This window comes from Rhamphochromis longiceps, linkage group LG13, assembly GCF_057381845.1.
Source record: "Rhamphochromis longiceps isolate RC_006_pf linkage group LG13, R_longiceps_female_GT1.1, whole genome shotgun sequence".
NCBI classification, from domain to species: domain Eukaryota; kingdom Metazoa; phylum Chordata; class Actinopteri; order Cichliformes; family Cichlidae; genus Rhamphochromis; species Rhamphochromis longiceps.
Genome location: NC_140569.1, coordinates 20,744,605 through 21,004,675, shown reverse-complemented (window position 1 = coordinate 21,004,675; position 260,071 = coordinate 20,744,605). Strand labels below are relative to the sequence as shown.

The following is a 260,071-nucleotide window of genomic DNA, read 5'->3' as shown; positions in this document are numbered from 1 at the left end:
GGGAGAAATTATTTGTAATCTGCTCTGGTTTTCATAGGAGATGAAAAAAAAACCCATGACATATACTGGCAGTCGGATTAAATAGATATGAATACCCAGGGAATACAAAGAATCTTTTGGGGAAGCAACAGCAGAGGGCTCCTATTCTGTGTTTTCCTACTTTATATCCCTGTAAGGAGGAGGACTCCCTTACTACATTTATTTATATTATATTATCTGTATAGCACTTTAAAGCACACCTTTCACTTTATTAAACACACCTTATCAAGCACTTTATTTAGCATTGCACTTTAAGCATGGATTTGCACACAAGAAGTTTAAATATTTATTGCCTATTTATTGGGAATTTTAAAATCAGTTGTTAGCCTTATTTCAGATCCTGCACAGCTGCTTCTCATCAAGGAATGTGGTGGTTGTCTGTCAGGAGAGAAGAATGGTGATTGAGATTGTGATTAAGGTTTACCAGTAAGGAAAACTAATGCAAATGTGTGTGTGAAATCTAGGAATAAAAGTGGTGCAAATAAGTGTTCGTAAGATGTTTCCCCGGGGGTCCAGACACCATTTAAAGGTTCCGGGAGAGACCATTGGTGAAGAGAGTGTGGTGAATCTTTTTGTGCTCGGGGTTTCTGGGTTTTTATAATATTGGGTTTGGTGTAAAATTAATGTGTGAAATATTTAGAATATTTATGTTTTTATTTATTCTAATTGATATATTGTATACTGTGGTGGAAGGTTGGGATTTAAGAATTTACCTGAGAGTGGAAGAATGGGTTAGTCTGTGACAGCTGAACATATTTAAGGCTGCCAGTTGTCATTAGAGAGCGGGGATTTGTGTGCTGAGATTTGATGTAGAGAAGATGCTGTGGACATTAATTAGATGACAAAAGTTACAAAATGATACATTTAACAACACAACTGCCATCAAAAAATAAGAAGATGAAGAAAGAAAGCTGACTAATTGCCATGTAAATTTCTGATATGATCAGTGTGTCTTAAACTTATCCAATAACCTCACAATGCTCTGATTTACAGACTATCCTCACTCCCCACAACTTGCAAAAAAAGAAGAAATGAATAAAATGATTAACAATTGGCTATAAATATGAAGCCATTTGTCATACGCCTTTCTGGACCTGAAGCATGCTGCTAAGTGTTCCTTGTGCAGCATGGGGCGATTAGTTGTGACCAGCTATCAATAATACTAACATGGCTGTAATGGACATAATAATGTGTTTCAGCTGGGAGAGGCTAAAGTTCTGCCATTAACTGAATGACTGCTGTCTGACTGAATCTATAGAGGCATTTGTTTGTTGACTGTATACAACACGGAGGGAACTTTCTGTGGCTACTTTATTCATTTGTTTGTCAGCAAAAGTAAAAAAGAGAATATCTAATAATGGAAATCAGGGCAGTTCAGTTTTGCCAGAAAAAGAAGACGGTTGATGCCAATCTTTTCGTCCCATCGGCGCTGTGCTGTCTGCGGCACACTGGTCCATGATGCTGACGCATAGTAGCATCAGCAGGAACTCTAATCCTTCAGGAATCTGCTTCTTCTCTCCAGCTGTGTGTCAGCCTTACCAGTAATGGCAGATGAATAACAATTGCACCCTAAAGAAATAACACAGGCCTTTGGAACTACAGGGGTCCCGCCAAAAGTTGTGACAGAATTCAGGGTTTTAAAATCAGAGAATATTTTACATCTGCTTTCGACAGGTGTGGGAGAGACGGTCAGTGGTCCACCATATTACTTTGTTTGTTTCATAACTTCTTTTCATAGCTATGATTATGTAAATTATATTTTAAATACACCTAATTCACTCACACAACAGACAGATAAAGTCAATAGTTATTGATTAAATGATAATAAATATATTTATCTATTTTATTCATTCCAGTTTTAAACTTAAACCTTCAAGATGATGGTAAATGGACTCATTCTTATATATTCTAACTCAGCTATTCACACAATCACTTTTTTTTTTTAATGCAAATGCTTTCTATCTAACATTCACACACATTCATACTCCAGTGGATGCATTAGAATGAACACAGATTGGAGTAGACGGGGATCGAACCACCAACCGTTTGAACAGGAGGTGACATGCTCTAACTCCTGAGCCACAGTCACCCCTGATGATGTGAAACGTGTCATGCGTGTCAGATTTTGGTAGCAGAGTAAATAGATCACAGAAGATCACAGAAGAAAATCTGCTGCTTCTAATTTGTCATCTGCACATCTTTTAGGGGAGAGGCTGACTCTGCAGGATTGATGACGAAACAGAAAATGTTACAGCAATAATTGATCCGCAAGAAATTCTTCTTGGGAAGAAGGGGCAGCTTTGACTGGATGCAGAGACTGCAGCACACATGACTAGATGTGTTAAGATCTCAGAGTGGAAACGATTAATAACAAAGCACTCAGGGAAACAAAAAGGAAATTAAATATGACCACTCGGAATGAGAAAAAGAACAAGGCCTAAGGAGAAAATCGCACATCAGTCCATGCTACCCTGAGCCTATGCCACTTAAATGTCATGAAAACAACGTTCAGTGCACCACAAATAATGCCTTTCAACAGTAACAAAAACGAGAGACGCCAATGTCAAAATGTCATCTGTTTTTTAATGCTTTTGAGAACAGTGTCAGTGGTACAGTTTCCTGCAGCAGTACAATAAAGGTCAATCAAAGGAACTTGTGAGATGCCGCCAGCACATCACTCCAGAGAGAGGATATGTTAGAAGATAAAGCATATTACAGGAAAATGAGTAGGAAGTTGCATGTGCATCAGAATGGAAGATGAAGAGCTGTTTCTTCAGAGACTGCTCTGCACAAGTTCAACGAGCTTTAGCTCAAGGAGGAGTGGAGAACTTCAGAAGAGATCCCACCAGAAAGCCATATTCAATTACATCACGCACGCATTCATTAAGAGACAAAGTGAATGGTGCAGCGTACCCACTGTTTAGTGATATAAACGATATTTCATCACTGACAGCAAACAAAAGGGGAAGAAAAACAAACAGCTTCACCACAACTGGAAAAACAAAGAAAACTCTGCACAGAACCAAAGAAAATGAACATATTGAAACAGAGAGGATGGCGTGACTCTGCTGCCGGGGACACAGACTGCATTTGCGTCACAGACACGAAGGCATGCAAAATAAACATATGTTTCGTGATGTAAAATGCTTTCTGCTTCGATTGTTTGTGGACGTACCAGCACAAATTGCGAAAGCAGATCTGCTCCGCACGATATGGTCTCCAGCATCCAACTGCACTGCAGATTCATACATAAGAAAAGAGGAATAAGAGACAAAGAACATATGTTTCGTGATACGTGCTGGTTTCTGTTCTGATTGTGTGTTCTGAACGCATCAGGAAAGACTGTCAAAAAACCAGATCTGCTCTGCACCATGTGGTCTCATGCATCCAACCATAAACAAAAAAGACAAAAGACTTTTAATAAACAACGAGGAAACCAGATGTGCCAGTGGGCAGCACACTGATCCAAATCAAGTCAAAGGAGGGCAGCTGGGATGTTACCAGCCGTGCTTTCTCAAAGCAAGTGAGTGCAGTGGAATCACCTGAAGAGGGCTTGATTAGCTTAGAGTCCTATTTTTCTTATGGAAAATAGATAAGGAGAAAATTGTAAGGACTGGAGGCGACTAATTTATTGGAACTGGAACTTAAACAGAGGAGTGCTGGGGGAACCGTTCTGAGACACAGCTCTTCAAGGACAGCCTCATTTGAAACGTATGTAGTTTTAAATGGAGATAAATGTTTTTCATTTCAGCCTCTCAGCAGCTCTTAGTTTGTTTCCTTGAGTCTCTACTGTGCTGCCTTCATAAAAGTTATGAGCCCTGCTGGTTGAAATAACTGTGTAACAGATGATGCCTTCTTTAGCGATGGAGAAATAGATATGTCTGTTTTCATTAGAACAAACCAAAATGCTCCTCGGTCAAACTACAGCGTGATAAGAAATGTAAAATGTCCATAAATCCTCTTAAATGCACAGTAATAAGTGTGACCTTTTTACTGGTTCAGGGTTTGTCTTCACTCTCATCATCGGCCAATCAGCAGTGGCCTGTCGCACTGTTTCCAGGCTGAATGTTGCATTAAATATTGATATTGAGCAGAGACAGGCTTTGCATCATTCTTTTTTTTAATGGTATGAAGCTGGCCACCGAAAGAGGAATAACACAAAAGAGTGAGAAAGTAGATCAAAGCTCATAACGTGCAGAACAGAAAATAGCTCAAATTGAGCTTCTGCTGAAGGATGGGAAAATCTATGACTACTTTTCTATCACTGTATCAGTGCTGCTACTTTTCCAGGAGCACCCTGTATTCAGGGAGAACAGTAATTTTGGATTCAGTGTCCTTTATTTTGCAGTCATTCACAAGGTCCACTGAGAAATGCGCCTTAAGAAAATAGACCTCAGTGGAAAAGAGAAGGTGTAAATCGAGAAATTCTTAGCTGATTTCCATTTTTGGCTGGCTCACTTGCTCTCTTTCTTTCTAGGACACTCGAACAGTGAGGATTCATGATTAATGCACCAGTAACACCTGTGCTTCTCACAATTAAATCTGTTCTCCTGTTGCATTCATGAAAACCACTGCGTACATTCTAAGAGGATTTCTGAGTCCTTTATTAGGACCACAAACTACAAAACAAAGTTACCAAAAAGACTTGTCACTTTAAAAAGGAGAAAAACAAAAACATACTGGGGCAATATGGGTCACCTCACAGCAAGACGTTCCTGGGTTTGAATCCACCAGAAAGCTGGGGACCTTTCTTTGTGGAGTTTACATGTTCTCCAAGTGATCATGCTGGTTCCTCCCACTGTCCGAAAACATGCATGGGGTTAGGTTAACTGATCAGTTTTAAGTGGCGCTACATGTCTCTCTGTGTTAATCCAGTGATAGACTGGCAAACTGCCCAGGGTGTCCCCTGCCTTTTGTCCAGTGACAGCAGGGATAGGCTCCAGTAACCCTGAACTGGATAAGTGGAAGAAAATGGATGGATGGATGGATGGATGGATGGATGGACGGGGGAAATGTGTTGCTTAATTTACACACGCATATCCCTATTAAGCCAAAGAAGCTTTTTTTAAATTCAATTCAATTCAGTTTTATTTATATATCGCCAAATCACAACAAAAGTCACCTCAAGGTGCTTTATATTGTATAGTAGATACAGAGAAAAGCCCAACAATAATATGACCCCCTATGAGCAAGCACTTTGGCGACAGTGGGAAGGAAAAACTCCCTTTTAACAGGAAGAAACATCCGGCAGAACCAGGCTCAGGGAGGGGCGGGGCCATCTGCTGCGACCGGTTGGGGTGAGAGAAGGAAAACAGGATAAAGACATGCTGTGGAAGAGAGACAGAGATTAATAATATATATGATTCAATGCAGAGAGGTCTATTAACACATAGTGAGTGAGAAAGGTGACTGGAAAGGAAAAACTCAATGCATCATGGGAATCTCCCGGCAGCCTACGTCTATTGCAGCATAACTAAGGGAGGATTCAGCGTCACCTGGTCCAGCCCTAACTATGTGCTTTAGCAAAAAGGAAAGTTTTAAGCCTAATCTTAAAAGTAGAGATAGTGTCTGTCTCACGAATCCAAACTGGAAGCTGGTTCCACAGAAGAGGGGCCTGAAAACTGAAGGCTCTGCCTCCCATTCTACTTTTAAATACTCTAGGAACAACAAGTAGGCCTGCAGAGCGAGAGCGAAGTGCTCTAATAGGGTGATATGGTACTACAAGGTCATTAAGATAAGATGGGGCCTGATTATTTAAGACCTTGTATGTGAGGAGCAGGATTTTGAATTCAATTCTGGATTTAACAGGAAGCCAATGAAGGGAAGCCAAAACAGGAGAAATATGCTCTCTCTTTCTAGTCCCTGTCAGGACTCTTGCTGCAGCATTTTGGATTAGCTGAAGGCTTTTCAGTGAGTTTTTTGGACATCCTGATAATAATGAATTACAGTAGTCCAGCCTGGAAGTAATAAATGCATGAACTAGTTTTTCAGCGTCACTAAGAGACAGGATATTTCTAACTTTAGAGATGTTGCGCAAATGGAAGAAAGCAGTCTTACATATTTGTTTAATATGTGCATTGAAGGACATGTCCTGGTCAAAAATGACTCCAAGGTTCCTCACAGGTTCTTTTTAAGAGTAAATCTAATCTACAAAAGTAATATACTCTCTCTCAAGGTTAGAAATGTAACATAAGATGATTTAAGGGAGCAGGAACTATGAAATAATAGTACACCTTTAATAATATTACACCTTTCTCTGTGAGAAAACTGTAGATACTTTTTTCATGACTTACTATTCGACGTGTCACGTAGCAACAAAGCCCACCACAGACGTCACATATTATTAATGAATGTGCTCTATTAAAGTGGGGCAGCTCCATGCAGGGCCCTGCCACTATGAAGGCAGGCTTTGACATTTAATGGAAGGGAGAAATTGTAAGTAACACCTCTGCTTTTCTTGAAATGGCAGGACAAAATGTCAGCTATGTAAAGGTTGATTGGACCTGCTTTTAGGGAAATAAATAGATTGTTTAAGTTTTTTTTAGCAAAAAAAAAAAACTGGGCTAATTTTATGTTTCTTGGCCTTGAGCTTTGGCTCTCATTTCAAGACAGAGCCATATTTAGAAAGGAGTGCAGTGTCCTGTAGATCGGGGCATCAATTAGATCACTATCAGAGGTCTGCTGGAGTGGAAGATGGTGTACTGGATAGCACAGAATGACTGCTTTGATATGTACGACCCGCGCGTCACAGAGATTTTGCCCACATGATTACGTTTTGGCAAAGACGAAAGTCAAACTGTGAGAATCGATTTGGCCTGGGCTGAGCTGTGAAGTTGAGAGGTGCATTATACAAGATGAACTTGAGCCTCTCCTCCCTAAGGCTGTCAATGAGAGGTGTTGACCTCCTTATCGATGACTCGACTCTACTTTTTTTTTGCCTCAAGTAAAGGCAGGTGCCCTTGCCAACCACCTACCACAACTGTGTGAGGTGTGGCTGCATTGATCCATGCAAAACCCATCTTCAAAACACAGTCGGCACACTGCAGTGAGGAGCTCACAGCATGCAGATGCAATGCAGCGGGTGGAGAACAGATCTAAGAGGTATGGACAACACTACCCAATTTAAGCAAGGTAGAGTTTCAGTCTCTGCTTGACCTGCATGTACTGTTTCAGTTTATTTAGGAAGAAGAAGAAAATGAAAGACTTCATTTAAACTTCGTCAGATGTTTAGAGAATGAGAATCATGTTTAGGCTGAACAGTGAGGATGTTTCTCATTTAATAAATCCACATTCATTTTATACCTTGATAGTCAGGACTATTCTAGTAAGTTGATTTGAATTTCCTAGTTGATACAATCACCATCAGTGAGCAATTATCTCACTGACTATACTTCTGATTGGATGTAATCAACCACATCAGAATCAGAATCAGAATCAGAATGGGTTTATTGCCAGATGTTGAGGTTTACAACATTAGGAAATTGCTGCGGTGCTTCAGTGCAGACAATAAGAATTAAAGTGCTATGTAGAAAGAAAGATATGTGCATGAGATATACATGAGATATATACATGAGAATAAGAATTATGAGTGCTACGTAGAAAGATATATACATGAGTGCAGGTGGTGATCAGTGCCAAACATGAAATGATGCAGTTACACAGCGTAGGGTCATGTGTTAGTGGCGGGGACAATCATGTGGTTTGGTTCTGTTTGGTTCTGTGTTCGTGAAAATAAGCCTCTTCTTGAATTTCTACCACTGTTCACTCAGAAATTTGAAGCACCGGCCTTGCTATCGCCTTAAAACATTGTTGGAGATCTTCGGTAAAGTACTTATGAATAATAGAACAAAGCGAACCCCAGAGGCTTGTCAAATCCGCAGTAATAGTTGCTGGACAAGATAGCCTGGTAAAGATGTTGGCAGCGTGCTAAGAAACATCTTGAACAGCCTGGACGTGTGTAGCTTATATTTCTGTGACAGCCTAAACATTCAAGAAGGAAAATTCAATCTATCCTGTACTGGAAAAACAATGCAGGAAACAAAAGCAGTACTGCGGGACAATGACTGAGATATGTCAGATTTTTGTGCATTTCTGTAGGAAAAACACTTTTGTTTTTGTCAAGACAGTTGGGTTGATTTACTATTATTCTGCTTCACTGTCATTTAAAAAAAGCTTCAGAGGAGTTGATAAGGCTCTGAGACAGAAATAGCTGACACAATTAGTAAATACAAGAAACACTTCACATTTAAAGCAGGTTTATTTGTCTTTTTTTCCACCTTGAGCTTGGGGAGACTGACTGGTCCTGTTTGAACTATTTAGGGGAACTGTTAAAAAAGGAGAGACTAGTTCTAAAGCATTGCAGTTGCTACAACCTATAAGCTGCAAATCGTGCTGCAACGTACAGCTGCCACACAAATGTCCACTCTGCATGTTCCACATGATGATGCTTCCCGTGAATCCGGCAGATGACGCTGTTGCTGTGCCTCCAGGACTCGGCATCATCCAGAGCGCAGCACTACCTTTTAATGTTGAGACAGTGTGTGCTGTAGAAGCCAGGCAGGCATGTGTTTGTGGTGGTGGGAAGAAGCAGGACGATGCTACTTGTTTCCGTAAGCCTTGGTGAGGATTTGGATTCACAGTAGCTGCCCTGCTGCATGGCCCTGAGGATGTACGGCGATGGAGAGGGCACTGTGTGGGACCGGGTCGGACGGCCCCATCGGGACTGTATGTGCTACCTTGGACCTCCTACCACTTTAATGCCGCTGTAAGACATTTAAACTTTTACTAATGCAGTGAAGCCAATCGATAGGCGGCAGGACGACCTGTTGCGCACTTGATTTCATAGCTACAACGATCAAATAAATTGACTTTATTGAGCTGAGATGTAAAAAATACAAAAACAAAAACATCCCGATTGATGCTTTATACTTAACTGCTTTTGCTGCCTCGTAATAATTGTTTGGAGCCATATTACAATTCTGCAATGGTTATACGGTCTGTGCTAGAGATGTCTGCACAGGGGCACATTTTCCACACCAATTTTCTCTGAGTGGGTCAGTAAATCATGTTTTGCTGTCACATTATGCCAGTAGAAGCTGTCAGGTCGTCGTTACTTTTTGCCAGGTACTCCATACAGCAGAGCCATAGTAGTGCAGATTTCGACCGTTCTTCTTTGTGGTTTACAGACAGCACCAAGTATGCATCTCCTTTGCGTGATAAAAGCACATTTGTTGTAGGGTAGGCGCAGTTTTGTGGTCCAGTGCCTACATGAAGCTGTCACAAATGTCGCTTCTCCATCTCTACAAATCACTCGAGATCGAGTCATTAGTTTCACACTCATATAAGTCTATAATAGGCGCTGCACAGTGCATAGTATACAACAAGTGCAGGAGCAGTCACTCTTGCTTAGTGTCTTCACAGTGTTGCCGCGCGCAGGGCCACTGAAGGATGATGATTTCTGTACTGTACGAAGGAGGCGTTGCAGCGGCCCTTAACCCCGGTCTCCGTGGAATATGCAACACCGACTTTCCTGTTTTACCCAAGGAGAAGTCTTACATCATCGACTCATATACACGCTTTACGGACCCACTTCCCTTTGCCAACTGGCCCCACTTTGTCTCAACACCCCTTGTGCTCTCTTTCCAGCGGGATGCGCAAGTCACCCGACGTGAGCCCGAGAAGGCTTTCGGACATCAGCCCTCAGCTCAGGCAGCTCAAGTACCTGGTGGTTGACGAGGCTATCAAAGAAGACCTCAAATCCTCCCGCTCAGTTGAGGACATCAACAGCGCGTCGATAGAGGAGCGAATATTGCGCATCACCGGATATTATGGATATCAGCCTTGGAGTGCAAGCTACAAGAGTGAGTTACACCTGGAGCTGTTACATTTCTCTAGCTGTCATGAATGGAGGGGTTTATGTAGTGGCCAGAGAGGTCAGGTAGCCCAAATATAAGTACTACCAGATTATAAAGTCCTTCTTATCTTGGACACTGGCTTGGCTTTCAGACTGTGCTAATGTTGAGTCTTGACAGATTTAAGATCAGCCTGGTGTGTTCCCTTGAGTCCAACCCTCTGTGGTGGTGGTGACTCGGAACTTGGTACTATAGCATGCCCAAGCACTGTACACTATGAGGCCTTCACAGAGAAAGCTCATCAGTCGGCATCTTCGTTATTATTTACACTAATATGAATGCAGTTTTGTTCCATTTAGAGAATTAACTGTTAAAGTCTGTGTTTCTGGTTGCTGCAGAAGGCGGAGCTGATGTTTGCTTCAGTGGAGCTGGCTGAGCTTGAAGTCAAACAGGGAGAATTTTGCTCAGAGCAATTCATTCTTTGAAGAAAGAAAAGTTGCTAACGTGGCTTTTATTTTCATCTTTCATTTCCTTCTCTGCATAGCTTCACTAGATTTGCATATTTTCTTTTACACAGAACATCAATTGCTTGTAACTGCTCTGTAGCCTGTTACTGATGATGGCTTGATGATGTGCTGGATTGCAGTCTTGCTTCACCTGCTCTGTGGCCTCCTGGACTTCCTTGGCATGGTAGTGTCATGACAAACCAGTTTCTCTCCATTTATCTTAATGAATGTTTCACTGGGGTGACTATTTAGTAGATAACATTATGCTGACTGACACCAAATAGCTGGAAGGCACTTTTTTGTAAATTTCACAAGAGACTGCAATGTAAATCAGCTGCAAGGCTCCTTTAAAATTCACAGACCTATGGCCACCCTGAACTCAGAGCACTATAAAATTCAAAAGACGGCTTCTCTTCACATTCAGATATATCCTTACAAAAATAATATCTATATACGTAGTATGAAAAAAATATGCATGTTGATCAAAGGGGGCATGTGAGATGCTTCAATTATTCAAATAAAAAGTTTCAGGTAAATAATGGAATAAAAACACAGATATCAATAACTGACTCTAAGCAATTTTTTTTTTAAAGCCCACATTTTCTTCATAAAATCTTACCATCCATCCTTCCATTTTTTTCTGCTTATTCAGTTCATGGCTGGGGTGAGCGTGGGGTAGGGGGGCACCGAAGCCTATCCCAGCTATGATAGGGCGAGAGGGCAGGGTACATGCTTGAACAGGCCGCCACCTTATCACAGGGCTAACATGCAGAGACAGAGAACCATTCACACTCAAATTCACACCTATAGCTAATTTAGAATCACCAATTAAACTAACCCCATGCATGTGTTTGCCTGTGGAAGAAAGCAGGTGAAAACCATGTTGAACATGCAAGGCAGAACGGCAGCAGCATGGGTTCAAACCCAGGACTTTCTTGCTGTGAGGCGACAGTGCTCAACACTGTGAGTGCTAACCCGGCCATACCAAGAGTAAACAAGACGATAAACAAAGACAAAGCAAATATAGAGAAATATTGGTCTTTAGAGCCTTATATGCATATAGCAGTAAGCAAAAGTCTCAAGCCTCCCTTTATTTCTTCTTCATTTCAATCATTTTGAATTTATCTTGTCATTTTTTAAAGTGGTCTTAAGCAATATTCTTCAGGATTTCTGAAAGTTATTCTAGGTTTTGGTTTTGCTTGTTTGCTTGTTTTTCTGTGGACATTGGCTATTATTTGCTCAGTTTCAGTCTAGTCCACACATCCAAACATTTTTTTTGTTTGTTTGTTTGCCACACTGACCTATGAGTGAATAAAAAAAAGCACCTATCTCAAGCGATGAACCAATTTAAAGAACTGTCTTTAGAGACTTTGTTTCTAGCAGTCTGTTTCAAATCACATATTTATATAAAACCCATTTTGCAAGCAATGTTTTTTGTGTGCAGGTGACTTAAATACATCATTAAGAACAATGATTTAAACAATTTCAGCATTTCATTCAGCTCTATACAACTGTAGCTGCATCATTTTAATGTAATGTAATTATAATTATAGTAGCTGTTCTGGAACGACATCACTAAAAATTGCTTGTTAAACTGGAACTGTTTTTATATCAATTGATTGGTACCAAAAATTGGATTCTTTTAGCTTTCTTCTGTTTCTGACAACGCAGTCCAAAAGTAAAATTATTACAGGCCAAATCAATACAGCCTTCAGATCCTCAGACCACCGGTGTTTTTCGTGGGGACAGAGGTCCCACTAGCCATCCTTTGCACACAGCTGCAGGCTACATGTTGATTGGAGAGCAGCTCAAAAATCTGTAGCTAATGGCTAAAGAGTGGAGGACTGATGCTGAAAGCAGCCAATTTCAAGACAGGTGGGGGGACTGAGTACATCTCAGCAGAGTGCAAAGAATTGCCTGTTTGTTTCATTTACCACCAGCCTTACCAAACTGGCACATGTGCTCTTTAACACAGGAGTGAGCACAGAGAGAGAGGGGAAGAGAGAAAGTGGGAGCTAGTAGTAAGGCATGACTCAGGCTGGGAATGAAAGCTGTGTGTGTGACTTAATGGATCATAGTAATATCCTGAATATGAGTCTGCAGGGATCACACACATGCAGGAGGCTGTAATAGCCCTCTGAGAATTACTGCATGTGCAACAGAGCACAGCATGAAAACCTTGCTTGTTTTTCAGGCCTGGCTCTGGTGTACATGCAAACTCACACTAGACACATTAATCTAGTGTTTTGCTTTTGATGTGTTAGATGCACGTAATTTAGTTTTCCAGTTTATTCCTTATTAGGGTGTGATGGAGCTACAGGCTGTGTTTAGCACGTGTTGATGTTTACACTTCATGCTCGTCTGGCTGCGTACCATGTATCTTGAATCTCTTTTTAACTAATGTGGCATCTTTCACTTTAACCTTTTGTCAAACATGTAAATACCACTAATCAATTCCCCTTAGTGAAGATCAACAAATCGTTCCATTTTTCCTGCTTGGGATAAAAACACACTTACTCCGGCCACAGATGGAGAAATTGATGTCTGGATCAAAGGAAAGGTCACTGGTTACTGGGGAGAATATATTAAGCCACGATATCTACAGTCAATACATCATCATAAAAATCCCAATTTTTCTATGCCTATGGTTTTTAGTAGGAAGTCCATATAATTGTGTACTTTGTAACTCAGATTAAAGAAGCCGTTACTGGACAGCACAGAAAGGAAAAAGACACTTTAACCAACTTCCTTTGGAACAAAGTGGAAGAGCAAATGTAGTCTCAGCGCTGCAGACATATCTTTTGACTTACCGCACTCATTTATGTGCACCACCAAGGGGCATTGCTTCTGCTGACTTTGAACAAAATGTGCATTTATAAAACCTGCCCTTATCATGATTAATTAAGCGTAACTGAATGTCCTCTTCTAAGACTGATTAAAATTTTGAGTGAAGAGCGACTCCCTGAAGCAGAATAACGCTCAAAGGTACAAGAAAACTTTATTAAGAGAGTATCATCGCTTTCTTCTTTACCTCAGGAGCCTGTGAAACACACGCTAACAAAAAATAGACATATTGTACTGCTTAATAAAATGTAAACCATTTTAAACTAATTTTTTTTTTGCAGTTACTTAAACTTCTTTCACCTTTGCTGGATATATAAAATGTGCTAAAATGTGAGGTGGTAGTTTTTGAACATGTTGAGGATATTTTAATGCGCCATCATAAAAAGAGAGTTTGCTTGCTGCTGCTGCTCCTTTCAGAGTTTTGCTAAGGCGGGGTTTCCATTCGTAAGTTTGGTCTGCTCGTCATACTTCCTCCCCACAGAGAGAAGTGCTGTTCTCTAAGATTAGACCGTTTCTTTTTCTGCGTAATTGCCTCCTTTGGTTTCTCAGGTTCCACAGAGAAGGGAACAATTTGTCAGACAAACAGACTTTGCTCTTTCTTCTAATATACTTGCACTATCTATCACAAATGTAGTGTCCCCTCTGGTGCAAATTTAGAGCTTCACGAGGCATGAAATGAGGTTAGATTCTATTTTGAGCTCAGGGTTTGGGCATGGTGAGACACAAACGCTGGAGCAGGTTGGAGAAAGCACAGTCTATGCGCATATACAGATTCGCTGCTCGCTGTAACAGGACAGCTGGAAGGGGTGGGCGAGGTGTGGCTTTACTGTGAGAATGACTCCTTTCAACTCTCTGGAAGCTGAGGGGAAAGATGGAAATAGTTATGCAGATGCACTGTCTCACCTGCCCAGCTGCCTATGGATGAATGCAGCTTGCACACTAGCTTAAAACTCCTAAACGACAGCTAAAGATTTCCTTTCCACATTAGTGTTCAACAAATGATGGAAGGCGTAAATGCAGTAAATGCAGCTTTCAATCAACAAAGCAAAAAATAGACATAGTGTACTTATCCTTAGGTTGCATCAATGTAGGGACCAGACTTTGATATCAGCTGATATCATCCCTGTTCATATAGATCTATCTGCAAATGACAATTTACAGACTTTGTCATTTCACCAATTTGTTGTTGGAAACATGTTCAAAGCTGCTGTGATGAAGAACTGACGCAAGAACCAACAAAAATGTAAAACAAACAAACAAACAGGGGGGAAAAACTGGCATTGGCAACTCTCCATTACATTTTGCACGTCAGCAGTGATGTCGCCCCAGAATTGGTGCAGTCCAACTTTTTTTTCTTATTTTAATATTTTATTTCTTGATTTTTATCCTGCCACAGCATAAAAAAACACACCGACACTGCCAGACACTAAAATACAGGCGACTGAAGATGTTGTGACCGCCACGACAGTATTGACATTGAAGACATTATTTCATCTATTAAGTTGTCCAAACCCACCTGGCCATATGTTCAATTCAATTCAGTTTTATTTATATAGCACCAAATTACAACAGCAGTCACCTCAAGGTGCTTTATATTGTACAGTAGATCCTACAATAATACATACAGAGAAAAACCCAACATTCATATGACCCCCTATGAGCAAGCACTTTGGCGACAGTGGGAAGGAAAAACTCCCTTTTAACAGGAAGAAACCTCCGGCAGAACCAGCTCAGGGAGGGGCGGCCATCTGCTGCGACCGGTTGGGGTGAGAGAAGGAAAACAGGATAAAGACATGCTGTGGAAGAGAGACAGAGATTAATAACAGGTAGGGATGGGTACCGGTGTCCGGTGCCATGATGGCACCGGTTCTGACATAAACGGTAGTAACCAGACCGAAAAGCAGCGCACATTTCGGTGCTTTATTTCGGTGCTTTTTTTTTCCTGAGCTGTGATACACTTCTAGCCAATCATTTTACGTTTCCGAGGATAGTAGGCGGGGCCAGGTATGTACGTTCAGTTAGAGCAGAGCTACAGATTAAAAATGCCCAAGGCGAAGCGGTCAAAAGTCTGGCTGTACTTCACAGCAAAATATGCAAACTCAGCAGCCTGCAACAAGTGCTTTAAGCTGATACTGTGATACTGTCAAAGGAGGTAACACCAAGAATCCGATTAAACAGCTGGCGACGCATAGCGTTTTTTTTAAAAGCCGAGAAATGCGCCGTATTTGATAGCTTGCGGCGAGACCTCACACCGTGCACGTCGGGTGGGTTGCCAGTTATCGGACCCGGAGCAACATCCCCAAAAAACCCGAAGAATAGAGTCCTGCCCCCTAGCCCTGCCAGTGTAGCAGAAATGATGAGGATGATGATGCAGCAGCAGCCGTTCTTCTCTGCATGAGTAGCTTCATGTTGTTCGAGTGTAATTTACGTTGAGTAGGCTAACCACGTTATTACATTAATGCATGTAAGGTGAACTAGCAAACATCATCATAGCTACATGTGGCTGTCTTCTTGTTTGATGGCAGATACTCCCTTCACCCTGGCCAAAAAGGCTAAAATGACCAAAGAAAAAGTGGGAAACAGTTAAACATGAGAGGTTTTTGGACAAAGTTTGTGTTTTTTCCATTGTTTAAGCACTGCTTCCAGCCAAGAGTGATAGCATATATGCCACATAGCTGCAGAAAAGGCACACATTGTTATCTTTTTACAAAAAAAACCAGCTGAACATGAGAGGTTTTTGGACAAAGTTTGTGTTCTCCATTCTTTAAGCACCGGTTCGAGCACCGTTTAAGCACCGGCACCGTTTCAAAAGTACCGATTTGGCACCGGTATCGGATAAAACCTAAACGATACCCATCCCTAGTAACAGGTACGATTCAATGCAGAGAGGTCTATTAACACATAGTGAGTGAGAAAGGTGACTGGAAAGGAAAAACTCAATGCATCATGGGAATCCCCCGGCAGCCTACGTCTATTGCAGCATAACTAAGGGAGGATTCAGGGTCACCTGGTCCAGCCCTAACTATGTGCTTTAGCAAAAAGGAAAGTTTAAGCCTAATCTTAAAAGTAGAGATAGAGATGTGAAAAAGTAACTGTCCCCTAAACCTAATAACTGGTTGTCCTAACCTTGGCCCAGTCTTTTTTGCTGAATTGTTTGAATTCAGTCACATTGAAGGGTTTTTGAGGATGGACGACTTGTTTAAGGTCATATCAAAGCAACTCAATCACATTTAAGGTCCGCCTCCCAAGCCTTCAATGTTTTGAACCATTCACAGGTGGACTTGCTGGTTTGTTTTGGATCATTATGATATATATTTATATATACCATCTCATTAATCCAGTGTGATAAGTTGCTTGGAGAGATAGACTTCCAGTTTAAAAGAATAAGCCACTTGGCATCATTCCTAGATGCAGAGCAATGCAGGTTTTGATCAGATTTAGTCAGTCTTCATTTTTATGTAGAAGTCTTGTCCACAGATGAGTAAAACGGGTTTAAGGTTTTGTCTTAGAATTTTGAAAGGTACTCTGGGAAAGTCAATAATTAGCTGGAAAAAATGAATAAATGAAAACAGATTTTTCTTATTTTATTCTCTGTGCCAAGTGGAACTATCACTGTGAAATCTCAGCTTTCTCCAATCCTGTAGCCCCTGTTCAGGTCAAGGGACTCAGCGCACAGAGCAGGCACGGGTCGTGATCATGCTCAGTCGAAGGAGAACATCTGTTTACAGATTCACTATTAAATTTCTGCCTGTTCACATGCGGAGTCATCCACAAAGAAGCATAAAGGGGTAACAGGAAATGAGAGGGCAGCAGAGCAGTGCTTAGGTAAACACTGGGTACCCTGCACAGCTTCTTCTGTGAACTATTCTTCTTCTTTAGTGCATTCATTATTAAAACACTGCTACATGTTTTAGTGATATGCATAACATAGAACACACTATAAAAAACCTAGATACCCAGAGGACTTTAAAATCATGACATATTTATTATTTTATTATGTAAATGGTCTAACAGTGGAGCATGTACAGTATTTATGAGTTTGAAGCAACTATTAGATCGTTGTGGTGCAAATGTCAAAATCTGGCATGTTGCTACAGTGGGATTGTTGGCATGCGCAGTGGGCTTTGCTACAATTCTGGGTATTTAAGAATCTATAACAGTGCAGTCTTACAAATTACCAAAGCAGCAGAGGCATTGTTTCTGCAGGAGTACCAGCAGTTAACAGCAAATTACCCCGCTCAGCTCTCAGTCAGCCAAAGAGACTGAGAAATGAAGAGTAAAAAGAACTGGCTCACTATTCAGTCCGAGAGACATTTCTGACAGTTTGTCCTTATTTAAAACAAGGTATGTGTATTTTTAACACAGTTTTTTGGCCTGATTCTGTTGGAATATATCAGGAACACATTTTTTATTTTGGTCCAACATGATCTAATTGGGCTACAGCCAAAAGTTTCAAATTGCTGTCCCCGCGCAAAACAATGTCCCTACTGTCTTTCAACAAAACATACGTTGACTCGAATGTTTCTAGTCTTACATTGCGCCCAAGTGCTGCAAGCAAAAGCTCCCCTGGACAAGTGTATTTTTGGCTTTTTACCATCTCCAGTACAGTAGATGCAGCTCCTCTTGCGTAACATTGCATCCATAATTGAGGAGGACGCATAGATCATCACACACCTGCTCCTGAAGTCCAGCTTGTGCTTATTGAACGGGTGGCGCTGCAGTTCAGCTACTGAAGAAACACTTTGAAGATGGGGGAAAAAAAAGAAAGAAAATCCAATCTTGTCTCTGCTCTCAGTGTCATCCAAAGTGGTGCAGATTACTGCAGAGAAGTGGTGGATGCAGAGGAGTAAATGAGTGTGCAGGTCCAGTGGGTTTTGACATAGTATAGTGTTAGGATTTGGTGCTTCATGCAGAGGGACTCAGAGAGAGGAGAGAGTTTCAAATGTATTGCATGCATGTGCGGTGTAGCTGTATAGCTGTCGTTGTTGGTGCTTGTGTTTTAAAGAATTAATCCTGATGACAACAGCCCAAACTGAAGTACAGCTGTAGTGCTCGGTTCTCAGTGCTCGCTCTTCCTTGTAATGGAAATCCTGCCAGTTGAATGCCAAATCCGTTCTGCTGTCAGCCCTTTCTTCTTCTCACTCCTTTTATCTGCTGTTAATTAGAAGTTGGGAAATGATGACTCCTACCTCTGCGTAATTAATCCAGGGTCTGCTGTGGCCTGCACAGTGCATCATTGTCTGCGCTGGCCACAGAAGAGCAGTGCCTGGGAGCCGGAAGAGCAAAGTGTAAATGGGGTTGTGCGAGTAATTAGGAGGCTTATTTTGGGCAGCTTGATATACAAGATGAATACAGATGGCAGCTCGTAACACTGATACACACAAACACAACGGTTCAGTAACTTCTCCAAACCACAACATGTTGATACATTGGACTTGTGTTTCCATTCACTCTGCTCATTGCCTTTAGACATCATTAAAAAAACTGGTGCCTCATTAAAAACAAGACTGGAATTTAATCTTGATGCTTGGCACAGATGTAAGAGTCAAGAGTGAAAGTGTGGAAAACTTAGAAAGGAAGAAGTTCCTTCTATATGTCAGTCCTGTGGTTTTAGGGAGCAGTGTTATATCTAGTTATAAAAGTCCTGGACTGGGTAATATCCTGTGGCCTCTTTTCTCACCTCTTTCCATTTCTCGGTCACATTAAACAAAGATTCCTTTAATTTTCTGCCGGTTTTGCATGATCACCACATTATTCTCCCCAGTGCTCACTTTCTTATTACAGTCAGGCCTAAAAGTGCCGTAAAATCCAGCAATGACTCGGAGAAGTTAGTTACATACTTGGAAGAGAAGTATGTCTCAAAAAAATTGAGGAAAACTGTCAAGCTGGTTGCAAAACAACTAACACAGTTGTATTTTTTTTGTCATCTTTGGAATATTTTTTTAAAAATCCAATCTTTTTCGAAACACTTAGAGACACGAACGTGCTCGTACGTGCTTTTATTTCTTCGCGCCTTAGCAGAAAATCTGTTGAACGACTGCAGCTGGCAGACTTTTAACTAGAACAAAGAGATGGTATTACATCACTGCCCCTCCCATTTTGGTGTTTTTAGGCTGTCTGCCAGTTTGTTTCCGAATCAATTTTAATACATTGATTATCTTTGAGACCCTACGTGGCCTTGCTCCCAGCTACACGCCTGACCTCTTAGCACCATATGCACTTTTGATTTATTCTGTTGCTCTTGTAAAGCACTTTGTCACATAGATTTTGAAAGTGCTATATAAATAAAGTTATTATTATTATTTTTATTTATTAATTTGTTTTAATGGATCAAACAGCTATGTACTCTATAAACTGCGAAATTTAGATTTTATATAAAAGATAGTTGTAGTCACCCTGACATCACCCACTGGCGGTCTAATATGTTAATCTAGCATAGAAACATATGAGAAACGTGTTTACTGAGGCAATAAAGTGAGATCTAATGTGCTTTCTAACAAAAAATACATAAAACTGTGCTTTCGCAACCAGATAAGTGCTCTTTGCTGCATATTAGAAGGAATGCAGGTTCAAGCCGCTTGCACATCGTCATTGCATTTCATTGCAGACCTGGAATTGACCTTTTTTTGTACTAGCCATGCAGACTATCTGCCTAAAAATAAGAGGAAAACTAAAGTATCAACCAACTAATAAACATGATTAAAAAGTTATTTTCCTTAGGATAAGAGAGGTAAAAGGAAAGGATGGACTTTTAGAAGTGGAATCACAAAATAATAAATATATTTGTGTATGTACTAAAATATTGCAAGAGTTTTGAAAACCTTCTTTTGTGAGTATAGTGGCCTAAAGATAATACTGTAGATAAATATATTACATGTGGAGGTATATTTTTAGCCAGCTTCCAGGAGCAGGACCACAGTTAATACTGTCATAAATCTATAAATGCCTACTTGTCCTGCACACCTGCTTAATCTCAGTTTAGAGTTTCCTACCTTCCCCCTCCCTGACTCTTTTTTTCTTTCTCATGGGGGGATTCCCAGCAACACTTGGCAGCTGCATGCATCATTTCTCAGCATCACACTAAAGTCTGCTTCAAAGATCAGCTGTGTGCAAGCATTAAGGCTTTATCAGTGAAAAACATGCAGTAATGTGTGTCATCTACACCAAAAACAAGGTAATTATCCAATAAGCAGAAAATGTGAAACGAGCCCGTTTACCGCCAGCAATCAAAACAAAGGGCAGCGAATCTGCTGAACACTGTTGAGAGCACACTATCTACACACTCTGTGCAGTTTCTCCAGGGTCAGCGCTCCTCTCATCTGCATTAGTGAGTCACGTTAACCAGAGGCACACAGCAAAGAGCTGATGACTCATTTTCAAGTTCTAATTTGTGTTTGTTTTAAACCTGATACTTTGTCCCCGGGAATAAACACCGATGTTGATAAATTGCATGAAGTATTTCAGCAGGATAAAGGGACAGCTTTTAAAGGTCATAGCTGATTATGATCACTTTAAGTAAGCGAATAGTAATATTGTGCTTGAGTGTGCTAAACTGATGTGTTGCTGCAGATATACGGTCAGTATTTAACTGTTTGTTAGAAATGGATACAACTTTGTTGATCATTAACATCGGGCTGTGAGACTGCATCATTGCAATCAAGACTGTGTGAAGGGACCGGTTCTTATAAAGCGCTTTTCTACTCTACTTGAGCACTTTTATACAACGTGTCTCATCCACTCATTCATAAGAATTTTTTTCCTATCTAACATTCACACACATTCGTACGTAGAGCATCCTGGGGTTCAGTATCTGCACAGGTTTTCCTAGTTTTGAGAGCACAGTTACATCAAACCTTATTATACAGATTAAAAATACAGTATTTCATAATGGATCTGTAGTTTTTATTTGGCAGCATTGCTGATTTACAAGCAACTTAAAAATGCCCAACGACTGAACCAGTTATTGACTGACCTTAGCGTGGCATTGACACACTCGGCATCGCTTTACCATACCAGAGGGCGTTATATGTTTGGATTACATACGGTCCAGATACAAGACTTTGCTGGTAGCAAAGATGCACAAAGCCATGGCCATATAGTTTATGGTGCATGATTATCCACAAAACTAAAGAGCCTTTTAAAAAATGCACTATTATCTATTTTCTGGCACTGTAGTCATGCAAAGTCTGCGTACACCTCTTTCCTATTTACCTATTTAATGTGTCTGGAAGTTATTTGTTATATATGTTAATGTATTTGTGACTGAAGCTTTGTAACAGAGAGAGAGCTGCAGTTTTATTGCACAAATGTCAGTGATATACTCTTGAAACTTGAAGTCCAGCCACTCCCAGCCACAGGTTCATCTGGCTTAGACTTTACTCTTAAAGAGAAACTGGTCTGTACCATCACTGCTGTTGATCTCAGCATACAGTATGACACTTGAATGCATGTATTGTGGTCTTTTGCAAGGGAAAGAACAGCTATGAGTGCTGCAAGGTCTGGTAAACAGACTCATTTGGCACAATGTTCATGTATCAGCTGGTCTTAGCTGTGCTTTCTGTTGTCTTTAAAAGATGGCGAACAGTTAGTGCTCTGGGGCTGGAGGGTTGTATTCGTGCAGCCCGGGGGGAAGCAGGGATAAAACATTACAGTGAAAGCACAAGGAAGCTGTTGCAGCTGACGGATAATTTTTCATGCTAACACTGTACATCACTATTCACAATGAAGCAGCTTCGCTCTTTGTCACTTTTCTCAATCCCAGGATTAATGGACTTGTTTGACATTTTGGGAAATTTGCATACTTTTTTTTCACCTAGGCATAAAACCCCACATTTTCCTGCCTCTGTGTTTTGTACAGATTTGTTTACACAGACATCCGTTTGGGTAATCCTCTTACCTGACTCTTAGGAAGAATGCGAGTAAGCACATTTCACCAAATGTCAAACTGTTCCTTCCAGTGTTACCTGATGATACTCGATGTGCAAGCTACTTGTGAATGTGTGAGACAGACTTGCTTCCTAAGAGAGGAACAAAAGCCACGAAAAGCCTGAACAGATCTGTCAGAGAAAAAGAGCGTGCTTTGGAAGAATAGCAACAATAAAGACTAACAGGATTAATCTATTTCTATATCTAGATGATAGAGACCTCCTATACACCCTGCATAACGTGTGATAGGCCACGGGCTATGATAGGCCAGTCTCTGCAAGAGAAAATGATCACCGCTTATCACTGGTAAAATATTTGACATCTGATTCCTTTTGTCTAAAATTGTTCAGAGGGGAATAATCATCAGTGAGCACTGCACAGGCAGCGCCTTTAATCTGTTTTGAAAGCGATATTTTGGTTTTATGGCCTGCTTAGAACGAGATTTAATTACCGTATTACAAGTTTGGACTTCAACCAGCCGAAAGGTTCAAATTAAATAGAAGGATGGCGGTGGTAAACTGAAATAGATAAGATTATACAGATGTAATACCACATCAGAATCACACTTATAAGGAGCACGCTGCTGTCAAGGCAAGTCTCTCAATCTTCCATCTCACAGATTATTGGCACGCTCGCAGGAGTCTCACTAATGGGTGAGTGTAAGCAGTTGATTTTCTGTGGACTCTAGAAGCTATGAGCCACCAGACATCCAGCTATCTCCCTGGTTCCTCAATGAGTTTCTCAGTGATGAACGATAACCCAATGTAAGCTTTGAAAACTCCCCAGATGACTGGTTTTTATGAGTGTTGCTGTGCTTTAAAGTCTCAGTGCAGTATATTAATGCATAATTGAAAGAAAATGATCTGTACTGTGATTAAAGCAATATCAGTGCATCTCAGTTGTCTTTAAAACATGCAGAAAGATTCAGTTTTATGCAAAGTCTGCACAGGGGGATTAAAAAAGTATCTTCCTTGATTTGGTTCAGATGGTTTCATCTGAACTGAAACTTTTTGGTGTCTTCCAAGAAAGTCAATTTTCTGTGAGAAACACTCTTCTATATCATAATGGGAGGATTGAAGTATTAAATTAAGAGGTCTGTAATGGGGCTGTAGTTGGATGGTGAGAGATGCGATAGCCGAGGGAGTGAATCTTCCCCGTGCATGTCACTATAAGTCATTATTATAGCCTTCCAGCCCTCAGCGCACAAAGTATCCAACGCTGGGTCAGGAAATCAGGCAATTAAAGGAGCTGCGGACGTGGATCAGAACTGACAGCCAATGGGGGAGCGCAGAAGGAGCCAGGAAGGCTTAAACCTCCTCTACCCTCAGGGAACTGACTGGTCCACATCTCTCAGCCCACTACATGTACAGAGCAGCTACTTAATCAGATTGCTTATTCAAATCAAAGAAAGCAAAAGCCTCCATTTGCCCAAGTATCACACCGTCATTTAAAACCAGTACTCTGACAGATCAGTTCACAGGATGAAAATTGTGTTGAGAATTTGCTGCTATTATTTCTTTATATTTTGTTTCCAAGGAGTCAGACTATCTTGTAACTTTTTAAAGTGGCCATGAGCAATAGGTCTCCAAGCTTATAGAGGGTTTTTTCCACATTTTTCTTTGGACATTGGCTACTTTTCACTCATTTCAGTCTAATTCTTGTACCTGACCATTTTCAGAGGAATTTGAGTTTTGTTTTCCTTCGTTAAACAACTTAACACTGACCTATGAATCCCTCAAGCATGGAAAAAGTAACTCAAAGGACGGATCAATCTTGTGTCTACACCTAACAGACAACTTAGCAAAGAACCAATGTTAAATTGTATATTTAAATACCTGCAAACAAGCATGTTTATTTAGTGAAGCCTATGAAAAATGACAAAGATAAGACAGTTTAACGGGCATGAAGGAGAGTCCTAAAGAATGATATTAGCGAAAAGCTTCATATATTGGCGTGCCATGTGGACAAAGGAGAAATTGCAGATGAACAGTATCTAAAATGAACACCTCCAGGGATCTGCCATTCAGTTGATCCATCTACTGTTTGCTGAAGCTTTATCAGAAATGGTCTTGAGTCGTTCTTAAGGAAGGAAATCAGAGAGAAAAGGGCGAGGTATTGCAAATTCCACAAGAACTGGATGGAAATAACAGTCTTGTGGAGTGATGAATAGCAATATGAAATTTCTGGCTCAAATATTTGTTAGTATGTATGGTAGATTTTTCCACAACACTAAATGGAACACCACCTCGAAAGCATTTAATGGGCAACCGCTTAAATTTTCAGCATGGCAATGATCCCTAACATACTGCCAATGCAGTAAAAACATACCTGGGGGGAAAACCCCCACAGTGTAGCAATATTAGTGATGGACTGGCCTCCCCAGAGCCTGGAGTGCAACAGTATTAAATCAGTGTGCCATCATTTTGACAGAGAAAGGAAGAAAAGGCAGACAACATCCGAAGAAGAGCTTTGAATGTCCTTCAAGCAGCCCGGAGAACTATTCCTGAAGACTACTCAAAGAAACTACAAGAAAGCTTGGCTAAGAGATTCAGTGTTTTTGCCTTATTTATATTCTGTATTTCCATATAGGTTCCAGCAAAATGCTGCACCTATTTCCCATTTTCTTAGAGAACTTTAGATTATATCAGTTTAATGATTTGTGCATTGAATTAGTGAGGAGCATAGTGTTTATGACAGGCTATTGAGTTTACTGAGTTGTCTGCTATTTTTAAATAAGAGTTTTACATTTCCCCAGCTTGAATATGATCATTATATATCCTGGCTAAATGGCGTAAATGGTCTGAAAATCAGATAAGCCCTGAAATGCAGCGCACCTCTCTTTCCTTTCCACCCTTGAATCCAGGGTAATTACTGCAAAGAATGAAACATGATATTTTTCGCATATCTTTCTTATGCTACGCTTATAATGAGGAGACTACCCTGTAATAAGATCTACTTTCAATTGAAGGATGAATTGCCTCATTTAGGAAACTCCATCAGCAGCTGATGAAGAAAGCAGCTCCTCCATAAATGCTATAACACGCACACAAAGCTGTGCATTTTACAGCTATGGGAACACAAAGGCATCAAGCTCTATTTTTGTCCAGCACTGACTGCTCACTCACTGACTGGCTGTTCTCGGTGTTTGAGGTTGGAGTGAAAAAGGGGAGCTGGAGGAGAAAAAGAGTGTGAATATTACACTGATGACAGCACGCACACCTGCTGGTCTTTTGAAGGCTCTCCAAACACCTTCTGCTGTAGTGGATGGGATGATAGGTTTTACTAGTGTTCAGAAAACCAGTTTGATCAGTGGTGAAAGCGATCTAGCTGGACCCGGCAACTAATCAACACTTCAAAGACAAAGACTAACAGATCAGAAGCTAAATAATAAATCTCTTTTTTTCGTTTGGTCTCTAACAAGAAAACACTTTTCCCTCCCTGGGAAAGGCTATTATATTGTCGCTGCTGCAACTGACAACTGTTTTTAACTGCTGCTTTCTGTTGTTTGAGCCTGTTCCCCGTCTTTGCATTATTAACCACAGACGATAGAGCCCCATGCCCAGTTTTTGTGAGTCTGTCAGGCTCAATTACGTTCAAGAAAATCACCAAATCTGGGTATAATTGAGAGTCTCAGGTGTATTGTTTCACTATTATTCTCATTTTGTGCCGAGAATGCGTGCACAGCTGTCGGGAGTCTCCATCGCGCCATTTGGAACAAAGATGAAGATTAGTTGAATCCCTCATCTAAGGTCTCATGTTAAAGGCTGTTTCTGTCGGAGCACCGAGTGAAAGTTTTCAACAGGTTCTCCATTTCATATGCAGGATCCTAGGCTTAGCCGCTGATTGTCAGTGTCATTTAAAGCCGATGTGCAGGATATGACTGGCAGCGAGCCAGGGTGTTTTCTAATTTGCATGTTTGGGGTTTGATCACCTGCCTATAAGTGTCGAGGAGACATAAATAACTCCTCACGCCTTCTGCAACCCTTTGAATCGACTGTGGTTTCCCAGTTTTTCAGTGCTGCATGTCAAATTAGAGAGAGAGGGTAAAATGCTTATGCTTTATGCTTGAGGGATCAATAAAACTATATCAAAAGTTCTGGGGATAAAAGACAGTCAGCGAAGACTTATTTTGAAATTCGACTTGCCAAACTCTATTCATGTTATAATGAATCTTTTATTCAACTGCAACTTGGTGTAAAATAACTTTCAGTGTGCCTGTGCATGAAAGCTGCTGATACATGAAGATTCCTCACATATCCAGGGTGTGACAGTTATATCTTATATATCCATAATGTACTTGTTATTTCTTTATTACCCTGTTATGCAGTTTTTGAGTTAGGGATATGATAGCGATTCTATTTTTTTTTAATAAGCAAACCCATGAAAAGGTGAATACAAACATGAATTGTCTCTGGAGCTGCAGTGTGATATTGCTTTTTTCTCTGTGCCAGACTGTGCTGCAACCATATGTGCAACATTTGATTAACATCTACTGTGTCAAGCTGTTTCAATTAAGCTGTTTGACCTTTTAAATTCATTTTGCTAATACCACATTTGGCTGCCAATAGAGTAAAATCTAACGTTATGTTCTTTTTTGGTACTGAAAGCTGTAAGGTTATCGTTTATTATATGTATATAACTGTTTTCCATTTATAGAAACTCATTAAAATTCATCTGCCTCTGTTTTATTGTGTCGATCTGGAGTCTCTGTAGCCCTTATGTCACCTCACCTCAATGTCTGGTGGAAAAGAGAAAGAAACACAAACCCTCAAATACAAAATTGGAGTGATTCCCTCACAGCATGACAGAGCTTTAACCGTGTCCCCAGAAAGGACAAGAAAGTGAGTACAAAGAGCTGACATGGCTTTTGTTACTATTTTTACCTGTGTGTGCGTGTGTGTATTAATTTAGGATCTTGTCTTTTCTTCACCATGTGCTAAAGGTGTTTATTGGTTCTTACACAAGTGAAGTGTACAGGTTATATGTGTGTGTGTCTCTGTCTGCTGTTTCTTGTGTATGTGGGTCAGTTCATCACCTTTCATTACTGCTATTCCACTTTTTTTTCTTCTCCACTGCTGGGCTGTATTTGGATTTCTTGGTCATTTTTCATCCACAGTTTGAGCAAGTGTCATTTATGTATCAGCGAGTAGACGTGGTCACAGTGCCCCCTGCAGGCGCGAGGAGCACTTTGCAACGTGAGGATGTTACTGAGCGTCTAAACAACTGTTATCAGCAGGCTAGTCTCAATATTTTCAGTTCATTTATTATTTATACATTAAAACGGGAATTTAAAAATACTACATGGCAGCATTATATACAAAATATGCTATTTGGTGCATGCATTTAGAGACTTAGCTTTGGCGTAAGAGCTCATCGCCTTGATATAATATTCAATTTTTTAACAGTTTTATGCTTAATAAAGGCTCATGTATAATAATGTTTTAGAATTTCATGCCCACACGTTTCTGGTTTGGGTAACAGCCTGATATGAATGCAAGTGGCAACGAGATGCTTTTGGAAATGCTGCCCCGTAATTACAGCAATTTAGAGCAATCTGAATAATTTCAAGCACTGCGGGATAAGTGCAGTCAAAAGAAGAGCAGCTTCGGCAAAAATAGCTGGTGACAGCTCGGAAAATGCATTAAAAAAATTTTTTTTTCTGTTTTTTCTCTTTTTTCCCCCCAATTAAACACCGGACGGGTTTAAACTGAAAATCAGTTTAACATGTCCCAAAGTTTACTTTTTCCCCAGCTAAGCTACCCAGTAAGGCTTAGAGAGGAATTAATCATACTGTAACCTGACAACAGAGGGAGCCGGTGCCATTTAGTGGAGGTAAAATATCTTTCTCAGCAGACATAAACCATCTCCTAAGGGAAACTTCTCACTCTAACCGGTAAGCGTGGTACAAGGATTAAAGTCTCTGCTCATGTAGTGTGTCATGGTTAAATAACTTCCTCGAGCAGAGGAAGCAAATACAATCATGCAAATGATGAAACCAGAGCTCGCGCAGTGGTGAGGTAACCTCAAACCGAACCTGCTCTTTTCATCAGTAGCTTTGTTAAGAAATGTGATGAAGATGGCAGTTAGAGACTAGGACGATAGAACCGGATGCTGAAAGCCATTAAAACAGGTGCACAATATTTCTGTAAATGAGAATAATAACAGTGATCTCATTAATAATATTAAGCTCAACCCTCAAAAATGCCTTCTTTACATCCTGCTTAGTGGCTACACACCTGAAGCAGAAATTGAAGCTGAACCAACATTACGATGCCTACTGCATCTCTTATATCCTGTTCTTGATTTCACTGATGTTTGCCATAAAAAGATGAATGCTTGTTTTATTTCTGTCACTGTCTGTCACATTTATTATATGTGTAAATAACAGATGGGTCGTTATGTAGGTGAAACAATATAAATTCAGTTCAGTTCAGTTCAATTAAATTTTGTTTTTAATAATGTCAAATCACACCAGCAGTTGCCTGAAGGCTTTATATCGTAAGATAAAGAATCTACAAAATTATGAGAGAAAACCCCCAAAAATAACATGACCCCCTATTAGCAATCACTTGGCAACAGTGGGAAGGAAAAACTCCATTTTGAAAGGAAGAAACCTCCAGCAGAACCAGGCTCAGGGAGGGGCCATTTCCTTTGACTGGTTGGGCATGAGGCGAGGGAGACAGTGTGTGGAGGAGAGCCAGACATGAGCAATAACTAATGCTTAAATGCAAAGTAGTGAAAAAGGCATGGAGGGTCAATGGCTCAGTGCCCTCAGCAGTCTAGACCTATTTCAGCATAACTAAGGGAGGATTCAGGGACACCTGACCCAGCCCTAAGCTTTAACAAAAAGGAAAGTTTTAATCCCAAACTTTAGAGATGATGTCTGTCTCCTGAATCCAAAGGAGGAGGTGTTTCCACAGACGAGGGACCTGAAGCTGAAGGCTCTGCCTCCATTTCACTGTTAAATACTGTAGGAACCACAAGTAAGCCCGCAGTCTGAGAGTGGAGTGCTCTACTGAAATGAAATAGTACTATGAGGTCTTTAAGACAAGGCAAGACCAATTATGTATTAATAAGGATAAGAGTCAAGTTACATTTACAAGTAACCTTCAACATACCTGCCTTAGCATCAGTTTCAATTTTCCTAACTGGCATAAACATGTAGTAGTGGCCCAAATCCTTCGTGTTTCACCACTGCCCAGTGTGCTGGGCTGTTTACAGGATTATAAAACCTTTTGGTGTTCGTGCACAGCTGCACCACAAATAAGACTTTTACACTTAACATGTGGTGGACTTGAAACATCCTTAATTAGGAAGGAGAAATGTGCTGGCAGGAGCTGATTCCTCTGGTGGGATGTAAATTTAAAGGAGACTCACTCTTCCTGATTAAGCGTGGGCCACCGGGACAGAGTGTGATTACAAGTGCTATCACTGGGTGGTACAACTTGACGGCATTTAAGAGATGCGGACGGACTTTATTAGCTGTGGTTGTAATTAAGAGGTAGTCCCACATTTTAAAGTGCCTCCCCGTCTGGCTCTCTGTCTTCCGACAGTGTTTTGAGTGGTTGGAGGTCATAATCTCTTTCACCTGTTTACAACCTTTGCAAAGTGCTAGTCAGACTGTTAATTTTGGTTTGCAAATGTTATTGGGCACTAATAAGCTGCTGAGAAATTAAATGAATAAAGTAAATATATTTGAATTTTTATGTAATTTGGCAGCTTTGATGTAATCATAAATAGATAAAGAACTAACCTGCTATCAGGATAATAGGATAATCAAGGTCACATGTGAGAATATGGGTTATTAGTTCTATCCATTTTTATCAAACTCTATGATTATTTTTCCATAACTTCAGTAAAACAAATCATCCTGCCAGCCAAAAACTGAACAAGTCCACTGAAGAAAGATGTTGTGTTTGCATACTCTCAGACTGCACACACATTGCTACTGTGGGGAGTGCCACAGATGCTTAATTATGTGGAAGCGCTGGATCAGAATATTATTGTTTATTCTATCATGAAATATTTATGGCGCTTTTGTCCTGCATAGAGAAAGAAAAGCAATAAGACTGCAATGCACCGAGGCAACAAGGGATTTGCAAAATCCATTAAAAATCATTTTGAATTTATGTGTTGTGTAAACACATATTTTCAATGACTTTCAGTCTGTATTTTAACAAAAATGTCCCTGCAGCTGTGTTATCAGTTACACTATGGCAGCAGAGATTTATAGTCCCAAGGGTGTATCTGAGATTATGTGAAAGACCAGCGCGAGCCTGTGCTGCCAAGTAGCTCTGCAGTGTCACAAAAACAGGGAAAGTGGTTTTGGCAGTGGTTTTCTAATTCTCAGAGGACCCCACTAAGGCCATTAATCCTGTGAATTGCCACTGTTTGCGGTACCTCGACAGCCACTTGCCTTTAGAGATGAGCTGTGTCTTTCTCTGAAGATGTAAAGGACCTCAGAAGAGGGAAAGTTAATTTGACTTGACCTTTCCGGTGCTGGGAACAAGCTGTTATTTAGGACTCTATGCCACAACCTCATCTTCTGTTTCCACACCCTGGGAGGTATTATTGCATAGCAAGACATGCTCTTTCAGGTTTGTAATGAAGTCCCAGCCTCTATGTTTGCTGCTTTGCCCCGTATTCTTCTCTGATAATCAGGAGTCAGAAGTCCCCTGGGAGACAGAAATGGGAAGATTTTTTTAAAAAAGGAAACAAAGAACGAAAACACAGCCAGTACTTTACATCAATAATAATGAGTCATTAATATTTATGGCAACATTAAATTTAATTGTCCTATTTTTGTTTGTTTTGTATGTGTGTGTCTATACCCCATTATCTTTGGGTGTACTGTGATTGTGCTCGATCATTTTAATGAAGTGGAAAAAGTTTGCAAAAAAGTGAACCTCTGGAAATTATCCAGTTTACTGCTGAATCATGAACCATCCCTGTGACGGCATCAAACACAGCAAGTTTAACTTGCAACATTTTCCACCTTTTTCCTTTACTTTTGTTGTAAAGACATTTAACAACATGACTAATCCTTGATATATATTTAGGAAAACAAGTGCAATTTCAAAAGCACGTCTCAGCTTTTCTACATTATTAGGAAATGCTGCTGTACTAAAACAAAGAAACATGTCAGCGCAGCTCTTTTGGCTTAAATGTCAAGAAATAAAAGTGCAAAATTACAATACTGGCAGCTCATTCAGTTTTTATTTTCAGTACTTTGTCCTGTAATGAAAAAAGTTTTCTGTTAATTCACAGGAAATGTCCTTTTTCATTTTTATTTTGAGCTACTAAGGTCACAAAAAAAATGACATTTCCCATGGTGAATGGTAAGAAAATGGTTTCTGTTACTTGATGGTTTATCTGTTACTTTTTTACTTTACTGTAGTGTACCAGGCTGTGGCTCTTTGTCAGTAGGAAGATTGTAAAACTGACCAAAATAAATTGACAGGCTAGTTCTGGCTCCTGGGTCATGTGTTTAATAAAATTACATAATGAACTGCATCACGTCCTTTAGGAGGTGACTGGGCGCCTCCAATATTCCCTTATTTCAGCAAACTGAGGCTTTCGTGATGTGAAGACAAGGAATTGATTTGTTTTGAATCAGGATTTGCAGTGTCATTGGATAAGGAAATGCCGTTAACAAATCTGGCAGTGTCTGGCAAAGATGCACTACAACAGCTTGGACTGTCTGTAAGAAAAAAAACAGCTGTGCACAAATTAATCTGGGCACTTTTACTCGTACTGCCACTGTTACTTTATTTAGGTCAGACAAGAAATCATTGAAACTTTTACTCTTGGACACCTTTTAGCAGTCCGAGTCAATCATCTTCCAATATCAAGTCCAACTTGCAGCTGTAATACTTGAATGCATTATCAGTGAAATAGATTTCCACACCACCTCATTTTACTCCTTCCCATCCAGCTCCAAGTTTACACAGTCTGGAAACTGTAAAAGGAGTGAATACATGTTATATCAAGTAGGGAGTTAATCAAAAGATTTGCTTCTTGTTTCATCTTAATCCAAAGCAAAAACTGCCCTTTGGTTATGAAGGTAGGTCAGTTTGTTCCCCAGAGATTCTGCTTCAAACTACTTTCCTGTTATGATTTTTGCTGGCTACAAAGAAAACTTCTAGCTGGATTTCTGTGTCTTCCTTGCATAGCTGTAGATGTTTTCCCCAAGGCCACCACATTTTTGGGGGAATGCAGTATCTCATTTCTTTATATTTTTCTTCCAAATGGTGACTTTTTTTTGTGTAATTTTATAAAGTGATAACCCCCCAGACTTTCTAGAAGCATTTGGAAGTTTTTCTTTGGACATGCTGTTTTTTTCACTCATATTCCGTCCTGGCTCCTGTACCTGACTATTTTCAGAGGGCACACAGTAGCTTGGTGGTTAGCACTGTTGCCTCACAGGAAGAAACTCATGCGTTTGCATCTTCTCCCTGTGTCTGTGTGGGTTCTTTCCAAATACTCCAGCTTCACCCCACAGTCCAAAGAAATGCATGAACTTAGTTTAATAGCTGATTCTAAATTGACTGCAGGATGGATGAAAAGGAACATAACTCAAGGGAAGATCTGGTGTTGTGCATATATATAACAGGGAATTTAATAAAGAACCAATTTTGATTAGTCACTTTGTTACAAGCAGCCTGTTGCAAAAACACTCAGTTTGTTCCAGTGTCTTTAGTTGAATCTACAGAAAATGCTAAAAGATAGCACAGTTTAACTGGCATAAAATAGTATTTTTGCACCAACAATTGATTCCCGAAGAGCTAATAGTTAAAAATTGGCATATCTTCGCATGGTGCACTGTGTGACCTTCAAAAACATAAAAAATCATCAGATAACTGAAAGATAAAAAAGGAGTGGCAGGCCTAAGTGAGCAGTATCTGAAAGTAACAAAGAAAAAAAGAAACAGGAAAAAGTCCCGTGAATACCTGACACAGGATGTGAGAGAAGAGGGAGAAAATTCTGAGTTATGCCAAATTACGCAAGAGCTAGATGTAAAATCTGTGATATATCCAAATTTTAAATGATTGTCAATAAGTATGGAGGAGTTCAGGAGAGAGGTACAACAGTGACTGTCTACTATGTTTCAATAATTTGCTACATGTATTTCCCAATTTCTTAGCAAAATATACAAAAATGAGTGCAGGCTCAAGATTTCTGCACACTACTGTATGTGTTAATGTTGTTTTAGACCAAATATTTCCCTGATCTTTCAACACACAGTGCTGCTAAACTGTGTTGTTTGAGCTGGAAAATGGCTACTGTAGCTTCCCCCATTATTCAGCATGAATAAACAAAAGGAAGAAAAGTACAAGCCGCTCTTTGGAGCACACTAGAACATTCCTGTGTACATGGAAGAATAATCGCCTCTCTTTGCGGATCTGCTTCTTTTAGGGATAAAAAGGAGGATTCATACGGCTGAGTTGGTGCAGGGACAGGACCTCAAAGGATTTGGCTTTTTATGTGCCGTTACAGCTCATGCACACTGATTGCTGTAGATTGTTTGTTAGAGAGAGGGAGTTGTCATGTGGTGTCTCAGAGCATGGACTGGTTTGATCCTCCTCCGTGTTTGCAGATAAAAGTCTGTGAGTCACTGACTGGGATCTGTTAATGATCTCACCCACTCCACCTGTTTCCACCTCCCTGTCTTTCCTATTGGTAATAACATGTATACAGTCTCTGAATCGTCATGTCTTTAACACACAAAGGCACCAAGAGCTGAAAACATCAGCTCACAAAGACATCTGGCAGCTGCAGAGCCTTAAACACACACACTACAAACACACATACACACACATACACGCTGTGGAAATTTTTACTGTGACACACAATAATATAATTCACAGGTGACATGTTTATAATGTTTATCCATCAAGCATCCTGTTCTGCTCTTTTAGTTCATTCACAGTGAGCTCTTGCACTTCATCCATTGGCCCTCATCCGCTCTCCCTGACATTTCCCTTTTTCAAACCCAAACACAGGAGGTATGTGTAGCAGTGGAAAATAGTAAAGGATCCAGTAGAGCCAGTGCAGCATTTCCAGTGGTTGCTGAGGGATGCCAGAATGCGTCTGGGCAGAGTGTTTTTAGAGCTCCCTGTCCTAGTTAGCCACGGTCAAGGGATTGTTGCTTGACTGTGGATCTAAAAAGTGAATTATTCAGCACAGTTTCCTTTAGCTGGATCACACTTACATATGAAGAGCCTCTGCAGACACACACTTGTATGTCTACAAAGACATTAACTCTGATAGTGACAGGGATCAGAGGCACTCTCTGATAAGTATGGAGCTGGATAATTTGAACCGCTGACAGCTCTTCTCTGACGTATCCACCAATGGTTGCTCAGGAATAAAACACAAGCAAAACATGGAATGACATGACACAGATACACCGGGGCACAATTTCAGCTGACCAGCTGCTGCAACAGCAGCAGTTTAAGGACAGCTTTCAGTTTAAGAGAGTTATGAAACACACACAAGTCTGAATTGTCACTCCAGGCTTTAGAGCCAAGTTTTGTCGTTGATAGATCAAAAAGACAAGAGTCCAAGGAACTGGAAATGGTTTCAGCGCCTCTCGTTCGTTCACCTGAAGAAGAATCCAGATATCCTCGGCTCATTTCTGTTATCAGAAGAATGCAAACGGTGACATCTTTATGAAATCATAGATGTGACAAGCACAGAGAAGAAGTATTGGGAGAACAACTTAGGCCACTCAGTTTATTTGTACACCTATCTGCTAATATGGTAATGATATGCTACAATATAATATGCAATTTATTCATGGCTATGTAATAACAGGTGCAGACCATGTGCATATACGTAGGTATCACAGTGTTCTTAGTTTTCTTAGGTAGACGCTGATATGTCAGCTTGGTATCAGTGCAACTTATTAATTATTAGCCCTGACAACACCAATCCACAATAAGCTCATCAGTATCTGAATGGTTGGGAGATGGGAAACTAGAAAAGAAAAGACTGGGTGGGTGGGTGCATTCCTCCTAAGAAGTTTGCAGTAAATGCAAAAACATGCAATTCCCTGTGCAATTTTGAGATTACATAACCTTAAAGGCAATTCACAACTAAATCACAAATAAAAATCATGAGCTTGTAAAACCACCGTGTTAAAAGCCCATCAGCAAGCTGTATTACAGAGATACTGGAAGCTTCATTAAGCTTTAATTGTGAGGATTTTACTTCATCAAGAGGGGAAAAGACATCATATTATTTAATTATAATCATGAGCTATAATTGCAGTTTTTATAGACTAAATACACCCACACCAGCCTCCCACTTAAACTGTACTGGTCCCATCATATCTGTCTCACAGGCCATTTATAGCCCAGAGTTTTAACGCACATCTCCGGGTCAGCGACTGCGTCTACTCACTCCCATGCAGACTTTGCTTTGTCCCGGAGGGATCGCGGCTGCTGGGAGTGTGGGAGGAAAGCAGAGTTTCACGACGAAGGGTGGTGGGTGGATGCGTGACGTTGGCGAATTGCAGCAATCTCCAAACTGTACGTGAAGGAGAGACCGACCAGGACGCACTGGATACAGCAGATCTGGGGAGGGAAGTGGAGGAAGGGGGTGGGGGGATCCGACAGAGGTAGAGAGAGAGAGGGAGAGAGGGAAGAGGGAGAGAGAGAAAAATTAAAAACAGGAGGTTGGATGGATGTGAGGGGACAGACAGCAGGACACCGGCTCTAGAAACATCAAGGGTCCCATCAAGAGGTCTGGTGTCTGCACCAAATCAGCCTCAGGGATGTAGTCGAAGCGGTTCGGAGCTCTGCCCATCCGAGCTCATCATCATGAAGAAACACTCTGCAAGGGTTGCCCCGCTGTCCGCCTGCAACAGTCCGGTGCTCACCCTCACCAAAGTGGAAGGTAGGGAGTTCCGTTGAGACCGCCTGTACCCCCGCAAACTGGGGGCTGCCGGTGTGCCTCTGACAGAGACCGGAGCTCAGCTCAAATATTTCTGTTCACGAATCGTTTTTTGTTTTTGTTTTTTAAGACAAGGATCAACTTTAGAAAATCTCACTGTGAGCAAAACGAAGCGACGGGAATCAGTCAAGCGCTCAACTTCAAATCAATGATGCAATATTTGTGGGTTTTGACATCAAGGCTCAAGATCCATTTTCTTTACATGAGTGATGTCAGATGCTTCACTTGGATGTTAGGCTGTTTTATTTCTCTCGTTATACGACAACGATGACAAATTTGTTCCGTTGCGTTTAAATGATTGCGTTATTGACGCACTGATTTTTGGGAATGAGCGCGACTCGCGAAGGCTGTGCCAAAAATTTACTGGTCCTTGGGGAGGGTCTTAAGTTGTTATTGCAGCAGGGATTCCCCTCGCACTCTCCCCCGTGTACCCATCATCACAGGCTGCAGGAGTCTCTGCTTAAAATGCCAGCGGATAATGCCAGGGCAGCCGGGACATGAACCCAGCAGCAAGCGTGTTATCGGTGGTCCCATTAAACGCTCCGTGGTAGTGTCCTTCAGTCTTCCTCATAGCTTGATGTTGGGTCTCACTGGGTCTCCCCTGTCTCGTCTGAAAATCCCTCTGATCTGCAGGAGCGCTGGCATTTCCTGCTGACATCATTAAGAGACAACACCTCTCGGAGTTCTTGTGTGTGTCTTGTGTGTGTGTGTGTGTGTGTCTGCTGCAGCATTCTCAACACCTTCTTGAAAGAGTATAGTGTGATAGTCCCTTTGATGCCTGTACAGTATCCCTCCTATGATGTTCTCCTCTGCCTGATTCTTGTGCAAAGAGCTGATGTTATGCTCCCCCCCCCCCCCCCCCATCTATTACTCGAGACTACTGAACATCAGTGTTTTTGCAGAAAAGATGTTCACCTTTCAGCTGGATCAAATAGAGAAATAACTGCAATTATTTTGGTGAGTTTCATAGAGCCTCATTATGACAAACTCACAACATGAAACTAGAACCTCAGAGCTTTTATAGACAAACTCATTGTGTGACCATGACGGGTTTGGTGGCGGCTGTACTTTTGTGCAGTGCAGTATTGAAGCTCAAGGTGACTGATCATCAGTGAAGCCACTAAAAAAAGCTATTAGGTTACATAAAACACAGAAATTTAAGAGAACAGTCACATAAATACTTGTTAAACTGTTTACCTCTCTGCTTCCGTCATGCAGGGCTCGAGTTGTTGCTGACTCAGACTTAACTCTGTCTCTGCTCCTGTTGTTTGGGAGTTTGCTATAGTCTGGAGCATTAATGTGAAACCATCTGAAAATGCTTCATTATTCATAATCGATCACTCAACCAGCAGATGGAAGGTGAGTGGCCAATTTTTATGCAGGTTTTTAAATGGACATGGATGAAATCGACGCCCGAGGTGTTTAGTTTGCATTGCATACACTCAGACAAGGCGCCCCGGGTAACTTCAGAATAATCCGTGCTGCTGGATTACCAAAGATTTTAAGCTCATTAGTGTAAATTTCAGGGTCGACGGGTTTTATTTTCAGAATAGCTGGGATGGCGGGGTGTTATTTGACAAGCTTGTGTATACAGGCTTGACAAAAACTCTGCTGTGACACGAGGCAGCGGGGAGAGAAAACGTGCATATAGGCGTCTTGTGTTGGGGATGAAACGGTATTGTAAATTTTTGAGGGGAGTCAAAGCAGTAAAGTTTGTGATGTGAGCGCTCGGCTGCTCGTTTTTAGCAGCTGCTTTGAAGGAGTGGTGGTGGTGGAGGAGTGGGGGGATCACAGGGGGCCACAGCATATCAACATGCAGCTTTTCAGAGTCTCTCATGCTTATGTAACACCAGCACTGAAAACTCTGTTCTCCTCACTAACAACCTGCAGCAAACTGTCAAAGACTTTTTATCCCCCAGTCTTGAATTGTCAGTGGTCTGTCTTTTCTCTTCTTTTTTGTGTCCAGTGAACAGGCACACTTCCACACAGCGTGAAGCAACAAGTACAGTATCTGATTTGAACATGAAATTCTATTTTTTCTTACATTTATTGCTTGAATTGATACATTTACTGGATAGTAACCAATCTGTTCTTCATCACAAAGCATTTCCATAGTCATCCTATGATCTCCTCTTTGTTGGTTGACTCATGGTTCTGGTTATACAGTTCAATGTTGTCTCTTACAGTTTTAATTCATTCCTTTGGAGTATTTACCGCTTCCTCTGTGTTTTCTTCTCATAGACAATAATTATTATTGATTTCTCTTTTAAACGTATTTCTATCCATGGCGTCTTTAGGGAATGTCGGTCCCTTTATCTTCATAAGCAGGGGTAAGAAGTTCATAAACGTCCCTTTAATCTCAGCAATTTAATTATATCCTCTGAAACTGTGCAGGCACGTTTTCAGAGTGATTCAGCACACATACGCCCCCCCGGGAAGCTGGTCACCAGCTGCCGTTATGGGCACACTAAATCTTTCCCAAAAGGCTTCATGCACTTTGACCATGAGTTTCTGTATGTGTGCCACTCAGACGATAGCAAATTAAAAGCCTTTGTATAGAGAAGTAGACCCTTTAGATTAACTTGATTAAAGCAGTTGGACGCTTGAGTGCTGGGCAATGTTAGGAGTTCTTATTTTGACCTTCCTGCTCTGCTTTTTTGCGCCTGTGCATCTATCTGATCCAAGTATATTCATACGGGCCAACTTTAAAACATAAATGATTTGGACGATTCAAGACAGAGAACATAAAAATCTGAATTGCAATCATTGCTTTACAGAAAGCGAACACCGCATTTTTGCTTCAAGGACAGAATCTTGAATCTTGTACTCATTTGCATGTGTCTTATTTGTATGTAAATGTGCAGCAGCACCCTCAGTATGGAGATCAGGCTACATGTGCCAGACAGAGGTCAACATATTGCATGTACATATTGTGCATGTATTAGATACATCAGTAAAAAGCTTACTGGGAGTATTAGTGGGATTCGTCTTAGAGTTTCTTCCTCAGCCTTATTAAATTCTTCACATTCATTCTTTGAGCGTAATTGGAGTTGAAATTGTTGGTTGTCAGAGGAGCAAAAGTAAATCTTGATCTTCGTGCTAAATGTATTTTAAAAGCCAGTGAAACGGGTCTTTGGGCCTTGATAAGTGTGCATTGAATACACAGTGACAGGGCTTTTGTTTTATTAAGAGGCCGAGCTTTTGCTTAGGTTTATCAAGTACAGCATGCGTGTGTGCAGAGAGGGCTGTGAGTGAAGCCGAACGTTATTGGAGGTTTGTTGCACGACTTCTTTTCTGTATGTTATATTTGTAATTTATATAGTAAAAGCAGTGCGTTTAAGCAAAGCCCGCTATAAATATGTGTAAAGACGAAGCTCCTCAGCGGTAATCCTAAATCGAGTGAGCTGATCCAAAAGCTTTTCGGTGAGAAGGAAGACTGCCTGTCTTCTCCAAATACACAATGCACCCAGCAGACTAGACGCTACAGCTGTGGTTGGGTTAACACGCTGTTTATGACAAATAATTTAACAACAAAAATGTAAAAAATTATATTTATTTGAGCCATTTAGACAGAAATGTGAATACTCGAGTGTGCAAACGTGCGTTTCATCTGTGAAAGTGAGTAAGCAGTTAGTTTGTTGAACATACTTTTTGATGCCATTAAAAACTCAATTGCCAAACTGCGAGTGTCTCACAGCAGTGACACAATAAAAGGGTTAAGATGTGTTAAAAAAAAAAGGTGCAGTCGTGACTCAGGTTTGTGAAATTTGATAGAGTCCCTGTGTCATCAGTGGCCTTGGGGTGCAATAAAGGGAGTAAAACCACAGTTTGGGCAGACACTCCTGCCGTGGTTGCCTTTCCATTACCTTAACAGGAATGCTGTGGCCAATCTCTTAAATATTGATTTGTCGCAGAAAGTGCTGGGACTCTTGCCAGTCTGTTAAACTGCGGGTACATCACAGTGCATTCACTGGTATAAGGCACTGCAAGCGAGGGAGGGCTGCTTCAGAACAGGGTTATCCTTTAGCGTACCCGATGCCAAATATGATTGCTATTACTCTGCTGCAAAACACAGTGCGTAGACCTGCACAATCACTCTCTGCTTGCATGCACGCAGTGTAACCAATAAGGCATGAAGGGGGCTGCAGCATTGACCTGTATCATGAGCATCTGTTGAACCAGCTGGGCAGGTCAAGGCAGACACAAACAACAAGTTTGCTCCTCGGTGAGGAAGTCGCCGCGCTGTCCTTTGAGGTTGAAGGAGAAACCGAGAATGAAGGAGAGCAGGATCAGTAACAGCTGACCCACCCTTGTCTGCCCTTCTGGGCCTTTAGTCCCCTCAGCCCATGTGGTCCTACCTATCAGCTGGTTGACGCAGCAGGGTGTGTTTTCCGCCTGTCTCTCTTTTGTGTTATTGAGTGGGACAGGCTTGTCAGATGAGCCTGCTCTGGTGTGTTGAAAGGACGCTGACTGACAGCTTGGCCTGACCAAGTTGTCACAGTCAAGTATCACAGACTCACACTGTCTGTCAGACTCTGAGGCCACAAAGACAGTAACTGCTGTCTGTGTGCTGCTTGTCTTTCTAGCTGTCTCTGCGATTAAATTACCATCCTTTTTTTATAAAAGTACAGTTAATGGTTTTTTTTTTTTTTAAATATATGTATATATATATAAATCGCCTTTTTTTCCCAAGCAAAAAGAAAACAGTATTTCTAAAACACTCTGCCTCAGACTTATGTCAGACCTGACAAACCAAATAAGTCAACATGGATCTGAAGGATTTATTTTTATTGAGGTATTTATTGAGTGATTGATGCTGTGTGACAGCCATAAACCAGTTTAAAGAAGAAGAACTGTGATTTTGAATTTGTTTGCTTGTTTTTTATTATTATTTTTCAGAGCATTACACAAAAAATGTGAAAGGTTCAGTTCAACTTACTTAAAGACACCTCAGTCATACCTTACTATGCGGGTAACTTTATTTAAAAATGAGAGATTTTCTTCCCTCAGCCTTGTACAATGACACTAAAAAGTAAAAGTGTCAAAATTAAGACGATCTGACTCCTTAAGGTTTTTACACAAAGACTTCATGCTGTAATGTTGGCTTGAGTAAGTTGAACTACTTAATTTGTATTCATCACCAAGCAAAACCAAAGACAGTAAATAAAAGGAGAAGAGTTTCTCTGAAGTGTGTGTGTGTATGATTGATCTGTTTACCCTCTTGAATCGCTGAGGCAGAGCACTCTTGCTCCCACGGAGGTGTTGCCAAACAGACAAAACTCTCCTACCACTACGTCTCCCCTTGTTGAGGTCCCGGGTAAACACTCCCTACTGTTGCACCCTGCCGCCCTGGCAAACCAGGCTTGGGCGGTGGCCCGTTCAGGGAGCAAAGACAGGGACGTATCGAGACTTTCTCAGCCTGTCACGGCCGGGTTCTGTGAAGTGTGAGAGCGAGCAGTCAGGCAGGGCTCTGCTGGCACGTTTGGGATTTGCAGCTATCAGCAGGAGAGATCTGCACTGCAGAGACTGCAGAGGGAGGGAGGATAGCAGAAGTGGGAAGGCTGGCTGGGAAGCAGGGAAACACAGACTTATGAGGGACAGGAGCTGGAAAACTGGCTCGATAGTGACAAGATTAATCTCAACATCCACTGGAGTCCTTTGCCTCTACTGGGAGTGGGATGTATGTTCAGTATCCGGCATACGAGGTGCTTAGTGGACTAAAGTACTTCAGGCAGATATATGAGCTTGCAGCACAAAGATTGATTTACTGTGCCATATTTTAACAAATATACACTTGTAGATAAATAGATAGATGCTAATAGGCTACTAGTTTACCTGTGCTTATTAAATCCTATGATTCTAGCGTGCTTTCATTCTACCGAGCAGTAGGGATGACTGTATCTGAGGAAGCAACAAGAAGAAGCCATACACAGCTGTCAGAGCAGATCACAAGCTGCCCCTAGAAACACTTTCTTCTTGTCTCCTGCAATTTTGCAGATGTCCGTTAGCATCCAATGAAGTATATTTGGACATAGAATGGGTTGAATAAATGTAGACATTTTCATCCAGGGTTTAATTTTTCTATCACAGTAATCTAAAACTAAAACTAATTTGCGATCCAGTGCACGCAAAGGCTGAGATTAATTATTAAAATGTCAGAAATGCACTGTTCCTGTGCTCCAGACAGCTAAGTGTGACAGACTCACCTTGACGGTTGACATTAGATTATGAATTAAAAAGGTGAATCATTTAACACTTTAAGAAGACTCGGTCTGAGTATTTCATCTATGGTCATAATAGCTTCAAATGTCATTAGTGGAGAGGCCCTTCGATTTTGCCGGGCCACTCCATCGACTCAGATCCAGCACACTGATGAGTTCACTCGATATGTTCGTTACTGGCATTCAGGGTTCATAGAGCATCATTAGTCACCATCAGTCTAAGTGTAAAAGAAGTGCGCTCCGTTTTAAGTCATTAGTCTGGGAAGATATACTTGCAGCTCTGCATTTAATTACAGGGGCTTTAATTAGTATTTTATTGCATGACACATTTTTATTTAATAAGAGACAGACTATTGTATTTAAGTATTGTGGTAACTGCCACAGCCTGGAGTACAGGCTGTATAATATCACTAATGTTGTCACTTCACTAAGTGTGCCAGAGCTGATAATGCTTAGCTAGGCCCCAGAGTCTGCCTGGGGGCTGATTGGCTTGGTCCATTATCACATTTGGGAGATTAAACTGTGGTCCAGAGATGTGGTCAGAGCCACAGGATGCGGGATGGAGGCCCAGGAAGGACACAAAATGGGCAGCACCAATAAAGAGATGACCTTCAGAAAAAGACAAAGAGGCCTCAGAGCTCAGAATAGAGAAACTTAATTCTCACCCCTGTGCACAAGACTTTGATAAACATCCATGTGTGCCTGTTTCTTTTTTTGGCCACTGCTGATTCATCACTTCATTGCGGTGACAATGACAACGATCTCGAATCATCTTTAGTTTTTTTTGTGCCTCCGTGCTGTCAGATCCGTCAGTTGCTTTCGCAGCAGCAGCAGGGAACATTGTTCAGGTTCCTCTAACAGCGCCGCATCTTAACTCCATCTCTTTTTGACGTTTGCGATAGATAAACAGAACGTGAATCTCTCGTGCAGCCAGTATAGGTAGCCCGGCGAAGCCGGGGCATTATCATAAGAGTCATCAGGGGAGTTAATCTACGGTATGATGAGACCACCTGGAAAGGTCAGAGTCAGCTCTTCCAGTAGCAGTGAATTGCCTCATTGGGTGTGATGGATGACCCCTTACACAGCTCTTTTGTAAAATATGCAGGTTATATTAGACAAGGTGGTTTTATTTGTTTTGGGTTTTTTTTATTCTTTTATTATTACACAGATCACATTCACAGAACTGCAGACAGTGTCGCGTATACAGCAACAACTGATACGGCACAGCGACAATATTTTGAGAGCTGAGTGTCCTGTTGATGCCGTCAGACAATCATTTCCACAGCGTAATCAAATCAAGTTAAATTTATTCTTCCCTCACCGAGGCCCTTTGAAGTGCATTCAGTATTCCAGTCAACAGCATACAGTGCAGTGATGAATTGGCAAAAGGCTCCCCGCAGCACATCATTACCACTGGAAACACCATTAGGGAGATCGCTCATTTTCAACATTTTGGAAGGTAGGAAGCGACCGAAGATGCATGATGCCTATTATGCAGCTGTTATGAAGTAGAGCTGATATGAGGTTGTGCTGTTTATTGTGTTGCACTCTCACTAAACGGATTGCAGAGTTGCGGTCATGTAGTTTTGCTCTAGGTGGTGCGGGTTTAGCTACGTGGTCAAAAAGACAGCCTAAAATGATTTGTGAAAATCTGTAAAAACTTTATGTTACACACAATTTTTTACTGATTGACTTTGAACATCACAACGATATTATAGGCCTCGGGGGACGTCAGTACATAAGTTGGCTAAGCGTTTGACTTTGACTGTGGTTTTTGACTTTCAAGGTCAAAGTAGACCTTTAAAAAAATTCAAGAAATCATATTGAGTAATATGTCATATGAAAGGGCATGGAGAGGGCTGTACGATACACTTTTTAGTTTTTCAGTTTGACGCCATATAATGTCACAATCACGCCATAACAGGCTGATGTCAGCATGACTAAAAATATCATCGGGGGGAATTGTGCTATCTGAGTGCTCTTATTATTGTTAGTTTTAGAAAGACATTAATTATCAGTACAAATCGAGTGAAAGCTTATCTGTCTAAATTAACCCCCTTAATGCCCAGCGTGTCATATTTGATACATGAGTTTTTGTTCTGTTTTTAAGCAATAAATTAAAAAAAAAAGTCAAAAGTAGCAAATATGATACAATTAAAACTCATATATGTAAATTAATATTAATACATTTTTATTTTATTTTTTTAAAGGTTCAATAACTCCTCCCATCTTCAACAAATTTGAATTTTATGGCAATTATTTAATTGTTTTAGCTTTAACGGGTTAAGAGCTGCCATAAATGTTGCATTTAACTGTCATATTTTTGTAAAACACTGTGTGTCATTTCCATGATCATGCAGCAGTGTCTGAACTTTGTAGAGGACACAAAGTTGGTAAGTTCAGTGATTCGAGAGAACAAAATGATCTTGGTAAGCAAATTGGTTCTGAAGCACAGAGTGGGTGAGAGTGGGGCCGAAAACTGTACGCCAACACTTCGCTTCAGTTCTCACATTAGTGAAGAAGTATGGAGGCTATCAGGTTTTGACAAGAGAAATAGAAAAGTTAAGTGTTGCGGTGTGTGTCTTTGCACGCTAGGGCAAACACACATGCCGCTGCAGCTCATGCGGTGGAGAAGAGGTCATCTTGGATTGGATATCACGTCTGCCCTCATATGCCCTCTGTTTCACTGCCGCCTGTCACACTTGATCGCCACATTTCTAACTCGGATTGATTACCTTCAAGTTCAGTTTAAGTTTGAAAGCAGCTATTTTTATCCGGAAAATGATGACAAGACTGGTATGATCTGGAGTCAGTTTTGCTGCAAAAGATAATATACTGTATCCACATGATGCTTAGGGAGAAAAAAATGCCACAACCTGGCAACCTCTGAAGGCTGTGACAAAAAGCACTTTATGTGACATTTTATCAAAATAATTTGATCAAATCAGGTGTAAAAGTAGGCATCAGTGAAGCAGGACGTGCATGGGAGTGGAAATAGTGTGAAAGTGCTACAAGGTGCTGGAAAACAGCATGAAAGAACTGAAAAGAAAGTAAGTACATGCAGAAACTCAGACGCCAGGCAGGAGAGAAAGAATCAAGTGGCATGCCAGCAACAGTTTCATAGTCTGGAAACACCAGGCCCAGATGTTTCTATTTGGCATTGATGATTTCCTGCCCACCAGGCGCCTAAAGCACATGCAGAGGAAGAGGAAGTTGAGAAAAATTCAGCAATAAGCAAGGACAAATATGTTAAAATGTGTCAAATAATGAATGAGCGTACAGGTCTGCAGTATCGGTGTGTTTGGACATCAGTCTGTCATGTATGTGTCCGTCTTTAGGGGAAGATCGCTCCAGAGAGAATGTGGTGGGCACCACAGACGCTCAGTCGGCCGGTGCTGCAGGAGCAGAGTCCGGCTCCAGCAGACGGCGGCTTCACTGCTGCATCCGAGTGACAGCTGTACAAGTGCGGAAGGCTCTATGGGGAGTCGCCATGGTGATGTGCGTGTGTTCCTCCTGGGCAGGCTCCACCCAGCTGGCCAAGCTGACCTTTAAGCAGTTTGATGCTCCCTTCACCCTCACCTGGTTCGCCACCACGTGGAACTGCCTCTTCTTCCCCCTCTACTACATCGGCCACCTGTGCAAGAGTCCGGAGAGGCAGACAGCCAGGCAGAGGTTAAGGTTAGAAGACACTCTCTCCTTTAGAGCAAGCTCCATTAGAGGTCCAAGCACTAAAGCTGCTGTCACATTATGATCATTCTTTTTATATATATATAAATCGGCTTTTGTGCTCTGACATGTTGTGATCATCCTTTAATCTCAGAATTTTCCACATATCCTCCTTCTTTACATCCATGAATCTTCTCCATGATCTTCTTTCATGGCACCTCCATATTCAGCATCCCCTTTTTGTTTAATTTATGGGCTGGTACATGGCAGCGACACCAGCCTGGGTGCTGTAACTCTGTTATAGCTTTAGCCAAGACTAGTTGTCCTGTGACCAGTCTTACAGATGGTGGATTTTAGATGAATTAACACTTGTTTGACAGCTTTTGATGCACTTAAAGTAGGCGATAGCAGTAGGTTGTTATCAATTCTAGTCACTGTTTCTCTTTTTTCTGTCTCGCCTTTCCTGGTGCACATGGACTGTGAATAAAGTCTGTACGGGTCTGTGCCCCTACCCACCGACACGCACAGTGACAGCGGAGGAAACAGACGATATAAAAAAAAAACCTTAAGTGACTGTAAAGTGCAGTACAGGCTCTCACACAAATTCTGACTTCAGTCAAAGGGCATTGTTTCTTTTCTAAGGTCAAAGACTTCAGCAGTTACAGTTTTATAAGACAGAACATAAATCAATTTTTGCAACAGCAACAGCAGACCAGATTACAGCACAGTCATTAAAAATCAAATCAAAGTAAAGTTTCCTGTCTATATAGATAAAACCTACAACCTTTAAAAATAATATCTCAAGTCAGACCTGAGGGGTCATCAGATCATTAACAAACAATTAATCTATCTGTATCAGCATTTGTAATGGCCCATAAGTTAAAAGCTGAAGACTAGATGGGAGAAACACACTTTAACCACGTTATGAGTGATGACATTGTATAATTCTTCTACCTGTATGCAACCCACAGCTTCAGTGTTGGCTACACAGCCAAATGTTTGGAAACAGAAACCAGCTGATCCGAGCAAAGTTGGGCTTCGAAATTTAAATGTCAGTGAAATTTGTGCCTAGCATCAAAAAGTATCCTCCGATATGAAGGAATATCTGATGTTTAGATTGCCCAATTGTGGTATCAGTATCTGTATTAAAAATCCCATATGAGTTTTATTCTCCCTTTTTATTTTCTATCCAGTTTTTCTAGTTACAACAAGTATACAACTAATCGGGATTTACCAAAATATCCATTCAAAAGGTCAGTTTGATTCCCTAACGAAATTAACCACCACGTAACATCTGGCAGTGTACTAGTGAGATGATAGAGATGTACTAATTGATTTTTTTCAAACACTGTGTGACAGTTTCTGTCCTCTTTGTATTTCATGGAACAAACGCCACATGTTCAGCCTGATTCACCAGCTGCTTACAGTTTATCATTTAGGTCCATTTTCAATCTCGCTGAATAAGCTAATTCTGTTTTTGCTTGTCAGGTAAACACAGTCATCCTCTCTTCAGATTTTATTTGCAAAACGCTGCCACATATTTACCTGTTTGGAAGAGCAGGCCGTGCCGTCTCACATACCCTGCTGACGAGACTGTAATCCTAATTGTGTTACAGTGGCTTTCACAGTTGAAGCAGTCCATTAATCATGGTCTTTAGACAAAAGTCTTATCTCTGCTACCTGCAATGCTACGTTAGTGCAAAGAGACAAAAGAGAGCGGTAGTTTAGAAGCTGTGGTGTGCTGGTGAGCTCGGGGGATTGGCTCTGTATTTCAGATGCTCCTCTGTGATGTAATCCTTCCTTTTTTTCTAAAGGCCTACATGAGGATGTGGGTCTCCCACTCCTCAGTTGGAGCTCATGTGAACTGACTACAAATTACAATACCGTCTTCTGTCAACCTGACAGTGCAGAGAAATAGAAACCAAAGGATAGCTTCGTGACAGCAGGCAGCCGAACGAGAGACAAGGACTTAACTTTAGCAGTATATCTGTGAGGAGAGGATTTTAGTGCACTCATCAGCCCTGTTGTTGTATAGACTTGATATTTACGGGCAGATTGTATCAGCAGTGGAAGGATTTATCTCTTAACTCACAAAGTGTCATTTTGCACGTTCATCTTTTAAATTCAAGCTTGTAGTTTGAGACCCTCTGGCTGCTCTTGGGTAATGTTAAGTCAGTTTAGATGTAAGTATAAAAAGAAGGATGGATTAATTCAATTCAATTCAATTTTATTTATATAGCGCCAAATCACAACAAAAGTCGCCCAAACGATTAACTCAGTTTGTGCCAAATTCTAAAGAAACCAAATAAAAGTTCTGTGCAGGCGCTAGAAAGTGATACTAAATGATTCTGGAAGTGCAGCGCTTAACTGTTTAATCCACGCGCCTCTAGGTGTATTAATATCTGCTGCTGCAACACTTTATTTGGCAGCTTTGCAGAGGTTTGACGTATCTTAAAAATCACTGCGGATTACAGTGCACAAGTACACAAGTGCAGGAATAATGCGTGAAAAACAGTCACCGGTTTGGCTTTAAGGTGGTGTAACCAGTGTCTGTAATGAAACGCCGATAAATTGGTTGTCGCAGAATTAGTGTCGTGTCCACAGAGGAGGTTTGAGCAGTGTGTTCTTAGTGCAGACTCAGCTCTCTGGAGCTGATTCATAGCAGCGCTGCTCTACAGTATCCAGCAGGACACCCTGGCAAATATGCTACCTGCCACTCCTCACTTATTGCTGCTTCATCACTTTTCACTGAGCCAGATGCGCTCAGGGTAAACGCTACAACTCTGTAGTAATGGTAACAATAGCAGTCCGGTGTGGGCGGAGTCACTCAAGTTGAGGGTGAAACAGAAAATTCTCACAGCAGAGCAACGCAAGGTCTTACTCAGCAGACAATGTAGTAACACGACAGAGCAGGACCACTATGCAGTATTCTGATACTGATACATAATGTCATGGTTTGGTTCCTCTGTTGCATTACTGACTCATGCCAATAGCTTTTGGACCGTCAGCTTTTATTCAAGGGTATTTTCATTTAGCTTCTTGTGCGTAGTTACAGCGCCTGAAAAACATGAATAGTGGATGACTAAGCCTCATGCAGAAGCACTTAAAGATTAATCATTTCTTCAACATAGCAGACTGCCAGACTGACTGTTAATCATACGTCTCCAGATTTTGTGTTTTTTTTCTCAGTATTTTCTGTTAAAACTTGACTGGTTAGAATTCCTCACACAATCATGGTATCGCTTTTAGCAGCAATAATTTGAAGTAAACATTTTCTGTGTGACTTTATCAGTCTCTTACCTTGTTGTGGAGGACTCTTGGCCCACTGTTGCTTCAGTTCATTGAGGTTTGTGGGCATTTATACTCAGCTCTGTTTAGGCCCAACACAGCATTTCAATGAGGTCTGGACTTTGACTGGATCATTGCAGCACCTTGATTCTTTTCTTTTTCTGCTGTTTGCTGTTGTGCTTGGGATCAATGTCCAAGTGCATGACCCAGTTTGGGACAAATATTATTTATCAGACAGATGGTCTCACATTTGACCGTATACTTTGGTATACAGAGGAGTTCATGGTCGACTCAACAACCACAAGGTTTCCAAGTCCTGTGGCTGCAAAACAAGCTCCAATCACCACCCCTCTACCCCCGTGCTTGACAGCTGGTTTGAAGTGTTTGTGCTGATATGTGCTTGGTTACTACTAAACATGGTGCTGTGCATTATATCCAAACATCTCCACTTATCTGTCCAAAGGACATTGTTACAGAAGTCTGGTCGTTTGTTTAGATGCAACTTTGCACACCTAAGCTATGGGTAGGGGTACTTGTATCGGTATTGAACCGTTCATACAGTGCTTTCGGTTCGGTACGCATATGTATCGAACAATACAAAATCTTAAAAAAATTTTAACAACTTTTCTTCTGACGATGCTGTTTGTGTTGAGCGCTCAGTGGATCTGCGTTCGACTACTTCGCCTAGGCTGCACTGTCGAGCGCAGATCCACTGAGCCCAGCGCAAGCTAGCAAGACAGAAGTTAAGCTCGTTGCAACATAGCAAATTTAACCTCCCCCACCCTCATTCAGATGTGGCGTTTGGAACTATTTTGGTTTTCATATGACGTATGACCCTGAAGGTAAGCGCCTCATGGACAAAAGTAAAACAGTATGTCGGATGTGCCACGCAATGCTCAATTGCATTGGTGTTAGCGCAGTTAGCTCGTTAACGGAGATTTGCGGCGTTATGGCGTTAATGTCATTTTAACGAGATTAACGCTGACACCACTAGTGGGAACACAACGAATATGACTGCACATTTACACCGACTTCATCCTAGTGCAAAGACAAGTGGAAGCACACAAAAACAACAAGCACACATGCTACAAACTTTACCCGTGTCATTTAGACAGCCGTTAGCACATGATTCTCCTTACGGGGACCTGATATGTTTAATATGCTGCTGAGAATATAGCCCAGAAGAAGCGTATAGTATAGCTTTTATTTTGGAAAGAGCCATTTCTCTGTAATAAACTCTCTTTTTCAAAGATGAGCGATTTCTCGATTAGATAGATTTATTTATTTATTTTTGTTTCAGCAACATTAAATTTAAAACTGTACTTTTGAGTTAAAATATATATTTATAATTTTAATAAATGACAAATTAAAAAGGCATGAACATTTTTTTGTATCGAAAAAATATCAAACCGTGAATTTTGTGTATGGTTGCACCCGTAGCCTAGCTGTGGGGTCACGTTCTTTTTGTAACAAAGAGGCTTTCTCTCCAAACAAGCCATATTTGTTCAGTCCTTTTCTGATTGTAGCATAAACCTCAACATTTAACTAACTCAGACCTGCAAATTTTGAGATGTAGCTCCCAGAGTCTTTTTTGAGGTTTCTCTGACCATTGCATGGTCTGACCTTGGGGTGAATTTGCTAGGATGTCCGCTCCTAGGAAGACTAACAGCTGCCTTGAATATTTCCACTTGTGAATAAACTTTCTCACTGTAGAATGAAGGATTTAAATTGATTGCCAGCAATAGTTGCTTCTCTAAGATCGCTGCTGATGTCGTTCCTCTTCGGCATTGTGTTAATACAACCTCTTAATTCCTTTGGAAGCGATAAAGGTGTAGTTAGTTTTTCACATACATCTTCTACATTTTAGCTCAATTTTAGTTAAATAAATAATGTCATGGTGTAATATGTCATGCTTTGTAATTCACCTGAGGTTTTATTCACCTAAATCTAAGACCAGATGATTTTTATCATACATAAAACCTTAGAATTGCATGGCTGTTATCTGAGTCATTACAAATTTGCCTGAGTTATTCATCACATGCATCAGTCACAGCAACATTTATTTCTGTCCCCATTTTCCCTTCATGTTTAAGTCCATACGGAAACTCATACCCAGAAGCGGAACCCCCAGAGTGTCCACAAGTAATGCTGAGAACGGAGGAAGATGAAAGAAGACTTTTCTGAGTACATTAAATACATTTCTGCCTGTTGTCACTATGAAATACCAAACAGCTGTTTTCTTCGATTTAGTCATTGAATATGTCCTGTTGTAGCAGCAAAGATTATCCCATTTCTTTGCTGTACTGAGATATTTGTCAGATGTAACCAGACAAAACACCTGAGGACCAAACAGGTTGTTTAATTTCTTAATGGGGACAGTTGAATATTTAACTTTAATGCCTTGTGGCAGATCTTAATTTGCAATTAAATATTAAACCATTCTTCTAGTAGGGTAGCATTGGTCCCACGTGTCTATAATGTGGGACGAACATAATTTAGATGTAACTGTTGAAGTGGGAATTACTGCAGTCACTCATTGGCATTAAGTGTGTTTTTCAGATTGTGCTGTTTGTGTTCACTGGTGTTAATTGGTCCCAGAGTGATAATACTCATCAGCTTTAAAATCATACTACATTTTTAGAAGGTTAACAGTATTCATTTTGGTCGTGCACACAGGGAGTGCTGCAGGTTTTTCGGTGACGATGGCCTGACACCGAAGGTGTTTTTCACCAAGGTAGCTCCTTTTGGCCTGCTGTGGATCCTCACCAACTACCTGTACCTGCAGGCCCTCAGGAAGATCAACACAACAGATGTGTCAGCGCTATTCTGTTGTAACAAGGCCTTCGTCTTCCTGCTGTCATGGATCGTGCTCAGAGACCGCTTCATGGGGGTCAGGGTGAGTATATCTGCATGCGTGTGTTGTTGTTTTTTTTTTCTTTCAAGGGAAAATTATGAGTCTTTAGTTAAGATGTCTAACTCGAGCACAGGACACAGAAAGCAAGGATTTTCACACTGTCCCCTCTTGGCTTGTAAGTTTTATTTGCAGTAAACAAGCTAACAACCAAAAGCGTGTCTTTTGAATTAGTTTTGAAGAATAATTTACTATGTTATATAAAGTCACTATATCCAACAAGATATTTACCCCTTTGTACTTAATGTGGCAAGAGCATAACCACAACTCACCCCCCAGACAGCCAATGAATGATTTCTAATTACATCATTGTAGGTAATTGGCGAGCTGTGGGATGAGCACATCAATATATATAGATATATATATCAGTATTATATGTTGTAAAGCAGTTTTGCACCATCATCTGTCCCACCATCCTGTTTTTAGTGCAGTTGTTCTGTAAAACGGAATTAATAAACTGGAGTTTCTGTTCGATTTTTCATCAGTGGCCAGATACGTTAATGTTATAACATCTGCTCAGGCTTTCATTGGGTCTTTGTTGTCTATGAGAAACGGTAGATCCATAACAAATGACAGCAAAAGGAAATAGAGGCACACTGAGTGTAAATGAAATGGTTGTAAAGTCTAAATATCTTTGCTTTTCCGTGGGTGTGCATGGTGAGCTGCGACGAATGGCTTTAATCGCTCGCTGATGCGGTTGTGAAGAATACTGCAAGCTGCAATCAGCCCGTTCTTCACTCCCACGTTTAGAACGGGCACTGCACTCGTGTATTTTTTGGTGAGATGTTTGAGCGTCCCAATTATCTTGAATCTCACTGATTATGACGAAACTTATTTAAGATAAGAGCGTGGCCAATATTGGCCCCACAGGCTGACTGTCACACGTTGATTTATGTGATTTATGACTAGGTCCACCAAACCTTTTATTTTTTTCCTTCCTAGATTGAATCAGTTTGATTATGTTCAGATCCCCAAAGATACAAAAGTATCCTGTTCATCATGAGACACGAGACAAGATTGGGGGGGAAGGCAAATTTTTCTTTCTTCTCTCTTCCTTACAGGAATATAAATGTCTCCAGGACTTATCTTGTAAACCGATGCACACGTTTGGGTCATGATCCCAAGTTTGATATGGACAGATTAAAAAATTATCTTTGTTTTTCTGTATTGTTTATTATATTTTGAATATTACAGTATAATCTTATGAAACCTACTCTTTAACATGACTCTACATGAGATGGCAACATACCTCTGATTACTTTATGACTGGACCAAAAAGAAAAGAGGTATTTTCATCATCTCCATACTGGCATTTGAACCCATACATTACAAGAAAGCGGTAAATCCCTTGGAAAATCTAAGGACACTTTATGCATTGACTAAAGCAGACCCTGATTTACTCTCCTTTTGGCTTTTATCAGGATCATACTTTCCAACTCTTACTAAACTTAGAACAGATGATTGACACTATAAACTTATCAGGAAAGTGCTTACTGAGGTCGTGATGTCATAGATGTTTACTTTACAACCAGATTTCTTTTTGAAACCAGAGTTGCTGCCACCTACTGGCAGATTTAAGGCAATCCTGCAGTTTTACCTTCTTAGAAGCTGCACTCATCTCTAATACTGTCTTCTCTGGTCAAATGTGCATTTTTAACTGCAAGTTTTTATACCAAACTCAGTTTTACACTTCATCAGCCATCATGACAAAAAAAAGGTTTCTAATCTGCAAAGAAATGCAAATTTGTGATGATTTGCTTTGACTGAATTTCCATTTGAATCTGTGAGCTACACACACAGCACGGTTGAGTAGAGAGCAGGTTATGAGCACCACGGGATGATTACCTACTGGTGATCACAGTGTCATTCAAATGTTGTTCCTGGTCTGTGCATGTGTGTGTTAGCCGGCAAGTTTGTGACTGATAAAGACAGAGAAGCAGGACAGTAAGGGGTTACTTACCTTTGTGAATTAAGATATCGGTTTATCTCCTCTCACTGTACGCCTCAGATGCTTTCACATCTGCAGCCGTCCCGCACTTCGCACGATGCCCCCCCTTTTTCCTCTCACACACTCACAAGCACCCCGTCTCTCCCTTGTGTATGCCCCGACTCGTCACCCCCATTATTTGTGATGAAAAGCCTCGGTAAGAGACAAGTACAGTAATAGTCCCGCTTCACTCACTCGCTTACACGCCCTCCCCTCTCTTGCTCTCTGTTGCCTGGTAGTAAGGATTGCAGTGTTTGGATGTCTGCAGTAATGCAGGGGAACTTGAACAAGTATTTCATGAAAGTGAAGGAGGAGAAACAGAAAGGGAAGAGAGAGAGAGCGATGAGGGGGATGCTACATCAACCTTGTTAAACAGGGAGGTTTTTTTCAGTGGTACTTTGTGGATAAAACCGATGACTAGCTCCACTCGGTGGTTTTTTTTTCTGTGTGACCCATGTTTAGATTTATGATTTGTAAAAAGTGCAAGGTCCACGTGCTGCAGTTACGCCACCGTAATGACATAAGCTACCCACCGGACTAATCGGTCACGCCTGCTCATTGCAGAACAAGTTTGGGTGAAGCCACAGTCCTTCCTCCCTCTGACCCTCCACATTGTGCTGAAACATCTTAAATTGTTGCTGACGCCGTGAGCAAATGGCCATTTTCTAAAATGAAAGGTGTAGCAGTGACTGACAGGCAGCCTGCAGTGCAGAAAGAGACATTTAGCCAGACTTGCTTAAGGTGCTTTGGCCAAGCAAAAACACGCGGCTCATTTATCTTCCCGACACCTCCTTAATGCGGTGCTAATCCACTCAGCTGGGCTGCACCGTAGCCCCATCACTGCTGTACAGTTCTCACATATACACTATGAACATATAACCCAGACAAACCAGATTTTAATGCAATAAAACACAAGAGGTTTGCCTTTTACGCATCACAGTTGACCCCGAGCAGGGTGAAGCTGATGGATTCTTGCCATCTTGAAGCTGTGATAATTGCAGAGGCGGGGAGTGGTGTGAGGGGGGATTTGGTTTGTAAACACGATGGCTTTGTAACGGAAATCAATGTAACACAATCAAGCCAACACTGTAAAAGCTGCCTGTCCTGTGTTGGAAGCGCTTACAGGGTGAATCTGAGAGCAGGTCTTTTCTGCACTGCACGTAGAAAATGTAAATATCAAATGAAAAGCTTGTTTCCTATGAAATAACAACCCACCCACTAATTAGGCTGCTTCAAGCCTGGTTCTGTGAGGCTTGTTATTTCTGCACTGAATGACAAAGCTGAGGCCATGTGGGCCTGCTGTGTCCCTCCGCGGCGGTAAGGGGATAAGGTGCCTTTTTCACCAAACTGTGAGCAGCATGTTGTCCATCCTTCACTCACTGTTGCTCTCTCTCTCTCTCTCTCTTTCTCTGTATAGATAGTAGCTGCTATCTTGGCCATAGCGGGCATCGTAATGATGACCTATGCCGATGGATTCCACAGCCACTCGGTCATCGGCATTGCTTTGGTCGTGGCCTCTGCTTCGATGTCAGCGCTCTATAAGGTATTTGCTGTGCGATACTGCAGATTTTGATATCGATGTGATATCAACTAAATCCAGGGCCAACATTGATGATATCGATACTTTTAAACTACAAAAGCAGCTTATGATTTATGAGATGAAGCATCATCAAGTGATATAACAAAAACACACCTTTCAGCTACTCGTGCATATTGAAGCTGTCCGTCTCTGAAACACTTTGGGTTCTGTTGTTTCCGTGTGCTATAGTCTATACACAAAAAGGACATTTTTCATATTGCATGTTTGAGGTATACTTTTCCACACAATTCAGTGAGCTACATACTGAACTTGGAGGACATTCTTTTATGCTAGTATCGATCTGATACAATGCCAACGTTGGTATCGATACTATCGGTATTTAGATCGATCCGCAAAACCTCTAGGATTTGATTGCATTTCTCAGTGTGTATTGTACCGCTGAGCATAAAGTTCCATTGTAGCGCCACTTCTATTCACGGTGGAATAAAAAATAGGTAAGCATGCTGTATGTATGGACACGTCTCTGTAAGTTGCCCTGTCTAGCTCCCTTCTAATTATGTAACCAGGTGGCAGAAGACAGAAGGGGATTATGTAGTGTGAGACTCACCTGCCAGAAGTACGCAATACCTACGCATTTGGTTGCAGGCCTCAGGCTGTGTTACCCTGATCAAGGAGGTTACAGGACAGATATTATATAGCTATGTTTTGACAGGGTCTGGTCTCCTTTGCCCTGCTGTCTGTGCCGCCCTAATGTGATAAACAGACAGCAGTGGCCCTGGGCCAGAGACATGGCAGGTACTTGGCAGGCTTCGCCCTCTGTAATATACCTCAGCTCCTGAAGAGGGCAGATTCGATGTATGCATCACTCTCCTTCCTCTTTATTCTCAGGTGCTCTTTAAGATGGTGCTGGGAAGTGCCAAATTTGGAGAGGCTGCACTCTTTCTGAGCATCGTTGGAAGCACCAATTTTGTTTTCGTCAGCTTTGTGCCAGTCATGCTGTATTTTACACATGTGGAGTACATCGAATCACTCAGAGACATCCCATGGGCCTACCTCTGTGGGGTCGCAGCCCTGCTTTTCGGTATATGGCGACAGAGCAGTAATGTGCACCGGCTGGTTGTGTAATCTACAAATAGCAACATTCTCATCGTGTAGTCCGCTGCTGCTCTAATTCTGCTTTGTTCCTACAGCTTTCAACGTCCTGGTGAACTTTGGCATCGCGATAACATACCCGACATTAATTTCCCTTGGCATTGTCCTAAGTGTTCCTGTAAACGCCAGTAAGTCTCTTGGCTTTCCTCTAAGAGTGCTAGCTTTTTATATCTGGTCACCATTTAATATTTGATGGCACTGGATTCTCCCAAAGGTTTCTATCTATATTTGATGAGAGACTCCATTTAATTTTCAAACCAGGCTCCCTCTCGATGTACAACTAACCATTTTTATTTCATAAAAGTTACAATTTACATTCATTTACATAAACCCAGTTGTTCCCTTCTATTGACACAGTACCTTTTTATTTATTTGTTTTTTTACAGTGGTGGACCTCTACACGTGTGAAATTCACTTTAACTCGGTGCGCCTCATTGCTGTGTTCATCATTTGCTTGGGTTTCCTAATGCTGCTGTTACCAGAGGACTGGGACCAGTGCATTATCCAGCTCAGCCAGAAGCTGCGCAAACGTGACGAGCCAGCAGAGGGCAGCGGAGAGGCCGGAGCTGGCACAGGGCTCAACTGGAGAGGGAGAGCCAGGACCTCCATGTCAACATATGCACTTTGAATATATGAAATATCATCACACAAACACATATACATGAGGTGGGAGGGAAATGAGGGGTGTTAACCCACGTGATCTGCCTGGTTCCTTGCCTTTTGGACTGCCCTCTGATCTGCAGCTTTTCAACCGAGGGGGAAGATCGCGTTTCATTCATTCGGCATCATTCTTGCTCACAAGTTAACCAAGTCGGTGCATGGACTTCTATCATTTGTAATCCTTAAAATGATCAGGTATAACTGATTGAACCATGCGTTAATTTTGCTGTACCTCTTAATCATTCCTCTGATTCCTCGCCTCTGGGAAGACTCGCCAACTTGCCTGATATATTTCAGTGAGGAGGAATAAAGAGGCAGACATCTCTCAAGGCAGCCCTAACACCTTGTAGACCAGCTGGCTTTAACATGTACACATTTACACACCTCTAAGATCCAAAGAAGAATGCCTACAAAGCTGAATCCCTGAAAACAGAACACGAGGCCCGGTAGCCTTCTGCGGGTGTAAACTTAGTGACAAATACCTGCCTTTTGTGCACTTGTACATAGCTATATTTCACACCTTGGATGTCCCGGAGTAGTGGACCTGTGAAGCTCATCTGGTGTGAAGGGACCTGTCTGGACGTCTGAGGATCAGTCTGGGCTGAAGAAGCTTTCACAATGTGTCTCTCTATTCACTCTTAGAGAAGAGGTCAGTTTCATTTCATCCGCACTGATTGGCTCCCCGTGGTTATGTGCTTTCCTTGGGCTAGACTCCCACTTCTGTCAACACTCACTCATTGTTCGGGCCCCACAGTTTAGTCACGCGATATCTACATTCGCTTTCAATGCATTATATCATTGAGGTGTTTGTCAAACAGTGGGATTGCTTTCAATCCATCCACAAAGCAGTTGCCTAACACTTGCTTTATGTTGCCAGCACACCAGTAGGAAATAGCGTGAACATTTTATTAAGCAAGCAATTTAAACAAACACATTCAAATATTGTTAAAAGCTTTGATATCTCAAAATAAGGCTGACAGGTTAATGGAACTACCCCTTTAATTACTTTAAACACAGCTATCTCTGAGCCTCTCTTTTAACATTTTAGTATCATATACACACAGACAAATGTGCAGCAGTTCAATTACATCGTTTCATTTCGCGTGGGAATTACAGACTGGAAAACTGTCCCACTGTGGCTTGAGGAGAGGAGTGCTGACACACGGCTCTTCTAGTGATCAAAAAAAAGAAGAAAAAAAGAAACCTTTGTCTGCTTTCGTTTATCACATTTCTGAGGCAAGCATCACAGCCACCATGGTGTGGTTGACCCCCGAGAGAAACTGAGGTACACGCCTTGTAAAGCAACGGTGGAAACTCTGCCTTGTTGTGAATGTACGAACATCACTCGACCACACACACGCTCGCAATGTGCTATCTGTTTTTTACAGTGCCACCACAGACTGCTGCACAGAGACTGTTTAATACTATCCTTCTTATACTCATCTGAACGATTTTCTTTTTCCTTCTTTCTTTATTGAGACAAACTTGACACATTTATATTTGTTTGCATTTGGTTGCCGACTTAACCTTGAGAAGACAGCGAGTGACGTCTTGCAGAACGAGCATGCACGTACTGTACGAGCAGATGCAGCCGAAAAAGTCCACTTCACTGCCTTTTCTTTGTTTCGCAATAGAGTACATTAGCACTGTTTCCCATTGTCATTCTGTATGACAATAAATAATAATAATGTATTCCTCTGGAATTATTGCTAGACATAAATGTAAACCTTTGTAAGGAATGACGATTTTTACACTGAGATGCAACATATGATTATCACATTTGAGGAGGAGATGTTCCGAACATGAATAAATGACGGGTTTATTAGAGCTACTGTTAGGTGTCTTCAAGTGTAATCACATGTACTATATAAAAATATTTCTTTTCAATACATTTCCTTGTCGAGGTGTTTTTTTCGTGCCAAAGAAAGTCATCAAGTAAACAACTGAGTGACAAACCAAACAATTTGGCAAGGTTTAGCAGGTGTTGGGTGAGACAGCACACTTAAAATTAAATTTAAAAAAAAAAAATCGATGAACCTGGAAACCAATTTAGAAGTACACTGCTTTTTTTTGTTATTTATATAAACAACTGTAGTCTTGGTTACAAATCAGTCTGATTTGAGCTTATAAGTCTGAGTTATCCAATAAAGGCAAACTAGAAACAACAATTAGCTTAGCATGCAGGTATCTGTGGAAACCTAACCCAAACAGGCAAGGAGGAGATGATGCAGACTCCACACAGAAAGGTGCCTGAGACCTTGGATTGTCCAGTGACTACTTCCATTTTTTTTAAATTCTAGGACAAATGAATTATTTGTTAGCTTTGATTTTTTTTTTTTTTTTTTTTACTGATCTTCTGTGATAATAACGTCAGTTTGCTTGGGTTGAAGACTGGTGGTCAGACAAAAAAAAAAAAAAAAAAAAAGGAAGATTAATCAGAAATTAGGTCAAAATGGGATGGACATTTCCATTTTTCTTACATTTTCTTGACCAAACAATCAATTCATTGCCGGATAAAATTAAAATAATAAAATATTTGTTAACTGTGGTCTCATGTCTGACGCCACGGGTATCCTGACTAAGTAATATCATGCTCAACTCTCACTGTTATCTGGCCATAGAAAAAAGTGGCCTGCCGCTCCTCGGTCACAGCAGAAAAAGGTAGTCTGCTGCCCTCTTGTGGCCGGGAGGGGACTTGCAGGCAGTCTCCTCTCCTGTCACTTGATGCATCTTGCCACGTAGACCTCTTTTGAGGATGACACACACTGCACAGATGTTTCTCAGACTGATGTTTGAAGTCGGTGCTGACTGTGAAAATGGAGTGAGAACACAATGATCTGTTGCTCTCAGAGCTGGAGGCCAGCCCGGGATGGGTTGTGGTCAGCGTGCTGGGCTCGCTGCTCCTTCCATCTTCTCCCTCTGGTCTGAGCTCATTTCCCCTTCCCACTACGCTCCCCAGACGAATGCTTATTTTTTGCCTGAGTCCCTGAAGAGCGTTTTGGAAACGCTTGCTAAGCAGTGCGTACAGTAGAGGATTGATATCAGAGTTCAACAGCACCAGCCAGTAGGAGAAAGTAACAGCAGAGTTTGGGACTAGGGTGGACTGGCCTGAAATTGCAGTTTCTGTGGCCTGAACAAGGGCCACGCTTATGTAAGGGGTCCAGCAGAGGAAGAAGGCTGCGATGACCATGAAGAGCCGGACCACACCATGGTGGCTGTGATGCTGCTGGGAGTTCTGGAGAGGAACTTGGGAGGCACTTTGAGCCAGGAAGGAGAAAAAGCGCCTGGACGCCGACCTTCTCTGCTCTATGGTAGCTTCAGGAAGAGCATCGTTGATATAATCTTCTTCCCCTGTACCAACTTGAGACACAAACTGTCCACTTATGTGGTAGATCAGTGTCGATGGGGTGTGGTGGCACCCGCTGTGCTGATTGGAAGAATCCCCAGGAGCATAGTCTGGGAGAGTCCTGCAGCGCTGCACGGAGTCCTCGAGAGTGTGGATCCTCCTGGCGTGGCTGCGGGCCACCTTGACAATGTTCACGTAGCAGAAGAGGATGACCACTGCAGGTAAGACGTACGAGAGGAAAGCCATGAAAGCGGTGTAACTAGGACTGCTGGCCCAGTTCACTGCACAGCTGTACATGGGGTCCACATAGCTGACTGAGCTCCAGCCCAGCAGTGGGGGGCAACTGGTGGCCAGCGCCTGCAACCAGATCCACAGGACCACAGCACAAATTCTCCACAGGGTCCAGCGGGAGCTGTAGCGCAAGCAGTCTATGATGGAGTGGTAGCGGTCGAGGGCAATGGCAGCCAGGGTGAGTACAGAAGCTGTGCAGTACACAGAGGAGGTGTAACCCACATACGAACAGAGGTCCTGTCAGACAGAGACACAACCTCATCACACGTGCACACAGTGGAGCAAAGCAAAAACGCCGTTTCCGGTGTTGTGCCAAAAACTGATTTCCAATGTTTGCGTGTGTTTTTTAATGTGTAACATCGTTACGTATGTTGCTAAACAGACTTTGGTGAACAGGTATTACAAAGGGGTTATATATAAAATTACAAAATTGCCTGTTTCTCAAGTATCTTTGTGACTGTGTTATTGCACTTACATTATAATCAATCAGCTCCCTTTTGTCCACGTAAAATATATTTACAGAACTATTTTCGCATTTGTTGCAATTCCAACTGTCCTCTTGGCCAGATTGCTCTTAAAAGAGACATTTTTCAAGTCGACAATATTTTTTTAAAACTGCATACATAAAGGATACATAAAACTCACTGCCAAAAACTGATTGCGGTTTCTACCTTGTTACAGGAATGTTGTTTGTTGCTCAAGATGACGTGATATCATTCATGAGGGATACATTTGACATATGTTTCACATATGAACCGCCAACGAGTTATTTATAGCAGTTTAAATTACAAGCAATCAGTTTTTGGCAAATACCGGAAATCACTTTTTGGCAGACAATCACTTTTTGGCACAAAATTTAATCACGCTAGACTGGACACGGGTGACGTACCGTGCAATCCACCCATCCACGGTTCATGACGGACAGGGCAACAAACGGCATGACCCCGATACCCACCAGGAGGTCGCTGATGGCCAGGTTCATGATGAGCACCGACGTCACCGAGTGGAAAGTTTTGGTTGCAGCCACAATAACAATAACAAGAATGTTGCCTACACAGAAATACAACAACACAAGCACAAACACGCCGTGACACACGGGTCAGACTAGTGGGTGGATTTTTTTTTTTAAAGTATTTGTTTTATTTGTGACTCAGACAGAGAGGCAGAAATTAATTAATTCTAATTAGTGGATACTACAAGCACTATGTTAACAGAAGATCCTATAAACACCTAAAATACTGAAATGCAGGTAAATTAACCTTTAACAAATCTTTAAAGCTCTACTGTGTCAATCAATGAATTGTTCTGGTACTGAAAGTGCTTTTTTTCCACTTTATGGATATGAGAAGATCACAAAATTTTTAGTAATTAAAATACCTTAATTGGCAATTAAGTATCAGCAGATGAGTCTGTACCTGTCACAGCGCCCAAACACATCAGCACCATGAGGATCTCCAGGACCAGCTGGGTCTGCTTGGACACCCCCAGCTCCGAGCCTTCAGTCCAGTTTGCACTCACAGTAGTTGCTACCTGCAGGAACAACCTGGGCTCCAACCAGGAGCCACCCGGATCGTCCATATCCCAGTCAAATAACTACTATCCTCACATGATGAGTCGAGTACAAGCCCGTCTCCACAGGAAAATACACAACTGTTATCGCATGTAAGCTACTCCATCTGCTCCTGCTCTGCCCGGAAGGTCTGCAGGTTTTAAGGGGAGGGAGGGGGACGTATGAGCACCTGCTGTACCTTATTTAACTCTTTCAGTGCTGAATGTGTTATAGAAAATCACAAATCATTAAATACAGGTCAACATAAAAAAACAAGAGTCATGTTTATTTATACATTTAGAAAAATACAAGCAGTATTTAAAGATTAAGTACATCTCATTGAATACTGTCATTATAATTCAGTCCCAAAGCTCCATAGTCAGCCTCCAAAGGGGAAAATTTCCATTGATGCTTTGGCTCTTCTAACACAGACATAGTCTTCATTAATATGACAGCAAGCAGAGTGGAACATTTAGACATAATAGCCAGGGCTGATCTTTATTCATGACTCTCATTAAGGCCTGAGAGCAGCGCCGATGGCTCCTGACCACGCTGTCTCGACAGAAAGCCCTTGAGGTCATGATGTGAAGAAGCTTTACGCCTTCATTTAAAGTCTCCCCAGGAAATACTTTTCTCAGGAGATCGGCAAGAGAGGTCAGCATCAGGTGTCTTCATCAGCTGCGTTTTGAGTCGACCTCTGCCGAGCCAGAGCTGAGATGTTGTCGCGTGTATTCCCAGATTAACAGGGCAGCGCTCACGTGCACGTTGAGTGAGCGGATGATGCCTTGTTGAGGGATCTCCACGCACACGTCCAACATTTGGAGTAAGTTGGCAGGAATACCTTCACGTTCATTGCTAAAAGGAAGAAAAATAAAGAGGGGAAAAGAGTGAAGAATGTAACAAAGCATACATAAATATCTAACACTAAAATTAATTTCATTCAGATGAATCGTCTCTAATTCAATTCACATAAAAGGAGAGCACATAAATCTTTACTCAAATCCTCTTGAGAAAGGCCACTCACTATATTTTCAGCAAGTGGAGCATTTGGGATATGCTACTATCTTATAACTAAATTACACCTCAGTTAGCGAACTTGCTGCGCATCCTTTCCACAAAAACTTCTGTGAAATCATCCTGTGCAGCATGCAACTAGTGGGTATACTATTCAGTTCAATTATATTTATATAGCGCCAAATTACAACAACAGTCACCTCAAGGTGCTTTATATTGTAAGTTAAAGACCCTAAAATAACAAGAAGAAAAACCCGACAATCAGCCGATGCCCTATGAGCTAGCACTCATAGAGAAGCGGGAAGGAAAAACTCCCTTTTTAAAGGAAGACACCTCTGGCAGAACCAGAGGTTCAGGCTACGTCCACACTAGCCCGTATAGATTTGAAAATGGCGTTTTCGTCTAAAAACGCTCCGCGTCCAGACTATTGTTTTCAGTCGTTTTCACAGAGTTGTGAAAACCATTGAAAACCAAAACGAGCCATTGAAATGGCCGAAAACGCTTACGTTCCAGTACTGCGCATGCGTGAAACGCAAGAAGATTTGGCCTGCCTCGTTTAGTCTGCCGTTTATTTACTTTCCGGCTCTTTAAAATGTCGCGGCAAAATGTTGAGGAAAAGCACCGAGTTTTTTTAAAATGGACTGACAATGAGGTGGAGTTGTTGCTGCGAGAAACACAAAAGTACAAAGTTGCAAAAGCGATTGAGAATTAAACAATTTGAAGAAAAGCTATCTGATGCATGAACAGACTGATATTAATCTTTAACAGGGCTGTCAAAATTGAGAGCAAACAAAACAACTGCTGTATAATCCCCTCCGCTATCTTAGTTTAATTGGTCATATGACTGTTTTCGAAAAGGCTCCGCTGTCCACACAGCCACATGAAAACGGCGTTTTCAAATCTATCCTCTTTGGAGAGTGTTTTCAAAACGCTGTGTTTTCCTTGACTGAAAACGCCGTCTCAGTGTGGACGGAAGGCCAAAACTAAAACGTATTAGTGTGGACATGGCCTCAGGGGGGGGACAGCTGTCTGTCATGATCATTTGGGGGTGAGGATAGAGCGACGGGACAAAGAACCAGAGATTAATAACAACAACTGATGATTAAATGTAAGGTAGTGTCTACTGCAGCTGATGCTTTTTTTTTTAAAACTTTCCTGTGGCTTTGTGACGCTACCCATATCATTTCATTTACGAGCTCTTACCAGGATCAGCCTTCAATTTCTCAAGTCTTTGCAATTATGAGTGAAAAAGCTCTTAATACAGACAGCTAATGAGTGCAAGTCCAATTCAAACTGTAATCAAATGAGCTCCAGCAATACATGCCAAGCAAAGCAAACGCAAAGACTTAATGACTTTGACCCAGTCTCTACTGAGGGTGCTGCACAGTAAGAAAGCGTGATTTGATGAGCTACATTTATCTTCGCTGTGAAAGTGGGTGACATAATAGCAACCTGATGAGAAATTACAGCTTGGCCATGCTGCGCTGAGGAGAGCGCAGCTGTGAAAGCACTCGCATGGGTGCTTAAGCTAACAGCGCTGCTCACACCTCAGTTGCCTGAATGGTGAACAAAACCAGACACCCACACAGAAGCCAGCACTATTACTCTCTCCCTCTCTGCCAGGGCAGCTGCACAGAATGAGGCTGGCTGCTAAAAAAAATCCTGTCACGCAAGCTTCTAATGCCTCAGTTTGCTACAAACTGTAAAAACAAATACACGCACCGACTAGGAATAATTAATAGGAATAATTGGGCCAAAATTAAGACATTTCTCAATCATTGCACTGCTTGTGCTGTTCTGTATAATTCATGGCTTTTCCTCTGCTTCTCGGGGACAGCCAATTATATCTCAGCATGCCCAGACAGGTACACAATTGAGAGGAGATGTGCAAACCCCACAGGGACGCACACTAAACTGGCGAGATAAAATGAAATGGCCTCGTCAGCGCTAACCGTTATCTATGTGACAGTCACAATGGCATGGGAACACTGAGGCCTGCGTATGTTTAGGCACAGCTGGTTGGGTTTAGGGGCCTGAATGATGGAAAAACACAACACGGAGCCTTTTTGGACTGTGACAAAATTAAAAGCTGCCGTACCCTAAAAGCAACAGGGTCTTTTCAGGGAACTGGTACTCCTGGAGGCTGTGACTGTTGGCTGTTTGCTCCACTCCCACAACGCAGTAACCTTCACTCTTCTTCACCTGCAAGAATTCAGTGAGCTCCATCGGCTTCACCTAAAGGACAGAAACAGTGTAAGATTTTAGAGATTGTTTACACAAATATTCTTTTAAAACAACAATTCCAACAATCAAGCTGTGATAAACTGTCCTCGTATATTTATAAGGACGGTAAATTCAGTACCCTTCTGCTACAGACTTTCATGCTGTGATATCAACAGCAGATTTTTCTGCTCCTTGCTGTGGATTAAAAGATGTTTCAGACCAATTTAATTTTTCCTGAGGAAATGCACCAGTCGCCTGGAATTAAATTGAAAGCACTTTTACATTAATACCAGAGGTTAATTGGTCTGGAGGGCAAACTTGCATACAAATCTTAAAAAGACTTGAGCTCAGTTTAGAATGTGAGATTTTATGACTTGAACATCATCCCAGCAGCAGGATCAATACTGCATCCTCTCTGAGAGGAGCTTTGTGCAATTTACACAGCTGGCCCGGAAGATCTATTAGTCACTTACATCACTTTTTTGCACGTATTCACAGGTTCTACAGTAAAGATCACAGGCAGTCGTGCTGAGAATGATCGAGCATTTTTAATTTTCAGCAAAAGTCCAAATATTGTTTCCTCCAGGGAATGATGTATCAAATTATCTGTGACAGTCTCCAGTTTTGCTGCATAATACAATCATATATTCTAATTCTAACATATATGGCAAGCACTAAAAAACCCACCAAAACCCATCACAAGGCAAAAAAAGAGCTTAATGATGACAAATGGTCTGCATGTATATGTACCTTAGAGTGTTCCCTGTGTTTTAGTCACACTTTGTGCAGGGTTGCCATCAAAAGCAACCTGGAGTTGAGTTTCTTCAGGATATTTCAAAAACATTTACCACTTTATCACCTGACTCACTGCTTTATCGCAGTCAGTCACATTTTATTACACTGAGCCCAGAAGTTACTGCTCACTATTTATTGTACTCAATATAAAAAACATTTTTACTTTTATTTAGTAGTGTTGTCAGAGTTTTGTGAGCCACTGTTTAAATTAAATACATGTATTAAAAAGGCCTCTATATTCAGAGTGTTATGTGTAACCAACTTTAAGGTATAAAGGTGAATTACAGCGCAATAATTACTTGGGCTCGTAATAAGACCCTGGCCAGAATCAGAAGACACCAAATTCGTATGGAGCCAAAGTATTGAGCAGCAATAATGACCTGGACACAATGTTAACTTTTGAGTAGCCACTCTTGTATTGTTACAAAGTATAACAGGTATTTGTCCAATTTGTACAGATAAAGTATAAAATAAAATAAATAGTGTGCACACTCAACAAAATAAAAGTACTCGTTGGGGCCCTTTAAGAATTTAGAGTTAAGCTGGCGATAGCCAACTTCAAAGGTCCTTGTGAATGTAACTGGAATGTATGAGTGTGTGGTGTGTATCTTCTTTGGGGTAGATCGTCCTCAAAGTGGTTGGCTCGCCATCTATCACAACCAGAATATCGTCCTGGTCCTTGGACTTTTCCGTCCTCTCCAAAAAACCTGACCGTTGCTCTGTTTCACAAAAGCCCAACACACACTGGCGTTGGAATTGCAGCAGCTCTCCGGATGAAAGGTGAGTGGTTAGCCGACGTTGCCTCTCTCCTTCATCCAGCCACTCGACTCCGGACTTCCAGCAGGTAAGTAGGCTGGCTTTCCTTCCTCTCAATCCTGAGTTTTCCTCTCTTTTGTCCGTGGATTTCTCGGTTTGAGTAGCAGATGCCTCCACTCCTCTTGCTGAGATAAGAAAAACCCGGGACACCATGCACCTCCACCTCACTTCCTGGCTGACAGGGTCAATGCGGCCTGGGTAGGCTCTGATTGGTTGCTGAGCTAGGTGTCCTCACGTGGGGTGAACTGAGAGGTGCATTCAATGGTCATAGGAAATACGACGCTTGTTGATGTGGACAGTTAATATAAAGAGAATAAGTATGATTTTTTTCATCTGGGCTACACCCTCCCCTCCTGAACTCATGCACGTCCCTGTGCATGGTAGACAGTTAAATGATGATTATTTGACGGGTCAAGGAAGAGGGCGAAGCAGGCTCTTCACCATCACTGATGACATCGGCCCAAGCTGAAGACAGTCCTTGCAAGAATGATTTTGCTGCAGTGATCAGAGGATTGCCTAGCTCCGTATAGTCAAGCCGTCGTGGCGGACGACGGTTTCTCTCAGATCTCCTTACAGAATCATTTGTATCCATGTTTTCCCTTGTATCCACTGGGACTATCTCCTCCACTCTCTCCTCAGAATTCGCACCTCTGGTGCCAGCCTCCTGAAATGGAAGTTGCCTTTCTTGGACGTCTGGGTCATCAACAGGTGAGTCAGTTTCAGTTAAGGTTATTTCATCCACTTGTTCGGTCGGTGTGACTCCATTGGTAGATAAGTACTCAGTATCATCTGTAGTACTGTTAGGCATATCAGGTATGTTGCCAAAATCAGATTGGCTGTCAAAAACAGGTGGGTTGTCAATATCAGGAACATTTACAGGACTCTCACTCACTGTGTGGACAGGGGAACTCAACCAAACAGGAATGAGCAAATCATCTTCTTCGTCTGAGGAGTTCTCTTCCTCTAGCGCTGGATTTGCACGGGTTCTTGGCCTGCGTGACACTGGCTTCTGTACATGCTCACTGCTTTCCTCCACAGATAGGTAGCCACATGGTAGCAACAGATCCCGGTGTAGTGTTCTTAGGGGACCATCTTTGTTTTCAGGCTTAACTGTATATACTGGGAGGTTGCCTGCCCTTCTCACCACTACATGCACAGTGTGTTCCCACTTGTCTGAAATCTTATGTTTGCCCCGGATACGGACATTCCTGACCAATACCCGATCTCCAGCTTCCAAGTCTGATGCAGTTACATGTCTGTCAAACCTCATTTTGTTCTTATGAGCCATCTTTGCAGCCTTGTCCATAGCTAACTTGTAGCTTTCTTTGAGACGTGACTTGAGTTTTTGCACATATTCAGAGTGAGATGAGTGTTGTTCCTCTTGCACTGGCAGGTTGAATGCAAGGTCAACTGGCAACCGAGGTTGGCGTCCGAACATCAGTTCGTACGGGGTGAAACCAGTCACTTCATTCCTGGTGCAGTTATAAGCGTGGACCAGGGGTCTTACATGGTCACGCCAACAGGACTTATCTTGACCACGGAGAGTTCCCAGCATATCAAGCAAGGTACGATTAAATCGTTCCACAGGATTGCCCCTAGGATGGTATTTGGTTGTCCTCACCTTGTGGATACCAGCCACCTGACAGAGCTCCTTGATTGTGCGGGACTCGAAATCTGGACCCTGGTCACTATGCAATTTTTCTGGGATGCCATAGTGTACCATAAAGTTCTCCCACAGACACCTTGCCACTGTGCGGGCCTTTTGATTAGGTGTTGGGATAGCAACTGCAAATTTAGTGAAGTGGTCCGTGATCACCAATATATCTTTGGTTCCACTCCTGTCAGCTTCCAGGGACAAGAAGTCCATGCACAAGAGTTCAAGAGGTCGTGTTGTATTAATGTTGACCAAGGGGGCCGCTCTTTCAGGCCGTGCCTTCCTCCGCACGCACCTGCCACACGTCTTCACTTTCCTTTCCACGTCCAAAGCCATCCTTGGCCAATAAAATCTTGACCTTACAAGGTCCAGTGTACGGTCGACTCCTATGTGACCCATATGGTCATGCAGGCTGGTGAGAACTGTGTTGCGAAGCTCAGCTGGAAGTACAAGCTGGTAGGTTTTCTGGGACCCCTCTTGGCGTCGCCGGTACAAGACATTGTTGCGGAGCTCAAGACGGTTAAGCTCTCGGAGGAGCAGTGGAAGCTCAGGGAACTGTGTGCGCACGGTTGGAGGTGGTGTGTCCCCATATTCGATCTGAGAAATAACATGCTTTATACACTGATCGGCTCTTTGCTCGTCTGCCAGCTCTGCCTCAGTTAGATGGGGAATGGTTGGCAGACCTCCAAACTGTTCCTCTTGCCCATAGCTATCAGGTACAGCACTAGGAGACACAGCAAGCACCTCCACCAAGGCAACACAATCTGCATCTGCCTCTCTTTCATTGTCAGGACTGACGCTGTAGGTGAACTGCCTCTCACAGATTGCTTTCACCACAGACTGATTTACAGCATTGATGTTGTCTGGATTACAAAGGTGATCTTGAGTGAACTGTTGTATGCGTTCAATCTCTTTTTGTGATTTCAGGTCGTCCGCTAGCCCTCCGTGTGGTCTGCGTGATAATCCATCCGCATCTCCATTCTGCTTCCCTGGACGATAGAGGAGTTTGAAAGAGAATGTGGACAGTGCTGCTAGCCACCTATAGCTAGTTGCGTCAAGTTTTGCTGAAGTCAGAATGTAAGTCAGCGGATTACTATCCGTTACAACAGTGAAGTGGTTGCCGTAGAGATAGTCGCTGAACTTTTCTGTAACTGACCACTTGAGCGCCAGAAACTCCAACTTGTGCGCTGGATAGCGATTTTCGCTCCGTGACAGCCCTCTACTTGCATAGCCTATGACTCTAAGTTGTCCCTCTTGCTCCTGATACAATACAGCACCAAGCCCGGTGGTACTGGCGTCGGTGTGCAGTATATAGGGTTTCTGGGGGTCAGCGAAGGCAAGTACAGGGGCAGTGGTGAGACTTTGGATGACTGACTCGAAGGCTTCCTGGCAAGCTGGCGTCCAGCGACCTCCGAAAGGGTCTTTTGGGTCATGGTACTGATGTGCACTTTGTCTTGCGTTTACTTTTGATTTCTTGTGGCTAGGTGGGTACCCTGAAGTTAAGTTGTGGAGAGGTTTCACAATGCTGGAATACCCCTTAACGAACCTTCTATAATACCCAGCAAAACCAAGGAACGACTTTAACTCTCGCAGGGTCTGTGGGACAGGCCATGTTTTAAGGGCCGAAATCTTCTCAGGGTCAGTCCGAACTCCATTTCTGGAGACCACATGTCCCAGATAACGGACTGAAGTCTGGAAGAAGACACATTTCTCTGGTGACAGCTTTAACCCAAACTCTTTTAGACGAGTGAGCACTTTCATGAGTCTTTCTTCGTGTTCCTCAAGGGTTCGGGAGAATACTATCACGTCATCAAGAAAGACCAATGCATCCTTCAAATACATATCCCCCATGCACCGCTCCATTAACCGCTGGAACGTGCTGGGGGCGTTCGTTACACCCTGAGGCATTCTGTTGAACTCCCAGAAGCCGAGAGGGCACACAAAGGCCGTCTTCGGTTTGTCTGCTTCTTCGACCTCGATCTGGTAGTACCCTGATTTTAGATCAAGAACAGAGAACCACTGTGAACCATTGAGGGCTGAGAACGTGTCCTCTAGCTTCGGAAGGCTGTACGCATCTTTTATAGTCTGAAGGTTTAGACGCCTATAATCAATGCACAACCGGACTTGGCCATTCTTTTTCCGGACTACCACTATGGGTGACGCAAATGGGGACTCTGACTCTCTAATAACTCCTGCATCAAGGAGTTCCTGAATGTGCTTCCGGACAGCCTCAATGTCCCGTGGGTGGATTGGCCGGGCACGTAGTTTGAAAGGCGTGCCATCCGAAAGTTTTATATGATGTCGCACCTGGTCCGTCCGGCCAAAATCCAGGTCGTGCTGTGCAAACACCTCAGGCATGCCGCTGAGCTGCTGAGTGATGCGCTGTTTCCATTCCAATGGAACTGGGGAGTCACCAAAATTGAAGGTTATGGTGGGCTCTTGGAAAGACGGAGTCTCTGGAGTTCTCTGGGATAGTTCTGACTGTTTGGTCTTGTTGTGTTCCTTTAATAGGATGGTCTGATAAGCACTAACCTCTGCAATAGTACACTTGGCAGGGATGACAATGTCGTGGTCAGACTCGTTGCTTATAACAACTGGCAACTTGTGGGGCCGCCGCTGGGGAAAGTCCACCAGACCGGCTTTAAGTAGCAGGCCACCGGGCAAGGGGGACGATGATGGGTACTCAATTACAACTGATTTTTCATCCTGAAGGCCCTCGCCAAGGGCGACTCCCTCCACCACTACAGTTGAACCAGCTGGAATGACTTGAGGCATCTTGCCAAGTAGCTTCACTACCCCCTGATGGGTGTCACTTGTCTGCTTCCGTCTCAACTCAATGATTTTGAAGACTACTTTGTAGCCATGTGGGAGGGGTTGACGATTGGCTAAGTCAGTCTCTGAGTAGATGTCGAACAGTACATCTAGGGTGTTTGTGCCTATGAGCATGAGGGATTGTGAAGTGTCAGGGACGATTAAAGCAAGTGTGTTTACATCTACTGGAACACCTATAAAGTCCTTTGGAAAAGTTATGGTCATTTCTATATAGCCAAAGTAAGGCACTAGCTGGCCATTAGCACCTTCCACTTCTAAGAGGTCATGTAGTGGCTTGATCCTTTGCTCTGAAAGGTGCTGCTGGTAAAATGACTCAGGAACAGTGGTAACTTGGGAGCCTGAGTCAAGAAGACAGTTGACTTCTTCACCTCTCACAGTCACTTGAGCTGTACTTCTGGTACCAATCAACTGTTTAGGGAGTTGGAAAGATTGGTTCTGCTCTGAATGGTTTAAGCCAGAACATGTTTGTGCTTTGACAGTCTTTGCTGGGGTACTTACTTTGTTAACCTCAGCTGTGATTTTGTCACCATTGTTTACGTCTGAGGGACGTTGTTGACTCTCCTCAGCTCCTGTTTGTCCCACAACAGGAACTGTTAGATGTTTAAAGGTGAATCTGTACAATCTCGCGCTTCCCACTGGCGTTGTTTCTCCTCCAACTGCTTCTTTTTTTCTGCTACTAGGTTGGGGTTAGCGGGGTCAACACAGCATGGAGCGATATGTCCATCTTCACCGCAGTTGAAACAATACCAGGGCTTGGGTCTGCCCCTTTGCCTCTTTGAAGTCTGTCTTTGCATACGTCCATCTACACCATGTGGCTTTGACATCTTACTCTGCGGCTTCCCTGCAGGGTCCTTGCTGTTTGCAAACTTTGTTTTTTTCTGTGACATGAATGTAGTTAGTTGACTTTGCAGACTCGCCACCTGCTTTCGCAGATCCTCAATAGCAGCAATGCTACTCCCATGTTTCTCCTCTGGTTCACAAACATGTGCACCCTGGAACTGTAACTGAGTTCTCTGCTTTGTGGTGCCAATGTGTTTTCTCATACGGTTAGTTTTTGCTTGCTGTCGATCTTCCTCAGAGCGAATCATTAACAACAGGTCTGAGAATTGGGGTGGGCTGCTCTTCTTTTGCTCAAGTTGCAGGGCGCTGAGTAGGTCGTTGTCCCAACATCCCCTGCAGAACTGTTTAAGTAGATGTTTGTCCACTTCTTCACATGCGACTCCCCCCCTCTTCGTGGCTCTGTTTAATGCTAGCTGTAGCCGGTGAAGGTAAGTGGATGACTTCTCACCTGGATCTTGAAGGGTGTTCAGGAATTGAGCGAAAAGTTCCTCGCCATCTTCTACAGTGCCAAAGGCTGAATCTAGAAGCTGCAAATAAGTCACAGGTGGTGACTCAGGCCGCAAACTCTTAACTATATCAGCTGCTGGTGGGAGCAGGCTCTCATGGATCTTTCTGGATATTTGCAGGGGGGACATGCTGGGATCATTTTGGAGCAGTTCAATTTGTGTGCGCCATGTGTCATAATCAGTTTCATTGTTAGGTCTGGGAACCTTACCGGAGAAAGAACGGAGTCTCACCTGGGACTGGATGTGTGGGACAACATCTTGCCTTCGTACGATATGCTCTACCACAACCTTCTGAATGTCAGGTGGGTTCAAGTCACTTACTGAGAGGGACGCTGCTCTCCTTCCATTAGTGAGGGGAACATCATCAGTGGCACCAGTATCACTTGGTGTAACATCTGAATGTGAGGTGTGACACTGTCACTCTTTAGAAGCGGGCGGAGATACAACAGTGGTCTCGACATACGTGGGAGAAGGTTCTTCAGTGGTAGGTCGCATGGCTTCAACATCCTCCCCAATCTGACACATCATCTCCTTCAGCACCTCACCGTAGTCTTTGCCACTCAGCTTGGCTAGTTCCTTGAGTTCCGCCAAGTAGGTTTTTGTAACATTACTCCCAACCGTGGTAGTGTACATGCTACTGAGTGTTTTAATTTCATAGACAACGCTGGGATCAGCTTGTGCTGTGTATGTGTATGGTAAACGAGGTTCTAAACCTTCTAAGGCTGAACTGCTAGAGTATTCTACGATCAGGTTTTGGTAGAAGTTGGACAGTGAATCATCAACAAAAAGGACTCTTGTGATTTTACCATACTGTTTCAGAAAGTCAATGACCTGTTCATCTTTCTCAGATACCTGTGTTATCCCAGCGACAACAACCGCATTAGGTATTTTGACACCAGACTTTTGTATGAAATCCATGCTGGTCATTGCCTCAATATTGATGCTCAAATCAATTGGCTCCTGGCTGGCTCGCCACTTCTGTAACCAACTTTAAGGTATAAAGGTGAATTACAGCGCAATAATTACTTGGGCTCGTAATAAGACCCTGGCCAGAATCAGAAGACACCAAATTCGTATGGAGCCAAAGTATTGAGCAGCAATAATGACCTGGACACAATGTTAACTTTTGAGTAGCCACTCTTGTATTGTTACAAAGTATAACAGGTATTTGTCCAATTTGTACAGATAAAGTATAAAATAAAATAAATAGTGTGCACACTCAACAAAATAAAAGTACTCGTTGGGGCCCTTTAAGAATTTAGAGTTAAGCTGGCGATAGCCAACTTCAAAGGTCCTTGTGAATGTAACTGGAATGTATGAGTGTGTGGTGTGTATCTTCTTTGGGGTAGATCGTCCTCAAAGTGGTTGGCTCGCCATCTATCACAACCAGAATATCGTCCTGGTCCTTGGACTTTTCCGTCCTCTCCAAAAAACCTGACCGTTGCTCTGTTTCACAAAAGCCCAACACACACTGGCGTTGGAATTGCAGCAGCTCTCCGGATGAAAGGTGAGTGGTTAGCCGACGTTGCCTCTCTCCTTCATCCAGCCACTCGACTCCGGACTTCCAGCAGGTAAGTAGGCTGGCTTTCCTTCCTCTCAATCCTGAGTTTTCCTCTCTTTTGTCCGTGGAGTTCTCGGTTTGAGTAGCAGATGCCTCCACTCCTCTTGCTGAGATAAGAAAAACCCGGGACACCATGCACCTCCACCTCACTTCCTGGCTGACAGGGTCAATGCGGCCTGGGTAGGCTCTGATTGGTTGCTGAGCTAGGTGTCCTCACGTGGGGTGAACTGAGAGGTGCATTCAATGGTCATAGGAAATACAACGCTTGTTGATGTGGACAGTTAATATAAAGAGAATAAGTATGATTTTTTTCATCTGGGCTACATATGGTACATCCATCATTAAAATTCCCAAACAGTACAAAAAGAATGAACCTTTTAGACACGTGGGCCTTTAAATACAGAGCTACTGTAACTCTCAATAATGCACATCTACAGATTAACTGAATAAACAGCATTATTTCTACTGCTGTCTGGATATTCTGTGTGTGTGTGTGAGATCCTGACAATCTATTTTAACCTTAATCTAACCATGTGCACTTCTGATCATCAAAATAAGTTTATTTTCTGCACATCACCTCTAACAAAGGAAGCCACAGCTCAGCTGAGACGCTCAGGGACTGGAAGTTTTTGTCATTCACGTGGCGGAGGCTATCCAGAACCAGAGCGCTGGCACCGAATATTTCACAAGTCCGGCAGAGACCTGCAGCAACAAAGACAGTGTGTTTGATTTGGGTGGGGTTTTTTAAAATAAAAATGCTCCATGACATCCAAAGCACAGGAGGTTAATAAAAAGACTGTTCCAGTTTTGAGTTTCCTAGAACACCACTGTGTGTACAAAGAGATGCAAATTGAGTCTGGGATTCAAAGTAAAACATTTACAGAAGGACCAGGCTAACAGTCTTTCTTGCATTACACAGTATCAATATTGGCTTAAAAAAATCTTTTTCCTCTATAAACAAATTCTCATTGTGTTCGTGCCTTATCACCTGAGACAACAGCACTCGAGTACACTTTCAGAGAACATATATTATGTGCTTGATGAAGGCAGGTGCAAAACCGTGTAAAACCAGATAAGATGGATGTGTTTCTCTGTTCTTCTATATCATTGTTACGAAACAGAAATACACTGACATTGTGTAAGGGGTTTGTGCAGGGGGAGGGGCTTCCACACAAGGTAAAACTGAGAGCCGAGATCCAGGGAAGTGCAGAGTCATTTCAAGTCATTCTGGAAAAGCAGCTCTCATAATCTAGCTAAAAGGAGTTTTCACTTGTGGTTTCGAAACTCCTGATTGGCTGCATTTAGGACATAAGGGCAATATGAGTCAATTGTGGTCATGCTACTCGTGACCTCAAGTTCTCAATCTGTGGAAACTGCAGTAAAATTGTGGTGCTCTCAAAATAAACAATAAAAGTAATAAAAGTTGGTTAAATGATTTATTATTTAACAGCTCACTTTGTGTTTACTAGCAGCAACACGCACATGTTGTGTGTATATATCTCTACAGCTGTCTACCTACTGTCTACATGTGAGGTGTTCAGGGGCCATCTGTAAATTGCAGCTGCAGAAAACAACTCTGCTTACTCGCTCCCTAAACGTAACCCGTACTAGTAACCAAAAATGTCCAATAATACATTGATGTGTGGTGCTCCTGACCTCCCAGATTGGTGGGCTTGTCGATAAGCGAGGCCACAACCAGCAAGGCACCGTGCAGTTTTCCCAGTCTAGCAGCCCTCTGTGGTGGAACCAGCTGAAGTTCAGGCTCCTGCTCCTGGATGCCCAGTCTCCAGGGCGTGATCTTCTTTTGCACCTCAGCCCAGCGTTCCTCCTTATCCTGCTCACCTGGAAGACATAAAGCCATGACGGTCAATAAGAGAAACCTTATCACTGACTGGTGCTTAAGAGTGTTACTACTACTACTACTGCTACTACTGTACTTCTGTCTTGCTGGATCCAGTCTCCAGGTTGAAGCTGGTTCAGATCAAGAGCAGGATTTCTCAAAGGCAAAGATGGACCTTCTGAGAAATATGAGAGTTTCTCAAATTTCCAGGGTGGTATCCACTCATCATCAGCCAACTCAGAAAGACTGGGAAACGTACAGAATATTGTCTAGGAAAGCAAAATAAGAAAGAAAACAAGCATGTTAGACTGTGTTACTATATTTTAGCAGGATTTAATTGCAAAATAGCGTACCTCAATACTGTAATCCCTGATTGGATGAAAGGCACCAAAGAAGAAGTGCTCCTGAATCCTCGTCCAGTTTTTGTTGGCATTTCTACATGTGAGACAGCAAATATGTACTAAAGCATATTAGCCTGATGCAAAGAACAAAACCTGCCAACATTTGAACCGCTCTGCTCTCACCCAGTGCTCTGCATGGCTTCAGCCTGGTTCAGACAGGCCTTGATCACAGAGGAAAGCCCCCCTAAACCATCTGCCTCTTCCACGTGGTTTTCCGCCAGGCTCCACACCCTTTTCAGAGCCAGTAAGGCATACAGGCGCACGCTGAAGTTATGGTTAAAACACGACTGCAGGATGACGTCTAGTGCTTTTCGCAACTGCGCCGCCTTAAGATATAAAAGAAAAAACACAATGTGAATACTCAAGAGTTTATTAATAAAAACAAATACTGTCTGGGTGGGAAAAAATAATTAGCGATACTACCTTTTCTTTAAGATTAGGAAAGATGACACTGAAATGTACGAGAACAGATAAGAAAGTGCAGACGCTCGTCTTAGTCTTTTCGTGATCCTGCACAGAAACAAGCACCAGAAGTGGTTTATAATTTAATTTAGAATGAAAAACCATTCCCTCCAGTTCTACAGAGTTTGAAAGAGCTGGAGCTCACCAGGCTGAAGCAGGACCAAAAGCTGTCAGTGTGTTGTGGATATCGGACAAGGATCAGAATCATCATCCATTCGATCAGGTACTTGACAGAAGCCTGGTTACTGCAAAATCCCGCTTCAAACACACGACCCCACAAAGTGGCAACAAACTCCTGCAAATGAAAGCGCAGTCACTCACAGAGAGGATCAGTCGATCCTGGAAGATTTAAGGTGAGTGTATGACTATCTTACCTCTCGGAGTTTGGGCAGCAACAGCAGCAGTGTTTGCCATACTCGGTTTTTAACACGATGTTGCAGGGAGTTGCTATAGTAACGCACTTTTGACCTTGATATATCATTATCCTGTAGAAATGAAACAAAAATCATGGGAAAGGATGCAAAGTGGCTGTAACTGCTACTTCGCCATTTATTTAAAAGAATCAGGAGCTCATCTAGTCCACAATCCATTGCAATTCCCAGGTTATTGCCCATAAAACGACAAGTGTCACCTTGATCTTGAGCAGAATTTGGGTGAACATCTATGAGATGATCATTGTGTGACCAAATTATGACCAAAACTGTGGGTTAATAATTCTTGTGAACTGTGACAGGATGGACGGATAACAAATCCTCGCCGTGGAATAAGCTCTAAGGCTAATTCCGCATTCTGATTTTCTTTGAAAGCTGTGAAAGAGTTTAACTTCAATTTAATGCCTGTATATATTAATTTGCATATATTTGTGATCTCCAATCAGTCACAACTGATGGATAAAGAGTAAAAAAAAAAAACTATCATCATACAACGATCCACTTTGGAAGTTTGATTGCTGGCAGTCATGTAGACCTGGAGTCTCACCACACCACAAAAAACCCCAAAACACACTGCTGTGAACCTGACAAGGCCAAACGCACCTTTTTCAACAGCTCCATTGCCACTTCCTCCATTAGTCTTTGATGCTGGAGATTAGAAGAATCCAGGTGGCACAGGAAAGCCAGAACACATGTGCGAGGCAACTGATCATCTCTGTTATCACTGGAAAATAAAAACAGTTGTTCAGCTGTGGAAACATCCACACAGCAAGAGAGACCTCTAGTGGCACTATTATAAATCATATCAATAAGAAGTGAGCTTTCACTGAATTGTTTACCTCGTTACTGCGACATTAGCTGCACACTTTTCACCAAGTTGCTCCACATATATTTGGACATCCTGGACGAGTCTTGGAAAGAGCACGATTAAATAGTTAAAACAGCTCTAAGAAGCTACTAAATAAATGTGAAAAATGCGGCTAAGCCTTACCGTTGATCTCTCCTGAACACTGGACCGTAAACACAAGCTTCTGTAATTATGCTGATGTGGTTGAAAATACTAGAAAACACCGTGTCGGCCTGGTCACCGCTGCCTCCACCTGCAGGCAGCCACATCTGACAGCAGTGTTGAAGCAGTACGCCAAAAACTCCACTCTTTGACTGAGACAACTCCATCAGATCACGGGCGATCTAAAAACAAACACAGACCCAACAAATATTAATATTTCATTATTGAAATTACATTTTCAAAGTCCAAATTTCTGTCTCGCTTCTTTCCTGCTGTGAGGTGAATCACCTGTTTCAAAGTGGCCGCCAGGGTCGGAGACTGAGCTTTTGTCAGCTGAAGCAGTTTATGGTGGAAAGCCGTGGAGATGAAGCCTTTAAGTGCCGGCCAGAAGTCATTGGCATTAGTGCTCAGGCCTTGTACCAGCTCCCAGCTCAGACTCACAGCCTCCACACACAGGGCCTCTTCATCACGCACTAACTGGAATCAAATGTCACCACAACAGACGCACCATGAGGAAATCGCTTCATTGGCAGTTAGTTTACAACAAATTATTCACATAAAAACTGGAAGAAAATGACTGATATGAAATTAGCCTCACTTGCGGCAGGACTGTCTCCATAAAGGTGAATACAGGGAGCACCAAGTCACTGGGCAGGAGAGCCAGGGCCTCCACACTGCAACTCAAAGCAGCCTTGAGAGTCTCAGCTGCTTCTACAGACTCAGGAATTCCAAAAGCCTTAATCAGGAAATTCAGACAAATCCACTGGTCTCGCATAAAGTTGGCAGAGAAGCGTCCCCAGTCCTGTAGCAGATCTTGAACTTCCAGATCACTACCAAAAGAAGAAACAGGCCCATCGCTCATTACGGCAGCCGAGAACTTATATTCATCTGAATTAAAGTCTTTAGTTAGTTACTTTAGTTAAAAAAAACTAAAAAAAAACGGCTTCCACTAACCAGTCTATTGTCTCTGGTTTCAGTAGACGTTGATTGACATTTCCTAGAGATGTCTGACTGTGTGAGGAAGGCAGCTTTGGGCTGTAGAAGTATTCATTCAGTGATTTCAGAGCAGAAACTGTCTCTGGTTGCTTGTCAATCACTTCATGCTCCATAACACCACACACCGTGGCCAGCGACGCCATAGTAACTGCTCTAGTTACCTGGTATGCTAAAGAGGGGACCTGGCAACAACAATCAGTGAAACAATCAAAATAGTGACTGAAATCCTGCCTAATGAGAGAGACATTAAAGTTTAAGTTGGTACCTGCTGGTCTGGTTCTCGCAGGACTGTGAGCCCGTACTTAATCAGTTTAGAGAAACCACTGTGAGGAATCTTGTTGTGGTATTGTGGCATAGAGCGACACATGACAACCAGCTGCCTCAGGACATAAAGATAGAGCTCTGCTCGCTCGATATCAAACACCTGTTAAAAAAAAACAGACAACATACGTGCAGACGTCAGAGTTGGCTACCAGGGGCATCTGTGTAATTGGACTGAGACTGGCCTGCTTGACTTGCTAAATACCTCCTGCAATTCCCCACACAGCCGCCTAAAGATGAACTCCTGGATGGGATCAAGAAGCCTTAAAATCGCCATCTCAGTAGATACCATCACACTGTCCCCTGTGAAACAGAGAGAGAGGTGGAATGTAATGAACATGACGGCGACGGTTCTGGACAAAATAATCAAAAAATAAAGGGATAAAATCAAACTATAAATCAATATAAATGTCCAGTGTTTCCTAATAAAGAGGTAGCAGAAGTACTGGGAAAAACAGCTTAATAATCAAAGGCAGTGATATCAAACTCATTTCCCATCGCACGCCACATACAGCCCACTTTAATCTGATATCATAAATGTCACCAATAGATGAAAGAAAAAGATAAAATATGCAGATCTCTCACCATCAAATACGGATGTAAAAGTGACATTTACAAGGACGTATGTTATACAATATAACACCAAATAATAATTTGGGAGGACAGGTTTAATGATTTGTTCAGTGAATAAAAAAATCAGATAGAACAGCTCGGACAATAATTCAGCGCTATCCTTGCAAACCTTGCTCCGCTCCGTCCTGTTGACTCCTTGGGATTTCTCTGAGCTGGAACAGTCTGAGCACCAGCTGCAGGCTCTTGTCACTCTTACGCAGAGGCAAGTAGATATTGGTGCTGACTCTGCTCAGGGTCTCCAGCAGTGGTGATAAAAGCGACTCCAGGGTGTTGCTGATCTCTGCCCCAGATTGACCCCTCTCCATGTCCACACACAGCAGAATAGCTCTGGCCAACCTATCGGCCTCTCTGGAGTCAGGTAACCTCTCGGTCTGACCTGGGAGAAGATAAAAAGCCTTAAAATATACACACACCAAACCAGCAGATACAGCGACTGTATCACTTCAGACTCACCTGTGCTAGCTGGGACTCGAAGATAGGAGACTATTTCGCCTTGAACATAAGCTCTTACGGTTTCCTTACTCGTTAAAGCACCAGTGCAATCTTCATCTGTAATCCTGGGCTTGAAACTGCCTTCATTTTCCAACAGCCAAGCACACAGCTGCAGTGATGCCCCAACATGTAGGATAATGATTAGGTAATCACAGTTTGCAATCTGAATCATGTTCCATTGTTGATACAGCGTACCTGCTTCCAAAGCTGCGTCCCTCTACACAGCGACTCGTCTGCACGGAAATGCGTCAGGAAGCTAAAAACATCATCGAGGGTAACTTCACTCTGACAAAAAAAACAAAACACAAAAGCTCAGCTATTGGACTGAATAACTTAAGCTATAGTCTTACAGAAAATCTAGTAGAAGAGATCGATAAAAAGAGTAAATTAAAGTAAACACATCCATGTGATGCTGTCATGGCAATATAGACCAAAATATCAGATTTTTTGGTCGTAGAACAACAAAAGCTTGATCAACTCAGTACTTGGAAGATGTGCTTAATAAAGAGTCCAGTATTTTGCGTCGCACTTCTGTCTTACCACAACTGTGAGAGAGAGGGCACTGTTCAGCAGGAAGCACTGGGCAGCTCCTCTTAAGAGGACTTGATGAGTGATCATGGTGCAGCGCAGGACGTCCCTGTACAGACAAAAGACACACAATGACCACTTTATTAAGTGTCACCAGCTTCGACAGAGTATGTCTAAGTGTAACCACTGTAAGTTACCTCAGAGCAGTGAGCCCGCTGGTCCCCAGTAGTGGACAAGGGGGAAGTTTGGACAGGGCCTGACAGAGGAAGAGGAGGGGAACTGCACACCAGTGTTTAGAGCCCAGCTGCTGAATCAGCTGAAGCAAGACATAACCTACAATGTGAACACAGTAGTCAGAGGTGGATTTAGCAATTTAACCATGAGCTGTGAGAGGACTTTGTTCATAAGTGTTCGCTGTGGCTTCTGTGACCCTTTACCTCTATGCTCTGTTGGCAGGCTACTGAAGAAGGTAGCCAGAAAGACTTCGAGTTTAACCCCCAGTTCGGGACAGTCTCCCACACTCTGACCAACTGACCTATATGTGGAAAGAAGCTGGGTTAATTAAGGCTAGTGCAAAGCAGTACTTAACATAATAATCCCTGCATTACTATTACTTCCAATTGTTAATGAATGTTAAATTCTCACCTGTGGAAGAGGGATGTTTCCGAGAGAACATCCATAAAGGGGCCAACGATGAACTTAAGAGCAAAGCAACAGAAGAGGAAACTTTAATGCACGCTTTTAACTTTGTACTGAATGAAAACAATCAAGAGCCAAGGAACAAATTAAGTCTACCTGAGAAAAGGCCAAAGCAAAAGTCGGCTGCTGAAGAACCCGGAGCTCGAGCAGATGACACACTCCTTCTCGCATTAAGGATTTATTCTCACTGTGGAACATGCGCTGGTACACACACAGCAGCCAGGAGGGGTGGAAGAGTCCTTGACCTGAAACATTAGAAACAAACTACCACTCTGAGATCTTTCACACTTACTTTACAGTTACTTTACTTTTCAAAGAATTTAAGTGAGAAAAAACTGACCAAGGGATTTTCTACTTGACTTATGTACTTCTGAAAGAAGGTATAATCAGTTCAGCCCATTTCATTCACAGAGGCCTAATAAGCTGGAAGACTCGCTACATCGAATCTACTTTTAAAAGGCTGAAATAATGTTTTTTCCTTGCCTTGATCATCATTCGCTGTTGTTTGGATCAGTGTGTCTATCCTGTTTAAAACTGGCCGGACCACGTGAATCTGCAGAGGGAGAGGAGGAACAGTAAAACAGATGTATCGAGATCCCTCCTTGGAAAAAGCAGTCAAACACTGGTGCAGGATATCCTACTTGGTTTTCCTCTAGAGTCTCCATCACCAGTACGTAATCCTCCCAGAACTCTCTGAGCAGCTTGCTCTTGCTGAAAGCCCATTTAAACAAGTTCTCATCTGCAACAGTTTAGGAAAAAAAGTTGTCTGACAAGCCATAAAATAACAGTAAACCTAAAACTGGCCTAATGTCTGCTTTCAGTGTGTGCGTGTTTTTTTTTTATACCTTCCCCTGTTGCAGAAAGAGGACAGTCTAATCCATCCTCTTCAGACAGGGCTGCACACCTTTTCAGCAGGAACAGTGCTCTCTTTCTTGACACGCTGTCTCTGTGGATCAGTCCATCCTGAACCATCCTCCAGAACTGAAGGGACAGACGAGGGTCGGAGTCAGAGCAGCAGGAAGAGGGGAGGTGGTGGTGAGGTTTAAGGAGGTGGTCTGACAGGGCTGTCAAACACAGCAGAGTGCGCTCTGTAACCGCAGGAGTGCGGTCGGTGGAGTGCCAGCTGCATAGATCATCCAGGATGAGCTTGAGGATGCTTATTAACCGCTCACTGCTGAGGCAGTTCAGCAGACTTAAGATGACCCTGACTGGCTTGGAGACCAGTGCATCAGGGAGTGTCCTGATGGAAGAGAGACTAGAAGACACGGTGGTATGTGTGAGCTGTTCATCTGCTGCCAGAAACGGCAGAAGAGCAGCTACCACTTCACTCGCAACCTCCACACTGAGTCTTCCCGGAGAGGTCAGCTCTTCCTCTGACAGATGGAGTGAGGGCAGGATGGACTGACAAACTCGCCTGCACACAGCCTCGTTACAGAGAGGTACACTCACACTCAGTAGTCTGCACGCAGCTGCTGTGCTCTCCCTGCACCGCACACCTTCACCTGCTTCAGCCGAAATTCTGGAGAGGAAAGGCAGACACTTGGTCCAAAGGACCGACTCAACTTTATCTAAAACACAGCGTCTCTTTGCATCTGGAAACGAGGTCGAGTCCGGCTCGATCAAAAGCGGTCCGACTCCCTCAATGAAAGCTGTCAGCGCCTCCACCCGCTCCGTGTCTGGCCACGACTCACTCGGCCAGGAAAGAGACTCAAAAAGAAGGTCGTAGTCAGGCGAGCTGGATAACACTGCGTTAATTAAAGCGGAATACATTGCGAGCGTCTGTTAAATTGCTAGGTATGAGCATAGCAAGCGAGCTGCTACCGGCTGCTACCCAGTAGCAGCACGTTTTGATAAAACAGAACGTAAACTTCCGTAAACGTAATTCCCAACTCTCGCGAGAAATGTGAGGCAGAAAAGAATCTAACGCTGAAAAAAAAAATGCAAACTGCTCAAATTTAAATAGAAAATTAATAGTATATCGGTGACACAGTACAAAGAAGACATTTTGGTTTATTTTAAGAGCGTAAAGAATTTATTTTCCCCATTATAAAAGAAAAAAAAATAGTGCTTTCAAAAATATGACATTGACTTTATACTTGTTCGTTTTATTGGCATTTAGTCAAAGTTTGTGTTTAATGACTGGGAACCTCATACAGGCTAAATACAGCAGTTCATTTGAACACAATAACAAAAAGGAAAAAAGAAAAGAGAAACAAATGCTCTTTGTTCGTGGGTTACATAATACAAAAATACTGTAGCTTCATTATACATTTATTGACAACAGTGGTTCACAAATAAAAATTTTCTATAGTAATCATCACAACAGAAGGCAAACAGATTTGGAAAGCTTTGGCTGAATACACTGAGCTGTAAAGAAGTTCAATTTTCCACATCAGTAGTTACAAAGCTGTAAAAGACATGGGAGTGCACACTATACAAAAGTGTGTGTTAAAGTAATAAAAAAAATGAACAAGATAAAACAAATCAACAGAGCTCAAACATGGCTATAGATAAAATGAGTAAATTTACATACAGAGAGGAATGCAAATCATGTCTTATGGCTGTCTGATGCATAAAACAACTGCATGGCTGTAAAATTTCACCATCAAAATTTTATGCCCCTGATATAAACAGATTCTGCCACTTCAGGAAATGTTTAAACAGTGTGAAATTTACAAAAGACAAACCTGATTAGGCATTTTTCAGTTTAGAAAAGCTGAAATGTAATAAAAAAGTGCAAGTAATATATATATACAAAATATACAACATTAATAAATATGAACTGCTTACTACATGAAATGGTGCTGAAGTAATCCACAGCTTTTAAAAGAAGGCTAATGTGTCTGCTGTTTGAAGTATACACATCCATCTTTACAGAAAAAACACATGCTGGCAACCTGTGAATTAAGTTGCATTGTACAGAAAGAAGGAGGACAGGTATACTTGTCAGCACTTGATGTGTTCAAAATATGTATTCCATGAACTGTTCATCGCCCAACATGTCCAGGGAGAGGCAGTTGGTGGACCTGCGGCCATAGAAGATAGGATTAGGCTGGCAGTGCAAGAAGGGGTAATAGCTGTGATCAACCGTGGTCTTTGTGTTTGCTGAGGCATCTGGTAGTCCAAAGGTGTAGCTGTGAGAAGAATCAAGTGGCACTGCCATCCCCAGGGGTGCAGGAGGAGGGACGAGGCGGACATCATCTAGGCTGTGGCTGTGCCGATCCACACAAACTTGCGCTTTTGATTTCAGAACCTGAAAGAGAGTTAAGAACAAAAAGTAAGCCAATGCATGAAAGAGGCCAAGGCAACCAACCAAGGAAAGAAAATATGACCTACCTCTTTTAACATATCCTTGTTATACAATTTCCCAGCATCTTTGTCACTGTGTAGAGCACAGCCTGTGTTTTCTGTGAAACACACAGCATATGATTTAAAAACTTAGCAAACAGCATGTGAGCGGAAACAAACAAACAAAAAACCCAACTGTTTGCAGGGTTTAAAATATTTATACCTGGTGAATGATTCTTTGAACAGAGTTCTCCACAATCCACTGAAACTCCTTCCAGAAGATCAGCCAGCTGGAACATCTCATCAGGATCATCTACAAGAACCTCGTCTGGACTTTGGACCCTGGTCTTGATCTCTGGACAAAAGAAAATGAGCAGGGACAAAAAAACAAAAAAAACAAACAAAAAATTAAAAACGTTTTAGAAATTTCATAAAGGGGTGCCCATATAACTCACTGGAATATTGCCTGGGTTTGAATCTGACCCAGGTCTTTCAATGTGCATCATCTCCCCATTGTCTCTGACAGCTTTCCTGTACTCTCAACTGTCCTGTCCTCATAAAGGCCAAAAAGTACAGTGCTTAATTTTATGAGACCACCACCAAATGGAAGGTTTATACCACAGTTACCCTAAATTAACATTAATGTTTATTACCAAAATAAGTTCTCATCTTTCTGTAATGGTTAATCCACCAATGTGCACAAGCTCTTTAACTGAAATGACATTTTTAATGCTAAAATATTTCATTATCGTTATCCATGAATTTTCAAATTTATCCCTTCCCCCCAAAGCAGAAAAACAAAACAAAAGACAGTAAAGTACAATATATATTTTTTCATTCAGATGGTAATGCAATGCTAACATGTTTACTTGCATTACTGAAAAGGAAAATAGTTTTGTTTAATGTGTTGCCCAGACTTAAAGGAAATTTCATAAAAAAAATAAAATAAAAAAGGAAGAAAAAACCCCTGGAAGAAGCAAAGACCCAATATTAGATAAGACATTGTAATGCTTATTAAAACACAAATAAAGCACAAGTTTTGAAATGACAATACCATATTGTTTACTGAGCAATATGTTTTGCATAGCCAACAGCCTAAGAATGTGCTGTTCAATTATCACAGTACTAGCAGCCACATTTCTCTTAGCACCATTGAAAGGCCTGACCAGATGGAAAAGAGACATCAATGATGCAAAACACATGCTTAGCCAGTTTTATGTATGCAAAGTCAACATTTAAATTTCACATTCTGTAGTCCTGTGATCCCACTACCAGCATGCATCTTTGAATGAAACACTGAGAATTGCACCATACTTAACAATGCTGCTAGATCAGGCTAGCAGACTGGAAGCATTAGTTTAATTTAGAAATATCTGCAGAGGGATGAACAGATCCTGTTTAAAGGTTTCATTTAAGAATGGCCTCACCTTCCTCTTGCCACCCTTCATCTTCTATTCGTGCTTTGCTGCTTGTATCAAATCCTGAGGTACAGGAGCTGCCTCGGCTGGCTGCTGAGCTGAAACACTTCTCAGCTTGCTGATGACCTTCGTCCCCCATGGAGACCATCTCTGCGCAGATGCTGTGTTGGCGAGCGTCCGCCTCAATTCCAGAGCTGCTAGTAGAGTGTCGGGAGAGACCGGGACTGCCTTCACTGCCTTGTGGATCTAAATCCAGATCATCACTGATGTAGGACTCCCTGTAATGCTGCTTCTCTAAAAATGAAAAAATAAACAAGTTTCAGTGGGGTTTTTTTTTTTTTTTTTTAAACAAACAAACAAACATCTAAACCATCTTGTTTTCAGAAATAGGTTTTTAGTACTTATATCAAAGTACTGAGGATCTTACGTGGTCAGTACACACAAACAAAACAGTGAAGAAGGCGCAGCAGCGCCTCTTCTTTCTCAGGAGACTGAAAAGATTCGGCATGAGCCCCCGCATCCTCAGGACCTTCTATCACTGTGCCATTGAGAGCATCCTCACTGGATGCATCACCACCTGGTATGGCAACAGCACCGCCTACAACTGCAAAGCTCTCCAGCGAGTAGTGCGGTGCTCTGAACGGATAATTGGAGGTGAGCTTCCCTCCCTCCAAGACATCTACAGGAAGCGGTGCCTGAGGAAAGCGGGAAGGATCATCAAGGACTCCAGTCACCCCAGCCATAAACTGTTCAGACTGCTTCCATCAGGAAGGAGGTTCTGCAGCATCCGGTCCCGTACCAGCAGACTGAGAGACAGCTTTTTCCATCAGGCCATCAGACTGCTGAACACGTCATAGACACCTCAGCTTCACTACTGGAACTTCAACATTATGCACTCCACACTGTATATAAATGCCACTTGTTTTGCACATATTCAACTCTGTATATTTTATATATTTTATTATTATTATTTTATTTTTTTACTATTTAATTTGTAAAAATGTGTATACACACACACACACACACACACACACACACACACACACACACACACACGGAGGAAAATATTTAGTATACACATCCAGAAATGCATACACTATTATATATTGTACATATATTTATTAGTTTCAGGTTGGCCATTCTTGTATTTTGCTCGTTTGTGTTGTTGTGTTTGCACATCTCTGTTGCTTGTGGGGCTCGCACACAAGAATTTCACTCGCATGTGCTGTGCCAGTGTGCCTGCACATGTGATGTGACAATAAAAAGTGATTTGATTTGAAGTACTAATTATTACTGTTCTATATATTATATTACTAGTACCGTAGTAGAAGCCAATAGTGACTTTATAGAAAGTTTTTGTCAGTACACACCAAACTTCAGCTATAAAATCAGAAATATAGTTATATCTAAAATACTTAAGACCCATTTAAGGCATCACAAAAATGTTTTCTAGTGAAATTGTTACAAATGTGATTACAGAACAGTTTTGTTCTTGGAACAAAGTTTAAATTTACTAACTAACGTCCAGAAGCTACTATGACTACAAAGAGCCACCAGCAAAACTGTGCTCTGTTACTTTTTTCTTATCCTTTGACATGCTTTCCCCTCTCCTACCTTTGCTCTCCTCCAGCTCGTGTAGGTGTTTGAGGACAGGTTGAAGGCTGAGGTAGAGCTGATGGCTGTTGCTCAGGTGCAAGAGGAGGTGGCGAGAGCGGAAAGATGAACCAGTGTAGTAAACCAGCTTCCTGGCGGATGGCAAGCCATCTGGCTGGATCTCGAATTTCTTACCCTGAATGATATTAACACATTATACAAAGTGTAAAAAGCTAGCGCCCATTAAATAATTACCAGAATTCTACTTCTTAACAGAGAAAAATCAGCTGTATGTGCTTACCAGGAAGGTAAGACGTCCTACATTTGACCAGGGAAAGTCATATATTAGCTCAAGTATGTTGTTCACCTCCTGAGAATACATAAACACACATACACACTTCATTTACAAAACAAAAAACCCCAAAAGATTTGTGATTGTATAATCTACTTTGATGCTTTTAAAATTACAGATCAATAATCAACTGTCTTTTGGAGCCATCTGGACTCAAAAGAGGCCAAAGGCTTCTTGAGGTATGCCACGGTCTGTTGGCTTTGAAATCAGCCAGGCCTGGAGTGCTAATCCCCCCCAGATGGTCCCTGACAGACAGATCAAAGAAATGACAGTCATGGCAGGCAGCTCCTATCTCCTGATGGACTGCTGGTGGTGGCAATCCCCCCCACATTCCTCACACATCTAGTCAGAGGTTTTATAAGACTACAGATACAAAAGAGCGATTCCCTGAGCGAATTAAAATGACTTTTCGCTTACATACTGTGCACTAATAATACGCTCACACATGCACGCACCTGATAAACTTGCATTCCTCGCAGGGTCAGACCAAGCAATGCCGTTCCCCTCTCCTCCCTCTTATCCTGAAAAAACAAATGATGAGCTGTCAGAGAGGCAGTGTGTCCCAGATAACACAGCTATTTCACTGTTACGCCCTGCTCATAGTTGGCTAGAAAATATGAGTTGTTATTAGCAACAAATTGGAAGCAATAGCAGATTACGTAATGGATGGGCCAGGATTCAAAGTTTCACTCAGTGGATGAGTGCTTTTTTATATTTATTTATATATATATATATATATATATATATATATATATATATATATATATATATATATATATATATATATATATATATATATATATATATATATATATATATATATATATATACACACATACATACATACACACACACACACACACATACATACATATATGCACTATAGCTGTTTGTCCAGAAATCAAATGAAGCGAAACAAAATGTGCTGGTGTTGCATTACTTGGGGTATTTGGGTCAGAGGGAATACATATATGTGGAATAGATTCAAAATGAGCTTTGCATATGAAAGTGAGATGATTAGATTGACTCATAACCTTTTGCAATCTGTAAAACGTGACAGGTACATCCTCCAATTGGCATGCCTCTTTGATGAAGTGGAACATTGCATCACGAGTAGACATGCCCCACAGCTCCTGGTGTACCTTTGGCCCATGGCAGTGGAGATATTTCACTCCACGTTTAGCTATAATCTGAAAAAGGGGGAAAAGAAAGAGAAACATTGGCCTCAGAGAGATGAAAAGGTAAAAAACATTTCCTCATATTTCTGCTATGTGGTGATACCTACCCATGGGGGAAAGTACTCCTTGGGTTCAAAATAACGGGAAAGCTTTACGCCTTCCTCCAGCACTGGGTGGTCGCCAAGGTCAGCCTGCAGGGCGTAACCCGCCAGCTGGAAGTAGACCTCCTCCTGCTGACGACATTCAGAGCGTAGCACTCGCTCCCGCAAGTCAGAATAGTAAAGATGCCGTGCCTTTCGCTCACTGGGGGGGGGGGGAAGAAAAAAAAAAAAAAAAAAAAAAAAAAAAAAACACAGGCACCCAAAAACAAAAGGGAAAGGCAAAGTTGAGAGAAAGTAGGACAATGTTTAATGGGGAGAAATAAAGCAAAACAGAAGCATCCAAGAATGAAAAAGATGCATGTAGAATGTAAACAGGAAGACTTACCAAAAAAGTCTACCATTCTCTATGTAGTACTGCACTTTAAGGCACAGAATCAGAGGCAATGATCTCTTTTGCAATCCCTGTAAAAAGAAATATGTTGCAGTAGAGTTGCGTTTTGCTGACTTCACTTCAAATAAAAAGCTGTACCATACAGGCTTTTAAACGCCCAATTAAATGGTGTAGAGAGTGCATCAATCCCATAAACTACAATACCTTTCCTAAATCTTGGTTCCATTCCTTAGAAAAGTACTTATTGAGCTTCTCCTCCAGGTCTAAAAATATGTGCTCATTGTCTGGTATGGAAAAAAAGACAATCGGGAAACAAGGAGACAGTTAGTAACCAAACAAAACAGTAATGTAGCCAAGCGTAAAATTTACTCAACAATGGGATTCATTAGGGTGTGAGGAAAAGGCTTTTGTTCTTCTACTTTTCAATGGGGCTACAAGAAAAAACAAACAAACAATGCCAACATTAATGTATCCATTTTCCAACTCCAGCATCAGCAAAGCAGCACAGACCAACCACTGCTGGTAAGAGCTGTGGGATTCTTTTAAGATTGTGCAGACACTTGAAGAGACAGGTAGATGCCTTCAACAAACAGATTATATCTATATACACTGCTTTGGGTCTATCCTGCAAGCTCCCTGAATATAAGGCTGTGTTAATCACCAATTCATCATTGGGCCAAAAACCTGTTGCAACCCTTTTCCAAGCACAAAGATGTCGTATTAATCTCCGTGTGGTTCTATGAGTCATACCACAGGCATTTTCAATTTGACCCAACTTATCTCTTCAGTTCACCCTTGTGTAGCCAAATCATGCCATTTCACAATTTTTTCCTTAAACCACTCATCTCATTCCCACTCTGACTCACTCTCTCTCCTTTTTACCCTTTGTTTAGGCCTTTGAGTAAAACTTGAGTAATAGTCTCCCCCTACCTTTTATTCCTCCATTCCTACCCTCCTCTTCCCATCATCAATCCATCCCTCCACAGTGAAGCGGAGGAATGCAATTGTGCATTCCAGGCTTAATGAAGTTAATATTGCAGGAATCCAGGACTAAGTGATCGCTGACCCAACACCACAAAAACAAAAGGCTGCTTGTGGTGAGCCACACAAGATTACCAAAGCATTTCAATCTATTTGTACAACAGAAACGCTGGAAAACAGAAAGTTTAGAACTTTGTTCAGCAGCTAAAGTGGATTACACCATTCAATTATGCAGACTGGGAGGGCAAAATTATTATTTTTTAAATTTCAGTGAAATGGCTTCCTGGTAGAAGTGTTTCCCCAACATTACGTGAAGAAGCAAAAAGAGTAACACTGAAGTAAAACATTATTGTAACCTAAACATTACCCTCTTTAAAACCCTATATGCATCTTCTATAACTACTGTGTGATCTAGTGTGAAGAGTCCTGTCAGGTTCGCAGGCGTAAGGGGTCCAGTGGGGATTTAATTTACCTTTAACTACTGTCAGGCCAAAAAAGTGAAGCTCTTTGATTCCAAGAAGCTCTGCCACATGATTCAGAACATCCTGGCCTGTGGACTTCAGCTAGAGTAGAGCAAAGAAAAAGAAAGTCTGCAGGTTTCACAAAATACAAATCTTTATCTAACCGGGGCCATCTGTAAAGTCCTCTTACTGAGCAGATCCTCTTAAGAGCACATCCAAAAAAAAAAAGAAAAAAATATATTAAACACTCACCCCGACAGTGATGTCCAGCTGTTCTTTGTTGGGGAGCAGAACACAAATAGTTCTCTCCTGCTTTAGTGATGTGGACATGATCTCTTGTGCAAGTTCGTGATATATGCTCTGTCTTTAACACTCAAGTCTTTGGGTATCTTTACTCTTCACTTTTATCTCTTCCAGGACAGTTCATCCATATTGCATCTAAAAAAAGATAGATAACAAAAGAGTAAGAAAAGTAAAGAAATGAAAAAAGAAAAACATGAGTAAACATGTAGTAAAGTGATCGGCATGAGTGTCTCATGACGTTTGAGAGAGAGATGGAGACGTTAGTGAGAGAGAGAGAGAGAGAGAGAGTGAGAGAGAGTGAGAGTGAGAGCATGAGTTACATTGTCTTAAAAATCATCTTCATGGAAATGTTCCACAAACGTGACAATCGTGTATGACTGAACTTGCTGATCCACTCATTTTTCGATGATCTCATAGTAACAGCTCATTCTAATTACCAGTCATTAACTGAAAGCAACCAGATAATCCTCTTGCATTTGTTCCATTCCAACAAAACGTGCTAAAAATGAATTAGAATATTGCTCATTGTGCCTTATCAAACGCTACAAATAGTCACAGTGTAGGGCACTGGACTACCAACCTGAAACATGCCCCTCTACGCTGACCCTAAGCCCCAACTGGTACGAGGCTCATCTGATTAACGTCTAAGAATCAATTAATCAGGTTAATTACTGCCGTACGCCCACTCAGATTCCCTTAAATCCTCTGAACGATAACCAGTTTAACAGGAAAAAAAAAAAAAAAAAAAAAAGTAGATATATGCATCACTGAAGGAGGAGGAGGAGGGGAGGGGGGGGATCTTGTGCAAATTATCTTCAGAAAAAATGGTTTCTTATGTCATACTTCTGTCTTTTACACCCTCCTTTTTTGAGGTGTGGAAGATTGTACATTCAAAAGCACTTGATGCAATAGTGTTTATCTGTGTTAAATGACGAGAGAGAGACAAACAAAACAATTTATGAAAAAAAAAGAAAAAGGTGTTGTCAGTGTACAAAACAAGTTGTGGGAACTCTTGGCTTAAAACATTTGTTGTACCACATATGATTTATGGGCATGTTCAAACACAGCCCCACTGACACCTGGGTGTCAGCGCAACAGACAAAATAAACCTGAAATACCAGTAGCTCCGACATCTGACTTACTATTGACAAAGTCAAATGAAATTCTACGTTTACACTGAAAATGTAGCGTGGAAAACAAGTACAAAAACCTCATAGACGCATGTACATTATCATGCATGCAAACATGTGTTACTTTAAAAAAAATATTATGCCTTCTGGGAGTCTTGGCTTGGAGCTAATTCACAGTAAACACACCAAATCTGATCAGCCAAATGAGCTATACCACTGCAAGCAGTACAATGCTGCTGCCATTTATGTAACAGACTATAAGTGAAACAGATGCAAGATAATTAAGCAGCCTTAAGCAATAGGAAAACACAGTTCAACATTACAGCTTGCTTTTTTGTTTAAGACAATGGAAGCAGAGGCTGCAGATCATTGCTTCACGTATGAATTTATAAGAGACATGTGACGCAATCGCTCTAACAGAAATTACGCTAATCTGAATGTTTTTGCTGTTTATTTGAGCACTGGCTCCGTTTTATAGTGCATTTTCAACAGCACATACACATAAATCATTTGGAGTCTTCATATTTCATAAACATATGGTTGAAATAAGAAACAGGTGAGCAACTACCAAAATCAAGTTAAACCATACAAATGTGACCCATTTTATCTACATAACCTACACTGCATCCTGTCAACAAAACACATTTACCATCAACCCCAAACGGTGCCACTTGAAGTCTTCAGACATCCCCCATGTTGCTGACCAATGCGGAACCTGGCATCCCATGTGAGCAACCATCTGTATGCTTTAATTCCCCTCCAAGATTGTTATAATCCCTGCGTATACTGCTGGCTGGTGGAAAAACAACATCCCCTGTGCAGTAAGCAAGCTTTCTGAAGGAGCAGGGATACTCACTGCCCGCTAAAACCACAACGCAGGGGGGGTGAGGACCCCCTTTACACGCATCCCACTTTATGAGTAGCAGTTTGGTGGGACTTCTTATGACTGAAAAAGTTCTCTTTTTTCCCATAAAAAGCATAACAAAGTTCACCAACTGCTCGCTGATAATGGCATTAAAAGTTGCATCAGAAGGGTCCTCAACGCTCTCCAGGCAACTTAAAGTAGCTAGCAGTCGTTTAAATATAAACCTTGAGATGATTACACATATTTATGAGTTAGCTACAAATCAGTACAAGGCAAAAGTAGCTGACAACAAACAATTTATACCATTTACGTCTATATTTCCCTCAGAGAAAACGTGCTTTCGGCCCGATAGAGTTTTAACGCGCAACAAGTGCATCACTAATAAGTCTGGCTTTTCTTTTAGCTACTTAGGTAAAAGCGCTAAATTACTTACAATCACAGTATAAGAGATGATAGAGTTCAACTTTCAGTCGCACGGCTTCTCAAAACACATTTCTTCTGTAACCCATTTAAAAACATGACCGACGCAAGAAGCCCAAACTGCCGTTCACCTCCCTACCCATTGCGTGTTGTAGCTTCTTGAGGGCTTTGCAAAACCATCCCAAGCCTGGAACGTTTGAGCCAAACCATTTTGGATAGTTGTGGGGGTGCACAGTTGTAATCGAAATGTTTGTAAAACTTTAACTTCATATTTGATGAATATGCGAAATCTTGTCACGTTTATATTTTCTAGATAAACAAGTTTCTATACCCATATGAATCTATAACATTCCTACAGCGGGTTGCAGTTGGATACTGTTGACTAGACGGGGCAGACTCCCCTCATTTTGTTAGTGTAGTAAGACGTGCTAATTAGAGGTCCCAAGCACCGTCTTTGAAAACAGGAGCTGCACGACCTGTAAAACTTTGTGCAAGCCTAGGTGTTAAAACGGTTCAAATACCTTTCGTTTCTGACGTGTACTTCCACTGCTTCCTGCGAAATTAATATGTTGAGCATTAGGTGCGCCCAGAAATCACGTGACGTGAATGTGCACCATCCCGGTTAGTGAGCCGCGTTGAGTGTACCCAGGGTTTTTAAATGGGGCCCTATTTAATCAGACTGAATAGCTGATTTTACGGTTCAGGAAACTGCGGACTGAAATTAAATTCTGTTTAAATTATTAGAATCTACTTAACACCACTTATAACGGGTATGATACATTTTGTCTGAGACTTTCATTTTTGTAGAATAAAACTACTCTAGGAATAACAACTTGATAATAACAAAAATAACAATTGAACTCCATTAGCAAAAATTCACAACACGCCTAAACCTTCTGGGATAGTGCAAAAACCCTGCTCTCACGTCTTAAGAACAGGAGGCATTAATATTGTCACTTGTAAGTTTCAGATCAAGGCACACAACCTGTGGATCAAAACACTACACAAGAACCTCTATAGACACGTCAAACTGCGACGACACCGCCATCTGCAGGCTAATTGCTGGCACTGCATTGAATACGATCAATGAACACAATCGAAAAAGAACAAGTTGCACATAAAGGTTAAAATTAAAATAATATGCTACACAACCCTACTCTTAATCAAATTTAGCAGATAAGGATGTATTACTTACTGATTGACATTTCAGAGATTTTGCCTACATGCACCAAATGCTTAGGAGTGACAACGCTCCCAATTCCTGAAATGAACTCCAGAAAAAAAGACAAGTCGTATACATACTTCATAGTATGCATATTTAATGTTACATTATGATGATATATAAACAACTGTCCAAGAAACATTTCTCAGTTTCAACCAACATTTCCAGTTTAAACATAAATAATCACCAAATGATTAACCAAGTGCTTTCGATAAAAGGTTCATATTACCAACACGTGCGTTTCCTGAATCATGATCATTGCTTAAAACCCCGTAATCAAATGTCATGTTGTCGGCAAAGCTTTACGCTCCCAACGCCAGGCTGGGCAAATGCGCAGAATGCTGTAACTGTTAGAGACAGCATAAAGATTTCAACCAAAGCCAAGGCTGAGAAACAATCCTATTTCAAATGCAATCTTTGCCATTAAAAATGATGGAAAATTGTTGATAAAAAAAGTAACTTGTACAAATGACCATTTTCAGTACAAAAGCTTGTAAAATGTAGTTGTGGTGCAAATCAATGCAGTATCTCTTAAATTTGGTGGAAAAAAAATCATTTGCAATGGTGAGGACAGTACGTGCAGAATTGACTTGGGTCAGCTCACCAAAACAGCCATTTCTTTTTTGTAGCAGCTACATTTCCAGTTCAGCATCTAAAATTAACTGAATAACTTGGAGTAAAACAATGTTTTAAGTAAAAACAAAGCACATAAATAACACTGAAAATATAGCATATGAGGAGGGGAAATAATTTAACCACCCCTCCAAAGAAAAAAAAAAGAAAAAAAGGAAGTAGTAGAAAAATAAAAATAACAAGATCCATAACCACTGATTCCAACATCATCAGACAGAAACCACAATTTTCCTTATATGAATGATAATTAAAAAAAAGTTATATGCATTTAAAAACAAAGAGATAATCCAGATACTATAATCAGAATAAAATTTAGCTGCGTTGAGGTATACGCTCCACATTCCTCTTGTCCAGCCAAATGTCTGAATCTGTCGCAGTTCTACTGAAAGAACTTGAGGCCTGCAACAAGGAAGAACTTCTCCAGGAAGATCTCAGAGTCGAGGACGGCGATGTGAGCAGCCCGGCCGATAAGGGAGTTGGCTGTGTTGGGCAGGGCGTGAATGACATCATATCGCACTAGATTGCAGTCTTTGTTCTGAAGCACTGGCAGCAGCAAGTTTTCAATCATCTCAGCGTACACAGGACCTGGTGTAAGCAAGACCAAAGAGGTTGGTTATAGTCATTTACTTTTAAAAAGACAGGAGAATCATAGTGTAGAATCATACACTGCTCAAAAAAACCCAGGAAATAAACAACAACAAAAAAAAAACAAAAAAAAAAAACCCGGAACTTTTCAGATCACAATGGGGAAAAAAATCTTTCTGATATCTATACTGATATGGACCAGGTATTGTGAAAGGATGTCACATTATTCGATGTAAATGAAATCTGGGTTGAGTTCATGGACCCCCTGGAACTTAAACTAAAACAAACAAAACAATGCAGCAGACTAGTCTATTTGCCAGAATTTAATTAGAGCAACTCAAAAATGGTACTCAAGTAGTTTGTATTTCCCAATTATGTTGTTATTCATGTCTGGCAATGTCGAGTCGTGCTCCTATTAAGATGACAGATGATGTCCTGGGGGATCCTCTTCTAAAACTGGACCGGTGCATCCCTGAGCTCTTGGACAGTCTAAGGTGCAACCACGCAGCATCGGACATTCATCCCAGTGGCCTGCTTTAGGTATTTTGTAGGGCTCTGCCAGTGTTCATCCAGTTCCTCTTTGCACAAAGAAACCGATACAAATCCTGCTGATGGATTAAGGACCTTATAAGACCTTGTCCAGCTCTCCAAGAGTAGCCATTTCCTGGAATCTCCTCTATGCTCTCGAGACTGTGTTGGAAGAGACAGCAAACCTTCCGGCAATGGCACATATTGATGTACCTTATAAGAGGATTTGGACTAACATCTGTATCCTCATGCTACCAGTAGTGACACTGACCCTAACCAAACGCAAAAAAAAATGGTAGGAAAAAAAAGTCAGAAAAGAAGAGGGAAAAAAATGTCTCTCCTCATCTTTAAAATTTAAAAACACTCCCTTTTAGGGGTTGTCTCATTGTTAGCCCTCTGGGGCACCTGTTAATTTGTTGTCAACACCAAAGCAGCTGAAACTGATTAACAACCCCCCCCCGCTAGTTAGCTGACCAGATCAATATCAATGCCACAGAAGTTTAAGTGACTTGATGCTCTGATTAGTGTTCCTTTAATTTTTGAGCAGTGTATAGATTAGCATTAGTTTGCCAACATCAATTAGAAATCATAATTTATTCTTTATTTCTTTATGTACAAAAAAGACATAAAAGGAAAAAGGATGTAAAAAATTCTGAAAATGAGGAAGAAAGGAGAAATCATTTGAGAGAAAAAAAAAGAAAAAAGGCCAAAAATAGTTTAGTCACTGTCTAAACACACAACCGGAACTGAAGGTCACACATTCGAGGGAAACTACACTACATGGTTGAACAATAAGTGTGCAGTGTAATTGTCTGAGCCTTTAAGTCTCAGCTTTTCAGGCTTTCTTACTTTTCTTCTGCATTTACCAGACATCTTGAACTTGCAAGTCACATAGCAAGGATCTAGTTTCAACCCACCTGTTTGTTTGTCCTTTAATGCAGTTTTGCACATTTCTATTCGAGCAGAATGATAGGGAACATAGCGATCCTGCAGTGACCCCACTAGCACCACATTCTTGAAAAACTGCAAACCTAGAAAGATGTATGAGTATAAGGTTTATATATATATATATATATAAATCTGATCTTCCAAATATACAAGCGAAAACACATCTGGTTTAAATTTAAAAAAATTAAATTAATTAAATTAAAAATTAATTTAAAGAGAAAAAAAAAAAAAAAAAAAAAAAAAGCTTACCAGATTTCTTGCTGAGCTTATAGAGGAAAGTTTGGCGAGGATCAGAGTGATCACGACATGTCAGCTGCAAAAGTGACCCAGACTTTTTCCACTTCTGCATGAACCAAAGGCCTAAAAACGAAGTTATATTAGTTATTTAACAGGATCCATCACTATGACAAAAGAGACAAAACACACACACAAAAATAAATAAACAGAAAACATCAGCTACCAATAAGCTGACTAAAATATGGAATCTCTGAAAATACAGTCAACTCTTCTGACGTTCACCTGTATTCACCAGAGCAGAGCTGTTGTATAGTGTCCCCAGGTGAGGCCCGGAAAGGGAAAGAAAAGTGTGTAGCTTGTTCAGGTAACATTTAAACCTGGGTCTGGTCAGCACTGAGCGGACTATGAGGTTTCCCAGCGAATGACCGACAAAGCTGCAAAGGATACATCGATAAAAAATAAAAAAATAAAAATGTAAAGACAGCAAACAACATTAAAATGGAACACTTTCACTGACATACTTTAACAGCATTAGACATGCTTTTGGAAATCAGTTAACTGAATCACCAACTTAAATCTAAGTTCAATAAAATACAAGCAATTTCTTAATAATTATGTTATGATATTAGATTTGGATTAACAGAATGCATTACCTTATCTTTGACACTGTAAGGTTGTATATCTGAATGTACTGGACTATTTCATCCAGCAGTCGGTCTGTCATTGACTCAAAGTCAGCAAAGGTGTCATTCTGCAGATAAAAATAGTATTAAATAAACAACGCAAAAAACCCCAAAAAAAACATTTTCCAGGTTTATTTTCATATCTATACCTGATTCCTCTCCGACATTAGAAAGTCTATACGAGCACCAGGCAGTCCAAGCTCCAGGTAGGTCTTCACAAGTCTGAGGTCTGCACTGTTACCTGCAGCAATAAAGGGAACAAAATGCATCCATTAATTTTTTAATAAAAAAGCAAACTGATTTCAAAAGCAACTCTCAGAACTTTTTACCATCCAGGCCATGGACACAGACTATGAGATGGATGCCTTCTTCACAGCTTTCATCTTCCTCCATGCTGAAATAGGGCACAGTGGATGCCAGCTCAGGCACCTCGCTGTACAAGAACCCAGGAAGCTTTAGCTGCTTCATTTCTTCCTTGGCCTTAATAAACCTGCACAAAAAAACCCCAAAAGCCACAGGTGGATGAATATTTATCTGTAACGTGTGAAATTTGACAAGTGTGTGCCTGAAGACATTAAGTGATATTTTAAAAAGAAAAAAGAAAAAAAGATGACTCACGCTTTCATCTGTGGTGTGGGTGCGCACTCATACCACTGCAAGCTTGAAGAAAGGGAAGTGGCTGAATAAGGAGGTCTTCCGAAGCTATATCCAACACTGCTGGCGGTTATGTTTGAGCAGATCGGAGCTTTTGATAAATCTTTTGTTTCATGGAGGTAGCCAATGCCAAGTTGTTCAAATGAAAGATTTGTCTCTTGAGCAGCTGCATCCCCAACCTGCTCATCATCAGCAACACCATTCACAAAAGCGTAGCCGTCACCTTCCTCATAGTAACCATTCTCTATCATCTCATGCTCCGTCTCATCCTCATCCTCCTCAACCTGTGGTCCTGCCTGAATTCCCAGTGTGATAGCAGATGTTTCTATAGGGCTGATCTCAGACACATCTGTGCTAGAGCATGAGCCGAAGTAGTTTTCAACCATTCCACGTTTTACCAGGTCAGTGCTACTGGTGGTGGCAGAGTTACTGGAAGGGCAGGCTGTATGAGGTTCACTACGGGACTCCTTATATCCAGAGCTGGCTGCTTCCTGTAGTCCCAAGTCAGAAATACATATTAATTTGGGGTCTGTTTCCAAATCCAAAGAAGGCTTTCCAAGTTGGGAATCCCCTGTAACAGTGTCAGGTTTGCAGGCAGCATCAGGCCGTCCGCTGATATCTCCAGAAAAGACTAAACTCTGCTCCTGCACCAAGATGCTCGATTTCCTGCCACGGACTTCAGCTCCACTGGAGGCCCTAGAGGAGCCTTCACCTTCATCATCTGAAGGCAAGGAGTTGATGGAAGTGAGAGATGACTGGACTCCACTGACAGCGCTGATGCTTTCTGGGTACAGAATTTCTCCAGCCCCTCCAGGCTTCTGCACTGTGCTATGCTGAACAGGTCGTGGTGCAGAACTCTGGAGGGCCCTCTCAGGCTGTGGGGCCACAGCAACACCTGATTCCCCAACACATACGCCAGCACAGGTGTTTTGTCCTAGAACAAGCTGAGTGGCAAAGGAGCTGGGCTCACTTTCAATGCCTGAGTCTGAGAGGCGAGATGAAGCACTGGGGGCTCCTCCGTCTGTTAGTCGGATACAATCACTCTTTACCTGTACTGAGACTACACAGGACTGGCTGCGCTGCGCTGTCTCTTTACTTGGCCTTTCAAATACAGATTCCACAAAAGACTGTTGTGAGTAACAGAGGTCTGTCTGGGTAATCTCAGGAATATTACTGTTGACTCTTCCTTCAGCCTGACATGGTAGAGCCATTACTTTATCATGTTGGTATGGGTCCTTGTTACTTCCTTCCACCTCATTTTGTTTTAGTCCAGCAGACCATTGTGGCATCTTTTGGCCACTGTGGTCTTGTTTGTCTTTTGGAATCGGTTGGTTACATGTAGCAACAGCCCCAGTACCCGCCTGGGGATTACTCTGAGTGTCCAAGATTGTAGGATTTGTAAAAATACCTTTCTGACAAGCAGCATTAGTTACATTATTGTCCACAACAGCATCATCAGCACGGTTTCCAGAATGTACTGATGTGACAACAGAGTCGAAAACAGAACTGGCATTAGTCCTTAAATGACTAGTTGTGTCCCCCAGTAAAGTACCTTGTTCCTCAGCTTGGTTAAGAGCAACTTCCCCTTCTTTGTACTTTGAGCTGCTGGCACCATAGGGAGCTTTGAGGTTCTTATAGCCCACCAAAACCACAGAGTCTTTAGAGCCTTGTCTAATCAGCTTCTTAGAGTTTTCAGCCTTTGAATTTTTCTTCAGTTTGACTGACTTGCCTTTGGACTTAGGTGGTGGATCACAGTTGTCAGGCCAGGGGTTATCCACAGGGGCACATCGTGACTCAGGTATTGGGCTGGCTGCTGCACTGAGGTCCTTTGCATTAGGCTTGTCTGTTTTAGCAGAAGCTGAGCCAGTCCTTGTATTGTGCATGCCCAGCCAGGGTCCATCCCGATCTTCAAGATTCAACCAAGTTAAACCAAAAAACAACAAAAAAAAGCCCCAAAAGGACACAAAACAAAAATATAAATATATTTAAAAATCAGAAACATACCTAATTAAACAAAATAATCAAAACAATTTTACTGACCTTCAGTGATAGAGTCCAGGTATCTATCCTCAAAGATGATTGGTAGTGAGCTAACATCACCATCCAGGTCAGCACATTCCACTGGAAGTGGAGGCAAAGACAAGAAGTAGCTGGAGCTTTTGACCGCATTAGTCATCTGTTGGTGACTGTGAGCACTGAAGGAGGGAGCAGAAAGAAAAAGAAAAAAAAAAGCAGACAACAACTCAAATAGAGAAAAGTTATAGTATGTCAGGCAAGTAAGTACTGGTCCAGGCCTGATAAAAGGAATGCTACATTTCACAATCAAGGCACGCATGCCAACTTGACTTACTGTAACTCCTGATATGCCAGTGCGGATTGTCTTGGATGTTCAAGACAAAAGAAAGCCTCAGCAAACCGCCTGACCTGTAATAACAGTATAAAATAAGAATTCAGTCTATACTGTGGAGGTAAGAGAATAGTTCTGGATCAAAACAGTAAAGATTATCACCACTAGCAGATATCTAGCAAAATGTTTAGTAGGTTTAAAAAGTTGAACTCACTCTTAGTGTATGATGCTCCACAGCTAGTATGGCTGCAACATGCTCCTGCAGGGACACAACCTCTAGGAATTGTCCCCAGAGAGCCATGAGCAGAGAGCAGAGTTGAGCCAGGTTCATATTAACTAGTTCTGCCAGCTCATCAGGTGACTCTGCTTTTTGCTATAAGTACAAACATACAAGTCAACCATCAGGGGGCTCAAGTTAGCAATAAACTAAAAGCAAGTTTCAAAATGTACAATCACAATATACTCAAAAAGCTCACAAAACGTACAAAACATGCTCTATTACTTTTAATGCAGAGAGGGCACAACTATCTGGGCCGGATTTGAGGGAGCAAACTGCAAAAGACTGGTTATCTGATCTACATAAATATGAAATACTTTCAGTTTCAAATGCTATTCAATCAACTCAGAAGCAACACAATGCCTGCTCACAAATGCCACAGACGCAATGGTATCTTAATAATTTGCTGACACACCTTGAGCCATTTGGTATAACAAAAGATTCCCATCCTACAGCAAATAAAGCTTTCTATGCAACCCCCCCCCCCCCCCCCCCCCCCCAAAAAAAAAAACCCCCACAAAAAAACAAAATACCCCACACACACAACAGAAATGAACAGGCCTTACCTTGACTTGTTCACATAACTCAGTCAGACGGGCCTCTAAGTCAAGTTGTTCTGAGGAAGCAAATTCAACAAGTTATTTAATCATACAGAAATCTTCTGACCTTGTAATCCGACCACATTAAGAAAGTTTTATCAGAGAAAAGTATAAGAAAGTATTTTTAAATGTGTTATGAAACTCTTCGTCCAAAGCCTGGTTATTAAGGTGGAAAGAAAGGATGAGTATACAGAAATTAAAAAGGTTACAGTAGCTTATTTTGCTTCTAAAGAGTGGGTTATACAGAGGCCATGGTGTTTTCAACAAGGAGGAAAGTGAAGTGAAAAGAAAAAAAAAAAAAGCGGGAAAAAAGCAAGCGGAGTTGAGGTACAGTACTTTGGGACATACCTATGTAGACGTGCCTTTGACTTCGGGGATAGGGTCTTCTGAGTACTCGCTCATAAAGGACTTGCATGCTGGGCTTGGCTAGTAAAATTGCACATATAGTCATGTTTAACCTTTTTCATTATTTTTTCCCCTAGGATGGGTTACTATCTGCCAGTTGTGTGGATTGGGTTTCCCAAGCCATAATTACAACAGTGAGTTGTGTCTGGCTTTAATCTACTGGTTACCAGACTTCCCTACTGGAAGCAAGTGTTGTAAGTATAATGAACTAAGATCACCTGATTAGATCTCTAAAACAACTCAGTAAGCTGCTTGTGCAGTCAGTTTAAAGGGCTTAATGTGATAATGTGTAAGGATCAAGTGAAATGATATGGCCTCACAATAAATTTGGACACAGCAAACACAAAAGAAAAACAAAACAATGACAGTCCACTGATTGCAAAAACAATGATTAAGAAGCTATAAGTATTATATTTAATTGTGCGTAACTCTGAGAAAATGTTTTTTTTCCTCAGAGGCTATAAGTTTAAAAAGAGTGCAAAAATAAATATAAATTCTTATTTAATTAAGTCTTGTATTTAGGGATAATGCATTGCTTTACAGCTTGCAGTAACAACACTGTTGATGCTGATATTAATGCACAATGCTGCATACCTAATTCCATACGATGAGAGGAGGGCAGGTCCTTAGTAATGGAGGTGAAGTAACCAAAGAGGCCCTGGTAGGCTATTAGGAGATTGGAGCAAAGGTTATGGTGCAGAGTGAAGGCATGCTGCAGACACTGGTCAGATACCAAGAATGTCCTGCCCTGAGGAACAAAAATGGGAAAGAAAATGCTATAAAAAAAACAAAAAAACAACAACTCTGTGAACATTATTATTACCTTAACATTGTAGATAATTCGCTCATTAGCCACTGCCAAAACAGAAACTCTTGGACATAGGGGGGAAAAAATATACATTTGTTGCCTCTATTTCAAGTTTTACTACTCAAAAAAGTGCCCATGAAGAGAATTTAGAGGCACCTGTTTTTAGGGTTGGTAGAGCATTTGACTGATGTATAACATCCTCAAAGAATTATTCTAGAAAGAAAATGATTTAAAAATGCCTCATTACTCTGGTGTTACAGTACCTCCACAGAGCACTATGAATCATAACAGATTATTCTGAGTTACTTCCAGGCATTTGTTTTCCTTATAATAGTTACTTTACAGTGGCTGCTGTACACCTTGTTGTCAAATGTGTCGATGGGTTATCCCCATGCTGCATATTAGTGGAGTGATGAGGGGAACTGCAAGTGTAGACTGATGTGTAGAGCTGTGAAATTCACCACTGTGTCAACATAATAATCAAAGTCTACATTTTCTTCCTTATAAGAATATAACTAGGGTTCCACAACATATTGCACACTGAGTACTAGATTGCAGTCATTTTTTACTTCACTTAATGCAGTCTTTGTACTATTTGTGGAACAACACAATACAAAAAAAAGGCATCTTTTAGATCAACTCTGAGGTGCACAATCATCTACAAATAAAGCAAATATTTCCAGATACATTTGGTTTGCTATAAGACAAGACCACTTACATCTGGCGATACTTGCTTGACATAAGTGCTGCCAAACACGACATTCTCCAGAGGTGGGATGACTGAGTCTTTGCTCTGTGCTGGAGCATTGCGGTTAAGCCATGTAGATTTGACGGGTCGAGGTAAACTAGGAAAAGAGACGCTGAAGTCAAACTCATGCAGTCACCACAAGATTTTAGTAAGCTTTTGACTACTTTATATTTAATTCTAACCCAAAGTCATAAGTTATCTTAACTGCTTCAAACAGACAATCTTGTGGCATGTTTAAAAACAATTTTAAAAAGGCATTATGTTGAAGTTTGCTGCATACAGCAAAGCCAAATGACATCATAAAATCATGTAAGAGCTTCAAGAGCTGTGCTTGAATTTTCAGTAAGGTAAATCACCCCTTGTCTGACCTGATAAGGGGCTGATGTAGTGCCACAAGGGAGGCATGGATGGCTACCGAGATGACAGACAGGTGGAAGTAGTCAAACATGACATTGATGTGTTGGTGGATGCCTCGCTGAAGGCTAAAGTGCAAACGAAGTGTGCGACCACTGATATTCTGTAGAGAGTTTGGATCATCTGGCCTGCATAAATTATATAATAAAGAACCTTAGAAGTGCCTTATTTGCATAAGAGATGCAAATGTCAAAATTATAAAACACTGTATAATGCACACGAAATATTTCAACACCTACGTGTAATCACCATCTGTGAAATATAAATCCAAGAAGAGCTGGAAATCCATATCATTGAGGGACTCTTCTACCTGAAGAGAATGAAAAACAGTAATTGGTGGTTAAATAGTGAACTTCAAAGCCTGCGTGCAAAAAGCAACATGTGCCGGGCTGATTTGAAGCTACCAAGATGTTTTTTTGTAATTTGATGGTATCAACTCTAATAAGTCTAATACATTTTGAAACCGTTTGTTTGTTTGACCTATGCCCCAAGAGCACACCAGGTGTCAAAACAGTTTCTGCTGTTCTAACAGAATGCACTAAACTCCACATATCTGTTTATTCACTGGAAAAGCAAAGTGGCACAAATAAGTTAGAAGCAATTTCAGAGAAGACATTCATTCTGACAGCTGCACTGCTTTGGGTGAGTAAGAAAGAAAAATCTCTTTGTCTCCATTTCTGTGATATTCTGCAGACGCATCATGCTCATACTGTACTGCTTTTGGCTGAAGGCAGCATCTGGACTTCCAAATTGTGCTCCTGTGTCTGAAGGAGGAATTACCCAGCATTTCTACCAAAAACATGTTCCACACTAACTCTTTAGATTTTACTTTATAGTTAGGACAATGAGTCTATGATTCCTAATATGACAAAAATGTTTTTGCCCGTTAAGACAATTTCTTTAATATAAATGCATATTAAATTAACAAGACAAAATTGATAAAATTTGTTAAAAATGTTTTATTACAACCTCTTTGCATGTTTGTTGCACATTTATTTTGATTTTCCTCTCTGCAGGGAGGGAAAAAAAGAAGAAAGAAATCTTACTCAACATCCACATTTCAGCTGCTTTTTTTCCCCCTTTCCTGAAACACAGAATAGGGAAGCGCAACTCCAGATGGTAGATGTTTGTATGGAGGACTCGCTCTCAGTTTCATAAACCACAGACACAACAGTATCCGATACAGAAAAACAAGAAACCTTTAACGCCGACTATATTTAGCTGTGCAACAGCCGGTTCTGCTTCATGTGACGTATTGGCAAATACACTGTAATAAATAAATGCCTTGTATAAGTAAAAACAACATATTTATTTTCTAAACGTACCCTCTTTTCATCAAGCAGCATCATCACTTTGAAGAGCAGGACATCATTGACAACAACCTCTTCATTTTTATACAGGATCTGGAACGTTTTGCTGCAGATGACGTCATCTTGGACTGATGCAGGAAACGCCAGATCAGAGCCTAGACAAAACTATGATGATTAATTGCAGGTCCATGAAAAATTATCATTAAAGAATTATAACCTATCCTGCCCTAACATTACTATTTCTAAAGATAATAGTGTTTCTATTATCGTTAGAAACACTAACACCATGCATGTAATGGTATCTCTACAATCTACATTGTAAATTATGTCACAAGATATATCTTATGTCTGTAGTTGCAGTGGCAGATTTGGTCCTAACAACAATTTTACAAAATAAAGATAAAACTGAAATCAAAACACCTATCCCCTACCGAGGACCCTATATGTCTGACACAAATGTTTTGTATTAAACAACAGTTACATTTTCTAAGGCAGATAAACAAAACCTTAGATAAACACTGAGAATAAAAATGGTATAACATACACCAAGTCTACCTGACTTTTTAGCAAAAGTTAATCAACATCACCTATACAGTTACAGGTATAAATCGAGCCCTCTGATATGAAAATTAGCCATGTACTACTTAATGCATACTGCAGGCTACCAAAGCCTTATTTAATGGCTTTAATTAGGAAAAATCTGAGAACAGTCACTGCTTCGGGTTTACCAATATTAATGCAACTTTTGAATACATATTTTAGTTACTATATCAAATTAGGCAAATGTATTAATAAAATATTGCCTTTTCATGACAGAGACATTACAGACCACATTTTGCTTCCCAATCAATCACACTTTGTCTTTAGTATTCTGCATGATGTTATCATTCATCATTTACATACCACATTTTAAAGAACTTACCTCCTGGGTGAAGTAGACTGGCCTCAACCTTGTGTGGGACGCGGGGTGGCACCTTAAGACTGGCACGCAGCTGGTAGAACCTGTAAATACATAGAAATCTTTTACCTCTTTCCCTGATAAAGATGACATTTGACAACCTCCCCTGCACACGACAAGTTTTGATAGCCTTGCTGCACAGGCAGAGACCACCTTCATTAACGTCTGATGAACACCCAGACATTTTATTCTATAAGCAGGCCGGAAATATAACAACGACTGCTCAGTTCAGCAAAAACGATTCAGGTTTTTAAACCTTTAAAAGCCCACTAGTAGTAAAGAGCTAAAATGAAGACATCCATGAAAGACAGCTCTACGTGCTTGGTGAACATTATTAGACACGCTGTAAAAGGGGAACAAACCGCACAGGTTAGCTACAAGTGCTTCAACTTGTAAAAGGACACTTCACCTCTAATAAATGAATAATGAGCACTTTCTTTTGCAGTCACTCATGTAGTAAACCTAGGCTCTTAAAGCACTGATGAGTCAGGAGCTTTGGGCAGGAGTTTTATCTCAGCACTGGGACATATCATTACAGTGCTGTTATAAAAAATAATTTCCAGATGTTAAAGATCAAAACTGCAGCTTAAAAAACACAAGTCACTTTTCTTCCTTCCTTATGCTTCCATTAAACGTTGCACAGCGCTGGACGTGTACAAAAAGAAAAGAATGTCTGCATGGGGTGTATTATTCCAAACTGGCAGGATGACGGAAACTTTGGACACCATCCTGCCCAGAGCCACGAGGAATTGTATTAGGGACCAGGAAGTAACAGCTCAAGTCAAAGGGGAAAGTTGGACTGAAGCTTCCAAATGAAGACAATAAAAGCCAGTAAGTGGTTTATTTAGAGCAATATGTGCTATGCTGCTAAGTGAGCTCAGCCCATAAAAATGATAAATGTATCTCTTAAATCTGACATGATGACCTCAAGCTCTGCCTTTACATTACTACTTATATCCAGTCTGGCACATACATAGTATGCTGTAGTTAAAACAATATATTCAACCAAAAATATACAATCACCAATTTCTAGAGACACCAAATATTGGTATTTTAATAAATACATTAAAATACTTTGGGGATATTATGAATAAGAGGGCTCATCTAATGCACCACCATCCCGACATAACTTTAAACTGGGAAAAAAAAATCCTCCAACACTGGACACAAAGCTTGACGAAGCTACGTCCTAATTCAGAGCAAGCAGTGGCGCAGTCACACGAGTAATAATAGGACAGCAATCCCCTTGAATGCCCCCCCAAAAAAGTGGCTGCCTGGTTATTGATTCTTTTCCCCTCCACATTTTGTGCCAGATTAATAAGTAACATATGTTACTGAAATACTCATAGTATAATCACGTATACTGTGACTTTGCATAACTGTAAAATGTTAAAGTTGTAATAATATCATATTGTGGGGCGATTCCCACCTCTAATTAATTTGGTTTCTAAAATTATCACCAAATACAGCCAAGTAGCCGACCTGTGCCAGATCAAATGTTATTCTGCTGTACCACAGTCAGCTATCTTTTACAAAATTTAAGCACATTTGCAAAAACAACTTTATCTGTTTTTGTTTATTCAAGTTATTTTTGATTGTTATTCACAGCATGCTATATTTAGGCATCCTAAAGCATCAATGCTCATGCTTCAATTAACGGTAGATCATTTAACTATTTTACCACGCCAGCGGCAATATGATAATCAAGATGCAAATTCAAATTTAATGAGTCAGAAAAGAGGAACTCCTCCATATTTGTATTCACATGGTATACTTCACTGCATGACTTCAAAAGTTACTCAACTTCTTTACTGAGTACTTTTTACAAACTGTAAAAATTACAGTTTAAATACATTTACAGTATGGTCTTTATCTCCATTATCACTGTGGTGTAATAACAACAATTATCAAAACAAAGCGGTAGATTTACATATCTGAAAAAGTATAGTCAAGTACTGATTTGCATATTCTGTACTGTCTGTACAAGAGCATTTGTGAGTGCCCTGAAGGTCTGAACAACATTGCCAAGTGTCCTACATTGGCTGGGACACTCAGAGAACACTTCCTGATCCTCTCTAATGCAAACTGCAAGACAAAGCTTGTTCGGGTTTCTTCAAAAACATTCCAGCACAGTTGAACAATATTTAGCATAGCACATTGTAAAAGTAGATAAATATATTCTGGGGAAATCCATGTCATGGATAAAATCCATCTTAGACTCATGCCAGGAAGAAAACATGGAATTACTTTTCCCAAACACTCAGACAAAACTCACCCTCTCTGGAACAGGTCCACATTGTAAAACTTGTGGAGCTCCACAGAGAACTCCACTGTGGCCTGGACTTCAGTCATCTTGGTCTCTACAGGCAGAGGTGCCTTACATCATCTGGGATACACCTGTAGGCCTGCAGGCAAAAGTAATCAAATTAGTCATTTCAGTTCCAGCAATCAGGTTATTGCAAAACCTTTACACTTGAAAATGCAGTATTTAAACTGAGTTAAACTGAATGAGAACTTCTAAAAAGCTGTAAAACGACTCACCTAGGTTTACAAAAAGAAACCCAAGGTCAAATCAGTTAAAAGAAAACATCACCAGCAGTCACAAGAGTGAGTTTAAGAATATATAACAGTTGGGTTCATTTTTAGAGAAGTTATTAGGGCATAAGGTCTAAATTTGGCACACGAGGCATGCCGTCCTCTGGGCCTAATTAGTTAACAGCCCATAACAATTATAGAATTGATATGACAGGATAAGAGAAAATACTATTAATAACATTGCACAAAATAGCCCTGAAATACAATATTACCAAATGGTAGTGTTAGAAATACACACAGACCTACTTTAGACCTTATGTAAGACAAGGGTGTATAGTATTTCTGGCCGTAGCCGAGACAAAATAAAGCTGGCAAAAACAATCATGCAGACGCTTGCTAAATTAGTCATATATTAAATTAATAAATCATCCACTGGGAGATATAATAGCTGTTCATGCCAGTGAAAAGAAATGAGCTACAAAAGACCACCATGAACTTGATCGGGTTAACACAGATGCCTGACAAGATCCAAGGTTAATATCCCTTTCTGAATTCTGTTGCTTTAAAAACACAAAACAACAACAAAAAAAAACCCTCCTGCAAATTAACTGGGCACAACACAGAGGACATACAAGGACACCGTCGGGTAAATTTGCCTTTGTGGTCATGTTTGTTTTGGGTATCAATTCCCTTTGCAAGCCTAGCATAAATACTTTATGGTCATACTGAGTTTGCAAGTCAACTGATTAACTAGTTTGTATGAATCGAGCAGCCAAATGCAATTCATACCAGACTAAATTAGATCAAATCAGTGACTGCAGCTTTTGTTAAGCTTTTGGTAACTAAGCTGCAAGACCTATAATAATGTGATGGAAAACTTGACATCGTTACCCTGTCAAACAGTTCCCCGCTGTGTAAATGTTTCAGTACACTTTGATAACATTATGGATTTATGATGCACTGAAAGTTTGGTATTGAGATTGTAGCAGCAACTGGTCTATCAGGTTTAGTCTTTAGACAAAAGCCCATCTCCGACAAGGTATGTAAGCAAAAGTTATATACGTGGAGAATACAAAAGATTAAGTAAGGCGTTGACCGAAATCCTGAAGCATTGCTGTCAATACACCAAACAACCTGCCAGTGCGAGCTGTATCCACTGAAACGTTTGTTCAAACGTAACAATAACACAAAACTGTCACAAAAAACACACCACCAAAACAAAATTACATATTTCCCCGACCAACAACCCGGCGATTGGTGATAAGACGATGTCTCCGGCACTTAAGAAAATGTAAGACACCTCAGGGAAAGTAAAATCTAAACATCTAGTTCTGTTAAAATATACATGACAAGGCCTTAAGACGTCGGTCGGCTCGATGGTTTCTTCTAGAGCCAACAGCTAAAACCCCAAACCAATACAGACAAGGAAATAAACAGCTGTTTAAGTTGTAACTTAGCTTTAGGATTTAGATGCTATAACTAGAAGGAGTGAGGCAGCAAAGGTCTCTAGCTGAAGGGTAGAATCTTTGCAAGGATTTCATTTCGGTTACAGGTGGGAAGCTAACAAAACATATTTTCCCCCAAAAGGATCAGAAAATGTTAGGAAAAAAATCGGCAAAGACAATACACTTTAACAGACCACCCCCCTGAAAACAGTCTCCCTTGACAGTGCCTTAGCTAACGGTAACACTTAGCAGGGCTAGCCACCCACTGAACAGTTGCCACCGGGTAACATTAGCTGCGCAGTCAAGCTAACGCTACTCACCATTTCGCTGGGAAGCTAACATTAGCCGGCTAACCAACGTTAGCTCAAATTTCAGTCCTCTCGCCGTCCTCTCACAGTGAAGTGCGGACTGAAAACAATGCCCCGCTGACTGGTTCTCCTCCCGGCCCGGTCAGCTTCATAGAAAAATTGGCGTTAGAATGTTACACAGCGTCACTCGTCCATGTAGTTATGTCTGTGAGCAGTGTTTGCTAAGCAGGGAGCTAACTGTGCTCAATCTGAAGAGCTGACAGCAGACGCTGCTCTAGCTGTACGCCTCTCAACTGCGCGTAGCTGCACATACCGGAGACGCAGCTGACATGCAAAACTACTACCGTTAAATGGAACATCGCAAAGTTCAACAAGCACACAATAATAATAATTAAAATAAGAAGAAAAAAAAGGGGGGTTTTTTCTCCAAAGACGTATGTTTATTTATGTTGTAAAACTTTTGCATAACACTGTCACTTTTTTAAGGCATAATCCAGCCTGTTCATTGTTCTTGTGACATCCAATTCACTTACTCAGTTTAATTTACTTTCATTTAATTCATTTTATTTTTGATAGCCAATGTCACAAATAGAGGTGCAGACATAAAAGCATTTTAGGAAATGTGGTCAGTTACATGTACAAAAATAAATTTAAACAAACCATCCGAAATACATACATACATAAACAACCCCACACACAGACTTAAATATAATACAGAGGTAAAGGAAATAATTCATATATAAAATCCCTTGAAACACCAAATGCCAGTGTGATTAAAAAGATATGCGTCTGTGTCTGCAAGAATACCAAACATGGCTGGACTCTGTAGGTACAGGTGGTATTATTAAGTGGAAGCACTAGTTCGATGTCGAAGAAGATTTTTTGCTCCTTAGATTCAATAAAAAGTCCAGATAAGGTTGAGTCTAAAGGTCTCTGACATGATTTATGTATGCATTTGTTTAATTTATTTATCTCTTCTTCTCAGTAAGCATGGACTCTGAGAAGCAGAAACTGAGAAGAAGAAACTCGGACTCTTACCTTCCAAAAAGATCACATCACTGCTCTGGTCTGATCACCAAGCCCAGATCTAATCTAACTCATCAGTGTAGAGTTCACTTAATATATATCACTTCAAGAAGTTTTTTTTAAAATGACACAACAGAAGGAGGAAATGTGGGGGAGACGCACAAATTCACAATCAACAGTTTCATTTCTTATTCATGATCACTGGTAATCTTGGAAAAAAAAAAGGGTCCAGTTTCTTAGAAATCCACACAAGACATTTCTTAGGCTCTGGGTGTTATGACTACTGTGAAAAATGCAAGTCCTGCACTTTATTGCCTTCTTCTAAGAACAAACACAGCTTGAATACTTCCCTGGTCAGAGTCTCTTGATTTTCACTTTGGACTGTACTGGAAACAATGTCGTCTGAATACCATGCAGCCACAGAGATCACAAAGAATGCAGTCCCAAAAGTTCAGGGGAAATTATGTCACCACAGGGTAACATGATCTTTTTCATAGTCAACTACATTTTATTTAGCATACACAATGACGCTCATAGAATTACAAATGGGTTACAATACAGAGGTTATATATGCCTGAAGTAACATTAAAGGCCTAAAATAAAATCCAAGGTGGGTGCAAGAGAACGGTGAAGTTGACACTGCAGAGACTGTTGACTCACTCCTGCAAATAAATAACAAAAGCCAAGCTTATAAGAGACCTCTCACTGAGACCCGAAGCTATTTACTTCTGCTGACCGAGCAACACTTCAGCGTTTTTTGGGGTTTTTTTGCTCACTACTGGAAGAAAATCAGAAAATAAATCCTGCAGCAGGTAATTTTTTTAAATGGGTGGAATCGAAAGGTAAACTTTTTACTTAATTACAACAGCAAGAATAATACGAGTTGTGTCTGGCTGTGCTGTCAGAAACCTGAACCAAGGATTTCTTCTGATTAACTTCCAGAAATATCCTGCTCTATTCATTGTGCTGCTGCTATGTGATCCCACTGTGCCTCTGCACTGGACTTCATTCCCAGAGTAAGTAATCTTCTGAGCTGTATGGTGCAATTGCTGACAAATCAATGACACATGAAGCTGGCATTTCATTAAAAAAAAAAAAACAGGAACAAAGTAACAAGATTACCAGAGCAGTGCATCCCCTCAAATATGAGTCATGTTCGGTATCTGTCAACCGCAGCATACTACACATATTAATCATTAGTTTGTGCTTGTGGCAGCTGTTCTTCTTTGCTGAAACTGTTTCTTTGAGATGCATGATCTTCTTAACATGTTAAATAATTGTCACATTTTTGTTACTCTAAACAGTGTGGTCTGAGTTTATAGTGCTCTTTTCTATAGCCAAAAGACTTGGACACCCGCATTTATTTTTATAAGTATCAGTAAATCAATAAATCGACATGTATTGACTTAGGCACTTACTTCACGACCTTCTTTCCCATTAGGTTTACACTATTTGTTTTCCTTCCTCTCTCCATATGTCTTCCCTCTTTACCGCATCCTGTTCTTATCTATATTTTATTACATATATCCAGCATATGGGTATGTGTAGAAGCACTAACATCACTTGATTAGGAGCTTTTTTTTGTGCAAGTACATATAAATGTAGATTCAAATGTTCACTGAATTCTCAAAGTATATTAAATTGCCAAATATATATATAAGTGTAACGCTACAGCATCAACCCAGAGTTATACATCTGGGGGGAGTGAGGTGTTTTATGCAATGCTGAGACTCATGTTGGCAAACAGAAAAAGGAAAGATCCTCTTCACGCTCGAGGAAAACCTTAAACTTTCTGCACAGATGTGTAAAAACAGACAAATCTAGAACTGAGCCAAACAGCCAGAGATAGTCTAATATTTATTCAAGGCACTGGTGCTGCTTTCCAAACACTGAGCTTTTATTCCCTTCTACAAAACACACACACACACACACACACACACACACACACACACACACACACACACACACACACACACACACACACACGCCCTTTGACTACTTTCTCTTTCCTTCTTGCAGCTGTGAGATTTTCATCTCAAGTTGGTATTCATTTGGAGCAGCAGTCCATGTGCCCTCAGATCAGCATTGGGGAGGATCATTTCCCAGGTGGACTCAAAATATAATACAGATGAAGTAATGTTATTGTGAAAAGAAAAAAGAGTGTATAATGAGAATGACCCCAACATTTTCTCTGTAAATAGACATTAAAAGAACACTTAAACAGCACATAAACAATAAGGACTATTGTATTGTAAGCCGTATAAGATGTATATTTAACCACTTATGTGTCCTTCAGGATTTTATATCATGTCACAGTTCCACATTGCTGAGTTGGCAAGAAGGGGCACTGTGAAAAAGGTGGCTGGACCATCTTCTCAGAATGTTGCTTATCAAATAGGCCCAGCATTCAACTTCAGAATCAACACAAGGTGAGGTGCTGTGCTTTGAAATGTGTGAGTGAACACCGACACCTAGTGGTTTGTCTGGTTTAATGCCGTTTACCCTGTCCATGGTCCTGACCGTCAAAGGCGCGATTACCTGCTCCACCCCTTTCCTTTTGTGACCCATCTTTAACTTCCACACAAATCACACACAGAATAAAACCTTCGTGTTGCAAGAGATGTCAATAGGTTTCATTTTATAACAGAGTCATTAATAACAGTCTAAAAAATCAAGAAAGTTCATACATTCTGATCGATCCGCTGACTTTTAATTGAAAAAAAAAATCTGAGGGTTTAATAACTGTGCACCCTTTATGCTGCAGATCAGCCTATCCGCTTGGATTGCCGGAGGAGTTTGCATTTTTGGCAGTGCTGCGCATGAGTGGCAGCACCGTAAATCAAAACTGGAATATCTGGCAAATGCAAGATGTGAACGGCGACGAGCAGATGGCCGTCAGGCTCAACGGGGAATCCAAGTCGTTGGAGTTTACTTTCACAGCGCTAAACGGAGGGAGGCAGACTGTCGTTTTCAGCCCACTGGGGTTTCTTTTCAATGACCAGTGGCACAGAGTGTTCCTGGAAATCAGCAGGGACTCTGTGGCCCTTTTCGTGGACTGTGTCCTGATCGATTCTCAGGATATTCCACCCAGACTAGAAGTCAGCCTTAATGGCTTCACGTTAATAGGAAAGCTCAAGGATAACCCGGTGGTAGCAGTTCCGGTATGTCTCTTTTAGGACTAAATTTAGTACTAAAGTTGATGGAATTCGCCCACTTTCAGACCCATATATAGTAGGGAACTATACTTTAGGATTTAACACCATAATTGGTCTTAGATTATTTCATTACAGATCATTTCCTTTTCTTTTTCTTTCTTTCTTTCTTTCTTTCTTTCTTTCTTTCTTTCTTTCTTTCTTTCTTTCTTTCTTTCTTTCTTTCTTTCTTTCTTTCTTTCTTGTTACTGTGGGCTATGCTTCAAGCTACACAAAATATAGTATGGATGATTGTAAGGCACATAAAAGACACACTTCCCTGATACATAATGACTTTTCATTATTTATAATAGAAAAATAGAATTCATTATTAAAGCCTAAGGACTGTTTTGATTGACCACCCACGTGACCCCAGGCCTACACTTTTTCAAATGTCTTCATTCTGATGTACAAATCTTTTGCGTTTATTCCCATAAACTTCAATATAGTGACATTACAACTTAAATATTTTTCAAGTGATTGCAGCGCCAAAGCTTTTACTATGAAAACAACCCCCAAACAGTCTTTTATTTATATGCACAGGAGTTCTTCCTTCCGGGCGCCCGTTAGCAAGGTTTTCCAACATCCTGTTTGGTAGTCTGTGGTCTCCTCATCCAAACTTTACTGATTATTATTATTATTATTATTATTATTATTATTATTATTATTATTATTATTATTATTATTATTATTATTATTATTATTATTTGTTTATGTTATGATACGCTCCCTGTCCATAAGCATGAACTTATTCGATAGTTTTAGTTTTTTGGTTTTATTCTTTAAATATTTTTTTTGTCTTATCCTAACTGACGATATATTATTAAAGGGCCTAACCTTTGGGACACAGACTGTACTGTACTTTCACGGTATTGTGCTAATTAACAGTATTTTTTTCCTATTTCTCTAGGTTGAACTGCAGTCAATGCTAATTCACTGCGATGTGACTCGAGCCCGGAAGGAGGAATGTTATGACCTCCCAGGCGGGGCATCGGTAAGAATGATCAGTTGTAATGAAGAGGGGGGAATGGGCCAAAACAACGTCCAGGATTTGCGCTTCACAGAACAAGTTGCTGACCACGATGATCTCTTTGTGTCTTTAATTTAATTTAATTTAATTTTTTCATTCTTATATAAAGATAAACGGTAACACTAAATGTTGAATAAAATTCATTTTGGGTCGTAGCAGAGGTTAAATAAACCGCTGATCCTGCCTATTGGTAGTGTCAGCAATGTAGCCCCTCCCTGTGGTGTTCCCCTGCAAACCCTCCAATCACTTCCTGTAACCGGTCATTGTATGAATATACATGAGCCACTGAAAGCTATGGGACCTTTGGCTGTCTAGACAGCTCTAGCCGGAGTCAGTTGGGTTATTTTACAGGGGGCTCCTTCAACCTAACAAACCCCAGAGAAAGGACTACAACTTTTACCTTTCCTGCACAGGGGAGATCATGACAGGGGCCCAGCGCATTAAAGGGCCATTTCTGGTGCTGCTCTTGCAGCTTGTCCTTATTTGCTCCTCTCAAGTAAGTCTCATTATGTTTCTCTCTCTCCCTGTTTTCTCTATTATGTCTGTAGACAGATGTGGCAGAAGTGCTGGTAAGTTCTTCTGCAAGCGTGCATGTCAAACAAAAAGTTAATTTACCTGCAATTATGCTTAGACTGGGATTTCTTTCTTCGGTTAATTTGTTTGAGCGTCAATCTGTTGTGGAAAATGCAAGATTTTCAGCTTTCATTTAAATTGGTTCTTTGTTTCAGTGTTTTGTCAGCTACTGAATAATTTAAAGCCGAAATTCTGTTTCAGTATTTCAGAGACAGTCCTGTCTATAACATGGCAGTGCACCTGTTCTTGCTCTTTTCATATTGGCTTTTGTCAGAGGGACAAAATTGTTGGGTATTTATCAGAAACGTAATCAGATATTTTCCTATTACATTACAATTAATTTCATTATACATAGAATAACCAAGGACCCCCTGGCCCCCCTGGACCTGCAGGTGTCCCAGGAATTGACGGCATTGCTGTAAGTGCTTATAGTTTTTCACCATTGTCAGTATAATCTGTCAGACACTTTAAAAATAGTTCAGTGTTTGGACCCCTGAAAGTATTAAATCTCTTTTGTTTCAGGGAGAGAGGGGAGACGATGGCGAAGACGGTCCTCCTGTAAGTATTACATATAGTAAGAGATTTAAGTAATCGTATCAATTGTGTGTCTTTTTCACTGAATATCTGTAACCTTTGTTAGGGACCCGACGGAGATGCAGGTAAACCTGGCTCTGGAGGATTACCTGGAATTCCTGGAAATGATGTGAGTGAAGTATATTTTGTACTATTAGGATCAGCATTATTTTATAAAGTTATCAAGAAACCCTGAAACCTGCAAAGGGGGTGGGACCACAAGGTGTGTTCCTCCCACATAATAGGTCATGTTTGCATGTTAGACTTTTGGAGTGAAATTTTAGATGTAGAAGGGGATCTTAGTGCATGTGTGCAAAAATTTGAGGAATTTATTTGACAGGATGAACGAGTCCCAGTTTCCTTTGCATCACGGCCTGCATGTTTTAGGTTCCTTTCAGAGTTTAACAGTGGGTTAGGAAAACACAAAAGCCCATCTTATGCTTACATTTTGGTCTTTAGGTGAATTCACTTTCACTTTAGAAGTTTAAACAGACCAAATCAGTTACTTAATTCAAAATACAAGATAAAAAAAAGTCACTGCCTATAGAAACTGCACCCAAAGTGACAAACAATAGGAGCTTTGTTTGGCAGGCCACTGTTGGTGTCTCCTGTTGAAAATTCTCAAAACAGTGTGGAATGATTTCTTTCAGTGTCGTGTTTGAAAAGAGCCGGAGGAATGTTGCAGTCCTAAAGTTTTGCCCTCTGACCTGGCGCTTATATTTTCTTGTGTGCTTGATAATTTGAAAACCCTTTTGTGGACGGAGCAGAGAAGCGTGAACTAAAATTCTGGGGTGTTAAAGTCAAGTTATTCCCACTTCCGACAGAATAGAGCAGAATTCCTCCCACACAAGTATTTTGATGGTGTAACATATGGGGATCAGCTGATCAATTTGGAAATATCGACTGGGATGGTGGGGTGAAAGGCATTTTCTTTTGACATCATAAGCAACATATTTAAATTCTGAAAGTGTCTTTTTTAAATATAAGAGCAAAAAAGGCACTTGATTTGTTTTGAGATTTGCCATGATGTGTTAATTTCACTCGATGACTCTTCTCTGCAGGGTTTGACAGGCCCCATTGGAGATCCTGGGCCTGACGGTCCCCCCGGACAGAAAGTGAGTGACTAATGAGCCTTTGCTTTCCTGCTTCAGAGACTGTCAGTGAAATGGTGCCAAGCTGCTGTCCAGTCTTTTGGCATGGCAGAAAGAGCCGCAGTGCATAAATCAATTCCTCATGACAAATGAGACTTAATCCTGCAAGTCTTCTGTGTAATCCCCATGAGGCACGAAGCCCCAACATCTTTCCTCATTAGGCTAAACATTGCCCAGCTCAGTCATGTGATGAACTGAAGGAATGTTAATTTGAACTGCTTGCAGGCTCAAATAGCTCAGTTTTACCTGAAAATGGAATTTCATACCTAATCCTGAAGTTTATGTTTGTTTTTTAGGGGGAACCTGGGGAACCTGGACCTCGTGGAGCAGCTGTAAGTAACATTTCCTCTTGAACCCCACCAGTCACAGGAAATAGCCAATCGAGGCCACCTGGAAGTCATATGATATAGAAGCTGTCTAAATTTTAGTGTTTAAGTCATTGCTATGTTCACCAAACCCTATACATCACTCATATTGAATCATATTGTATGTCTCCTCAGGGTGTTGGGCCAGATGGACCCCTTGTAAGTAATTTGTTTACACAACAAATACAAGTTCCTGTAATTCTAAAAGTTTAAATTATTTTGTATTCAACATGTGTCAATAATACTGAATGGTCTGAAATGTGAGCAGGGGCCTCCGGGACCTGGAGGACTTCCGGGTGAATTGGGAAAAGCTGGACCACCTGTGAGTAGAGGCAGAGAAAAAGGACCATTGTCGTTCTTTTTTTATTGAGACAGTGAGGAGGATACAAGAGGATACAAGTATCTTTCATGATTACAAACTGATAATATAAAAGAAGAAGAAACTACTGTTACAGCCATTTCCTTATTCACAAGAAATAGCCACAGCAGGTAGCTCCATATGTTTGATCTGGCAGCCCTTACTGATACATCCTCAAAAGGATTTTTGCATCCTTCCAGGATCTCACCAGGGCTCTTTAGCTTATTAGGCAAATGCGTAAACCACCAAAAATACATAAACATATAAAAGTTGCATTGTGCATCTCTACACCCTGTAGGTATGATGTGTTAATACCCCTATAAAGCGACAAAATATATATGTGCACATGCAGAATGCATTCACACTCACACACTGTTACCAACCTGAAAGTATCATCTAATCAATTCAGTTTTCTTTTTATTACAAATAATTATTTTGTCTAAAAAGAAAGTCAACCCCCAAAAATGTAAATCATATTTTTCAATCAAAGACGGACTTTTGGCTTTTTAAAATAAATCATAATATACATTTCTAATCACAGTAAATATATTTTGTCCTATGAAACATGAAACAGTACATTAAATATCCAAAAGAAAAAAATCCACATTCCTGTGACCCAGCTGTGCTACAGTTTATTTTCTATATACCGATATAATTGACACAATCAGAGTCAAAATCTAGTGATTTAAAAATCCCTGTTAATAGTTTGGTTGTGTTCTGTAGATAATAATCCACATCTTTTATTCTGAAAATCAAATTGTAAGCTGGTAATGTTGGTTTGCAACATTACCAGCAAGAAATGCCTTGCTGTACTTTTATCCTCTTGCATGTTAGCAATTATACACCATGTGCACATCTTCCCTGTGTAGACTTGATGTGTTTACACCTCTTATCACAGGGGGCTATGGGTGTGAGAGGGCCACAGGGACCTCGTGGACCAGCAGGGCCCAGAGTAAGTGATTAAAGGTTCATTTGGGATTTGATGAAATTTCCAAACTTTCTAGATGTACATGTTAAAGCCATTAGGTTTAATTGGTTAGTTGCCATCAATAAACACTGTTGTCTTTCTTTTAGCATATTTACAAGCTCCTCTAATCACTGATGATGTTGAGTTATGAAAATGTTAACTGCAGTTTTCACTCCATTTCAGGGTGCTTCTGGAGTGCTTGGCAGCACTGATCTGGTAAAATTACTTTCCCTATTTCTTGTTTTGTTTTTACACTAGATTTTAGGAATACTTTCTGACTTTTATTGTGTTGCTTAGTGTCCCAACTCCTGTCCACCTGGGACCTCGGGACATCCTGGTCTTCCTGGCATGAAGGTGAGTAGAAGTCACTTTTGTTTGCTCTGAAATCACATTAGTATCCCAAAATAGTGTTGTTGTTTTAATAGCCTTGGCCTGCCTTGTTTCTAGGGCCACAAAGGTGCAAAGGGTGAAGCAGGAGAACCTGGGAAACAAGGACACAAGGTAAAATATGTTAATGCTTGCAAACTGAAATCTACTCCACGACTATGCCTAGCCATATGAACTGATATAAACACTCGGCACATAAACAAAGTGAATTTATACTCCTATAACTGTGTAAATAATCACTAAAAACACCGAATTTCCCCCCGCAACTGTCACAACGTTGCACATCGGGGGAAAAAATGCGCATGACTTAAACTTTAAAAAATTGATTCCCGACACCACTGAGACAAGGATTATTTGTGCTGCTCAATTTCAAGAGGAAGTGATACAAGCTTGTGTGTAATTTCTCTGACTCCTTGTCATGCACGGGCGATGATTTATTCGAAATGACATTCAAGCAGATCTAGCTTCTCCCTGTAATGTCTCCACGCACTATATAAATGGAAATGAGTCTGGGGCTATCTCCCTTTATCACCCCCATGCCAGGATATGATTTACTGTCAGCTTGCACTCCTTCACTGAGAGTGATTTTCTCCTTCACTGAAAGTTTCATTTGAGGCGCCTTTTGCCTGCCTGCAATTCACACAACTCTCACACGCAAAGATATTTACAGTTAACAACAGAACGGCACTGTGCGGGGCTTTAAGAGTATTATCTCACGATATTTGTAAGTAATGTTGAAGTAGAGAATAAGTAAATGTTGCGTTTATATGGAAGAAACTGGCATGATGTAGAAAGCAATGCTATTTATATAAAAGCATGGGGTGTATTTACATTTGAAGTCGAAGGAGACAATGGTAATCTAAATTGCACATTACATATGACATATGACCCGACTCCAACCTTCACCCAACATGAAGACTATTTTTTCATTCACTCAAAAAAAATCCGCTCACCAGAAAATCAAGACATTTTTTGAATGATTTAACAGTCTAGATAACTTTTATCTTCTTGAAGAGCAAGAATATTGTCCAAATAGAAGAATATGAATTCTGAATCTTACATCAGATGGTAGTTGATCAAGCACTACTAATTTCTCTCATAATAAAAGCAGCGGCTGACCTGTTTGACTGCATTAGTTTCGGCTTGTTATGTAACATTTCATATATTGTTTACATATTTTAATTGCTGGTTTTGATTCGCATATTTAAAAGAATAAATTGCCCTTTTTAACAAGAGAAAATGTGCTCTGCTCTGGTCCTGATAAATATCTGTCTTAATGGATATGCTTTCTCGGGTGTACCACAGAGGCAGCAAATATATTATTTGTAATTTGCAAAGCTGGGGACCGGTTAAATGCTTGTCTGGTTTCCCCACTTGCAATCCATTAAGAAGTGGGTATTAAACACTTTACAGAATGGCTGCCCCTATTTTCTAATTAACACACGGTGGATAAGAGCAACATCAATTTGTTTTTTTCTGCAAAAGAAACATGCTGATAGGTTGCCAGTGCCATCACGGTTCACAGTATGCCCACACTCTTATAATGTAGTTAAATTTGCAGCCCAATATTTCATCTGATTAACTAAATATTGCTTTTCAAATGATTTTCTTTCTTTTTTCACTCATCGAGGGCGCGGAGGGAGAGCAGGGAAGTCCAGGGGAGGTTGGAGCCCAAGGACCGAGGGTGAGATACAGTGCTTAATCAGTGAATTAAGAGTCTTTCAAGCTACAATTTGTTTGTTACTGTTCTGTGTTCTGTTAATATGCTCACCAGGCATCTGCTTAACCTGTTTGTTGATCCAGGGACCTCAGGGACTTCGTGGAGCTATGGGAATGATGGGCCCAAAGGGAGAGAGGGTAAATGTTTCTTTCATTTTTAAGCCCACGACACCATGTATGTAAACAGTAATTGGTAAATCATTTAAATAAACCCTAATTTTGAAATTAAATATTCTTAAAACATAAAATATAAGTTCTGGAGAAAATATGAGTTCATTTTGAATTTGATACCATGAGTTCATTAAAAAAGTGGACCAGTAGTCACAAATAAAGTGAAAAAAGTTTAGCAATTAAAACGAGATGAACTTATTTGATTGGCAAACGAACAGTAACATGAATAAATTGAACGAGTCTTGTCTTGAATAAGATTGTTGAGGGCACTGCATTAATAAAAAGACACTATTCTATAGTGTAGATGCTGCAGTCGTCCACAAGCACTTATGAAAACAGTTGGCAGTAAACACTTTTTTTTTCTTGCATCCATAAATGCAAAGTGAAAAGAAAATGTTGTTCAATTGCAGTTCATTTGAAACAAAATGATCAATAACTATCCTGTGGTTGGAATATATTCCTGAGCAAAAGGACCGTGTGGCTTGTTATTAGCACTTAGCTCAAAAGCCAGCATTGCTTATGGTATTAACGGTGTGACATCGGTACAACTGATGGAACATGGGTAACTTGCACATATATATATATATTATATTTTAGGACAAGACAAAATTATATTTTGTCTTGCTTATTTCAGCAAGACAATACCAAACTACTCCCATGTCTTACAGTAGCATAGCTACACAGTTAAAGACTGTGGATGCTAGCTTAACTGATTGCAGTCCAGACATGTCACTGATTTAAAAAACACCGTGTTGGCTTTATAATATGCCACATTATAAAACCAACACAGGGTTAACATGACCTGCCACAACATTTCCCAAACACACTAGCTAGATTTAAAATTCAAGATCATGTGTTTAAATTGTTTTCTTGTTTTTTTTAATAGTCTGTGCTGTATTTTATTGTACTTAAAATATCGTAAAAAGACTTTACTAAAAAAAAAGAATCAAGATCAATCATATTTAATTGGTAAAGTGTTGTAATTAAATGATATTAATACCTATTTTGTTCCTTGGCAGGGACCTCGAGGTCCTGATGGAGATCCAGGTCCACAGGGTGTTGCAGGGGCAGCTGTAAGTTTGTTTCAATGTAAATACATTTGTGGTTCATAAAGTTACCAAAACTAGAATGAGAGGCAGAGGGTTCATGCTCCTCTTAAGTTGAACTTGGGTTTGGGAGACAAGTATCCACTCTCCTTTCATGATTATGCTTAAATCTCTTAAAGCTTAGAGCTAGCATTGGATCAGGTGACCCTGAACAATTCATTAGTTATGCTGCTATAGACCCAGGCTGCTGGGAGGACTTCCCATGAAACACTGAGCATTTCCTCTGCACTCCCCCTGTTTTCACTCCTGATTTGTTTATATGCAAATACTGAATGTCATTACCTTTAGTGTACTCTTCCTTATAGTTTGCATTTTGTCCTGTTTGTTCTCCTCGGTCTCTACGTTCCTTTTTTCTCTCTCCTCTTTCTCTTATTGCTCATTGTGGATTGCCTGAATATTGAGGGGTCTTTACCTTGCTATATTGTATATAAGTCCCTTTGGCAGACTTGTTGTAAAACGGAGGTCATAAATAAGATTGCTTTGAACTAAAGATGACATGTAAATATAACCTGACAACTTATTTCAGGGGGATGTAGGCCAAAGAGGTGTTATGGGTGAACCCGGGCCTAAAGGCGAACAAGTAAGCAGCAGCACTTTATCATCACAGATATGAATATTTTCATAAATAAAACATAAGAATAACTAGACTGTTTGTTTACAGCCATTAGAAACTATTGACCGTTGGATTGCTTTGTTGTTTAGGGTGCTCAAGGACCAAGAGGACTCACAGGTGTTCCAGGTCCCAAGGGCGAGTCTGTGAGTGTTGTATCAGTGATGACAAATAATCCTGTGATTATCAGATAGTGCACATTGTGAGCAAACCATGCATTGTTCTTTCTCTCCTTTCTCATCAGGGCTTACCAGGTGTGGATGGTCGTGAGGGTATTCCTGGAATGCCTGGAGCAAAGGTTGAGCATTATTACACTGTTTAATAGTTGTAACTTGTGTTATAACTTGCAATATTATAGAAAGTAAACATCTATTTTTCTCAGTAGATTAATCTTTTGCTCTGTTTCCCTGTAGGGAAGCGTTGGGAAGTCAGGCATCCCTGGAGAGGTTGGACTTCAAGGGCTTCCGGTGAGTATGACCTCTGAACTCAAACTGTCACAACTAAGTCATTTCAACGGGTACAGTTTATCTAAGCTCACATATTTTCTCTGGGTTTACATTTCAGTAAAGAACTGTTGGGTCGCATCTTATAATGAATATTACACAGTGCGCACATAGTGGACGGTGCTGTCAGGTAGTGATTACTGTCATCCTCAGGCACAACTGCCAGAGCAGAGTTTTGATGTGTCAAGTTTAGGGAATTTATGAGAATCATCTTGAAATTTCGAATGATTGCAAAAGCCTTACGAGTTATTATCTTCTTATTTGTGTCAAAATGTAATTATATCCACTAATCCAGCTTTTATCCTCTCTTACTGTTATGATGATGTTCATTTTAAGAATGGTACATTGCTCCTCTGATTGAAAGCAGTTTTCCTTTTTCTAGTGTCGTATATAAATGCATGTCCTCTGTTTTTAGGGTTTGCCTGGTGTACCTGGACCAAAAGGCACAAGTGGCCCTAAGGTGTTTTCCCTGATCAATATATTAAAAAAACGTTTTTTCTGTTGTTAATTGATTTTTATTATTTTTTCTCTTAAATTGTTACTATCTGAAATAAGCTTTGATGTTTCTATACAGGGAGATTCTGGTAACCCAGGCCTTTCTGGAGCAATAGGATCTGCTGGCAAACTCGTAAGTATGAACAGGGATTGTGGAAACATCAGTATAGCTAGTGTCACCTCTGTTATGACACTGTATCGTATTACTGCAGGGTGAGCGTGGAGAACAGGGAGAGCTGGGATCTGTCGGGCCCATTGGTGAGCCTGTAAGTGTTTTTTTTCCCAAGAAGAATTTCTGTTATGCTTGTGCTTTAGATTTAAACTTTACTCCATTTCACCTTCTTATCATCTTCTTTTTGACCTACAGGGAGATAGAGGACAGCAAGGTCCTGCAGGTCCCGCTGGAAAGCCAGGTCCCCGGGTATGTTATAAAGAAAAATTCATTAGACTGTAATTGTTAAGTGAATCATTTTGATTGGGAAAACATTTATTTTTTATTTTTTATTTTTTTTTTTTAGCTTATTTTAGCTTACATTCTTACCTTATTTGGGAAAATGCATCACTTTAAAAGGCCTGGCAGCCAATGTGTCCCCAGCAAACAACAACAGCAATCAGTAGAAAAGCTGGTAGACTACATTCCTTAATTATCTATAGATTTTTTTTTTTAAAACTTTGAATGAAAGAAACCAAAGAGAGGGAAACTTCAGACTCTAAAGTCCTGGCTGTTGTTTAGCTGGAATGTCTCAGAGAATAGATGGAGGCCAGATCTCACACAAGGTCTATTTTCACAGTAAGGGGAGACCAAGCAGCGGGCTGAAAGAGCTCTCTGTTCTCCTGGCATTCCTCAGAAAGCCGGACGGTGATCAAAGGGAGAATGGCACACACACAAACACGCCGGAGAGAATGACTAGCAATGCTAAGCTTTACGACAGTTACTTCTAAGCATGGTGTCAAGGGGGCCTGTGCTGGACATTTTTTTTCTTTATCCTTGCTTAAATGTTTCGACTTCTCCGATGTACTTTTTTTTTTTTTATAGGGACCCAAAGGTGACCCTGGTCTTCCTGGTCTCCCAGGTCCTCCTGGTCTGCCTGGAATAAAAGGAGAAAGGGTAAGTAAATAAAAAATTCAGACAATTTGCTTAAAAAATGCTAAAAAAAGGTAAAAATGGACTCAATAATCAGCAACAACCAGCTGATCGGCTCCCTCTAGAGTATACAAATGGAATATTTTGTACTTCTGAGTTTTGCATGGCGTCTTCATCTGTTTTTATAAATTACAGGGAGATCGTGGAGAACCAGGACCCAAAGGAGAGCAAGTAGGAATGAATTAATTCTCTCTTAACAGGAAAATACTGAATTTAAATAACAAATGGGTTTCTTTGCATAGATTATTTGAAAACTTTTTCCTTTCTTTTCACAGGGAGTTCAAGGTGATGAGGGAAATCCAGGAGAAAAGGGGGATGTTGTAAGTGGTTACACTAACACTAACAGGATAAATCTGACATATTTTACACGTTCACTCTTACCAAAGCACATCTGTAATGTTTCCAACATTTGTGTTTGTTATTTTTGTCACAGGGTGACTCGGGAGAACCCGGCCCTAAAGGGGAAGTGAGTTGAAATTCGTTGTTTTTAACCTTAATAGCATCACCGTTTTCCTTTTGTGCCGAGTGACTGACAATGTGCTGAGGTTTTAAAATGCTTCTAGTCTAAAAGCTATTGTCTTTTTAGGTTGGGAACCCCGGTGAGGCTGGCAGAATAGGTCCCGAGGGAAGTCGAGGACAGCCTGGCATTGAAGGACCACCTGGCACACCTGGACCACGGGGCATGCAGGGAAACAGAGGCCCACCTGGAGTCAGAGGAACACAGGGTCCTGCGGTAGGTCCAAGAGAAAGTAGTTACCACTCATGAACCAAACTCTCGGGCCTAAGGCTTACAATTAACTGTAAATGTAATAAATAAAATAGTCAAATTGTAAATACATAAATAAATAAATGTTACTACATAAAATAACAATTTTGTCTTATATAAATGGTTTTCAGCAGAAGTGATGTGAACCCAGCTAAAATTTCATTATCTGTCATTTGTTTCTTCAAGTGGTTTCTAAAATGAATCAAGGATTTGCCTTATGTGTTACAGAGTATGCAAACATGCCACATTTTCCACAGCTTTAGTAAGCAAAAACACGATCAATCCATATAATGCAATGATTTCAGTGTATGTTTAGTGTTTTACTTAAAAAAAAGCCACAAAGAATTCTAAGTATAATTAATAAGTGAATTAAAAAACAAGATAATACTCAGATAGAACTCGAACAAAACTTTAAGACTGTGAAATGATACATCTATAGGATACAACAGACTTATGGTGGCCCTGAGAGGTCAAATACACTGCAACTAAAACCCCCCCCAAAACAAAACAACCCCCCCCCCACACACACACACACACACACACACAAAACACGCTGCAAAAGCTCACGAAACAAAACAGGCATGTTTCTGAGGAGACAATAACGTGACATGCAGAAGTTGACAGAAACCAAAGCATGTGCAGGATCGCTCTGAGACGCTTTAAAAGAAGCGGAAGATTCATTTGTGGAGAGGGAGAAAAAGATGCAGGTACTGTGTGTTTTAGTCACATGATTCATTATATACTGTAGCTACATGCTTTCTATTAGCCGCTTACTGTTAGCTTGTAACGCCTGCAGCTGTTCTGTCACGTTAATGTTTCCCAAAAACACTTTGTTGTGTTTTTGTGATTTTTTTTAAAAGTTGCAGTACTTTTGACCTCCCAGCGCCACCGTACCTGGGCCTAGATTTGAACTGCGGGCGTTGTTTCTTTGAGCTCACTGCGTCATAATGCCATTCATTTATTTTTTAGAAATAAATTTATGCATGTAGGTATGTATTTATTTTTTAAAATGTATTTAGGAAGTAATTATATAATCTCACATATTTTTTCCTCAGAATAATAATAAGCAGGTTAATGAAAAAACACATTGTTAAGCTTTAAGTTAATATAGGGTTCATCACAGCCATACACACTTTTATTATTTTGATGGCTTTGATATACTAATAATACTGCAAAATAAATAATAACACAGACGAGTGTCATATAGCAACAGTGAGTACACTAAACTCCAAAATTCAAGATGCTCCTGAAATACTGTTTCACTGATATCTTAGAAGTTTCTGCACCCACCTGATACTTCAGTCTGCGTGAAGTGAATCCCCACTTGCCCCCGGCTTGCCGGTGTTCTGGCATCCCTCTACAGGGAGGTGAGCAAAAGGAATGCTTCCTTATCAAGATCAGTGAAATCCCAAATTCAAATTCAACACCTGTGAGGTTGTAAGGGGAACACTTGTATCTCCACAAATGTCAACTTTTCAAGAGAGGAGAAAGTAAGCCTGGTATTCTGCTCTACCACTGTGCACTTTGTGTTTGTTAATCCTGTTATATAAGCCTAAGAACAGCAGTGTTTTCTCAACATAAAGAGGACTTAATAATCTTTCATTTTAAGATGGTCTGCTTCACTGTTGAGTTTCTGCATTAAATGCCTTAAACTCTGTCATGAAATCTATTAAGTCATCTTTTTCCTTCTTCCCTTCTAGGGTAAACAGCCAAGTGATCAGCACATCAAACAAGTTTGCATGCGAGTCATGCAAGGTAAGAAAAGATAGGCCTTTGACCCCATTTATCACTCCCCCGTGCCTCATTTCATGACTTTAATACGTCCCAGAATGCCTCATTACACAACCACACACAGAGCCACGGCTGCATTTTCTCATTTATCCGGGTGGTTGCTGAATACTCTGAAGTTGAAAAAGGGAAGGTCTCATAGCCAAAACATGAAATAAGCTTCAGCCTTTGTTTATTTGATGGATGAAAGATCCCTCCTCCGAGTTTTAGAAATGTTTCACCGAAGTCACAACCTCTGTTCTCTTCATTCTTTTGCTCTTACGTCTTCACAACTCATCTCCTATCCTCATGACTATTTTATACCCGATGTGCTGAAAAATTAATTTCACCTCCAGCAGACCTACACTCCTCTGCTCCAAGCAAAGAGTCTGCCTGGGAAGGAAATCTTGAAAAAAAAAAAGGAAAAAAAAAAAGAGCAGTCAAGCAGCTACAGCATGAATTTTCATCAGGAGCCAGAAAACTGGAATTTTAAGTGCAAAATACCGTGCAGAAGGGAGCCACGGGAGTTTAATATTAGATCCTTTGCACCATGAACATAAATTTTCTGTCACTGATTGGTTGAAATAAAGAATATTATCTCCTTTCTGCTCAATTTACTGGTGTCCTATGGAAAAAGGTTAAAAGCAGGAAAGGCTTGAGGGATATCATGACCACACTTTCACCTCGATCGTGTCCAGTGCTCAAGTTTAAGAGCTCCCACGCGAGAATTGTTTCGGACCTAAGTGTGACATTAGTTTTTAGAAATGAGCCTTCTGGTGACAAATGATTTATTCTCAAGTGTTATGCCTTGAAAGTGCCCTTGACAACTATCAACTAGAGCTGTTGAGAAGCATTCAGTGACTGTTTTTCACCTAATGGTTCATCATCTTTCTGTTGCGCTTCCACAGAACAGCTGACTCAGTTAGCTGCTAGTTTAAGGAGGCCAGAGTCTGGCATTGCTGGTTTACCTGGAAAACCTGGCCCACCGGGGCCTCCTGGTCCTCCAGGAGACAACGGCTTCCCCGGGCATGCTGGCTCAAGAGGCCTTCCAGGACTCAAAGGGCCACCAGGACAGATGGGAGCAAAAGGACCCAAAGGTGATGAACGCGCTCTCCGTATTTGCTTTTTAATTAGACATTAAACAAAACAACGGCACAATTCTTTTTTTCTTTTTGTTTTTTGTAAATAAATTATATATCATTATATAATACGTCTTACAGGTGACATGGGAGACAGAGGGGCCAGAGGACCCATTGTTCGAGGACCGAAAGGTCAACCTGGACCACCTGGACTTCCTGGTGAGTACATTTTTATCTCTGTATGACTATCATCATGCACAATTACACATTACAAAAGTTAAACAACCTAAAAATAAAATAATAAAGCCTACATTGCTAAATCTAATCTATTGAAAAGCAACCAACAGTCTTTTATAATAAATCATGTAAGTAGCTGTTACATTAAGGATAAATGTTAACCTGTTTGTTAAAGTCAGCAATTAAGTAAAGCATATTTTGTCATCACAGGGGAACCGGGAAGGCCTGGCTATGGCCGTGACGGTCAGGATGGGCAGAGGGGACCTCCTGGCATTCCTGGACAGCTCGGTGTGCCCGGGCCTCCGGGTCCAGCCGGTCCTAATGGTTACTGTGACCCATCAGCCTGCAACCTTCAGGCAGGAGCTGCGCAGCAGTCCTTGGATGTGAAGGGACCTGCAGGAAACTAAGAGACATTCTGGCAAAGAACAGAAAGACTGTCGAATTATCTCCCCTGAGCACACAGCATTTTTCACAGTTTCTTCCCAGGGGCTCTAGCTGGCACAGTGCCTTTGATTCGCTAACCTCTTGTCTTACGAGCATGTTTTGTGCCAGCCACATCTCCATCAGAAGCAGCCAGCCTCTTTGAGTCGTGGAAAAACACACACATATATATATTTTTTTTATGCGCTGCAAAAATCTAGCCTGTTCTGGTGTGTTTTTTTTCTACCTGAGAGCTGTTTTGATATATTCAGGACTGTGCTCCCATTTCCGACATATAAAAATGACCAGAAATGGTTGTTTATCCCACTCTCCTTGTACCTCTGCCTGAATTTTCTTTTTGTGGTCTCCCTTAACTAGTTTTCCGAAATAAAAGCTCTTTCTTTTCCTCCACTTTTTCCCAGAACATCTCAAATAATTAACTAAATTAAATCAGGATGAGGATTTTTTTGGGGGTGAGAGCTGGGGGAGCTGAGGGTTTCAAACCATCATGGTCTCTATGAGCTGATCTTCCAAAGATAACCTTTCTGATACCCTCTTTTGAATATATAGTTTTACATTTCTGACTGTCTTTTCAGGCTTGCTGTATGGTGTAAATCTGTAAAAACTGAACAGTGGTTACTTCTATTCCCTACAAACCCCCTGATGTGAAATGTTACCTCATTGTAAAGAATGACAACAGAGCACAGCTGTGCATATGTGGGAGTATGTTTGAAGGATGAGGGAAAACCATCATCAAAGTAAGAAATACACAGGACAGCATATGGAGTGTTTAATTTATTCTGTATACCGGTGTGATTAAAGATAAAAATATATTTTGTAAAGAGTATCAGGAAATGATTCTTAACCATTTTTCCAAGAACCTCGGAGTTAAAAATGAAATAAAATACAAATGTCACAACTGACTAAACAGTCTCACAATCTACCAGCTGTTCGCACCTTTCAATCACATCACCAGATCCTCTGCAGCAGATGGTGCGTTCCCAGTTACAGAGGTACAAATTTCCATTTTCTTCTAAGAAATAAGCACTTTTCCTCATGACATAGTCAAAAACTCTCCAGAGCAGCTACTAAATAATTGTTGCAGTGACAATGTTTGCCTCAGTTGTTTCTCTGATGTCACAGCTGCTTAAATAAGTTCAATTCCAAACTAGTTTGACACATATCCCTCGCTATTTACGCTACCACATTTAAAAAAAGCATGTTGAAATAGTAAACTGGCTACCACCCCACCCCCCAAAACAAAAGAACAATAATTAACACAGAAACAGCATCAGGTTTGTGAATAAAGTTTTATTGAAAAGAAGTGTAAGTGCAGAATATACAAGGAAGTCACGCACTGAATAACATTTATTGCACACGTGTAAGGCAGATGCCATTAATCAGTGTAAATGAAAGAAGCTGCAAAGAAGGCTGTAAAGTATAACCTCTGATGCCTGGTAACCACCCCCCCACTCCCCCTTACACTCCCCCAACAACAGGAACATCACCGCGCCTGTTCTCTGTCATCCCATCAGCACGTCAGCTGATAACAGGACTGCAATATGTGTGTTTTTACATAGACATGAGGCTTTCATTCGCTTTTTCAGTTAAAAGGCAACAGTTGTTTTGGTGTCTCCCCCCCAACAACAACAAATCTAATCATGTAGTTGTGGTAAACCAAGACTGAGGTAGGTGTTCAAACAAAGAACAAACATTGAAGTCACACGGCACAACATGAGCTTATAAAAGAGCAGAGATCAGTTTCACTGAGACCAGCAGGCAGACATTTTTAATCCTAGGGACCACGCTGAGAGTCTGCTACATATTACATCTCATTACAGGCTTTGCTTACAAGATTAGATCACATGTGGCAACCGGATCGACTTACATTACTGGGGAGAATATGCAAAAAAAAAAGAAGGAAAAAAGAAAGAAACACGTGCACGTATGAAAGCGGTGTTATTGTTTTAGGACGCTTCAACCTTCAATGACTCCGTCCACGAGTTTGCTTTCATCTGACATTTTCCACTTAGAACAATTGGAGTAATATGAATGGCTTCAAATTTCTAGTGAAGTGAGCTGTGTCATCAGCAGCCAATTTGTGTCCTCCCTACTTATTATGCTGTTTAGCTAAACTGAAGCCACAAACTGGTGCACATTAATATCAATTGAAGCTAAATTCAATATATGGAGGGAGGTGCTTTCATCAGCACGCTGAAAAAGTTTAGGTCACATTAGTTTGCTGATGCTGTCTCATTTGAATCTCATCAAGGTCAGTGTTATTGTCTCTGACGGGAACCCATTAAAACCAAATATGAAAATTACTTTGATGAAAAGACAGGAGCCCCTAGAAGGAGGGGATTTTATGTGGCCTACAAAAGCAAAGAATAATAGTTTCCCATTCACATTACAAAAGCAATGAAATACATGTCCAGCAGGGGGCTCTTTCAACTCACAAATGAAGTTTGTGGCAAGCGTTTGATTCAGTACTCCTCTAAAATTAAACCCACCCAGTCTGATAAAATTTAGCAGAGATAAAACCAAGCTGGCATGCTGAGAAAAATGTAAAAAAAAAAGGGGGAAAAAAATCTGTAAGATGTGAGTTAAAATTTACATGTATAAGAGAAGAATAATGACTGTGAAGTACAAAGGGAAAAAAGTGTCAAACAGCAGATGTTAAAGGAGAGACAGAAAGAACCGAGCTCTTAATGTCACAAAATTTCAGATACACACACAGAACGTTTCAAACATGAATCACAGCAGGACTCTTTAAAAGTCAAATTAAAGCCTTTGCATCAAGCTCTAATTAAACAGAGCTCAAAATGAAAACCTGAGGAAACCAATATACACTACAGGCTAATTATCTTTTTCTTCTACACAAAAAAGTTATTGTTTAGTGAGATTATAAAGTTTGAAAGAACAAAAACTTTTTAAAGAAGTGAATAAACTAAAATCCAATGTGTAAATGCTGGATTTTAAAAAAAATTCCTTTGTCATCTTTAGCGTACTTAAGTTCTTAAAATGTGTGTTTCTGCACAAGATCTACACTACAGTTACACGGCCTGTTTAGATAAAATGCACAGACTTCAAAGGTTTCAGAAAATTCATAGCACATAAATAAATCCAGTCTCAAAGCTCCCTGAAACCCAACTGTTAAAAACACCACGGTGCGATTACGAGAAAGTTCAAGTACATGAAAAGTTTGATGCGTCTGTTAGCTGTAGTGTAGTATTCTGATCTCCTTTGTGTTTGTGAAAATCAAAAATATACATAAAAACCAGAGGAATTGTCATACACGACACCTTGTAAACAATATGTGTTAATAATTTGCAGCACTGTGTGACAGGTGAGAACCTTAACGTGTTGTTACAATGACAAAAAATGGATGAAAATGATGTTTTCAGGTCCCTTAACGCACCCCATTACACAAGAAAAATGAAAAGGAAAAACAAAAATTTAAAATACACAATATTTACAGATTAACTCCACAGTAAAGCTAAATGAAGGGTCACGCTACAATCACTGAACACAAACGCCATTTAAATTACATTCATTTCATGTGGAGAAAAATGATGTAAAAGGCTAAAAAAAGAAGCTCCAGACAAACAGTGTCACTGAGCTGTTTGTTGGTTTTGTCTTACGACGAGCGCTCAGTTAACAACTCGTGACTTGCAGAAAACTGGAAGACGCGTTAACCGACAATTATACGGCAGCTTCTTTTAAAAGTGATCATTGTACACGACGCAAACGTGTCACCAGAGACTCCATCGGGATTACAGGTAATCCGAAAATCCACTTTCTAGTAACAACGTCACTCAATATTCATGCTACATTTCCTACATTCATTGTGACCATTTTGAAAATACATTCTTGCAGAATGCGGCTTAAAATAAATAATTTCTATATCAGACACGTCGGCTGCACTTTGGTTACATAAGGCGCTTCATAAATCTGCTATTTTCTCACACCTCCACGTACAATAAGTACATTTGCTCAGCTAATCTGTTCCTCAAACGCACAGAAACTCGTGCAAACACGCACGAGAACACAGAAACATGAGATGTACCTTCGGTCGGCACAACAGCTTATCCGAGTGCGAACAGAAGAGTGCATAGACATGCCCATTAAAGAGGCAAACGCATAATTAAGATGGTGTTTTTTTTCAGACAGGAGTCATTTCATGGTCGTGAAAGACATGAGAGTTGACAAGGAATGCATCACGTCACAGTAGAGGATATGAAATTTAAAAAAAGGAAAATAACTTAAAAGTACTGCATTGCAAAGAGATTTCAGCTGTATTCAAAACAAACCCAACAGCAATCCCAGAAAAACAAAACCCAGACAGCATCTGAGTGTTTTAGTAAAGTGAAAAAAAGAAAGAGGTCAGCGGTGAGTCTCTCCGACTTCCCCTGCTGTGTGGCTGCAGCACTGAGCTCAGAGCCGGATGGCTGTCTTCGTAATAGCTCAAACCCCTCTGCTGGGCTCACAAAGATGGAAGAAGACAGTTGCTGGGGTCGCAAGTACCGGGGGGTCCACGGGGCCCTGGAGAGCCAGGAGGGCCCCGAGAAGAGATCCCAGGTGGGCCTTCACAGAGAATTAGAGTGCATTAATTACGGCACCAGGCTGCACTTTATCATCATTCAGAAGAGCTTTCAATTAGTGATAAAGCAGGCACATGTTCCCCTCACAAACACTCACAGCCATTCACTGTCCATACAGGCGAGCTGTACAGAATCACAAATGGAGGGTAGCCAGCTGTGAACATTATAGTGCTTCTGCTACATTTAGATCATCGCCTGGAAGTCCCGCTCTCACCACTCACATGGACCTCGAAATTGCACGGAGTATTAAAAGTATACTATCTCCAAGTAAAGAAAGCTACACGAGTTCAAAATTAGCAGTGTGGTAAGATAAATTCGTTGTACAAACACATGTACAAATAGGTTTATTAATGTTAAAACAAAGACAAAGAAACCCCTTCCATTCACAGAGCAATCTGCTTTGTAAGTATTTCCAGCCGCCAGCTTTAACCACCAAGATAAATCACTATTCTCAAGCCATTTCTTGTTAAAGTTGCATTTTCCCCATTTCCTTCGACTAACGAGCGGGCTGGCTAGCAGGACCTTTTTCTTTATTATCGTGAATGTATTGCAAGTCCTAAATTGAACTCACCACTGGAAATAAGCATCGGGGAATTGTGTATTCTTATTTTACTTAAAAGCAAATTACAAGCAAAAAGGTTAGCCAGTGTATCCAGGGTAGTGTTACCTTTGTACACATGTTTAGAAGAATTAAAACAAGAACCAGGCAGATTTTTACCTTTGGTTTGTTAGCAGATCTGCTCCATTTATATTCACTAATGTATACTTTTTTTTTTTTTAAACCAGCAGTGTCTTTGAAATCAAGTCTCAAGCAGACGACAATTCCTATTGAGAATTATTCATCAGCATTTCAAAGCACAAGAGATAAAACTTCCTGCTTAGTTAATTTAGTCAATATTTGATCAGAAAATGACTCAGCCATTCTAAGGTTTGCTGCTTCCAGTTTCTCAAAGCGTGAAAGACTAATTGCAAGGCTAATTAAAAATAAAAAACAAATATTAGGTGCAGCTTCTACACGGTCTTTTTATTTTAGAACATTTGAAATTGCATTTAAATTGTTTAGTTTTAAAATCAATTAAAAAAATCAGTCTGTAATTACAGTCGCAGTTCTTCTTCTTCTTCTTTACTTTCATTTAATTGAGAAATGCTCCTCTGATGTAATGCAAAGTGGGACTGCAGTGAGTATCAATAGATCACTATATAGCTGCATTGGAGGATCATTCAGAACTGAGGACATCTCATTTACAATTAATGAATTCTCCGGTTTCTCTGTAATGAGAATGGAGGAGAGAGGAAGAACACATCCTCGCTGTCTGATATGGTGAGGTCATCGCGGCCGATGAGACATTAGTATCTCATGTTACTTAGCAACAGCTTGCTGAAGTGTCAAAGCGGTCTGCATTGCTTCATGGTCTCTCGTATATTGTTCATATACGAAAACAACACCAAGAATAACACCTTCTTTCTCAGAAAGCCTGCAAAAAAAAAGACAAGAGACAAAAACAAAAACAAGCCCTCCACTGCAGTCCTGCCACAGGAGTGTTCATTACATCAGTCAACCCATTCACAGCTCGAGGGAGCCTTGCCTCCACTATAGTTTGTACAAAGAGAATTGCAGGTACTGCCTTGTCCTTTACCTCCCTGCGAAAACACAACTTGCCCTTTCCATCAGAGCCACATCCATCTACTGCTTAAGTGCTCAGACAAACTATCCACAGTATCGTGGCGGTGGAAAGATACAGGAAAAAAAACCCTAATCATCTAAAGTACCTTATGTTCCAGTTTGTTAATTCTCTTTGTTAATACAACAAGTTTAAGTGGCTTTGTACAGCTGATAGCTTTACCCTGCTAATTTGGCACAATTCAGAACTAATGCACTCCAACGGCAGCACCTTCAGGTCTAATTACCATCAGAGCACATCAGGGAACGAACACGTGGAGGCAAAGATAGCAACTACAGTATGAGGTCACTTCTCAAAAAGAAAAACCCAACAACTTGAAAATACTGATTAATTAGAAGTGCCTTGATTCATCGACCTGTGGAGCCTGCCAGACAGATTTCTTACCCTTTATTTTATGTATTTATTATATTATAACTGATAAATCAAAGCTGTGCAAATTTCATTTACGTGACTCACATATCCCAGTCTGAGTCTGAGGGGAACCTGCTCTATGTACGGCTAGTGTCAAGAATACCACCAGGAAAACCAGAGGAGTGGGCCAGCTCGTTGATAGCACTTAGTTTAAGCACTTTCAAGGTCTTCCTGAGACGTGACTACAGCTTAACTCTAACCCCCAACCAGTTGAGCTGCAGGTGCTTCTTATAACTGTGTGCCTACAGAGATGATGTCTTTCAAAAGCTGTGATTTGTCCTCTCCAGTGGAGCTACAGCCAAGATATCTTTCCCCTGCACATGCATTATGTGCATACATACACTCCTACAGTCACAGGCTGAAAATCAGCAAGTTAACCCCACTCCTCATCTTCCATCAAGATATGGTGAGGTTTGGGTTTTTTTTTAGTTATTTTGCACGACAAAGGACATGCTGACATCTTGGTTTGTCTCCTTTTGTTCACGACAACACCAAGCAGTTCATTTTATAGAGCGGAAGTCATTTTCTTTCACCGCCAAATTCATCCTCTATTGGGGTCCTATTTATGTCGCAGGAGCACAGGGGTTTTTTGAGAACATAATGCAATCTAGAAGCCAAGTTGACTCTAACATGCTGAGAAACCAAATGAAGGCTGAAATAGAATTAAAGGCTGGAGACTTGACTCAGCCCTGGCGCATTTCTTTCCTTCTTGGGGGCAGCTAAAAAAGCCTGATAAATAATGGCGAAAGGAGGGGTGGTCAATGTAATGGTTATTCTTCCTGATCATTTTAATACCTGCTGTATAATTAAAACACGAGGAGGGCAATTTTCAGAAGTGCCCTTATACATAGGTGCAAATAGCATAGTTTCTGCCATTTTATTAGTATATGACTGATGGTTAGTGAGAGTTTTCAATTAAAACACTTTCTTATTTGAACATTTTAAAAACGCAGGACTGTGTCAAAAGAGGCAATCAGTATATGATGAGCTATGCTAAATCCAGTTGCTGACTGTGGCTTGAAACAATGTTGATAGAGGTGAGGGGGAACAAAAACAGTAACTCTGCAGTCCATAAAACTAAAACAATGAGCTTAAAGACAGTAAAATGCTCCATAGAACTGAGGAGAACAGCAGAGATGGGTGGTAATTCTCTGCATGTTCAGCACTTTAATTGACCCTTTTGACTTTACGCGTTGTCCTTTGTTTCAGAGTTGCTGTAAAACTGCTGGTGATGGTGTAAGGTATTATATAGATAAAGTCTCCAATGTAAAAAAAAAAAAAAAAAAGCCAAGATGCCTGCTGGATTTAGAAAGCCTGGAAACTATTGCTCATGAACACTTAAAAAAATGACCAGAAAGACTCATTGGAAGCAAAATACTAACAAATGAGGGGTGGATAAAGAATTTTGCACAGCATATCAAATTAAACACTCAAACTAAAACGGCTCTACTCATAAGGTGTTCTTACCTGGTGGCCCCGTGGGTCCTGGATCTCCTGGTAACCCCAGTCCAAGCTGGCCTCGCTCTCCTTTCTGACCCCTGATTCCTGTGGACACAAACACACACACACAACATTGTGGCTGAGAAAACAAATACTACAAACTTAAAGCAGTCCTGTTGTGGTGCCATCTCTACACAGTTTGAATTACAGTTAGTAAGATTAGTACAAATGCCAAAGCACGACAAAGTGTCAAAATGAGGACACACTTGTGGAACTTTTTTATTTGTCAACGGACTCCTAATAACACTGCACAGCTTCTCGATTATGTATAATCAGGATGACAGCAGTGTCAGGTATCAAGTATGCACTTATTTTGAGAGATGCACCCTTAGTAGGTGAAGTGGAAACAGACAACTGCATTGTGGATTTGTGCAGCTTTCTAACAACAGCACACATCACATCTTTGACGATTTCAAAACAGAGACAAGAGGCTTTTAACAATCAGAGATCAGACACGTGGGTCACTAAAGGCATTCAGAGAGTGGAAAGGTAGGCCAAGTCAAAGGTGAACTCCGCAAACAATCGTGGCTATTCATGACAGACGCTTTACTCTGATGCTCATTATGTTCACTCTGTCCTATGCTGGAGACTGGCTGCTGCCTGAGTACCTCCAAGAAAGAACACAAACTGTGAGCATGCTCAGTGTGTCAAAAGAGAATTCAAAGCATTCGCACATCTTCAAGTCAGACCAGGCAGGCGGTTGCTTTTAACTGTATGCAAACAATCATATTATTCAAGGGCTTTTTCACTGCATGCAAAAACCAGTACGTCTACAGTTCAAAACAGCAGCATACCAAGTAAGAATTTGAGAGGCTGCAAAAAATATTTCCCCACGAGGCACTTAAAGTAATGGAGTCTCACAACCAGTGGCTGCATGGAGTGCATCAGAAACATTGACAGGAGTATCAAGCATTTCACTGCTTGGCCCAAAGGGGAAACGCTCCAACGCTTACATGTCAGAGAAAATCTCAGAAAAAAGGCTTATGAATGCTCCAAAACTGAATCTCAAAGAAATAAAAAAAGGGGGGCTATCCACACATTGCCACAATAATGAGACTTCTTTCAACACTCACAGAGCCCGGGGCATTCATTCAGGCAGGAGACGTTCCATGGAGAAAAGTGCACTGTACCTTGAGCAAAAAAAATAAATAAAAAATTTCTGAATAGCACACAGGGCAATAAGCTTGGGGGCCACGGTGGATTGGTGCAGTCTGATAAATTGAAAAATGCCACACTGCGTACTTAGTTGAAAACAAATTGTGTCTTGGGGCACTAATGGACAAAGTAAGCTAACAAAATATAATACTGGCAAACAGTGGTTTTTCATGCTTCATTGAACCTGCACCTGTTGTACGCTGTTGTATACAATATTAAAAGACACATCTACTTAATCGTACCGTGTCTTACAAAAAAGAAAGAAAAAAACCCAACTTTCTTTCTATTTACTGATATGTCCATCTCACAGGAAGAACAGAGCAGCTTTCAAACAGAGTTTACAGACATGTTTGTTTCACTCAGTATAAATGTTACACAGAATGCATTGAAATACAAAACAAATGTTAAAACAAGAACACAAAAAAAGAAGCAAAATTGATTAAATATGCACTTGAGCACAATGGCTTTCATCAAAGAGAAACTTTCTGAAGATCCCAAAAGTGAACGATGAATCACAAATGAGCACTTAATTACAACAAAGTAGGAAATAAAGAAATGGTGTTCTCCAGCATGAGCCCCTATGGGCGTTCTCTTAACAGCTTGAGACTTTCACCCATGTGAAATCACACCAAAGACAGAAGAAAGGAAGAAAAGAAAAAACTGTGAACTCAACAGAGGGGTTATTTTTCTCCATAAACAATTCATTTTGGCATATTGGAGAAGAAGTCAAATTGGATATTCCAGAGGAGCACAGTCTCCAGCGGAGGATGACGAGAAATAATGAGGAAATATTACCCCAAACTCTCAAGGCCCAAGTCAACAAAGAAAAAAAAATTAAGAAGTTGTTGAATTTCTGAATTATCAAGGGAAATAACTTTCCTCTTTGCTTTCAATAAATATTTATTGCAAAGCTGCATTAAAGATCACCTATAAAACACTTTTTTTTGGAAGCGTAAAAAAACAAAACAAGCAAAATAAAGTCCAAGACATGTGTAAACGCCAGTGGCATTAATGCACAAATATTTAGAGTTGAGTAGCTGGCTAATTTGGAGACATTCGTGAATGAAAGCAGCCCTTTATATCATAGCAGTGGGTTAAAATGTAAATGGTCTTGAATAATGTGAGGTAGATAACAAAGCTCAAAGAGAACGGCCAATGCAGCGGTGCTTTTGATCTGCACCAACACAATCAAATCACTCCTCTTTAAAAGTCACGATACCATAGTTCTGCTGCGGACACAGTACAAATCTAAGCAAGTCTGAGGTACAAAGCCTGCACCGGCAAACCATTAGTGTTGTATGAGCAGTCAGAAATTTGTATTAGTTTGATAAAAGAATGTCAACCCTCTTTCCTGACTACGCTCCTTTTGCATTTTAGGGGCTTTCTTTCCTGGAGTGAGGTATCAATACTGAGGTTCTTTCCTGTCCACATTGATAACACTTTCTCTTTTTCACAGCCAATTCTTCGTTTGTCTTCATATTTCCCAGAGAGCCGCTGTGCACCACACTCCCGGCCTTTCCTCTGCTCCCCGCCCCTCAGTCTGCATTGATATATGGGTCTATGCAAGAGAGAAATACCCATGAATCCGCACAAAGTGCAAGTGTAAGCCCGACTCTAATCCAGCCAGTCTCCAACATTTCAAATCAACATCACAAAAACACGAGATGCCAACCAACAGGGTGCATCTCACAAAAATGTGACGCTTTCCTCTCTAAAATATAATTGGCTAAATGTATGGTTCGGTAAACCACACGGTGTGTTTGCTGAAGTAATTATAGGAGTACATATATAATTTCTTTTCATTAAATAAATTAAAGTTAATCATGTTTCATTAACAGCAATCAGGTTTTACAAGTGTTATTTCTATTCATTCATTCATTCATTCATTCATTCATATTTAAATTATAGTATTTTTCCAGCAGTGGCATTAAGGTGCAGCCGTTCCGCCTGCCATCCTACCAGGAGGTCCACGCTCTCCTGGTGAGCCCGGTAATCCATCCTTTCCAGGAGGTCCAGGAGGTCCTTGGATCTGCGACGCTAAGATGCCTGCAGGTGTCTTCTGTAGCCCGCTGTTGCTAGAAAGCTTCTCTGTGAAGCAAGAGAAGAATGCTTAGAGGTAACACAACACAAAAAATAAAAGTACTCCAAACTAATTAAAATAAACTCCGTTTTTTTGTTTTTTTACCTTCAAAAATCCTCGATACTTCATTTCGGATAAACATCCGGAGTTCCTCTGTAAAGCTGGAGTCATCCTGTGAGCGGAAATAGCGATAAAGCACTATTTTAACACTTAACAAGAGAAACTAAAGCAATTAAGGAACAATAAAAATAAAAAGATACAAGTAAAAATGATAATTAAGTGGATATCTGGAACATTTACTAAATAAAACATTTCTTCTACGCAGATTGTTCAAACCAAACTCGACAAAAAGCAGGGCAGAGTCATTCAGTTTAAATTCAGCTTTTAAAGCTTCCTCCTGACTTGAAAGCCTACCTTGCATTGCAGTTTAATATAACGTCTGAACCCAAACTCAGCAGGCGAATATTAAATTTGGTATTATAGCTTTAAAGTGGTGTTACTTTATTTCCAATTCTGAAGTAATGCACTGCCTATTTAGACTGAAAGTGCAACTTGTCACACTGGCTCTATTTGCCTCCATATGTATGGAAGGATAAAGAAATAATATACATGCATAGAGCACGTACGCACAGCGCACAGCGCACAGCACGCAGCACACAGCACACAGCACACGCTGTGTGAACCTTTCTCAGCTGGATTGTTGGTGCTTTTTTGTGCCGTACCAGTTAGGAAGCCAAACAATAGTATCCCTGGACCTCAAATCTTTGCATTCAGAACAGTTTTTCATCCCTGTGAGTGTTATATAACGGTTGTGGCTGCATATAGTAAGTGTAAAATGTCTGTGACAGATGGAGGTGTTTTCGCTGCTCTGCAGAGCTCCAGGCACGCCCACATATCTGTCTTTCTTTCGGTTTCCGTCTCACTCCCTCTCTGACCTTCTGTTGCGCCTAGATGATCAGGAGTGGGAAGCGCTGAGCAGAAAGAGAACAGCAAGTTCCCGTTGCACTGCCTTGTTTGATGTTTCATGCAGAAAGCTGTAGCTACACCATTTCCCCCCCAGTGTATGAGAACTGAGGCGGTAACTCAAAGGAACGAGTTGCCCGGTAAAGCTTTTTAATTATCTGGGAGGGTTGTCTTTGTTTACGGTGAAAATTTTCAACTCACCAGGAGGCTTTCACTCCCCAGGAGTCCTGGAGGGCCGGGATCACCTTTTTGCCCCTGGGTACCGATGGGTCCAATTTGGCCGGGCTCTCCTGGGCGACCCCTCTCGCCCTGAACGCCTCTTTCTCCAGGAATTCCTGGATCACCCTGTAGCATTAAAAAAAAAAGTAGCAGCTCAGATATATCTCACCTGTGTATGATGTTGAGGCACCAAACATGTGAATGTGCTACAGCTACCACTCCTGGCTAGAAAAAGCTGCATCAGTGTCACTATAATCTTCAGGTCCCGCTGTAACTTTACATACTGTGCACAATGACCCATTTCTCCTAATGTGTCCAGTTAGTTACTGGTCCTGGGGTTCTGCTGCCAAACATAAAGCTAAAACCTCATTTTGCATCCTCTATTAAAGGCGTTTGCAACAGATTACTGTGGAAGTGTGACCAAGCTTTTGCAAACACAATAGCAAACTGCACTGAGCGTTAAATGCCTTTATCTAGCGCTTATGTGCTTGTGGGGATTAGTCATATTTGTGCTGAAGTGAAGACTTTCATTACTATTCATTACTATTCATCAAAATCTTTTTGTTGTGTGTTATAGTTGGAGTCACAAAAATAGCTTCCTTTTAAGAAAAGAGGAATGCTTACACGCTCTCCTTTGGATCCTCGTTCTCCTTGTCTACCTGTAGCTCCCTTAGAAAGGAAAAAGGAAAAAATATAGTTATATAGTTGAGGTCTTTGTTGAGGAGTAAGAAGAAAAAAAAGGCAGTGAAACAGTAAAAGGAAATTATTCTGACCCTGAAACTTTTTAGTAGCTGCACACAAAGCATTGATGTTTGGGATTGTGTAAGGGCGCGAGCAACACTCAGTCATTCTATTATGTTCATTTGGAATTTGTTCATTTGAATTTCTGTTAAATCCACTATAAGCGATGTTTGCAGAGGATTCTTATGAATTATTTGACTTTGAGGAATGCACGCTTTTCAGTTGACGCTGCACTGATTGCGTCTTACTCAGCTCAGGCATAATTCCTCCCCGTATAGTGTTTCACCTTCTGCAATGTCACGGATCCTCTGCATCACTCCTGGTTTGTATGATGAACGCCTTCCCACCAGCTGCCTCTACTGTACAGAGGAGCAGGGAGAAAATACCTGTCTCTGGTTTCGTGTCACAACATCTTGTGTCTTCCAGTCCCTCTCTGTCACTCCTCATTGCTTCCCTTTACTCTGCTCACAGAAATACATTTGGGAGCATCTTTGTATCAATTTCCTGCTGGATTACAGGAGCCATGCAAAAGACAATCTGGCATGATGTGGTTTTTGAAGCGGGCATCGCTTTGTGATGCCGTTCTCCCCTGCCTGCTTTAATCTGCAGTACTCTGTATTCCCCGCTGCCTGATGGGAGGCTTAAATCTATCATCTTGCCCACTGAAATGTGCTTCCCTGAGCATTACATTAAACCTCAAAGCAGTGTGCAAGGAATTTTGCTAAAGAAGGCAACTATACCATCTGCTAGATGGCACTGTTGCCCCACCAAAAAGTCGTGCCTATCTATAGAAAGGCTCTGTGTGATGCTGAGATTATGAACAAATGGAAGGAAAAAAAACAATAAAGTACTTGGGCTGTCATTAAGGTGTAAGGTGAAAAAAAAATTGTAAATCAGAGAAAAGCTGTAATAATCATAGTCAATCGAGTTTGGGTATTAGATTGTATAATGTGCAGTGAATGGCAATTCAAGCCCATACTGTGAGACCATTCTGTGTGATTATGTAGTAAACAGTGTAGATTTGATCAGGTACATAAAAGTAGACTTTTATGCATATTTATTTCCATTTTGGCCAGGTTCATCAGGCAGAAAAATGCATATTTAATCTGAAGCATCTACTGCCCTCTATTACAAACATTTTATCATTGCCTGAAAGCATTAACTGTATAATGAGGGTGAAAAGACTAAAAGTCAACAAAGCCTTAAATCTGCAGGATTCCATTTAGGTTTTTTTTTAATCGTTAAAATCTCAAATATGCAAATAGCTTTAATGCAGTCAGCACGCTGTAGCTTGAGGGGGGATAAAAATCTGCTGTGCCATCTTTCTGTAGCTTGGCTGATGTAAAGCACTTTCTATAAGGGGATTTGCGACGCGTTCGCACAACTCACCTGGTATCCTGGAGTTCCATCTTTTCCAGGTCTCCCCTGCTCAAGAAGCGCAACACAAACAAAGACATTTTGTATCAGCTCCCGCCTTCGATTGGATCAGCACTGTTGCACTCCTAGTAATCTCCACAGTTAATGAGATATCTCAACCAAGGGATAATGATCCTGATTGCTGTGCGAACATTGTTCCATTGTGCGCTTACAGGGAAAATTACAGAAACCATCTCTGATGGTAATTATGTGGAGCAATGTAATCATCTACAGGACAAGCGGAAGCTAACATATGTATTTTATTCATATTGTCCTTGAATCGTGTTGCTTTTCTTCCAGACACACACTACAATGGTAAAACAACTATGCGGCCATGTTTTAATAGCGCTGTTTCTAGTGTGGACATTATTGGAAGGTGCTTTGTCAACATCTAGTAGTGATAATATTAAGGGAAGAGCGACAGAATTTGTGTAGCATCCTTACAGGAAGACCTTGGGGTCCCTCGGGCCCAGGGAATCCTGTCTCTCCCAGCGGACCCCTCTCACCCTGTCACAGAACAGAGACAGCCAATGTGTCAGTCGGCAGTGACAAAGGAATGACACACAGATTGACAGCTCAAAGAGAGTTAGAGGCTCAGGCTCACCGGCTCTCCTGGGATCCCTGGCTCTCCACGAGCGCCGGGCTTTCCCTGTCAATCACAAGTATGGGAAAAGAACAGACCGTGTTTGACAGGTCCTCGATAGTGTGATATCTACAGCACCCCTGTAACCTTCCATTTAAAATACAGAGACCAGCATACAAAAGCTGCACAAAAGAAACCTTCCCAACAAAACACTGCACAAACAGACTGCAGGTGTAAGGCAGCATTATTAATCGAAATAGTTTGGTGCTATAGCAATTGAGAGCTATTATTCTGTCTACTTTAAAAAAAACATCACTGACTTGTTGCCAGAGGCAGACTTAAATAACATAAATGACTGATCAGAGAGAAGTATGTCCTAAATTAATTTTAAAAAATGGAGGACTTACTGGAGGACCTAGCATCCCTGGTGGACCAGACAAACCCATATCCCCCTGGAAGCACAACATATTAGGTAGATAATGTACACATAACATAAAGAATACTATAAATCACTGTCACATCAAGCAGACACACAGATAGTGGTATCAGAAACTCCGTATAATGAAAGCTGCTGGGCTGCTATGTGTCTGGACAAGTGCAATGCAAAAATCTGAAACACTTAATAAAAAACTATAAATATCTCCTCAGAAAAATCACACACATATATTTATTATAAATGACTTCCTTAAGATCTTCATATTTCAACAGCAAATGCTTTGCATATGTCAAACCTTTGACAGCAGGCCCTGAAAGGATAAATTACTCTGGATGTCAGAGAAACTGAAATATTCCACCCCCATCAACCTTCCACAAAACACACAGTCACACACCGCCAATCAGTGGAAACACTTCTGCACAGAAAAGGCAGGAAGTTATGAAAAGATGCCTCTAGGACTTTTTTTTTTTAATGAAGGAAAATTCATTAAGTAATTGTGCAAATTATTAATTATTACATGAATACTTTGGCTCCAGCTCAGAAAAATGTGGAATTCTCAGAATTTAACAGGCGGTCATCGTGAAAACTTTGTATCTTGACGTTTACCTTAGCACCCGGCAGCCCTTCAAGCCCAGGTAATCCCATGGGCCCTGGTTCCCCCTGTGAGATAAAAATACACCAACTGTTATGTTAAGACAAAAAAACAAACAAACAAAAAAACCCCCAAGCCTCCTCGCTTTCCCCATTTCCCAACCAAGAATGAGGTTATTTCTGTCTCACAGTCCTAGAGTGAGGCTGGCGATAAGCGACTGGAAGGTAACAAGTGTCATTATAAAGCGACCATCATGCATAAATGAGCAGATATAGATCAAAAATGGATGAAGGCGAATAAATTTAATTCTGCAGGGGCCAAGATTTTACACATTTCCCACTCTCATCTTGATGATCTCGGTCAGGTATTGAGAGGACAATACTTCAAATGACCTAGGACACATGCTGTCACACCTTGAAGGCTTTATATTCATTAGAAAAACGAAAGCCATTTGACAATCACAATCACACCTGCTTTCTTCACTAAAAATAGAGAGCCATTCCCAGTGCTAAAGCAAGTGATGGCCTCTATCCACCTCATCTTGCTCGCGCTGCCATGGAGAAATGCCATTACACAGAATAGAGGGGCGACCGGCACTGACACAGACGGATTGTCCAGGTAATTGTCACACATGTAGATTGTCACGAATACGTTACTCAGGCTACGGGAAGAGCGGGCCAGCCAGAGGATCAGCTGTGAGACGGATTGGGGCAATTCCACCAAGGCATTGCGGACGCTTGAGCAATTTATTAAAATGTCAAATTAACATGCCAGTGAAAAATCACTGTGAAACAAAACAAACAAACAAAAAATAAAGAAAATTTAAAAAAATGCAACTGGGCCCGAGAAAAATGGATGATTCCCATGTCTGTGTGGACTGTTTTCAGGCGTCAGAGTTTGGGGGATGGGCATTTGAAGTGCAGTGAGGGTTTGTGGGTTCCCACTGGCAAGACAATATGGTACAAAGGTTTCATATTTGTAGGAGTCGAGATCATTTTTTTTTTTCTGTGTGTTGGAGTTCTTCTGAAAGTGGTTAAGTGCTCGGGCTTGAGGCTGTATTGACTTATTTTATCCAGCAGAAAGCCATAGAAATAATTATAGCAAGCAACTGGCAACTCTGACTTTTTGCGAGGAGCACAAAAACAGCCAAATGCCTCAAAAAATATAGCCCACGATGAAAAGCTTCAACTTACTGCAGGTCCTTCATCTCCTTTGGGACCCTTAAAAAGAGAAAGAGAGGGAGAGCGGACATATTACCCCCGTGAAAGTGACAACTGCTTCCATAAAAATCGTAAATATCATCTTTAATGGCATGTGGTTACTGTATGTTATTGTCATTTAAATTTATATTAGTCATTATTACTTGCCTTTTCTCTTATTTTCTGTGTGTAAATCACGCTAATAGTGTAATATTGTCTCAAGCGCAATTAAAATGATCAGGATCATATAATCCAGTCAAAAAGGCTTAAAACAACACCAGCCAGCAATTTTCCACATTAATAAGCACAAGCAATTATTGATGAATTGAGCCGCTTATCCTCCTTAACACTGATGAAGATGCTCCTTTATTTAGATTGCTCCTGTGGTGCTGTTGGCCTGTGATGGATGCAGTACCGGGAGAAGCATCCTTAAGATGTAGCTATGGCTCATGTCCATTGTGCACTGGGGATAGCAGAGTGTCTACTTTTTGTCACCACCTTAAGTGTTCGTTTTGGTGGATGGATCCCTGCAGGGCCTGTGACTGAATGTCTCTCAGGACTGGACAAGATTACAAACTGTCTGATAAGGAGGAGCAGGGGGAACCCGATAAGCAAATCGGGTCACTTCGGCTTGGCACTGTGCAGAGCAGCCGAACTTCTAAGTCCATTTTGCATTTCAATGATGTTGTGTGTCCTGGGGTGGATAAGAGGCACCTGTTTGAGAGTCAGGAAGCCTCTTGGCCTTCACCAACCACCAGATCTCAATGAGCATGATTGACTGTGATATAATAGCCTTAGAAGCCAAGATAACACCAGAGGGCTGGTCAGGCTATTTGTTATTCAGCTCTCCCAGGCTCTGCAGCTCAGACAGTATCCACATGCCTGTTTGCTAGTGTTACTCCACAATTCAGTGTAAAGGATTTGCTTCAGGCACAACAATGATTATACTTACCGGAGCACCGGGAGCTCCAGGGGGTCCTAAAATAGCTCCACCGCTCTGCAAAGAATTTTTTTATATTTTATAACACGGGCCAAAAACAACAAGCACAGAATCTTTTTCTAGCAAATTTGACTTAAGGCTCTGCACAGCACCATGCATTGATCTGAAGTTTTTTAAAATCTTTACCTGTGGCTTGTACAGGCTGCCCATTCCGTTGCCCTACAACACAACCCAGAGTAAATCAGACATCTTCTCTAAGAGGCTCTTTTCATTGAATGTAAGTTCTAGGCACCGGGAGTCCTTACAGAAAACTGTACAGTAGGTCTGAAGCAGTTATACACTGCTAAGCCCTTAAAAGCTACATAAGAGAGATCAATAGCTCATTTGGTGATTACAGAGAGAGAAAGGAAGAGAGTGCGGGAAAGAGTGAGAAGTGAAAAGAGGAGAAAAAAAACATAGAGAAGCGTAGACTTAATAATCCTTGAGCCAGTCGTAATTCCAAAAAGACGAGTGCCTCAGAAATACAAAAGAGCACACTGATTAAAAAGATTTGGGTATGAGAACTAGGTAATCTGCTCTTCTTGTATAGTATTAGAACATATAATGATGTTTTTCCCATGATAGATTGATAGAGGGCAGCTATTGTAAACGTAGAAGGAGTCAAGGTTCTCATTTAGAAGCAAGTGAATACCCGTGCCCTTTTCAGGCCACTGAGCCATCTCTTGTCCTCCCAGACTGCAGTTTATGAGGCCAGGGTGTGAGGGGAGGGGGGCAAGGCAGGTTCAAGGGGACAGCTGATGAATTATAGATTTGCCTTTGGAAGCGCTTACTCACTTTCCTTTTAAAGGAAAGAAACATAACTCAATGCCAGCGTGCAGGTCGTGACGATTTCATCGTATTTGTACCTGTTTGTCATTTATGCTTTTCCTGATACAATAAATACTGTTAGACTGAGGAAACATAAGTGCTGAGGACATGCATTTAACTCGCTAACCATAAGAGTGTTTCCAAAAGGATAAAGTGCCAGTAACAAAATAATGTGTAATCTATTACCCTAATGTAGGTTTTGAGACTTATTATCAACAGATAGCACTTGTTGAGGCACCAGGAACTTACCGGAGGCCCTGGAGGCCCTGGTCTACCTGGAGGTCCTTCATTTCCCTGCCAAACACAAGCCAGAGGAATTTTTAAACATGTCTGTGAAAATGCAAATGTTTATCAGCCACAGTCCCATGTTAATGTAATCAAGTGAATCTCATTTGCCGACCCTGGGAAACAAAAAAGAATCTCATGAAACGTCTATCTGCTCTCTAGCACTTTGATGCATATATTAAAATTTGGGGAAAATCTTAAATTATTTAATATTTTCAAGTATTCATCAACTGCAGTTTTTTTGTTTTTCTGTTTTATGAATCTGTCTTTAAGATTCATGATACCACACATGGAAACAAGAGGACAGTGCAATTTCATTAATATACTCTGTCAAAACAATTTACCGCAGGCTTTAAAGCAGTGGCTGAAAGCACTCATGTAACCAGCAGGTCATTTAATGTGCGCTCCCACTGACAATACACTGTATATAAAATCCAGAAATTCGTGCACTCTGCCTGTGGTATGCAGAAAAATACAGAAATAGTAAAAACATTACTTTATCTCCTTTGGGTCCAGGCTGGCTCGTTGGACCTGGTCGACCCATGAGTCCCTGCAAACAGAATAGCACACTTATTTTATAGTATGAAACAATTAAAGAGATTTTGCATAATTTTAGACCACATGGAGGACGGATTTCTTACCGGGGCCCCTGTTCGACCAGGCACACCTGGTAGCCCTGGTGCTCCTGAAGGCCCCTAGAGGAGACAAAATTAGTTATTATTTTTTAAAATTTACTTCTTACTATCATCAAAAAAATTATTACATTAATATTTTTCTGCATCACTAGTAGCTTCATAATGTAGTGGTTTACACATGTGCAGAAATAGTCTCTGATTTCTGTGCTTACTTCATGGATTTCTGGTAATAACTGTCTGTAGCTCTGAGTTCTGGTTCCTGCCTAGTTCTGAATTTTGATTTGTATTTCACTCCAGTTGCTACTTTCAGTTTGTTAATTGTCTGTTTAGTTCTCTCAGCGTTTCCCAATCTGTTCCTCCTTCTGTCTTTGTCTTCCTGCATTCCCTGAATGAGCTTATTTATGTTTTGTTCATCCGTCTTGTTTCAGTGTCTCCTTGTTACAGCTGTGGCCACAGAGAGCACGAAAACTGGCTTCTGAAGTTCCTCTTTGAAGCTTTCAGATGAACGTTTCTACCATCACCATCTTGGTTGCAAAAAAACAGATGTGACAAGAAGGGGTGGGTCTGACTGTGAAACCGCACACTCACTGGCTAATGACTTGTGATTTATTTTGCTAGCCAATGCACACGTTTGTGCCCTAACTAGTCTCACCTGTATTAATTATGTTCAGCTGTGTCCTGTTCCCCACTAGTCTCCAGTTTCCTATCAGTGCTCAGTGTGTGTAGATAGAGCCATTCCTTCAGCCTGTGTATCCTTGTTGTTCCTGGCTCCCTGTGGTTTTCTAGGATCTCTATTAACTCCCAGTTGGATGTAGTTATTGGACTTTTCTGTCAACCTAATAAAAGGCATGCCTTTTATTATTTTGTCTACCTTGGAGTTCTCTGTTTGGATCCTATATTGTACGAACACTATAGTGCTGATGGAGAGTTATGTGGCCATGCTGAAAGTCAGCTGTGCTGCTCCGAGCACATCAAGCATATATTCTTAAAATGTGGATAAATTAAATTATTGGTCATTGTGATGTCACATCTGTTTTGTTAAAATCTATGCTACATTTTAAAGGATGAATTCAAAAGCTTTTCTATACACTGTAATGACTTCTGAGCTTATGCTTGTATTTTCTTTCCTTTAGAGCTTATCTGAGTATGCAGAAGCAGCAGAACATCACATTTTCTACTGTGGGGCACTTCATCATGCGACAACTTTATTAATTTATTTGGCGACTAGGCCCTATAGTGTATTGTTTGCTATATTTTAGAGATGCCATTGCATGCATTTCTTTGATCACTGAAAGAAAAATAAACCTGCTATCTGACCAAAACATGTCTTTTATTGAGCTGTTATAATCTAGTAGCAAGTGTGCCTGCTAGTAAAACTCTTCTGCCATGGCAGTTCAGTGCTGAAAGCTGACCTATGGGAAACTTCTCAGCTGCTTTCAACACTGTCTTTTTTTAAATGAACACACACAAACACGCAGGGCAGGCTTTGTTCTTCATAAAGTAGTTCCTTGGAGAGCAAGAGATAGGGCATAGTGCAAATGCAGCTCTGCGGATAGCTTTTGATAGCTTCTTTTGAAAACAGACTCTGAGAGCAGACAGACTTTAAGATGAGGCCAACATTAGAATATATTTACATCCATTTGAAAAACCTCTTTCTCAATGTCACGGTGACTTCTGACCTGGTTAGATAACCACTGGATTAATTTGTTTAGATTCAACTTTTTCTTCACTCACCTCATCACCTTTATCGCCTATAGGGCCTGGGAACCCTCTCTCTCCTTTTACTCCCTGCAGGAAAGCAGAAGCAATAAAGTAGGGAAAAGTGAATGTTTTTCACAAGGAAAAAGGGAAGAAAAACAAACAAACCTTAAACTAAAGTCTGTTGGGCATAAATTTCAAAATGCATCTTCCAGCACACAACTTGAAATTGCCTAGCCTATTTCACCATGGTACAAGACTGTATCCATAGCAACAACTTCTGCAGTGAAAACCCAAGTGTGTTCAGAATAATATGAGTTGTGGAACAGCTACTTAGGCTTTCAGGAATAATGCAAAAATAAATTCATGAAAAGCTTTTTTTTCAGTGCAAATCTTTGTCTAGCAGATTAAATGCACATTTAAGCAAACAATATCATAAAATAAGGCTATATCTTCTACACATTCTTGTCATGCTGATAAAATGGGTTATTCATATAGTAATATCTTTATAAAATCCATTTTTGTTATTTCACAAGTTTACGTTTGACATCTTCTTGCCTACCTTTGGACCTTCTTTTCCCGGGTTACCCATCGGGCCTCTGACCCCAGGATCTCCCTGTTTGGAAAAGGAGTCCATAATGGATTTGTGTTCAATAGCGCAAGCATGCACTCAAAATATTCATGAAGGAGCACTGAAAGCATGATGTGCAATGCAAATCAAAGTCACATTTTTTTTGTAAATTGTCTAAATTGTCTGCTATGCTAATGAGTCACTTGTACCTTTTCTCCCACTAAGCCCTCTGCTCCTTGCACTCCGGGGGAGCCTTTTTGTCCCTTCTGTCCAGGCAGCCCTGGGACTCTCGTCTGGCACACACTGCAGGCATTCTACCAGTGCAGGCAAGGCAGGAAGCAAAAGTAGAAGCACAGATAAGATTTCATCAGGCTGAGCTGGAACACTGTATTTTCGCCCTTTATTATGTCACATCCCCTGGGTGGAGGACAAGACCCCAACTGACATAAAGTGTTCTCAAAATGTCCACAGAGCAGAAATAATGTGAACCCACCTAGAGTGCCTCCAAGAGTGTCTCTCACTGAGGTGAGTGGTGAACTTTGTCAAACTCACTGACTGTGACATTTAGGTGAGAACCTAAATATCATTGGACCAACTCCATTGGCACTGCTGCACGTTGTGACTCGGACATACTGTATGTGCAGCAGGATTAGTGAGCTGTTGCAATGCTGTATTTGAGTATTTTAAAACGAGTTTACTCGATCTTGATAAGGACTTTCCAGATATTTTGCTCAAGTGACTTTGAGCAGTGCTGCTTTACAGCTTTTACTAAGACCATTTTTACATGTGGATACTGAATTTTTTTTGCCAGCTACATACTTACGGCGCACATAAAATCTACAATGGCATTTCAGCACTGACCCCAGAAAAATGTATATTGTATCACATCTCATCTCACCGTATCTTATTGCATTACATTGTACTGTACTGCCTTGTATCACATCCAAGCCTAACGAACTGTATCACATCTTATCATATCACAGCATATCGTATCATATTACATCACATCCCACATATTTCATCCTATTGTATTGTATTATATTGTCCATAATGCATCACGTTGCATCCTATTGCATCCTATCATATTACATTGTATCATATTGCATCATATCGCATTGCACTGTATCGCATCTTGATCTATTCTAGATACACTATAGACTCTACTCCTAGCACAGAAAAGAATTAGGAAGTTTAAGTTGGAAAAAGGCAGTAAAAACAAATGCATTTCAAAAATAACAACAACAACAAAATCTCACTAAATTTGAAAAATAAAATGAAAAGCCATCGTTTCAATATTGCCATTTAAGCCTAATCTTCAAAGACTTCAACACAATGGCAAAATAATAAGAGCATGCTGTTACTGACATGAATGAAAAGAAAAACAATACCCGTATTAAATGTGTTTAGCGCTTTTTTTTGAAGGTGTCATCGAGGTGTCAAGAGTACTAATCACAGCGGCGTTACGTGACTCTGATGAAGGCTGTAAACAGTAGATGAATCTAACGGAGCACTTAATGGACAAAATAATTTGACTCTGAAGGAAGAGTTGACAGAAAATAATAAGTCTGCTGACATCTGGCTTTATCTATCAATGATTAATCATGTGAAGGCATTATATTTATTGTCAGAGCTGACGTATGTTAAGCATTAAAAAGAAAAAGCTTTAATTCGTCTAAGTGCTGTCCTGCAGCTAACGACACGTACTAAGGTGACTAATCTACGTCAGTGGGAGAAAAGAAACAAGAATTGCATTTATTTTGACAGAGTGTTCACATTATGAAAGGTAAAAGCTACTAAAGGAGTACTTAATCCCATTTTAACACTGTACTATAATCTCAGGAGATACTGAGGAGTGTCTGGTATTAGGTTTAACTGTGTAGTCCTGGTCCACATTCAGCACTGGTCAGGAAAGGTTGGGATCCTGAGCACTGCTGTAACAAAATATATTTCAATATATGAGGAATATGTTAGAAAAAAGTTTTAAAGTGCTGCCTGTGTCATGGTCCTGCGGCCATGACTCAGTGACTTTGTGTTTATGTTCTTTATTGTTATTACTTTCATTATTATTCTTGGGCTGTTTTGGGATGGTTTGTGTTTGGGATTTTAGACACTGGGTTCTGGGTTTGTGCTCCCTCTATTGGTCCCTGGTGTTAGTGTTCCCCTGTCTCGTCAGGTTAATCAGGTCCAGCTGTTTCCCCCACCTGTGTGTGATTTCCCAGTGTCTCTTTGTGTACTTATAGTGTGTGTTTTCCTCTGCTCCTCGTCGCGTCGTCTGTGTTCATACCCGGTGAATTTCCCTGCGTGCTCTCCCTGCTGTTCTCCCTTCATGTTCAGGTTTGCCACTCCTTTGTGTAGTTTCTCCCAGTTTAGTTCGTCCTTAGTTCTGTTTGCCATCTCCACTTTATGTTCAGTATTGTCAATAAATCACCCTTCACGTCTGAAATAGTGCTGCGTTTGAGTCCTCCTTCCACTCTTCACACGGCCGCTGCCCCGAGCCGTGACAGCCTGTCTGCTGATTTTGGGACAAACTTATATAATATGTCCCAAAAGTTAACATTCGTTCAGATTTACATATTGAGGGTTAAGGTTTAAGTAATGTAAAATGTAGAGAAGAGACAATTAAAACGGAGCTAGGGCAGAAGAGAAGTCATTTTGCGTGAGTGTTTTGAGGCTTTTGGATCAAGTGGTGACACATTGTTTGAATGGAGAAGTGCTATTTAGCAATTATTCTTCTGTAAAACTGTATACAATGCATATCTGAAGCCGATCTTATCTTTTGAGACAGTAATCTCTTTATAATCTTGTTTTTCACTTTATTTGCATTGCACTTGTGTGATATTTCAATATTTCATTGTCACACTGAGAGGCTTTACTAAACATGTTGTCACACTGTGCACCTCTGGTGAATGAGTAATCCGGGCTTTCTCGTGAAATTGTTTTCTTTTATTTTCTGGATCTCCTTCTCCCAGTCATCCTGATGAAGGCACTCAAGGGCTTTCTCACAATATCTCTCAAGTGATTGCATCCATGTATTAGTGGGATAGTACTGTTTCAAGCCGGCAAATGCTGTTCAATTTAAATACCAACCCTCACGCTTTTGCATGCAATTGTTCTGTGAAAACAATGCAATTATCATCAACTATGGAGATATAAATACCTTAAGCAAAGCACCCATGTCTCCAAAAATCGGCAGGGCAGTCTGTTAGGAAAAAAGAAGCAAAAAAAACAAAACAAAAAAAACCTTAATTTCAAATCTCATCTCTCTTTATTTTTGAGATTTCTGCAGTTGTTTATTTTTGCTCGACTGCTTCTTTTAATAAAACATCACAAGGCACACAAGACTGACTTACATGCCTGGAATGTGATTTTTTTCCTTGAACATATTTAACAAAGTTTGCTTTAAGTGTTTCATTCTCAGTTTTATCTGGATTGCTTGAGGAAACGGTTTAATAACTTTGTTATTTTGGAAGACATGATCCCAAATCTTCAAAATATTGTTGTTCTCTGAAGCTGAGAAAAAAAAACAACATTTTGATGTGAAGCCCATGTATTTAAAAAAAAAAACATAAAATGGTATAAATGGCTTTCATGCGTCTTTACAACGCATGAATATAAATGGGCTAAAATGCAAAAATTTCAAGGCTTTGATGCAGCAGCGGTAGGAATGGTGAGGTACTCACACTACAGCTATTAGCACTTTAGTAAATGCTCCTCATTTGAAACTCACAAAGACACAAGAAAGGAATAAAAATATGCTCTAACAACAGGGGGCCGCCAATTTGTTGTAAACTGGAACATTTTCCTGAATGTGGTGTCGGTTGCTGAACACTAGAACTACAGCTACTTATTATCCCAAAACTGCAGCTACAGTCTGAATACTGAGTTTGACTTTAAGGTGATCTCAGTAGGTCTCATGGCTGATCAGTGATGCTGAACCGCTGTAAGCAAAACAGAGATTTTCTTACTTACTGGTTCACCTGGAGGTCCAGCAGGCCCCGGTGGACCTGGCCTACCAGGGGAGCCCTTTAATTGAGACAGAACAAGGAGTTAACAGCACTTCTGGTTACGATATGAAGCACACAGGCAAGGCTATAACTTTCAGCTTTCACACTCTTCTCAGTTGGTGGGGATTTGTGTCCAGGAGCTGTGATACATTGTACTTGTTCATCCACAGTTGGTAGCTGACATTTCTCCATGCTTCTGGCCATCTTTTATCTGTAAACGTGCAAGGGAGTGGAAAACAGTGGAAGGACAGGCTGCCCTAACTCACCTCTCTTCCTGGAGCTCCTGGGGGGCCAAATGGACCCGGGGGTCCACGAGAGCCCTGAAAAATACCAAGATAGAGGCTAGCAGTGTTGCCCTATACAGTCACCCACACTTACTGTTAATAGTGCTGTAACAAAATTGCCAAGAAGAGATCCATGGCTAATTGGACGAACATTTTTAAAAATCGACTTGAACATCTTGTTTGTGTTGTGGATACAGAAAATTTATCGCACACACCTCAATTCCTGGCTCCCCGGTGGGTCCCATGGGGCCCTAAAAACACATCACACATCTTGTTAACACCACCTGCCCTCTAGCACCCAGGATCCAATAAAGGAATTGTGTTAGACACCTTTTGATCTATTGATTCTCTGTCTACAACCCTGTGTTTCAAAAATGAACACAGACTCACTCACTGTCAAATCTGAGTTTCAAACTAGCACCCCAGAGCGTGCATGATGAGGCGAGAGAGCAAGTAATGACCGATGTTTCTAATAAAAACACATCTCCAGTATTCAGAGAGTAGCCCATTCTTTCCACGCCTAAGACAAAAGCAGGAATCTGAAATGTTTCAAGGGTGCCACTAAATAATAAATGGTTTGGTGCTCACTGACCAATCAATACGACATCATACTCACAGGTGGCCCTGTAATGCTCTCCCCAGGTTCGCCCTTTTCACCGTGGTCTCCGGGCAATCCCGGGATGCCTCTTTCACCCTAACACAAACACAAGGGAGTGGTCAGTGATGATTTAATGATGGTGAATCCAGCTAAAGGAAGGGCTGCTGCATTGCTCATTAAGTATTCAAAGACTGCCAGAATCCATTTCCTGTTATCTTGTGCCTCTTTGCTTAAAGGGTAAAGAAAGAAAACATAACCGCGGTGAAGGCCGTTATCATGCAGATTTTAATTATGTCCATCATTTTGCCTACGTATGATACATAAGATACTCAACTGTGCAATTATTTTTCCATGTCAAATCCACTGATATTGATAGTACAAAGTGATCAGAAAAAAGAATGAAATCTCTTTGATATCCAAGCATGTTATGACAATTTCAGTGATATCAGTCATATTAGTGATTTCCAGCTGGTATTAGATGGACTTCAGGAGATATATCTTCATGTTAAAAAAAGTAAATAACATGGAAGATGATGTAGAGCAGTAAAAAAAAGTCTCCAAGAACCTCAAAACTTTATTGTGTAATGTTTAAGTGAAATCCAAAAAAGACCATCAAAGCAAAATTAGTTTGATAATAAACTTCAAGGTAGGTTTGTTGGAATAATGCGCTCAAGGAAATCAGAGAGAATGGTTTAAACGCAATAGACCAGAGGCCAGTTTTAAGGAGAAGCTGTAAAGCAGTGTCCTTGAAGGCAATGTGTTCAAAAAGCTACCTTTCAACAGGATAATAACCTCAAGCATACGGGTAAATTTAGCAAAGAATGGCTCAAAAAGAAGAAAATTAAAGGTTAAAGAAGGGTCTGGCCAAATAAAAACTACACACAAGATCCTATCAGAATCTCACTGGAATGCTTATGGAGGGGATTTAACGTGGGCACTGCATGCAAGAGCAACATTTTGCAAATGAGGAAACTTTACATGGAAAGGTGGTCAAGAATTTGAGTGAGGCACAGTACGACCAGGAGGACAATGATGCAAAACACACTATAAGAAGTTAAATGGAGCAGCGCTACCGTGTAAAGCCAAGGCTGCACTTACTTTTTCCCACAGAGGAATATTGCACCAATAGATCTGAACAAAGTGTTCAGATAGCCACACAGAGCCCTAAGGTCTCAACCTAGGATTACATAATGTTACATCATTACAGAACATGACACATGTAGTCGGTGTCAGGTTCTGTAGAACAAAGCAAAGTGTGGACGTTTTCATTCCCGTGACACATTTTCAAGCTCATGCTATCCTGGAATTCGTGCCAGGTAAGCTATTTGTTACAACTTCTTCTTTTTTGTAGTACAATTAAATTTATTTAGCTGAATTGTTTCTTTTTCACTTTTTATTGCTTATTTGGTGATGTTGGAGGACCTACCTTAGGTCCACGAGACCCTCTAGTTAAAGGCAACCCGTCCCCCTGTAAAAACAAAAACAAAACAAAAAAACAAAGAAGACTTTAGAATAGAAATTCACTGCACACTGATCAGCAATTCTCTTTGAGAACTGAGGTAAGGCCCGAGAAGCAGCCCTAGTGCTTTAATTCAAACAGGAGTCTTGAATCAGTATGAGCTACACACATTACAGTGTTGCCTTATGAGCACATGTTCAATACTGCTTACAACAATTTGATTAGTTTCACTGTACAGATGCAAGGTGATAATGCCGTACCACAGAGAGGGTGGGGGGTGGGGGAGAAAACAAAAAACCTTAATTGGAATCGAGGTGCGGGCATTATTTACTGTACCATCCAGATGAGACATTGATTTCTGTGGTCAGCATGTATTTCTGGTGCAAGTCCTACATTGTAAATTAGCTGGGCAGAAGCTGGGTTTGAGCCAACACAGCAGTTCTTACAGTTTTGAGGAGAAATGGACCAGTTCAGTCAAACGTAAAACACTAAAGTTTGGGAAGTACAGAACTTTTGAAACCAAAGAGATCTGATGACATTAGTGGGGCACTTCCACTCTACAGAAACAGAACTTCTCCCTCGGTATGTGAGAGTAGATCATAAATTTATAGAAATTTATATAAACAGCATGTTTAAAGTACAAAGACTTAGCTGGTTATTATTCAGTTGAAGGCAAGCTCAACAAAGTGTGTGACATCTTAGTTCAGTGGTTTATACAGTTGCCTAACAAGGAAACGATCGTGGAAGGAGAAACAGATTCCTTTGGGGTTGTGTCAGGAAGGGCACTGAATACAAAAATCTGCCAAATCAAATGTGCGGCGCTACCTGCTGTGGCGACCCCGCATGAATAAAAGTGGCTTTGTCCTTAGCTGCTTGAGCAGGCTAACTCATTAAAGATGTTTTGTTTATTTCCTTTTCCCTTACCTTTGTCTTATATGATAACGTCCATAAATGCTAAGGACATTTCTTCCTACATCTCCGCACACTAATGGTATTTTCAAAAGACAGAAATATGTCTGCTTTAAATGAAAGCCATTTTTCTTAGTTTAGCTTTTTCACCTATTGCATACAACACTGTGAGAGGTCATTTTCACGTGGTAAACACCCCATCTTGACACCCACAGCCGTGTTTTTCAATCCCTTTCCAATTTTCCCAGTGCAGGAGAATGTTAAGAGGTTTAAATACGTCGGCCTGAACACAATCGTTCCTTTATTACTCTGCTCACGGTACCCATGGCTTGCTTGATCAGTAGGTCTGCTGTTGGGCTTAATGTTCAGATTGGTGTTTCCACACACAAACAAACACGACTGTTTAAAGCTGCAGAAGTCCACAGGTGATTGAGAAGTGCGAGTGCCATCAACCGGGATTGAGGCTGTGGCTGCACATGCACAGCCTCTTTGGGAAAGCTATAATGAACATTTCTATATGCAGAGCCATGTCTATAAAAGAAACTGAACAGCTATGTGCTCCAATTACGAGGATAGGTGATTATCCAGGATGGGGATATGTGATGGTGGACTATCTAATGATATTGCTACTTCATAACATCATTGCATCTGCGCTGCTGGAGGACCTAGTTTCTTTAACTTGCCTGCTGCTACTCTAGCTGTTTGCAGGTGATCTGCATTTCTGAAAGTCTCCTGTGTTTCCATCTGCTGTTTTATTGGACTGCATTAATAGTTTTTAATGCTGTATCCTGTGTCTTCAGAGCTGAACCCAACAAGGTGAGGTTACTGTCTACATTTGATATAATACCCACCATATATCCACCCACAGGTTCGCCAGGCTCACCCTTAGGACCTGGAGGTCCTGGTGGGCCGATCATTCCACCAGAGTCCCCCTACAGACAGAAAGACAGATGCTATTTAGAAATTTCTCCATAAAAAAACATTAAACCAGCCCTGTCTTCTTAACAAGCCAAAGAAAGTGCAGTGTTAGTTAGACACAGTGAGGTGAAAAAAAAGGGTGAGAAGATGCAAGGATGCACATGTGAACGATGTCTACACCAGCGCATCATGTTAGTGGGAGAACCTTTTGTTTTGCATATTTGTCACACTCACATGTTTTAAATCATCAAAAAAAACCCTATCCAAACCCACCTGACCCTATGTGAAAAAAACAACTGCTCCCCTTGTTAAATCACTTCCACAACCATGTTTGACTGTTGCTATGGTGATCTTTTTATGAAATGGCATGTTTATTTTATGGCAGATGCAAAGGGACTGAAAGCTTTGAAAAATTTCAGAGAATGATTTTCCTCTTAAATTTTAGGGATCATCAAGATGTTTATTTCTTTTTGGTCAGCAGTTTTCTCCCTGGATCTCTCCCACAGATGCCATTTTTTTCCTGGGCTCTGTCTTATTGTTGAAACAGGAAGTTTGACCTTAACTGAGTGAGTTACTTTGTTCCTCATCTGTTCTTTGCTATGCCTTTGCTATCAACCTCAACAGTGCTTTATTGATACTTATCAATTTTTAGCATGGTGGTAATGACTAGCTGCTACAAATGAGCATGTCAGCATTGTTGGGTAAAGACTGCCACCATGCTTAGCATTCATATAGCTGTTCTTTTCCTTTTTTGCTTGTTTTTGGAAAATACTGCTTGAAAAATAAATGAAAGAATTGTAGCATTTTATTGTTTTGTCAATAATATTAGCAGCTATTACTGCTCAAGAGACAGTCTTCCACAGTAAAGTCCCATTTTAAAAAAGTCATGATTGCTTGATTGATTAAGCTGACAATATACTATATTTACTAGTTATCTTTAAAGTTCCTAATAAGAATATACATATATATGTATGTATAAACATTGTTAATTGCTGCATCTGCTAACATTTTTTACTCTATGCTACGCTAACTGCCTTCTACCCCCAGCCTCATATTTAAGCCACAGACGCTGCTTATTTTTTTCTCCTATTTATTCATAGAGCGCCACACGAATGAAGTGCCTCTTAGATTGGAGTCAGTATAGCAAATTTGACAAAGGAGGATTATACAATGGAAAAAACGAGGCTTAAGCATTTTATGTGAATGAATATAGGAGGCTTAAGCACTCTAGGTCTATTTTTCTGCTCTGGAGAATAACAGAGTGACTCTGGTGGGTGGGGAGAATTGAGTGCATCTTCATTCTTTCTGACAAGTAACAAACCCCATCAAATATGCATGTCAGCTGCACACTTTTCCACTTTTCTAGTTTGCCACTTTCAGCAAAGTGTTTGGAATATAACTGCGAGAAGAAGAAAAAAACATTTGTGTGCAAAAACAGAGGAGTGAGAGGCACCGGAGACAGGAACACAAAGTTACACAATGACTGAGGATTGGACGAAGGGCAAGTAATCTAAAAGGCATCTTTGCAAGTTGTCTGGCATGTTGAACCTGTAATAAAACATCATAGCTTCATTTTTCTTTGCTTTCAGGTGAGGACTTGATTTGAAGTTTACCTACCTTTTCTCCTTTCAGTCCATCGTTCCCAGGTACCCCTGGCTCCCCTGGTGAGCCCTGTAAATAGTGGTGAAAAGAGACACATCTATCACCAGGCCTTCATCTTCTCACACACATTTATCTCCTCCTCCTCACTGCTTCAGCAGGCTGCTGTGTTCCAACATAATTTCCCTTAGCCAGGATTTATGAAATGCCTCTTTTCCCTCCCTGCTTTTGAATAAAGACAGATGCTCATTACCGAAGCAGGTGTGGAGAACAGATTGGGCCTCTGCCTCCGTTCCCAGCATAAAGCGCTTAGATTTGCCTCTTTCCACTAATTAATTCTTAAATTTGATTACTGATCGTCTGTGTAAAAATTCTGGACTTTTCTCCCCTACTTCTTCTCTATCTCTGCCTGCTGAGGTTTATCTATTTATCTCTCTATTTGGCTGGCGGCGTTAAGAAAGAGGACGATACGGCAAGGTGACAGATAAGGCGATGAGAAAAAGGAAGACTTGACATGAAGTGCTGGTGTTTATGATGCCAGAACACTTACTGGCTTGCCCGGGAGTCCTGGGGCTCCAGTGGATCCAGGAGGGCCTTGCTTCCCCTGGAAAAACACAAAGGAAAACCAACACTATGGATATTCGATTCTCTTTGTTTGGTTATAGATATGATTTCTGGGCTTTGGGTGTTCTTGCCCAGCCCAGCTACAATGCAAACACTGACTTTCCAAAGAATTTCATGAAACGTTGCCTGAGCAGCAGTATATTTGCATGCATGCCGTATTTCAAGTTAAAGCGACGCTGTTATTCTGTAAAAGCTTCTCATATTCACTTCCATTTTGAACTGTATTGTTTTTATATGTGAGGATGATCTAAATGATTCATATGTTACCATGGAAACTGAATTTTTACTGTATCTTGGCTTTTATCTCACAGTACATCTTTTACAGTAGCACTGAGACAGAGTCTTCTTAATTAACACTTGATATCATCATGAGCATTATTCAAAAGACTACATTTACAAAACAGGCTTAGAAACACCAAAACTGCAGATTTAGAGTTATTTAATTTGGACTGAACTCTGAATTTCAGTGCATTTTACTTTATTTTCCTTCCATCAATGACCAAAACCTCAGCAGCTCTTGTTATTCTGCTCCTCGGTCAAAGCTATAATGGCCTTTCATGCCTATACGTGTATCATTTTACCTTGTATTTAGCACATTTTTAGACTTCAAAGTTTGACCTACTCTAAATGGCACAGCACCCCAGAGATAAACACAAAGCCTCACCTCTGGTCCTTGATCTCCCTTTAGTCCTGGCGGCCCCATGTTTCCCTGTTAAATCACCAAAAAGGGTGAATAAGACGCACACGGGAGGCAGGAAACTGCAGGAAAAACATCTTGACCTCTGTGCTTTGTCATACAGCGCTGAGAGAAAAACTACATAGATTTGATTTCTTTCTGAGTTCAGTGTTTAGCAGAACTTTTGTGTGCTCCATGAATGTTTTGGAGTATTTGGTGAAACCTAAACAACAGAAAGAAACTTTGTGCAGCACGGTACCCTCCGGTAACAGCTCAATAACATCACTGGACTTCGTAGGGTTACTGCCAACCTACCAAATATACACCGAAGAAAGGATCCCTTCTAAAAAAAATAGAATCCGACAGAGAAATCAGTAATACCCTGCTGCGACTACTGGTGTACAAACACTGTGGAGCTTGTGTGGAGAGTTACAGAGAGGAAGGAAGGAATTTTGTAGCCTTATTTTCTTGGCAGTAGATACTCAAGTTTTAGTGCAAAGGTTAAGTCTTTGATAAGTCACCTTGAAGCCTTGCGGTCCTTGAGCGCCTCTCTCCCCCTGCAGAAAGTAAAGGAAACAGAAAAACATCCGTTCTCAAGATGTGTATAAAGATCCAAGCCATTTCTCTGGCTGACTGTGGTTAAGGTTTAAAAAAAAAGTCTTCAAGGACTTTCGTGAAGTTAGCATATGATGTGAAGGTTAAAACACAGAATATTTCCTTTGCCAAGTTAGCTTTTTTCTTGCACTGAGAATGTGAATATAATAAAATCAGCAGCTGTTGAGAAAAAAAATGAGTGTGTGAAATTTTTCTCTTGGCTTCATACCACACTACATTTTTTTTTAAATGTTTGCACTGTTCTTCTGGCTTTTTCAACAAAGAAACACCGAAATATGATTAATGTGGCAATTCTCAGCTTTAATTTGACTCCGACTATGATGTGTCGCTGTTATGACACAAACACGGTGCTCAGTGTTTACGGGTTGATTAGTAGGGGGCTGATATACTCAGTGACCGGCTGCAGTCTCCAGGCCTTCCCTATACTTCCACTTTCCTCTTTGAGTGGTCTCTCTGCTGATAGTCTGCTATCCAGTCTGTTCTTCAGCAAGCAGATTGCATCCTCAATCACACTTAGATTAGAGTATTTGACTCAGTCACTTGAGGATAGTCCCACTCTTCACCCTGAAAAGCTCTCTCTAACTTTATGTTTAGGATGTTTTTTCTGAATATTACCACACATAATGCTCCTGTACGCACTGTCACTTCAGAACTGCTACAATGCTTTACACATGAGGTCACATGACCTTTGGTTTTTGAGCTATTCCTTTTTTCTCCCCACTACATTCTCCTCTTTGTAACATTTGATTGAGGTTAATTTTGTGTCATTTTGTGTCATTGCAGAAAATTGTTCCACAGCACTCGTAGCTTCCTATTGTTCTTTTTTTGGTCTGGTTTTTTTTGTAAATTGCACGCTTTTCTCTCCTATTTGCAGGGTTACCACGGTTTTGCATCCTGTTTTGAATCCTCTGAGGTCATGCTGTCTTAATCACTGACAGGGACACATGTATGCTGACACACAGAAAACATTTCTCACTTGCCGTGCAGTTACAAATGGGCTTTTTTTTTTTTTTTTTTTTTTTTTTTTTTTTTTTACACACCACAAAAATATTTTTCCCAGCCATCAACGATATTTGTGTACCAGTTATTTTCCCACTTTGTGCTGCTTCACGGCAAACAACCTCTGACGCCTCTCTGACTCTGGATCTCCTTCATGTGAATGATGACCTCTTTATGCCTCAATCTGACAGGCAGCTCCACTCTTCCGCTCTTCTGGGCGTGTCCACTTACTTTTGAACCCTTCCATTTCAAATATTTCACATGTGATTCTTTCAGCATTGACATAAATATACTTTAATTAAGGCAGAGACTTGACACTTTATTATAGATTTTCTAAAACTTGATGCACTGACAAAGACAGTCTGATTCTGCATCTCTGCTTGTGATTTGTTTTTTTTCTCTTTTCATTCAGCTGACTGTCTTTTGATGTTTTGGCCAATAGCTGCGTCAGTGGCCTTTTGTAATCTGCTTGCTTCCAGTAGATGCGTCTGTTGTTTTGAGGTCCAAACAATAATTGCATGCCAATTTATTCAGCGGCTCACCTTGTGCTTCTTTACAAAGCGCAAGGATGAAATTCAACTCAGAAACTGCACAGTAGGTGAAGTCCCATTGTTCTTTCAAAAATCAAATGTCAGTCCCGCTTTTGTTGACGCTACGTAAGAAATTGGTGTTTTTCACACTGTGGTGTTGGAGGCAATGTCTGAGACCTAATGCTTAGTTTCCTGTTGTTAAATTGTCTTAATAATGACAGAAAATCTCACCTCATCTCCTTTTTCTCCTTTTAGGGCTCTTTCCTTCATTTCGTCCTTAAAAAGGAAAAGAAAAGAAAACAAAAAAGAACAGGAGAAAGCAGATGACTTTAAAATTTGACTGTACCGTACTTTGTGTGCAGTGTGAACAAGGAGCTCGAGGAAATAAGACACTACATAAACATTTCATGTTCGGTGACATAAACAGCTGCTTACAGTTCCCGAAAGCTGTCTTAATCCATGTGCCGTCATCACCTAGGAGTAATGAAAAAGACACAGTGTTCTCTAAAAAGTTCATTGATCTCACAATTAGTGCAAGTGAAAACTGAAATAAATAAATAAAAGGAAACAAAGTGATTTGAGCTACTGAATATTTTAAGAATGCATGAGTGGCAGCTCCTATTTAATTCACAATTGGCTCTCTTGCCACCGGTCTGAACCCAGGTTAGATAAGAAAAGATTAAATCTGTATTTTTCCTTTCTCTTTCGCGGTATACTTTCAATACAGCTCAGAGATGGGGTGACAGTGCAGCTGGGCAGAGCCTGCTACAACAAAATTAACGAAAGGCACGAGGTCAAGACCACTCGATGCACCGAAATTAAAGTCGCAAATCAAAGTGTTTGTACGGAGCTCCTAAGTTTCATATTGTCGCTTAGACCCGCCATTAATGCATTCCCCATCTAATCAGATTATAGTTTGAAATGAAAGTGCACGTGTCGATACACCTGTGAGCGAACTGGCTAAACTGCTGACAAATTGAAAACGAGTAAACATGCAAAAGTGTGACTCCACAAAATCCTTCGCTTTGGAAAAATAAAGATGTTTTCCATAAAATCCAGTTTCACAAAAGACCACAATTGCCTTTGAGAGCATGCACACGCCGGGTAGAGGTGGCGCGGTTCAGCCGGCGATGATACGAGCGATTGTTTCAGTTGGATTGCTCACAATCACATTTCAGTGCTGACACTGGAGACATTTACTGAAGGCAGACCTATCTGTGCAGATGCAGATACAATCTGGATATGAGCTTCACCACAGAAATGTTGGTATAAAGTGGACAAAAGGTTTTTAAGTGGATCTGATGTTTCAGGCCTAGTGCATCTATCTGCAATCATCAGAACTCATTATATCTGAATGTCCTAAGGCCTCTTGTGTTAACCATGTGTTTTGTGCCTGTGTGCAGTTATAACCTGGTCATTCTTGCAAGATTTAATGATATCAGAAGCAAGAGGAAACAGGAGCAATCTGGGGACTAAAAGCCATATCTGTGGGAGATATCTGCATGTGCCTACAGCTGACATCATTTTCATTAGTAACCGGACTGTTTCTCATTTAACTTTGATCCTTTTTTTCCTCTCTATCCAGCTGTTACAGCTGTTCTTATTTCCTTACTAAATGCGTCTCTAAGCCTTTTGGAAATTTTGTTGCAAAGAGGCTACATACCCTGGGGTGCTTTCTCTTCCTTTAGCAACAATAGTCAAACTAAGATTTGACAAAGATACTGAAACCTCGAACGCATCCCTGCGCAATCAGTCAACCTTCAACTTGCATATTCTCAATGTCTTTACTCATTGTCATCAACATGTGACTCAATTTCTGTCCAAATTTGGCATAACAGATAACCTGGCATAACAGATTCAGTTTAATAGATTATAAGCTCTATTTTAAAGGCGGGGACAATAAAAAACAGCACAGTCTCAGAGCTAAAAAGACTGTTTTGCCACTTTAAGGACATTGGGGGAAGTGATGACCATGCATGCCTGTAAGCGCACTGCTCCTCCCTGTCACTAATAAACACAGGCACAAGAAGGTTTATGAAGGGATGGTAATGATCTGAACCCTCGCTTCTGCTGTGTAAGGGAAATCAATGTTTAACTGCCAAAATTATCTGCCACGGGAAAGCAGAGAGCACAGACAGAGCCTGGTACTAAATATTCAAATAGCCTCATTTATCAAATGACTAATGTTTTCCTCTCTGCCGTGTGCTCTAGTACACATCTCATATATCCTGGGTGGCCCACACCTCACTACACAACAATGAACACAATTTCTATTTCTGTTTCGATAGAAAAAGTCTTAATCCACGAGTAGAAACGAAATTTAAACAAATAAACAAAACGACACTTGCATTGACGTACATTTTTATCAAATTACATTTTTGTTGGGTACACAGAAACCAGTGAAACCAGCAGAAATTGAGTGATATTTGTTCACTCTATAATTAAGTTGTCTAATTTCCTTATGAATCATTTGCTAACGAGCAATGAAAGTGAGAATGAGAATCAAAGCCATCAAACTTTGTTTCCAAGCTCACGTCTAAAGCCTTCAGAAGTTCAATAGGAAGCAGATCTTTAGAACAAAACCCATTAGGGCCAAGTCCTCTAAATGTCAAAGTCTTTTAAGACACAAAGACTTTGAGACTGTTTTCATTTGATACTTTTTTATCCTTTTTTCTTTCTTTCCTTTAAAAAAAGGCTACAAATAGTTGCTGCCTCCCTTTGGAGTCATTACTGCCGCCTCAGAGATCTTTACCTGATTCGTCACAGTGTATTTTTGTCTAAGTAATGAGTTCTATCATGCCAGCGCCACCCACTCTGTGTCACCTTCAGCATATGTCAGACATCCACTGTGACGTCAGTGTTTCTGTTTCTGATCTGCCTTTCAGCTGAAACTGTCGCGCAAATGGGAAAAAAAGTAAGATCGGGGCTTGTAATGGTTTGTAATTCTGTAATTTAAAATTATGAGCACCACGAGCGGGCCGTGTACCGCGTGACCCCCATTACTTCACACGACAAAGACTCCCAGGCGAAGGATTTTAACATCTGATGAGTGCAAATGCGTTCTGTGGATGCCAGACACACAAAAAGTCACAGTTCGTAGCTTTTCAGCGCCGTGAAAGCTATTCCGTGCACAATTCCCAGATATGCATGTGGTTTATAGTTCTCAGGGAGCTGCCAATTATCAGTGAATTCATTATCTGAAAAAAGGAGGGAGCTATTTCCAGAGAAATTCAACATGACTAATCTCATCTGCCTTAAAAAGGCTGCCCATGTTTGGTGCCCTTTATCAACACTGATCCCCTGCTCATATATAAAAAAAAAAAAAAGAAAGAAAGAAAGAACGAAAAAGTATATATTTAATGATAGAACAGAGCTGGAGGACTGTCAAAGAAAGGAAATTGGTTACAAGATGACATGCCACCATGGTCGAGGCGTGACTGCAAAGGTAAACACTGCACCGCTCTTTATTTCTTCTCCTCGGTTCCCAAATTCTATTACGAGCAGCTCGCTGACGTACAAACATCGGACATATTTTTGTGTTCGTCACAAAAAAAAAGTACAAACAAATGCTTTCGTGACTCATCCAGCATGGTGTGTTGTCTCTCAGGATGAAACCTAAGAATGCCATTTCATGCCAACTCATAGTAAAGACTATTTCTGTGAGGCGGGGTTGCATAGATTTACTTACAGGACCGGGAGGACCAGGAGGGCCGACATCACCCTGAAAATCCAACAGAAACATTGTATCAGTGGCTGCTTATGACGGTGACAGAGCGACAAGCTGGCAGTGACAAAAAAGAAGGAACATAAAAAAGCACTTGAGAAACCAGTGCTGAAAGCAAGCTGCCACAGGTTACCTGGAACAACTACATCAATAGGTTTAAGAGCAACAGTTAAGAAAGCAATAACATGAGCAGTCTTTAGTGAAAACACTGCCACAGCCAAAAGACGAGCAGAAACAAAACATAATTCTCCTTAAAGAGCGTGCTGGGATACCGCCTCTCAGGTGTCTCACACAGAATGCTAATTAACGTTGTGTATGTCCATACCATGTAACCTATGAGCATTGTAATGGGCTTATTAAGTGCCCCGGGGAACCTTTCAATTTGGCAAAGCACGTGGGAGCGTCAGTTCTTTCATTTGCAATTTACAAACTGCAATTTTTGTGGTTGTAATAGAGCAAAAAAAACCCAAACAAACACATGTTGTACCTTACCACTTTTTAACAGAAAAAGGTTTCCAGCAATTTAAATGTCAGTTTAAAAATACCCACATATTACAAGTTAAAAAAAGTCACACAACTCATTTGTGGCACGGCTCTTGGGATGTCAATGTCAGTAAGTCCATCGCTTTGGTCCAGAGAGAAATACCCCTGTTTGATGGATTGCTATGAAATTGCACAGAGGTATGCATTGTTCCCCGATGATGAATCTGGCTGACTTTTGGACTGTAAGACTTCGAGAAATATGGTTCACATTTCCATGCTGCCCGTGCCATATATCAAAAGACTGTGGTCATCCTTTAACTGTTCCTCTTGGAATACAAGCAAATGTTTGACTTTTAGTGCAATAGCTTGACAGCACTGGGATGGACAGCCATACAGTTGGCCACATAGTACCAAGTTTTCCTCTACTGTCATGAACAGCTCATGTTTTCTTCTTCGCCTACTAAAAAAATTGCACAAAGTTTCACGTGTTTAACGTTTGTCCTTAAACCTTTCGAGCATCGTTTTAGTTAGTTGGATGCCCATTCACAGTCCCAAAGGAGCAGGGGATCAAACTGCCAATACAGCCTACTGAGGCCAGGCTGCACCTCTGACAGAAATACCCCCACCTGTATGAACTGCTGTGGAAATTTTGAGTGCGATAAACCTAATCGAGGAGTTTAATCGTTTTGGTGATTCAACAGCTCATCATCTGGCACCATCAGCATCAGACCAAAACTTCAATTTTCCCAGCTATCTAAAATAATATGCAGAACACAGCCAGAATTATACATACTCGGGATCAACGTGACAGCACTGATATAATGGAAATGTCAGCAATTCAGCTCCAGCCTCACACCTCTGCAGGTATGACTGCTTTAGAAACAAACGCAATCAACTGAACTCCACATACATCTATTCAAAATCAAGTTTTGCATGCATTATAAGCTGTGCCTACCTCTCAGTGCCTACCTATTGAAATGACAGAATGCAATCATTTTGAATGTATGTAAAGGAATTGGAAAATAGGGCAACGCGGTAAAATAATTTGTTGCGTATTTGTTAAGTTCTTACAGTTTAAAAGTCAGGAGCTACTGTAAAAATATGTAAATTGCTCTGTCTGCTTGAACAATAATACTTCATTCTTCTTTAGACCTAACTTCCTGCTTAGTGACACATAAAGAGGCACACTGAGATAGATAATTAAAGAAAATACCGTACAGACGCCACTGAGAACTCTGGTCCTGGTTTGTTTGTCTTTACCGCAAGAGATTTCTTCTGCAAATTATTGCTCTGACTCTATTATATTAACACGTAGAAAACACAAAAATACACACATACACACTCTCACGCATACACACAACCTGTCAGTAATGAGAAAATGAGCTGGACCATGCTTAGAGGAGCAAATGATACAAACAATTGCAAATGTAAAAAACAAACACGCACAACAAATCGTCGGCAGCTTCATTATTTGTTGGCAGATGATTTTAAAGATCACTGGAGGATAAACGGACTCGAAGAAGAAGAAGACGACTAACTCAGGAGGTTTAGCCTCAGAGTCTCAGGGAGCAGAAACAGAGGGAATCATCATATTTGCCACTTGACATTGATATGACTTACTTTTTGTCCTTTCATGCCGCCGGATCCCTCGGCACCTGGCTGACCCTGTGGGAGAGGGAGGGAAGCCTCGGTTAATGACTCTGTAACGCAGCGGCATTGTAAATGTCAGTGCAGGAAAATACGTACAGGATCTCCTCTTTCTCCTTTCTCCCCCTTTTCCCCCAGGACTCCAGGCTCCCCCTTCTCCCCCTATATGAACAGAGCAGATCTCTGACAGTGACTGACAGCCAAAGCAGGACGAAAAGACACAAAGACACAAAGCTCTGAGAGTGAAACTTAGGTAAGGACAGTTGCTATGAATAAGTAATCAGAAAAAAAAAAAATTCAGTACCGTGTCATCTCAAAATCAAAAGAGTTTGTAATTATGGAAGGGGCCAAGCTTCATGAGCCTGTGGCGTTATGTTAGACTTGCAGGATAATGAAAAACTTAATTCCCTGTTGCACTGCAGCACTTTCATGATGCCGTTCCCCTGCCTGCCAATAGATGGCACTTCATGACTGCCAGTGAGATGCCCTTGAAGTGTTTTGACAGGATTTTTTTCTGTCAGTTATGTGGCGAATATACTAAATAAACAGAACTCTAAGACAAATGTGCTCCATCCTTGGTCAAGACAGATAGTTAATGAATAATTTGTGATAAATATATATATATTTTTTGCAATCGTATACACATAGGAACTAGCTTTCTCACAATCTGCATACATTCAGCACCTACTTATGACCTTTATTGCTTATATTTTTTGTCATGCAAAGTCTTGGAGTCTTGGCTACATTTAGAAAGTGTGGCAAATATGTTGTCCGTGGCACATGTGTAAAGATTTGTAGGGAGTGCTTCACATACTCTGTGCAAAGACATTATGGAACATCTGTTTACCAATATAATATGACAAAAAGACATCTGAGAAAGTTTGCAGCACATTTGTACGCTCACTAACAGAGCCTGGACGCTAACAGACAATAATTGTCATTCAGTCCCTTCGACTTGCTAATGAGAGCCGTGGTATATTCATTTAATGAGACATAGTCAGTGTTTCCTCATCCAAATTAGGAGCTGTTATTAAGTCAGCAGTGGCTGCAATGTATGAACAGATGGATTGTCTTATTAATATTTTAGTCGGGGAGGAGGAACAAGTGGCAAAACTGACTTTGAGCACTAATTTTTTGCAGCTTTATCAACTATGTGGAAACTCACCACACTACTGCGGAGACGTTGCAAGCAAATCAACTATATGAACGTTGGGAGGCTGTAAAGTAGGCCGCCAACCCACCATGCTGCACACAGAATTGTGGAAGTAGTTAACGGGTGAGTTATGACTGACATTCAGCGTAACACACAAGATGGAAAACTATTGTTATCCGAGTTGTCACTTGTACCCTGTAATCTGGCGCAGACTCATGGCAAAAAAGAAAAAAAATTCTATCTTTATCTTTGTTTGATCTCCACGGAAGATTATTCAAAGTCAATTTACTGGCAGAGGTGTATGTAACAAGTTAATAAACCTTTCAAACGAGATTAACTGCGCCACAGCCAATATTTATGTAGATTATGACTGTATTTATACGAAGAGAAAGCCCACCGTGTATAAGACAGGGAAGCGCTCCACCTGTGGGTGTCTGCGGGTGATATGTTGCCTCTGAGAAACCTTGACTCATCAAACTGCAATTAAGCCTGTCTTGCATCCCTCTATCCATCAATATCTGCAGCATTCTGTCAGAGCCCATTTGAGACTGTCAGTGGGAGATGCAGTTATGGAGATGTAATTCATGAGAACACCGTCTTCCCAGCACATCATCCACTGCAGACCTTTTTTTTTGTCTCCTTTAAAACATTCACCCGCTGTTGAGTGAGTGAGCGAGCGAGTGAGAGGGGGCTCAGCTCACACAGATGTTGCACAAGCTGCAGTTTAGTCTAACTTGCGTCTATTTTGTCCAAGTTAAAAAATGCACAAGGATGGCACTGAGAGGTACGGAGAATCCCCGGCGCTGTTCAATTATTGCTGCTCGTGAAAACTGTTACTTTTCATTCCTCTTGGAGGTGCGAGGGCTTATCTGCTCTCGCGTATCGTCCCCGGTTTGCTTAAATTCCTTTAAATGCATTACAGTTCTGTTTTTCATTATGGAAGAATAAAACGTGCAGTGATTCTCTGGGACACAAGTTTCCTTGTCAGCCACAGAAAGCATAAATTTATAATGATAAAGTGAAGACGTATCCGTGATGTAGGGGCATGACTGATTTATGGCAAGGGCGAGGCTGGCATGCACATTTAATGGAAGAATTAGAGCACGGGAACAATAGTGCTTAGCAGCGTATGTCTCATCTAACATCTACATAAGCATTAAAATGAATGCTTTAATCATGTCCTTTAATCAAAATGTTACGTTTAATCTAATCGCAAACGTAGCTTTAGTCTCCTACGAGCGTTGTCCCCTTCAGGCGTAACGCTACATTTAATAAGAATTCATTTTAATGTTTTAAGTCAGAGCAGGCCTGCAGGTCTACTTTCTCAAGCACTTGTAAACTTGTAGCACACGCCATAAACCCAAAAGCTCAAAATTAAGCAGATTAAGTTCATATTTACGTTCATATTTGCTCATACTAAAGGAGGAAGGTGAGCAAAAGGATGGAGCTAGGCCTGTTTTAAAATCAAAAATGCTCTGTGTTGAGTTATAACTTGCTCCAGTTGTTTCTGTTACCTTTGTGTCAGATTAGCAAAGGTGTGACACCATAAGTGAAGTGATATGTTGGGAGTAATGCTCTGCTGGGTGTGAAAATAAAGACCTGTTTGTCTCCATTGAGGTTTTGCTAGATTAAAAATAATGCTTATTCTGTTACAGTGTGATGCTGCTTAAGTCTGCGTACAAAAATTGGAAGGACGCAAATAAATACCTGGTTAAGGTAACACGGGTGTCTGTAAGTCAACTTATAATACCTGACAACTGAAGAGACGAGTCAAAAATAAGTTACGTTTTCCTTGTCAGCACCAATGGAAACATTTGACTTAAAAGTCTAGAGTCAGATAATCAGGACAGAATACTGTTTATTTTCTCTGCCTGAATCTGTTCTACAATAATTATTTGTTACTGTTTTTTGGTTTTAGCGAGTCTTATTCTTCTCTGTGTTCAAACTTTTTAACAAAGGGTCTCATTAAAGAGAAGCAGCATTTGAAAATTAAAAAAGAAAATTCCAAGACAACAATCACAGGGTTATTTTCATTTCTGACAAATAAAATTTGGACTTCTATGGATTCATTTTATGATTCAAGTATAAACACTAAAGCTGCAACTGAGCAGTCGGTTGGTCAAACATGAAAACGCCTGTCAGTTGAGTCACACGACCCCAATAGGCGCTCCACCTCCATCTGTATCTACTGCAATCCCATTTGTTTTGAAGTATAATAACTGTGTCCTCATATAGACAACTTTCTTTTTCAAGGTTGGCCAGCAGACACTTCTCCTTCCTCTGGGCAGAGGGAGCAGGAGGTTTTCTGAGGCCCAAGCTGACACCACCGCAAAACCATACACCTATACATCAAATGAACAGCTGCGGTCAAGAGGGTGTCCACTACACAATGGCTTTCACTCTCAGCATGATCACAAGTAGGCCACTGGAGGCTTGGCGGGTGGTGGTGGTTATTTTTTATTTTTTTTGAAGGAAGCAGGTTACAAGAAAGACAACGGGAGGTCTGGTACAACTTTTTTTCCCTTTACACTGCGTATGTCATGCAGCCTCTGGTGAGCTACAGCACCCCTGGGCTTCATGAAAATGATTGCAGGCCCTGTTTTTTTTTGTTTTTTTGCAAAAGCACTGTATGTAATGACCATCTGTCTGTTTGGAGTGTGAGCAGTGAGTCATGCTGGGTTGCACTGCAGGAGATGCAGGGTGGGAACAGCTATTTAACTTGCACAGTAGATAGTGTACAATTGACTGAAAGGTGCCACCTCTGAAGACGGATATCTGCTCTCGACTATAAACACACACACAAAAGTCAGTCAAGGGCAGAGCAGACTCTACTTCAGGTGGCACATACGTCAGACTTGTCCAGATGAGTTTCTTGGGACAACAACTTTGGCACATCTTTATACAGACAACACTTTGCAGATGATTAAACTCCTTGGCTATTCGGGAGGCTGCTACAGTGAACACTGCTCAGTCATCTTGGCAATTCACACGTGCTGGAAGTGAAGGTAAGGGCCAGTTTATCAAAAGCAGGAGACACCTCGAATCTACTTTAAACGCCGCTTGTCAGTATTTGTTTTGTAGTGAAAAATGTTTGGGTAATACCTTGGCACTTGCTCCTTCGGCGGCTCCTGCGGGACCCTGTGAAATAAGAAGACAATTATATGAAAACTCATGCGAGCGCCGCACATGTTATTCATCACAAATACATAACAATCGTAACCCTATCCTGACCCTTATGAAGATATAAATTATTCCTGCAAATATCCCTGTGACTGGCTTTTCCATATATTATATATTTTTTTAACCTTTGCACTGATGTTGCCTTTCATAAAGACATGGCCGGATCCCTCTAGTCGGCAGCTAATCTTTGAGTGCGTCTTTGTTATGCGCCTTTCACAGGCTCCCCTGTTGTCGTCAAATGCTAATTTGACTTTGAAAAATAACCGCTGCCTCCTCAACTGCGCACACACGTCCTGCTGCCAATGGACAAGAGAGAGTGATGCCCTGGAGTGTGTTTTGAATAGATGATTTTGCCCCTGAGATCTACCTCAGCAAAACAGGTGACTCATAAATGCCAATACCGGGGGACGGAGGCAAATCTGGCACATGCGAAGGGTATCATCAGGACATTGCCATTTAGAAATGTCACACCTTCTCCATCCTGCCTTTCTTTTCTCCTATGACTTTGTGTTCCACAACTTTACGAGTTATTAAAGAGAAAAAAAGGAAGAAGCAGAGGCTAAAATGAGTCACACGTGGGAGACACTGTTTAACAGTGAGTGGCTCAATTATAATGAAGATAATTGAACCTGGGCACCGGTAACAGACGCAGCACAGAATCTCTCTCGATTTGTGGATGGAATAAAATAAGCCAAACCCTATGTCTCTGATCAAGAGTGTAATCAAGACAATCGTGCATGAAAATAATTGGACACCCAAAACATCAGAGTTACACAATCCCCAAACACTCCTGTTTGTCCTGGCGTCAGAGCAGTTAAACATCTGACAAGTTGTCTCCTTTAACGCATCACAGTGTTTGTGACCTTTAGTGTGTGGGTCACTACACAAACACACAAATGGCGTCTGGAATTGGCTCGGTCGCCTAAGGAAAAGACCATATTTCAAGGAGTCAATGGGCCCTCTAGGCAGACTTGTCCTACTTGTCAATACAAACATTTTAAAGTGCTACCTTAATATACCCTTTGTGGTTTGGTGCCGATAATGTAGCCTGTTTGTAGCAGTATGGGAGAAGATTTTGAGCAAATCAATAAAGCACGAGAAAGCATGAAATTAGTTAACATAGAACAATGTCGGTGTAATTGCTCTTTTTCGGGGGCAGATTTTGTATTCTGCAGCGCTGGCCTTATTGACTGTTTGCTTTAATATGTTTTTGTAGTTGTAATAAATTTGTAACTTCTTTAATGTGTCTGAATTTATTTGGATATCAGTAAAAAAAAAAACAACCCTTTTTGTGATCTCAGGAGAATTCCCGGTCTAATAAAGGTTGAGCCGAACTCTGTTTTCACTGCTGGTAATTGGGTGTTATAGGCAGACAGAGTAGATGTGCAAACCAAACAAATGATCTATTAAGCTGAAACGAATGCATTTGGATATTTTCGATAGCACTATAGATCTTGACCTTCTATGTAAAATCAAAAGGAAAGAGCCTATGTACACAAGTGAGAGTGGCAGTAGATAACTTACAGGCGAGCCTCTGGGTCCAGGATCTCCAGGTTTTCCTCTCCGCCCCTTAGGAAAGCGTAGGGGGAAAAAAAGTGGACCAAGATGAGTCAATATGCAATAACAGGTGTGGCTGGGCATGCATGCTGCCAGCAATTAAGGCTAGACAGCAACTCCTGTCACAGTCTCTAATTTGCTTTTAATTAACAACAAGAAAACTGCTTAATTGCTGCACCCTGTGTGGCCTGCTACTCTTTGTTCCCTCCTTTGGTTTACTGTCTCCTTTCCAGCTGTGCAAGTCCCTCAGTGCATCAATCAACCCGAGGAGTGAAAACAGCAGCAAACAGGACAAGCCAGCCAGCGCTGTCCAGTGTTGCAAAACAAAGTCAGAACAAAGCCACATTTTGAACCATTTTGTTCTGAGTTGTTCTTCACATTCTCTGAATAACAAACCCCCCCAGCTCTCTCAGAATCTGCGAGTCTTGGAAAAAACTGAAATGTAAATGAGATGTATTCCTGAATCTGAACCAAACCAAAGTTGGTTTAATTTACATCAAGAGGGTTTATGTACTAGTGAGAAAAGAGGATAAAGCTCTGTGGGATAGAACTGCAGATATCCACTGGCAGAGCATCGGTGGCTCTGTATTGAGGATTGCCTGAAACGAGCGCACGTGCACACAAAACCGATGTAAAATCGACTTATTTAAGAGATGACAATACTCTGGCGGCAATCAATGGTAGAAGTGTGAGACAATGCAGAGATCTGTAATCAGGCTAAACACGATTACATCTTTCTAATTTGAGTGTCATCATCTGACACAGTGCTGCTATGTTAATAATATCGCAGTTCTCTTCTACTGTATGTGTCAGTACGGGCGACGCAAAAACACTGCTCTCCTCTTCCGAGTTAGCAGCTGGGTAGATCTGTGGAGAGGAAAGGCTCAGTGGCTGCTGAAAGAAAAGTTCGGAATCACAAAGCAACGCCCCCGACGCTTCCCTCTGACATTTCATGTGTGCGCACTTTGATTATCTGGGTCGAATTTGACATGTACGTTTGCCTGCAACAAAGACAGAGGAAGAAACTTCACTGAGAGCTATTGCTTTTAATCATCTGCGTGTGCACTAATGCTCCTACTCTGTGTGTGCTTCTCTCTCAGATTACAGCATTATGAAAAGGGGAGAAGACAAAGTGTAGTACAGTAAATATTAAACTTAATAATGGCACAGTAGAACCGATGTGTGCCTCCTCTCGGGAATTGTGTGCTTTCCTCTGTTCGTGCTGTTTGATGTACCAACAAAGCTCTGGCCAGCATCTTTTGATCATCAGTGTTAATGCATTTCTGAGGCTACTGTACGTGTGCTTTAATGTGAACGTGAACGAGGGCTACATAGAGAAGAGGTGGAAAGTTGAATTGCCTTGATGGGAAGAAACAGACTCTTTAAACCTTAAAATCCCTTCCTTCAAATGACTGAGATTATATATTATGTTGGAATAACCTCTTTGAAATGTAATTGAGGCTGGTTTCCTTTGTGGCAGAGTGGCAGCCGAACCATTCGGAAAGGGCTCACGCTTTAAGATGCAGATTCAAAACTGACTTGTATAATAGACTTCTATGTGTCACATTACAGCATTTCTGTGAGGGTGGATGGCGCTCATTTTTCACACTGATAATTCATCGGCTGACACCGCATCGCTGCTACGACTGCAAAGAAGATCAGACTGTTTGTTCTAGCCCTCTGTCCCCGCTGCTGCCCTTTCCCCTCTGAACATAACAACAAAAGCAGATTACACATATAAGTAATTTAGGTAATGAATATTTCATACGCTATTATTTCAAGTAGGTCATGAATTGTGCAGTTTTCCAAACTATTTCTCCACATTTGCCCTTAAATCCCTTTAAACTCCAAAGTACGTACTAATTTTATGCCCATGTATTTGCATATGTTCATCAAAATAAATAGTGGAGCTCTGTATCTGAGGTTAACAACATATTACCAGCAAATTTCGATCAAAAAAAAGATGCCAGTAGAAGATTGCAGGAAGATCAGATCAGGTTGCAACCAGCTAAATATGTCTCCCTCACCCAACCTTTTCCCTGTGTATAAATAGTCAATTTATAGTCACAGGTGTTTATACGGTAATAATGACTGAAGAATGGCAGCGAGTGTGAGCATAAGGGAAAGTTTATAAGATGGTAGATGACCTGCTATGACGCATGGAGACAGCTCTACTAACAAAAAGTCAGGAGGCAGAGGTGGAGGTGACAGAGTTGAAGACGTTCAGATTTTCATCTGCAGTGACCAGAATGGACAGGATTAGAAATGAGTGCATCAGAGGGACAGCTCAGGTTCAAGAAAAAGGTTGGAGGAAAAGGTAGAGAGGCGAGGTTGAGACGGGTTAGACATGATAGAGGAGAGAGTCAGAGGACATTGAATATGGAGGTGCCAGGCAGAAGAAAGGAAGACCTCAGAGAAGGTTGATGGATGTAGTGAAGGAGGACCCTAGAGACAGGATGAGATTTAAGCAGATGATCCACTGTAGCAACCTCTTAATGGAGCAGGTATTAGAAGAAGAAGAAGTAAAAGAAGAAGTAGAAGAAGAAGACGAAGTAGAAGAAGAAGAAGAAGTAGTAGAAGAAGAGTATACACTAATAGAAGCCCGACTGATTAAGCAAAAACCTCACATCATAGTTGAAGACAGGTCAATATCACTTAAAAGAGATGGTATTGGTAGCAATATGGATGATCTACTGGTGTATACTTAATAACTATAAATGCAATATCCCCCCTTGCACAGAGCAGAGGAGTGCCCCATAAAATACTTTTACAGTGTACCTGTTTTTTGTGTGTACATGCTGCAAGACCTGAGAACAATCACAGCTCTTAGAATTCAGTCTTTTTGGATCTTTTGAGCTCCTTTCTCTGGGAAAGAGCACAAAAGAAATCTTTGTGTGCAGTAAATGAACCATGAGATGCCCAGATGGCCTTCAGCTGACATTTAAAAACAAACATGTAAGCAAAGGTAAAGTGGCAGTTATTTGGATGACAGCTCTTAACATTCGTTGGTGGTGTCAAATTGAAAAAACAAAAAAACAAAGAAAGGAGAGAAATGCTAAAGGTGTGTACTTCTTGTTTACCCTGAGGAAGTGTCCTGAAGGGCCTACTGTGCCTTTGAAACTCCTGAATACTGACGTTATTTTATACACAATACAATAAATTATACTGTCCTCTGGATTGTATTGTGCGACCCTAGTTTAGTAAAAGGCAGACATCTAATTTAGCTATGTAAAGATAAACTCAGGCCAGGATTTCTATTTTAGAACTACATGTCGCATTTCTTCTTTTATAGTAATTTCATATTTCTAAACACCTTCAGATAATCTTTTTCACGACAAAGTGATCCATTAAAACGACTACATCAGGCGACCTTGGGACTCAACTGATACTTTTCTGTCCAGAGGACCTCTGGTTAGTAAATCTGTGCACAGTGACAAGAAATAATTAGTGAGGAGCACAGCTAGGGTTGCCAACTCCCTGAAAAATAAATAAGGGACACCTTGTGGCCAGGGCCGGGCAACCCAGTTGTCTTCACCCTTCCCAGTGTGGTGAATTTTCTAGCTCTTTTTTTGTGTGTGAAATTATTTTTTTTAACCATTTGACTTGAAGTTGATTTAAGTAGATGCATATTCTATTCTTTGTGATATGACCATATGGGAAACAAATGATCATTTAGCCATTTATTTTTAGCTCAAAATGACAACATTAACACAGTAAAACAGGTCTCTTTCTTAAACAGAAGCCTGTCATGCTTAACTTTTGAGAATATAAGTAAATCTTTCTTTAAAAGCACTCTGTCCTGCTTAACTTAAAATTATATAAATTAATAGAAAACAATAGAAAGAAAAATATTCTTGTAACAGTGCACATTTAGTGCATTTAGTACAATTGGCTTCAGTTGAGGTATTATTTCAGCTTTTCTAATGCTAATCAGCTGCTCCTGTTTGTAAACCCGCTTGTTCCCATGATTACGCATCATAACTCATCATCATTATTCATCTATGTATTACTTTTATGTATTAGTCATCTATTTGTTGTAATCATCTATCCTTGCAGTCGTTTATTACACAAAATAAATTATATTATCACACTTCTGGCCACATAGCGCTGATATTCACTGCACATGCCCATATTAACTTTTTCCAGCCAGGTGTTTTCCTTTTCCCATTCTTCCCTTTCTCTGAGGGGAACAAATATTGCTGCTCTAATGCTGGGCTTATGCTGGGCTCACACTGTGCGATTTTTGGCCCATTTTGAGCCGATTTTTGAGTGATCGGACCGATTTTGGCCTTCATCGTGCGTCGTGTAGTATACGTGGGGTAACGAGAAGTGATTAACACCTCACGACCAGCTCCCGATCATCAATCGCTCGTGAGGGTGTCACCACAGCCGCTCACACTGCTCATGCGCAAACACGTAAACGTCGGTGAAAAAGACGGCGCAGCGCGGCTGTGCAGCGTGTGATCTGGACACAAGCGATGGAGGCACAACTTGTAGAACTTTGGAAAGCTCATCCGAGCCTTTTCGATGTGGCATCACAAAATTATCACGACCACAACAACCGTGAAAATAGTTGGATTTACACTGCTGCTCATTCACAGCTGCCTGATCATGTTTTTCATTAGCAATTTAGCAAAGTTGATGGTAGTGGTGTGTCTGTGTGAGTGAAAGACTGAGAGAGCGAGCGACAGATTGTCTGTTATAACCTTCATGTTATGGAGGCACAGTGTGAGCTCTCAGGTCGCATCAGAGCATCGGGCGGTATAGTGTGAGACCTGCATCGTGACCTACCAACTTCTAACCCCTGCGAGTCAATCGTGCAGTTTGAGCAGGAGCTGAATAACGTGACTGAAAAAATCGCACAGTGTCTGCCCAGCTTTAGGTGTGTACTGTCGTCCGAGACTTGCACCGCAGTGTCGGCGTTTGTTTCCCTGTTGGCCATGCTTCTTGTTGTGGTCATCTGTTGTCTTCCGGTATTTTCTCCGCAAGCGACCTTTCCTCGACCAATGAGATGAGCGGTAATCTGAATTGTCATACTCGAATTGTCATAAGTGTGCTGTCAGCTCATTGGTCACAAAGCAGGAGAGGGGCTGGGAATTATGTTTTCAAACAAAGCGTTAATTCCATTAAAAGTTATAGGCCACTTTTGATTCTCACTGTATTACGGGACAAAGTGCGTCCCTTATTAGCTCAATACGGGACGTGTGCTTTTGTTTCGAAATACGGGACGATTCCGTATTTTAAGGGACGGTTGGCAACCCTAAGCACAGCTGTCATCACCGTTTGCACTCAATTGACTCCAAACTGAAACACCTGCCAGTGACACAGCACTAGAACTACCTCCAAGCAGGCATGCTTTTATTACGACACAACAACCACAGAGAGTTTATAATTCTTTTTGCAGGAGTAGATTTTTAACAATGTCACCACCTATTTTTATCTTAATTGGTCAAAAAGATATTATAGAACACATTCAAGTGTTGTTTAACAGTCTAACAAAAACTCTGGATTCACAATTAAAGCACATTTACTTTAGTCAAACTTTCCTAAAGGTTTCTCATGCTAAGAAGCTAACCTGACTCTACAACCACCAGCTTTGTTTTAACTTAAGTGTAAAATTTTTTTCTAATTTTACATTTGAAGCTAAAAAAAAATAACTTTTTTTTTAGTTCAGTTCAACTAGAAAGCAATATGAAGATTGCTTTGAACTGTGCATGATCATTTCCCACTTTTGTATAAAGTTTGCAATAGGGCTGGGCCATATTATACCGTTCACGGTAATACCGGTATAATGTTAGGCAACGATAGGAAAATGAAATATCGCGATAGAATGGGAGTAAAACGCGCATGCGCAGTGCCTTTGTTTTCATACACACATGGCCGATTGTTGGTTTGTAAAAATGGTGCAACTTCCGTGATGTGGAACTGGATACACAACAAAGCACATTTTTTTGCAGAACATGCAAGCGGGCGTTTTTATTGTCGTATTTGTCGGACTAAGATGCTCTTAAATCTGGGAGTAATCTGGGTCCCAAACTCCGTATATTTGACTTCAGGTCAAACAACACTGCAGCATCACTGAGAGTTGAAAACTGTCTAAATTCTTTGATCTTTAATAAAACGATCAGCATTGCTGCTTTACCAGGTGTAACTATAAAGTTTAACTTCCAGGCATCCATGAAAACAAAAGTTATTACATTTAACGGAGTTAGAAGTTAGCAGGAAGCTAGCGGAAGTTAGCTCGCTAGTTTCGCTAGTTACCTAAGCATGATATAGCACGTTCTGATGGAGAGATTTCTGAAAAAAAATCAAACGTACAGCTCTGCTATCACTTCCAACATAAATGAAGACAGGAAACTAAACAGCAGTGACGTTTGTAGGGTTACTGAAGTTGGGCTAGCTGATATATAATGATGTGCTACGTGATCGCTAGCGACACAGCTATGTTAGCATAACATAAACAGTGAAGCTGGAGGACGAACACTAACACTTTTCCACTTATAAAAGTTAACGTGAAGGTTCCTCATGGTTAGAGACAAATGCAATCGCATGGCAGGATGCTGTAAACGGACCAAACTTCAGTCAGGAGAACAACTGAGATAATCCATCCACAATACGAGGTTAGTCATTAATATACTGCAACAACATGGGAATAGAGCAGCTGCCAGAGAATTCAACATTAATGAATCAATGGTACAGAAGTGGAGGAAGCAAGAAGAATGAGTTTAATAAAGTTTGATTTATCTGACTGCTTTGTTTCGCTTAATGTGCCTTATAATCCCGTGCACCTTATGGTCCGAAAAATGCGTACTGCACACTGCAGTTTAATGTTGCAAAGCACCTCTTTTTAACTTCAGTGGATATTATACATGGTTATGTTCAGGATATGTCAGCCCATTTCTACTGGAAATGCCTTTTGGTTAAACTTTCAGCAAGGAATTTGCATTTGCACTGTTACATTTTTATAAAGCTTTAATGTACATAAAAACCAGCTTCTTGTTTACGTGAAAATAAATGGAAGGTTGTCTTTTTGCGCTAGTAATGTTGTGGAGTTGTATTTTGTCTCGCATCAATTATATCGTCAGTTATATCGTTATCGCAAATTTTCAAATATATATCGTGATAAATATTTTTGGCCATATCGCCCTGCTCTAGTTTGCAACTTTATAAAGTTCTCTTATTGTTTTAGACTCAAATTAGGAGGAGAAAGGCCAAAAGTGGAGAAAGAAAGAATGAAAGAGATAAGGAAAAAAGCAAAGCTGTGACACCAAAATCCAACAAAAAGCATTTTCACGAAACACCACCTGTACGCCAGTACCATATTAAACAATGCAAACACAATAATTATAAATTCGACAGAGTGACAAGCGTGCAAGAACAGCCAGCAGTGTCTTTGAATCTTTTCTTTCAGCTAAGCCAACCTTAACTTTCTCATTTCCTTTTGTGCTTCTCCATTCCTAATTTATCTCTCCCTTTGTGTACATCATAATTCTATGACTCCCATCTCATCCCTCTCTCCCACTTTTCTTGTCAGCTCTCCTTCCTTTCCTGTCTCCTGTCACTCGCCCCTTTTCTCCCTCATCCAACTTCCAGCGCCTGTCGGATCACCCTGGCAATCTCTGTTGCTATGCAACGCTCAGTGTCCTATAAATTTGACAACATCCTACTGCTTGATTATTATTTGAGCGCTGCAGTGTGAAGCCCTCCTTCAGGTCATTGCAGTAGATTAGAGGGAGGGAGAGACAGAGGAAGGCAAGGAAGGAAATGAGGGATGAGAGGGAGGGAAGGAGGTGGAGGAAGATGAAGGGATGTGGAAGAGAGGAAAGGAGAAGAGAGGAGGGGGAGTCAAAGATGAGTTAGCTTTTTGAGTTAATGAAAGACAGGCTGGCACGACCAAACACATATTCACATGTACTATTTATCTGCCCCACTCTAAAAACCTGCAAACCATAAGTGTGAAAAGCAGACCGGATTAACTACTAATTCAATAGCTAAAGCTGGAGTGGGCACACATTTGAGCTGAAAAGAGGAGACCTCAGTAGACTGACAGCATATTTTGAACTCCCGGCTTAATCCACATGGATCCGAGCGTTGACTTGCTTCAAGTCTGCTATGAGTTGTAAAGTGTAAAAGCAAAGCACAGACATGGGGCCTGGCTCAGTCCTGCAATACAAGCCCCAATCTGAGAGCAAAGTCAACAGCGACAGTGACACACAGCAGAGACACTCCTTTTTGATGACTCCATAATCCTTATCCCAAATGTCAACATGTTCTCTGAGACATTCCATGTCTCGCAGCCCATAGTGGGATAACTCAGTAGTATAAAATAGAGAAAGCAGAACGTGTCGCATTTCTTAGCAATAAAGCAGATATACCATCCAAAAGTCTCATAATCCACCTGACAAATGACCCTGCCGCGAAGGGTCAGCAGATAAGCTGAAGAAGCCTTCAGAAATGACCTGACACACAGTACAGAGAGCCGAAAGGATGCCTTTTTTATAAGCAGGGATAGATATCAATGCTAAAGACACTTTTTAAATGGTTATACATCTGCACGAGTCTGTTTCTCCTTACATCCAACCAAATCTTTCACCAACCTGACTTTTGGCTAGTTAATAATCAGAAATGTGGCTTTTCATTGATAAGTTTGACTTATATGGCATCATGAGACCTTAATGTCCTGAGTGGGAAACTGTCTGACATTGCCAAGCCAACTTGGTCTGCAACAATGTTATGTAGCTCACAGGAGAGATGACCTTTTCTTAACTGAAAAAACTCCCATGCCTCTCCCACTCTGCCTGAGCTGAGACCCGTCTCCCTCTGGGGACATGTACTCGGGCCTCTCGAGCCTTTTTTTTCTAAATGCTCTGCTGGGTTTAACAGGAGCTGACTGTTTAGCTTATGAGCAGCAGCTGCATTAGCTTAGTAAATAAATGTCTAGAAAACAGTGAAAATGATAAATTGTCACACTATCCTTAAGCTGAACCGATCATCCATAGGACAAAGAGCAGGAGGCTGGCTGTTAAAAATACACATGATGTCTTTTTAAGGGCCACCCCAGAAAGAAAAGGCGGGGGAAATGAATGCTCACATGCTTCATGCAACCACAAAAACAAGTTAGAGGAGGCTTGCCTGTCACAATATTTATTCCCCAGTGAAAATGCTTGTCGGCTCCTGGCCTGTGAAAGATGGGGAAAGGGACTGACACATGCACATGCATTTGATCCCCTCAGTCCTTTGGTCAAACCTCGTGTTCCTTAGCAGCACTTACTGCATCCAGATTCAGAGGAGATACAATTTCAGCACTCCTGGCAAACACTAATTTATTCTGTAATTAATGGCAAAATGTCATTCTGTCCCCTTGAAGGCATTTTCACATCTCTCATTTAACAATTTGCAGGATGAACCACGAGAATCCGCACAAGCTAGGAAAACAGCAATTTTGTGCAGGGGGTCTGTAAAATATGGAGGTTTTGCAGCAACGCTGTGAGAGGTTCGGTTTAATTTTTTATTTTTTTGAAAATGTGTGGCAAAGTGTTGTGATTTTGAATGTTATGTTAAGTGTAAATTAAGTGAAATGGCCACATTTACATTCTCACTAATCACACGTGCATTAGCCTAAGCACAGGTGCTCCTAGATGGTAGTTTCAAAATAAAAGAGAAAAAGCTGGTGAGAGGGAAACATATTCATATTCAGTAAATTCCCAGCAGCTATACAGCTAAATATCCTTCACTTGTCCAAATCTTCACCAGACCTATTTTCACTGTGTCAAATCAGCTATCAACTTATGTAAGGCAAATATCGATCATGGCGCTTGCTCAAAATGTCACAAAACATGTTGCGGAGAACACAGCCCCACCTGCTTGTTATTAAGGATCCAATTAGAGACAGACAGTGGAAATTCCTTTTCTTTTTTTTCTGGCTACCCTCGCTGGGTGCCATCTTAGGACACTGCACAAGCTCAGAAAATGCCTGGGCACTGGAGCTTGCAGAGATCCCTTGCACTTGGTAAAAGCCTCAATAAAATAGGATTTGTTCCAGTTGTTTACTGAGGGTTAAGAGGAGCGGCCGGGGCAGGAAGAGAACGGCAAAGCCGACAGCTGCCTGGCAGGGGCTCAAATGCAGCTTAGCATTTTTCACCATTCTGACTGGCACACAATGCTCTCTTTAACTCCCAGCCATCTAAATATTCAGGGACGTATAAAGAGATGGCTGACACTGCAGCCGACTTAAGACACAGCTCAGCTGGCCAAGATTGCACCTATAGTCTCTTGGCTTAAGCTTTCCATGAAGGCTTTCCTCACAGAGACTCAATCATAGACCCCGCGTGAATGGCTATTTGTACAAGTGCCACTAGATGGCAAACTAGTTTCATCACAAATGTTGTGCATGGCAGGGGACAGAGCCAATGAGGAAACTGTAAGTTCTCTCTAAGAGAGGATGGATGTCCTCAATGCATGAATGTATGATGTGTGTTGGGTAACATCCCTAATTAGGCAGTCTGGCAATTAGACACTGAATACCGTAAAAGAGATTTTTCAGTGGAGGGCTTACAAAGATGAGAGAAGAAGGAAATGGACGAGAGCAAGAAGCTGCATGAGAGCCAGAGAGTGACAATAATTCTCATACCGCATTATGCCTCCTTTCAGCTGTCACACAATGGAAGGGGACACAGGTGGCACTACATGAGTACACAGTCACAGAACGCAGCATATCATTGGGTAAAATAACTATTATAGAGCTATTTCAGCAAACACCCAGCTCTTCACCACCACACAGTGTGCAAACACTGGAGCCGAAGGCAAACAGAGGAAATGCAGACAGTGGATGTCTATGAAAACTAAGCCCTGAAAGTCCCAAAGAACAATCAGAAACATCTCTTTACAACTGCCACATTTCTACCATATCTTCACAGATGAGTTTTAAGAGCTCATTGACTTTAACAACTTCTAAGGAGAGGAAAGAAGCTTGATGATACTATCTGAATTTGCATTTTTATGCGGTGAAGAAGTGATGATAAATCTATATTTAACTATGAGCTCAATTCCCCGCCGATCCGCCGAATGTCTGTGCAGCGTTTCCGCGCAAGCTGGTTGCCTATTGCGTTGGCTCCTCGCTGGGACAGCAATGCCTCTTGAATGTTCTCATCTCCTAATGGATGCTGTTATTAGTCTTGGCTCTTTCACAATTTCACAGTCTCATCTGGACTTTTGGCCGTATTATTCATCCAGAGCAGATTGCTCCCATCCTATGTTTACAGATACTGAGTGTTTCATTAATGCATTATCCAACAAGTGAATAGCAGAGGCTGGAAATCTACTTTGAATAAACCCCGGTTCATTTTACAAACCAAATATTGGAGGTCAGAGAGAATACACTGTGCAAAGATCCACAGAGCGCTCTCCCCGGGTACTGTAGCCTTCGGCGAGTCTTATACTTCATATCACTTGCCACGCATAACAGATTACACAAAGGTCCCTCACATTACCATCTGTATAATATCAGGCCACTGTCAATATGCCGCTCCCTGGCATGCCATTAAAGTGGACGCAGATGAATGTATGTACGTAAATTGGTTGGAGGCAGGAGGAGAGTGTGGGAAATCAGAATATAGATGATAGGCTGCAACAGCGTGCTATAAGCGATGCAGCCTCCCACTACCACGCCTCTGTGTTCTGCAGTGTTCAGGGCAACGCCCCCCTCCCCACTGACCAGCCTTTGTCCCTCTGTGCTCCAGCTCCCACTGATCTCCTCCCTCTCCTTGGCCAACATGGCTCCTAGATAGCAAGAAATATCCTTTTAAAAGTATTTACATTCTTAGAATTTCTCACACTACTGCAGCTGACCTAGCGTGTCGGGAGGTATCTTTGCATATTGCCAGACTGTTCGGAGCCAAGAAATCCCAGTTGTTTGGATAACTTAGCCATGAGATCACGCTGTCACGAGGGGGTAAAATCACCTCGTGTCTACTTACTGTACATACCTCAACAAGTAAAGTGAATTCAGTTCAGCCGACCCTGTTTTATACATGACACTCCAGTGGCGGTGCTATGACCTGGCAGACACTGAAACAACATTTAAAGATGCTTGGAAAGCATTAGACACAGGCCTTGGGGGGCTCGCAGGCCATGAAGAATTTGAACACTAAAGCATCAGGGATACATATATTGCCCGCAGCGTCCCTGCTGAGCGGTACAACTCTGTCTCCTAAAAAGTTGTAAAGCTGTAGATGTGTGAATGAAGGCCATGCTCCAGCCAACTATAGCAAGTCTTTCTAATGCTCAGAGGATGCGTTGACCTACATTACCCCTCGTTCAAGATCAGCTTTTCACACCTATTCCTACACACATCAACTTACGGGTGCCCACAAAAACGGGCAGAGAGTCATTAGAAAAGCCAGCGAACAAGGTGCAATCAAAGTGGCCCTCTCAAAGACCTGCCCCCTGTATTCGTCCCTGTAATTAATTGGCCAATTAATGTGTGTTTATTCTGGACACCCATGGATGTAGCCAAATTGGGGCTCTTTGGGAACGACGAGAGTCAGACAGATAAATCAAAGCACCGTGCATCTGTCCTCGCATGTGCCAAACGCTTCCCCCTGTAACCCTCCTCTTTCCCAACAGGCCCCAAATGTGAGACCTTTTCAGAGCCAATCAGGTCAAATCTTTGTTTCATCCTCCCTCCCAATGCACTTGACATTGACAAGATTAATTGCCTTGTGCGCTGGGCAAACGTGTTACCCCCTGGTGCAGTACAGGTGTCAAAAGCGCGGCTCGCCGAATTTCCTCAGTATGAGTTTCAGCAAGAGAAAAAGGAGAATAACCCGTTTCACTTTGCTCGACAAAGGGTTAACGAATCCTCACCCCCTCACCACCCCCGCCCCCCTCCTTGTAAAATCACACAGGGTGTAAATCTGGCCATAAAATCTCAGCTGTGAGCCCTGCTGACCTGTAAATTCTTCTCTCTATGTTTCTCTGCCACCGGGCTCCACCGGGTCAGGCCAAAACTGTAACTACATATGGACATCACGTTACCGCGTTTAAGCACAGCTGTGAAGTCACACGCCATCGCTGTGGTCACCAACTGCACCCCTGTTTGTTTAATATACCACATGAAGTTGGTTTATGGTTAAACAGAAACCGAGTTCCAGTAAGTTGAACAGATATAAACACAAATCAGTAGGCACAGGAGTTTCTTTACATCAAAAATGTGCCCCCAAAATGTCATAACAAAACAAAAAAGCCAGTAAGTGTATCAAGATGACACATTCTTGCTTCTGATTTTTCATTTCTTTTGAGTATGGTTAAAGTTTTCCCAGTAAAAATCTAAATGTACACAGATCAGAAACATACCAGATCAAATCCCCATCGAGGCAAAGCACGGCAAACAAAGCAATGCACAAATTGTCCTCTCGAATTAAAATTTGAGTCCACTAAGCAACTCTAACCTTGCCTTCTCTGAGAAATTAATTTAGCGTATCGTTATTCGGTATAGTGAACTGGACAACAAAGAAACATGGCTCCAATCAAATAGTTGCTGTAATTTCATGCGTTTACTGTTTCACCCCAATCAGTGGCAGCCTCCCGTGGAGAACTCCTGGCAGGAAGGCTGGTATTCTCACCAGGGACTCGTTACTTAATAATCTCACGCTGCAGGTGCTCTGGTAGAGGTCAACAGTCTGTTACAGTGGCTGTTCATGTCTGCCTCCACCCATGAAGCAGCAAACCGCTGCCAAATGTTTCAGTCCCCACAAACTGAGCCATTACTCCTTCCCTATCACTGTCACTGCCTGTTTGTGTCTTTGCAGACACACCGACTGATTGAAATGAACCTTAGCCAAGTCCATTAGATACAATATGAATATTATATATGTATGCTGGAGTGGCTCAATTATTTCAAAACAACATTTGCTCTGTCCCATAGAGGAGAAGCATCTAAATTACAGTTAGAGCATGCATTTGGTTCTCAGAGAACAGCATACTCATTCAAATTAGGTTAAATGACAAAAGCTATCAACTGTGCAAGGAGGATACATGAATGCTATTGTATTTAATCTGGCACTAATGTTTTGACCTCAGCTCACCCACATGAAGCCTTTTAAAAAGAGAGGACTAGCAAGACAGTGATCCCCGATCTTGTGTCAAAAGAAAATGACCGCCAGTTTGGTAGCAGATAAAATGACGTAAGTGTAAGATTGCATGGCTTTTCCCTCGTCTGGGAGAAAACATTTGGCCTGTAATGTACATCTAATGGACTGACACTCTTTGAGACATGTGTCAACACAAGGGTGAAGAGGAAAATATGGAAATAGATATGCTCGTGCCTTTGGTCGGGACTTACAGACAGCTGTCTCAGTCATTCAGCACAGGGCATGAATGGAAAATGTAAGCATGACTATCATTTCCAAAAGACAGCAATTACGTCCCTTGTCTGCAGAAAACTGGATCAGTCCATATTTCCAAGCAGAGACAAGACAGATGATCTTTTCTGCTGTTTTGACAGATTATATCCGCGCTACAGTAAAGAGCTCAGCCAGCTGCCACTGATGTTACTTTCTCAAGATTTTTGACACAAGTGAAGGACTTAAAGTGTTTTTGCAATACAATTACTGACGTGCGCTGATCTGAGACTGTGATATCAGATGATATGAAGTGATGACAGCTGACGGATGTGATGCAACAGCAGCTGACGTTTTGAGGTAAAGACTTGTATCGTTTTACAGATCGCCATTAGCTTAAGGATTCTCTTAACTGAGAACTTGTCTTCCAACCCACTAATCCAAGTAGTGAGCATCATCTTCACACTTAAGCTGTTATCTAGTTTCACTTGACTTCCGATACAAGGGTCAGAGGTCTAACTACTCTCAGGTTCAGAAACCCAACGCTCCATCCTGTTGCAAGTCTGCCGTCACAGGATTCGGAAGTATTAAATCCAGTTTTATAAAGAACATTACTCAGCAAACAACAAGAATATTAACTTAGAAACCATCTTTACATTAGGATAATTATTAAGGGGACAACTGCTGTAAACACACAACAACTTGGAAATAAATAATTAATGATCTGGTGCACACTGTAATTAACACCCAGGGTGGTTCTAAATGCACAAAGTCATAAAAAGGGAACTGACTCAACAGAGGATGAAAAACCTGTTAGTAAAATCAAAGCCCTGTCATCTTACAGCTCAACTCTATACTGTTTCTTCAGCAGGCATCAATAATCTGACTGGATTCTTTTATCAGCGGCACTGATGCGCCACATCATAGTATTTAGTGAGAAAAGATTCCTCCCGTCGCACTTTTAATGGCTTTTCCCTCCACCCGATCATCTTGCGTTGCCTGCCCAGCAAAGACATCTAGGTGTTTTCTTCATTTGAACATTTTGTCCTCTCTTATCTCCCTGACATATGTGGCAGGTATCTTCTGTGGCACAGTGTCGTCCATCCACATTTCCAGCTGAGGTACACGGGCACATGACAAACACTATTTTTGCAAAAATAGAAACAAAAATAATCAATAACTGAAAGGCAGTCAGCTGAGCTTAGCAGCACACTACACATATCGTCTTACCTCGTACACAATAAAAGACGCCTACATGTTTCTTACTGAGCTGCTAGCCCGCCAGCTAGTTATCCATATACTTAGTAACTGCGTCAGGTAGTTCACTGCCGAAATAAGAGCAGCGCATAAATAACCAGCTAACTAGATTTGAATATACAAACAAATGAATAAATGAGTAAGAGGATCTTGAGTGCATAATTCATTTGAAGAGAACACATCTGTAGACACAGCAGTTGCAATGCTCTCCTTCCTCTAGGGCTTGCTGGAGTTTCATCATCTCTGCACTGGTATAGCTATGTCTAATAAGAACAAACACTGTGCAGCACATCTGTCAGATGTGTGCATTTTCTAAAGCCGGAGACTAGGAAACCTTCACACAGTACAAGCGCTCAGCTTATTACAGGAGGATTTCAAATACTCTGTATTTGCAGTATTTACGTTCTGCGAAATGCATAAAAGGAAATAATGTGTTGTCTGTCAATAAGGGAAATTCAATGTTTTACAGTGTTTACCAGTAGTTCCCAAACATTTAATCAGAACATATGACTGTGCTGTATTTTTCCCAAGAATCAACATGACATTTGTCAGTGACTTCATGCAGGATTTAAATGTATTTCTATATACAGGTACATTTATACTGCTAATAAGGCTTAATGTAGTGTTAGGCATGGATTAAACCTCCAAGACCCACCTTGCACAGGGGGATTTCTTAAGGTGATTACTTATTAATCCACAGGAACCTACTGAGTTACCCAGAGACCCATGTCAGCTCTGAACCAACTCACAACCCTGAGCCAACTACAGAAGCAGGGCATGCTGGGAAGTCTTGGCACAACATGAATGAGCGGTGCTCACTCTGGTGCTTCTATATGTGTTGATGTTAAGGATAAATGTGCACTGACCAAATGTGGGTTTTCAGATCTATTTTGAGCAGATGAAATGATGCCGTTTGTTACTTTTACAATTCTTCCTAATTTAAAATCATCACTGTTTTATGCATTTAAAACTTTATTATACAGTCACGTGAAGCAGACTTATCTCCGACCTGCACACAAAGATGTTCCCCCTCTGGTTCCTTTCTGCATGCATGTCTTTCACCTCCTCAACTTCTGTAGAGCAGAGCCAGCCTATAGTGACAACCCAGCGCTTAGCACATCATTACAGAGTGTGATGAATATTTTAGCAGGCAATAGTCAGCGGGGGGACATATCCCTTTTACAGGTGCTCCCTATCTTCGTTTTGATCGGCTGTAATGTACCACTGAATCCCAAAGTCCTACTCTTTGCCTGCTATTCTGTGTCAATTCCATTCATAATAGATAGAACCAAGTCATTCACATTACCATTAATGGTGATGTCTAATGTAGGGGCACTACATTCCCATAAACTCCTAGACATGGTTGGACTGGCTCATACCTCCATCCTGACAAACTTAAATAGCTCTCTATCATGTTAATAAGGTGAAATAAAGAGTTAGGATCACAGGGGTCTGGGTGACTGATATCAGTTCTTGCAAATGTTGCTTTAAGCTTTGGAGAAGGAGCAACGCAAACGGCATCCTTCCTCTTCTCCACCACCACAATGCCCTCCACATCTCCTTCAAGTAAAGCTAGATGGCTTAGAGTGGTTGTATTTTTTTTCAACAACAAATTGAAGCAGACAGTTTGAGAGATGGTCTGGCTTGAATCTAAGGCTTTGTGAAAGCTTTCCACTCCTGGCTATTCTATGAAGGTTGCGGGGCGGTCAGTCTACATCACGATATTCTGCATAAGTCGTACAGCAGCTACGGCTCTCACAAAACCAAAAGTTGCCTGCGTGGATGAGAGTTGCTAATTAGACGAGAGTCTCCGGCTGTATCAGTAGGCCACTAGCTGGCCCCTGATGATGATCCATGCCCAGCTTCCTAAAATAGGAACGTCAAACTGCAGAAGCACAAGTTGGTCAACAACTTGGATTCCGTGTGACTCCTCAAGCTAAGAATAGGCAGAAACCTTAGCGTGTTAACAGTTCTCATGAGGTCAGCCAGCCATCAAAGACAGTAGTTCAGGACGGTATCTTCAGCAACAACAACACCAGAGAGTCTGTGATCGCCTGTTTAAAGCCCTATGGCAGTTTTACCTGTAAAATCTTCAAAGAAATAGCAAGTGCAAAAAAATATTATGGGGATATAGAAGATAGGGATATAGGAAGCGAAGAAGCCACAACATCAAACACGGAGAGAGACACCCCTTTTTCTTCTAACCCAATTATGATTGAATGAAACTGTATTCCAGAAGAAAAGCACACACCATAATTGATGTCTCTGATGCTCGGTCCCTTTGACGCTGAGCCACTACTTAAGTCAGTCTAGGTATAAAATAACACAATGACTAATGAGGCCGAGGAAGCAAAAGCATAAAAAACGGCAGCAACAAAAAAAAAAAAAAAAAAAACATCTGCACTCACTGAGATCGCTTTCGTTGACCGTGACTTCTCTCCCTCACAATAGAGTCGGATACTTTATGCATTATGGGAAACGAGCCATTGAGAAATAACATGGTCGATGATAGGTCATAAATTTATAATGGTATTGGAAGAAGTTTTGAGTCGGAATGCATTAACACACAGAAGGGTGGAATTTTTGAGATGCTCGTCTCCAGATGTCACGAGTATTGTGCATCATCTTGGGTTCGCCTTAATCTGAAAAGAACATTTCCCTGACCTACTTATGAGTGCTCTACAGCTGAACCTCCTATATATTTTATGTTTTGCTGCAGTGAGCCAAATGTTTTCCTGCTGTTTTATGACCATTCTCTGTAAAACAAACACCAACACCGAGTGGCATGAAGCAGCTATTTTTTTATCACAGGCGAGTCAATAACGGCACACGCAGAAGGACATTCTCTCCACCTGTGCGCGAGAGCTGCCTTTCAGCTGTGACGGCAAGGAAAAATAACATTCTTGCTCTTGTTCAAGCTTCTAACCACAGTGTTTTATGTTTATCTATTATTAATATCAGAACTTCATGCATGAATTAACAATGCTCCAAAACAATTAAAGTATAATCAACTGGAAATCACCATATGCTCCCACGGAGACTGAAATTTTGTGTTAAAAAGGCTTTGAAAAAAAAAGGTATTTGAATAAAAATTGTATTAAGTGCACATTTTTGCCAGCAAAATCCTGACACTTATATTTCTAACCACAGAATAAGAGCTGACAAATAAATATATAACATTTCAGTTGATTCAGTAATGGATGCTGTGTCTGTCTCAAATCAAGCTGGCTTTTTTAAGAAACCAAATACTGTCACCCAATGGGACTGAACCATGTGTTCTGTCAGTGATATTATGAGTGTGTATGTGTGTGTGTGTGACCCCTTGACCAGTGAGCCCATTCATTAATTGTCATACAGCTAGCACACACCAACCCGTCTCCTTTTGCAGGCCCATTGCAATCCCCTTGCCACAGATCATCTTTGCCTCCTCTAAAACAACAACAGCCGTTCAGCTGCTGCCTGGCCTCTCCCCAGGCCAGGTCCTCTCCGTGAGTAGGGTTGCCAACCGTCCCTTAAAATACGGAATCGTCCCGTATTTCGAAACAAAAGTACACGTCCCGTATTGAGCTAATAAGGGACGCACTTTGTCCCGTAATACAGTGAGAATCAAAAGTAGTCTATAAATGTTAATGGAATTAACACTTTGTTTGAAAACATAATTCCCAGCCCCTCTCCTGCTTTGTGACCAATGAGCTGACAGCACACTTATGACAATTCGAGTATGACAATTCAGATTACCGCTCATCTCATTGGTCGAGGAAAGGTCGCTTGCGGAGAAAATACCGGAAGACAACAGATGACCACAACAACAAGCATGGCCAACAGGGGAACAAACGCCGACTCTGCGGTGCAAGTCTCGGATGACAGTACACCTAAAGCTGGGCAGACACTGTGCGATTTTTTCAGTCACGTTATTCAGCTCCTGCTCAAACTGCACGATTGACTCACAGGGGTTAGAAGTTGGTAGGTCACGATGCAGGTCTCACACTATACGGCCCGATGCTCTGATGCGACCTGAGTGCTCACACTGTGCCTCCATAAAATGAAGGTTATAACAGAAAATCTGTCGCTCGCTCTCTCTGTCTTTCACTCACACAGACACACCACCACCATCAACTTTGCTAAATTGCTAATGAAAAACATGATCAGGCAGCTGTGATTGAGCAGCAGTGTAAATCCAACTATTTTCACGGTTGTTGTGGTCGTGATAATTTTGTGATGCCACATCGAAAAGGCTCGGATGAGCTTTCCAAAGTTCTACAAGTTGTGCCTCCATCGCTTGTGTCCAGATCACACGCTGCACAGCCGTGCTGCGCCGTCTTTTTCACCAACGTTTACGTTTGCGCGTGAGCAGTGTGAGCGGCTGTGGTGACACCCTCACGAGCGATTGATGATCGGGAGCTGGTCGTGAGGTGTTAATCACTTCTCGTTACCCCACGTATACTACACGACGCACAATGAAGGCCAAAATCGGTCCGATCACTCAAAAATCGGCTCAAAATGGGCCAAAAATCGCACAGTGTGAGCCCAGCATTAGAGCAGCAATGTTTGTTCCCCTCAGAGAAAGGGAAGAATGGGAAAAGGAAAACACCTGGCTGGAAAACGTTAATATGGGCATGTGCAGTGAATATCAGCGCTATGTGGCCAGAAGTGTGATAATATAACTTATTTTGTGTAATAAACAACTGCAAGGATAGATGATTACAACAAATTGATGACTAATACATAAAAGTAATACATAGATGAATAATGATGATGAGTTATGATGCGTAATCATGGGAACAAGCGGGTTTACAAACAGGAGCAGCTGATTAGCATTAGAAAAGCTGAAATAATACCTCAACTGAAGCCAATTGTACTAAATGCACTAAATGTGCACTGTTACAAGAATATTTTTCTTTCTATTGTTTTCTATTATTTTAAGTTAAGCAGGACAGAGTTCTTTTAAAGAAAGATTTACTTATATTCTCAAAAGTTAAGCATGACAGGCTTCTGTTTAAGAAAGAGACCTGTTTTACTGTGTTAATGTTGTCATTTTGAGCTAAAAATAAATGGCTAAATGATCATTTGTTTCACATGTGTTCATATCACAAAGAATAGAATATGCATCTACTTAAATCAACTTCAAGTCAAATGGTTAAAAAAATAATTTCACACACAAAAAAAGAGCTAGAAAATTCACCACACTGGGAAGGGTGAAGACAACTGGGTCGCCCGGCCCTGGCCACGAGGTGTCCCTTATTTATTTTTCAGGGAGTTGGCAACCCTATCCGTGAGTACAACCACAAGCCAGGCCACACAACTGGCGATCTGTCTCTGTTTACTCACCCTTTTGCCCTCTTTCCCCAGTTCCCCTGGATGACCAGGCACTCCAGCCGATCCCTAGGGAAAAGACATCTATCATGGTGAAAAGGCTACTACAATTGGCAAAGCAGAACGGTACTAGAACTGGTCTGTTCTCAACAGACCAGTGGATTGCTAGTGGGTTTATAGAGGGTTAGTGGGTTTATTTACAGTGATAGGAAATACAGCATTAGCTTAGTTAGAACTTCATGAAGGATAGAAGACACTAGATAGTGCTGTAGCGTTCATTCTCACTTCTGAATGGCTTTTACATGAGTAGTGTCTCTTGAACGGGTAATTTGCAGCCTCACTTGATCAGATATTCATTCCATTACTCTACAAAGTATCTTGATAAGAAACTATTAGCAAGTTAATCAAGGTATCTGCTGAGCAATGTCTTGTGCAAGGGCATGCATATGGTGCTTCGGTAATTGGCTGCTAAACCAAATAGCTGTACTTTACTGAAAACATGGTATGTGCACCTTCTGCAGCAGCAAATTCAAGAACAATATTTGTTACCTTCTCTCCTTTTTCACCTTGGAGACCCTGAAAACAGCAAATTGTGACATTTATGCTTACAAAAAAATGCAAGTAAAAACACAATAGTACAGGATGCCTCAGAGAAAATACAATTAAGTAAAGTCAATGTACCTGATCTCCTTTCAGACATTCTTTCTCAGCCTGTGATTAAAATAAATTGTATTTTAAAAAAAAAGCACTTCAGTCAGTTTGAAAATGCAACATGATTCACACATTAGGGGATAAAAATACATGCCACACAATTGTTCATGACATAATTATCCTTGACCAGAATAACCTGAAGAGAAATGAGGGCATGACTGCTACAACTCTCCTGACACCCTGCTGTTCACTGTCAAGAAAGGCCAAATGGAGTCGTCTCAGAACCAAAACAACGCCATGCACCACATCTCCGCTTTCAAATACAACCCAAATAATTGGTGTCGTCTTTCAATTGGCATCCACAAGTCAAAGACTGCTGATTTTCTTCACAGAGACAGCTGCACAGATGGACATTCATGACGCACGTCTTTCAAGTCAGTCAGACGCCTCATCCAAAGTAACAAAAGGGAAAAAAAAGCTAACGAGGAGGCTGACAACTCTCAGACTTTTGCAGCTGTGTCCATAAAAAGAAAGCCAGCTCTGACCTGTGACACTCTCAACAAAACATGACTCAGTCCCCTGCAGTTGTTTTGCTAATAAATCAATTATTCATGTACAATGGTACAGTGGTCTTTGCTTGGGATTGTTAGCACAGAATCTTGACAATGGCTAACAAGCAGTACAATGCAAATCCACTGGCAGCACGTCTGCACTAAAAAATTCCTCCCAACGTTTTCTGCTCACGCTCGTGGACCAATTTACTGGCATGATGTTAGAAAGTTTGCTAAAATCCTGTTTGCCTGTCGGAGAAAGACTGTTGCATTGCTTGTCCTTACAAATGGGAAATTAGCATTAGAGAATAGCTAATGAATGGTGGCAGTGTTCTGTGGGCATTGTAAGCACTTTGGTGACATAAAAGGGGCAGGCCAGAAGCAGTGGGACAGTTTTTGTAACAGACTGGCAGGCTGATCCCCTCATGATATGCACATAATTAGCTAACCACCCGCAGTATACTTTTACTCTGTATCAGCAATCAACTCCCTTGCAATAACGAATTGAGCCTACACACTGTGCCCACACAGTCACAATGCAGTTAGATCTGTAAGTTTTTGGACAAAGACGCATTATTTTTTTCTTGTTGTAGACATGCCTCTGCACACCTCTGCAGTGCATTTGAAATCAAATAAGCAGTATGTGATTGAGGGACAGACTTTCAGCCTTAATTCAAGGGTTTTTGGGTTTTTTTTTAAACTGTTTAGGAATTAAAGCTATTTTTGCTCCCATGACAAAGCAGAACGTTCACCATTAGCAGGAAAAAAAACCCCAAAATAAACCTATAAGCAATCCAGCAAAAACTTTAAGGGCGGCCAAATCAACAGTCTGGTGCATTGTTAAGAAGACTGAATGCACTGACCAGCTCACCAACAAGAAAAGACCTGAAAGACTACAGAAGACAACTAAAGCGCACAATTGCAGAATGTTTACTTGGTTAAGGAAAAAAACTTCACAGCATCTAGCCAAGTTAAAAACAACCTCAAGGCGGTAGGACAGGGGGTCAGAGAGGGCCGGAGCAATTTGGAATGGCAATCCAATACCTTCGGTTAATGAGCAATTAAATTTGATCGGCAGGTTAATGCATATTACCCTTAAAATCAGTTAATTTTTTTGTGTGCAGCAGCCTTGCCTTGCTTTCGGCGAAGGTGTGGAGATACTCAGTAATATGCTCAGTAATAAGAAAATAATGACATCCCACGGCCTGCTTACACCTTCAATACATTCTTTATATTCTCCTTTTCATCCCAGAGATGATTCATGGTGCAGATGTAAATCAAGTTTCAATTGCAGTACTCATCATCTATCTAGTGTTACACAAGAGGAGCCAGCATAAACTCATTAACATTTTTCTGTAAGTGGTAGGCAAGAGCTCAACAAATATCACAAAGCAAACACACTGCATCTGCACAGTTTGTCACAAAACGTGTCTGCTAGGAAAAATGTACAGCTCCTGTATGTCTTAGGGAGAGAAAGTTCATGCGTGGCACTCGGAGACTGAAAGATGAGACGAAGATGAGAGATTATTCTCAAAGGTAAGCACTGCTCAGCAAGTTGAATTTTATGAACTGGAAATTTAAATCTTGCATGTAACGTCTGCATTCACTTCAGTTCTTAAATCAGATATTCAATCCCAATGTGACATGCTGCAGAATTATGTTTTTGTGAAATTGCTTGCAAAACAAATTGAAGCAGGTCTTTGTGTTACTCAAGCTGATTAGTTTAACTCACTGAATACTGAGTGAATCTGTATTGAGTGAATATCGGAGTACCAGCACAGGTGAGCTTGGACAAGAAAAATTATTATGGGACTGATTTCTAAGTGATTCTTTTCCCTGTCTTGCACCACCACATCCAATCTGCCAAATCCCACTAACCCTCTCAAGTCTACAACAGGGGACAAAACCACTTGTTTTGTCCCCTGTTGTTCTTGATAGCAATGTTGCTATCAAGAATGGGAATATCAGATTAGACTTTGCTAGAAAAAATCTACAAAAGTGTGCACAGTTCTACCAAAAATAAACAAATATTTGGATTTATGGATCCAGAATAATGGAAAGAAAAAAGCTATGAAGAAGGAGAGAAACACTCTGTCAAGATTGATGGAGACACTGTTATGGCATGGGCATGTGCTGCATGACTGCCAGTGGAACCGGATCACTAGTGTTTAAAGATGATGTGACTGCTGATAGATGTAGCGGGATAAACTGTGAAGTGTACGGGGATATACTCTCTGCTCAGATTCAGCCAAACATTGAAAAAAAATCCTGATCAAGCAGAACTTCACAGTGCAAATGTGTAATGATCCACACTGCAAAAGCAACCCAAGAGTTTCTCAAGGCAAAGACACTGGATATTCTTCACTGGCCAAGTCTGAGCTCCATATAGATCATGCTTTTCGGATACTGAAGACAAAACTGAAGGCAGTAAAGGCCTACTGGAGCTTCTCAGTGGAAGAAATATGGCATTTGGTGATGTTCAAGGTTTCTAATCACATCGTGACTGTCTGATTTAAAATCTACTGTGGTGGTGTGCAGAGGCAAAACTACAAAAACTGTGTTATTGTCCAACAAATTATGGGGCTACTTGTTCGTACTGTAGGTGACTAGACAAGTAAATACACTTAATGTATATGTGGTCTGCTACGGCTTCTGTTTGGTTGTGAAGTGGAACTTGTGTCTGATTTTATGTTTTCTTTCTGCTAGATATTGCCAAACAAGAGAAATATACAAGACGTAAATCCCGGTGTCATTTCTCACGGGTGTCTGTAAATGCACAAAGTCTGCAGGGACAGATACCATTCCAGTAAGTGCTTGTCTCACCCGTGTAGGATACAGCCAGTGACTACCTGTCAAACTCCACACCCAGCCAGAGGCTTGGAGCTCCATTCTTCTCTGCCTGGCTGCTCATGCCTATCCTTTTTGGCTCCAGTGAAACCGCCCACTGAGCCCTATCTATCTGCTCCTCGTTTGACCCATTCCCAGGCGACGGTAATGTGACACAGAGAGCGTTCACCGGAGTGCCCCACTTTCCATCTCTGTGGGCCAGATGTTTTAACACTATGTGTAGAGCCTGCCAAAAGGCTGTGGTATTTACAAAGCTCAGTTTTGCCATTTCATGCATCTCATTTCATACCCTCATAAGTACATTTTAACATCACCACTTTATTTGAACACACACACACACATACACAGATGGCATAATGAGATGTAAATGAAGAAGTGTGAACTTACAGGCAGCCCTGGAGTTCCAGGCAGACCCGTATCACCCTGTAAGAGAAGACAATAATTAAAAATAAATAAATAAATAAATAAATAAATAAATAAATAAAATGCGCAGCATTAACTCTTTATCATACTCAGCTAAATTTATAAAATCTTTTATTGACTGATAATCATTAAACCTAAAGGCCATCTATCATGTTTGTGAGAAAAAACCCTGAAGGTCAGCTCATGTAAGATGACATTTCATAGCAGGTATATTCAAATATAAGCACTATGTACGGTAGAAGGCTATTACCTGGTATTTACACTATGTCCTTACATGAAGCATGTCTGATGACTTTCACATTGGCAGGTGGGCCATTAAATGTGACAGGCTTTAAAACAAATGCAGGCACACTACATCATGAGAGAGCTTCGCAGCATTAACAAGGGGGAGGCATGATAACACTGTTCGCTGACTGTTACATACAGGCGGTCACAAAAAGTCATATAAGGAAGGAGAAAACGCCTTTTGATGCCAACATAATGTAATGTAAGCAATGAGCTCACATCCTTTTTGCTGACTGTCTTGTTTTTTTTGTCTTTTAAGATAAAACTTGTAGATCACTGTTCACTATTACTGCCATCCTACCCCCTCTTAACAGCAGTCCCAACATTTATAAAGCACTGAGCTGAGAAATAGATGACTTTACTGCTGCCAATATTCTTTTATCAGATGTGCATGAAAGGGGAAAAAAGAAGAAGAAGAAGAAGGTGTTTGTAGTTCATATCCATTTTGTTGTCTAAATGAATGTCACAGCTAAAATATGCCTGCTATGGGATATTCAGGGGACTCATTACTTTATGCTTCCAAATCTGCCTCTCTCTGTCAGCTTCCATACAAACAAACGCTCTCTCCACCCCCTCTCTCACCCTCCCATCCGGAAAACAGGATAAAATACGCTGTGATTCTCTGTTGTCTTCACAGAAACACACAGACCTCATTATAACTTCAAGGCTGGCAGACAGTGCATTGCACCTACAATTATGCGGTGAGTTCTACCAAAAGGCAACAACAACAACAGCAAAGAGAGAGAGAAAAAAGGGGGAAAAAGCCCTAATAAGGGAAGAAAAATAAAAGAGCAAGAGATATGGCAACTAATTATAGGAAAAACATTCCAACTCATATATGGGAAATAATCCCACTGTGGCATGAAAATAAAAGTTTAAAAAGACCAATATTTTCCACATCACTACAAGAGTTAATCTAATTCATGTCACTGATGAGAACAAGGTTTTGCATCAAACTCTTGTCTTAAACCCCAGACTTATGGAACCAGCTACAGCCACCTGTGCAGGGCATACCTATGCAACTATTGTATTCCTAGAATTAAAAACCTAATGTCAAATACTATTCCTATGAGTAGTCCAGCAAACTGCAGGCAATGGTATGCATTTCCCATTTCATCTCTAAGCTTCAGTATCAGAAAAGACCTGTTTAGAAAGGGAAAGATAAAGGGATTTGTTGGGCATGCCCATTACAAAAATATATCACTTTGAATATATAAATACTCCACAAATAGAGAGAGTGGACCATTTTCCCTCTGCCAGGATAAAAGCTACTCTATACGGCCATCAATAAGGTCTTGCTAAGTTATGAAAGCCATAACAATATCCTTTAGTTTGCCATGTTTGGAGTAGCAATTCACAGCAGCACTTCAAACAGATGGACAGCCACATTATCGAGACTGCAGCTCATGAAAGTAAAGCAGATTCCCTGATGACAGAAAAGCAAACTACGAAAAAGATTATTGTTCTAATGTTTTCCAGCCCAGCATGTACAGCAGACTCACTCACTTTGGTTCCTTTGGGACCAACTGGACCAACTGGCCCTGAGTCACCTTTCAAACCCTGGGGACAAAAAATATACAACACATCTTTTCTTCATTTTTCCTTTTAATGAGAATTATGGAATTAAAAAAAAAAAAGTAATGAAAAATACCCCGGATGTGTTACTGTATGTCAGTATGTTGACACTCAGAAAACAAATCTACCATGCAGATGTGAGATTCTCATGCCTGTCACAACTGGTCAATGAGAAAAGAGCAGGTGATGTCAGTCACAGGACACTCAATGTAGCTGAATTATGGGGAGACGCTCATGATTAGCTGGTTACACTGTCTCTACCCCCCCAGCTCCTTCCCTCTGTGTTCCCTTGTTGCACTTACATTTAGCAAGGACAGTGACTGTCATTGCTTTTAAACCTCAAAGCAAAGAACCTGGGGGTGGGATTGAACCAATGCAAGCTCGGGGCAAAGTCAAACCTTTCGGTGGTGAACTGTGAAAGTACGAGGACGGCTCAGATGAAGAGTGATAGTTGATGAATGAGGCTTGACACATATTGACAGGCTAAATTTGCAGCGAGCCTTGTTAGGTGTGACACATTTGGGCCAGTAGCACCAACTCTTTGAAATAGGTTAGGGGGGAGCAGGGAAGATGGGGAGCGTGAGCGGGCTGTAAAATGACTCAGAAATACAATAATTTGTCATGGTTAAATTTAGAGTCAGATAGGCTATTAATAGTGAATTATATATCTGGAGAGGATGATTACCTACCCTTATCACATTAAGTCTTGCTACCAGAGACAAATTCATTGCCTGTTCCCTGCAAGCCTTGTCTTCAGCCACACCATTCAGAAAGTAGACGCCTTGCTAACAGTGGTGGAAAGTTATTTTCTGTAAGATAACGACAGCTACAGTGAAGCCTCGCTTTAAATTGCACCAACAGTGAAATGACAACGATGTGATTTTATCAGACTGCATCAATTTATGTGGTCCCTCAGCCCACATGCACTGTCAATAATAGAACAGCTGTCTCATAGTTGCACATGTGTGAGCTCGGTTCTTTCTTTAAATCAACAGCCTAACCGCTTTGCTGGGGCAATCTGACACAAGGGAATCCAGAAGCAAATTCCCTCTTCAATATTACCAGAGCTGTGGCAGAAATTAAAGAGCATCGGAGCGCAAGGCTCATTTGATAACGAGGATGAAAACAACTGCAGATTCTGTCGATATGAGAGGACTTATTATAATGAAACGCCTTTTGTAATATAAACATGTTTTCTTGTTATTGTGATCTGTAACAGCTATTTTAGAAAAGGAACCATTAGGCAGGTATTGCTGCTTTTCACAGCTCTGTGTTTTTGGGTTACTGGGAAATTTTACGCACATATCTAACATCACATCACGACACAATATTTGCAATTTGACAACTTCTTGTTGAGGTCATTTTTGTTTTTGAGGTTTAAATCTGGGTTTGTTATCAAAAGAAGACGATTTAGAAATCATTACAGGTTTCTCACTGACAAATGTTGTTAGTAGATGTTAGAGCTGCGGTTTGCATGGCTCTGAAACAGTAAGCTAACAAAAGATATTTTAGTATAGCTGTGCTTCATTCTAATTATCAGCCATTTGTTATCACTCCTCCATACAGCTTAAATCTATATGAGCGCAGGACATTATAGCTACGGGCAATTTTCTATTCAGTTGTCTGAAGTTGAAGATTGACTGAGACTGTTTTGTCAATCCCACGCTGCTCATTCCTGTAAGCCACTATTAAAAGATCATTAGCAAGCTCTCTAACAAAATGTTATCGCCCTCCTCTTCATTCCCATAGAGGATTGCTCCTAACCTTCAGACTCAGACTCAACCCTCACTCACAAAGTTATAGAAACATATTACTTACTCCTGCCATTTCCAATACATTTGTACATTTAAATTGAATAAGACCCATATATTGGCATCTTTTATGACAGTGTCACAGACTATTTGTTCGACTTTTTCATTTTGAATTGAAATGAAGGATCCAAAGCTTTCCACTACACTGACACAAGATAGCAATGGATTGCATGTTACGTCATATAATGATGTAGCATGTCAGTCAGAAGTCTAAATAATCATCAGTTTCACAGGCTTCATAATGATCTTACCCATGGCATGCCACACCACACAAAATAAAATTCCAGGGTTTTAAGTTTTGTAATTTAGGTTTTCTTTGAGATTGGTTTGTCTATATTCTCAGCTAGTTCTGGGTTCACTAATTGTAGAATTTTGAACATTTTCCTAGTTTACAATCTATTTTTCTGGTATTAGTATAGCATTTTAGCTATCAGCATTTTGTTCTGTTATGATGTTGTTCGTTTTGCATTCCTGATAGTGACTTGTTTCTTGTGTCATTTGTTTAGATTTACTCTGTCCCCGGTGTCTTTGTCTTGACTGCTGTCACCTTTTTCTTGTTTCCCAGATGTTTCCAGTCCCCTCAGTAATCCTTGTATAAATAGCAGTATCTTTCACTTCTTCCTTGTCACGCCGTACTGTGTAGTTGCCTGTCTGTCTCCCCGCTGAGCTTCCTAGATTTCTTGGGATTTTCAACTCAGTTTTGCCTCCGTTTTAGATTTATGTTTCTAACTTCACCAGCTGCAATAAAGAATTGCCTTCCACTTGAGGTCCGCTTCTGCCTATGAGTCCTGCATTTGGGTCGTCTGACTTCAATTTCTCAAATATATAACATCATTAAACCAGGGAGTGATGCTGATGCATTTCTTTAATTCAGTATTAATAAAACAGCAGGATTTCTTTGTAATCTTATATTCGTGTCAGGCTGTTCACATGAATAGACGATTCATTCATTCTGAACTTTTCAGGATTTGAGAATTTCTTTACAATAAAAGGGGAAAATTTGAAGGCTTTTAATAGGAACTGTGGCCTTCTGCTGCACTTTTTTCCCCAATTGTAGACACAAAACAATGTGTTTACTAAAGAGCTGACAGGGAACTGCCATAATTCAAACCGAATAATACAAGTGTAATAAGCTTCTGTAAAGTGGTGAGCTATTTTTCAGGGGCACCACATGTTCTTGTCAAAAATTCAGGTCAAACAAAAATTGAGTCAGCCCACAAGTCACTCTCCCACCTTATTTTAAATTATAGTCATTCACACAGTCAAACTAAGCTCTGCAACTGCCATAGCCAATCTGCGAGCTACAAAAAGGTTTCCTTCTGGTAAATATTTTAATTAAAAAACTTAACAAAGTAGCTTTACAGAAAAAAGTTAGAATGTCTTAATTCTTCCAAATACTAAAAATACACACTGTAGTAAAAGACACATTGGCTTAGAATATAAATTTGCTTGATCGAAAACTTGGCACATCTGTGCAATTGTTCTGACCTATAAAGGTTCATAAGATATGCACTGCAGGCCTACACATCATCTGGAGAACAACCAGAGCAATTAAAAAGTAAGCCTTCATATTTTTTTGGATGACGTTTTTGGCAGCCTTGCAAATTTTTCGTTAAGCATTTTTCACAGATGTACAAAAATGAAAAGATGGGGAAAAAATTTACCAGTTAATAAGCTTTTTTCTTGTTTTTACATTTCCCTGCAGACAATCAAAGTACAATTCAGAACTGTACTTTGAGCCTGTTGACTAAAGCTTTGGTATTAAATAGCCATAATGTGACCTTGTGGATTTCAAACTATAGCATCAGCACCTGGTGCTTTAATAATAATAATAATAATAATAATAAATTTTATTTATGAGCGCCTTTCAAGTCACCCAAGGACACTTTACAATAGGATAAAACACTTAGTAAAACAATGGCAGAATAAGAACAATAAAACAGAAGCACAAGATAAAATTAACAAACAGTGGATTCACAGTGGATATGCAGATTTGAACAGATGAGTTTTGAGTTGGGATTTAAACTGGGGGAGAGAACCAATGTTTCTTATTTCTGGGGGCAGAGAGTTCCACAGCCTGGGAGCAGAGCAGCTGACAGCTCTGCTTCCCATGGTGGTGAGGCGGAAGGAAGGTAGTGGTTAACAGGTCAGAAAGGTAAGGAGGAGCGAGGTTATGAATGGCCTTGAAGGTGAGCAGAAGAAGTTTGAATATTATCCGGAATTTCACAGGGAGCCAGTGAAGTTCCTGAAGAACAGGGGTGATGTGCTGGTAGGAGGGGGTTCTGGTGATAATGCGAGCAGCAGAGTTCTGAACCAGTTGAAGCTTATGGAGGGATTTTTGGGGGAGACCACGCAGAAGAGAATTGCAGTAGTCAATACGGGAGGTAACAAGGCTGTGGACAAGAATGGACGTAGACTGGGTGGAAAGAGAAGGAAGCAATCTGTTAATGTTACGTAGATGGAAGTAGGCAGAACGGGTGAGATTATTGATGTGAGATTTATAGGAAAGTGAACTGTCTAGGATGACACCAAGGCTCTTAACCTGAGGAGAAGGGAAAACTGTGGAGTTATCGATGGTGAGTGAGAAATGGTTCGCCTTCAAAAGTTTGGATTTGGTGCCAATAAGGAGGATCTCAGTTAAATGTACAAGAAAATTGCTGAGCAAAACAGGAAAACGAAATACAAAGAAATGCAAAAAAAAAAATCTACATATATAATATCATATTTTTATGTTGTAGTAAAGCTACTTTTTGATTTTTTAGAAACAGTACTAATATTTTTGTAACACACTGGTTTGATAACCATTAAGAGTTAATAGAAAAAGGTTTCACTTAATTCCACTATCTCCTTTAGGATATCAGAAGTTCAGATCAACTATTTTAAATAATCTCTTTCATAAAAATAGATGGAACCACTTTTTCCATTCAGCCAAAATCTTTTTTTTTTTTTTGGTGTTGATGTTGTTACTGTTGCAAACACTGTACATTTGAAACCTACCAGTTTTACACAGTTGTCAGGGTGTAAAGCTATCCCAGAATGCCCTCTGAGTAAGTTAAATGTCAGACACAATACATACGTTTGTTAATAGAAAAATGGTCAAATCAGATTCAGCACAAAAGTGGTTAAAAGGAAAAACAAATACACTATACTACCATTTGAATCCATACACCTATATTTTTTCATTATAAGTCAATGTGCAGTTTGAGCCATTCATGTACACAGTAATTACATGAAATATCTCCAACAATATGTAAAGTGATTCCTAAGAACAAGCCCGTTCTTAATTTATTTCAAGGAATGGATAAGATACTAAGTCAAAAGCAAACAATTAATCAAAATGCAAATCAATGAATGTAGGCGTTAAAGAAGCGGTGCTTTAGCGATTGTTCTGAAATAATGCTGTTTAAAATAATCTCGGCTGACCGTTGCTAAATTGCTAAAATGCTACCTGAAGAGAGAGCATCTAAAAAAGTGCATTTTTATTTCTTTTTTATTATTCTTCCTGCTACACTACAGCATGGTTAAGAGGCTTTGTCTCTATCTAATGGACTCAGTCGTGAGCCCATAGGCTTAATTTAGGTGCACGATGACAAAGAGCGAGATGCAGACAGGGGCCGGATATATTGTTAGCTTCTGTTGCAAGCTTGGGGCTTTGTTGCATTTACAGGGGAGGATAAAGGAGGCAGAAGGGGCTGGGAATAAGTTGGTGCTGACTGTGTGGCAGTTGTTCCTGCAGCACGAGGTCAGAACACTGTGGGGAGCTGTGTACACTTGCCTGCTAATTACACACACCACTGTGTCTCTTCGCTCAGGTAGCGGAGACAAGACAATCTGGCAACTCCCCAGCACAAGACAACTAAAGCAAGCAAATAAACAGAGCCAGAGAAGTAGGGATGAACAAATGCGGTCTAATTGTGTTTACTTTTACCTTTTACCAACTAGAGCAGCTGCAGGTCGGTGCCCTTGTCTAAGAAGCAGGAGAATGATTGCAAGTTCTAACTACTGTAAACAACTTAATCATCACAAACAAGGTTTGGCCTTATTGAGTGAAGGCTAAATTAAAAACTATAGTAAGTATTCTGAATGCTATGGTGGGGAAATGCTGTTACACCGAATGACAGGCCTTTAAAGCTCCATGGAACAGGATCTGTAAGTAACATAGATATCTTGAGTGCTGGTGTACAAATGCCATGGAGGTTACAGAAGGAAATGCCTTTTGTGACTTTCCCTTTGCTCAGCAATGCACTACCCCGTACATTCTGATATAAGACTAATCACACTGGCATCGGGCTGTAGCACTGACAGCTTCTGCACTTTCTGAATAAATACAATTTACCCAGGAAACCCAAACAATGGCTCGTAGTGCGAGGATATTAGACTACACTGTCACAGATCATCTAGGACAAGGGATATCATGTTTCATCGGTGTGACTAGTCCCTTGTTTTTTCCTATGACACTTCACTCTTCAGCTGAACATCCTGTCTCCACGAATGTAACTTGAATTACCCACAAAGTAACACGTCCCATCCCATAGGAGGTGTATCTGCAAAATGATACCGGAGCACATGCTCATACACAGAATTCCGGCTTCTCGGGTGTCTACTCTAGCTTTAAATAACACACCAGCTTTAAAAATGGGATATGAGCTAATTGCAGTAAAAGGACAGATCAGGTGATGAAGTCACAGGAGTGGTCAGAGTAAATAGGTTAACTGAAATCATCAAATACATTTGTGCACCATAGACAGCTTTTAATTTATTTACATTAAACAGACATTTTCTGCGTTGTTGTTATTAAGCAGGGAGTGTGTTTGCCGTGCTCCCTGCTTCTTACCTTCTAAATAAGCAGAAACAATAATTACAGTATATTCATTTAAAGTGACATTACAATACTAAGGACAGTATTTATTTCTCCTGCTAGGGGCTGTTTATTCGCTACAAATGACGATTTTAGGACTTTCGAGTCTCTTAGCACTAATTTCTGTAAGTGATTAACTGGAAAGACGGCCCAGCTTTATTGCAGATTTATTTAGTCGATGAGGCTCAGCTTCATCCTATCACCTGACACTGGGGATACTGGTTTTTAATCCTGTAATGCTCGCTGCACACTGATGAGACATGGGGCTAGTTTAAATCCCATCTATTTGTCTACAGTGTCCTGCCATCATATTATTCGAAATCGAATGCAAATGTTAGATCAAGAAGTCAAATGACTCACAGAGAAAGCATAGCTGTGGGAAAAAAGGGACAAACAAATGAATGAATGAATGAATGAATGAATATGAATGAATGAATGAATATTCTTTATTGTCATTGTCACAGGTACAATGAAATTGAAAGATGTCTCTGGTCAGTGCAACATCACAAAAGATAAATACTTAAAAACTATAATTAAATACTTAAAAACTATAATGATAGGATATAAAAGATAGAAATACATATAAAATACAGTATACTCATACCGTAGATACACCCAAGCAATCCAGGCCTAAGGCCCCATACAGACACTCAACATACGACCTAGTTGATATATCACTCAAACAATCAATCACTCAGTCAATTTGTTAGCGCATCCAACAAAACATGTCTGAAAGCATTCCAACATCAAGGGCACAAATGACAACAGGGGCAATGAAAGTCATCTGCTTTTAGTAGCATTGAGACATGATATTGCAATTGGGTAGAAACTGTGTTTGAGTCTGTTAGTCCTTGTGTATGTTGTTCTATACCGTTTACCTGAAGGCAGCAGTTCGAACATGGAGTGTCCAGGGTGTGAGGTGTCCTTTATGATGTTATGGGCTCTTTTGAGGCAGCGGGAACTGTGTAGGTCTTTCAGTTTGAGGAGAGGGCAGCCGATTGTCCTTTGGGCAGCGTTGATTACTCCCTGGAGTGCTTTCCTCTGAGCCACTGTGCAGCTAGCGTACCATATGCCTATGCAGTACGTTAGTATGCTTTCGATGGAGGCTCTGTAGAAAGACACCAGCAGTCTCTGTGTGATGTTGTTCTTCCTAAGCACTCTCAGAAAGTACAGTCTCTGTTGTGTCTTTTTCAGTAGCTCAGAGGTATTCACACTCCAGGATAGGTTTCCCTCTATGCTGACTCCCAAGAAGCGGAAGTCTGCCACCCTCTCCACACAGTCGTCGCTGATGATTAGTGGTTGGATTTCTGTCTTGTGTCTTCTGTAGTCAATTATGAGTTCTTTGGTCTTTTTCGTGTTTAGGAGAAGGTTGTTATCCTTGCACCATGAAGACAGCCGCTCCACCTCATCTCTGTAGGCAGACTCATCTCCCCCAGATATGAGCCCCACCACAGTAGTGTCATCTGCGAACTTTACAATGGCGTTGCTCTGGTGGGCGGGGTTGCAGTCGTGTGTATAAAGCGAGTAGAGCAGTGGACTAAGCACGCAGCCCTGTGGCGACCCAGTGCTTAGATTTAGGGCTGGAGATGTGTAACGTCCCACTCTCACTCTCTGTCTGCGGTCGGTGAGGAAGCTATTGATCCACTTACAGGTGCTGTGAGGAAGCCCTAGGTCTTTTAGCTTGGCGTCCAGTTTGTATGGAAGAATGGTGTTAAATGCCGAGCTATAATCCACAAAGAGCATACGCACATAGCTTCCTTGCCTCTCCAGATGTGTTAATGCTACATTGAGTGCTGTTGCTATGGCGTCCTCTGTCGATCGGTTTGCTCTGTAGGCAAACTGGTGTGGGTCAAGGCTGCTGGGTAGGGCTGCTGTAATGTGGTAACGCACAAGTTTCTCAAAGCACTTCATCACCACCGGGGTTAGTGCCACTGGTCTATAGTCATTTAGGCTAGAGATATGAGATTTCTTGGGCAAGGGTATTATGGTGGAGGTCTTGAGGCAGGGTGGGACGTTTGACTGTTCAAGGGATTGGTTAAAAATCCTGGTGAAAATATAGGCAAGCTGGTCTGCGCAGTCTCTCAGCACACGTCCTGGTACGCCATCTGGGCCGGCTGCCTTCCTCGGGTTAACAGCCCGCAGGGTGCGCCTCACTTCATGCTCCTCCAGAGTGATGATGGTACTGCTGCTGTGGGCTGTATGGTGTAGCTGTTCCTCTGAGGCATAGGGTGCAGTGACCTCAAAGCGTGTGAAGAAGATGTTCAGCTCCTCCGCCAATGCTGGGTCACCTTCAGCCATACCTGATTTGGACTTGTAGTTTGTCAGCTGCTGGACACCCTGCCACACCAGCCGGCTGTTCTTACTCTCTAGGTGGTTCTCGATCTTCTTCCTATAGTCCGCCTTGGCCTTCTTAATGCCTTTTTTCAGGTTGGCTCTAGCCCTGCTGTAGCTCTCCCTGCTTCCGGACCTGAAGGCGCTGTTCCTCTCTTTTAACAGCTGCTGGACTTCCCGGGTCATCCATGGCTTTTGGTTGGTGTAAACCCGGATCTGCTTGTCTACTGTGACAGTGTCTATACAGTGTTTGATGTAACAGAGGACACTGTTTGTGAACATTTCCAGGTCTTGATGTTGGAAGATATTCCAGTTGGTTCTGTCAAAGCAGTCCTGTAGCTGTTGAGAAGCGCCCTCTGGCCATGTTGTTATAGTTTTAGTGATGGTCGACGCAGTTTTCCTGATTGGGGCATATGCAGGAATTAGGAGCAGGGATAAATGGTCAGATTGGCCCAGATGTGGTAAGGGTCTTGCCCTGTAGCCCTTCTTGATGTTGGAATAGACTTTATCTAAGGTGTTAGCCCCTCTCGTGGCACACTTCACATGCTGGTGGAAATTAGGGATAGCTGTTTTTAAATCCACCTGATTAAAATCACCCGCTATAATGTGCACTGCGTCAGGGTATTTATTGAGTTTATTGTTGATGTTCGTGTGCAAAAGCGCTAGTGCCACGTTAGTATTTGCATCTGGCGGTATGTAAACAGTTGTTATTACCACAACAGTGAACTCCCGTGGAAGATAGATGGGCCTGCATTTGACAGTCAGATATTCTATGTCCGGAGAACAGTGACGGTCTATGATCACTGTGTTTGTACACCAGCTGTTATTCACGTATATACAGATTCCCCCTCCTTTTCTCTTACCGGAATTGTTTGTTCTATCCTGGCGCTGTGCGGTGTAGCCTGCTAGCTCAATAGCAGAGTCCGGGATGGACTGATGCAGCCAGGACTCAGTGATTAGAAGAATACATGAGTTTTTGATGTGATTGTCCGTTGTTATTTGTAACCTTAGTTCATCCATCTTGTTCGCCAAGGATCTGACATTCGAGAGATATAAACTCGGGAGCGGTGGTTTGAAAGGCTTCCTCCTTAGCCTGGTTAGCACGCCAGCCCGGCAGCCTCGCTTCCTCCTTCTCTCTCGTCGCCGTCTGCGTCTCCCTCCCGCCGGAATAGTAATCCAAGGAGCGCCCGGTCTCCTTGCTACTTCCTCTGGTATTTTGTGTGAGTGGATAAATTCCATGGTCACGCTCACACGGTAACTCACTCCGATCTTAAGAAGATCATGTCTGCTGAAGATGTTATTCGCTTGACTGATCGCGCACAAAACAAAACACAAAACGTACAAAGATAATGTAACGTTCACAAGAACCAGACGGTTGGGGTCTCAGTTTGTCCGTTTATTCGGCACATAAGCCAGCGGGTTGTTAACTCAGGGGGAAGCGCTCTCGAACTACACCTCTCTTCAGCCTGGCACACACACAGAACAACCAGGTCCCCCCACCCCTTCCTGTACACCACCCTCACTACTTCCTGCAGCCCAACCAAACATGAATCTTAAAGGAACAACAACAGTGTGCAGAGAAAACCAACATGTCACTGTCCAGTAACACTTAACCATCGTTACACTGCCCCCCCAGCAATAAGTTCCTCGTCCCCGAGGGAACGACACAGTCTCTGAGGCGGGGCGGTAGCCTACGTTCCCTCCTTGACCTCCTGAGCCCCCTGAGGAGGACGCGGAGCTTCGGGGCTTTGGGGTGAAGAGTCCGAGGGGGGGGAACGCAGCCCCAGTCGGGGGCCCCTCTGAGCAGGGTCATGGACGCTCTGTACACGTCCCTCTGGAAAGGAGGGGAGGGACTGTCCTCTGTAGGGGGCCATCCGGTCTCTGTGCAGCGCTACTATCCTCCCCCTAGGAGGCAACTGCACCCTGTAAACAACCTCCCCCACTCGCTCTAGGACGCTGCAAGGCCCCACCCAGCTGCTATCCAGTTTAGGACACCGTCCCTTCTTCCTCTTTGGGCTGTAGACCCACACCAGCTCCCCAGCACGGAAGTGCCTCCCTTTAGTGGTGATGTCGTAATTCCTCTTTTGGCGCAGGCCTGCCTTCGCCAGCTGCTCTCGGGCGTAGGAATGTGCAGAATCCAGCCGGTCCTGCAGCTTCCTTGCGTAGTCCCGGCCCGGTGGTGCCTCTGGCGCGTCCGGGGGTTTCCCAAAAGCCAACTCTGCAGGAGTTCTCAGCTCTCTCCCTAACATGAGCAGGGCAGGCGTACATTGGGTGGAGTCCTGCACTGCCGACCTGTAGGCCATGAGGGTAAGGGGAAGATGGTAATCCCAGTCCCGTTGGTGTTCTGAGGTAAGGATGGCTAGCTGCTGGGCCAGCGTCCTGTTAAACCTTTCCACCAGCCCATCGCTTTGGGGGTGAAGTGGGGTGGTGCGGGTTTTCTTAGTCCCAAGGCGTTCACACATGGCAGCAAATACCTTGGACTCAAAGTTACGCCCCTGGTCACTGTGGAGGGTCTCTGCTGTTCCAAAGCGGCTGAACATCCCCTCCACTAATACATCAGCGACCGTCTCAGCCTCCTGATCTGGGATGGCGTATGCTTCCGGCCACTTGGTAAAATAGTCCATGGCCACAAGAACATAGCGGTTTCCTCTGTCTGTGCGAGGAAATGGGCCCATGACGTCCACAGCTACTCGCTCCATTGGGGCTCCTGCTGGTTGTTGCTGAAGCTGAGCCCGGGACTGGTCTTGTGGCCCTTTGTGTGAGGAACATGCATCACAGCTGCGGCAAAAGTCCTCCACATCCCTCCGCTGTTGACCCCAGTAATAGCCCTGGCGGAGGCGGCGAAGAGTCTTGGAGACCCCAAAGTGGCCAGAGCCAGTGCTCCCATGGCAGGCTCCCAGCACAGCTGACCTCAGCGACCTTGGCACCACAACCTGCCACCTCTCCTCCCCCGTGGCAGGATCCTTCCAGGCACGCTCCAACACCCCCTCCTTCAGCCTGAGAGCTGCAAACTTGGCCCACAGCCCCCTGGTACAGATGGAAAACCCAGTGACCTCATCCCAAAGGGGTTGCTCCCCCTTCTCCAGCCACTGCAGGACCGGCAGCAGGTCTGTGTCTTGTTCCTGCCGTGCCCTCCACTCCGCTGCATCCACCACCAGAAGAACCCTGCAGGCGAGCTGTGCTGCTCCGTCTATTGTCGTGAGTTCCCGCTCTATTTCCTCTCGCTTCTCACAGTAACGGCAGCCAGCTGCAGCACATGGGCGGCGAGAGAGGGCGTCTGCGTTAGAATGGTGCGTCCCTGCTCTGTGCTCCACGGTGAAATTGAAGGCTTGGAGCTCCTCCAGCCAGCGAGCCACCTGTCCCTCTGGCTCCCTGAAAGACATCAGCCACTGAAGGGCAGCATGATCAGTTCTGACAACAAATGCTGTGCCGCACAGGTAGTACTTAAAGTGTCTCACCCCCGCCACCACAGCCAACAGCTCTCGTCGTGTGACACAGTAGCGCCGCTCGCTCCTGTTCAGGACCCGGCTGAAGTACGCCACCACCTTCTCCCCTTCCGGTCCAACCTGCGACAACACCGCTCCCAGCCCCACATTACTTGCGTCAGTGTCCAGGACAAAAGGCAGGGCGGGGTCAGGGGGGGCAAGGACTGGGGACTCTGTCAGCGATCTGCGGAGGGTGTCGAACGCCTGCTGACAGTCCTGGGTCCAGATGAAGTCACGGTCCTTCTGCAGCAGGTGGAAGAGTGGTGCAGCTATGGAGGAAAAGCCCTTCACAAACCTCCTGTAATAAGACGCCAGTCCTAGGAAGCTTTTGAGCTGTTTCTGGTCTGCTGGTGTGGGCCACTCGGTAATGGTGTGAATTTTTTCCTCCAAAGTGCTGATGCCCTCACGACCCAGCTTGTGGCCCAGAAACTCCACCTCCCTCCTCATGAAGTGGCACTTGTCGGGATGCAGCTTCAGGCCTGCAGCCGCCACCCTCTCCAACACTTGTCTCAGGGCATCCAGGGCAGCATCAAAGGAGCTCCCGTGCACTAGAAGATCATCCAGGTAAACCAGACACCGTTGCCGTGGGACGCCAGCCAGCACACTGTCCATGAGCCTCTCGAAGGTCGCAGGAGCGTTGCAAAGGCCAAAACTCAGGACTTTGAACTGCCATAGTCCCCTGTTAGTGCAGAAGGCTGTCTTCGGTCTGGATTCCGGGGACAGTGGCACCTGCCAGTAGCCACTCCGCAGGTCCAGGGTGGAAAACCAGGAGGACCCGGCTACTAAGTCGAGGGACTCATCAATCCTGGGAAGGGGGTAAGAGTCTTTCTTCGTCACTTTGTTGAGTGGTCTGTAGTCCACACAGAAACGCATCCTAGGACTTTTTTTCTTAGGCACCATCACCACCGCGGAGGCCCACGGGCTATCAGATGGTTCTATGATGCCCGCCTTCATCATTTCACACAGCTCCCTGTCTGCAGCCTCCTGATGAGCCAGGGGCAGGCGGTGGGGGCGCACTTTAATAGGCTGGGCATCCCCGGTCTCAATGACGTGCTCTACCAAGTGTGTCAAGCCAACATCACTTTCTTTCAGGGCAAAAATGTCACTAAACTCTTTTAGTACCTGCCATAGACTCTCTTGCTGCTGTGGAGTCAGCCCCTCACAGTTCTTTGACCAGATACTCCTCACTGCTGAGAGCCTCTCCTCCTCCTCCTCCTCCGCTCGCTGTTCTGCTGGCGGGTCTGCAGGGGTCTCTGCGGTGGAGGTGGACGCCGCGGCAGATGCTGTGCAGACCGGGGGAGGAATAAGCGGCACCTTCTTCCCATCAGGGAGTACGAGGAGGCCTTTGCCTAAGTCCAGTACACCACCAATGGCTCGTAAAAAATCCAGCCCAAGGATGCAGGCGTCCTGCACGTCAGCCACCCAGGCAGCATAAGACACACCGAGGTCCCCCACCTTGAACTGGAACACTCCCTTCCCTCTCATTGGGGCCAGATCACCGGTCACAGTCTTAAGTTGCACGTTAGTCGGTTGTACAGCAGCTCCGGTTGGGACAATATCGGGTCGGACCAGCGTTGCATTGGATCCCGTGTCCAGCAGGGCCGTACAGGACACCCCCGCAATCGTCACTGGAACATGGCAAAAGCCGCCAACCTGGGTCCAGCTCACAGTGATGGCCGCACCGGGTGGAGGTGGCGGTGGTGTGGGGATGTCGTTCTCCCAGGCCCGTGTACTCCCGCCTACACGGGCCCGTGGGCGTTTCCCTGAACCGCTGCAAGCTTGGGGCACTGCCTGATGAGGTGTCCGACTTGTCCACATCCCCAGCAGCTCTGAGGTCGGCGGTGTGGGCCAGCCCGAGGGGAAGGCGACTGCAGCGAAGCTGTCTGCACCAAACTGCACAGGCCCGCTGGCGTCTCCATCTGTTCCACAGGTGCTGACACAGCCCTCACCACGTGTGCGTCGTCAGCGCCCCCAGAGGATCCTGCAAGCATCTCCCTCTCCAACGCTAGCTCCAGGGCTGCACTGAGTGTGGCCGGCCGAGCAAGCTGAGTTTGCATGCGGAGCTCTTTAGGGCTCAGGGCCTGCAGGAACTGGTCCCGAGCTAACTCCGCCTGCACTGATGGTGGCATGCTGTCATACGCCCTCCGGCAAAGGCACTCGACTTCATGGGCCAAAATGCGGAGGGGCTCACCTGGCAATCTGCGTCTGTTGTGGAACTCCGACCTCAGCAGCACTGGTTGGTTATACTGCCCGAAGCGCCTCTGAAGTGCTCCGACCAGAGCATTATAATCTCCCCTCTGCTCCTCGGTCAGCAGCAGCAGGCATGCAGCTGCATCCTCACACAGGCACAAAGCCAATTGGAGAGCTTTATGTTCCTCAGACCAGCCAGCTGCAACAGCTAACAGCTCGAACTGTGCGATAAACACTTCCCATGGCGTCTTGCCGCTGAACTTAGGCGTTTTTATATTCGCTGCAGCTTGCTGGGCGCCGCCATGTTTGTTTACATCACGTGACGGCGCGCCAAGCGAGGTCGACTCCTTCCCGCCGGAATCGCGGCCGCTGTGCGAACAGTTCCCGAGCCTAGTCAAACCTGGAGAAAATCCAGCCTCTGCAGACAGCCGCAGCGCCGTTTCCCTCACTCCATGGGCGGGCGAGCGCGGACGAACCTCCCTCTCCTCCCTCTCCTCCGTCTCCTTCTTAATCCTGCCCGGCAACATCCTCGTCTCGTAACGGCAAGCGTCGCCGGCAACAGGGTCTCGGGCGTTCTGGGGTTCTTTTTTCTTTCTTCACTTCTGACACCAATGTAACGTTCACAAGAACCAGACGGTTGGGGTCTCAGTTTGTCCGTTTATTCGGCACATAAGCCAGCGGGTTGTTAACTCAGGGGGAAGCGCTCTCGAACTACACCTCTCTTCAGCCTGGCACACACACAGAACAACCAGGTCCCCCCACCCCTTCCTGTACACCACCCTCACTACTTCCTGCAGCCCAACCAAACATGAATCTTAAAGGAACAACAACAGTGTGCAGAGAAAACCAACATGTCACTGTCCAGTAACACTTAACCATCGTTACAATAACCAAACACCACACTGACCAGTGGTACATCGAGCTGCTGCAACTGTGTGCGCCGCCATCTTAGTTTGATCTAAGAAAACAAATAATGAAAGCTTGATTCGTACCATAATTTATTCTCTTTCTAGAAGGATACATACTGGAAACATAATCCATTGTGTTGACGTTGATGAATGGCTGAAACTTGTGTGTATTTGAAGAAATTATCGCATGACTGCATGTCATGTAGAGCATTGGAGTCTCCCAGCTTATTGTCTTGCTTTAATGACACTCAGCATTGCTATTCTGGTTCAGTGTCACTCACTGCTGTCTTCAGCACCAAGTTTGAAAGCTTATTCTGTTGTTATCTATGCTGCAATAATTACAGATGATGAGCTAGTAGCCATTTCAGAGCACGCCGATTGAATTGGTAAAAATCTCAGCTTAAAACAACTGCTCGTCAGCTGGTGGTGCAGGAGGAAGAAATGTCGTTTCAAGGGTGATGATATAGTATGTTAAAGGATGTGGCTACAGCAGTGCCCCAAAATTTCTTGTGCAAGGAATCGAGATCCTAGCTTTCTAGCACAAATTTGTAAGTTTAAGTAAAGTGGGGCAGAAAAAAAGCAATTTAGTAAATAAAACTGTTATCACTTAATTAAAAATAAATACTCAAGGCATTTGGCTTGATTTAAAGCTGTATCCACTGCAGAATAAGTTCTCTATACACTCCAGAAATTTGCTGTTCTCTAAGGAACGCGCTGACATTTTGGGAAAATAGACTTGTTTTCCTCTCCCAGCATCAGATGAAAAGATAGATGTCAGTGTCATTTCTGTGATTTTCTACAAAGACAGGTCCAAAACATGTTTACGGACCTCAGCTCAAAGGCAAACCCCAGGTGCCTCTTGGATGTACTAGCGGCAAGCTTGCCAGATAACAAGATACAGCAGGTCGGACTCGTATCTTCTTTTTCACTTTTGATTTAGCTAGAACAGCTGTCTTCAAGCTAAGCTAGGCTAAGCACGTCCAGGATCCATACGTTATTATCTATAATGGGCATCTGAAATGCTGGACCAACACGCCTGCTAGAAGCAATGCTTCACAAATAGGACCTCAATTTCTCAACTTTTTCTTTGTTTCAAATCACTCAAGGAAGTAGGGCACAGTATAATAAATCCCTTCAGCACACGCATGAAAAGCCATTTGAGCATGACCGAAGAAAGCCCCGGAGCCTAGGGATGCACAAAGATCAAAACAAGTCACTTCTCTAGGAAAACATATATCCTCACACCAAACTAGTGGCAGAGTAGTTTATGACTGAGCACCACTAACAATGACGCCTGCCACCCAGAGAAAGAGCGAGCAGAGGGGAGCAGGATCGCCTCTCAGCAGACCCTTGGTCCAATCCTGTCAATGTAGCAGCTCACTGCACTTTTCAAACAGCCGATAGCGATGTCAGTTCCAAAAGGGACAAAACAGACTATCTCGTCAAAGCCAATCCTTCCTATTTGAACCACTTCTTTAAAAATTTCTTAGGAAATAATATAAACAGTAGATGGTTTTTTTTCAGGTTTACTGTATGGCATCCAACCACACAACACTGTGTTTTTCTCCTTAAATCAGGAGCAGCGTGCACCATCGCATCGGTGTCTGACAGTCTGAGAACTTACAAGAAACAGGGAGGTAATTCTACTGGATTAAATCAGTAAATACTCTTTTGGCTGCGCACACTCATGTTTATCCGGTTTTTTTTTTTTATCCACTTTCTCTCTCTGTTATATGGCAGATCACGGGTCCGCAGCCTGCAGGGAGGCTGATTTCTGTGGCAGCTGTTTGTTGACTCAAGTGGGAGATGGTGATGAAAAGAAGTCCCTTTATTAAGCTACTTTAAACTGACCATCTGCACAGCTTTCAGTACATCTACTGAGATTGTGCTATGTGAGCAAACAAAAGCAGTATAGCAAAAAACAACAAAGCGAGAGAAAAAAAAGGGAAAAAAAACACGCTTTCATTTAATTTATGCTTTAAAGGAAGGAAAACAGATTTGCTTGTGGCTAAAAACGCTTAATAAGATCTAAGTGGTGCTGTTGTTGTTTCTTTCGAATGGATATGTATTCAAAACAATTATCATTTAATAGTGCGCCTTATCAGAGTGTATATTACATACATTAGTCTAATCACTGCAGCCAGATTTAAGAGCATGCAATAAAATGTAACCTAAAATGACACAGAAAGGGCTTACAGTAATTTGGGAAATGAGTTTAGTCCATTAGTATGTCAAGCCTATGGCAGCATATCAATTAATTTCACTGCAGAAGGACAATGTCGGCTAGAGCACTCCTTGCTCTGCTTCAGATATGACAAGCACCTGAAAACAGCCACACAGAAAAACTCTGCTGCGCTCCTACCCCCAGGTCATCACACAGAAAATGAAAAGCCTATAAGAATTGATTCCCTGACGAAACCAGACCTGGTTGATGTGCTAGGTATGGAATATATGTCTGCTGAAGATAGTGGTACTTACTTTCTCTCCATCGATTCCCTTTTGCCCTTCTGATCCAAGTTCCCCCTGCAATGACAAGACTGAAAGTTAAAAGGTGCAGAAAAGACCCTTGAAAAGTTTATGCTTTCATCTTTTTTTTCCCCACTCTGACACCCAGCGGTGCTAAAGTAGGGTTAAGGAGACACATGGAGGCTCAAAAAAGATGTTAGCTTTTAAAAGTTTTTAGTGTTTCATAAGTGGCTGATGAGACATTTATTGCATAAGCTAGGGAACACATTAGTCCACAAATACTTTTAATTAAATCATTAAAGAGTTATAGTGCTTTCATTTATCCCTATAAAAATGTAAGTATAAGGTCCACCCCTCTCCTTCCCCAAGGGACGCCACACTAATTACACCACTGTACAGATGCACTGGGTGGTGTATGATATTTATCATGTGCTGCTCTGGAGTTATTGTGTGGATGTTAATACACTCACATGAATACAAACAGGCAAAAAAAAAGGAATAAAGTTAAATACTGAACTTCAAAGAAGTTCTAAGAATCTAAGTTAAGGATCTTGGCGATGGCAGCAGAAAAACACACAAGAATTTATTAAGGAGAAGAAAGACCACACACACCACACATCCAGGAGTCACATGCAGTATCATTTGCTATTAAGCTCCCTGCAGCATTTCTGCTTCAGGAAAGTCTATAACATGTGTGGGATTATTTGTAGTCAGTAAAAAAGCTGTTAGGGGCTTATTTCCACAAATATCTTTCTGATCAGTGATTCTTCTCAGGCTGCCCAGCCAGTGATTTCGGAGAACTGTGCCAGAAATGTGTGAGCTGTCTTGGAACCTCTTATGAAAGTGTAACCTATACAGTTTAATGACCTCAGCTGGCCCATAAAGCTCAAGCAAACTGCAGTATTACAGTGTCCAAGGGCAACCATATCATTACTTTTATAATGCCAACAGCTGCAGGAATTGTTGTTCTCACATTAAGACGACCAAAAGAGTCTGAAAATCTGTGTGTCTTAGCTAAAAGTGCCCACAGCCATCTGTAGACATCTCCGAACACGCAGCATGTATAGAGCATATGCACATACTGGATGCCCACAGATGGATGAAAGGCGAGTATAAGAATAGTCCACACACACAGGTTTCAGTAAAATATGTCTGGGTCAGGAAGAAACCTTATTGATGCAAAACTGAGCAAAGCTACAAAACACTTCAATACATGGCACTGTGCATTAGCATCTTTATCAATACTACTGCTACGGCTGGTGCTTTTCTTGTGCACTGTTGTGTAACAAAATTGCTTTTGCTGGCTCCTGTACAAGTGGAGAGAGCCGTGCCATTAAGTGCTATACCTTATTTCACAAATCAAGGTTCCCGAGCAAATAAGTCGTCCCACAGTGAGCTTAACGGATATAGATCCAGGATTAAGCCATATTCCACATTCAGGAATAATCCTGTTTACTGACGATGCATAAACAGCTTCCACAACGATCTTCGGTAAAATCGATCCCTAAATTCAATGTAGTATCTGGTGGATATATGTGTGTTTTTCTTGTCTTGTTATGCATTAGCTGTGTTTTTCTGAGAATAGAATCAAAATCCCACACCCCCTCTTTCCACTCCATGATATACTGCAAGGTATTCTCAGTGTAAGATATAGAGACAACACCCTTGTACCAGCATTACTGTAAGTAGTTGGCTGGCCTCCCAAAGCAGAGGAGATTAACACATGCATCTGAGATGCCACATTTGATAGTCAACAACCTAACTGATGACAATATCACACAACGCAATATGCAAGGGAATAAATAGCAACTGCAGTGAAATAAATTGCAAATACGGTAATTTTCTCAACACTATCAGGAACGAGACTGGACTAGTAAAGAACAAAACAAGTGCTGCGTCAATCTGATATGTCATATGAAAGATATCTGCATTTTTCTTGCCCTCTGAAGTTTCCTGTGAATTGCTTGTCACTCTTGAGTCCTAATTTTTACTCAGGGAGGCTGTACATAATTACATGTTTTCACAAATGCGCATCAAGTTATTCAAGTCACTTGTTTTTCACTCAACAGTGAAGGACTTCATTAAGAAGGTGCAACTGAGGCTCACGCATGCAAGACATCTTCTCAGGACAGACAGCCCAAACATCTAGCCGGGATTTCGAGTGCAGTGGCAAGGACATGATCTCTCGCTGGCGTCCCACTCGGGAAAACTGCCAACTATGTCCGGTGGGGGCACACAACCAAGCTAGAAATGCCGCTGGTTGGACCTGAACTTGGTTGGACCTGAACTTGGTTGGAACTGGATAGCGGTAGCCGTACTGAGCAGGCACCTTTATATTTCATTCGATTTTGATATTGCTTTGTTTTCTGTGTTGCTCTGATGAGGTCACCACAAGCAGGCCAGTAAATCAACCCAATAATGTTAGAAAATAATCTCAGAGAGGGGCACTGACAGATTCCATAAATCACTTAATCAAAAGAGCCATCTGCTATTTAAGCATCTGTATACCATACAGCAACACTAACTCAATTTGTAACTAAAACATATCTTTAAAAAAAAAAAAAAACGTAGAGCCCGCGTTCCTCAAAGCCTTAGTCACAAGTGTGAGGGCAAAGCAACACTGAGGAGTGTTAGCTTTGCAAGTCATTCAGCGAGTGACCTACCTTGGGTCCTCCGTTTCCTGTAGGCCCAGCCTCCCCTGTGTTCCCCTGCAACAGGAACAACACAGGGACCTGTTAGTGAAAGGTCTCTCGTTCACACATTAGTGAATAGCTTTATGAACACTTGTCATTTCAACAACGATCTCGCTCCTACAGCTGCTCCAAGAGTTCTTGCTGACACAGGACCTCAGCAGCTGCAGATCAGGATACTGTTTCTCAACAACTGGAACGTGCATATCTGAACCCCATTAGGAGTCATCATATTGTTTTAATAACTGTATTATTTTTAGAAAGTTAGACAAGACAGGGCAAAAAAGGAAGAGAAGTTTAAGTGTCTTAAGGGATATACTTTTATAGACAGTAAAGACAGACTGGAGAGAGGATAAAAGAAAGAGGTACTGTCCGCAGTGCTGCTGAGAGGAGAGGCTGGACTGTTATTTAGCAAATTAAGCAAATGTAGAACATGCTGCAAGCTAAGAATCTAATTAAGCATAATGTCCATTCATTGTGACATCTTCATTACGAGCCCTGTTTGCTGGCTCTCAATAGGTTTGTTTGGAAAGTGCAAGAAAATGTTGCTAATTTAACAAATGAATTGCTTTCTAGGCTGGAGGATAAACGATGAGCCTTATTATTGCATCCATTATTCTGAGCATGTCCACTCTACCTTTTAAAAATACAAAACATTTGATAATTCACTGGTCATGTGAACAATTGTAGCATGTTAAGCATTCATATTAGACGCGAGACATTCATGCATTGTCCGTGGTATGTATATTTCACAATGCTGTCAGCCATTCATTCTTCACCCACTAAAGTTTTCTTTTCACCCACTGACACGAACCTTTTAAAAAGCTAATAATAGTACAACACTTATTATTACAATAGGAGCAATGAAAGGTTTTGACAGCCAATCAAAGTGTTAGTGAAATAATAAACCATCTTGAGTGAAATTCCTATTATAACTCACTTTAGAGGTAGAATGGGTATAAATTGAATTAGGGGGTACTAATTGAAAACACAAGCCATAAGGGCATGAGAATTGTAAATGGTGCAAAACAAATTATGGGTATTGTAAAAGGGAAAGAAGTTTTAATTTCGCCATTACGCCTCTGTTTTATTTATTTATTTATTTTTTGAGCAAGTACATGCAGGAGCTGTAAATCTAGTAATACCAGGGTTTATGTGCAAGGCCATAGAAAATGGATTTCCTTTCAAGTAAGCTGCATTCTTATAACCCACTACTTATCTGTTTAATTTCCTGAGGGATTCTGGATTAATCATAGCAGTTTAATCCCTTTGCACTGCATTAGAATCCTCCATCAAACTCTCACTGTAATGCGGGATAGTACTTTCTGTCAGAGTAACACAGCAAAAGTAATCCCCACCCATTTTCCCAAGAAACCCTCTGTGTAGGTCACGATGATTGGCCTGCACTTCTCATTTTGGTTGTTTAAATGCTCTAAATTGCCCAGATGTCTTTGATTAATCTCTACAAAGTCAATCTAAATTGTTAGTAAGTATACTCGGACTATTTTTAATCTTATACAGAAGGAGATTCTCAAGTCTTATAAGATTACCTCAATAACAGAGTTTTATATGACTTTGTTACCCCTTGTTAAATGTATTGTAATATAAATCAGAGTTTCTCATTGTTTAACTGTCCCATGAATACTGGGCTAGCAATATGACAGCAACATGTGGGTCTTGCCAAACTAAACAAAGCGTTTAAGAAACCTATAGGTCTAGTTTTTATTATACTAATGTATAATTCCTTACATAATTTGTCCATTTTCCCATGATCTGAACATAAATTCCTATCTGTAATCATGGAGGAGCTAAAGATTCCTTACAAAATCCTGTCAGAGGCAACAATCAGGACGGAGAAGCTTGTGTTAAAAGGACAGAAACACAAAGGTATCCTGTATGCAAGTCTTTACATCAAGTGGCATGATGTGTAAATGTTGTACCTCCATACACAAAACAATTTACTTTCATGGCACCAACTTTGTAGTGTTATATATAGGAACAAGCAAATAATATAATAGGAAAACAGCTGGCGAGATGAAATATAATAAGCCGTCTAACACTTAAGAGCAGATAATAATTTAATTGAGTGTGGTGGCATCACACGAAGCAGCAGTCCCCCCCCCCCCTTAAACAGTATGCGGTGTATCGTTGTGCACGTAACAAAAAAGCAGAAAATAAATTGCTTAGGGAAAGGTACTTTTACATTTTAAAAGCCCCTAAAAAATTAGTTTGGTGAACATTTATGCAGTTTTACAGATATGCACAAGTCATAAGTAATGATGTCTCTTAAGACTGAAGCTCTGGAGCCAAGGATTTGTAAGTTGGTAGCTACATCTCTTCAACACTTGCATTTCTCCCTCGCTTCCTTTAGGTTTCCATAATGAAAATCATTCTGGACCTTTGAAGCAGGCAAAGCCCTCCACTGCGCAAAATGAACTATGATGGCTCAGACTGCACAAACACTGCCCCATTGCTTGTGAAAAATCGCACACTGAAACACACACCCTACTCTATCTCATAACAAATGGAAGTTCTAAATGTTGGCTTAACTTAAAATAGATTTTTGTAAATTGGATTTTGAGTTTGTACAGAAATGATTCTCAGAAAGCATCCTGAATGTGGTCTGACAACGCAAACCTTTAGCTCTTCTAAACATCTAGCGCCTGTAAGTCCACTCCACCAGGGAGAAACAGGTAGAAACTGGCCTTAGAAACTCAGGGATCAATGAGAATTAAATATAACGTAGAAGAAGTGAAATGCTACCATAATATACCACACAGATGAATCTACAACAAGGCCAGTGTAAATAAGATAAAATAAATAAATAAATGACTGACTATCAAAGCATAATTAATATTATAAGAACAAACTGCCACTTGTGTAGAAAGGTTAGCTACCTAAAGAAACTGGGTAAAATTCAGAACACCTGGACTGCAAACTGTAAAATATTTATAAAGCTCAACGGTACACCGGAGGAAGCCAAGGTGCTGGTCATCAAATGCATCCAGGATCTGGAAAAATATTAACAGGTCACTTGACTACAAAGGCAAGGAGCGGGACAAACAATCTACAGTCATCAAAGCAGGTAATAGAAGACAACAACGGAAGCTAAAGCGTAACGTATTCAAGGATGAAACAATCAATTAATTCATTATCTGGGAATTATACATTGCTACCACAAAGGATTGCTAATCAGGAGATAAATTCACCAGTAAACACGGAATACAAAACACACTTCACAGAGCAGGACATTGATCCAGAACTGAACTTTTTTAACATCAAAAATACCTGCTACTATCATACTGAAGAACAATTCAACAAAACTGTCAAGGTCGACGGCAAAATATCTATAATCCACTTTAATAGTAGAAGTTTATATGCAAATTTTCACAAAATAAGGGAATATTTAAGCAAATTTACACATCCATTCAGTGTGATTGCAGTATCTGAAACATGGATTAATAAACAGAAAGGAGAGGACTTTGTAATAGATGGATATGAATTAAATCTTACAAATAGAAAGAATAAGAATGGCGGTGGTGTGGCCTTGTTTGTGGATAAAAATTTAAAATACAAGATGGTAGAAAAAATGACGGTGGCGGTAGATAATATATTAGAGTGTGTAACAATAGAAATTAGTATGGGAAAAGAGAAAAATGTCATTGTAAGCTGTATATATAGAACACCAGGTTCTAATATTGAAATTTTTAAGGAGTGGGTAGATAAAACATTCATTAGGACAAATCAAAAAGTCATGTTCATTTGTGGGGATTTTAACATAGATCTACTAAATCCAAACAAGCAGAGAGCGACAGAGGAATTTATTAATACAATGTATAGCTTGGGACTTTTTCCAGTGATCACTAAGCCCAGCAGGATTACAGCACAGTCGGCAACCCTAATAGACAATATATTTACTAATGAAATAGAAAATAGAACCATAAGTGGTCTCCTAATTAATGACATCAGTGATCATCTACCTGTTTTTATAGTGTATAACAGCAATTACAGGAAGGTTAAACAGCAAAACACAATAAAATACAAACGAGTGAGAACAGAAGAGTCAATAAACGCATTCAAAAGTGATTTACTCAAGCAAGAATGGGAGATGCTGTATAAGGAAAAAAATATTGATAAAGCTTATGAGATTTTTTTAGGAAAATTTAAACTGTTATATAATAGTCATTGCCCAGTAAAGAAATATAGTAAAAAACAAAAATATGCAGAGTGCCCATGGATTACAAAAGGATTGCAAAATGCATGTAAGAAGAAAAATACCTTATACAGAGAATTTATAATGAACAGAAGCACAGAAGCTGAAAATAAATACAAGAAATATAAAAATAAATTAACGAGTATTTTAAGGTCATGTAAAAAGGAATACTATGAAAAATTACTGATTATGAATAAAAATAATATTAAAGGGATCTGGAAAACATTAAATACCATCATCAAAAAGGGCTCGGGGCAGGCAGACTATCCTTCGTATTTCGCAAATAATGATAGAAATATTACTAATATGAGAGATGTGGTAAATGAGTTCAATAAATTCTTTGTAAGTGTTGGGCCAGACTTGGCTGAAACAATTCCTGATATAACAGATTCTGTAGAGAAAGAAACTAGACTCATTGACCGCAATCCTCATTCAATGTTCTTAACGGTGGTGGAAGAAATGGAAATCATTGCTATTGTTGGGAAATCACAAACAAAAAACTCTACAGACTCTGACGACATTGATATGGAAATCGTTAAGAGAGTGATAGAGGGCATTTCCAAACCCTTAACACACATTTGCAATTTGTCCTTACAAACTGGTGCATTCCCAAAACAAATGAAAACAGCTAAAGTAACACCACTGTTTAAAAATGGTGACAGACACCAATTCACAAATTATAGGCCTGTCTCTCTACTTTCTCAATTTTCAAAAATACTGGAAAAAGTCTTTAGTAATAGACTTGACAAATTTATAGATAAACACAAAATAATAACGGATAGTCAGTATGGTTTCAGATCAAATAGATCAACATCATTGGCATTAATGGAACTGATCGAAAATATCACCAACAATATAGATAAAAGACAATGTATAGTTAGTGTATTCATTGACCTAAAAAAAGCTTTTGACACAATTAATCATGACATATTACTTGATAAACTGGAGTACTACGGCATTAGAGGAGTGGTGTTAGAATGGGTAAAGAGTTATTTGAGAGACAGGCAGCAATTTGTGAAAATTGGGGAATATCAATCAGAGTGTATGGACATTGTTTGTGGAGTTCCGCAGGGGTCAGTATTGGGACCAAAGCTGTTTATCCTCTATATCAATGATATATGCAGAACATCAGATATACTACAGTTTATTCTATTTGCAGATGATACAAATATTTTTTGTGCTGGAGAGAACTTACATCAGCTTTTGGAAATTGTCACACAAGAAATGATTAAACTGAAAACATGGTTTGATAGAAATAAGCTATCATTAAATTTGGAAAAAACTACATTTATGTTATTCGGAAATTGTAAAAAAGATGCAGGAGCAAAATTATTAGTAAACAATGTTGAAATAGAGCAAGTTTCGGATACAAAATTTCTGGGTGTGATAATAGATAACAAAATCTGCTGGAAACCTCACATAAAGCATATACAAGCCAAACTGTCAAGAAGCATCTCCGTACTAAGTAAAGTTAAATATTTTTTGCCTTCCAAATCACTCCGGGTACTTTATTGTTCACTTATATTGCCATATTTGGAATACTGTGTGGAAATTTGGGGAAACACATATAAAACTGCACTTCAACCAATATGTAAAATTCAAAAAAAAGCAATCAGGATGATTAATAAAGCAGGATTTAGAGACCATACTAACATCATGTTTTTGAAATTAAAAATACTGAAGTTTATGGATCTTATAAAATATAAAACTGCAAAAATTATGTACAAGGCCAGATACAATACGTTACCAGGAAATATACAGAGGATGTTCTATGACAGAGAAGGAGACTATGAATTGAGGGGGAAATTGAATCTAAGGATTCTTAAAGCACGGTCAAAGGTTAAAACCTTTTGTGTCACTATTTATGGGGTAAAACTGTGGAATAGTTTTACTATAGATCTACAGCAATGCTCAGGAATTAGTAAGTTCATGAAAAAACTTCGAAAACTGATTTTGGAAGAATATGATACCGATAAAGATGATCACCCATTGTATGTATAAAAATATCAAATTATATCCAAATTATATCAGTCACGGTAGCCAAGTTTATATAGGTTCTCCTCGTGTATCGTGTGGAGTATGTGATGATGGGAATTAGGTGAATTATGTGGGATCAATAAGATGTTGAGCAGGGGTAGGAATTAATAAGTATGTTCATACTTCTTCCTACTCCTTTTCAGACCAAACATTGTTACATTATGTCAGACGATTTTGTTTTATTTCATTATATATTTTTTGTTTATCTGAACACATACGTGTGTGTGTGTATATCTACATATATATTCGTATCTGTAAATGAAAATATATGTAGTGTGTATATATTGTTTTTTGTTTTATATGTCTGAAACAAATAAAGATACAATACAAAAAAAGATACAATACAATACTGTCAGTGAATAGAATACAGCCTACACTGTTTGACATCACATGTAGATCAGCCTGACAAATCAAAATCATAACTCTTACAGTTTCACAATTGGGTGACCAAAACTATTGATCATCTTTCAATGTGTGGTTTGTGGACTAATTAAAACGCCAAATTAGCTACATTAGTATATGCTCACTGGCAGCTTTATTAGCTACCCAGTGTTAGTACTGGGTTGGACCCTTGTGCCTTCAGAAAAGCCTTAATTCTTCACAGTATCAATCTAACAGCACAATGGAAAACTTTAACATAGATTTTTGTCCATATTGACACGATGGCATCACACTGTTGTTGCAGATTTGTTGGCTACACATCCATGATGTGACTCTCTTGCTTTACCACATCTCAAAGGTACTCTATTGGAATGACATCTGGTGACTGTGGAGGCACTTTAAGTACATTCGAGTATAGAGAATTCATTGGTATGTTCAAGAAACCAGTTTGAGATAATCTAAGCTTTGTGATATTGCACATTATACTGCTGGAAGCAGCCATCAGAAGATGGGTACACTGTGGATATGGTCAGCAAAAATGATGCCTATCTGGGGCTGAAAATGTACCAAGAAAATATTCTCCATTCATCACCAGCCTGAACCATTGATAAAAGGCAGGATGGATCCATGCTTTAAGTTAGTTATTCCAAATTCTGACAATTTTCCAAATGTTGCAACAGAAACTTATTAGACCAGGTGACATTTTTTATATCTTCTATTTTCTGATTCTGGGTGACCCCATGTGAATTGTAGTCTCAGTTTTTCTCTTTTTTAGTTGAGTGGTCCCCAGTGTGGTCTTCTGATGATGTCGCCCATCTGCTTCAACGTAACTTCAGACAGTTCAGAGATGCTCTTCTGCACACACTGGCTGGTCAGCTTAAAGCACTCTGGCTATGCTCCTTTGACTTGTGAGATCACCAAGGCATTTTGATCCACAGAATAGCTGCATACTTGACATTTTCTCTTTTTCAGACCATTCCTCACAAATCCTATAATTTTTTAAGGGTTTACAGGATTTAAAATCCCAGCAGATGAGCAGGTTCTGCCTGTTTGGCACTACCGACCAGATCTCTCAAATCAACAACATTCAAAGTAAATTAAACCACCTTTCTTCCCCATTCTTATAATTAAGTTCTAACAACAGGCTGTGTTGACCATGTCTGCACACCTAAATACACTGATCTGCCATGTTGCTGCCATGTCATCAGCTGATTAGATTTTTGCATCATTAAGTGGATGAACAGGTATACCTAATAAAGTGTCCAGTGTGTGTATCTTACTGTCAGTACACAGATGGTTTCATGCTGCTATAGCTGAAGTATTGATTTCAATTGTCATCTGCATATGAACAAGTATTCAACTTGAATTGCAGATTATATTTTTATTGAAAATGATTTTTGTAGCTCTGTGTCACACTAGAAAGCTGTCAGTGTGTACCCCAGCACTCACCCTACAGGAGCGGGGAAAGGCACCAGCTCCCCCGTCCCTGAATTAGATAAGCATAAGAGAGTGGCTGGATGGATGGTTTTTGTGTGTTCTGCACTTTGAGCAGCTAATTTACTACATCATAGCATGAATAAAAAGTGATTGAAGAGGTGAATAAAAAGATCAAGAAAAAAAAGGTGAAAATAGAACTATATTAGAAATGTAAATGAAGTGTGCCTAGCTCTTAGTTTAGCTCATGTATAAGTTTCTATTCAATGTGGCAGCAAAATCACATTTATCTGATCAGCAGTCGCAACAGCTGGTCTAATATAACTACCAAAAAATCACCAGGGTTCTTTTTAGCTTCTGCTTTTAATACCGGTGGTGTGTTAACTGATTGAACGAGATGGCTTAGTCATGAATGTGTGGCCCCTGATCATGTCTTTGCTTAACGCCATTGATTTAGTGTTCAAGCCAGTAATAGGATTTGTTATAAATTTTGTTGTTCAGTCAGTAAACAAATCTTGCCAAGTATTGATTTGTTGAAAACCTGAAATTAGATTTCAGGTGTTAACAGTATGAGTAACTGAGCGCACGATGTGGCCTGCAGAAAAATAATAACAATAAAAAAGGAAGGGCCCTGGGTGAGAAGCATGTTCAAATTATTGTTGGTTTATTTGTAGACAGATAAAAGATATGTGCTAAAGTGCTATTTGGACATCGTTTAGGTACCAGGTTAACACTTACTGGGACATTAAATGGCTATTTTTTGATGTAACAAAAGCACTGACAACTTGCACAGTGCCTGCTATACTGCAAACTGAACCAGCAGCCTGTTATATTTTACCCACTTTAAATACCCACACCAATTACCAGAAACTAATTAATCACCAGCACTTCAACCACATTCCAAATGCACAGACACATTACAGCTTGAGAACCGATCTCTGCTGGGTCATTTAAGAATCATTAGAGGCCAATTATAGCACATCAACGTATTTGATTAGAGCAACCTGTTTTCCTTTGCTTCTTTCTTTCTTTCTTAAACAAAGCTAGTTTAAAAATGATATTTAAAATGATCGCTGCCTATTTTAAACATCAGCTAACAAAATAAAAAGCTAAAAAAGTTAAAAGGATTAAGCATCCATGTCTTTATTATTTGTTATGTATCTGTTCTAACAATTACAGATGTTCAGTGTCTCCAGATTTTCAGTGACATTGTGACAACTGGCATGCAAAAGTGACGAAATATAGTCCTTTTTACTCTGCTAGAAAGAAAAACAATCTATAATCATATGCTTGCACACAGGCAGTACATTTTTGGTGCTGTTCAAAGGATTACCAGCACTAATCACGATGCCTCTTTAGCAGCAGTAACAACTCACGGTGTAGAAAGCTCAAAAAAGCCCGATTACAAATTCCAGAGTTGGATGCTAAAGGTATAAATGATTTAAAATGATGCTTTTGTGCCTTGCAGAAATGACTGGTTTTCACGGAACAAAAACTCTTACAGTCATCCTACATATCTTAATCCCACAGCCTGGTAATTAGGATACTGACCCCCAAAAGCCATATAGTCTTATCAGGCGTACAGTACCACCACCTGCTCGTCCCTGTGAATTCTTTTCATTCAGAGCTTTCTCCCTTTTGTCACTTTTTAACCTTGTACAGGCAGCTAAAAGGGGATTTGACTCTCCAAACAATGTGATTTGTCTAGGGAATAATAACACTTTTTGTCTCGGTATTTGATGGTTCCTTCATGTTTTTCTTGTCCTCCAACTGACGCGACACCCACAATTTTCAGTGACTGGGCATTTACAATTTACATTTCCACTTGTCTATTGAGCTGTCATGAATCTTTTTTTTAAACTACACCAATTTTCAAGTGATTGAACAAATGTATGATTTACCAATTCACACTGCTTGGGATATTTGGGAGAAAATGTGAATGCTTGCAGATAATTGCACAGTAGCCTCTCCAAAGGACCTTGACTGCAGAACATGGACTTTGCTAGGCATTCCAATATAGATATTTCCCTGCTGAAAGAAAGCTCTATTTCTCTTCCTCTAACAATGAAGTATAAATGCGTCCTACGGGGCCTTTCTGTCTTTCTTGACATTTAGACCTTGTAGCTGTCCTGGAAAACCAGCAACACTGCCCAGAAAGCAAACCCAGAGCTGCAGCTAAGAGTATCTGAGAACAAAACTATGGTCATTTGCAATAAAGGTGCTGAACACAATGCTGACAAGATCAAGTTGAGACTTCTGTGAAATCACTAACATTTCCTGAACAACTCCATTTTCCCTTGAATAGATGTCAAGACAAACACATTTACCAAAAAGCACTAAAAATCTGGCCCTTACCTTTTCCCCTTTATCTCCTTTTTGTCCTGGCAGTCCAGCTACGCCTGGAAGACCAGCCTGTGCACACATAACATGCAGGACTGAAACTATACGTAGACACATTTATATCAACAGCATGAATCTTTTAACATACAGTTGCAGTCAGCTGTTTACTTACACACATCGTGGGTACGAATCCCATGGTAATACTGGGCTTTTAATGATTTCTTCGAAATTTTCTTTTTACCAGGGTGGAAGAATTGTGCAGCATACATCTTTAATGACTTTAAAAAAAGAACAATTGGGTGCAAAAGTTTGAATTTATTTTGGATTTTCTCCAATTCACACAGGGTCAGAGCCTACACACAGCCTCAAATATCCATACACACCCACTAAAATGTGATTAAATTTCCCTTAGGAAGTTGCACCTCAACCAGGTGCTTTTGGCAGAATCCTGACTGGTTATTTGACCACTCTTCTTGGCAGAACTGGTAGAGTACATTTAAAGTGGTTGATATCCTGGCACAGACATAGTGTTTAGGTAGATTTTGTTGTGAAGCCATTCCTCGACCTTAATGTTAGCCGGCTTTATCCAAAACCTTGGACTTTCCCATTTTTGTGATATTCGTCAGTTTTTTTATGCTGGAAAAGAGAAACTACCAGTTGTAATCAATCACACTATTAGTAAGATGTCAATAGGACTTGGCTTTGTCAAGTCAAAAGACACTGTAAGCACCAACTAATCCAGATTAGTGTTTTGCGAATATATTTATATATTTGAGCTTGTATGTATACTTTTCACCTTATGTGGATGAAAGAAAATCCAAAATAAACTGAAACTTATGCACCAAATTCTTGTTTTTTTAAGTGATTAAAGATATATGTTGTACAGTTATTCCAACTTGGAAAAAGAACAATTCAAAGAAATTTAAAAAGCCCCAAATTACCACGACATTCACGTGCATGATGAGTGTGTATAAGCATCGGACCATAACTGCATTTGAAATAACAGAAATATTGCTTCTGTTTTGCCAGTAAAAAAATACAAGTAATATACTGCACCTGCAGTAAGCAATGATGGTTTAAGTCATATGTTACTTAAAAATATAATCTTCTTTTTTTTTTACTATCCGAGTATATTCCAGTATCTCACATCTATTTCCACTGATAAAAGACATCACCTTGCGGCTGTACCGTCTTAGTTTGTTATTGAAGGCAACATTAATATCTGCAGGTGAAAGAATTCCTTACAGCTTCACAGATCTATTGCACAGTGCATATTTGCCATGCTTGGGAGAATTATAGCTGCATTTGTAAATACATTTAGACTGTAATGTGTTTGGTTGGCATTGCAGAAAAATAGTTTTTGATATAAATGGTGTTTAAATGTCTCTAGAATGCCCATATCGGATTGAGTACACGTGGCGTCAAATCAAAGGCTGGCTCAGTTTCAGCAGCCATTACATTCACTCAATTAGAAGCCCCTGCTGGGTTGAATTGAGTGTACCTTTTCAGCTGGACAGTGACATCTGTCAATGGACTGTGGGGCTGGCTGAGACAGCATCAAGGGGATCTGAGCTGTAACCAGGGGAGGGGCAGTCCCATTAAATGTCCTCTCGGCTCCACACTGGATCAATACAGAAATTTCACTACTTAGACGCTTTCCTTTGTGTTCTTGCTTCAGGGCAAAAAAAAAATCAAGCCACTGTCACGTGCAGCACACTTAACCCAGACAACCTTTTTATGCTTATGTGAAGCTTACAACCTGTCATAAGCGCTTCTCAAGGTTGTGAGAATTCTCTAAGAGTAACTTTACACTGACATGGCAGGATGCTTAGGGAGAGATGCAATGACAAGAGTTCAAAGGTCACGTCTCCATTTGGAATCACCGTAACATTAGCTCTTAATGATTTTATGATGATAGAAGTTCTATCTTATTTCATTTCTAACTGGGGCCAGGCGTTCTTTTGGATGACACAAAAATCTTCTTACACTTTTATGTAATGGTTAAAGTTGAGCCGTACAGTATGTGGCACACGATTACCAAGAAGCTTAAATGTCTTTCACTTTTTAAAGAAAAAAAGTAACCTAATTTATTTTCTTACTTGTGAAATGCATAACAAAACACAAATGTCTTTTTTTTACAGCTCATTAGCTCTTAGTCTTTATTGTAAATAAAAATAATAATAATAGTAAATTCAGTTGTTTTCTGAGGCGTTAAAGCGTTTTACCTTTGGGTCCTGGAGCTCACAGCAGTTTTCCAGCTCAGCTATGTAAGGGTCACAGTAGATTAGAAATTGTTTCAGTTCAATCTGTGGAGACAATCACAGCATTATTCAACAGTTTCGTCATCTCGTCATGCTCCTCTTTTAACTGACAAATGTCTACACTTCACTGGCTCAGACAGCACAATTTGTTCACTTGTCAGCTACTGTAGCCATAATGTCCCAACGCTGCAACTCCTGTCGCCTGCAAAACATCTCCAAAGCACCACATTAAAAACATAACATATATTTTTAAAAAGCTTCAACTTCCGCATGACTTGCAACTGGTTCAGAGGAGAATTTGAAACCTATGTTGTTGGTTTTTTTGAGGTGTTACTCATACTATTATCAGTCACAAAGGATAAAAAGTCAGCTGTTAATCCTTCTTAAGCCAAGGTCTATCCAGAGGCACGGCTGACCTAATGGCAAGGTGACCTTTTGTTGTTTTTGGCACTTTGGCCACCTCCGGGGCTGAAAAATGAAGCCAATGCGGAAGTGCCAACAAATGCAGTTCACTGAATAGTCACTTCAGGCTGACTCCAAAAGCAACCCAACAGACTCCAGCGCTAAAGTGCCTGACTTGAATAAACATGAATAAACATGGTTACTGCTCAGCACAGTAAACACTTTTCTTCTCCAGTACTGCATTATTGAATAAAAGTGAATAAATATGCTCTTTTTAACTAATTTCCCACTTTTGTAAAAGCTGTACAGGAGTTACTTTGTTTATAGGTCACCCATTTGCATTAAAAGCGCTGCTGCTGCTTGAAGTGACAGGTGGGTGAAGACTAGGCTGCTAGTTGTCTGCTAACTCTACTCACACAGGTGGATGTAACTGGATCTCTGGACTGTTTCTGGTGCTGGTAGCCTTTAGATTATTTTTAATTCATTTATCTGAAAAATGATATGGCTTGTTGTGTGGTTAAACTTTACTAAAAGCCTGTCCAAGACGTTTTTGCTCCAGTTCTGTTGATTGAATTTCATGTATTTTATCTGTTTGTTTAATAGCAACCCAATTGTCTATAGATGTAGCTTGCTAACCATTCTTGCTAGTGTTAGCTAAAAAAAAGGCTCCCTCCTCTCATGCAAATGATTAAAAAAACAAGGTGCCGACAGCCGAAAAACAAGCTTTCAAAAGGGGACATTAAAAGCTTACACTACAGTAGAAGCATCCATCTATTATAGTATGGTGGAAAAGTTATGAGCCACCCCTCCTTTTTTCGTTTTCGCTAGGAAAATTGGAAACAGGTACAGCGATTCATTAAAAAAAATGTGCAAACATACGTGGAAATATAGTTTATAATGCAACATATTATTCAAATGAGCTTGAGAGTCAGTATTTGCTATGACCACCACTATTATTATTTAATCTTCAGCACAGCCTGAAGTCAAGCTTACTAGTAATTTGTTGAGGTACTGTTCAGGAATAATTCTCCAGGCTTCGTGAAGGACATACAAAGCTCTTCTTTGGATGTTGGTTGCTTTTTAATATGTTCTCATTCAAGATCATCCCACATCATCTCATATCATCCCAGTACTTTTCTGTGTTCATGATTCCATCAGTTTTGACAAGATCCCCAACACCACTGGTTGAAACCCTTACAGAGCCTCCACCATATTTTACAAGTGATTGTAGACATTTGCTTTTCTGCAAACCTGCTCCATAAATTTGAACCCCAAAAATTAAAATTTGGATTCATCACTCCATAAGACCTTTTGCCACTTTGTGGCTGTGTATGTAATTTAGCATAGCTAAGCCTTTTCTCCCTGTTCCTCTTCCTTGGCCATTTCTGTTGAGGCTTCAGTGAACCGTAGACGGATCAACAAATGGGCCAGATGCATCTGTCAGATCTTTGTTGCTTCCCCCCCCTATTTCTTAAGGACATGACTTTCAGATCATGTTCATCTGTTGTAAATAGCTGTGCTTTCCAATTGTCCAGTTTTCTGAAATTATCTGGTTCTTTGGGAATCACCTTATTGGTGCAAAAACAATATTTATGCCTGTCAAACTGGACTGTTTGACAGGCATTTGAAATGGGGGAAAAATATGTGTTTGGCACCAATCTGCTAGAAACAAAGTGCCTAAAGATATTTTTTAAATTGGTTCTTTCCCAAATTATCTATTATGTGTAGACACAAGATTGATTTATGATTTAAGTGTCTTGACAAATAAATAAAATAATCCCCTGAAGTTACAAGGAGTGGACTGAAAATGAATGAAAAAGTATCCAATGTCCAAAGAAAAACTCTGAAAGACCTTCAGAAAGACTGAAGAGCAACTGCTCGAGCCTGTCTCACTGGGAACAAAATATAAAGAAATGAGGAGTGGCCCAAGAGTTTTGCACAGCACTGTATGTGTTGAGTATGTCATGAACATGTGTAAAACTGAAGACTTAAACTGATTAAGATGCACCTGACACATGTTTTGAATGTTGTTTGAAAGCAGTAGGGGTGCTTTCATATTGGACAAGTGAACATATTGAATAACAAACTGCTAAATTTGCAGTTGAGAAAAAAAAAACGTGCTCCACACATGTTTATCATGGGACATACATCTACAGGCCGTCCATCCTCTATTCGTGTTGTGATCAGTGTGCGCCCACTGGGGTCGATGCTGGCCCTCTCGTCAGTCGCTCTTCTTTCTATTAGCTTGCAGTCCATGTAAATGGAGACAGCGTTGGTCTGTACAGAAATGCTCAGCTTGTGCCACTGGCGATCAAACAGGGCATGGAGGTCACGGCTTTTAAAAGTGTAGCGGAGAGTGTTCCTCAGCAGGCTCTGGAAAGAAAACTCCACCACCTTCTTGTCGCCGTCAACCACAACATTTACCTGAGATGTAAAGAAGAGGACTGTCACCGCACCATATCTGTGTACATACTCAAACTATTACACACAATTAAAATATATATTGGCACTAACCTGACTGCCTCCTGACTGATCAAATATCTGCCAAAGATACCACCGATCTTTTTTTGTAGTTCTTCTTACCCGCCAGATGGAGACAAGGGAGTACTCACTTGGAAGCCCATTTGGAAATATCAGTCTAAAAAGAACATCAGGAACAGTTACATTCCAACAGAGCACCAATATTAAATTTAACTTTGAAATAATTTTAAAAAATTGAATAACAGTGTCCGGTTTAATTTTTCAGTGCAGAATGTAAGGCACTTTAAAGCTTTCAGGGACTGAATAATGAACCAGCCAATCAGCTTCAGTGATCAATATAATTTCAGTATCCTCTTGCTGAAGAGACATCCACATAAATAAACCTGACAAACTTAATTCCATTTAGCTTGATGTATTTTATACAGGCTTCCCTGTCACTCAGATGGATGAAAGCATATAGACATTGATCCAAAGTCACAGAAGTCAATCTTTTACTTCGCTGACATACGACGCACACGCACAGTTACAGAGGGTTTATGTCTATGACCTCAGCCACTCTGTAAAGTCAAATAACACACCTTTCCTTTCCTCCAGCAGAAGAAAAATACACAGAAAAAAACTGGAATATATAAGAAAAACAATATCATATTTCAAATCATACCCACTCCCAAATGATTTACATCTTATTCACTAACTCATTGCTCAGCCCACACCCTCACTCTCTTTCACTATTTTATACGTTGTGCTAAAAAAAACAAAAAACAAAAAACATTATATCCTTCAAAATACTATAACCTATAACCCAACTCCACACTCAAATTAACAGCCAAAAGTGGAAGAGCATAAACATAATAAATCAAGATCAGCAAAAATAATAATAATGCAATGATAAGGTCATTGAGAAGGCAGAGCACAGCCTGGGGGAGGAAGCGAGAGAGAGTGTTTCCTCAGACAGGTTGGAAATTAGTTTTCACTCCAATATATCATCTCCTATTCTCTCAGAGCTTCCTACCCTCTTCTATTGTGTCCCTTGAATTCTTTGCGATTTTTTTGGTGTGCACGGTACATGACTAAAATGATAAATGCTCCAAGTTAAAGCTCCTGAAAAATCAAATGCTTCCGTGAGGGGCCGAGGACTGGGAAGGTCATTTGTTGCCTAAGGGCTAAAGGATTATTTCAGCAGCAATTCAATATCAAAAGTGACGTGGCAATTTACAAAAGTGAGATTCTGAAAATAAATGCAGTGCAGAACATTTTAAGGCTGCACATACAGTACCTATTTGTACTAAATGGATTACACATCATTTTTAAGGAGCAAGAAACATCATAAAATAAAAGAGAATTCTTATTCGTACCACACTTTACACCCTTTTTCACAAAGTTCTTTCACTGGGCTGGCACAGTTCTCTCTGAGAGGCTAGAGGGTTAAAGGTCATGACATTGTGTTGACTGCTATGGCTAAGTGGCTAAACCTGGAGTTCAGGGTTGGTTACCTTGACCACAGTTTAATTATTTGGTAAAATGCTACTCGGCATGATTTAGTAGGTGATAATGAGTGAATTTAAAAAAAAAAAAAAAGAAAGAAAATTTCCATTTATTTCTCCTGGTTCACAGCCAAAACAGCTTTTTATAATCTCTGTATGTGATTACGCCAACCCTGACCTCATGTTGACTGCCCCGGTGGTTAAGTGGCCAAATGTGGAGCTCTGTGTTACTTGTTTTGACACTGCTTGTCTGATTCTTTGGGAAAGTGCTACTCTGCATGACTTAGAAGGATTTGCATTCAATTTCCCTAGTACACATGCAAAACACTTCCACAACATGCTGTAAGTGATCCTGCCAGCATTTTCTTTTACAAGTCCCATTTGAATAAAAATAATTTGTATTGGGAAATACACTTTGGAACAAAAAGAAATGCATTCCAGATCGCATTCATTAGTAAATCTTCGTTTCAATGCAAACCTTATAATGACTGTTTACTATAGGCTTGTATTTTACAGTGTGAAGAAGTAGGGTCTGGTTTCAAGCCAAAGCAATGGAACGTCCATAGCAGTAAGGGAGAGCAGAGGAAAAACACCTCAGAGCATTACAATAGTTTTGTGTGTGCACAACCATAATAAGAGAAGCACACAAGATCACGCACAGTAACACCCTGACACAAGAATTACACTCAGAGCTAATTCCATTTTTATAAGGAGTGATCATGTGCTTTCTGAAAACTGTCACCACTCTTGGAACGTGCTTTTGACTGTCTGCGTTGCTTGGCTGACACAATGGTTCGACAGAATTATCACAGCAACACCACTTTTCTGGCAGGCAATCTTATGGAAGAGACTTAAGTCTCCTGCCTTGTAATAAATCCTATCCAAGAAGAGTCTTTAAACTGAGCTAGAGGAATCAGATTGCTACAGCTGAAACAATCAAATCTCAAATGCAAGCCTAGTTGGCTCGCGTCCTTATCACTGACATTCAATCTCTGCGCAGTTCAAAGTTGACTTTACCGTGTCAGTTTTTACCCTAGATCCATCATTCAAGCGCCAAATGGCTATTACTTCTTTTTCCCAACGTGAGCCCACCTTATGTGTTTACGTTCGGTAGAAGAGTTTTTTTTACTGGCATGGATTTGATCTAGAATATAGACATTTTACTTTGTACAGCTGAGGTGCACGAAGGTAGCTAGGTTTTGTAAGACGAGCTCATCCTCATTCCTATGGTGTCAAAGCCACTGGCATCCCAGAAGTATCCTTTGGCGTTTTTGGTGTTGTGGCAATAGTGAAGCAGCTTCTCGTCCAAATCCTAACATATGGACACTTGGTCAGAAGTTTAATGCAATGGCTGTGCTTAAAGCACAATTTACATGTAGGGCAAAGGTACTAAATGGGAGTAATTACTAATTACATGGTTTTGATAGCTCTGCATAACCAAACAGCAAGTTAATGTTAAAGCAAAGAGGGCACTCTGCAACTTCCCTATTGGCAACCCAGGTAGAATATAAACTAGTAAACTAGTAGACCACAGTAAGCCTGTATGATGAATAAGCTGCCACAACAGTTACAAATTGCTAAAACTGTCGGTTGCTAAACAAATCTCAGCATAAGCTACATTATAAGATTTTGCAGTCACATTAAAAAGAAGTGCTGATTAAATTCCTGTTTTGCTTGATTTGCATTGTTAACAAAAACACCCCACAAAAGCTACAGTACCTGCTCGAAAGCAGAACTTGGTTCCGATTTGAGCACAAAAATGGAGTCTATTGCAAATTCTACTGAAGCTTGAAGAGCTTGAGTTGCTAAACTATGTACAACAATATGTAAGACAGACAGTTGAGAACCATTTAAACATATTTAAAATGTAGTCCATAGACCAACATGCATTTCAGATGTGAGACACAAGTTAGTATATGATCCAAAGAGAGCCAGAGCAGACATAAATAAGCTATAAAAATGCTGGGAGCAACTGCAACACTCTGCTTTAATACTCTATGGATGAATATGTGTTGCTTTTTGCCGGGCAAATGTGCTCCCTCACACAAATGTTCCACGAGCGTGTCAGCAGTGATCTATGAACCGTAATGTGTATTGTGCCAAGGAGTGGGCAGAACATCAGCCATATCTACGCATCTATTGCTGCATATGCTGCGAGAGGAGTGAGCAATGTTTTACTGGCTGTGGCAGGGGCACTGGGGCCTCCTGCTTCGTGCAATTGCCCTCGCTTTCCCTCCTCAGCTGACATGCAGTATCACCTGTCAAAGCACTTAGATAATTGGATATGAGAGGGATCGCAGTCCTGCCACTATAACCAATGCCACTGTCAGCAGCGTCACCGAGAGGCAGCATCTTCTTGCACTATGGGCCCAGACTGAGTGAAGGGCTGAAGTGAATGTATTTTCAGCTGGTTGACTGAACAGGGAAGCAGATCACAAATCACCTGGCTCAAAGATTTTTTTTTCACCCAGCCAAGGAGGGAGAGGGGGAGAGAGAGGGAGGCAGTAAATGTTTACAGTTGCATATAAAAATACTAAAAATATCCTGCCCTCCTGGAAGAATGACAAAGTGTTCTCTTTCACTGTTACAACCCGAGGACACAAAACAATGAATATCTCAGGATTCATTTTTAAAACCTCAGTATAAGTTATGCAAACCATCGCGCTTTCACTTATGTCCCAGGTCTCATGTGATACAAATGTAAAAAGGGCAATAGGCTTTTATAAATTCTATAAAATATGATGCTACTATACATGTCACATCAGCAGCAGCAAGGTGACGCCACATCATGACCCTGCCAGATGACTGGGGAATAAAGGTCTTCAGTAAGTGAATGTGTCATTTACATAGTCATTTTAATATTCCTGTCTTATTATACAAGCTTGGGACTTTTTTCCCCCATTCCTTTATGTCCCAGTTTTTGCCCTTATGAGATTTCAAGAATAAAATGCAATATATATTAATTCTGTTCAAATTATTCCCCATCTACCAGCTCACCTCACTGCTTGCCCTTATTAGCCAAGGCAAATAGAACTATTGCTCTGAGCAGGGTGTATCTGGGTTGCATCAGTTCAAGCCTTCTGTGAAATTCAGTTATGGCTACACTGTTTATTTTTATTTAGATTTTCTTCAGCCAAATCCAAGAAAGCGAGCTCAAATTCTCATTATAGCCACCACAATAAAGACACACATTAGCAGTAAAATATCATAAGGTCCTGCAATATTTGAGTTATAAGAAATAAGCACATGAAGGAGCCAGAGAGCAATAGCCTGCAGCTCAATACTGATCATAGCCTTGGACACACATTTTTATAGCATGGTTGTATTGTGAGGTTTTCTCCCAGTGAACAATGCGAACATAAATAATGAAGAATGTACACACACATGCACCCCTAGCACAGATGTGAATGCTACCTACTTTGTTGGCTTAATAAGTGGACTGCTTCCTAATCGAAATGATGGCAGGTCTTCTGCGATTGTTCCCTTTCGGAGAAGAAACATTTCTGTGAGATCAAATCCTGCGGGACAGGATTACAATGCGTTACTAGATTTGAACAAGCCGACGTCTACATCCCCACAAAGCCACTGTGTTCATTCGGTACCTACCTGTGATTTCCAGGGGACGATCTAAAACATCAGAAAACCTGCGTTCCTCTACGCTCAGAGGGGGGCATGAGCCATCTAGGGGAAAGCAACCGAGAAATTGTTTGTGTTGGGTGCAGATGTTCATTTATATTTTGAAGCACTTTTGACTAGGATTACAGAAAAGACAGTGAATCCATCACGAAATAATTTCCACTGTGCATTTCTTGTAATTTTTTTAAGGCAAAAACTTCCTAAGGAGAAAAAACACATCAGACCAGAAAAATCCGTTAAAAGTTGTTGTTTTTTTCTGTTAATCTTTAAAAGTTTTGCTAGAACATTAAAAAAAAATGAAGAAACGAGAGTGTCGGATCCAATTTAGAGACGTGGCTACATCAACTTCACAAAAAATGAAATGGAGATCAGCTTTATGCATTTTGATTGTTGTGTAACATATTTATCAATCAAAAGTTTGGATTCAAGTAAAGTCATTGCAAACAAAAACCGATGAAGATGGATTTGGACACAGACAAATGTCTATTATTATAATAGAGTCTAAATATTTCTGTCTACATCTTCTTCAAATTGACATTAATAAAAGATCAGAGTCCAGAGCTAGTAGTTTATTCGTAAAATATCACCATCAATAATCTTATTTTGTTAAAAGGAATATGCTGTTAGGAGCAAAACGTTGCAGACAACAAACCCATGTACCTGATTGTTCGCTCACTGCCATCCCCAAAGCGCAAGGAATGGAATTTAAAGTCCAAAGGAGAGCAGTCCACCTTAACAAGCAAATCATGGCTCTGGCTCTAGAAAGCAGTCCACCTGAAAACCTGGATGGAAACAACATGGCTTTAATTTCAGCTTCAGTTTAGTTAAGTTAAACAATGGATAAACACGCTGTATTACAGAGAATAGCCAAGAAAACAATGAGCCCATTTTATTATAAGGATGCTATTATGTTGGGCAACAGTATCTTTTAATTTATTTGGATTCATTTAGCAATCTAGTGTAGAAAGTTGTTTACATTCAAGTGAGGAAGAAATAATATACACACATCTGTCACATTCTAATCACTTCTTTTCATTATTAGAAACATGACTCCATTATATTATATGCAAGTTGTATTATTGCAGAATTGAATTCAGCACTAACATGCGCCTGATTTTCCTGCTTTACCTAACTCACTTGTGCATTCAAATGTCCCTAAAGCCTTACTTTGGATTTATTTCCGTCACCATGGTGAAGCTGGCGAGTTGTTCGTTGTTTTGTTCTAATTAAGGTTTTCATACAGTGATGAATTCAGATGTTTATACCACAGCAGTGTTTACACTTAGCTATGTTTCTCTTTAAGTTCTGCTTATCCAGCGAGCCAAGCTTCTCCATTTACAGCTTGTAATCCATTCAGTCTGTTCATCTGCTCTCCTCTTTTTTAATCAATATTCCAAATTATATTTACAGTATGTGTGACAGTAATTGTACGATGGGTTTTATATGGGATTGGCTTCTTGATCATATTGCCACAGCCTTGATCTTTTATTTATGTAGTACTCAATCAACACTATGTTCTTCAAGGATATCACATGTGAGTATCAAACCTGGAAACCTCCAGTTACAACAAAGTCCCCTGAACCATTTCACTATGCTGCCAAACAAAATCTTCTGGATTACTCTCGTGCCATTGCAGAGGTGCCACACATTTTTTGGGTAGTCGCACTGGATGGTGAGTGTTTGCTCCAAAGTACAGTCGGTAAAGCACCCTCAACTTTAGTGGGCTTTTCAGACTAACACTTTTAGAAACGACTAGATTGCTCTGCCTGAAAAACTGGGGCGCTGCCAAAATAATGTTGACAGATGAACTCAGAAGGTAAAAGAATTTCGCATGGCTTTTTCAACGACTTTCAAGGACTTCAAGTTGTACAGGTTAAAAAGAATCTGAGTGCACTTGAGGTACTGTGCATGATAAAATCTCATGTTTTATTGTGCTATATTAAAATTATGCATTAAAAGTATGAAGTGACCTCCTAATGAATAAGCAGTTTGGAGGATTTTAAATTTGTGGCAGCGTAGTTGCAAAGACTTTATCTATTTCCACCATGGATGACAACTCTGAAGACATTCCTAAAAAAGATCTCAAAAGGCCCTAATACAGCTGCAGCAAATTAAGGTAATTCCAATATCTATCTTACAAAAAAGGCAATAGAAAGGCGTGTCATACATTTATATATACATACATAATTCCCATCCACCCTTCAAGCCTTCCCCCACTTGATCATAAAGTTTTACATGCAGGCCTACAGTATCATGGCGCTCGGTAATGAAGTGGCCATGCCACTTCCTACAGCCAGTCTATGCAAGCGTCACAGGCAGTACAGAGGTATCACATTCCGTGTCTGCGTGGAGGAGTAATATTATTCTGGTCATTTCTGCAAATGCATGCAACAGACGCGGCTCTGCAGGCGGACCCTGCTGTCGCAGTTACTCCACACCTTTACAAATCGCAGTCATATTATCGAGGTCTGTGCGCGAGTTAAGCTGCAACTTTAAACCCACACGCTCCCCCCGGTGCAGCAGCATGGTACACAGCTGCTCTATATCCGCATCAACTAAACGGACACAGGGGCAGTTTAAGGTAGTTACACGGAGGCTATGAGCCCGTATGTATCACAGGCACCAGGCAAAACCGTGCGCACTTAAGTTGTTCGATCCATCAGTCATTCAGCCACTTTCGCTCAGAGGCAATAACTCAGTGCAACTATGCAATATTCAAAGAAGCGTGTTTCTATGCGCGACCGCTGATTGGCTGTGGGCTTTTGAGCATTTTTTTTTAACAAGTATGAAACGTAGCACTTGATATTCGTTCAGTGTTTAGAATATTACGTAATTTGCGGTTAACAAATAGGCAAAAGTGGTGCGTGTTTACTACTGCAGAGCTGCAAGAAAATCAGAAATAAGCCGTTTCTAAGGCATGGGTCCCAGCACAAGTTACACGGATGAAGCCGGGAGTTTAAGTAGGGAAACAAATAAAAAAAATAAAAAAACAAAAACACACTTTCATGAGAAAACAAGCAAAATATGCTCGCTAAAAGGGGATTTTCAATAAATTCACAAGCTGGTTTGTCCATTAAGCCGTTTTTTCTTCTTCTTTTTTAAAATTTTCGTTTACTGTGAAATTAATTTGATCCATAAGTACTTACAGTATCTGACAAAGTTTCCTCTAAGGCGAAAACAGAGAAAAAAACCGCGACAAAAGCATAGTCCATGTGTGGATACGACCAGTCCGATTCCGGATTCCAAGACTTGGAAATAAAAGTCACAGTGGGATCGCCAGCCCGATCGCTGTCCTTATTAGTTGCACCGAGTGGCCCTCCCACTCTGTCATTATTACTGAAATGTTCACTGACAGAGAGATCAGCAAACAAGACTAGCACACAGTCAAACAGCTTTGATATTCAGTAAAATAAATGCCCAATTGCAGTTCAAACAAACTGTTATTAAAAGAGCCAGGTGCGGGACGGTATTGCACGGCGTTTGATGTATTATGATTTCATCAAAAATCCCCAATAAAGACCCTAAGCATGTGGCTTTACTTGATAGTAAGGTACTTTTATATTAGCAGTAATTAGAATTATCCAAGCCAAGCTTAAAAGTAAATATGTGCAGAATACAAAACGTGTCAACGCGTATTCATGCTGATCCATGCTTACCTGGCTATTCATCACTTTATAAAAAAGACGTTATGCTTTATTATAAAGCGGAATGATGAGCAGGTTTAATAAAGGCAGCTTTCAGGGGCAGTCCCTGTGCTACAGCAACAAACTCAATCCACATACTATTTTAGTTAGAAGACCCAAATGCCATGTTGCAATACTATACTGCTATATGGTAGCCAACAACTTATGTTTCAAATGCAGGTTTGACAGGCTTGTGAGCGTAGACTTTATCCAAACCTAGTGAGGGTTTGCTAATGTTTACCACTGTCCGAACTGAGTTTCGTCACATCCATATTATTGTAATCTCTTTAACAAAAAGAGCTGTCTTTGTTAAAAGTGTTGGTTGAATTAAAACTACTTAGCATCCTAAAGTTTTGTTTAAAGAAAAAGGTCAAGGCACCTGCTCAGTACAAACAGGTGTTCAAGATCCACACATGTAATTGTTTAGACAGATGATTTTCGTGCACCCTCCCCTTCACCACAGGGCCACACACTCCGAGATACACATTCAAGCATTGTGCTAAAAAGAAACCGAGACAAGGGCTTGAAAGAAATTCAAATTCAAATGAAACAGATGGCCAAATTTCTTTGTTTTAGCACAAACATTTCTTTAGAGCTCCTGTAGTTCTTTTAATTTTGAATCGCTATAAGAACTTTTCTCATCTCATGCTTAAAAGTGTGACTTGGTGTGTTAGCACTGGAGTCACAAGAATCCAAATGTTGGAAAATTGTTTTGTGACTGTTAACCCCCCTCCTCCGTCCTTTTTTTTAATGAACTGATTTATTTTTCATCAGAAACAGGCTCTGTACCACCTCCAGTATATGTGTGTGTGTGATTTGGGTAAACTTACTCTTAAAGTAAAACCAATAAATAACGAAATAATGAAAATGACAAGGAGCCTTAATGGTCCTTCAGGATACACTGTATTTATCAGAAATACACTATTAAAAGAGTTTGCATCAGTCAATTTGAATGTAAGCTCTTTGTTTGTGTTATTGTATTATTTATAACAATAATTTGGTCTTACTCGGGAAAAATGGTTGTTGCTGTGGTAACCTAAAGGTGTTACTACTGGCAAAGCATATATACATTCAGCTATTGCAAAATTATTTATTTTATTTTTTTTGGACTGCACCAGTTGCAAATAAGATTGCTTAACTTTATGTATTGGTAGAGCTGAGAAATACAATCCACTGAGTCCTACATCTATTAGAATAAGGAAATAATACAGTTTACAGTTAAATAATTATGTGCAAATACATAAAATGTAACCTTAAATATATAGAATTAATTCACTGTTAATTACTCAGGTAATGTCTGGATTGCATACCTAATTACTGGCCAGATTAGAGATCACAAATTAGGTCGAGAACTTTTAATAAAAGTCCAGCATATTCTGTTCCACAATCTTTGCTTGCAAAGTAATCCTCTCGCAGTGCTGTGAAAAGCCAAGCTGTTGCTGGGTTGCTGCTCTGTGGGCAAAGACAGATTGTGTGTGGTGTATGAGGTTGGGATTTTTCTTTTGCTATCCTAAAATCCTCAGTAAATCATAAGCTGTCAAAACTTTTCAGAAGCATTTCTTTGGGAGCTCCAATGAAATCTGCTCACGGTATTGTCTGCAGATTATCCAGAGTAATCAGGACATTATTTCAAAAAGACACATTGCTGCTGATGTTGTTTTGTCTGTGAGCAGTCCATTTTAAATTCTTGTCACCTTTCCTCTAAAGCATTTCTGAGGCAAACACAGAATTCTCAACAGGTTCCCGGATACATATATATATATATATTTTTTTCTCCATTAAAAATTGAAAACCTGAGGTTTTGCTGTAAACAGACACCTGGTCATCACTTTGGTCATCACGTTGACATTTATTCCCATTTAATATATCTTCTGTATAATTTTTAAAGAATAAAATGCATGCAACATGAACTGAGATACATGAAAATAAGTTATCAGTTCTTAAGCAGAAGTCACTGTCATTTAAAACTTGGAATACAAAAGCATTGGGGTTTTTTTTTTAAATCACAAGAGAATATCCCTCTAGATCTTTTTATAGTTATGGGGACTTGCCCTTTGAAATATTTTTTCCTGGCATTTCAGCTTTAATAGACAGTCAGGAGAGTCAGATAACAAAGGAAAATCGGGGTGGCAAGCGACAGATGCTCATGCTGATTCTGGCCCCAAGATATTAGGTTTACATGTTCAGTGCCCTTAAAAATAATAATAATAAAAAAGATTCAAAGACATTAGAGAGAAAGCGCCCTTTTAGAGATTTTTAACTCCTGTGATTTCCAGAGACTCAATCACACTACATGACCTAATCTACTGTTTTACTTGCAAGAGATGGTGTGGGTGGTTTAGGAAGATGACAGCCGAAAGCCATTTCTGCCTCATAAAAATGATTAATGTGTTATCATAAAAATGCAACAACAACAAAATGATAAACTAAAATTGTCTTTTGTTTCAGTTACAGTGATTTTTCACATCAGATGAGAAATGTTATCAATTGCAGCCTAGCAAATTCTTAAATTTTCACCTAATGATTGTAAAAACTTTCACAGAACTTCAGTTAAAATTAACAGAAAATAGGAACTACTAAAATTTGCACAACTGTATATTGCCTACATATACTAATCTACACAGCTTTAAGCATAATAAAATTGGGCAATTATACATGATGTACCTTGTACTAAGATAGACTAGCTAACTAAAGTAACAGGTGAAAACTCTCGAGTCTCTAGCTTAACCTTCACCCTTTCATCCTCTTTTTAGCTTTGAAAAAGCTTCTTTTGTCAAATCCCTCCAAGTTTTAACTTAGAGAATTAGCGAGCTACCATTGGTTGCTAACAATGACAAGCTGTGTAAACAGTGCGCCCATGCCCAGCGGTCAAACATGCTGCTTGAATATATCCTCTTATGTTCCAAGAATAAGGACTGAGCTGGCATAATTTTACCTTTTAATATTATCTAAACTGAAAAACATGCTCTCAAATTGTTAGCAAGACTTACACTGGCTAGCTTACAGTTAGCTATAGAACTTAGATCATTAGCATTTCTTTCCTTTATTTTTTGTTAAGTTAGCTTATTACTTGTTAAATTATTTCAAAAGATTGCTGGTGAGGCAAAGAAATTTTTCTTAAGAATAGGAATTATATTTTTCTCAAATTCATTTAATTGTACAGACTATACACTAGACAAAGTGCAGGTAAATGATCAGGTTTCAAGGTGCTTTTACTACTAAAACATGCTTCAATACTTTTAACAAATCCGGTCACCATAACGTCTATATGTGCTAATTAAATTAAGGAATACATCTATCTTGTGGTAAGTTTAATATTAGTATGGTTAATAAGGACATTATTTTTTTCTTAATTTAGGTAGTGTTTCATTACTCATTTGATGGTGAAAAAAATGGGGGGTTATTAATGACAGAGCAATAATCTTACCAATTCCTCCTTTACATACATATTTACGTGTAAATGCCAGAGGTGGGACCAAGTCATTGTTTTGCAAGTCTCAAGTAAGTCTCAAGTCTTTATCCTCAAGTCTCAAGTCAAGTCTCAAGTAATGTCAGGCAAGTCAGAGTCGAGTCTCAAGTCACTGGTGTAAAAGTCCGAGTCAAGTCACAAGTCTGAAACTTTGAATTTCAAGTCCTTTCGAGTCTTTAAAAAAAACAAACGAAAAAATAATGTTGCAGTTATGCTAAATGTAAATATTAGACCATGTAATTTTAAAATCTGTGTTTTTCTCAACACATACAAAATAGTGAACTTAGAAAATATACACAAATTGTGAAATTGCACCTCTTTAAAATGCAGCTCAATTAAACTTAGCTCCAAGAATAATTTTCACCGACAGTTCTGAGATACGCTGCATGTTATTCTTGGATGCGGTTGTAGGACCAGCTTTAAAATCGCATGACAAAAATATCATACACATTAAAAAAAACTGTATCACCAACGTAGCCTGGAAAACATTTGCTAGTTAGATGAAGTCAGCTATCTCATCTTAGCATATTTATATGCATATTTATAATTATACGGTTCTTGGAGTGAGTGCATACACTCATGAAGTTTAGTAACTTCAGGTCACTGCAACAAGCCCAGGTACAGTTTACCGACGGATGGGTGCAGGACCTTGAAATGCACCGTGTAGAAAGTAAAGACCATCGTACGTATCATAAGTTTACCAGTCTCACAAATTGTCGTCATAAATACACATTCGTTAACCGTTTATTAATATAACCTTTGAGCTCAACGGTAATTAATTAGTAGTGGAAATAATTTCTGGTAGCATCACAGAAATGTAGCAGTGACAATAATATTGTATGCTGTAATCGTACTGGGCAATTAGTGATACAAAAAACCTGTTTTATCCTGTGAATAAAAGTATGTGTTTTTGTCAGTGTACCATAATAACAGAAGCGAAACGCAATATTGTGTCAGGACAATTCACTATTTATGCACAATAAATAAAGGAGCATAGCACGACAATTTCTGTTCAGCGCCAGACTTGCTTGTAACCTATATCACCAATTATGTTAAGAAAAATGACGCATTAACTACAACAGCAGACTGACCTTTGTGTAAATGCTTGGAGCAGACTAACCTGTGAGCTGGAGTGTTCTGGGACGTTATATTTGATCTTTGAATGGCTGCAATCCAGTCGCCTCTTTGTTACTTCGGAAACATGGCTCGAACAATTTCTCTTCAACGACGTAATCCGATAACAACCGATCTCTTTACCCGTCGGCTTCCCGTGGCTGTCATGCGACCGGCTATTGCAGTTAATAATACAACAGCTTCTTGACATTTTTGTGTTTCTTTTTATCGCTGTGTCTGATTTTAATTGAAAGCCTGCGTGCGCTAGTACCGCTTGCCACGAGTTCCCAGAATCCTTTGCGGTTCTACCCGTGAATGACGTCACATTTTCAATCTCCATATAATATGCATGTTAAATTTTATATTTGGGGTAAAATATCAAGTCTTTTCAAGTAAACCGGTTCAAGTCCAATTCAAGTCCCAAGTCATTGGTGTAAAAGTCCAAGTCAAGTCACAAGTCTTAGAACATTTTTTCAAGTCAAGTCTAAAGTCATAAAATTAATGACTCGAGTCTGACTCGAGTCCAAGTCATGTGACTCGAGTCCACACCTCTGGTAAATGCAGTTTGTAAATAAAACAACACAACAATTTACTTCTTGTAATCTTTTTCTGATTTGCCCTAATACAATATAAATGCACTGAATTTCAAAATAATCTTACAGTACTCTCCTCTTTGTGCGTACGTGTTTCTGCCTGTGTCTGTTTTTCATAGATATGCACATGCATAACCTCGGCAAATACTACTGTTTTGTCAAGCACCTGTTTGCTTTGAATATAATACTAATCGCTGCTCTGAACCTTCATTCATTTCACTCTTGTTAAAGTGGTTTAAGCGCAAAACACCTGCCTGTTTTACAAGATGATTAACTAAATTGACATATGGCAAAGCACCAGACAAAAACATCATATTGTGTGTCACTAATCTGTATGCAGACATAACCACTGATGTGTACCTTTCATGTGCACATAAAAATCACAGAAGCTATTAAGGAGTGTGTTTATCATTTCTGAGAGCTCACCTGGGCATGAAAGCTTCCAGTATGCAGACAAAAAAGAAAATGAATAAAAAGATACAATAATGTGTCAGTTTTGCCTAGAGCTATAGATCTGTGGGGTATTTTTGTAATATGATCATATAATTGGCTTGCGTATTGAAAGCAGTGAAAGAAAATCAGTTGGTTGCCAACTGACTGTCTGCTGTCTGGAGTTGGGCTTTAATGTGGTACGTACAACCAGTAGGCATCAGAATTTTAAATTAACTACTCCTATGTTATTATTACACCAATGGCATTGCATTTGACAAAAAACATTAAACACTGGAAAATATTACAGTGTGTTGCACCTACTTTGTTTGTATATGCAACATTCTGCTTTGCAATTGTGCACTTTTTTAAAATATGTCTGTATTGGGAATTTTCTACAGCCACTGAGTCACTTTACATAAATTTGCTTGTGATGGCCAACTTTATAATATGCAAATGATACACACCCTCTGTCTAGGCTAGGTAAGGTAAAGACAAGAAACACTCAGCATTGTAAAACTATACACGCACGTGCATTCTGGGACCCCTTAGTACCAGCTGAGGATCATTTAAATGCTACCAGAGCTGCTGACTATGTCTATCCCTTTATGACCACAGTACCTATCTTCTGTTGTCTGCTTCCAGAAGGATACTGAACCATGTCACAAAACTCAAAACATCTCAAACTGTTTTTTTGAACCTGACATTGAGTTCACTGTACTCAAATGGATTTCACAGTCAGCAGGTCTCAATCCAACAGAGCACCTTTGAGAATAAAGAGAAGAAAAAGACCTTGTTCATCTATTATTACATAAACTTGAAGAGATTTCCCATTTTAAATTGACTCTTTCATTATAAATAATTTAAGATTTTTAATGGAATATCTATATTGGCATACAATGGCCAATATCCTGTGTGCTAGTGACACACTGTGTACCTAATGCAAGTGCGTCATAGTAAGAGACTGATCGATAACAATGATAATAACAATGTGATTAGTCAAATGAATACATATATTTGTATACATGTATATATACATATATACAAGTTTGAGAAGATATTTTTTAGCACAGCTTTGCAATTTTCTTGCAAAAAGACAAGAAAATACAGCACTGACTAGCAGAATGACTTTAGGAAGTTAGGTGAAGGAATACAAAGAGCCAGAACACCTGCACCTACACCTGCAAAGAAGAAGGTGGTGCTTGATGAATGGAACAAATGCAGTACTTTGATCCGGGAGAGTAGATGTAATGTGTGGGGTTTTTTTCAGTGTTTAATAAGATTTAGGCAACAAACCTATATGTGGTCAGGTTAAGAGGTCAGGAAATAACGTGTTTTAACTTTGCCAGAAGATTTCAGAACAGCTGCCTTTAGTTATTCTCCAAATATTTCCCTCAAGCTGTAAACCTATGACCTCACAACGGCATGGCTGGTCTATAGCGATGAGAGTGATGAAGCGACACTGATAACAATTTAGCAAAATAACCAACAAAGCTATAAGACCATGAGCTCCACCTGTTTTCTGACACAATAAGGAGGAGACTTCAAAGTTTACAGGGAAACAAAGACTATTTTGGCAGTACGCCTTGTGTTCTTCAGATGAATAATAAATGTCAGAATCAGAAGAAAGTGGATGATGGGTGAATGTGATGCTATAATTTAACTGAAGCTGAAGAATAAAGGGGAAAGGAAACAGCTACTGTTATAAAATCAAAATACACATTAAAAAGAAAAGTCTACTTAACTGACAGAAGTATGAACAATGGCTTTCCTTTTTTCTTTTCTTTTTTTTTTTAAACAGCAAGCCCACTTTTAATAGAATTTGGTAGATGGTCTCCATTGGGGCACATTGCCAAACAGCACTAAATAAAGGCATTTGCAGTTTTGAAAGGTTGCATGAATTAAGCAGACCTATATACCTTCCCTGTGCAAGTGAATAATGGGTATATCTTTCATTAGTTTAATTAAAATTCAGGGGCATAAATGAAGCTTAGATATAGGCCTATTGATTTTAGAGAGTTGAATTTATAAGTGTCCAAACCAGTAGTGACCAA

General features: G+C 40.8%; 8 protein-coding genes across 12 annotated transcripts; 3 read left to right on the top strand and 5 right to left on the bottom strand.

The window, feature by feature from the left end:
- The first annotated feature begins 35,800 nt into the window (after window positions 1-35,800).
- Window positions 35,801-59,049, top strand: slc35f3b (solute carrier family 35 member F3b). The gene is made up of 7 exons (XM_085428385.1): window positions 35,801-36,064; window positions 45,681-46,020; window positions 51,973-52,192; window positions 55,612-55,737; window positions 56,623-56,815; window positions 56,925-57,014; window positions 57,273-59,049. The coding sequence occupies exons 1-7, from the start codon at window positions 35,989-35,991 to the stop codon at window positions 57,512-57,514; spliced, it is 1,287 nt and encodes a 428-aa protein (XP_085284511.1). The 5' UTR covers window positions 35,801-35,988; the 3' UTR covers window positions 57,515-59,049.
- Window positions 59,050-60,124: 1,075 nt separating this feature from the next.
- On the bottom strand, window positions 60,125-62,868 carry LOC146655782 (5-hydroxytryptamine receptor 1D). Its single transcript, XM_085428386.1, has 3 exons — window positions 62,599-62,868; window positions 62,073-62,233; window positions 60,125-61,420 (listed from the first exon to the last, which is right to left on the bottom strand). The coding sequence occupies exons 1-3, from the start codon at window positions 62,759-62,761 to the stop codon at window positions 60,125-60,127; spliced, it is 1,620 nt and encodes a 539-aa protein (XP_085284512.1). The 5' UTR covers window positions 62,762-62,868.
- A 123-nt stretch (window positions 62,869-62,991) lies between these two features.
- tarbp1 (TAR (HIV-1) RNA binding protein 1) lies at window positions 62,992-84,665 on the bottom strand. The gene is made up of 29 exons (XM_085428383.1): window positions 83,631-84,665; window positions 83,427-83,524; window positions 83,269-83,338; window positions 82,882-83,030; window positions 82,732-82,784; window positions 82,524-82,621; window positions 82,284-82,419; window positions 82,099-82,195; window positions 81,754-81,843; window positions 81,520-81,667; window positions 81,176-81,442; window positions 80,639-80,736; window positions 80,378-80,536; window positions 80,071-80,294; window positions 79,715-79,946; window positions 79,405-79,593; window positions 79,099-79,298; window positions 78,947-79,018; window positions 78,711-78,831; window positions 78,051-78,161; window positions 77,822-77,971; window positions 77,638-77,724; window positions 77,338-77,540; window positions 77,167-77,248; window positions 76,911-77,082; window positions 76,630-76,815; window positions 75,551-75,675; window positions 65,845-65,981; window positions 62,992-63,587 (listed from the first exon to the last, which is right to left on the bottom strand). Exons 1-29 carry the CDS (start codon window positions 84,553-84,555, stop codon window positions 63,407-63,409), a joined length of 4,860 nt encoding a protein of 1,619 aa, XP_085284509.1. The 5' UTR covers window positions 84,556-84,665; the 3' UTR covers window positions 62,992-63,406.
- Window positions 84,666-84,802: 137 nt separating this feature from the next.
- LOC146655780 (FERM domain-containing protein 6) lies at window positions 84,803-95,415 on the bottom strand. Its single transcript, XM_085428384.1, has 14 exons — window positions 95,280-95,415; window positions 92,801-92,986; window positions 92,560-92,650; window positions 91,311-91,390; window positions 91,101-91,177; window positions 90,722-90,917; window positions 90,471-90,626; window positions 89,892-89,957; window positions 89,386-89,454; window positions 89,106-89,280; window positions 87,501-87,785; window positions 86,297-86,428; window positions 86,122-86,192; window positions 84,803-86,038 (listed from the first exon to the last, which is right to left on the bottom strand). Exons 2-14 carry the CDS (start codon window positions 92,876-92,878, stop codon window positions 85,748-85,750), a joined length of 1,767 nt encoding a protein of 588 aa, XP_085284510.1. The 5' UTR covers window positions 92,879-92,986; window positions 95,280-95,415; the 3' UTR covers window positions 84,803-85,747.
- Window positions 95,416-96,568: 1,153 nt separating this feature from the next.
- On the bottom strand, window positions 96,569-113,204 carry fam135a (family with sequence similarity 135 member A). Of its 2 annotated transcripts, XM_085428381.1 has the most exons (21): window positions 112,923-113,204; window positions 110,898-111,027; window positions 108,587-108,666; window positions 107,680-107,819; window positions 106,594-106,664; window positions 106,309-106,482; window positions 105,911-106,037; window positions 104,979-105,132; window positions 104,328-104,405; window positions 103,947-103,996; window positions 103,318-103,476; window positions 103,107-103,180; window positions 102,797-102,951; window positions 100,721-102,662; window positions 100,432-100,592; window positions 100,252-100,343; window positions 100,073-100,170; window positions 99,702-99,853; window positions 99,432-99,542; window positions 99,152-99,265; window positions 96,569-97,706 (listed from the first exon to the last, which is right to left on the bottom strand). In XM_085428381.1, exons 2-21 carry the CDS (start codon window positions 110,972-110,974, stop codon window positions 97,501-97,503), a joined length of 4,215 nt encoding a protein of 1,404 aa, XP_085284507.1. In that variant the 5' UTR covers window positions 110,975-111,027; window positions 112,923-113,204; the 3' UTR covers window positions 96,569-97,500. The 2 variants fall into 2 exon arrangements, with proteins under 2 accessions (XP_085284507.1, XP_085284508.1); XM_085428382.1 differs by lacking the exons at window positions 107,680-107,819; window positions 108,587-108,666; window positions 110,898-111,027; window positions 112,923-113,204 and adding an exon at window positions 107,401-107,655.
- Window positions 113,205-114,628: 1,424 nt separating this feature from the next.
- Window positions 114,629-118,653, top strand: col19a1 (collagen, type XIX, alpha 1). The gene is made up of 6 exons (XM_085428380.1): window positions 114,629-114,778; window positions 114,879-114,952; window positions 115,956-116,042; window positions 116,233-116,365; window positions 116,701-117,097; window positions 118,038-118,653. The coding sequence occupies exons 1-6, from the start codon at window positions 114,762-114,764 to the stop codon at window positions 118,233-118,235; spliced, it is 906 nt and encodes a 301-aa protein (XP_085284506.1). The 5' UTR covers window positions 114,629-114,761; the 3' UTR covers window positions 118,236-118,653.
- On the top strand, window positions 118,521-133,476 carry col9a1b (collagen, type IX, alpha 1b). Its single transcript, XM_085428379.1, has 32 exons — window positions 118,521-118,653; window positions 119,086-119,148; window positions 119,253-119,288; window positions 119,371-119,433; window positions 120,365-120,418; window positions 120,751-120,786; window positions 120,955-120,978; window positions 121,088-121,141; window positions 122,076-122,129; window positions 122,328-122,360; window positions 122,442-122,498; window positions 122,592-122,645; window positions 124,162-124,215; window positions 124,335-124,388; window positions 125,441-125,494; window positions 126,054-126,107; window positions 126,230-126,283; window positions 126,382-126,435; window positions 126,551-126,604; window positions 127,056-127,100; window positions 127,215-127,268; window positions 127,348-127,401; window positions 127,503-127,556; window positions 128,172-128,243; window positions 128,415-128,450; window positions 128,555-128,599; window positions 128,713-128,745; window positions 128,866-129,012; window positions 130,746-130,800; window positions 131,721-131,909; window positions 132,033-132,110; window positions 132,339-133,476. The coding sequence occupies exons 1-32, from the start codon at window positions 118,579-118,581 to the stop codon at window positions 132,533-132,535; spliced, it is 2,040 nt and encodes a 679-aa protein (XP_085284505.1). The 5' UTR covers window positions 118,521-118,578; the 3' UTR covers window positions 132,536-133,476.
- A 143-nt stretch (window positions 133,477-133,619) lies between these two features.
- On the bottom strand, window positions 133,620-252,009 carry LOC146655776 (uncharacterized). Of its 4 annotated transcripts, XM_085428374.1 has the most exons (54): window positions 251,877-252,009; window positions 249,391-249,512; window positions 248,701-248,775; window positions 248,513-248,612; window positions 243,644-243,767; window positions 243,278-243,553; window positions 240,692-240,772; window positions 239,968-240,087; window positions 238,482-238,538; window positions 228,035-228,079; window positions 225,384-225,428; window positions 207,254-207,307; window positions 205,427-205,462; window positions 201,672-201,701; window positions 201,540-201,566; window positions 201,006-201,059; window positions 180,049-180,093; window positions 178,447-178,482; window positions 174,291-174,353; window positions 174,165-174,209; window positions 172,026-172,058; window positions 168,773-168,811; window positions 168,569-168,613; window positions 166,715-166,750; window positions 166,182-166,226; window positions 165,444-165,497; window positions 164,912-164,965; window positions 163,228-163,308; window positions 161,435-161,476; window positions 160,027-160,104; window positions 159,626-159,661; window positions 159,393-159,446; window positions 159,092-159,145; window positions 158,280-158,321; window positions 155,332-155,436; window positions 155,114-155,167; window positions 154,588-154,641; window positions 152,860-152,913; window positions 152,715-152,768; window positions 152,183-152,227; window positions 151,253-151,285; window positions 151,079-151,123; window positions 150,121-150,147; window positions 148,942-148,995; window positions 148,307-148,351; window positions 147,921-147,965; window positions 147,761-147,823; window positions 147,290-147,325; window positions 145,784-145,828; window positions 145,142-145,285; window positions 144,083-144,149; window positions 143,857-143,985; window positions 140,710-140,787; window positions 133,620-137,132 (listed from the first exon to the last, which is right to left on the bottom strand). In XM_085428374.1, the coding sequence occupies exons 2-54, from the start codon at window positions 249,476-249,478 to the stop codon at window positions 137,032-137,034; spliced, it is 3,372 nt and encodes a 1,123-aa protein (XP_085284500.1). In that variant the 5' UTR covers window positions 249,479-249,512; window positions 251,877-252,009; the 3' UTR covers window positions 133,620-137,031. The 4 variants fall into 4 exon arrangements, with proteins under 4 accessions (XP_085284500.1, XP_085284501.1, XP_085284503.1 ...); XM_085428375.1 differs by lacking the exon at window positions 207,254-207,307; XM_085428377.1 differs by lacking the exon at window positions 239,968-240,087.
- Window positions 252,010-260,071: the final 8,062 nt, after the last annotated feature.

What these genes read in the sequence shown, in the direction of transcription:
- slc35f3b (XM_085428385.1), top strand. Translation starts at nt 35,989, where the DNA reads ATGAAGAAACACTCTGCAAGGGTTGCCCCGCTGTCCGCCTGCAACAGT. An exon ending in CACCCTCACCAAAGTGGAAG is followed by an intron (nt 36,065 to 45,680) that starts GTAGGGAGTTCC and finishes GTCCGTCTTTAG; the next exon opens with GGGAAGATCGCTCCAGAGAG. An exon ending in CGATGTCAGCGCTCTATAAG is followed by an intron (nt 55,738 to 56,622) that starts GTATTTGCTGTG and finishes CTTTATTCTCAG; the next exon opens with GTGCTCTTTAAGATGGTGCT.
- LOC146655782 (XM_085428386.1), bottom strand. Translation starts at nt 62,761, where the DNA reads ATGGACGATCCGGGTGGCTCCTGGTTGGAGCCCAGGTTGTTCCTGCAG. An exon ending in GTGTTTGGGCGCTGTGACAG is followed by an intron (nt 62,234 to 62,598) that starts GTACAGACTCAT and finishes ATTTCTGTGTAG; the next exon opens with GCAACATTCTTGTTATTGTT. An exon ending in GTGGATGGGTGGATTGCACG is followed by an intron (nt 61,421 to 62,072) that starts GTACGTCACCCG and finishes TCTGTCTGACAG; the next exon opens with GACCTCTGTTCGTATGTGGG.
- tarbp1 (XM_085428383.1), bottom strand. Translation starts at nt 84,555, where the DNA reads ATGTATTCCGCTTTAATTAACGCAGTGTTATCCAGCTCGCCTGACTAC. An exon ending in TCTTTCTGCAACAGGGGAAG is followed by an intron (nt 83,525 to 83,630) that starts GTATAAAAAAAA and finishes AAACTGTTGCAG; the next exon opens with ATGAGAACTTGTTTAAATGG. An exon ending in AAACCAGAGACAATAGACTG is followed by an intron (nt 79,947 to 80,070) that starts GTTAGTGGAAGC and finishes TTCTTTTGGTAG; the next exon opens with TGATCTGGAAGTTCAAGATC.
- LOC146655780 (XM_085428384.1), bottom strand. Translation starts at nt 92,878, where the DNA reads ATGTCCACATCACTAAAGCAGGAGAGAACTATTTGTGTTCTGCTCCCC. An exon ending in GAGAATGGTAGACTTTTTTG is followed by an intron (nt 90,918 to 91,100) that starts GTAAGTCTTCCT and finishes CCCCCCCCCCAG; the next exon opens with TGAGCGAAAGGCACGGCATC. An exon ending in GAGGAATGCAAGTTTATCAG is followed by an intron (nt 89,455 to 89,891) that starts GTGCGTGCATGT and finishes ATGTATTCTCAG; the next exon opens with GAGGTGAACAACATACTTGA.
- fam135a (XM_085428381.1), bottom strand. Translation starts at nt 110,974, where the DNA reads ATGACTGAAGTCCAGGCCACAGTGGAGTTCTCTGTGGAGCTCCACAAG. An exon ending in GTGGACCTGTTCCAGAGAGG is followed by an intron (nt 108,667 to 110,897) that starts GTGAGTTTTGTC and finishes ATGTATTTACAG; the next exon opens with GTTCTACCAGCTGCGTGCCA. An exon ending in TAATGTCGGAGAGGAATCAG is followed by an intron (nt 100,171 to 100,251) that starts GTATAGATATGA and finishes TTTTATCTGCAG; the next exon opens with AATGACACCTTTGCTGACTT.
- col19a1 (XM_085428380.1), top strand. An exon ending in AACTTCAGAATCAACACAAG is followed by an intron (nt 116,366 to 116,700) that starts GTGAGGTGCTGT and finishes TTTATGCTGCAG; the next exon opens with ATCAGCCTATCCGCTTGGAT. An exon ending in ACCCGGTGGTAGCAGTTCCG is followed by an intron (nt 117,098 to 118,037) that starts GTATGTCTCTTT and finishes CTATTTCTCTAG; the next exon opens with GTTGAACTGCAGTCAATGCT.
- col9a1b (XM_085428379.1), top strand. Translation starts at nt 118,579, where the DNA reads ATGACAGGGGCCCAGCGCATTAAAGGGCCATTTCTGGTGCTGCTCTTG. An exon ending in GAGGAACACAGGGTCCTGCG is followed by an intron (nt 129,013 to 130,745) that starts GTAGGTCCAAGA and finishes CTTCCCTTCTAG; the next exon opens with GGTAAACAGCCAAGTGATCA. An exon ending in GGGAGCAAAAGGACCCAAAG is followed by an intron (nt 131,910 to 132,032) that starts GTGATGAACGCG and finishes TACGTCTTACAG; the next exon opens with GTGACATGGGAGACAGAGGG.
- LOC146655776 (XM_085428374.1), bottom strand. Translation starts at nt 249,478, where the DNA reads ATGATTTGCTTGTTAAGGTGGACTGCTCTCCTTTGGACTTTAAATTCC. An exon ending in AATGTCTGAAAGGAGATCAG is followed by an intron (nt 201,567 to 201,671) that starts GTACATTGACTT and finishes TGCTGTTTTCAG; the next exon opens with GGTCTCCAAGGTGAAAAAGG. An exon ending in GCAGCCTGTACAAGCCACAG is followed by an intron (nt 151,124 to 151,252) that starts GTAAAGATTTTA and finishes AATTCTTTGCAG; the next exon opens with AGCGGTGGAGCTATTTTAGG.